The 288358-nt window shown below is 39.7% G+C and overlaps 3 protein-coding genes and 1 long non-coding RNA gene across 9 annotated transcripts in view; 3 read left to right on the top strand and 1 right to left on the bottom strand.

The window, feature by feature from the left end:
* spred1 (sprouty related EVH1 domain containing 1) overlaps positions 1-34187 on the top strand; it is a 109473-nt gene extending 75286 nt beyond the window's left edge. For 2 of the 3 annotated variants that reach the window (XM_072266897.1, XM_072266883.1), the window contains 4 exons: positions 10266-10434; positions 22327-22379; positions 29170-29331; positions 29794-34187. In XM_072266897.1, coding sequence (XP_072122998.1) covers positions 10266-10434; positions 22327-22379; positions 29170-29331; positions 29794-30453 — 1044 coding nt within the window. In that variant the 3' untranslated portion in view covers positions 30454-34187. The remainder of the gene's footprint in view (positions 1-10265; positions 10435-22326; positions 22380-29169; positions 29332-29793) is intronic. The other variant, XM_072266891.1, reaches the window with a different exon arrangement.
* A 19531-nt stretch (positions 34188-53718) lies between these two features.
* Positions 53719-89487, top strand: fam98b (family with sequence similarity 98 member B). Its single transcript, XM_072266878.1, has 8 exons — positions 53719-53888; positions 60476-60624; positions 64789-64923; positions 66645-66823; positions 66908-66988; positions 74336-74452; positions 82088-82255; positions 87623-89487. Exons 1-8 carry the CDS (start codon positions 53851-53853, stop codon positions 88127-88129), a joined length of 1374 nt encoding a protein of 457 aa, XP_072122979.1. The 5' UTR covers positions 53719-53850; the 3' UTR covers positions 88130-89487.
* A 7860-nt stretch (positions 89488-97347) lies between these two features.
* LOC140201979 (RAS guanyl-releasing protein 1-like) lies at positions 97348-273249 on the bottom strand. Of its 4 annotated transcripts, none has more exons than XM_072266856.1 (17): positions 273042-273249; positions 201203-201377; positions 161854-161959; positions 153052-153114; positions 147138-147269; positions 143412-143565; positions 134722-134895; positions 130823-130939; positions 128600-128875; positions 122436-122516; positions 119325-119429; positions 118184-118293; positions 115506-115650; positions 114997-115033; positions 110289-110432; positions 103315-103685; positions 97348-99689 (listed from the first exon to the last, which is right to left on the bottom strand). In XM_072266856.1, exons 2-17 carry the CDS (start codon positions 201273-201275, stop codon positions 99531-99533), a joined length of 2247 nt encoding a protein of 748 aa, XP_072122957.1. In that variant the 5' UTR covers positions 201276-201377; positions 273042-273249; the 3' UTR covers positions 97348-99530. The 4 variants fall into 4 exon arrangements, with proteins under 4 accessions (XP_072122957.1, XP_072122950.1, XP_072122964.1 ...); XM_072266849.1 differs by lacking the exon at positions 273042-273249 and adding an exon at positions 210911-211064; XM_072266863.1 differs by lacking the exon at positions 273042-273249 and adding an exon at positions 210911-211064 and having other exon boundaries at positions 143412-143562.
* Positions 154549-158047, top strand: LOC140209843 (uncharacterized). Its single transcript, XR_011889082.1, has 3 exons — positions 154549-154590; positions 156849-156905; positions 157423-158047. It is a non-coding gene; the product is annotated as an uncharacterized lncRNA (long non-coding RNA).
* Positions 273250-288358: the final 15109 nt, after the last annotated feature.

The raw sequence follows: 288358 nt of genomic DNA, 5'->3' as shown, positions 1-288358 counted from the left end.
GGGCTGGAGCATATTTCTGTGCTGTTTACCTCTGTAGTTCTGACCAATAATCTTTTGATGTTGGATTTTTTAAAATGTTTAATTTTTGCTTAACCCTTTGCTTCATTGTTTTGAAATCCACTTTGCCTCCTCCCTCATCCGCCATTCATTCACCTTTGTGGTCTGCATATCTTTGCAGTCATTGCTTTGACTGGTACTTCCCATTTCTGTTCTGTGCTACTCAGTCATATTGATTCAGGAGATTGTGGTTCATACTGGTTCCTGATCTGCTTTTCAACGTGGCTGACAATAAAAATTCATATTGAATCCAGGTATAATGAAAGACTGGTGACGTTTAGCCGTAAGGAACCATAAAACATACTGAATTGTATCCAGTTCCATTGACTGAGAAATGAGAGCCATTGTATATTGAATCAGTTGCAGAATGTCACAAATCTGCATTGGAAGTAAATATTTTAAAGAAGCTGCAGTTTTAAGAATCTTGCCTATAATAGAGATTAATGGTACAAAAAAAATTAAGATCTCTCCCAGTTATTGCAAGCCCAAAATGGCTGCTTTCGTTTGTGATTTGGAGATGTTTTGAATAGTTTCTACTTTTTCAAAGGAGATCTAGACAAATAATTTTAACATTAATTTAGTGGCCCTTCAGAGTTGATCATCAATACATTTACAGCCACTAATCTCCGGTTACTGAAGAGGTTAAGTACCAAAAGAGACATTGTTGCACAAAATTTGTGTGGCTGGAGAACGTTAAACCCTTAACTTGGACAGGAGATACCAATTGTGAATGATAAGAAAATTCAGAAGCTGGACAATTTTCTCCCAGTAGGGATACATAAACCGGGGACAAACCCAACCTGCTTTGACAAAGTGAAACACAACGGCTGAAATTTAAGTCATTCATCCAGTGGCTGTTGCTGCCAGCTGAAAGAGCACAGGTATTTGGGAGGCTTATTTCCGTATTTTAAATAGCCTGTTTATTTCACACACTCCTTATTAACCCAATCAAAAAAAAACTGTTAAATGCTATTTTTTATGACCTGTGTTTGAAAATCATTCTCTAGTTGTGTTCTTTAGCCTTCATTGTAGTGGATGAAACTGTCATTAAGGGACAAATTAAATAAAGCCCTTTGTTGATGCGATGATTCATTTGAGTGAATATCTGCTAACTAAAATAGAGCTATCCAGGGAAATTAAACAGGTGTTAAGTCCATATTGTGTATTTGATGAGTAAAAGTAAATGTGCCTGCCTTTTATTCTTGCCTTATTGGTGACTTTCTTACATTAATATGTTCCACTGAGCTATTAATTTTTAGTTTTTTTGAGTAAATTATTGTGGTCTTCCTCATTCAATCCTGATACTTGTTGAATTTGGTTAGTTAACATAAACATATATGATCATTTTTAAAATCCTATTGCGCTTAGAGCCTCAAATAATTTTAGTGTCATTAAATAGATTAGTCAGTTGTTAAGTCTTAAAATTGTCAGTGTGCACTCTGGAATGTTATCAATTGAATACAGCAGATCATTCATTACCCTGGATAAGACAAAATCAAAATGTACCTTTTTTCCCAAAAATTTTATTTTATACTGTATTTAACTATGGGAACCATTTTTAAATAATGTAGTACATGTTATTTTAAACAGACAATTCCAGTTATTTGAGGATGTACTCTAAAACTTTCGAATTTTGAAATTTTTCAATTTTTTTCACTGAAGTGGAATTTGGTTATACTTAACTGGTTTTATTATTTAGCTATTCTAATTTTTGTCAGAAAACAATACTGAACTTGCTACAGGACGTAGTTGTACAATGTTTTACAATTACATGACATAATAGTTATTAAGACAGGTTTTATTTCCTTGCCTTTTTGTTTTCTGTGGACGTTATGAACTGAAAGGATGCAGTGTGGAGATATCGCAATTGCATTTAATTTACTCTGGTAATTAAATTGTATTTTATTACACTTAGTGATTAGCATGCTGAGTGTATCTTAAACAATCAGTTCAGTGCCACTAACCTTTACCTTTATGTTTTGAAATATCATCTGCATTAATTATGATAGCATCCTCCTCTGGAAATCTCAATTTCCACCTCTCCCCATCCTTGAACCATTTAAAGAATTATTAGTAGATTGCTTCTTCGATATCCATTTTTGGATAAAGTTGTCTGCTGTAGTTGAATGTTGACCGGTCTACTAACTTAATTCTGTTTTAGAATTATCTAGATTATTTGAGCTCAGCATTCCATACAAACATTTGATTTTCAGTATACCATAGCAAAGGCCATTTACTTCCATGACTGTATTAAAAAAAAAGTACTGCTTCCATTTAACTTTATTCTGTCATAAATGGAAACATCAAGTACAGTTATTTCCAGCCTTAACAGTTCCACCTCTCACCCAGTCAATTGTCCATTCTCTAGCAAGCCCCAATTCATCAAAAACTACTTTTATTCTGCCAGTCACGCAGTGACATTAAGTTGTTCTGTATATTCCTGATCTACAGTTCCTTGTGATTTTTAGAATTCCCATTATTGTGCTTAAGTTACAGTTAAGCTTTGGCCTTGTGCATCTCCTCCATAACCTTCACCTTACTTTGGTCCAAGTTTTTTTTTAACCATATATGAGGAATCTCTAAAATATCACCCATAAAACACTCTAAAAATGTTTATCTGGAGCTTAAAGACCAGAAAAGATGCAGGAGATTGAATATTTAACATTGTCAAATCCTTCCTTTACTGTGGGAAATCTCAAGCTTTTATAGCCAATGAAGTACTCTTGAGATTGCCATTTCTGTTGTAATGTTAGAAACATTGTCACTAATTTGCACACAGCAAGGTTCCATAAATAGCACTAAGATTAACAACCAAGTAATCTGCAAATTTTGAGGATGTCATTCATGGATTTTAAAAAGTTGTTAATCATTTTACGTATGTTTCCTATTTGTTTCCTTTAGTTCCATTTTCATTATTGCCTTCAGAAAAGTTAATGTTTTTGTTTTCCATTTTACTTTTCATCTGTGAAGTTCTGTCATCTAATATTTTTGTGACTGCATTTTGAAAGATTCCTGGCCAGTTCTGGTATTCTGTTTTGGAAGATATCCTTAAACTGTCTTGACCCCTTTGAAGCCTGTCCACATCAGCACATTATGATTTACCCTTAGCTTTTTACTGAAACAAGGCCTTAAATATATGATGCACAAGATTTTGCACATGTTTATTTTACATGAAAGTTTAACATGAAACACAAACTGTGATTCCTGTTTGATTTGTCAGAAAATTCTTTTGGTTCTTGGTCTGATTGAATTTGTGTTAAATTGCTCGTAGGTGTACGTTGGTATAGTATATGTGATCTGAAGAACGTATTGCTGCAAATTTCTGTCAGCTTCAAATTTGATTGTTAAAAGAAGCTTTTGTTTCATGAATTTTGATTTGCCCATCTCTTTTTTGGTCTAGTCACTGAACGTCAAAGAGCAGTAAGTGGGCAGTGTACATGCAAAAGCAATTTGCAAGCCAAAGACGTGAAACTTCAGTTCTTAGCAACAGAAGCATGCTGCAAAGTAGTCTTGCATAAAATATTTGAAATTTGATTCTTTTAGACAATGATATTTTGCAATACTGAAAATAAATTTAACCAAACAACAGGAATTCTGCAGATGCTGGAAATTCAAGCAACACACATCAAAGTTGCTGGTGAACGCAGCAGGCCAGGCAGCATCGCTAGGAAGAGGTACAGTCGACGTTTCAGGCCGAGACCCTTCGTCAGGACTAACTGAAGGAAGAGTTAGTAAGAGATTTGAAAGTGGGAGGGGGAGGGGGAGATCCAAAATGATAGGAGAAGACAGGAGGGGGAGGGATGGAGCCAAGAGCTGGACAGGTGATTGGCAAAGGGAATATGAGAGGATCATGGGACAGGAGGTCCGGGGAGAAAGACAAGGTGGGGAGGGGAAACAGAGAATGGGCCAGGGGTATAGTCAGAGGGACAGAGGGAGAAAAAGGAGAGTGAGAGAAAGAATATGTGTATAAAAATAAATAACGGATGGGGTACAAGGGGGAGGTGGGGCATTAGCGGAAGTTAGAGAAGTCGATGTTCATGCCATCAGGTTGGAGGCTACCCAGACGGAATATAAGGTGTTGTTCCTCCAACCTGAGTGTGGCTTCATCTTTACTGTAGAGGAGGCCGTGGATAGACATGTCAGAATGGGAATGGGATGTGGAATTAAAATGTGTGGCCACTGGGAGATCCTGCTTTCTCTGGCGGACAGAGCATAGGTGTTCAGCAAAGCGGTCTCCCAGTCTGCGTCGGGTCCCGCCAATATATAGAAGGCCTATTCTGGTATCTGTCCCCCACTTTTCCTTCGCTACATCGATGACTGCATTGGCGCTGCTTCCTGCACGCATGCTGAGCTCATTGACTTAATTATAAATCCCTACTCTTAATAATTTCTCCTTTGGCTCCTCCCACTTCCTCCAAACTAAAGGTGTAGCTATGGGCACCCGTATGGGTCCTAGCTATTCCTGCCTTTTTGTTGGCTTTGTGGAACAATCTATGTTCCGTGCCTATTCTGGTATCTGTCCCCCACTCTTCCTTCGCTACATCAACAACTGCATTGGCGCTGCTTCCTGCACGCATGCTGAGCTCGTTGACTTTATTAACTTTGCCTCCAACTTTCACCCTGCCCTCATGTTTACCTGGTCCATTTCCGACACCTCCCTCCCCTTTCTAGATCTTTCAGTCTCTGTCTCTGGAGACAGCTTATCCACTGATGTCTACTATAAGCCTACTGACTCTCACAGCTATCTGGACTGTTCCTCTTCTCACCCTGTCTCTTGCAAAAATGCCATCCTTTTCTCGCAGTTCCTCCATCTCCGCCGCATCTGCTCTCAAGATGAGGCTTTTCATTCCAGGACGAGGGAGATATCCTCCTTTTTTAAAGAAAGGGGCTTCCCTTCCTCCACTATCAACTCTGCTCTCAAACGCATCTCCCCCATTTCATGCACATCTGCTCTCACTCCATCCTCCCGCCACCCCACTAGGAATAGGGTTCCCCTGGTCCTCACCTACGACCCCACCAGCCTCCAGGTCCAACATATTATTCTCCGTAACTTCCGCCACCCCCAACAGGATCCCACCACTAAGCACATCTTTCCCCCCCCCGCCCCCCCCCCCCGCTTTCTGCAGGGATCGCTCCCTACGTGACTCCCTTGTCCATTTGTCCCCCCCATCACTCCCCACTGATCTCCCTCCTGGCACTTATCTTTTTAAGCGGAACAAGTGCTACACATGCCCTTACACTTCCTCCCTTACCACCATTCAGGGCCCCAGACAGTCCTTCCAGGTGAGGCGACACTTCACCTGTGAGTCGGCTGGGGTGATATACTGCGTCCGGTGCTCCCGATGTGGCCTTTTATATATTGGCGAGACCCGACGCAGACTGGGAGACCGCTTTGCTGAACACCTATGCTCTGTCCGCCAGAGAAAGCAGGATCTCCCAGTGGCCACACATTTTAACTCCACATCCCATTCCCATTCTGACATGTCTATCCACGGCCTCCTCTACTGTAAAGATGAAGCCACACTCAGGTTGGAGGAACACCTTATATTCCGTCTGGGTAGCCTCCAACCTGATGGCATGAACATCGACTTCTCTATCTTCCGCTAATGTCCCACCTCCCCCTCGTACCCCATCCGTTATTTATTTTTATACACACATTCTTTCTCTCACTCTCCTTTTTCTCACTCTGTCCCTCTGACTATACCCCTTGCCCATCCTCTGTTCCCCCCCCCCCGTCTTTCTCCCCGGGCCTCCTGTCCCATGATCCTCTCATATCCCCTTTGCCAATCACCTATCCAGCTCTTGGCTCCATCCCTCCCCCTCCTGTCTTCTCCTATCATTTTGGATCTCCCCCTCCCCCTCCCACTTTCAAATCTCTCACTAACTCTTCCTTCAGTTAGTCCTGACGAAGGGTCTCGGCCTGTAACGTCGACTGTACCTCTTCCTAGAGATGCTGCCTGGCCAGCTGCGTTCACCAATAAATTTAACCAGATTATTTAGTATGGTTAATGTCAGTTGATGTCAATTGCTTCTAATTATATAGCATAATTTAGCAAGACTGCAAACTGATTATGTCCAGAACTTTCTGACATTGAGACATAATATTTTAGAATTTGATTATTATTTATCAATTGGAGACAGATTTCTCTGAGCACCCATTTTGGAAAGGACTGTCTCTGTCAAGATGAAGTCAAATATTTTATAGAGATTATGTATAGTGGTTGATGCTGTTCCATTCATTTTTTATGTGGTTGCCAAGCAAGGGTGTCTTTTCAACCTCCATATGGATGGAATTCAGTGTGATTGGAGGAGCAACTTTTCAGCCACTAATGGGGGCAGAGGGGAGTGATTGAGGAGTAATCTGATGATGACTTTTACTAGAGCGATCATCAGGAAGACCCCTCTAGTTTACAAGTCAGATTAATTTCCTTTCCTAAATATAACCATGTTTATGGAACTTGAGAGACACTGGCATGATCAGTTCTTCTGAGATGTAGAAGAAGATTTGAAACTTTAGATATTCAAAAACAAATTAGAATTAGATTTTGGTTTATTATTGTCTTGTGTACATAAAAGCTTGTCTCGCATACTGTTCGTACAGATCAAATAATTACACAGTGCATTGAAATAGAACAAGTTAAAACTATACTGCTGCTTTATTTTTTTCAGTTGGGATGTTGCCTATTTGATTGTTAGGCAGAGGTGGCTTGCTCTGTGTAGGAGCTACATGTGCTGACATATGAATCAGTGTTGAGTCTTTAGAGTTCCTTTCAGCAAGCACTCTGTTATAAGTTCACTTTTCCTGGGGTGAACTACTGGTGTTTGGACTGCAGATGACCTCAACACCACCAACAAATCCATACGTATCATAGTTATCAGCAAATTACAAGATTTCCTTTGTCTTTTCCAACCACCAGATCTTTGTTTCTATCCTTGACCATGATTGTAGGCAAGTTGGGGCTTCCAATCCAAGAACGCTTTGTATTGCTATTAATTAATTTCTGGTTATTCTAATCAACTCTGTCATCCCATTTTTGTGGGAAACCAAGAATCATTTAAAGATGCCAATTGTGATAGACTTCATTGCAGTCCAGACACTGTGGAAACTTTTCAGCTGCTATTGCTTGGGAACCACCAATTTGTTATGAGGCTCTGTCTGAGAAGAGCTAACTTTGAAGGGTCCCTTATCTTCAGCATTCATTTTCTTGGTAATATGAGGGAACACAGACCAATCCTCATAGAAGGATCAGAAGTGGGGAGAGTGAACATTTTCAAGTTCCTGGGTGTCAAGATCTCTGAGGATCTAACCTGGTCTCAACATATCAATGCAACTATAAAGAAGGCAAGTTAGCAGCTGTATTTCATTTGGAGTTTGAGGAGATTTAGTTTGTCTCCTAAAACACTCAAAAACTTCTACAGATGTACAGTGGAGAGCATTCTGGTAGGCTGCATCACAGTCTGGTATGAGGTGGGGGCTGTTGCATAGGATCGAAAGAAACTACAGGAAGTTGTAAAGTTAGTCAGCTCCATCTTGGGTACTAGCCTCTATAGCATCCAAGAAATCTTCAAGCAATGGTGCCTTAGAAAGGTAGTGTCCATTATTAAGGACCCCCACCACCCAGGACATGCCCTCTTCTCATTGTTACCATCCGGAAGGAGGTACAGAAGCCTGAAGGCACATACTCAGTTATTCAGGATATAACCTCTGCCATCTGATTCCTAAATAGACGTTGAACCCTTGAACACTACCTCACTTTTTTCAGATAATTTCTGTTTTTGCATTATTTTTAATTTAACTATTTATTAGACATATATGTGTACTGTAATTTGTTTACTTATTTTTTTCTATATCATCATGTATTGCATTGTACTGCTGCTGCTAAGTTAAGAAATTTCATGACATTTGCTGGTGATATTAAACCTGATTCTGAAATAGGTGCACAAACACAATTTCAGTGCAAATGTTGTCAAGGCTGCTTGATCACATCAGTGTTTCCCTTGATATTTCTTGTAATCTTCCACCTCATGGCTAATGAGCTTCTGACTGCAATGGAATGAATCTACAGGATAAATAAAACAAAAATTGATCCAGCCGCAGTAGCATTTTTCTGGAATAAAGCTCATCCAACTGTGGACATTGATCTACAGAGCACAGACAGTACTTAATTGCATATTGGGGTGGCTCCACGTCATATTCAGCTCATTGTTTGGACTGTGGGAGAGAATGGGCCTTGCACTTCCAAAACAATTCTCTTCAGTCTCCCCCATTATCCATGACAAACCATCCACAATAAGAGCATGGAGAATGTGGATCTTCCCCACAACACAGAATTCACAGGATTGTTTACATTAGTGGGAGAGTCTAGGACAAGAGGGCACAGCCTCAGAATAGAACAACATCCCTTCAGAACAGAGATGAAGGGGAATTTCTTTAACTAGAGGGTGTTGAATCTGTGGAATTTATTGCCACAGATGGCAATGGAGGTCAAGTTATTGGGTATGTTTAAAGAGGAGGTGATCGGTTCTTCAGTAGTGATGGGTGTCAAAGATTACAAGGAGGTGGCAGGAGACTGGGGGGAAATGAGCCATAATTGAATGTCAGTGCAGACTTGATGGGCTGAATAGCCCAATTCTGCTCCTTTGTTTTATGGTCTTAATGTTTATTTTTGATATGTGAACTACCTATGGCAAGTATCTCGAAGTACTGGAGAGATGTTATCAATATTTCCCTCGAAATTCTCCAAATTTACTTGCAGGCTAAGTGAATCAATGTCAGAAACACAGCTCAATCCCCCAGTACTAAAACTGTATCAGTTCTTGTGCACTCTGGGCAGACACCCAATTGGTATGACCAGACATCCCGCCCTGCAAAAACTCATTTCAGGGAGGTAGCACCATCAATTTGCGGGAGACTCCCGAACTTCCGGGAGAGGTGGGATGTTTGCAATAGAGTAGCACCTTAGCAGCTAGCCAGCAAGTTTAAATAACGTTAGTTATGCTAATGAATGAATGACACCTGTTAAACTCACCTCAACATGTCTTTTACAGTCTTAACCCACCATGGGCAATAGAAAAGTCATTGTTACAAACAGCGCAGCGAGCAACACTGTCATTATTTTTGACCCCTATTAGGCGTTTTCTCTTGCTTTCTCTTGCTCACTCACTCTCAAAAAAATTGATTTTCGTGATATTGTATATAATTTGCAGGCATCAGGGAGCCACTATTAATATGCGAATATGCGGGAGACTCCCGGAACTTCCAGGAGAGGTGGGATGTCTGTATGACTATCACCAACTCTTGAAACAGATGCACTCTTCGAAGCTATGGTACAGCAAGACATTGATGTAATCAAAGAATGCTCTTCAAGGATGTTCTTAACAATTACTTGAGAAATGTGTTACATTTACCCCACCTCCACTCCCCCCATTGAGAATCCCAAGTCCATGCCAATATAAACTAGAGAAGGATCATTTGGTTATGGCATTTAAAAACCTCAAGTAACTTTGTTGGCAATATGCAAGAAGTAGCATAAAGGAACATACCAACCCTTCCAAAAAAAACCTACATATTTGTTGCAGAGCTCACAAGAAGGAAAGGAGTGGCCCATTATGTGAATGTTTTTTATTTGCACTCCCACAATTTTACATTCATTGCTCTGAAGTAAAATAGCAGTATACCTCTAAATGAATCAGAAGTGTTTGACATGTTCTTTTGAAAGATAGACTGAAGGCCAACTGTCTCAAGAAAATCAGCGTTAAGAGATTGAACTGCAAAATTTAATTGCTCAATTTGTTTAGATGGTTCCAAATGAAACCAACAGCTTATTATAATGCCTTGAAATGTAGCATTGCAAAATTGGATTAAATCAACTCAAGTAAAAATCAGTCTCCAGCCAGAGGAGGAAATATAAGAAATAATTGGAAGCTCCATAAAGTGACAGTTTTTTAGGAACTCCTTAAAATAAGAGTGCTTTTATTTGTGGAGTGGTATAGATTGAGGATAAAGAGAAGAATTTGAAATGCAGTGCCAAGATGGTTGAGAGTATGTTGCCATGTTTAAGTGCTGGTGATTTAATGTGTACTTTTTAATCAATTGTAGTCAAATATAATGAAATTACTGAGTGTACTTATTGCACTGAGTTAAATATCTGTAAACATGATTAATACATGTATGTAAAGTTCATTTTGAATCTTTTTAAACTTTGCAGGTGGTTTTGGAATGTGCCTTGAAGAAGGATCTAGTTTACAACAAAGTAACTCCAATATTTCACCACTGGAAGATAAATGAAAAGAAGTTTGGACTTACCTTTCAGAGTCCTGCTGATGCTAGAGCATTTGACCGTGGTGTTCGGCGAGCTACTGAAGCTATCTCAGAAGGTATTAAAAGAAATACTTCAGGCAATTACCTTGCAGAAAATTATGTAAAAGCCCCAATCTACTTTACAGTGCATCTTTCAGACACTTAAGTGAGTGGGAGAAGGAACAAAAATGCTGGTTTGCTTTTAAAATACGTTGTACCACATTCCACAGAATCAGCTTTGGAATCTGAACTTGAGACTATGCCTTTTGCAGTGTTAACTGTACTACTGCACATTGAGTCAGGTTGAAGGGAAGGGCAAAAGTAGGAAAGACTTTTTGTCCAGATCTCTTTAGGACATTGCTTATCTTGTTTGCAAAGATTGATTTAAAAAATTTCATTTAATACCCATAGCCATAAGTTTGAATCCATATGGATGAAACAATCCCATAAAATATATAATTCTGTTTACCTGACAAGGCAAGTAAAAGAAGACTGCTGAGTTGTCCAGTATTTGGTAGACAAAATTTGTAAGCTTGGTAGCTCACAAAACAAAATTAATTATATTTGCAAATGCTTCTGAAAGCAGTACCAAACCTGAAGATGCAGAAAGATTTTTCAGAGACAAATTTTCTTTCCGGTGCCTTTTGTGCAAAAAAAAGAGCCTGCTTTGTTGTTCCCAACAATTGGAAGAAGATGCATTAGCCAACTGAATGTGACGATTAATGATAACAAAAATGCACCTCTTCTGTTTTAAGTGCTGTGATATTCCTAGTCACAACTTTGTTATTACAGTTTCTCTTTGGATGTTGGAAAACAAAGGATATTCTTGCCCTTTTATACAGACTGTAATTAGTTAACTAAAATTTGAACAGAGCAAAAACACACACAATGTGCTAGAGTAAGTCCAGTTGGTACAATAGCATAGCAACTAGTGTAATGCTTTACGGTGGCATCTGTAAAATCAGGGTTCAATTCCACTGTTGTCTCTAAGGAGTTTGTGTGTTCTCCCCATAATCACGTGGGTTTCCTCCAGGTGCTCCAGTTTCCTTCTACCATAATCACGTGGATTTCCTCTGGGTGCTCCAGTTTCCTTCTACCATAATCACGTGGGTTTCCTTTGGGTGCTCCAGTTTCCTTCGATATTCCAAACATGTATGGGTTGGAGTTAATGAGTCGTGGCGTGCTGTGTTGGTATTGGAAGTGTGGCGGCATTTGTGAGCTGCTCAGCACAATCCTTGCTGTTTGATTATATGCAGCCAACTCATTTCACTGTACGATTTGGTGTACATGTGACAAAGCTTATCGTTAATCTATAAAATTCTTAAGCCAGGCAGCATCAATAGAGGCCAATAAGCCATCAATGTCAGTCCTGATTGATGGTCTCAGCCTTAAGTATTGACTGTTTATTTCCCTCCATGGAAACTGCCTGACCTGTTGTGTTCCTCCAGCATTTTGTATGTGTTGCCCAAAATTTCCAGCATCTGAAGAATCTTCTGTGTTAAAAATTTTCATAAGTTGTGATCAGAAATGACTTAAAAGAATTGGAAAATTAAGGTATATGTAAGTAATTGTGCTCCAAAGAAATATCTTGAAATTTTTTGCTGCCTTTGACACTAGATAAATAATTGAGAGCTTTATAAAGAGTAGCAATGTTACAGGCAGAAGTTATGTTTATTCTAACTAATTTGGAATAGATGAGTAGATAGAGAGGAAATATACCAAGGGGATGAAAAGCAAGAAGAGAAAAATTTAGAAGAAAAAAATCTGAGCTGAATAAGTGAAAGTAGATTGATAGTAAATGCAGCAGTCCCTTCTTTCTTGACAAAATAACCAACCAATCCTCCTCCACCTCTACCCTCCTCTTACTGGTAGAACTTGTCTTCACCCTCAACAATTTTTCTTTTGGCACCTCCAACTTTCTCCAAACTCAGGGGGTAGCCTTGGGCACTTGTACGGGCCCCAGCTATGCCTACCTCTTCATTTGCTGTGTGGAATAGTCCATGTTCGAAGCCTTCCCCGGTTATACTCCCCAACACTTCCTCCGCTACATTGACAGCTGTATTGGTGCTGCTTCATGAACCTATGCTGAGCTCATCAATTTCCTCCCCTAAATTTAATTGGTCCATCTCTGACACCTTCCTTCCCTTTCTCGATCTCCCTGTCTCCATCTTTGGAGGCAAACTGTCAACTGACATCTTTTATAAACCTACTAATTTCCACCATAATCTTGACTATACCTCTTCCCATCCTATCACCTATAAAAATGCTGTTCCCTTTTCTCAGTTTCATTGCCTCCACTGTATCTTTCCATTCCAGGATTTCAGAGATGTCCCCCTCCTTTAAAGAACTGAGTTTCCCTCCCTCTACTATTGATGCTACTCTCAGCCACTTCTCCATTTTCCATACATCTGCATTCACCCCATCTTCCTACCCACCCTAACAGTGATAGAGTTCCTCTTGTCCTTACCTATCACCCCATCCACATCCAGCACATTATCCTCTGCAACTTCCACTGTCTCCGTTGAAATCCTACCACTAAACATATCTTTACTTCCCACACTGTCCAATTTCTGCAAGGATCGCTCTCTCCACGATTTTCTTGGCCATTCGACCCTCCCCACTAATCTTCTTTCAGGTACTTACCCCTGCAAGCGGCCTAAGTATTACGCCTGCCCATACAGCTCTTCTTTCACCTACATTCAGGGCCCCAAGCAGTCTTTCCAGGTAAGGCAACACTTGTGAATCTGCTGGGGTCGTCTAATGTGTCCGGTGCTCCTGATGTGCCCTCCTCTACCTTGGTGAGACCATCATAATTTGGGGGACCATTTTGTTTAGCACCTCTACACCATTTGCTGCAAGCAGAACTTCCCATTCCCATTCCTGTTTTGATGTATCAGTCCACGGCCTCCTCTTGTGCCAAGATGAGGCCAGAGGAGCAACACCTTAAATTCCGACTGGGTACAGTCCAACCTGATGGCATGATTATTGTTTTCTCCTACCAGTAAACAATTCCCCACCTCCTTCCTCTATTCCCAACTCTGATCTTTTCTTTCTTCTCACCTGCCTATTACTTCCCTCAGGTTCCCCTCCTCCTATGGTCTACTCTCTTCTCCTATCAGATTCCTTCTTCTCCAGCCCTTGATCTTTCCCATCCATCTGGCTTCACCTATCACCTTTCAGCTAGCCTCTTCCCCCCTTCCCCCACCTTTTAATTCTGGGTTCTTCCCCTTCCTTCTCAGCCCTGAAGAAGGGTCTTGGCCCGAAATGTCAACTATCTCTTAATTTCCCTAGATGCTGCCTGACCTGCTGAGTTCCTCCAGCATTTTGTGTGGGTTGCTTTGGATTTCCAGCATCTGCAGACTTTCTCTTGTTTATCCCGTAATTCTTTACTGTTTTTGTAATATTTTCTCTCCCATTAAATTAAACCCATTTCCAGGGGTTTGTTTTACTTATCAAGTTATGAGATCTTTAGAATTTATAATAGTGTGTTTTATATGCTGGAGTTCTAAACTTGGGCTGGAGTTTCAATTACTGGGCCAGTGTTTGAAAACAGCAATTGGAGTGCTCTGGCTGGAGAATTTGGGCATGGTATAAGCAATGAGAACAGCTGATTCTCATAGGAAAGGAGTTTTTTGTTTTCTAAAGAGACCACAAATATACTGTGAAGCAGTAACAAACATTTTCAAAATCAGAATTACGTCATTGCCAGTATGTGAAACATACCAGAATTGATTGTGGTGCAGTGCAAAGCATAAAACACAGGACAATACCGTAACAGACAACACAAAAGCAACCAACAATTTACAGGACAATAGTGTAAACAACCATGAGCAATCAACAACTAGTAGAACAGTCACGTGCGCAAATGTCAATAATCAAACATATGAACAGACTCAATAATAATCAACAGAACAAGGAGAGCAGGAAAGACCGTTTAGCGTATGTTGTGCAAAGACAGGATATTATATGAGTGAGTTTGTTGAGAACCTGGATAGCTACAAGCAAGAATTTTCAGAGATGATGTGTAGCCCTGGTGGTGATGGATTTGTAATGTCTGCCTGATGGAAATTTACTACGGTGAGTGGAGTCAGCAGTACTTTTTTTTCCAGCTCTTTTCTTCGCTTTGGCGACAAACAGGTCTTCTATTGTTGGCAGAAATCATTCCTCATTTGCACTATCTTGATAGCATTAAGCTCCAAGTTGTTACGAGCACACCATGCTGCAAGACGGTGTACCTCCTCTCTTTGGGAGCAGGTCACATCATTATTAGAGTTGAGGCTCACTACAGTTGTGTCGTCCGTGAACTTTAGGATTTGTGTGTGGAGATACAGTCGTTTGTATAAAGTGAGAACAGGAGGGGTGAAAGAGCACAGCCCAGGGGAGAGCCAGTGCTTATAGACACTGGATTGGTCACGTAGGAGCCCAGCCTTACATACTGCTGTCAGGAGGTTCGTAATCTACTGATAGATACTGTAGATTACAAATGGCTGGCTTAGCTTGCTTAGTGTTGAAAGTGGAGCTAAAATCCACAAGCAAGATCCTCACATAGGTGTTAGGGGAACATTATGCGTAACACTAAGGGGCAGAAAACGCTGGTGGGAGTTGTGTACAGGCCACCTAACAGTAGTAGTGAGGTTGGGGATGGTATTAAACGGGAAATTAGAGATGCGTGCAATAAAGGAACAGCAGTTATAATGGGTGACTTCAATCTACATATAGATTGGGTGAACCAAATTGGTAAGGGTGCTGAGGAAGAGGATTTCTTGGAATGTATGCGGGATAGTTTTTTGAACCAACATGTCGAAGAACCAACTAGAGAGCAGGCTGTTCTAGACTGGGTATTGAGCAATGAGGAAGGGTTAATTAGCAATCTTGTCGTGAGAGGCCCCTTGGGTAAGAGTGACCATAATATGGTGGAATTCTTCATTAAGATGGAGAGTGACATAGTTAATTCAGAAACAACGGTTCTGAACTTAAAGAAGGATAACTTTGAAGGTATGAGACGTGAATTAGCTAAGATAGACTGGCAAATGACACTTAAAGGGTTGACGGTAGATATGCAATGGCAAGCATTTAAAGATCGCATGGACGAACTACAACAATTGTTCATCCCAGTTTGGCAAAAGAATAAATCAGGGAAGGTAGTGCACCCATGGCTGACAAGGGAAATTAGGGATAGTATCAATTCCAAAGAAGAAGCATACAAATTAGCCAGAAAAAGTGGCTCACCGGAGGACTGGGAGAAATTCAGAGTCCAGCAGAGGAGGGCAAACAGCTTAATTAGGAAAGGGAAAAAAGGTTATGAGAGAAAACTGGCAGGGAACATAAAAACTGACTGTAAAAGCTTTTATAGATATGTGAAAAGATAAAGATTGGTTAAGACAAATGTAGGTCCCCTACAGACAGAAATAGGTGAATTGATTATGGGGAGCAAGGACATGGCAAACCAATTGAATAACTACTTTGGTTCTGTCTTCACCTAGGAGGACATAAATAATCTTCCGGAAATAGTAGGGGACAGAGGGTCCAGTGAGATGGAGGAACTGAGTGAAATACATGTTAGTAGGGAAGTGGTGTTAGGTAAATTGAAGGGATTAAAGGCAGATAAATCCCCAGGGCCAGATGGTCTGCATCCCAGAGTGCTTAAGGAAGTAGCCCAAGAAGTAGTGGATGCATTAGTGATAATTTTTCAAAACTCTTTAGATTCTGGACTAGTTCCTGAGGATTGGAGGGTGGCTAATATAACCCCACTTTTTAAAAAAGGAGGGAGAGAGAAACCGGGGAATTATAGACCGGTTAGCCTAACATCAGTGGTGGAGAAAATGCTAGAGTCAGTTATCAAAGATGTGATAACAGCACATTTGGAAAGCTGTGAAATCATCCGACAAAGTCAGCATGGATTTGTGAAAGTAAAGTCATGTCTGACGAATCTCATAGAATTTTTTGGGGATGTAACTAGTAGAGTGGATAAGGGAGAACCAGTGGATGTGGTATATTTGGATTTTCAAAAGGCCTTTGACAAGGTCCCACACAGGAGATTAGTGTGCAAACTTAAAGCACATGGTATTGGGGGTAAGGTATTGATGTTGATAGAGAATTGGTTGGCAGACAGGAAGCAAAGAGTGGGAATAAACAGGACCTTTTCAGAATGGCAGGCAGTGACTAGTGGGGTACCGCAAGGCTCAGTGCTGGGACCCCAGTTGTTTACAATATATATTAATGACTTAGATGAGGGAATTAAATGCAGCATCTCCAAGTTTGCGGATGACACGAAGCTGGGCGGCAGTGTTAGCTGTGAGGAGGATGCTAAGGATAGGTTAGATGAGTGGGCGAATTCGTGGCAGATGCAATTTAATGTGGATAAATGTGAAGTTATCCACTTTGGTGGCAAAAATAGGAAAACAGATTATTATCTGAATGGTGGCCGATTAGGAAAAGGGGATGTGAAACGAGACCTGGGTGTCATTATACACCAGTCATTGAAAGTGGGCATGCAGGTACAGCAGGCGGTGAAAAAGGCGAATGATAAGCTGGCATTTATAGCGAGAGGATTCGAGTACAGGAGCAGGGAGGTACTACCGCAGTTGTACAAAGCCTTGGTGAGACCACACCTGGAGTATTGTGTGCAGTTTTGGTCCCCTAATCTGAGGAAAGACATCCTTGCCATAGAGGGAGTACAAAGAAGGTTCACCAGATTGGTTCCTGGGATGGCAGGACTTACATATGATGAAAGACTGGATCGACTAGGCTTATACTCGTCGGAATTTAGAAGATTGAGGGGGGATCTTATTGAAACGTATAAAATCCTAAAGGGATTGGACAGGCTAGATGCAGGAAGATTGTTCCCGATGTTGGGGAAGTCCAGAACGAAGGGTCACAGTGTGAGGATAAAGGGGAAGCCTTTTAGGACCGAGATGAGGAAAAACTTCTTCACAAAGAGAGTGGTGAATCTGTGGAGTTCTCTGCCACAGGAAACAGTTGAGGCCAGGTCATTGGCTATATTTAAGAGGGAGTTAGATATGGCCCTTGTGGCTAAAGGGATCAGGGGGTATGGAAGGAAGGCTGGTACAGGGTTCTGAGTTGGATGATCAGCCATGATCATACTGAATGGTGGTGCAGGCTCGAAAGGCCAAATGGCCTACTCCTGCACCTATTTTCTATGTTTCTATTATGTTGAAAAATATAATGAAGGCACAATTTAACAGTGCCCTTAATTGAGTGATTTGCTCAAAAAACAATCTGTAGCAGGTCAAGAAGATCAGTAATGGACTTAAGGTAGGCCACCATCAGATATTCAAAGGTTTTCATAACTACTGAAGTCAGATTGACTGGCCTATAATCTTTAAGTCCAGTAATCTTGCCTTTCTTGGAACTGGAACTGCACCTTTCCTAACATTCTGTTTTTCAAATAGTTTGTGAATGTCTTCTTGCTTCATCGAATGTATTGGGTGGATGGAAGGGAAGGGGCAGGATGGGAAGGAAGCTGAAGAAGGTGAATGGGGTTGGGGTGAAGAGGAGTTGGTATCATTGGAGTGGTTGTGAAAGGTGGGGAGGAAGTAGGGGCTTAGCATATCAAGATCAGAGGAAGTGAGAAGAGATAGATGTTGATTGTCCTTATCAAACTGGCAGTAAAGCTGATTTTCCAAGATAGGGGGAGGGGGAGACTTGGAAGCACTTCTGTTTGAAGTTGGTAAGACTGCAGGGAACTTTAGACTGCCCAGCTATTGCTCAAGTCGCTCTCAAGCTGATCCTTGTAGGTGGCTTTTGTCACTTTCAGAGCCTTATTATTGCTTACTGAATAATAAGCAAATACTTTGAGAGACTGGTCAAGGACTACATCTGCAGCATGCTCCCACCCAAGCTGGACCCCCTGCAATTTGCCTACCGACACAACTGATCGACAGACGATGCAATAGCAATTGCTCTACATACTATCCTTACACATCTGGAGAAGAAGGATGCTTATGTGAGAATGCTGTTCTCGGACTACAGTTCAAAATTCAACACCATAGTTCCATCCAGGCTTGACAAGAAGCTCAGAGACCTCGGACTTGACCTGTCTTGTGAAGCTGGCTTCCTGTCAGATTGCCAGCAGGTGGTAAGGGTGGGCTCCCTCACCTCCACTCCTCTGACTCTCAATACAGGAGCCCCTCAGGGCTGTGTACTGAGTCCCCTCCTTTACTCCCTGTATACCCATGACTGTGTCGCCACCCAAGGCTCTAATCTGCTAATTAAATTTGCTGACGACACTACATTGATTGGCCTAATCTTAAACAATAACGAGGTGGCCTACAGGGAAGAAGTCATCTCTCTGTCATGGTGTCAAGAAAACAGCCTCTCCCTCAATGTCACAAAAACAAAGGAGCTGGTTGTGGATTACAGGAGGAATGGAGACGGGCTAACCCCTATTGACATCAATGGATCTGGGGTTGAGAGGGTAAACAGCTTTAAGTTCTTTGGCATCCACATCACCGAGGACCTCACATGGTCTGTAAACACCAGCTGTGTGGTGAAAAAGGCAAAGCAGTGCCTCTTTCACCTCAGACGGTTGAGGAAGTTTGTTATGGGCCCCCAAATCCTAAGAACTATCTACAGGGGCACAGTTGAGAGCATCCTGACTGGCTGCATCACTGCCTGGTATGGGAACTGTACCTCCCTTAATCACAGGACTCTGCAGAGAGTGGTGCGGACAGCCCAGAGCATTTGTAGTTGTGAACTTCCCATGATTCGGGATATTTACAAAGACAGTTGAGTAAAAAGGGCCTCTATGATCATTGAGGACCCGAGTCATCCCAACTACAATCTATTCCAGCTGGTACCATCTGAGAAACAGTATCGCAGCATAAAAGCCAGGATCAACAAGCTCCGGGGCGGCTTCTTCCACCAGGCTATCAGACTGATTAACTCACACTGATTTGAGTGTATTCTGTGTTACTTTGACTGTTCTAATTATTATAAATTACTATGATTGCACATTGCACATTTAGACAGAGACGTAATGTAAAGGTTTTTACTCGTGTGTGAAGGATGTAAGAAATAAAGTCAATTCAATTCAATTCAACTACCATTTTGCAGAGCTATTTTCCTCTCTGGAATGTTTTGGAAAATGGGAGCAAACAAGAAGTATTGGCCTAGGAATTAACAAATATGATGACTTAATCATCTTTAGTAAAACTTTGTAATTAACTGTCATCTGACAGTTGATGTGAGTTTAATGCGGCAGAAGAATCTATTTTAGGAGATACTGTATGGGAATGTTGAATTTCCTAGTAATTTATTTGAAATAAATTGTTAAACCTAACTAACATCATAAAACCTTAAATTTCTTTAAAGTGGAAAATAAGAGTAAGATTTTTTTTTGAGATTGGTATCTGGATAAAATGGTTCAATTCATTCGCATTATACTGATATTTTCTTATATTATTTACCCTCTTCAAGTCAATATTAAGTAGATGCACCTTGGGCAGCATTACAATCTTGAGTCTGTGTAAATATGTCTCTCTCAGCTTTGCACATCTGGACATTGCAATTTTCCTCCATTCTTCTTTGCAAAACTGCTCAAGCTCTGTCAGATTACATGGGGATCGTGATTGAACAGCCCTTTTCAAATCCAGCCACAATTTCTGAATTGGATTGAGGTCTAGACTCTACTTGCCCACTCCAGGACATTAACTTTGTTGTTTTTAAGCCATTCCTGTGTAGCTTTGGCTTTATGCTTGGGGTTATTGTCTCGCTGGAAAACAAATCTTCTCCCAAGTCGCGGTTCTCTTGGAAACTGCATCAGGATTTCCCTGTCTTTTGCTGTATTCGTTTTACTCACCACCTTCACCAGCCTTCCAGGGCCTGCTGCAGTGAAGCATCACCACAGCATGATGCAGCCACCACCATATATATCATTTAGTCTGATGGCCAAAAAGCTCAATTTTGGTTTCATCAGATCATAGAACCTTCTTCCAGCTGACTTCCGAGCCTCACATGTGCCTTCTGGCAAACTCTAGCCAAGATTTCATGTGAGTTTTTGTCAACAGTAGCTTTCTCTTTGCCACTTTCTTATAAAGCAGCCACTGGTGAAGCACCCGGGCAACAGTTGTCATATGTGTAGTCTCTCCCATCTCAGCCACTGAAGCTTGTATCTCCTCCAGAGTTGTCATAGGTCTGTTGGTGACCTCCCTCACTAGTCCCCTTCTTGCAGGTCTCTCAGTTTTTGAGGATGGCCTGCTCTAGGCAGATTACAGCTCTGCCATATCTTTCCATTTCTTGATGAGTGACTTAACTGTACTCCAAGGGATATTTAGTGACTTGGAAATGTCCTTGTGTCAATCTCCTGACTTGTGCTTTGCAGTAACCTGTTTGCAGAGTTGCTTGGAGTGTTCTTTTGTCTTCATGGTGTAGTTTTTTGCCAGGTAGTGACTCACCTGCAGTTGGACCTTCCAGATAGAAGTGTACTATAATCAATTAAAACACCTGGACTGCACACAGGTTTATATCTAGCTAAGACACTGTAACTAATTATGTGACTACTGAAACCAATTGGCAGCACCAGTGATGATTTTCTGTGTCACATTAAAAGGGGTGAATACTTATGCACTCAAATATATTGTGTTTTATATTTGTAATTAATTTAGATCACTTTGTAGAGGTCTGTTTTCACTTTGACACTGAAGAGTCTTTTTCTATTGATCATTGTCAAAAAAAGCCAATTTAAATGCACTGTGATTCAACATTGTAGAATAATAAAACATGAAATCTTACAAGGGGTGTGAATACATTTTATAGGCGCTGTATATAAATCCTGATTCTTGTCATCTTTCCATAGATTATTCAAGTTACAGTTCTTCATTAGTTTATTTTATTGCTTTTTAGTAGATTCTCCTGATCTTACATTGTGCAATGACTTTTCTAATAATAATTACTGATGCACAAACAGTAGGATTCTGTTGAGTTTTTGTTATAAGCCAAGAACAAAACACCTCTGCAACCTTTTATTGAGTTACAGTGCAGAATAGGCCATGCTGCCGAGCAATTCTCAGATTTAATCTTAGCCTAATCATGGGACAATTTACAACAACCGATACATTTTCGGAAACTCACATTGTCAGGGAAGAATATACAAACTCAGCCCAGGCAGCGGCGAAAATTGACCCTGGGTCACCTGTATTGTAAAGCGTTGTTGTAACTGCAACATTACCATTGCTGTCCATCATCATATTTTTAAACACCACCAGGCTATTGCAACCTCATTATGTTTACTCATAATTTCAAATTTCATGATACTGGTAAGATCTGCTATTCCTAGTAAGGATGCTTTTGACTGAGTTCATATATCTCACAGTGGCAGGAATGACCAAATGTCAGCCAAAGACCGTAAGCCAAAATTGTTGCCAAGACGTGATGCCTTATTGCAGAGCAGTCATTGAGCAGCAATGTGAAAAATTAAGGCTTTCTTAAGTGAGTTATTGAATGGTTGAGACCTGCTTTAACATTAAAAAGACATCTATTGCTTTTGGTAATGATCACCACCATTCCCATCTCTTCTTCCATTACCAGTATTCTCAGTTTTACTTCATCTGCTCAGTACTCCTTGCACTCACCTTTGACCCAGCTTTAAGCAATCCTTTCTGTAGCTTACCTTCTCTATGATGGAAGAGTTTGAGGACAGAAGGACCATTCTATTCTTAATAACTTGGATTTTGTGCTCTTGAGTAATCTGTTCAAAAGTTCCACAGCCCAGAGTGTGGGCATCCCTGCATTAAAAATGCTGGGAACTTCAAAATGTGTAGCCTTCGACATTGTTATTTTGAGCTTAATCAATGTTTTATTTTTGCTGCTTAATCCAACTCGTATGATCTTTAAATAGTTGAACAGATATGAGTGAGACAAATTTTCAATTGATTTCATTGATTTCAAACTTTAAAGGGTGAATAACAATGAAGCAACTTGTCCGATGACATTGATGTTTTATTTGTCAGCAGGTTGCCAAGAAACTTCCAATGAAGCTACAGTTTCTGATGATGGCTTTCAAGTAAGTGAAATAAGAAATGCATAAGAAAGGCATTTATATAAAATCTTTCAGAGCCTGTATTTGGTCTGCTCTCTAGTAACTTGAAGAAGCTGCCCTACAGTGTGAAATTTAGGAAAGCTTATTATTTTGCTGGCCTGATATCTATTTCAGGATTAAGTATGACCAAGAGATTTTTCTACTGATTAAAACGTAATATTTAATATAACTCATGTTTAAGTGGCTTACAGTATTTTACTGCAGGAAACAATAGTACTTAGATGACAAATGAGTACTGAATGTGGACATGAGTAACATTCTGGTACAATTTTAGAAATACAACATCAGAGTACAGTCTTCAAAGTGACATGATTATTGCTTTATATATAATTTGAAGTATATTTACTGTTTGTGACCTAGATTTGTGATTTATCATCACAAATGATAAAGTATTTGATGCACTTCTAGAAGCTTTTGTTTGCTTAAAAACCTATTGTCTATTTTAAGTTAAAAGATTAAATCATATTCTATAGATCTCATATCTTTTTTCATTAAACAATAAGGAAAATAATTTTTGAAAATGCACAGTAATTAGTATAGTTCTTCCATTAATGAAAAAATAAAGCAGATGATCTGTTGTGTTTACCTGGTAAAATACATTTCTGTCTTCTTAAAGCCAAATTATGTACTATGCTAGTTAATCATATTTCTTTAAAATTTGAGTGGAATGCAAGATAGGCTCGTACCAACAAAGACAGTAGTCAAATAGGTGCTTGGGGAAACTGAACAGAGTTGACAACTTTAGACTGATAGTTTTTTCCAATCTATCAATTATCTTTCTTCTGCCTGCAGCCTGAAACCTTAGAACTTCCTTTCTAATCTCTGTCCATCAGAAAAGACAGTAGTATTCAGCAATGCCAACACACCTGTCCACACCTGTCTACAAAGCATAGTTTTGATTAGTATTATGAACTGGAAATCTCAATTACCTTCCATAACTCTGAAGAAATTTGCAAATGTTTTTGTGAAGAACAAAGTAACCAACACCTAATCATCCAGGTTGCATCACTCCAAATTTGTTAATTTTAATATTTTGGAATATAAACAAGCTTCAGAATCATTGATGCTGCATACAAATATAGTTTTAATACAGTTAGAAATGCATAGTTTTAATCATTGCTTCTTCTCCATGAAAACTTGCTGCAGTGCAATTCAATATGCACCACAAATCCCTATCAGAATCAGCACGCTGTGATTTCCCCAAGATTCCACAAATTTAGATGGCTTTCAGGACTCTTAGGTCTGCACCATTTCCAACAAAACATTTCACTGCTGACAAGCTCAGGAGTATAATTACACTTCCACACTCACTCAGCTGAATTGTATGTCTGTAAAATGTTTAAGGTTTTTGGATTTATTTGTTCAGATTCAGTTTTTCTTAATTGCATGGTTGTAGACTTTGCTTTCAAAATCCCTACAACGTTATTCTGAGGCTGGAGGGCCTCAGACCTCAAACGTTAATGCTGTGTCCCTTTCACAGATGCTATCTGTCCTGCTTAGTCTTTCCAACATTTTCTGTTTTTAGTATTGATCCATCATTTGGATTCGAGTTTAATTTCCTCTCAAATTGATTATTTATGAGTGATTAAATTTGGTCTCACTATTTGTCAGCTTTTGTATTTAATAATCTGAAAGTTGGTTTTGCTTACGTTTTGTTTTCCTGTGCTATTTGCTTGAAATTAGTCAGCCAAAGTTAAAAAGTAGCAATGTGCTATCATCATTTATGCACAATTTCTGCATGCTTTTGGGCTACTTGGAAAAATTGTGCTAAGTAGTGTTCCACCTTTTAAAAAAAACTTGGTGTCCCAGATGAAGTCAACCATCACAAGCATTAACTTTAAGCTGTCTTGGCCCATTGGTATTGGAAGGCACATTACAGAGCGTTTTAATTAAGCCTTTGTCTCTGCCAATATGACTAACAAATGATTCTATAAAGCCCTTCCAGTTATTTATAGTTAGAATCTGGTTAATCACAGATGGTGGATGATTAAAATATTTTCGTGATAAATCCTTTTTTAGCTCTATTAATAAAGCTGCTATATTGTCACTCTTAAAGCGAAGAATATTTTTAAATCAATTTAAGCAAAGCAGCTAAAATATAGGTGTGTGACAAATTTTGTTTTTGTGATAACACAAAAGAATTTGAGCAGAAACTTAGGAGCTTGTGCAGTTGCAGCCAGGTTTTCTAATTACCCTTAGTGGGAATGCCAAGCAACCGTAAAACATCTTCCCAATTGCACCACAATTTAGAATTGCCATTGCTTTTAAATTTAAATATTAGAAAGAGAGAGTGCAGGTCTATGGTTACTAAGCTCTTCATTGAACCTTACATTGAATTTGTGCATTATACCTTGTCATTGGAATACAAGTTAAATTTAGAGGTAAGTGAATGGTGTGGGGCTTTCTTCTAAGCTGAGTAAACTTATCATTATTTTGGGGTGTTATGGTAGCATAGTGTATAACGTGATGATATTACAGTTTGGATTGTCGAAGTTCAATTCTGACACCATCTGTAATGGGTTTGTAAGTTCTCCCCGTGGGTATCCTTCTGGCACTTTGGTTTCCTACTTCATTCCAAAGAGGCACTGGTTAGTGGATTAATTGGCCATTGTATATCACCCTGTAATTGAGTTAGGCTTAAATAGATGGGTTGTTGGGCCAGAAGGGCCTGTTCTATGTTGTGTCTCGAAATATATAATCAATAAGTCATTTAGTGTTCCTTCAAGCTCTTAATTACAAGATCCTACATTTAAGTTTCTCGTGGTTAAACGCTGACATGGCTAATTTCACACAAGGAAATATTGTAGTTTTCTTAATTTATCATTGTAAAGAATTTCTCATCTCAGAGGGATAATTAACTAATAATTTAACTTTTCTATGCTAATTTACTTGAAAGAGTAACAATCTAATGTCTAGTTACCAGTCTAAATCTAGTTTTGTTTATAGCAAGTATTAGGATGCAAACATTTGAGAGAAGTGTATGCCACTAATCTTCACTGGTAAATTACACTCAGCTAAAATAAAAACGGAACCTATTTTGTAAGCTGTTAATAATTTTCTGCTTGAACTTCAGTCTGCAGAAACGGAAAGGGAAGAAGTTTTGATAATTTGAACAAGAGGATCTGAATCTGGATCCCATTTTCTGTGCAACTGTATTTGTCCAACATATTGCAGCTGGAGTTGATTTTATTACTTTACCCTTCATCCATTCAAGCCATTTTAGTACTTTGAAGGGGGAAAAATATCATAGGAAGCATCTCTTAGCAACAACAGGACAGTAATTACTATAACAGCAGCTGGGAGAAAAACAGATTTCCATTTTACATAAAAGCTGTGTTGGGTTGCTTTTTACAGACAGCACTTGCCAAGCTTTGTCAGAACTGAGTATTATAGTCAGAATGTGGGTGGTGGTTGCAGCTTTTAATCATTCTGTTGCTTTTTAAAAATTTCCATCTTGCAATATGCTATGCATTAAGTGTTTCAGTGTTATGCAATTCTTGTTTATTAAGTGGAGGGAGATTGCAAATTTGAAGATATGATTATACTTCATTTAATATAGGAAACAGAAGGAAATGAGGTCCTTGCAAAGGTAACATTATAAAAATGAAAACTTTTTCATCAAAGAAATAGGAACAAGTTTGTATATTAAACCAAATAACAATTGGTCATATGGTAAACTTAAACATGAGAGATTCTGCAGATGCTGAAAATCCAGAGCCACACTTTCAAAATGCTGGGGCAACTCTGCATCTATGGAAATGAATAAACAGTTGACCTTTTGGCTGAGACTCTTCATCAGGACTAGAAAGGAAGGGGGAAGATGCCAGAATACAAAGATGGGGGAGAGGGAAAGGTGTTCAAGCTAGAAGATGTTGGGTAGGGGAAGGGTGGTGAAGTAATAATAGAAGTAGGAATCTGATAGGAGAGGAGAGTGAACCAGAAAAGAAAGGGGAGCAGGAGGGGCACCAAGGTAGGTGATAGATAGGTGAAGGGAAGAGGTAAGCGGGGGTCGGGAGGGGAGTCAGAGTGAGGAATTGAAGGGAAGGGAGAAAATCCTGGAAGTTGGAGAAATTGATGTTCATGCCATCAGGTTGGAGGCTACCTAGACGGCATGAGGTGTTGCTCCTCCAACCTTAGAGTGGCCTCATCATGGCAGAAGAGGAGTCCATGGACTGACATATCAGAACAGGGATTGGAATTAAAATGATTGTCCACCGGAAAATACTGCTTTTTGCAAATGGAGTGAAGGTGCTTGACAAAAAACCCCAATCTACATTGGGTCTTCCCAATATAGAGGAGGCCGCATGGGGAGCACCAGATACAGTAGTCAACCCTAACAGATTTGCGGGACAAGTGTTGCTTCACATAGAAGTAAACTGTATAGAGATAGTAAACTTTGTGTGATTCTTAAATTATCAACGTTGATGCAAAGCAAGCATAATTTCTGAAAATTCTGTGGTGGTGGGCTATTCACTTGAAATACTATGGTCCATATGTTGAAGATACTCCCATAATAGTATTGGGGAGGGAAGTTTCAGGGCTTAGAGCAAATAGTAATGAAGGCAGTATATTGTCAGATTAGATAATAGTATGCCATTGTCCCTAGTGGTAGAAGTTACGGATCTGAGAGGTGTTGATGGAGTAGTTTATAGGACATCTTGTAGATGTTACTCACTGTAACTATTGCTCGAGCTGTGAAGGCAGTTCAAGGGTAGTGGATGGGGTGCCAGTCAAGTAAGCTTTTTTCTCTGGACTGTGTTCAGTTGTATAATTGTTAAGGCTATGCTTGTCAAGGCAAGTAGATATATTCCATCATTATTCTGGCTTGTGCCTTGTAGATGGTGAAGTGTTGGGTGGTGAGTCATTCATTGCAGGAGTACCAACAAACTCTAGATTGTTTGGCAATCTAACTCAAAACAATTCTAATGACTGTAAATGTGGCTATGTCTTGGAAAAAAATTGACAATGTATATCAATAGTTTAATAGAAAAAAGAAACCTGTGCCAAATTTCTATTATGTTGAAGCAAAACATTAACCACTTAATTTTCTCAAAAATATCAGAGCTAGTTTTGTAATTTTGTCACTTTTCAACTTTACAATTTATGGTCCCATACAGATGATGGAGAAATACAGGTGACCCCACCATTACAGGTGTTGGCGTCTTATGGTATTCACGAATCAGAAACAGAATAAAGTTCACTCTAAATTACGTGGGAAAAAAATATTAAATGCAGAAAAAGGGCAAAAAAATTATCTATTTTAGTCAATACTGAGGCACTGACTCATTGCATTGATTGGGTGAGCAGTCATAGCTGAGTCTCTTCGTTGCCACACCCTCTCCAATTTGAGGACGTGTGAGCAGATGCCTCAGAATGTAACTCTGCCACACTCTTCATCAGGGACTTTTTCTCTGATGCACTGCATTGTGGGAAATTGCTGTAGCCATGACCAACTTGTATTCTGGCTCCTAAAGTAATCCCTCGGTCTTTTCTCCATTGATTTTTTTTTTTCTTTTTATTCTCTATTTCTTAAATTCTTCTTAATCCATGATCTTTATCCATTCCCTGTGTCTGCTGTTGGCTTCATCTGTGTAATAATGATGGTGGATCACTTTATCATAGGCAGTAAGATAGTTTTACATGAGATAAACATCCCTTGGAAATGCATGACAAGAGAAAATCTGCAGATGGATATCTTTGATTGTTAAGATGAGATTCAGTGGGAAGAGAAGGGTTCCTGTTACACAAAACAGCAGTAAAGATGGGTTTCTAACAATACATCTCTCTTGTTACGTGAGGGTTATCTGTAACTTGTTTCTTACATGATTGGTGATCCTGATTAGGATGCTGGTTACCTCTATCTACTTATAAACTATACTACACCAAAATGAGCTATTGGTAAGACTAGTAATGTGATTTAATTTTTGGCCTTTCTAAGCTCCCTGATATTTAAAGCATTTGAGAACATTTTCAATAGGAAGAGGCTGGTGCTGTTCTGTGATATTCATTGATTTAAACTGGCATTGTAGTCTATTTTATGCATTTCTAGCATAAAATCTTTCGCTTTATTTTGCTCATCACAGAGTTTCATAACATAGAATTGGTCCTTTCACAATTTTGATAAATATGGCAAAAATGAGTGAGAATCTGGCCCAGTACTGAAGCACCATATCGCTGTAATCTTGCCCATTAAATAGCAAAAAATCAGCTGATATACACAAAGAAATTAGGACTTCAAATTGTCGGATTACAAAAAAGCACTTTAACTTGAAACAATAATTAACAATGAATCAAATAAGTAAACTATATAAAAACTTATTTTTCACAGTGGATCCTTTCAATTTAAATAAGTGAACGTGATGGATGGGTCAGATCTCAATTAGAAGTCATATTCCCAATGTTGGGAAATTGCTCCAATTTCTTGCTGTGTTGGACTTCTTTTCAAGAGTTCATACACCAATCTCAAATTTAGTGGTACTTTTGTGGAATTGCAACAGTTCTGCGGAGAACTGTCTGCATACTGCTAAAGGTTCCAACCCTGTTCTGTGTAGTTTGTTGTTTTTTAACTGGTGTTTCATAGAATTGTGATAGGCTGACCTCTGCTGGTCAAACTGGAAATATACTGTTTACAATTTGAAGTGGTGAATTAATCAAAGCCTTTCAGAATCAGAATCAAGTTTATTATCACTGGCATGTGTTGTGAAATTTTCTAACTTGGCAAATAAGTAATAAAGGCTTTTTGTGCTGTTTTTAGCCACCTCAAGAAAATGATGCTGATTCTTTGAAAAGAAAAGAGAGAATTTTACGATGTGACACTGTAGTAACCAATGAACCTTGCAGAAGTTGCTATGTTAGAACGCCTCCACCTGAGGAATTCAGTTCTCGAAGATTGTATTTTCCTGCTCAGCAGAATCAGGTAATCTTTTATTGTTTAGTGTTTGTTTTAGAAAAGAAATAAATTATGATACATTAACTGTTTTACAGAGGTGAAAACTGAATGTGGTATTTTTCCATTATCCTGAATGGTAGAATATTTTATCAGGAAATGGGTATTTACAGGACTAATCCATGAGGTCACCAAATGCAGTATCTCTATACTCTTGAGTTACATCTACCTAAAGCACAACTTTTAAAATTTATTATTATAGTAGTTTATAATGATGTTCCTCAGAATATTATTTGAACAGCAGTATAAGCTTGAGTAACGTTAAATTGTATCCTGGCCAGTGGCTGGGGTATTATCATGCTTATTCAAAGGAGAACTCATAACTCAGTTTCGTATCTTTTGAAAGTCTATTTATGCATTATAATATTTTTACTTATTCAGTTTTTTCAACCACAGTTTGATTTTTAATGAGAAACTTGAAATCTTTTTCAGGTCATGTTAAAATCAACTAGGCATGTCAGCTTTCAAGATGATGACGAAGTAGTGAGGATAAATCCTCTGAAGGATGTATTGATTAGGGGCTATGAAGACTACAGACATCCTATTGTGAGAAAAAATGATTTGGAAACAGAAGTAGATTCGTATGTGTGTTTTAAGCCTGAATCTAAGAAACATGATTATGTATATCCCTCAGTGCAAGGGATGGAATCCGATTCTGTTAAAGATTCAAAGGGTCCTGTTGTATTCAAAGCACAGCCTCCCACTTCACTGAAATCAAAAAAATCCAAACGAAGGAAAGAGGACGGAGAGCGCTCTCGTTGTATATATTGTCGAGATATGTTTAACCATGAGGAGAACAGAAGAGGACAGTGTCAGGATGCTCCAGACCCGATCAAGAGGTGCATTTATCAAGTGAGCTGCATGCTGTGTGCAGAGAGTATGCTCTATCACTGTATGTCGGACTCTGAGGGAGATTTCTCTGATCCATGTTCATGTGACACTGGTGATGACAAATTCTGTTTGCGTTGGATGGCTCTTATAGCCTTGTCTGTTTTTGCACCATGTATGTGCTGCTATCTCCCTCTAAGAGCCTGCCACCATTGTGGTGAGATTTGTGGATGTTGTGGAGGAAAACACAAAGCAGCTGGATGATGTAAACAGTTGGGAGCCAAGCTGTGCAAATAGTTTTTCTCCAGATGGCATCAATTCTGGCACATGAGGGTATTGGCCCTCTGGTATTCAAAGCCAGGATCAGTTGCAGAGCTGTGCAAGTTTCCAGGTCTAGTGGAGATGTGCTTTAAATGATAATGACATTTCTATAGGCCACCATGTCTAATACTTCGCATGGCACAGTCTAACTCAAGAGGTCTTGCGAAGCAGAGAGGTCTTTGCTTTTAGCTGTTAATAATGAACACTGTATGTGATTATGCAGAAGGTATTCATTTTGCAGTTTTGTACATTGAATTGGTTATGGGACCTGGTGTCTCACATGAAGCCTTTACTGAAGAGACTCAAGTTTTAGATTAAAAGCACGAGGTAACTGTTTGGATTTTTTTTATTGAGAAAGATTATTTTAGATTTTGCTTCTGTTAAGTATTACTATGTGCATTTACAGAATCACTTATCCAGAAGTGCAGATGAATTTACTGTCTGAGTAATTACAGATTATTTAACACATGTAAAGTGTCAAACTCTATATAACTAAATTTGAGATATGGCTTGTACTTGAAGAAATGTAATCTTTTAGTCCTGTGTCAAGATTTTGATATATAATTGACCCATAGGTACACCTTTTATTTTTAATCCATTGTAATAAGCATGCTTACTAATGATTTAGCATTATTTTGAATATTTTTCCACCTTCCCCATAAAACAGAAAGTAACTGATTTTAAAATTATCTAAAACTTATTGAACATTTGGGGCGTATTTAGATTTATAATCATCTGAAAAAACACTTCTAATATTTTCGCACAACCAGCAAGTTTCTTGTCAATGACCCAATAAGTTAGATGATTTAATACATTGATGTAACTGAGAATCATATACTATTAAAAATCTAAAAGATATATAGTCAATACAAGCATTTTAGACCGAGATTTATGTCCGCAAGCTATCAAAAAGCAATAGATATAGTTTTGGAAAGATACAGTTTTAATTTGTAAATTAAGCAAATGTTAGGGCATTTAATGATGTGAAACTATACTAGCTTATTTTGTTCTGAGATGAAACTGAATGCTCTTACTTTAAAAAAAAACAACCACTGAGGTGCTGGATTTCCCTGGATAAATTTTGCATACAGGCATGGTGTGGAGTGGTTCCTGTAAATGTGTATGTGGTTTTGTGTTGAAATACATAGGTATGGTATGTGTAGATGTAATTAAAAATCAGAATTTACATTGGAGCCATGTATGTTGGCAAGAACTAGGACTATACAGTGGAGAAGACAAATTTTGAGAATGAATGGACTAAATTATTGGGCTTAAACATAAGAGCCAAATTTGTGGTTTAAAAAGGGAAGAATTATTCTGATAATCAGCCTCTGATAATCAGTAACATGTGGAATAAACCAGTGTTTTACTTATGGCACGCAGGCACATTTGATTTTGTACATTTTCTCTACACACTATTGTACTACATTTTTCATGTCTGTGAATTTGAAGGGGAAAATAGAGCTTGTGTGGTTGTGGTAGAATCATCTTCAGTCTAAGATTTAATGCTTCTAAATGTTATCATATTTATTCACAAGAAAAATACATTTAAAATTTAGGACTTCGGATAAAGTTGCTTAGCCAGGTTCTAGTTTTTTCAAATGTAAGTGTAAATGAATAACCCCATTTGTAAGATATTCCACTTTAAAATGCATCTATTTATCAGCTGTGAGTAGATGGAATGAACTGACAGCATTCTGTACATAAAGCTAACTTTGAATATTATTTCACATTGAAAGTAGAGGCTAAAGATATGAGACTAAATTTTAAAGAGCTTGTTTCTAGTTTTGTACCTAATAGAATGGCTCCAAAAGGAAAATTGTGGTGATGGGCAGTTATTTCTTTTGCAATTTTGAATATTTAAAGTTTGTGTAATGCTTCATTATAGGATTCCATCTATGCTGATGAATTTTGATTTATCAGTGTTTTGCACATTAGGGGAATCAAACAAATTTTGAATTGTATTTAGAGTACTTGTACATAGTCTGAGACCACTTGCTTATTTTGTATTTTTCTATACATTTCCGTTGTCCACATTTTGAAAAAACTAATGGCCATGTTTCCATTAAGTGCCAGATAACTTTCCCTTTGAAAGAACTGCAAGCTAGCTGAGGAAAATTCTGACTGACTTTTCTGTCAACTGCAGTTAGTAACGCACACATAGACATTAATAAAACTGAAGTCTTATCAACCCTGGCATTCAGAAACTTCATCTAAAAATTCTGCTTATATAATGTCTTCGAGGTAAGATTTTTCTCCGATGTTGTCCAATCTGTAATATTCTGAGGGGAAACTCTTAATTCATGAGATTTTAAACGATTCTTCAGGCCTCCACATCTTATCCATTGCATTTGCTTCTCATGTGGGTTCTGGTGAGAAAATTATGTTTGTTTATTTTTGCATTAAATGGATATTATATCTGAATTAATTTCATTTTTCCAAATATAAGCTAGTCACAATAAGTTACAGAGTGAATGCTGGATTGAAGACAGAGTTTGAAAAAGAATCCATCATATTTACTGGCTGCCTAAAAGATGTGATTTACCAATTATTCCATTGTAATAAGCCTTAAGCAGAATTTCTGACCTTTTCAGTTTTCACTCTTGTTTTGACATTGCTGTTCTTGTGATTGTGCAACCAACTTTTAAATTACATTTGTGAAAATGAACTGGGGCACATATTAAATAGGTTTTCACATGCAGGCCTATTCTATTATATTCTGCACTCATAATGCTCGGTATTTAATTCAAATGTTGCTTCCTTCTTTTCATATCCTTTCCCCATGTGCAGATGGAATCAGTGTTAGTAACTTTTTAAAAATTCTCTACCAAAATTATTATCATAGTGGAAATCATTTCCAGTTCAATTCGGAGACAGAAATCTACTTATCTGTAGAATGTTAAACTTTAAATAACTCCAAATATAACTTAAGGTGCTTTATATTTTTTTCCCATTGGGTTCAGAGAAAGTCTGAGAGTGCTGGCACAATGGAATGTAATGATGCATTTATCCCAAATGAACAACTTGCTGGCTGTAGAAAAGTGTTATGTGTTGTAATAGGTATATGTTGGCCTAAGAATAATCAGGCACTATGAATTAGTATAGTGCATCTAGCCATGTATTGAATTTGTATGCAATGTCTGCTTTATGTATTTAAAAAACGCCCAAAAGGCATGCTAATAACGCTATTCAACCCCTCTGAGTACTGATGCCATTTATCACTGTTAACTTTTTAAATGCAACTTTGTTCTACTTCCACTTTTTTTAAAATGCTATGCTTTCCAAAATGAGACATCAATAGAAACCTAAATTTGCAGAATATTTAGTAACCTTTCAATTTTTCTCCAGATTCTGTCTATTGTTTGCTTACTGCCACTTCCTTAATACACAGCCAACTTCCAAAAAGTGCCTCGCTTGTACATTTTTAAAACTCCATCTAAATTTAACTGATATTGTACTTGGTACATTTCAATTTTAGGTATTTTTATTTTTGTGTTGAAAAGATGAAGTATGTGATGTACAGTTTAGTTTAACTACTGCCATGGGTGTAATTAAATGTACGAAAGTGTAGCTTCTTAATTTCTCAAATATATATAATGTAAATATGCATATACTGTAAGTTTGTAACAGATTTTGTTACATCATACACTTGTAATTTGACATATCAAACAAGTATCATAATAAAACAGTAAGTTTTAATTTCTTTACATTCTGTCTGTTGTAATATTCTATTCCAGCATGCTAGGCAAAATAGCAGACGGTTAATGCAATCTACCAATTATGTTTACTCTAAAACATATTTAAGTTGTTGAGACTGTTTAACAGTGATTAGGTATTAGAAATACAAGAGTGCAATGTTAAAAGTGGATTTGTTAACAAAAGTTGTCCTGCAGATGTAAATTTACTTATTTGATTGTTTTGCAATTGTGATATTTCAGCAGAGGAAGCAACCTGATGAACTTATGAACACATCGGGGGGTCACTAAAGATGCTTATGATCAAAAATTGAGGTATACCCAACTGTTAATGTAATCTTTTGGGGAAGGAACAAAAACATACTTATTTCAGTTTCAGTGTTATCGCCAGCTGAACTAATGCTTCACATTGGATTTAAATGATAAATTATGTTGTTAGCTTTGCTGACCTATATTATTTAGAACTTAATAAATGGTGCATAACATTTTACAACTGAAAAAATGATCATTGGGCCCAATAGGGGTACACTAATTGAGGTGTTAACTTGGTCCCACCTTATTTCATCTTGCCCGAATGATGCTGCCACATTACCCTCAGCATACTACTTACGTGGATTCTATGCTACTTGTCTTTGTTGTCTCATGAATTACATATTCTGACCACCCTGAAGCAGATTTTCACATTTGCCAGGAGTGATCTCTTGTATCGAGAATAAAGTTCAATGGTTTCACTTTTTATTGCTGATGTGGGAAATAGAAAGAATGGAATCAGTAACTGGAACTTTGCCTCTTTTACACCAGAGATGTCCACGGTGTTGATGCAGAAGGAATAATTTTGATTTGCAGCAACTGAGAGAAATTTATTCCTTGCCTCAGACAGTGATTTGAGTGACCTGAAGTAACAACTGCAGGGAACTGTTCTATATTCTTTCCAGTTGCTTTGACTTTGAATTTATTGAAGCAACTAGTATCGTAAAATATTAAAGTGATCACAGGTAACAGCATCTATTGGAAAGAGTCCTGATGAAGGGTCTTGGCCTGAAACATCGACTGTTTACTGTTTCCCATAGATGCATTTTGTGTGTTGTTTTGGATTTCCAGCATCTTTTCCAGCAATTTTCTAGTGTTTGTGAAGCAATCACAGGTGTTAGGGTGTTGCCTCATGACCAAGACAATAAGTAGCTGCAGAAGATTGGGTTCATTGAAGAGGCATTTAAGTAAAAATCTAAGAGATATAGGAAGTATCACTTTACATTTGTGCATAGTCTCAGAGCGCAGTACTGTCAAAATAATCACTATGTGTTCTTGACTCTTGATGCATGTTGTTCTAAACTGACAAGCAGGATAATTTTATTCCATCCAAAAGGTCTGTCCCCAAAAGCATGCTACTTTCCCAAATATAAATCACCATGGGACAAGAGAGTGTGACTGCGAGTAAGACAGGTATGGGGATCCAAGAGAAGCTTGAACTTGCCCAACTAGTTTGAAATTGTTGCTTCCTGTGAGGATGAGAGTGGGAGCTGTAGGAAGAATGAGCAGCCAAACTGTGATTCAGGGAGCCATTCAAGATGGGGGAGCAATGAGAAATATGATTGTAATGGGGGAAGCAGAATTAGGGGAATAGACACTGGTATCTGTCACAAGGATTGAGAGTTCCAAAAGCTCTGTTGTTTGCCTGGTGTCCGGGTTCGCGACATCTTATCTGACCTATATAGGAATTCAGAGTGAGAGTGGAAAGATCATGTGGGTACCAACAACTTGGGAAGAAGAGGAAAAAGGTTTTGCTGAAGGAATTCTAGCAGTTATAGACAAAATTATAAGCAGATCCAAAAAGATAATGATCTCTGGATTGTTACCGGAGCCATGTGTAAAATAGCACAGGGTTAATCAGATCAGAGAGTTAAATTCGTGACTCAAACATTGGTGCGAGAGAAGTATTAATGATGATGCTGGTAAGACACGGACACGCCTTACAGGCAGCAAACAAAATTAAAACAATTCTATTAATTGCCTGGATTGGGGAGCATGCCTTATGAGAATAGGTTGAGTGAACTCCGCCTTTTCTCCTTGGAGCGACAGAGGCTGAGAGGTGACCTGATAGAGGTGTACAAGATAATGAGAGGCATTGATTATGTGGATATTCAGAGGTTTTTTCCCAGGGCTGAAATGGCTAGCACGAGAGGGCATATTTTTAAGGTGCTTGGAAGTAGGTACAGAGGAGTTGTCAGGGGTAAATTTTTTACACAGAGAGTGGTGAGTGCGTGGAATGGGCTGCCGGCGGCGGTGGTAGAGGCAGAAACGAAAGGGTATTTTAAGAGACTCCTGGATGGATACATGGAGCTTTGAAAAATAGAGGGCTATGGGTAAGCCTAGGTAGTTCTAAGGTAAGGACATGTTCAACACAGCTTTGTGGGCCGAAGGGCATGTATTGTGCTGTAGGTTTTCTATGTTTCTAATTACTCTTTTTCTAGGCTACAATAACTGCAATTCACAGCCTGTAATTTCCCTTTGGGAGTTGTGCTTTTGAACCGTCCGTACAACCTGAAGGTTTTGTGGTATCCCGATGGATTCAGTGAACTGGACTGTCGAGAGTGCAGGTACAGCTGCAGCAGCCATTGCTGGAGCAGACTTGGGGCTAGATTTAAGTGGCAGGGCCCAGGCACGAGAACGAAAAATGAACAAATATTTGGCCAATTTAAGCACTAAGCTAGATTAAAACGATAGAAGCATCAAGGCCGAGAGTGAAGGAAAAATCGGTGTTCAGCTCACTACTCCATGAGGTTTACTCGCCTCAGTGCTGAACTAACTGCAGCCTGCAGCCATCAGCATTTACCTCAGTGCTGAATTGGCTCTGTGGCTGTGGCCTGCAGCCGTTGGGCTCCTGGACCAGCTGCAACGTTGAAGTATCACTATGGACTCACTGTCATGGATTCTGCAGTTCATGTTCTGTGTATTACTGTATTTGTTTTTCTTATTATTGTTTGCATGATTTGTTTTTTTTCTGCACTTTGAGTGTTTGACGGTATTTGTTGTGTGGGTTTTTTAATGGGTTCAATTTTGTTTCTGTGTTTTGTGGCTGCCTGCAAGAAGGCAAAGCTCAAGGTTGTGTATAGTATACATAGTTTGATAATAAATGTACTTTGAACTTTGAAGTGGGTTTGAATTCGTGGGACATTCAGTATTGGTAGGAAGGAGTTGTTCTGATGGGATGGGCTCTACCTAATCCAAGCTGGGGCCAACATCCTGGCAAATTATTTAACTAAGGCTGTGGATTGGGCTTTAAGCTATATAATAGGAGGATGGGTTCAACAGCTTAGTAAAGTATGGATAAAGTAAAAGGGCAGGAGAGTGTAGGAGAAGTTACTTAAGGAGAATAACAAATGAGACAAAGTTTAGAAAGGGATTAGAATATAACATAAGGCAACATGGAGACAAAATTGAAAAGGGTGGTGAAAACAGGACAGGTGGTGTATTTAAATACACACTAAGGATATACATCATATCAAAAAGACAGGCAGTTGGACAGAGGGATGGGGTGGCTTTGTTGGTAAAAAATGAAATAAAATCCTTAGATGTAGGATGAGAAGATGTATAATCCTTGTAGGTAGAGTTAAGAAACTGCAAAGGTAAAAAGACCTACTTTGAATAGTAGCCAGGAAGGGGGGTACAAATTACAATGAGAGATAAAATGAGTGAAAAAGCAATGTTGAGATGGTCATGGAGGATTTTAGTATGTAAGTAGCTTGGTAAAAATCAGGTTGATGCTGAATCGCTAGAGAAGGAACTTAAGAATGCCTACAAGATGGCATTTTAGAGCAGCTTATGGTTGAGCCTACTACGGATAAGGCAATTTTAAATGGGATGTTGTGTAATGAACGAGTTAGATTAGGGATCTTAGATGGAATTCATCCTGCAGTTTAAGAGGGTGAAGCTAAAATCAAATGCATTGATATTACAATTGAGTAAAGATAAATACAGAGGCAAGAGAGAGGAGCTGATCAAAGTTGATTGGAAGGGGATATTAGCAGAGATAATGGTAGAACAGCAATGGCTAGAGTTTCTGTGAGTATTTCAGAAGACACAGGATCAATTCATCCCAAAGAAGAAGCAGCATTCTAAAGAGGGGATGAGGCATTCATGGCTGACAAGGGAAGTCAAAGCATAAAAGCAAAAGAGGGGGCATACAATAGAGCAAAAATGGGTGGGAAGCTAGAGAATTGGGAAGCTTTTATAAAGCAAATGAGTAAGTGTTTAATGTTATTCTTCAGTGTGGGGAAAAACATGCAGCCAGAAATTCATAAGGGCCAGGATAGAAGTATGTGTAGTTGCTCTCAGTAAGGAGACAGTGCTTAGGAAGCTGAAAGGTATGAAGGTAAACAAGTTACCTGGACCAGACTACACACCAAAATTCTGAAAGAGGTAGCTGAAGAGATTGCAGAGACACTAGTAGTGATCTTTAAAGAATCACTAAATTCTGGAATGGTTGGAGAATTGCAAATGTCGCTCAACTCTAAGAAAGGAGGTAGGCAAAAGACTTCCTTTCTAAAGCATTCAGTGACATTTATAGGCCAGTAAACCTGATTGGCAAGATGTTAAAGTACCATTATTAAGGATGAGGTTTCAGGGTATTTGGAGATGCACAATAAAGTAGGATGAAGTCATTATGGTTTCCTTAATTTGTCTTGCCTGACAAATTTGTTGGAAATCTTTGAGGAAACTACAGGCAGTATAGATGATCAGTGGATATCTTTTGCTTGAATTTTCAGAAGACCACTGACAAGGTTGGTGGCATCTGTTAGTCTCGTGAGACCATGGATCTGCGCCTGGAAAGTCTTGCTTCTGTGCCATTGCAGTGAAGCGACGCTGGAGTGTCCTCTCCAGGGCGCAGGCCTGGGCAAGGTTGTATGGAAGACCGGCAGTTGCCCATGCAGCAATTCTCCCCTCTCCACAACACTGATGTTGTCCAAGGGAAGGGCAAGGGCCGATGCAGCTTGTCACCAGTGTCATCACAGGATTTGCCAGAACAAGGTTGAAGGCAACGTCGGACTGCCTTAGGGACTCCAGCTCTGGCTATGTCCCCAGGGTTTACTCCCGAAGCCTTTCCCATGAGTGGGTATGGTCGCAAGGCAGCGGAGGTTTGAAATCAGAGTTTTCCCTCTCTTAGATGGACTGCCTTCCCAGGCTGACGAGCTCCATCTACCCAAAGCACTGGTTTTAAGGCACCAAGACCTGCCTTCGCCCCTTCGCCCCTTCTGTTAGTAGAAACAGTTCCGCCGGGCTTAGAGGCTAAGCCACACGAGAAGGCCAGGAGTTGGACTGACAAGGTACCATTGGACATACATACCACATTTTCCATCATGTCACTCATAAAAATGCTATTCTATTTGTGCAACTCCTTCACTCCACCACATCAGTTTTCAGGGTGAGGTCTTCTATTCCAGAACATCTGAGATGCCCTCTGCCTTCAAAGAGTGGTGTTTCCCTTTCTTTTCTATCAATGCTGCCCTTGCCTGCATCTCCTCCATTTCCTAGACATCCACACTCACCCTATCTTTCTGCTGCCATAACAGGGATAGAATTCCCCTTATCCCTTATCTTTAGCTTGATCCTTACCCCACAAGCCTCAGCATTCTACATAATTCTCCATAACTTTCACCATCCTCAGCCAGTGGATCTTACCACTAAACATATCATTCTCTTCCCCCACTCCACTTTGCACACTTAACATGCAATCCTATCAGTTTCATCTGTTGTATCTGGTGTTCCTAGTGGGAGCACCTCTACATTGGTGAGACCCAATGTAGATTGGGGGACTGTTTCATCGAGTACCTTCGCTCCGTCTGCCACAACAGGTAAGAATACTTCCCCTTCCCATTTTGACACGATGAGGCTACTCTAGGCTTGAAGGAGCAATACCTCATTCTGTCTGGGTAACATCCAACCTGGTGGCATTATTTCTCTAACTTCTAGTAATTTCTCCTTGTTACCCCTCCTCTCTTTTTCCATTTCCTATTCTGGCTCCCGTCTTACCCCTTCTAATCCTCTCACCCGCCCACCACCTCCGCTGGTGCCCCTCCTCCTTCCACTTCTTCTATGGTCCACTCACCTCTCCTATCAAGATTCCTTCAGCACTTTTGCTACCTATCACCCAACTTCTCCCACTCCAACCTCCTCCCCACTCACCTACCTTCCCTCTTACCTAATCTCACTTCTCATCTGCAAATCTTGCTTCTTCCCCTCCCCATCTTTCTAGGGTCTTGACCCGCAAGGTTGACTGTATATTACCTTCCATAAACGCTGCCTAACTTGTTGATTAACAAGCCAAGATACTACATCAAGACTGGAAAGGAAGAGAAGGATGCTCAAAGGATAGGTGGGATGAAGGTACACAGTACATAGAACAGTATAGTGCAGTGCAGTACAGGCTCGTCAGCCCATGTTGTGCCAGCCAGCATAAACCTATTCCGCGATCAATCTCAAACAAGAGATTCTGCAAATGGCGAAAATCCAGAGCAACACACACAAAATACTGGAGGAACTCAGCAGGCCAGGCAGCATCTATGAAGAGGAATAAACAATTGACATTTTGGGCCGAGGCCTTTCATCAAGACTGGAAAGGAAGAGGGCAGAAGGCAGAATAAAAGGGTGAAGGGGTACACAGAATAAAGAATTATACAGTGCAGTTTGGGACTAATCCATGACTAATTCAAAATCCCTCAGGTCACCTCCAGGAGTTGTGAATTGCATATCGAACTGCAAGATTTGAATCAGTTCAAGTGGTTGAACACTGGCCACAGCCCATAAGATTCAGCCCAACTCTACTGCCATGATTAAATCAATGATGGTTTGCAACATCTTTGAGCTGTTTGCAATTGCTTCCTTTCCAAACTATTGATCTGTAAGTCTTTTTACAGGGTATGCTCTTTCAAAATGCTAGCCACTAATACAGATGATGCTCATTTTCTTTGATACTGAAGTTCGTCAGCTGGTGATAGCCATCCTTCTGTCACTGGGGCCTTGCAAAGCTGTAGTGATAATATTGACCCTCAATATAATGTGATACAGCTCGCTCTTTTCTAGGGGACCAGTTGGTTTCCAAATGTGATTGCCATTAAGTTTCATTCTGATGTGGTAGAGCTTTTGAATTCAGCCTAATATCACCTGAAATCTGCTTCACTTTTGTAGTCATGATCAACCACTCCCTCTACCACCATCACTGCAGGTCATCCTCATTCAGCTCTCACATGTGGGCACAGAAGCCAAGTACAACTGTAGAAGTTCTTGGGTGGAAATTGTTTGTGTCTGGTGTTATAATTATACATGTCAACTATTCTTGAGTTAACCCTGACTCCCAATCTTCTGATTGAATTTGATCCTTTTGTCTGACAAATTTACAGCGGTTACATATGGATGTCATATTGCAATATAATGACATGAAAAATGAACTGAGGTTTCTCCAAATGCAAACCATCCTGGCCAATTTCGGTGAAATTTTAACCTACAGGAATCAAGGAAGGAGACCAAACTTCAAACCTTTAGAACCACAAACATGAGGTCTCGGCCCGAAACGTCGACTGTACCTCTTCCTAGAGAGGCTGCCTGGCCTGCTGCGTTCACCAGCAACTTTGATGTGTGTTGCTTGGACCTTTAGAACTATCTATCTCTTTGAAATTACAATATTCTAACAGAAATAAATGGTTGATTTGATTTCTAACTCGCCACTCAAATTTTAGTTGCATTCCCTACTCTTCCCCTGCAGGAAAAAACAGTGACACTAGCAACAAATCCCCAACCCCTCCTCAGGACAGCGGCAGAACGATCCCTGGCCCTCTCATCCACCAATAAGAACAGCGACAGTAGCATCAAGACCCCCCTACACATACAAAAAAACCAACAGAGCACCCTCCTGCCAATCGGCCACAAGAAAGAAAACGCCAAAAGATTGAAGGAGTCCAATATAGAGTACAGTCAAATAATCACATAAATCTCAGAATATCGACGACATCTTTCTGTCAACATACAAGGAGAACGGCTGCTCGAACTCAGTCCCTCCATGGAGAGTGACCCGGGTCTGAATGCCGTCGACCCAGCTGCTGACTACCGTCGCCCCAGTGGCGTCTGTTGGGAGCAATTGCTGACCAGGTCTGAACGCCACTGACCCGGTTGCTGACCATCATTGCCGCGGTGACCTCTATTGGGAGCAACCACTGATCTCATCCCCTCATCCGTACACACCTTGATGCTTCAATCTTCCTCACCGTTTCAAGATGGAGTCGTTCATGACCGTGCACCTCGTCTCTAGTCTTTTCCATGAGTCAGCTTGTGTTCTTGGTTCTTTTCGGGTCCCTGTCTCTCATCTCCATGAGGCAGCTCTCCGGACACAGCACAGTGCTAGATCATTCGATTGAGTTCCAAACTGCACATCACAAGCTCCCACAGTTTCCATAACAAAAATAAACAAGACAAAAAGAACAAGCAGAAGGCGTATAAAAAGTGAAATAATTGAAGTGATTTGCTATCTGAAATATGTCGCCTGAGGAACTGTTGTTCATTGGCACCATCTTGACCCCTTGATCTGTGTCCCATGCAATATCTAAGCTTACTGTTTTCTCCAGTTAAATAAATATTTAATCCAAAGTTTCTATAATTGAATTTGGGGGAGGGGTGTGGATAGCACATATGCATTAAAATTTGACAATTGGTTGCAAAATGCTTAGTCAAAAATGCATTCATTTTTCTATTGAATTCTGAAGATTTTGTTGCCTTACTTTTTTTCACTGACCTGAAACAAGGGGAGATTGGAAGAGGTCTGTAACCATCAGTTTTGGATGGCTCTGAGAGCTTTGTATTTCTCACAACAGCAAACGTTACCAAAACTTTCCAACGTTAAAGTATGTGCTCTAAAGTAACAATTTTAAATGTCAGAATCAGGTTTATTATTGCTGTCTTATATGACATGAAATTTGTTGTTTTACTGCAGCAGTACTGTGCAAAGACAATTACTGTACATTACAAATAAGCAATTAATGTAAAAAAGGAATAACGAGGTTGTTATCATGGACTGTTCAGAAATCAGATGGCAGGGAAGAAGCTGTTTCTGAATTGTTCAGTGGGGATCTTCAGTCAAAGGAGGTTCCTGTACTTTCCTCCCTTATGGTAGATGTGAGAAGAGGGCACATCAGGAATCACTGTTCCCTCTAACCTGCACAGGTGTGTGGCCATGCAGTGACTGAAATGCTCCTGCATGCATATCCTTTGTTGTCATGCACCTGAAATTGTCTTTTATATGTTTTATTAAAGTACCACACGGTTTTCAGGCCATGTAAAAAATCTCCTGCTCAGAGCAATCATTGATTGGTGCAGTTGTAAAAAAGTTAGAGGGAGCATTGTGGATGATGAGGGCCTTTAGTAATGGATGCTGTCTTCTTGAGCCATGACTCTCGAAGCTGCCAGTGATGGAGCTGGTCGAGTCTGCATCTCGCGCTCCTGTATTTTGGAGCCTTTGTGTAAGGCTGTGATGCAACCACAACACAAAATTCTGGAGGAAGACAGCATCACTGGAAGGTCAACGTTTTAGGCCAAGACCCTTCATCAGGAATGGAAAATTAAACAAAAATATGAAGGAAGGGGGAGGGGAAGGAGTATACACTGGCAGATGAGTGGGTGGGGAAGGGGGATGAAGTGTGAAGCTGGAAGGTGATAGGTGGAAGAGATAAAGGGTTAAAAGAGATGGATGTGATATGATTGGAGCGTGGGCTATGGAAGGAAGGAAAGGAGGAGGGGCACCACAGGGAGGTGGTGGGCAGGTGAGGAGAAGGGGTAAAAGGGGAGTCAGAATGGGGAATGGAAAATGAAAGGAGTGGGGAGAAATTACCAGAAGTGAGAGAAATCGATGTTCATGCCATCAGGTTGGAGGCTACATGGATAGAATATGAGGTGATGCTCTTCCAAGCTGAGAGTGGCCGCATTGTGGCAGTATAGAGGAGGCCATGGACTGATATGGCAGAATGGGAAATAGAATTAAAATGGGCAGCCTCTGGGAAAGCCCTCCCTTTATGGCAGAGTAAAGATGTCCAACAAAGTGAGGAGCAACACTTCATATTCAATCTGGGTGGGTTCATATGTTTCAAAGGAACAGGGAGAGAGGAGAAAGCTGGTGGAGTGCATTTCTATTTAGGGATAATATCACAGCTGCAGAAAGTGAGGGCATCATGGCGGGATTGACTACTGAGTCGATGTGGATGGAAGTCAGAAACAGGAAGGGGGCGATCACTAACTGGGATTATTCCTCCTCCCCCCCCCCCCACCAAGAGCAACAGAGACAACAAGGAGCAGATCAGTAGGCAGTTTTTGGAAAGGTGCTAAAATATTATGGTTGTTGTCCTGGATGACTTCAATTTCACTAATATTGCTTGGCACCTCAGTACAAGAAGTTTAGATGGGGCAGAAGTTATTAGGTGTGTGCAGGAAGGATATGAAACACAGTATGTGGATCAGCTGACCAAAGGAGAAGCTATACTGGACCTACAGCCAGGCAATGAACCTGGTCAAGTGATAGGTCTCTCGGTGGGTGAACACTTCAGAATCAGTGCCTATAAATCTCTGACCTTCAACAGTTGACAAACAGGAGGAGACAGTATGAGAAAGTTTTAATTGGGAGAGGGCTAATTATGTTGTATTAGGTTGGAACTTGGGAGCAGATGTCCTCAGGGAAATGTACAACAGAAATATGGAGGGTGTTGGGGGTGCACTGGATAGGTTGTCCTACTGAGGCAGGGGAAGTTGGTAGAGTGAAGAAACTACACTTGACGAGAGATGAAAGAAGAAATCGTAATGAGCTTGTGCTGAGCTGGAATGTGACGCATGGCAGGGGAGTGACTTTAATTTTCTGCCCTGAAGATTAATTACAGTATACTGGAAACCCACAGGTGATGGTAGGAAATGGCTGTCTTTTATATGCTACTGTCTTGCTTTTCTTTAATTGGTGGTTGCCTGCTCACTTTATGGATTGAACATTCGTTGAAGATTAATCCAAGTTAGCACCATGAGGAGGAATTGTGGTTTTTAATTGCAATGATCCTGCAATAAGTTGCAGTTCATTTCCAAATGGCAGGACAGAGAGAATTCCTAACAGACTCTTGGTCTGGTCGACTTGTGTGCACTGCTGTTGCAATTACACTGGGGTGTATTTGGAGTAAGCAAGATTAGCAAAGTCATTGTTTGTTTTTCATTGAGGCTGCACTTTGAGTAGGTGAGTCCTTGGTTTTGAAACAGTATGTGGGTGATACCTATTAGACCCTGGTGTCCTCACCACAAAGCTGTATTCATGCCAGGAAATTAGGAAAGCTGCCTCCAATCAGTGCATTGCATATTAATTAGTGTATCATAAGATTAGTTTGTATACCATTAAATTTGCTGGCATATAGTACTTTTGCATGAAAGGTTAACTCAGGGTATTTCTATCACTTGCAGTGAGCAGTGTTTTGAAATAACAGATTGTTAATAAGCCTAGTTTTCTCATTTCAATATATGGGAGATGCATAGGCAACAGAAGAAATCATTCTCTTCTTTTGGTTTTTGAATATTTTAACTTGTCCTACTCTGAAGTAACATGAAGCATTTGAAGGCTGTGGGCCTGTACTCACTGGAGTTTAGAAGAATTTGGTGGGTGGGGAGGATATCACTGAAATATGTTGAATATTGAAAGGCCTAGACAGTGGACGTGAGGATGTTTCCATAAGTCGGAGAGTCTAGGGCCAGAGGGCACACTTCAATTCTTCAGTTTACAAGGAAAATATACCAATGAGAAAAATATGCCTATCAAGTATTGAAAGGCCTGGATAGAGTAGACATGGAGAGAATGTTTAAAATAAAGGGGGAGTGTAAGTCCAGAGGGCCCAGCTTCAGAATAGAAGGTCATCCTTTTAGAACAGATGAGGAGGAATTTCTTTAGCCAGGGGGTGGTGAATCTGACTACCACCCTCTGACTGTGGAGTCATTGCATATACTAGAAGCAGAGATTGATACGTTCTTGAATAGTAAGAATGTCAGAGGTTACAAAGAGAAGGCGGGAAAATGGAGTTGAGAGGGATCACCGATCAGCCCTGCTGGAATGGTGACACAGACACGAAGGGCCAAATGGTCTAATTCTCTTCCTATGTCCATGGTCAAAAGTGTTTGGTTATTTATGTGGAAAAAGAAGGAATCAGAGCAGACTAAGATCTATGCTGCAGGGGTAAATGGTTTGTGATTACTTGCAAAACTTCACACAATGAACCTCATTGAGTTCTCCTCCTGCATCCACACTGGTCTGTTTAATATTTCCTGTATCAGCTCAGACTGAGGGAGACAATGCATGGCTTTGGAGAAGAGCCATTTAAACCAACATCCTGCAGACCTTCAATGGGGATATGTGGTAATGGGATCAGGATGCCACAAGGTCTTGCCTGTCAAAAGCTAAGGCTTATTTTCCTGCATGACAAGGATCTGAGCTTTGATTAATCACCTTTCAAAAGACAGAGATGTAAGACATAACTTTGATAACAAAAGCTGAATCCAAAACTAACTTGCTTGCAAAATTAAACTTTTTCATCAACTAGTGACTTTGTTCAACAGATTACTATTAAAGAGGTTAGAGTTATTTTTTTAAATAAATATTTCTCTATTCCATTTAGTGTGTGGCCTTGCCATAATTTTCTTTTGTTTGTAACGTCACCATATGTCTTGATCCACACCCACAAATTACTAAACCTTTCAGTAATGGGAAGAAGGCAGGAGAATTGAGATGAGAGGAATAATAAATCAGCCATGAATGAATGGCAGAACCAGCTCGATGGACCAAATGACCTAATTCTGCTCCTACGTCCTATGGACTTGTACTTAAGGTTTAAGAATCAAAACTTTAGCAATGCTTTTGGGAGTTATAAATAGCCAGGAAGTAGCTTAAGAAGGAACGTAGGAGAGCTAGAAAGGGACATGAAAAGGCCTTGGTGAGTAGGATTACGGAAAAACCCAAGGAATTCCACATATACATGAAGAACAGAAGGGTTAATAAAGTGAGGGTAGGAAGAGATGGTGGAGGTCTTTATTGAATATTCTACTTCAGTATTCACCAGTGAGTGGGTACTTTATGAATGTGAGGTCATCGTATAACAGGTTGTATCATTGTGCAGTTAAGAAGAAAGTTGTGTTGGAAACTTTGAAAAACATTAGGATAGATAAGTTTTTAGGGGCCAGATGGAATATACCCCAAATTACATTAGGAAGTGAGAGAGGGGTTCGCTGCACCGTTGACGATGATCTTCATGTCCTTCCTGGCCACAGGATTAGTACGGGAACTCTTGAGGATGTCAAGTATTATTCCTTCATTAAAGAAACGTCATAGGGATATTTCTGCGAATTATAGATCAATGAATCTTATGTCGGCAGGGGACAAACTATTGGAGAGGATTCTTAGAGACAGGATTTACAAGCATTTGCAAAAGCACAGTCTGATTAGAGATAGTCAGCATGGCTTTGTGAAGAGTAAGTCATGCTCCATCGAGCCTGATTGTCTTTTTCGAGTAAGTGACAAAACAAATTGAAAGTAGAGCAGTGGATCTGATGTACATGGATTTTAGTAAAGAGTTTTATATGGTTCCCCATAGCTGGATTATTAATAAAGTCAGGAGTCATGGGGTCTGTGGAAACTTGGCTTGTCCACCAAAGTCAGAGGGTGGTAGAAGATGGAGTGTATTTTGGAGCGGTATAGATATGGTAAATGCAAGCTGGCTTTTTCCACTGAGGTTGGCTGGGACTATAACCAGAGGTTATGTGTTAAAGGTGAAAGGTGAGAAGTTTAAGGGGGACATGAAGGGAAACAACTTTTCTCAGAGTGTTGTGAGAGTGTTGAATGAGCTGCAGCACAAGCCGTGCATGAGAGCTCGATTTCAATGTTTAAGAGAAGTTTGGAATGGTACATGGATGGTAAGGGTATAGAGGGCTATGGTCACAGTGGCCTCATAATTGTGTATACTTCTACCAAATCTCCTCTCAATTTTCTACATTCCAAGGAATGCAGTCCTAACCTATTCAATCTTTCCTTATAACTCAGGTCCTCCAGACCCAGCAACATCCTTGTAAATGTTCTCTATCCTCTTTCACCTTGTTCACATCTTTCCTGTAAGTAGGTGACCAAAACTGCAAACAATACTCCACATTAGGCTTCACAAACACCTTGTACAACCTCAACATAACATCCCACCTCCTATGCTCAATACATTGATTTATGAAGGCCAATGAGCCAAAACCTGTCTTTATAACCCTATCTTCCTGTCATGCTATTTTCAATGAATTATGGACCTGTATTCCCAAATTCTTTAGTTTTACCACACTCCTCAGTGTCCTACTGTTCAATGTGTAAGACCTACCCTGGTTGGTCCTACCAAAGTGCAAAAGTGACACACCTGTCTCCATTTAATTCCATCAGCCATTTTTTCTAGCTGATCCAAATCCCTCTGCAAGCCATGTTAGCCTTCCTTTCTGTCCACAACAACCCCAATAATGGTGTCATCTGCAAATTTGCTGATCCAATTAACCACATTATCAACCAGATCACTGATATAGATAACAAACAACAATGGACCCAGCACCAATCCCTGCTGCACTCCACTAGTCACAGACCTCCAGTCAGGGAGGTAACCATCTACTACCACTCTCTAGCTTCTCCCATAAAGCTAATATCTAATCCAATTTACTCTCTCACCTTGAATGCTGAGTGACTGAACCTTCTTGACCAACCTCCCATATGGGACCCTGTTCAATGCTTTGCTAAAGTCAATGTAGACAATATTCACTGCCTTGCCTTCATCCTCTTTCCTAGTATCGTCCTCAAAAAACTCTGTAGATTGGTTAGACATGACCTACCATGCACGAAGCTTTAATCAGTCTATGTCTATCCAAATACTTACATATCCGGTCCCTTAGAATACCTTCCAATAACTTTCCCACAACTGATGTCAGACTCACCAGCCTATAATTTCTTCGTTTATGTTTACAGCCGTTTTTTAAAACAGTGGAACAACATTGGCTCTCCTCCAGTCCTCTGGTACACCCCCTATTGCCAAGGATGATTTAAATGTCTCTGCTAGAGCCCCGGCATTTTTGCATTTTCCTCTGTAGGGTCTGAAGGAATACCTTGTCAGGCCCTGGGGCGATTTATCCACCCTGATTTGCCTCAGGATAGCAAACACCTCCTCTTTAGTAATCTGCACAGGGTCCATGAAGTTGCTGCCATTTACCTCCCTTCTATAGACTATGTGTCTGTCTCCTGAGTAAATACAGATGTAAAATATTTATTTAAGGTCTCCACCATCTGTTTTGCCTCCACACATGGATTACCATTCTGATCTTCCAGAGGACCAATTTTGCTCTTAACATATCTGTAGTAACCCTTAAGATTCTCCTTCACCTTGTCTACTAGAGCAACTTCATTGCCTACTTTTAGCCCTCCTACTTTCTCTCTTAAGTATTCTCTTGCATTTCTTATACTCCATAAGAACCTTATTTGTTCCCATCTGCCTATACCTTCTATGCACCTCCTTTTTCTGTTAACCAAAGCCTCAATATCTCTTGAAAATCAAAGTTCTCTACATTTGTTATCTTTACCATTTATTCTGAGAGGCACATGCAAGCCTCAAAATTTTGCTTTTGAAGGTCTCCCACTTACCAATTACACCTTCGCCAGAAACAGCCTGTCCCAAACCACACTTGCCAGATCTTTTCTAATACCGTCCAAATTGGCCTTTCTCCAACCTCGAATTCAACCAGACCAGACCTAACTTTTTGCATATTTACTCTGGAACTAATGCCATTGTGGACACTAGATGCAAAGTTTTCCCCTACACAAATTTTTGTCATCTACCTTGTTTCATTCCCTAATAGCAAATCCAGTACCACACATTCTTTCATTGGGACTTCTAAGTACTGATTAAGGAATCTTTCCTGAACACATATGACAAGTTCTATCCCATCTAGTCTTTTTCTAGTATGGGAGTCTCAGTCAATATGTGATAGTTAAAATCACTGACTATAACAACCTTATGTTTCTTGCAACAGTCTGTGATCTTTCTACAAATTTGTTCCTCTAAATCCTGCAGACTGTTGGGTGGTCTGTAATATAGCCCTATTAACATGGTCATTTTTTTTCTCAGTTCCATCCATAACACCTTACTAGACAAATTCACCCATCTGTCCTGGTGGAACACTACCGTGAAATTTTCCCACCCCTCCTCCTTTAATCCCCCCCCCTACTCTGTCACATCTAAAACAATGGAACCCTGGAATAGTGAGCAGCAAATCTTGCCCCCCCCCCCACAATCAAGTCTCACTAATGGCTACAATATCATAATTCCAGGTGTTCATCCATGCCCTGAGCTCATACGCCTTTCCTATGATACTTCTTGCATTGAAATATACACAGCTCAGGACACTAGTTGCACCATGCTCAATCTTTCGATTCCTGACTTTGTCTGAGATCGTACCAACATCCGTTTTCACAACCTCTCCACTAACTGTTCTGGCACTCTGGTTCCCATCCCCCTGCAACTCGACTTTAAACCCCATAGTGCAACATTAGCAAACCTTAACATTAGGATATTATCCCCCTCCAGTTCAGGTGCAAACTACCTCTTCTGTACAGATCTCACCTTCCCTAGAAGAAAGCCCAATGATCCAAAGATCTTATGCCCTCATTCCTACGCCAACTCCTTTGTCAGAGGTTAAACCATATAATATTTCCTACCTTTGCAGAAGCTTGTCACTCATCCTACCGATGTCATTGGTACCTACATAGACCACAAGCTCAGGCTGTGCACACTCCAACTTAAGAATGCTGAGGATTCGATCCGAGATGTCCTGGACCCTGGGACCCAGGAGGCAACATAACATCCAGGAATCTCGTCCTCGCCCACAGAACTTCCTTACTGCTCCCCTAACTAATGAATCCCTTATCACCAAAGCTCACCTCTTCTCCCGCCTTCCCTTCTGAGTCACAGAGGTAGACTCAGTACTGGAGACCCTGCCGCTGTGACATCTCTCTGCTGGGTATCCCGCCAGAACAGTATCCAAAGTTCTGTTGTTGAGGGGGATGGCCACAGCGATACTCTGTGCAGGCTCCTTAACCCTTTCCCCTTCCTGACTGTCACCTAGTTTCCTGTGTCCTACACCTTAGATGTAACTACCTCTCTATATGTCCTATCTATCATCCCTTCAGCCTCCCAAATGATCCAGAGTTCATCCAGTTCCAACTCTAACTCTGTCACATGGATTATTAGAAGCCGCAACTGGATGCACTTCTAGTCATCAGGGACCTGCCTTCCCATATCCCGCAAGAGGAAAATTCCACTATCCTGCCCAGCATCGCTACTGTTCTAACTGAGCAAATGTAAAGAAGGTGGGGGAAAAGACTTTATTCACAGCGTTTCTTTCTTTGCTTTCTCTGACTGAAGCCTCAAAATCTCCACTCTAATTCTGTCCACTTTGACAATGTCCCTCCCTTTCTTTAATTTGTTTTTGCTAATTTCTTCCCATCTAGGTGACAAATGAACATTGATATTATGCAGATCTGGGCTGATAGAGTTCAGTCTGAACAAGTGTGAAGTGATACACTTTGAAAGATTGAATTTGAAGTTAATAGCAGGATTCTTAGCAGTGTGGAGCAACAAAGTGATCTTGTGGTAGATGTCCATAGACTCCTTAAAGTTACAGATTGCTTAAGAAGGCATTTTGTAGGTTGGGCTTTGTTAGTTGGAAGATTGAGTTCAAGAGCCTGATGTAATACTGCAGCTCTATAAAACTCCAGTCAGGCTACACTTGGTGTATTGCCTTCAATTCTGGTCACCTCATTGTAGGATATGGAATTTTATAGAAGGTACAGAAGAGGTTTACCAGGATGCTACTTAGATTAGAGGATGTTTCATGAGGAAAGGGTGAGCAAGCTAGGACTTTTCTCTTTGGAATGAAGGAGGATGAGAGTCAACTTGATAGGGATCTATAAGATGATAAGAGACAAAAAATGAGTAGACAGCTTGTGCCTTTTTTGCAGAGCACTAATACGAGAGGACCTACTTTTAAGGTAATTGGAAGAAATTATAAGGAGGTTTGGAAGAGATAGGGGTTTTTACACTGTATGTAGTGCACTGTCGGGGGTGGGGGCAGGGGCAGATGCATTAGAGACATTTAAGATACTCATAGATGAAAGATAAAATGGAAGGATATGAGGGAGGGAGCGGTTTGATTGATCCTGACTAGGTTAAAAGATTGATACAACATTGTGGACTGAAGGGCCTTTACTGTGCTATACTGTATTACATTATCATTGATCCATAGCGACTGCTCACAAACATGAGAACATCTGCAGATGCTGGAAATCCAAAGCAACACAGACAAAATGCTGGAGGAGCTCAGCAGGCCAGGCAAGCATCTATGCAAAAGAGTGAACTGTTGACATTTCGGGCTGAGATGAAGACTATCAGCTGAAATATCGACTGTTTACACTTCATTCTTTCCTTGTTTTGCTGAAGGTTTCATATATAAAAAATGATCACAAAATAAAGTTTAAAATTCTATATAATAGACCGGTGGTTCATTATTGTCACATTCACCCACAGTGGAAAAACTTGTCTCACATACTTTTTATACAGATCAATTCATTACAACAGAACATTGAGCTAGTGTCTGATAGTATAGGCAGATACATAGGGATATTTACAAAACTCTTAGATTGGAACATGGATAATAGAAAAACTGGAGGGCTATGTAGGAGGTTAGGGTTAGATTGATCTTAGAGTAGGTTATAAGACTGGCACAGCATCATAGGCTGAATGGCCTAAACTGTGTTGCAATGTTCAATGTTCTAAAGGCTAAAACAATACTAGAGTGCAGAAATTAAGTGTTAGAATTACAGAGAGAGTGTAGTGCAGGTGGACGGTAAGGTGTAAGGTCATAGCAAGCTAAATTATGAGGTCAAGAATCCATGTTATCCTACTAGGGAACCATCCAATAGTCTTGAAAGTGTCATTGAGCCTGCCGCCAGGTGGGGGGGCGGGGTCTTTAATTATGTTGGCGACTTTACCGAGGCCGCGAGAAATGTAGATATAGGAGGATACAAAGATAAAAACTGGTGACGGTCAAAGGTGACATAATAAATTTCTTTAGCCTCCTGAGTAAGTAAAGGCGCAGGTGAGCTTCCTTGACTGCAGCTTCAACATGGTTGAATCAGGGCAGATTAAAGGTGATGTTCGCTCCTAGGATCTCGAAGCTCTCAACAACTCTTGACCTGAGCACCGTTTATGAAAACAAGCGCAGTATCATCGAACTGAAATTTTAAATAGAATTGAGACCCAGTGCTCCGCTCTGTTACCTTTGAGTCTGAAATGAGGATTGTCTGCCCACCGCAGCACCTTCCAACCAGCAGGGGCCGCGACCGTAGGAGGACGGCGTAGTTGCAGCGCGTAGCTCCGCTCGGCCACTCGTCGTTGGACAAAGGAGCGGGAGGAGGTTTGAAAGGAGGCGGTGGGGTGAAGTGACGGGAGGTGGCGAGCTCGGCGAAGGCCTAGTCTCGTTTCTGAGCCGCTGCTGCAGTGCACTCGAGCTTGTTGGTCGCGCCATGGAGGCGGACATCCTGGACACACTCGATGCGCTAGGGTGAGTGGCTCCGCTATTTGCAGATCCCTTGCACTGCCGCTCCGCACAAGTGTCCGGTGGGGACCCCTTTCTCTTCTGCTCACACCTCAACTTTGCGGCGGGAAACTCACGGGGTTCACGACTTTTGCAGCAGAGGAATGCTGTTTGGTTCAGTGTTGGTGCCGACCTCGACACGAGTATGTATTGCTCTTGTTTCCGCCCCTCCATCCTCTCTCCCCCCCACTCTGTCCCCACATCATCTTCCCCCCCAAAACTCATCCATTACCCCTTTCCCCCACACTTTCTCCCTCTGCCCATTTCCCACTACAAATGCAACCCGGCTCAGAGTTTCTTCAGCGGTTTGTGCTCCAGTTTGTAACATCTGCAGTCTCCATGTCTTATAGAAGTTGCTTCGTTATGATATATAATCTTTACCTTTATGAACAGTTAAAACCAAAAAAAATCACAACCATTCAGAGACTCTGTAGTGTAAAAGCTTCTGTCAGCACCAAGCCACCTCTGCCTCCTATTATTGGCCTATGTGGTAAGGCTTTGCTAGATCCATCACTGTCAGCTTCCTGCAAAGTACCAGCCAAAATTCCAATGAAGAGATCCTGCATCATGGCAGAGTCCTGTGAAGGTGAATGTCATCGCGTGGGAATGGAGAGCAAACCAAGTCCTACTCACAAAGCAGGTCAGGGGGAAGCTTTAACAGCTGTGAACCATTCCACTTTGCTTAGTCAACATCAGGATTTTTTTCAAGACCAGGTATAAAAACTTTCAAGAATCAAATAATTGAATTATTTTAATTATTGACAGTTATCAAAAATACTTATGAACAAAATGGAAAGCACTTAATTGTATGGTACAACCTTGCATTACTGAGGAGTTGCACTCCTGAAAAACTGTCTGAATCATGATTTTCCATAATATGAACCCTTCATTGAAGTAGGCAACATTTACTGTTTTACTTTTTCCCCCTCAGAAGCATCAACTGTTTGTTTATTTCCATAGATGCTGCCTGACCTGCTGACTTCCTCCAGCATTTTGTGTGTATTGCTCTGGATTTCCAGCATCTGAAGAATCTCTTTTGTTTATAAGTTACCCAATGCTGACCTTGGCTATTTGCAGCTTTTCATCCCCATTCAAATGTTCTTAGACACATATTTCATGCTAATTCTTTAAAGAAGTTGCAGACAAACTGTGTTACAACTATTCAAGTTGCAGAGTTTGTCATTACAAAATTTTGTAAATATGCAAAATTTTAGATGTGTGGAATAAAATTCACTCTCAATTTTTTTTAGGGGAAAAGAAGTTAATAAATAACTCCATCCTCTTCCCCCCCTCACCATATTGTGGTGGTTGTCTATACTTGTGAATTGTCACTATTTATGGCTCACAATGGTATCAGAGCACAGTCAGCAAAAGCTGCATTACTGAGGAGTCAGTGTGGTGGTTTTGGACATCCTGAATGTATTTGCACAGGGAAGATGCTGGCAGTTTTGCAAAATCTGGGCTGGCTAGCTGGTATTTCAGCTTCACAACACTTTCATCTGCTTGCAGTTAGAGATATCTGTATCGTAAAATAAAACAAAGTTGTACATACAGAATGGTAATGGAGGCCTAAGCTAAAATTGCTTTCAAAAGTATGCTTGCCAACCAAAGATTCAACTATTGAAAGCCATCAAAATATAAATTTTGGAGGAAAAAGTTAAATTTTAGAAAAGCGATCCTAGGCAGCTAATGTACTTCATGCTCAGGACTAGTGACCCAGGAAAGTACAAGAGGTCCAGGTTTAACCTCCCGAAAGCCTTTCCAGAAGTGAAGTGGCAAAGTGAAAACCAAACCTGAATCACAGAAGGATGCTCAACAGCTATGGCAGGGCTTAAATGCCATCATTTCCTACAAACATAAATGACAAAAAGGTTTCACTCCCAGACCAGCTCAATGCATTTTATGCTCACTTTGACTGAGAGAACATGGAAGCACCTTCACATACTCCCAAAGCTCCCCCCCCCCCCCCCCCCACTGACAACCCTGTGATTTCAGCCTCTGAGGCTGATGTGAGACTTCAGGAAGGTGAACCCACTGAAAGCTTCTGGCCCAGACAGAGTACCCGGCTGAGTGATGAAGGCCTGTGTGAATCAACTGGCTGTAGTGTTGCAAACATCTTCAACCTCTTGCTTTGGTATTCTGAGGTATCCACCTACTTCAAGCAGGCTTTAATCATACCAGTATCCAAGAAAAAAATGGTAACTTGCCTCAATAACTTCTTTCCAGTAGCATTTACATTTACTGTGATGAAATGCTCTCAGGTTGGTCATGAAGCGTGTCAACTCCTGCCTGAGGAGAGACTTGGATCCTCTTCAGCGTGCTTACCAACACAACAGGTCAACTATAGATGCCATTTCATTGGCTCTTCACTCAGCTCTGGAACATCTGGGCAATGAAGATGCATATATCAGGATGCTCTTCATTGACTACGGCTCAGCTTTCAACATTATCATCCCCTCAAAACTGATTGCTAAGCTCCCACGACTTGGGCCCTGATACATTCTTGTGCAGCTGAGATTTTGTCGATTTTCTCACTTGCAGACCACTGTCAGTACAGATTGGCAAAAACATCTTGTCCACAATCACCATCAGTTCAGATGCACCACAGGGCTGTTTACCACCTGTTCAGGTGCAACACAAGCCAGCTGCTCTACTTGCTTAAAAACTACAACTATACGGCTAAGTATAGTTCCAATGCCAGTTTTAAGTTTGCTGACAGCACCACAGTTGTTGGCCAAATCAAAGGTGGTAATGAATCGGCATATAGGAGGGAGATTGAAAATCCAGTTGAATGGTACTGCAACAACAACCTCTCACTCAACATCAGCAAAATCAGAGTTGATTATTGACTGCAGGAGGAAGAAATCAGAGGTCCATGACTCAAGCCTCATTAGGGCATTGGAAGTGGAAAAGGTTGTTAATTTTATATTCCTTGGTGTTATCCTGTCAGAAGGTCTGGCCTGGGATCAGCACGTAAGTGCTAGCACAAAGAAGGGACAATGGCACCTCTATCAGAAATTTGCTTGGATTTGGCATGTCATTTAAAGCATTGACAGTTCTATAGATGTGTAGTGGAGAGTATCCTGACTGGTTGCATCAGGGCCTGGTGGGGAAACACTGATGCCCAGGCATGAAAAAGCCTGCAAAAAATCGTAGATGTATGTCAGTCAATCACAGGCAAAGCAGAGTCCTCCTCGCCATGGAACGCATCTACAATGGGTGCTATTGCAAGAAAACAGCATCCTTCATCAAAGACCCCCAACGTCCAGGCCATGTTCTCTTCTCGTTGCTGCTGTTGGGCAGGAGGTACAGGAGCCTTGGCTCCAACACCACCAGGTTCAGGAACAGTTACAGGTTTCCCCTGTCTTCCGAAGGTAGAGCTTTCCTATGAAACGGTTCAAAAGCGGGGATGTCGTAAAGTGAAGAAGCAATTACCATTTATTTGTATGGGGAAAATTTGTGAGAGTTTGCAGAGCCAAAAAATAACCTACCAAATCATGCCAAATAACACATAAAACCTAAAATAACAGTAACATATAGGAAAAGCAGGATTGATATGATAAATACACAGCCTATATAAAGTAGAAATACTTTTCTACAATCATGGCCGAACTGTCCACCGTAGCGAAAATCTCACGCAAACACTCTTGGCAGAAACACTCTCTCCAGTAACCTTTAAGCTATGAAGCTGCCAAATCATACTGAATAACACATAAAAATACACAGCCTATATAAAGTAGAAATAATGCATGTACGGTGTAGTATCACTTACTGGAATCAGGAAGGCAGCGCCGATCACATTGATGATGGTGTGTTAGGCTGAGTCGTCGGAGGTTGGGGTGGTGCAGTGGTCCCCAACCTCCAGGCCGCCGACTGATACCGATCCACAAAGCATGCAGTAGTGCAGTGGTAGCCGGGCTGCACCCAGCACAACTTTAAGAAACAAGCTGATTAGTTAGGTGCTGCATGGCACGTAATTAATCAGCTTGTTTATTTTGGCTTTTTCCTTAAAGATGTTCTGGGTGCGTCCCAGCTGCCACTGCATTCTTCACGGCCTGGATGTTGGGGTGGTTGGACACTGGGGTGTCATCTCATCGTCGTTTGTTTCCATGAGGGCAGGCAGGCAGGTCATCTTCATGTCCGCCTGCCTCGATGTCGAAGGTCGAGGTTCGTCGTCTGCTGTGGCTGATGTGGAAAGCTTGAAAACCAACAGTAAGCTTGACTGCTTAGCCTCGTGCATTTTTCTATCATACAGTTCTTTGTAAGCACTCAAACCATCCTGCAAATATGCCCTAAACCTACGTACCCTTTCAAAATTAAAGTCGTATTTTTCTGCAATCATTGCAGCGAAAATCTCTCACAGTTGTTTCACATTCAGTTCCTGGACAACTTCACTTTGGGTCCGATCGCTATTGCATTCGGTTTCCATTGTTATCCTTTTCTCTTCCAATTCCATTAGCTCTTCATCTATCAGTTCTTGGTCATGGGATGCCAAAACCTCTTCAACATCATCTTCGTCAACTTCCACAAGCCAAACTCACTTCGTCCTTGCTTCGTTCACCACGATCAAAATGCTTAATTATGTCTAGTTTTACGCTAAGTGTAACACCCTTACGAGCTCTTTTAGGCTTTTCCGATACCTTAGAACTCATCTTGCTGACGGATGCTCAGAATAAATCGACATAATGCATAGATGCTCACAGGCACGTGTTTAAGCAATGCTGGCTAGAATGCAGTTCCAGGGGAGGAGCTTGGCTGCTCGGGGTGCGCCCTGCCTTTTCTCGTAACAGTGAAAACACCTGTTAGCGAAAACAGGTAACTAATGTAGGTGTTTTGTAACAGCGAGATTTCGTAAAGCGAACGTTCGAAAAGCAGGGGACACCTGTATTACCATTCAACCATCAGATTCCTGAAGCTATGCTATGTGGATAACTTCAACTCTGAACTGATTCCGCATCTTGTGGACTCACTTTTAAGGACTCTGCGACTAATGTTCTCAGTATTATTTATTTATCTATTTTATGTGCACAGTTTGTCTTTTGCATGTTGGTTGCTTGTCAGTCTTTGTGTATAGTTTTTCATTGATACTATTGTATCTGTTCTACTGTGAATGCCTGCAAGTAAATGAATCTTAAGATAGCACATGGTGACATATATGTACTTTAATAATAAATTTACTGTGAACTTTGAATTTTGAGTAAATTTCCATTAAAGTTTCTTTAGATGTATATCATGATTTTTTTATGCAATTGTAATAACTTTGTGTGCAGTACTGGAGAAGATTTCTTTTTGTTGTCACTTCCTAGGAGTAAATAGTATACTCCTTTTTTGCTAATGATTTAGGTGTATTCACTTAATAGATTTTCTTGGGTAACATTTACAATATTTTCAAACATTGCTAAGATCTAATCACAAGATCAATGAAAGAGCTGGCTTTGAAAATATTGAGAAGTTTATCTGAGTGTGGCCGTATCAATTTTGATAACTTACTTGACCTTCTTGGATTTTGATCAAGTTTTACTTAAGACCATAAGACCATAAGACAAAGGAGCAGAAGTAGGCCATTCGGCCCATCGAGTCTTCTCTGCCATTTTATCATGAGCTGATTCATTTTCTCCTATTTAGTCCCACTCCCCTGCCTTATCACCATAAGCTTTGATGCCCTGGCTACTCAGATACCTATCAATCTCTGTCTTAAATACACCCAATGACTTGGCCTCCACTGCTGCCCGTGGCAACAAATTCCATAGATTCACCACCCTCTGACTAAAAAAATTTTTTCACATTTCTGTTCTGAAAGGGTGCCCTTCAATCCTTAAGTCATGCCCTCTCATACTAGACTCCCCCATCATGGGAAACAACTTTGCCACATCCACTCTGTCCATGCCTTTTAACATTCGAAATGTTTCTGTGAGGTCTCCCCTCATTCTTCTAAACTCCAAGGAATACAGTCCAAGAGCGGACAAACGTTCCTCATATGTTAACCCTCTCATTCCTGGAATCATTCTAGTGAATCTTCTCTGTACCCTCTCCAACGTCAGCACATCCTTTCTTAAATAAGGAGACCAAAACTGCCCACAGTACTCCAAGTGAGGTCTCACCAGTCCCTTATAGAGCCTCAACATCACATCCCTGCTCCTATACTCTATTCCTCCAGAAATGAATGCCAACATTGCATTCGCCTTCTTCACTACTGACTCAACCTGGAGGTTAACTTTAAGGATATCCTGTACGAGGACTCCCAAGTCCCGTTGCATCTCAGAACTTTGAATTCTTTCCCCATTTAAATAATAGTCTGCCCGTTTATTTTTTCTGCCAAAGTGCACAACCATACACTTTCCAACATGGTACTTCATTTGCCACTTCTCTGCCCATTCTTCCAATCTATCCAAGTCTCAACTTCTATGTTTCCATAAAGTTGTGATTATTCTATGTTTCCATAAAGTTGTGATTATTCTTCCTGATAATTTTAATTGTACATTTAGTTGCATATTGATACTCAATTTTTACTTGTATTAATCATTAAACAGCTGTCTATTTTCTCTTAAATGTAGGTACAATGGACCCTTGTTGGAAGAAGAAGCACTTTTGAAAGCAGTTGAGATTGGGCCATCTTCTTCAGAATTTACTGAATTATGTGTATGGTTATCTTCACAGATAAAACTGTTATGTAATTTGGAAGAAAGTATAAATAGTATTACTAGTAAGTACATCTTTCATCAGTCTAGTATTATTCAAGTATCATGTTTCCATTACTTTCCCTCTGTCCCAGGTGTTCTCAAATGAAGAGGCATCCATGAACCTCTTGCTTAATGGTATTGGTCCAATGCATAAAAAGGTTGGGAACCCCTGCTCCATCCTAATAAAAATTACACAAAACTCAATAGACTTGTTTAATGTCTGATATTTTTAAGAAATATTGCTAATTATGTTCTTAATTGGAATGTTGGCCTCCATTTACATTATATATGGTCATATTGGTTAAATCTATGTGTCCTAGCTGCTCCCGCTGGATTCTTAGCATTTAGATTTGGTGATTATTTTAACAAAATTGCACTGGAAGATTTGAATGAAAAGAAGCTAAATATGATAACAATGTACTTGGGTTTTAATCTAAACAGAAGTTGATACAATAGATTTAACACTGAAGTTGTTACATCCAATAACAAGGAAACACTAGTCTCTCCTGAGAAAGCATTGAAATGACAGGTTCGTATATTTTATGTTGTTAGCAGTATTCTTAAATCAAATGGGCACAGGGACATCCAGACTACAAAGTAAAAGGTTTTTGGGTGAAAAGCCTTTATAATCAAGAAGAGTTTAATTCCTTGGAGCTTTTGTCATACTGGTTGGCAGGAGCTGTACTACTGGATGGGTTGCACTCTGAGCCAGGCTGGGACCAAGATAACAGCTGAAATAATTGCAAAAAAACTTTGAACTTTGAAGTGGGGGAAGGTCAGGCAGACATAAATAGTCAAAATTTCCCATAGAGCAAAGAATAAGAACAAACCCTCACATCATGGTTCTTGGTCTCCAAGTTAGGTGAGAGAAAGTACAGCGAGCAAGATGTGCAAATACAAAAAAAAAGAAAAACTAAATCCTGTGAACTGAGGAAAAAATAGAATGAGGAACAAGAGTATAAAGAGCATGGTAGTAGTGGTTATGTAAAATTATATTAGAGAATCGTAGCAGCTAGTGCAACACTATTAGAGATCAGAGCAGTGGAGTTCGGAGTTCAATTCTGGAGTCAGGAATTTGTATGTTCTCCCCGTGAGCCCATGGGTTTCCTGCAGGTGCTCTGGTTTCCTGCCTCGGCCTAAAGACATACCGACCAGTTAGAAGGTTAATTGGTGATTGTAGATCGTCCTGTGGTTAGGCTCGTGTTAAATAGATGGATTGCTGGGCAGTGCGACTTACTGGGCCAGAAGGGTCTGTTCCATGCTGTATCTCTTTTTAAAAAACAAATGCATGATTGATACTAAAGGTTTATGACACATTAACAGATTGGCAACGTAAGGTACATGCAGTTGATACTGTATTTGAAAAGCAAGAAGTAGTAAAACTTATTTCATACTTTGTATCAGTTGGATAACATGGTTAAACTGCTAGATTTCAGGGAAAGCCACTGATAAGCAGAGGAAGGAACTTGTTTGATATATTGGTTTAAAAATATTAGTGTCCTAAAGATAGACCAATCACCATGTTCTGGTAATTTTCAAAAGTAGTAAAAAAATTATAAGTGGGCAAACAGTTGCTCTCCAATTCATTGTCTCTCAATCAGCATTCACGATTGAAATATTGTCCCTTAGATTGAAAGAATCAATTGTCATTAACTTGTGATATAAAGAATATTAAATATCATTGATTCTGAGGGTGTTACTGTTGGCAGGTTTGGGTAAGAAATTCCAGAGTGATTAAGACTAACTGAAGATGTAATTGTCGGTGTGAAGGAATTTTAAAATCAGGGATTTACACAAAACAAAAATTGGTGCAGTTTATTCATCTGAGGTTTGTAGGGCAGCAGTGAACGGGCAAGTGTGGAAATGAATTTCAGTAAAGACAGTATGGCAGAGCAGTTGGCCAAATGAAAACCAATCAGAAAGAACAAGTAGATTTGGCCTAGAGAGTATCAATTGATACCACTTACCCTACTTCAAAAGGTATTCCATGTAAGGAATTGTGCACAGAAATTAGAGGTCATGGAATGACCGTTAACCCATTAGCAAGAGAGGGACTTTATTGAATAGTAAGATACACAATAGGATTAATGGCTGTGCGTTCAGATTTATTCATTGTTACTAATGTTATCTTCCAGAGGTTGGTACTAGAGTCTCAGCTCTTCATACCATATTCAGTTTTACTGTTGACACCAATTTAAATGGGTCTGTAATTTCTGTAGATAACAGCTGAAAAATGGTGAAAGAGTATTTGATAGATTGAGCAGGAAGAACTGGTAGGTGGAGTTCAGTATGTGGAAAGGCAGTAGAAACTAGAAATTCTTTTTCCTCCAAAGTGATCTATTTGGGTCTAATGAAAGTTGAAATATGTAAGTGATGCATAGTAAGATTTGTAAGAGTTGTAGAGCAAGAGGTAGGTAGTTCAAACACGAATCTTAGTGAAAGGTAACTTACACTCGAGGGACAAATCATACTGTCATTTTTTTAAGAAATTATTTCTTTATTTTTGATCAGTTGACTTAAGATTGTGACACTGCATGGAGATGACTTTTTGACCATCAGTGGTATTGTGAGTTTTCAGGTCTATTCATTAAATTGTTTAATATTGTTTATTTTTTTAAGATTCAATATTTGCTATTATTAAATTCTGACATTAAAAATACATTTTATTCCCTATTCTTTTTCTGATGTTTGTGACTATTCTTCAAATGTACATCTAAATGATGTTAGTGTGCAAAGCATGACTGGCAAGATTACTTGACCTGGGTGCCAGTGCATCATGCACTGTTCCATATATCTGACAAACAAAATCAAGAACCCTGGGTCTTGCCCTCCTCACAATTGCATTATTTCCTCCTCTCTCTAGAATGAGAGAGAGCATAGCCACTTACCCTTAATATTTATTGATCTTACCATTATTGATTTCCCACCATCACCATCCTGAGGGACACCATCATCCAAGCTCGAAAGTGGACCAACTACATAAATACAGGGGGTAATGAGCAGTTAAGAGGCTGAATTTTCTGCTGACTCAATTCCTGAAGTGCCAGTCTTTTTGCCATTTACAAAATGCATATGGTATATTGAAATACCTGCCTGGATGAGTGCAGCTTCACCCAGGCATATGCCGTAGCATAAATGTGCACCCTCTTTTGCAAAGAAATGGATTTCATGAACATTCAAACATAAATTGCTTGCATGTTCTGCAAACTATTCTGGCTTAGAAATGTATCAATCTACTTTCACCATTGCTGGATTTGAATTGTGGAACTCCTCGTAAGCATACTGTTACCAGAAAGACTACGGAGTTCAAGATAGTGACTTGGCAGCACCTTCTCTGTGATAGCTGGATGGGTGGGTGGCAATAACATCCCAAAACATTAGGACACAAAATAGAGAAAGCCATATTAAAATTTATGATAAATAAAAACATAGAAAATAGGTGCAGGAGTAGGCCACTCAGCCCCTCAAGCCTGCACCGCCATTCAGTACAATCATGGCTGATAATCCATGGACATTATTTAACTTTAGATTCAATTAATGAAAAGAAAAAATAGCAAATAATGAAAGATATTAAGCTAAACCAGAAAAAGGCAAACATGGTTTGGATCAGCAATTTTTGTTGATATCAAGTGATTGGTTTATTGAAAGGAATGTCCATGAAAAAGATTAGTCTTCATGTCTAAGGTTATGATAAATGCACTTTTTTACTTGAAAATTCGTCAAATGATGCACTGGGATCTATAGAGTTTAAATGTTTGGTGACTCTGGACTAACTAAGTGCCAAATTTGTCATAGTTTATTAAAGAAACATTTAAATATTTTGATACCTGTCAATTAAGTTAGGTCAGTTAATTAAATGAGAGCGATGTGATATAAGGAAGTTACTTTTAGCAGTGATAAACATGAATTTCTGCAGATGCTGGAGGAACTCAACAGGTCAGGCAGCATCTGAATGAATACTCAACATTTCGGGCTAAGATCTGATGAGGGTCTCTGTTTATTCTCCTCCATAAATGCGCCTGACTTGCTAATTTCAGCAGTGATTTTTGTAGAAATTTATAGATCAAAATATCCTGAGTTGTTTTTGCATTTTGACCACGTGTCTTCATATTGATCAACATATGTGCATGTGTTTTCTGATGTTATTTGCAATACCGTTTAATTTCTACTGGTTTTTGCTCTTTAAGGTGCTGATGATATTGAAAGCTTTCTGTTGGAGGTTAATGGTTTCCTAAAAGAAATGTCTTGCCCCTATTCAACACTTCTGTCAGGAGATTTTAAAGAGAGACTAAAAAAGAAGGAAGACTGCTTAAAACTATTATGTAAGTTATGCTATTATACTCCAACTTAGCCAAATTCTTAAAATATTTTTGCAAGAATTTTTTTTTGCAGGAGTTGTTACTGGAATCTTGTGGAATTTTACTGATTACATGTAACATATATTGAGGAAATAAATAAATGATGTAAGTTTTAAGTGTAAATGCTGTTAGGTGTTATGTTGTGCTGTGTGCATTTAAAGTATTCAGACCTTATCTGGTACACCACAAGGTGTCTCCAAAATACCATGATATAGAAATACAATGAGAGCTTTGAGGGAGCTTTAGAATGTACTGCTGTATATTAGCTTGTCATTCTTTGCTAAATTGTTCAAATTCAACACAGAAATTGGCTTATTAAATAGGTGGGCCATCAGGTCAGTTCCAGGCTGAACATTGAGTGTCAGCATGTTTTACTGTGGAGGGATTGTGTCTAAAATTGATTCTGCCTTCTCTCAGCATCCAATGATGACTCTCCAATAACAATTAGGCTAGGAAACACTTGTCCATTCTGTCTTTCTCAATCTAGAATCAGAGGCACAAGTAATGCTAAAGTGATCTGAAGATTTCGTGCATAAAGCTGTTCTAAACAGCTGCTGCACTGAGGTCAGACTGGAGAGCAACATATTTTCTGGTTCTGATGCTCCTAATCTGGTTAAACCTGCAGGCTTGTTTACGATGCAAGCAAAGTTCTTATGGAAACTATTGCCACACTTAGAGCATCCTTTAACCTTTCAGAGTTATGAATCTGCATACATCTCATTATTTTTCTTCTTTCATATTCTCTTTTAAGTTTATCTTCTATTAAGCTTCACTGCCATTTTGTCCTACGACCATCAAAACCATGAATATTCACATCACTCTATATGCGAACAGGCATTGTAAAATTGGTCTTGTTACCCCCCCCCCGCTTACATAATTGTTGTCTGTGTCCTCTAAATATAAAATTTATGGATTATCATTAGATATTAAGGATTGCAGGTTGTTGGAACTGAGATGCAAATTGGCAATGACTTAAATGAATGGCATAACAAGCCAGAGGGCAGTAAGTTTCTGCTGTTGTACATTTTTGTTTACATGTCCTATGAGGTCAAAGAAGGAATTTAAAAGCAAGCTCTAAAAATGGTTATAAATAGGCCTAAATACTTTGATTTTTTAAAAATATGTTAGACGAAGGTGACTGCTATGATTTTCCATGTTCTAAATATTGATCTTTTAAATGTACTTATTAGCATTTTAACCGAAGTCAGCTGGCTTTCTTGGTGTAACATGGATTTTATTTTGAGTTTTTAGTCTCCATAGCAAAATTTAAATAATGCTTTAAATATTTAATTTGCGGTATTTATATATGAAAGATAATTCATTAATTACATGATTTCTGTTTCAATGGAAAATAATAATTTGGAAATCAGAAGAATCTCAAATGCTGGAAATCTGAAATAATTTTAAAAATGGTGAAAGCAATTATCAGCTCAGGCAGCATCTTTGGAGAGAAACAGTTAGTGCTTCGGATCAAAGACCCTTAATCAGGATTTCGACGGATAAATGGTCTTTAATCTGAAACATTTACTGTTCCTCTTTCACAAATGCTGGTTGACCCGAGTGTGCATCATTTTCTGTTGATAAAGTGTTGGGTTCTTTTATTAACCTTTTCAAATACTTTAACTGTGGGCCTATTAAATAGATTGAAATATTGAGGTCTCTTGCCTTAATATGTTTGCCTACAGTATATCTTTCATCTGAGCTTCAAACTGCCAGGATCCTACGGTGTAAATCTCCAGTATCAAAAGCTGAAGGCAACAAAGATATTTCTCGGGAAATTAAATCTATCTTTGCAACGCTGGGCTTTCCTTGTCCCGCATCAGGTGTTGCTGACGCACAGTTATTTAAACCTGTAGAGGAAAAGGTCAGTAATGCACTTGTTTTTCCTGTCACCGTGTTATGCATTTACTGTAGTAAGACCACTAATAAATATATTTTGTTCTCCTAGGTGAAAAACATTATTTCCAAAGTTCCCAAAAGTCATATGAGTCAACCATTGCTGAAGCAGACACTAAGTCCTGAACAATGGGTAAGGGACTGCACTTAGGAAAGACAATACTATTTTGATTAGAATTGCTTATTTTTGAATGAAATTTGCTATAATTAACATTACAGCTATTTGGTACACAGCAGGATCTCTTAATCAGCAGTGGCATGAATGACCATCAATGGATGTATCCTGGTTTATATTGGATAAGATACTACGAATTTAAAAAATGCATCTTTTTGTGTTTTCACGGAACGGACGGTGTATAAAGAGTACGGGATGTACCAGTAAGAAGGAAGGGCAAGGATGGCAGGATAAAGGATTTTTAAATTGAGAGAAGTAATAAATTTAGTGAAGAAGAAAAGTAAAGCATATATAAGGTTTATGAAGTTAATATCAGATAGGGCTCTTGAGGATCATGGAATAAAACAGCTAGAAAAGAACTCAGGAAGGGAATTTGGAGAGCTGATGATAGGAACCTGTCCAACAGATTTGAGTTTCTCGCTGCCTGTGAAGATAGGAGTAGGGACTGTAGGAAGGACGAGAAAGTGAACTGTGGCACCATGGTGCAGGAAGCCATTCAAGATGGAGGAGAGAAGAGGAATGTAGTTTTAACTGGGGATAGCATAGTCATAGGTCAAGAGTCCCAAAGGCTGTCTTGCCTGTCTGGTGCCAGGTCAGACCACCTCATCTGACCTGCATTAATGTAAATAAGTCCCGAGGGCCTGATGGGCTGTACTTCAGATTAAGAGAGATACAGGAGGTTGAGGCCTTGACCAAGATCTTAGTGTCCTCTCTATCAACAGATGAGCTCCCAGAGAACTGCTGACTAGCTAACGTTGCTCTGTTTTTCAAGAAGGAAGATGAGGATAACTTCAGTAATTAGAAGCTAGCGAGTCTCATGTCAGTGGTAAGGAAGCTATTGAAGAGCATTCTTAAGTATTGGAAGTATGAGCATTTGGGCAACCCTGGCTCAATTAGGGATGGTGCAGGTGAAGTCATATCTTACTGATTTTTCAAGGACATGACAACGATGGTTGATGAGGGCAGAGCTGTGAATATTACCTATGTGGATTTTAGTAAGGTGTTTGACAAGGTTCCACAAGGGAAGTTCATCCAGAAGATTGAAATGCAAGTGATTCATGGTCACTTGGATGTTTGAACTTGAAATTGGCATGTCCATCGTGTAATGGTCACTGGAACTTGGCTACTACCCTATGGACCACTGGTTGGAGGACCATGACTAACGGTGTTCTGCAGGGGTTTATACTGGGATCCCTGCTGCTTGTTTGTCTCTCAGTCTCAACACACACACACACACACACAAACACACACACACACACACACACACACACACACACACACACACGTACGTTTATGAACGCTGTAGAATTTTCTCTATTTCTGCATAAATATGGCCTAAAATGTGAACAGATCTTCACTTAAGTCCTAAAGCTAGATAATGAAAACCCAATTAAATAAATAATACAAAAAACATTATACTTGTTCATTTATTTATTGAGAAAAATGATCCAATATTATATGTATTGGGGGGAAAACAAGTATGTGAACCTCTGGGTAATGCCTTTTACAAAAACTATTTGGAGTTAGGTGTTCCAATCAATGAGATGAGATTAGAGGTATGGGTTGCCTGTCCTATAAAAAAGACACGCAAAAACTTCTCAAGAAAGATTTATTTACGTGCACCATACCTTGATCAAAACAACTTTCAGAGGACCTTAGAAGTTTTGTAGAGATGCATGAAAGTGGAAAAGGCTACAAAAGCATTTCTAAAGACCTGAGTGTTCATCAGTCCACAGTAAGAGAAATTGTCTACAAATGGAGGAAACTCAGTACTGTTGCTACTCTCCCTAGGAGTGGACATTCTGCAAAGATCACACCAAGAGTACAATGTGCAATGCTGAAGGAGGTGAAAAAGAACCCAAGAGTAATAGCAAAAGACCGGGAGAAATCCCTAGAATCTGCTACAGTCTCTGTTCATGTGTCTACTATAAGAAATATACTGAACAAGAATGGTATTCATGGAAGAACACCATGAATGAAACCTCTGCTCCACAAAAAAACATGCTGCACGTTGCATGTTTGCAAAAGGCCACCTGGATGTTCTACAACGCTTCTGGGACAGTGTTCTGTGGACAGATGAGACGAAGTTGAACTTTTTGGCAGAAATGTTTTGCTATATTTGAAAGGAAAAGACACTGCACACCAACACCAAAACCTCATCCCAACTGTGAAGCATGGTGGAAGGAGCATCATGGTTTGAGGATAGCTTGCAATCGTTGAGGGAACAATGCACTCACAATTGTTATCAAGACGTTTTACAGGAGAATGTCAGGGTAGCAGTCTGTCACCTGAAGCTTAATAGAAGTTGGATTATGCCACAAGACGATGCGAAAGACAAGAGTAAATCAAAATCAGAATGGTTTAAATGGAAGAAAATTCGTATTTTGGAATGGCCGAGTCAAAGTCCTGAGCTTAATCCTATAGAAATGTTGTGAAAGGACCTGAAGCAAGCAGTTTATGCAAGGAAGCCCTCCAACATCCCAGAGTTGAAGCAGTTTTGTAAGGAGAAATGGCCTAAAATTCTTCTAAGCTGATGTGCAGGACTGATTAACAGTTACTGGAAACATTTGGTTGAAGTTATTGCTGTATAACAGGATCACACCATTCACTGAAAAATACATACTTCATGTTTACATACTTCTACATACAAAGTTACATAATTTTCCCAACAAATACATGTAATATTGTACCATTTTTCCAATAAATAAACATATAATGTGTGTGTTATTTATTTAATTGGGTTGTCTTTATCTAGTTTTAGGGTTTACATGAAGCTCTGATCACCTTTCAAATCATATTTATGCAAAAATAAAATTTCTACAGTGTTCACAAACTTTCTAGCACCAATGTAAGTGACTTGGATGAAAAGGTGTATGGGTTAGTAAGTTTGATACAAAGATTGGTAGCATTGTGGGTACTATAGAAATTTGTGAAGGGATATACAACTGAATATAGGTCAGTTGCAGATATGGGTGAAGAAATGGCAGATAAGGTTTAATCAAGCCAAAGGTAATGTGTTGCATTTTAGGAGATCGATGTGAAGGGACAGTAGATAGGTAATGGCAGGATCGTTAACAGTGTTGATATGAAGGGACCAATACATAGTTTTATGTATTTTACTGATTTACTGCAAAAAAACATGCTTCATGACATGTGTGAATGATATAAACCCAATTCTGATATGGGTTTCTATTGTGGACTAGGAGTGGGAAGGGGTTAGAGAACTGTATATATATAACTGTTTACACAGTACTGTAGTGGGTACACAAATTAATAAGGTAGTAAAGAAGGTGTATGACATGCTTGCCTTTATTACTCATGGCATCAAGATCAACAGTAGGGAAGTTCTGATTGCTCCATTATAGGTAGGATGGGGAGGTTTAGGAGAAAGTGCAGAATAGGTTTACCAGAATGCCTGAATTAGATGGTATGTGCTATGAGGAGAGGTTGAATAAGCTAGGTTGTTTTCTCTGGAGCAGCTGAAGCTGGAGGTGGAACACCTGACTGAAGTTTATTGTTTTTATGTATTTCAAAAATAAACATTGATAATTTTAAAAATACAAAAAAATTGTTTTACATTCATTGTCATTACATTCAGCAGTGTTTTTTTTTAAAAACCATAATACGAGGCTCCCTTGGGTGATGCACCCTTTTATTATTTGATAGGTTCCCTCTTCCCTCTCAGCCCCTCCATGTGTAACGGTAGAAGGAGTCTTGACTGTGGTCCTAGCCCACAGAGCTATTGATTTTCCTTAGAGACTTCTTACTGTGCTGGAAGACCAACAAGTTTTGGGCAGAATAAAAGGCATTTTTCATCAATTTAATGACTTTCCAGAAGCACTTGATGTCGGCTTCAATGTGTGGCTCTTGGGAATAGCCTGCAGATCAGAGACTTCTCTGTTATACTGAACATCTGCTGGGAATGAACTGAAGTAAAGACACTTGCATCCTTCTCCTTATCCTCTTTGCAAAAACTCAATCTGCAAAGAGGTGCATCTCAACACAGGAGACCCTTGAGGCTATGTACTAAGTCCCCTCCTTTACTCCCTGTATACCCGTGACTGTGTTGCTACCCACAGCTTTAATCTGCTAATTAAATTTGCCGATGACACTACATTGATTGGCCTTATCTCAAACAATAACGAGGTAGCCTACAGAGAAGAAGTCATCTCTCTGACACAGTGTTGTCAAGAAAAAAACCTCTTCCTCAGCGTCACAAAAACAAAGGAGCTGGTTGTGGATTACAGGAGGAATGGTTAACCCCTATTGACACCAATGGGTCTGTGATTGAGAGGGTAAACAGTTTTAAGTTTCTTGGCATCCACATCACAGAGAATCTCACGTGGTCTGTACACACCAGCTGTGTGGTGAAAAAGGCACAACAGCGCCTCTTTCACCTCAGACAGTTGAGAAAGTTCGGTATGGGCCCCCAAATCCTAAGAACTTTTTACAGGGGCACAATTGAGAGCATCCTGACTGGCTGCATCACTGCCTGGTATGGGAACTGTACCTCCCTTAATCGCAGGACTCTGCAGAGAGTGGTGCGGACAGCCCAGCGCATCTGTAGTTGTGAACTTCCCATGATTCAGGACATTTACAAAGACAGATGTGATAAAAGGGCCCGAAGGATCATTGCGGACCCACGTCATCCCAGCCACAATCTATTTCAGCTACTACCATCCAGGAAATGGTACTGCAGCATAAAAACCAGGACCAACAGGCTCTGGGACAGCTTCTTCCACCAGGCCATCAGACTGATGAACTCACGCTGATTTGAGTGTATTTCTATGTTACATTGACTGTGCTAATTATTATAAATTATTATGATTGCACATTTAGACGGAGATGTAAGGTAAAGATTTTTGCTCTTCGTGTATGTGAAGGATGTAAGAAATAAAGTCAATTCAATCCCTTCCATACTGTAGCCATCTTGAGGACAACATGTTTTGGAAATAATGTGTCCTGTCCAGGAAGGATTGGTATTTGAAATTAGAATTGGTTTATTATTGTCCCATTTACTGAGATACGGTGAAAAGCTTGTCTTGCATATTGTGTATATATAGATCAGATCATTGCACAGTGAGCTGAGGTACATAGAACCTAAAAATTTACAGCACATTACAGGCACTTTGGCCCACAATGTTGTGCCGACCATGTAACCTACTCTAGAAATGCCCTAGAATTTCCCTACTGCATAGCCCTCTATTTTCCTAAGCTCCATGTACCTATCTAAGAAGCTCTTAAAAGACTCTATTGTATCCGCTTCCACTGCCGCCACCGGCAGTGCATTCCATGCACCCACCACCATTCTCTGTGTGAAAAGCTTACCCCTGACATCCCCTCGGTACCTATTTCCAGGCAACTTAAAACTATGCCCCCTTGTGTTAGCCATTTCAGCCCTGAGGAAAAAGCCTCTGGCTATCCACACGATCAGTGCCCCTCATCATCTTATACACCTCTGTCAGGTCACTTCTCATCCTCCGTTGCTCCAAGGAGGACAGGCCAAGTTCACTCAACCTGTTCTCATTAGGTACACCCTCCAATCCAGGCAACATCCTTGTAAATCTCCTCTGCACTCTCTCTACAGTATCCACATCCTTCCTGTAGTGAGGTGACCAGAACTGAACACAGTTCTCCAAGTGGGGTCTGACCAAGGTCTTGTATAGCTGTAACATTACCTCATGAACTCAATACCACGGTTTATGAATGCCAACATACCATACGCCTTCTTAACAACACTGTCAACCTACACAGCCGTTTGAGTGTCCTATCGACATGGGCCTCAAAATCTCTCAGATCCTCCACACTGCCAAGAGTCTCATCATTTATATATATTCTGTCTTCAAATTGGACCTACCAGAACGAACCACTTCACACTTATCTGGGTTCAAGTCCATTTGCCACTTCTCAGCCCAGTTCTGCATCCTATCGATGCCCTGCTGTAACCTCTGACAACCCTCCAGACTATCTACATCACCTCCAACCTTTGTGGTCATCAGCAAACTTAGTAACTCACCCCTGTGTGCAAGATTGATCAGCTACATAAAATATTTGGTGGAGGTGATTGCTGCTAAAGGAGGCTCCATTAGTTATCAATTCAAGCATTCACTTACTTTTTTCCTGCCTGGACTGTGAATGATTAAACAATGTGTTCAGTAAAAACATGAGAAGTACAAATATTTGTGTATTATTAGTTTAGGCAGATTGTGTTTGTCTATTATTGTGACTTTGGAGATTAGACCATATTTTATGAGTAATTAATGGAGAAAATCAAGTTCACAAACCCTTTGTGGCAAAGGGTGCACAAACTGTTTCTTTCAACTATACATGTTCAAACTAGAGGATCAAAAGCACTGTAATGAATCAGCTCTAGCAGGGTACTTTAAGCAGAAAAGATATACTGGCGGTCTGGTTTTTGGAATGTTGTCTTCATGTAGTTTTGTAACCTGATCAGTGTGTGTAATATACTTTTAGAGGTAGAAATATTAGAATCAATTTTATGGCATATTCTGAGAATTTAGGACAAAGGCACTGTGCCGGTTGACCATTTTAGACAATCTTATAATGGATCATATTTTAGGTGAAGTACAAAGTAACATTGGAACAAGATCAAGGCCCCTTGCATGACAACTTTAAGTAATATTAATTATGGAAAAGGTTTTGGAAGCATAATACCATTACAACGTTCAGAAGAATGAGTGGATTTTATTGAAAAACATAAAGTTATGACAGGGTTAGATAGGACAAAGGCAGATAAGTTGTTTCCATGGTAAGTGAGGCGAGAACAAGGGGACAGAGCTTCAAGATTTGGGGGAGTAGATTTAAGATGGAGACGAGTAGAAATTTTTTTTCCCAGAGACTAATGAATCTGTGGAATTCTCAGCCCAGGGAAGCAGTAGAGACTACCTTGTTAAATATATTTAAGACACAAGTTAGGTAGATTTTTGCATACCAAGGAAATTTAGAATTGAGAAGAAAAGGCAGTTAGATAGAGCTGAATGCCAGGCCAGATCAGCAAAGATGTCTTGAATGGCAGAGCAGGCTTGATGGACCAAGTGGCTTACACCTCAAACTACTTATGTTCTAAAACCACAACTGTATCACAGGTCCCTTGAACATTACCTTAGTGGGATATAAAAGTTGCATACAAAATCAGCTTGAAAATATATTCTTGTTTAAGCCAATTATTCAAACAGATTTTTTGAGCATTGCTAGGCTGAAGTGGTTTTATATAATCTATACTCATACTAATGGATTTAATTCCATATGGATAATAATTCACTTTTGCAATATCTTTTTACACAGGAGAACCTTGTGGAGATAAATAAAGCTCTCACCAGTGAGTACGAGTGTCGCAGGAGGATGTTGATCAAACGTCTGGATGTGACTGTCCAGTCATTTGGCTGGTCTGACAAAGCCCAGGTAAAAATCAGAGTCTGAGGCATAATGTATATAGAGGAACTGTTTACTTTGGTAGCATGACTTTTAAAACCACCCTCAATATTTGACTTCATTCCAACCTTAGATGTTAGGAATCTTTGTTTATACGTGCAACCATAGACTTTATTATATAGGAACACACGCAACATGCTGGAAGAACTCAACAGGTCAGGCAGCATCTGTGGAAGTGTAAAGATAGTTGATGTTTCAAGCGAGACCTTTTTCAGAACTAAGAAAGAAGGGGCCAGATTATATGCCAGAATATAAAGGTGGTTGGGGGGGGTGATGGGGAGGCTAATTGGAAGGTGATAGGTGAAACATAAAGTGGATGGGGAAGGTAAAGGGCTGGAGAAGGAATCTGATAGGAGAGAAGAGTGGACCACAGGAGATGGGAAGGAGGAGAGGACCCAATGGGAAGTAATTGGCAGCTGAGAAGAGGGAAGAGGTCAGAATGGGGAATAGAGGAAGTGGGGGGGGGGGAGGGGTAGTTTTTTGTTTACCAGAAGGGGATATCGATATTCATACTATCAGGTTGGAGGCTACCCAGACAGAATATGTGTTGCTCCTCCACCCTAAGGAATGCCTCGTCTTGGCACACGAGGAAGCCATGGACCGACTCATTAGAATGGGAATGGGTATTAAAATGTTTGCCCACTGGGAAGTCCCACTTTTGGCGGATGGTGCAGAGGTGCTCAACAAAGCAGTACCTCAATTTACAACCGATTTCACCAATGTGGAGGAGGTGGCATCAGGAACACTGGGCATGATAGACAACTCTAGTAGATTTGTGAAGTGTTGCTTCACCTGGAAGGACAGGTGAGGGTGGTGGTGTGTGGATAGTTGTAGCAGTTGGACTGCTTGCAGGGATAAATACTGGGAGGATTTATGGGGAAGGACGAGTGGACAAGGGAATCGTGGAGGAAGCGATCCCTGTTTGGGAGGTGGTTTGATGGATGAGGTAAAGATATGTTTAGTGGTAGGATCCCTTTGGTGGAAGTTGCAGAGGATAATGTGTTGGATGCAGATACTGATGGGGTGGTAGGTAAGGACAAAAGGAACTTTATCACTATTAAGGCGGCGGGAAGATGGGGTGAGCGCGGATGTACGGGAAATGGAGGAGATGCAAATGAGAGAAACATCAATAGCAGAGGGAGGGAAACCCTGTTCTTTAAAGGAGGACGACATCCATGATGTCCTGGAACTGAAAAGCTCTGTCCTGGGAACTGATGTGCACAGGCAAAGAAACTGAAAACGGAATAGCATTTTTATAGGAGGTAGGATGGGAAAAGGTATAATCGAGATAACCATGGGAATCAGTAGGTTTATAGAAAGTATGTAGGTGTCAAAAAAATGGTAATAATGAGTCCAGGAATCCTTAACGTAGATCCTGTTCATCCCCTTGTTTAATCTTTTAACATTTTATTATTTCATATCAGCTAGTAAAATTTTTGATGTCTTTCCAAATGAGCTGAAACGGTATGAAGGGTGCTGCTTACTTAAATACTGATCATTACCAAGCTATTCCTTTATTAGTTTGCCAGTAAATGTCTACAATATTATGCAGGCATCTTGGTACCTCACCTTTGAGTAGGAGGGGGTGGGAGATGGTAATGAAGGAGGAGGTGGGAATTTGGGAGTAGAAGTTGGTAAACTTCTCCATTACTTTAGTTGACCTTCTTAGAACAAGCTTGTTCCTTACAAAGATAAAATTTGCTTCAATGTCGTATGAAAAATACAGTCAATGTTGGGCAAAACAAGCACTGAGCTAAGAACATCTTTGGTGCAATGGTGCCTATTAGTTTATCTTATATCCAGAGAAAATCCACTGAATTCTCCTCTTGCAGATCCTCAGGATTAAAGATTGCTTGTTTCCACCCTAATTCTATGGCTTTTCAGATAGGTGATGAAGCCAATGTGGATCTTGTAGATCCTGCTACAGGTTGGACATGAGGTGCTTCAGTAGACAGATCTGTACGTAGCTTCAGAAGTGATGCATTCCTTTTGCCATTTACCCAGGGCAAATGGACGTGGATTTCTCAAGGAAATCTGAAATGTGTCATGTCATTTTTGCGTAGTCATGGGCTGAAGATACGGACAGTCAGTAAGGACTCTTGGAGAAACTCCTTGAAACTGGCCCTCTATTAATGTTGCGGTGATGCAGTTGTTGGGCATGATACTGTTATTGTATGCCCATTAGAGCCATACATAGTGTTTAATTAGGGCCTTAATGCTTCAGAACTGTATACAGGATCAGGGATTACTTTTGCCTGAAAGGGCATGAACTGTGTACTGAGTTTGAAAATCTTGACCTTAAGCACATTTTTCATTAGACAGGAAAAGATGTAATGAATATGATGGGGAATGTTATTCAGAAGTGGCCCCCAATATGGGGAAATAGTTCATATTTTCCAAGACCTTGAAAGGGCTTTTATTATCGGAAGGCAGTCTGGTACAGCTGGGCCAAGTTGGAAGAAGACTTGTGTTCTGTACTTGGGTAGTGTCTTTAAGGCCCAATCTCTCATACTTCATTGCTTAATACTTAGCCTGTGAACATGCAAACACTGGAATTGTCTGAACTGCGGTTGTTAGTGTTAGCCTGGTTCTGGAGCAGAGACAACAAAGGCTAAACAATTTCCCTTTTGTTCTCTAGATTAAAGTCCAATTCAAGGGAAGATTGCTGGTGAAATGCAGCATTGTGAGGAAGAAGGTTGAGAGAACTGCTGGGCAGTGATAGGTCCTTGATTGGTGTCAGTCACATTGAGTCTGGGTCTATTGTGGACGGACCCATTGGTTAATGTAACTGCTTGTCTGTCATGAGTAGCAGATGTAGCATGTGGTGAATATTCCATGGGTAAATTCATGAGTAAAACTTGAGGGATGTTCCACGGTCTCTTTTGATCGACAGAGTCAAAGGCTTTAGCCAGTGGAGATAAGCCTCGCTCCAAGTATGTGTGGTAGCTGGTGTGAACGGCCACCTCATTTTAAACAATTATGTGCAACAACTTTTGCTCTTTGAAATAAAGCACAGGACCTGATGGATAGTTCTTGAGAGGATAAACCTGAGTGCTGCTCTGCAGTTGTAGCCCTGAACCAATGAAGCATTCAACCAGAGGCAACCCTTTCTTTTAAACCAAGAAAAAATTCTAAATCACTTTAGAAAGAATTAGGAAAAATCATATACTTATAGGATTTCAATTAATATTTATATTAATTACTGATAAGAGTATATAAAATATTTCTTTTCTTGTAAAGGTAATTTAATTGTGCTATGGTAATCCTTCATAGTATTAGCTGAATAATATAAATTAATGTATAATTGCCAGTTTATTGAAGTGAGCACCACAGATGAAAAATGGTCAAATGTTGAGGATATCTGGTGGAACTGTATGTGTTGCAGCCTCCGCCACCCCCCACTTCCCCACCCCATGAGAGACCGAATTGCCCCGCAGTAAATTATACATGTTGTTTAAATAGTTCCTCTGAAATGCTTGTTGACCTTCTGACTTCTAGATATTCCTGAATCTCCCAACTCATGATGATTAATAGCACTAATTAAAGCATTGCTTATATATTGTGTAATGTGTTGTATTAAATTAAAAGGTTGCACTGCCACTAGAAATGTACTCTATGCAGTATTCTAAAAGGCTCTTCAAGTAAGGCCAAGTGGGTAGTGCTCAGTAACAAAGAGATGATCAATTTGCTATGTTGTACTGCAGGTTCCCTAATAGTCAGTGGGAGATAGAGGAGTAGATGTGTAAGCAAATTACAAAGTGTTTACAAGAATAATAGAGCTATAGTTATAGGAATATCCATTTTCCCAATGTTATCTGTGATCACCTTAGTATGAAAGGCTTAGTATGTGTGGAAATTTTAAACTGTGTTTGAGAGAGCTTTTTGATTGTCCTATTATAGAGAGCGCAGTACTGGATTGAAGATGGCGGCATGCTTGGATGCAGCAGCCTCTACGGGGCCAAGCAACGGTTTTAGTGCCTTTTTTAGATACTTTTTTATGATCGTAACACCCTGCTAGACACTAAAACTTCAAGTACTGAAGTTCCACCCCAACAGAGAGTCAAGCTGGATGTGCAGACTTGTGTTGCCACCTGCTACAGAAGGGCATCAGAGTCAGTGTGCAAAGGTGGTGTGCAGTCTAACAGCGAGTGATTGTCTTGGATGTTTTTCTTGTGATCACAAGAACCTGTTCAACATTGGTAATGTAGAGTACTGCATGTCTGATTCACTGTTTTATTGGGAGCTGTGTGGCTTCGATTGTAGTGCAGACTAGTCCTCATGCAGCAGTGTCTCCTGTTGCAGCCACCCAAGAGAGGTGACACTGGTGGTGGTGTGGCGTGGTATCCATGCTGGGTTGGGTGCTGGTCCCTCCCATCAGTGCTGCACTCCAGTGTTCGCTCAGTGGAAGACAAGCTGGATTGTTTTCATCTGCAGATTGCTGCAGTCTTGGGCAATATAATATATCTTTTTGTGTGACTGTTTGTTTACTGTATGTGTCTTGTGCTGTATGTGACTGTTGGTACTATGGTTTGCAGCTTATCTCTGGAGGAATGCGGTTTTGTTTGGCTGTATCTGTGGGTATTCATGTGTGATTGAATGACAATTAAACTTGAACTTGACAAAGCCAGTTTTCATATCATCACTAAGCTTGCGGATGATGCCTCCTACATTCGCATCCAAATCATTAATGTATATAATGAGTATAAATAATAGAAGCTAGTAGATATCTTCATCTTTTGCCATTTGGCCAAGTGGAGATGCTGGAAATCTGAAACATAGTAAGAAATACTCAGCAATACTTAGTAAAAAAAATACACTTAGGAGGCAGTGATCATAATATGATAGAATTCACCCTGCAGTTGGAGACGGAATAGATAAAGTCAGACGTATCAGTATTACAGTGGATTAAAAGGAATTATAGAGGCATGAGAGAGAAGCTGAGCAAAGTTGATTGGAAGGGGACAGTAGCAGGGATGATAGCAGAACAGCAACAGTTGGAGTTTCTGGGGGCAATTTGGAAGGTGCAGGATAGATGTGTCCCAAAGATGAAGGAGTATTCTAAAGGAAGGATGGCACAATGATGACAGACACAGAAGTCAAAGATGGCATAAAAGCAAAACAGAGGGTATATAATATAGCAAATATTTGTGGGAAGTCGGAGGATTGGGAAGCTTTTAAAAACCAACAGAAGGCAACTAAAGAAACCATAGGAGAGAAAAGATGAAATATGAAGGTAAGCTAGCCAGTAATATAAAAGAGGATACCAAAAGTTTTTTCAAATATGTAAAGTGTAAAAGAGGTGAGGGTAGGTATTGGACACTGGAAAAGAGGGACTGCTTTTCACATTATATGTCGACGATTTAGATAATGGATTGATGGCTTTGTAGCCAAGTTTTCAGATGACACAAAGATGGGTGGAGGGGCAGGTAGTGTTGAGGAAACTGGGACTCTGCAGAAGGACTTGGACGGATTGGGAGAATGGTCAAAGAAGAGGCAGATGAAATAAAGGCACAGATTATTTTCTAAATGGGGAGGAAAAAATGAAAAGAGTGTGACGCTGAGGCTTTATAAGGCATTGGTCAGATCACACTTTGCGAGGGGGAGGGGTGATGCTTTGCTGCTTATGCGTGGGAGAGGGGAGTGGGCTTTGGGTTCTAACGCTTTTCTGTCTTTCATTCTTTGGGGTTTTCTTCTGTTTTGTAGATGTCTGCAAAGAGTAAAAATTCAGAATGTCAAATTCAGACATTCAGTGGGGAGAGAGAAACAGTTTAACTTCTCATTATTTGATATATGAGCTCTGTTTTTCTCTCCATAGTTTATTCTAATGTTGTTTCTATTACTAAATGTCTAAATGTGGTGTAAATCTTCTGTCCAAACCTCGAATCAGTATTTAGCTTCCTTTGTTTCCATCTGTTTGTAAGGATAATCTCTTAATTAATTTGCAGTTTAGGACCTGGCTCAGTTTATGCCTTCTCCTCTGCAGTTACTGTTTTTAACTGCTATTCTTTATTAGCTATTACTTTTGTGGTTTTCAAAATTTGCATTTTATTTTTACAATGCTTTTCTAAAAGTTGCCACTGTATAGCTCCACTACCTAAGTTTGAGCCTAACACTGGTGCTGTCTGAAGATTTCTCATGTTTTCCCTGTCACTGCATGGTTTCCTCTAGGTGTTCTGCTTTCCTACTTTGTGCCAAGTACATGTTGGCTGTTAAGTGTATTGTCTACTATAAATTGCCCCTGGTGTAGATGGGTGGTAGAGATATTGGGGGAGACATGAAAGGATTCTTAATGGGCAAGTCAGAAAGAATAGGGAAATAGTGGGAGTTTGGGATTCATGACTTGCTCTGAATGGCTGCTTCTTATGTTATGAGAATCTATCATCTTTTCTCCCTCCAGGGGTACAAAGATGTAATTTTCTGTCAAATCTGGAATCGGTTTCCCTACACTTGTGTGGTCAAATAGTCTTTGGTCTAACTTCTGCCTCAGCTCAGTGTCAAGAGCGCTTTAGTTATAGTTACCAAGATTAACCTTGATCTGGAGTTCTTTATCTTCTACAATCCCAGTTTCACCATCCATACTACACAATTTTGATTAACTGTTGTCCATGCCTATAGTGGTACTACTATTCAGTAATGTTCCCATATATGCTGAATTGCTAATATATCACTAAGGGTTCAGCTACTTTTTAGTAACTACTAGTTTTCCACGTTGCAGTTTCCAGCTTATTTTTCTCATTTATTCTGTTGTACAGGAGAAGTATCTATACCTGTTCTGAAACGGATAATTATACTTTGCTGTATTGCTTTTTAATATGCATATTTTGGTTCATGCACATTGCTTGCAATTTATCCATCCTTAATTCTTCTTAAAGTGGTAGTGAATAAACTATCCTGTCTTCATTTTCCTCCACTTTGCTGCTTACATAAATGACTCAAATGGTCTTCAGCTTTTACATTCATAAAAGTTTCCTATTTCCAGCATTGCACAGCTCTAGTTTTATCTCCCTTACTGCATGACTCGATTGTGGAGATAAAATGGTGTCAACTCCAGCAGACTTGAAGCTGCCCGTGTTTTATGTTAAGTAGTGCTGTTAATTTCATTTAACATTTAGTGACACGATGTATTAAGTACAAAAATAAGGATTGGAACCATGAATAGCCTTTAGTTATTAATATGTTTCCAATGTAACTAACAAGTTTTTCAACCTGGCATTTGAGGGTTGTACTATTGTGTTTTGTTGCAAAAACTCATTTGTTTCACTAATGGTCATCAGAAGAAATATCTGCAAACCTTAACTGATTGTGATTTTTAAACTCACGATATTGTGCTTAACTCTCAAATGTTCTGGAATAAGCAGCTTTGCTATCATTTAATTCTTGGGAAATTAGGGGTGGCTAATTAATGTTGGCCTAAACTGAGTGCCAAAGCAAAGTAATATTTTGACAGTGGGAGTAGAAGATTAAGCTAGTTGTATTCAAAAGTCAATATATGTTTCATATCAGCATAAATCACATTTGTTTTCTGGGCTTATTTTTGATGACAATGATTGTATGATCATTTAGAAAATGTGGAAAAATTAAAAAATAGGCTTTTGCTTTTCTTAGGCAAATACAGACAAAATGGCAAAAGTCTATCAACCAAAAAGGCAGTCTTTATCGTTGATGTCAACCATAACCCTGGCTCACCTCCTGGCTGCGCGTGAGGACTTGTCCAAAATCCTGAAAACCAGCAGTGGTTCCTTAAGAGAAGGAACATCCTGTGCCATTAACAAGGTAGGGTTATTTGCATTTGAACACGTATCTAGTTTTGACTCTGGGTAGCATTTATTGAAATGATGTCATTTTTCATTTGGCGCTGTTTCCACATATGACTCTTGCAGTGTCAGCGGAAACATTAGAACTTTTGCAAGTCAGTTAACATTCAGGGAAAGATAAATCATATTTAGCATAATTTAGGGTATTTGTATATTTTAAAGCAAATGTCAAATCACTGCACACATAGGCACAATTTTATTTTGAGAGTGTGAATAACTATTTTCTGCATTTGCGGCATATGCTTGTGACTGAGCATTTCAAACCTACTTGATGTTGAACCTTGTATAACAAAGAAAGGATACTGCATTAAAGCTACAGAATCTTAATGTCATAAAGCTAAACGACTGCATATTTGGAATCCTTCTGTTATTCCTGGGTATCCTGGCAAGTGATTTTAGTGCTTCTAATGAGAAGAAAGCTGAATTTTATGTTTTGCAGTGAATTTGGGATTTGATTAAATACCAAGCGATATTGTTATTGTACCGTGTTACATGCAGCATTATGGGTCATTAGTATTTATTCATCCTGACAAGTCAAAAGTTTCAAAATGCAGTTGAATTATCAGTGTGAAGAATTTCACCATGTAGTTTTAAAAGAAAATGGTAATCCAACAGAGGTAAAAATTAATTGGTCAGGACAAGGTTTGGATTTCCTTTAGCTCAGAAGTAACTGCATGTATTTTAGTTGAAACAACAGTCATTTTTCCTGGATGATTGTGAGTTAATAAATTCTATCCAGTATCCAGCAGGGCAAACAGACAAACTAAATATCTGCACGTTATACATCAGTGAGGAGACCTGCTGGTTCTTGTATGATACTTTATTGTCGCCAAACAATTGATACTAGAGCGTACAATCTTCACAGCGATATTTGATTCTGCTCTTCGTGCTCCCTGGAGTACAAATCAATAATAAATATTAAAAATTTAAATTATAAATCATAAATAGAAAATAGAAAAGGGAAAGTAAGGTAGTGCAAAAAAAAACCGAGAGGCAGGTCTGGATATTTGGAGGGTACGGCCCAGATCCAGGTCAGGATCCGTTCCGCATTCTTATCACAGTTGGAAAGAAGCTGTTCCCAAATCTGGCCGTACGAGTCTTCCAGCTCCTGAGCCTTCTCCTGGAGGGAAGAGGGATGAAAAGTGTGTTGGCTGGGTGGGTCGTGGCCTTGATTAACCTGGCAGCACTGCTCCAACAGCGTGCGGTGTAAAGTGAGTCCAAGGATGGAAGATTGGTTTGTGTGATGCCATCAGGAAAATACTTGAAGGACAAACAAGATAGAAATTGGTGAAAATTGGAGAGAATGGGAAATATTAAAAGGAAAGAAGTAAATAAAGTTGAGAGATTGAATTACAAAGGAGGGAGAAAAGGAAAGAGAAATCAGGCAAAAGTGTGTGCTGATTTAAGATTTAGGACAAATCTCACATACTTAACAGGTTTAAAAATACATTTTTTTCAACCAGGCTGTTGGAGAGCACAGCTGATTCCTCTCTGGAATTCAGTTGAACAATTTTACTTATGGTTTGCAAATTGTGACTTCATATGCTCTCATATGCATAACTGAGCAGATAGAACGTGATGCCTCTTGGTGTTGGTGAATTTTTCAGAGACCTCAAATGAAGTTAGGTGGTGAAATAATTTCTAAATTGCCATGCTCGTTTTTGGTACATATAACATGCATTTTCTGGACCATTAATATTTTGTTTACCTCAGACCCATCAGTGAAATTATTAAGCAACACCACATCAAAGTTGCTGGTGAACGCAGCAGGCCAGGCAGCATCTCTAGGAAGAGGTACAGTCGACGTTTCAGGCCGAGACCATTTGTCAGGACTAACTGAAGGAAGAATTAATGAGAATCTGTTACTAACTCTTCCTTCAGTTAGTCCTGACGAAGGGTCTCTGCCTGAAATGTTGACTGTACCTCTTCCTACAGATGCTGCCTGGCCTGCTGCGTTCACCAGCAACTTTGATGTGTGTTGCTTGAATTTCCAGCATCTGCAGTATTTCCAGCATCTGTTATTTAGTGAAATTATTAACGTCTTTTTGTTAGATTGGTTTTTGACTAGAGTGCTGGAAACATCTGAAAGACTGCCTCAGAGAGTCGTGGAAGCTGCTTCACTGACAGCATTTAAGAAGTATCTACAATGAGTACTTAAATCATCTAGGCATTGGAAGCCACTAATCAAGTGTTGGTAGATTGAATTAATATAGATAGTTACATTCTAGCTAGTGTGTACACGGTGAGCCAAATGGCCTATTTCCATTTTGTATGACTATGATTTTGTTATATTATGACAATATTAGGCAAATAATTAGTACTCTCTGTATGGATAATCATCGATGTAGCTAACAAAACAGTTTAAATGTGTAGTTTCTCTCTCAGATCCCACCACCAGCTCTTGGGCCCTCGGAAACTCCATCTTACTCTCACCCCACCATCCCTGAATACCGTAACCTCCTTTCTCCTCTAACACCATCCCTGAATACCATAACCTCCCTTTTCCCCTTCTGAACCCAGCTCTCAAATGTTCTGGGTCTTCACTATTCCCACCAACCTTTCACAGCTCAGTGAATTCTGCGCCCGCCATGACAGTGAGCTTTTCTCCTGCCACCTCTGTCTCTGAGCTTACTTCTTTGGCAAGGACTCTCTACCCCGCACCGATGACCCCTTCTCCTCTTAGTGGATACCCCGTCCTGGCCTTCTGTCTGCTCTGGACCTTTTCATTGCCAACTCCTGACGGAACATCAATTGTCTTGACTTCAACACTTCTCTCTCCAATTCCAACCTCACTCCTTCCTAACGCTTTGCTCTCCACTTCTTCCGCACTAATCCTAACCTCACCATCAAACCTGCGGATAAGGGTGGGGGTGGTGCTGTGGTAGCCTGGCATGCTGACCTCTACCTTGCTGAGGCCCAGCGACAACTCTGAAGACACCTCCTCTTACTTATTGCTTGAGCAGGACCCCACTAAGGAGCACCAGGCCATTGTCTCCCACACCATCACCGACCTTATTAGCTCTGGGGATCACTCATCTACTGCCACCAACCTCATAGTTTCCACATCCCACACTTACTGTTTCTACCTCCGACCCAAGATCCACAAAACCGCTTGTCCAGGTAGACCCATTCTTTCAGCTTGTTCCTACTCCACTGAACTCATATCTGCATACCTCGACTCTGTTTTATCCCCTTCCCCCAGTTTCGTCCCTTCCTATCTACTTCCTTGACGCTTCACACGCTCTGGGTCTTTTCAGTGATTTCAAGTCTTCCAGCCCCCATCATCTTATTTTTACTATGAATGTCCAATCCCTATACATCTCCATCCTCCACCAGGAAGGCCTCAAAGCTCTCTGTTTCTTTCTGGACACCCCCGCCACGCACCATTCTCCTCCATCTAATGGAACTTGTTCTCATTCTTAATGATTTCTCCTTTGGCTCCTCCCACTTCCTTCAAACAAAAGGTGTAGCCTTGGGCACTCGTGTGGGTCCCGGCTATGCCTGCTTTTTTTGTCAACTACTTGGAACAGCCTACACTGGTGGCCGTTCCCCACTTTTCCTACGCTACATTGATGACTGCATTGGTGCTGCTTCCCGCACCCATGTGGAACTCGTCAACTTCATCCACTTTGCCTCCAACTTCCACCCTGCCCTCAAATTTACTTGGTCCTTTTCCGTCACCTCCCTCCCCCTTCTCGATCTCTCTGTCTCTATCTTCTGACGTCTACTATAAACCCACTGACTGTCACAGGGGACTATATCTCCTCGAATCCTGGTACTTGTGAAAATGCTAACCCTTTCTCTCAATTCCTCAGTTCCTGCCACATCGGCTCTCAAGGTGAGGCTTTTCATTCCAGAATGAAGGAGATGTCCTCCTCCTTCAAAGAAAGAAGCTTCCCTTCCTCCACCAGCAATGCTGCCCTCAATTGCATGTCTACCATTTCACGTACGTCAGCTCTCACCCCATCCTTCCGCCACCCTACTAGGGATTAGGTTCCTCTTGTCCTCACCTACCACCCCTGCAGCCTCCGCATCCAGCACATAAGTCTCCACAACTTCCTCCATCTCCAATGGGATTCCACCACCAAGCACATCTTTCCCTCCCCCCACTTACTGCTTTCCACAGGGATCACTCCCTACGCGACTCCCTTGTCCATTCATCCCTCCCACTGATCTCCTTCCTGGCACTTACCCTTGCAAGCAGGACAAGTGCTACACCTGCCCCTACACCACCTCCCTCACTATCATTCAGGGCCCCAGATAGTCCTTCCAGGTGAGGCGACACTTCACCTGTGTGTCTTTTGGGGCCATATACTGTGTCCGGTGCTACCAGTGTGGCCTCCTGTATATTGGTGAAACCTGATGTAGATTGGGAGACCACTTTGCCAAGCACCTACGCTCCATCTGCCGGAAAAAGTGAGCTCTCCCAGTCGCCACCTATTTTAATCCCACTTCCCATTCTCATTCCGATATGTCTATCCATGGCCTCCTCTACTGTCGCATTGAGGCCATACTCAGGTTGGAGGAAGAACACCTTAGATTCTGGCTGGGTGGCCTCCCAATCTGATGGCATGAACATCAATTTCTTGAACTTCCAGTTATGCCCCCCTTTCACCATTCCCTGTCCCCTTTTCCCTCTCTCACCTTATCTCCTTGCTTGCCCATCGCCTCCCTCTGATGCTCTTGCCTTTTCTATCTTCCATGGCACTCTGTCCTCTCCTGTCAGATTCTCTCTTCTCCAGCCCTGTACCTCTATCACCATTCAACTTTCCAGCCATTTACTTCTCCCCTCCCCCCACCTTTTAACTCCGCTCCTCATTTTTTTTCCTCTCCTGCTGAAGGGTTTTGGCCCGAAATGTCGACTGTACTCTTTTCCATAGATGCTGCCTGACCTGCTGGGTTTCATTGTATCAACAATACGCCAGTCAAAGCATCTCCAGCATTTTCTGTGTGTTGCTTGGATTTCCAGCATCTGCAGGTTTTCTCTATCCAGGAAAAATTGCCATTGTTATGTTTTAAGTTCAATACAAATATTCCAATGCATTTGTACCCACAACTGTCATGTACATTTTTTCTATTCTTTGCCGTTGGTTCTGTGGCAGTATAAAGGTTCTCTCTTGTCTCCTTCGTACTTACTCGAGGCTGAACTGAGGCTATCAGCAATTTGTTTTGGCTTCTGTTTTGCTTTCTTTAGCTCCAAGTCAATAATTGACTTTGACCAGGGTATTGTTGATACACTGATTACTGCTCTAAATTATTTAAATTATAGAAGACCCTCTCTTTGCTATCTTAAAAACAGAATTAATTTGTGTCTTTTGTTTTGCAGGTTCTGATGGGGAGAGTGCCTGACCGAGGAGGTAGGCCATCTGAAATAGAAGCACCACCACCAGAGATGCCACCATGGCAGAAGAGACAAGATGGCGGGAGAGGTGGATTTGGTGGTGGAGGTGGTGGTCGTGGTTGGGGTAGTGGACAAGGAGGTGCAGGTGGCAGGGGTGGTGGAGGAAGAGGTGCACAAGGGGGAGGAGGTGGTTCTTGGGGGGGTGGAGGTGGTGGCTATGGGGGTGGCCAAGGAGGTGGAGGCTGGCGAGGTGGCCAGGGAGGTGGTGGCTATGGAGGTGGCCAGGGAGGTGGTGGCTATGGAGGTGGCCAGGGAAGTGGTGGCTATGGGGGTGGCCAGGGAGGTGGTGGCTATGGAGGTGGCGGTTACGGAGGTGGTCAGGGAGGTAGAGGTGGGAGAGGAGGGTATGGGGGAAGAGGAGGTTATGGGGGAAGAGGAGGGTATGGAGATACAGGAAACTATAGTGGACGAGGAGGTTATGGGAGATACTAAGTGGACATGACAATTCGTTCAGAATACCTGCATTAACTGTTGACTCTTAGAGCTACACTGTTTGCAATCAGTGCAACAGAGAAGATTGTACCTGTGGCTAGAATGATTTTATTGACCCAAGATCAGAAAATTACAGCATTCTGTTATCCTTTAGGGTACATGAACGGTAAAGGACTTCTTAAATAGTTATGCATACATGGTACATATTGTTTACTATCGAAAACAAGAAACATTTTTTTACTTTCATTGAAAATGTTCATTGTACAAAAGTCCTTTTTTATGAGAATGTGATTATTAAAATTATTTTACTGTGTAAATGCTAGAAGGCTATGAAAAACTGTGAGCAGTTGAGATTTTCTAAATTACTATAAAGATTTTGGCCATGTAGTAATTAAAAATGAACTAATTAATAAATGGAGTTTTGTTTTGAAATTTAAATATGCATAGATGATTTGGTGAAATTCTTAGTGCTTCATTAACACAATTAGGATCCTTGCCTGTCAACATGGTAAAGTGTTGGATTTCAGGTGAATTTATAAATACTGAATGCCTACCATCCACACAATGAGTTCCTTGGGTCTGACCTGTTTGCAGGTTGGAATGCTCTATCAGATGAATAAAATACTTTTTCCCTTTATAAGTAGAAACAACGTTCATGGTAGTCAACAAAAATGAGACCTCTACTTGCCTGCAGATTTTGTAAATTTCATGTATAATGAAGAGTGGGTTGATTTTCTCTGCATGTATAATTTGGCCTTAAACAAATGGCCATTAACACCAGACTGAGTGCATGTTTCCACTTCAGGACTGCATTCAGCTATAGTTTTAACAAAGAAAACAAATTGCCTAATTATCTGCTTTTATCTGTGATTTAGATTAGTACATCAGTTACAGGTTTGACAGGTGAAAAGGCACCTAATTGTTTCCAACTGACTGACATCATTGTCTTTTTGTACATATTTCACGGTTCGATTTGTATCCCTTCAGCATTGTAGTGCTTTTAAAAATCTGTAACTGCTACCCCCCACAACTCACCCCAGTGAAGACGTGCAGTTCCAAAATCATCCAACAGGTGGACTGCTTAGTATTTTAATGAGAAACTTATAAAATATCATTAAGTGTTGTTAGTTTACTGATGATAAGTGGATGTGGATGCTATAGGAAATCTCTTTTATATATGGTTTTTTAAAAAAAAAAGGCATAGATTTCTGATTTGTTGTCCAAGTAACATTGATTTAGTATTTCTTGTTGCTACTGGTTAGGTGAATTGAGTTTCAGGATTCACTTATAGATATATGGAATATACAACTCAATGTAAAGACTGTGGAAATAAAAAGATACTTAAAATCACTGAAGAATTACATGTGTGCATGGATATTTCCAGAATGTATGAATGATCTTACTGCATACAAGCAGGTTATTGCAGCAAAATAGACAAGCCTGACCCCTATAAGCAATCTATCTTCTGGGGGGCTCAGAACTGTAGCTGACAAATACAGTATGTTCTCAATGCCAGCCTGAATGCTCCTTCTCACTGGACCAGGAATTTGAGAGAGTTGATGGAGATGTTACTTCCTTCAAGAAAACTTTGATGACATCCTTAGCACTTTGCTCCAACCACCTGGTAATCTCCTGTCACGATAGAGTTTGGAATAGAAGTATGTATATTTCTAAAGTTTGGTGTTAGGCATGCAGATGTGGTGTGGTCTGCCCTTTGGAGGCAACTGAGTGTGATTAGGCCCAAAGTGCTGGTGATATTGACCTGGGGGAGTATGCTGATGTTGTTAGACTGGCCTAACAGTGGATTTGGAGAACCTTGTGAAGATGGTTGTTGTGGTATCTTCCCAGTAATTTAAAGCGCTTACTGTAGGTTGTCTTAGTCTTGAAATAGGAGGGCACAAATTACTGTTGCTTGATACATTATGATCTTATGGAAGTGTTAAAGTTTTAATTTTCAAGCATATTTGCAGGTGGAGAAAGATGTTGATTACTGAAGATGTTAGATTGATGTCTGTCTTTGCTGAGGGACAGCACTTGAGATATGGGAAGTAATCAGTGTCTTCCACTGTCGAATTGTGGATTTTATGTGGAAAGGCAGTGTAATGTACTGGGAACAGATAAGTAGAGAACCATTATTATTTGAGTGTCAAGAGTATTCTCTCATGCTTCCATGAACTTGTTAATGGTGGCCTTGGTGCTGCATCTCCAAACCCTCATATGCATATTGCAGCTGAAGTTGTGGTTCTGAAGGGACAGTGGGCAGCTATTAAGTAATTCAATTTTGAGGCTTGAAAGATGAGCAGCCCTGTTTGGCACCTTCCTGCTCTGAGATTGGGTCTGATTTTAATGTGTTGGTTAAGATCATGGTTTCTATTGCCATGATGAAACACGCATGGTTCAAGTGACAGTCTGTGAAGACAAATTTCTGTACACAACCGTATCTGATAAGGAAGCTTCACAATGACAGAATCAAAGCCTTGTGTGAGGTCAAAAAAGACAATGGGGTTTAAAAAGTCTGTGCTGTCTCTGCATCAGTGAGTAGGTTATTTGCGACTTGGTGCTGCTGACAACATTGTCCATCACTTTGTTGATGATTGAGAAGGTAATTAACCCAATTGACCTTTTTGTAAATTCTAGGGTTATTGAATTGCGTGAATTTAAATTCTCCAGCTGCCAGAGTGAAATTCAAACTATTGTCACTGGAATAATGGTTCAAAGCACAAGCTGCCAGTCTTGTAATTTAGTCATTGTTGAACCATTTATCAGATAAACAGTTGTCAGGTCACAAATTTTGAACACCCACCCAAAATTTACCTCAGCAATGAAACACTTCTGCTGAATCAGTTTGTCACTCTGACCAACTCACTTTATCACAATAGAACACAGCACAGCAATAGGCTCTTTGGTTCATGATATCTGTGCTGACTATGATCTAAATGTGTTCATTCTCTGCTTGTTCGTGTGCTGATGCCCCTTAGAAGTTGCTGTCGTATCTGCTTTCACCACCTCCCTGGCAGCAACCAGGCGCCCACCGTTTTTGTTATTTTTGTAAAATAAGTAACTTGCCTTGTAAATATCCTTTAACATATTCCCCTTAACCTTAAAGTTATTTTCCCAACCTTAAAGTTATGCCTTTCACTTTTCGCAGAGTGCCACTTGTCACAGACATCTATATAGCATACCTGCACCTCTACCATGTTCTCTATGGCCAAACCAATTTTGAATCCAGTCTACAAAGTCACCAAGTATTCCATGTGATTTAATCTTTTGGCTGAAGGACCTTTTTGAATATTTTACTAAATCCATGCATACATTATTGCAATACCCTCATCAATCATCTTTGTCACCTCCTCAAAAATCTCAGTTGAAGTTCATAAGACAAAACCTGCTCTGCAGAAAGCTGTAAAAAGGTCATGTATTTAGCAAATGTGAAAAAATTCTATCCCTAAGAATCTTCGCCAATAATTTCCCTACCACAGATGTAAATTTCATCAGCTTAGAATTTGCTGGATGATCTCCATTGCCCTTCTTATACGAGGGAACAACATTGGCTATTCTCCATTTCTCTGAGACCTCACTGTAGCTAAAGAGGATGCAAAGATCTATCAAGGCCCCAGCATCCCTCCTTTTGTCTTTCTAAGTAACCTGGGATAAGAAAATTCAGTGCAAATATCAGCAAACCTTCTCAGCTTTGGCATGGTTCAATTGACAGTCTGCAATCCTAAAATGTGGGTATCTAGCTGAGACTTGTGACCCAGATGATCATTGTTAAACAGCTCTGGAAACTGTTACCTATTCCTAATCAGCAAGGTTGAACAGCCTCCTCCTCTGCCTCAAAAAGTTCCTTGAGTTATCTTGGAACTAATAGATTACCAATAATGAGCCTTGAGACAACCTGCCTCTAGTCACATTGCCTAGAGAAGGCTCTGCTCTTTAGTCTACTTGATAACTACCCTCAGCACAGAGAAAGTCCAAGCCTCCAATACAGCAACAAGTTCACAAAAAGATCTAAGCAAGGATTCTCAACCTGTAACCTCTCAAACTGGGTCCAGGAACCCCTCAGGTAATGTTAGGATTCATGGCATAAAAAGGTTGGGAGCTCCTGGTCTAAAGAAATACAGTATTCCCATAGTCTTCCCATGTCTGTAGCCACATAATTTCGGTAAGGATCATGCTAGCATGAGAGAGTCCTGTTTGATGGCAACAGGGTGAGCCAGGAAACAGTACATCATCTACTGGATGAATGGATTTTAGCTGCTGTGGGATGGTTTGCCATTTGCACTTTGGATTCTGTTCCACATTATTCACAAGCACTACTGACTGAATGACTTTGTCATGTCTCCACTTACCTGCCCATATGTTGTACAACATTCACCTCTTCGTAACAGTGGGATCATCAAGAAACTCAAAAGTTGAATGAAAAACTTTTTATTGGCTGAGGAATCTAGGAATTAGGGCCAAGCTGTTTTTGACTGAAGTAAGAAACCATGGTAGTGTAGTGGTTAGAATGACACTTTTACAGCTCGGGCATTCCGGAGTTCGGAGTTCAATTCTTGTGCTGTTCTCTAAGTCTCTGTACGTTCTCCCTGTGGAATGCATGGGTTTTCTCCAGATTCTCCAATTTGCTCTACAGTCCAAAGACATACCAGGTAGGTTAATTGATCATTGGGTTAAGGTTAATGGGGTTTGTTGAGTGTTACTGGGGCGGCGTAGCTGGAAGGGCCTACCCCATACTGTACCAATAAATAAATATGTGCAGAGGGTGGTAGAAATTTGGATCCCTCTTTCACAGACACCTACAAGCTTAATTATAAATTTTTAATCTGAGACCAACAAAGATATTTTATCCAAAGCTGAGAGGGACATAGAGTTGGATCACAAATCAATTATGAAACATAAATGGTGGTTCAGAATTTAGGTGCTAAATAGCTGGCTTGTACTTAACTCTTAAGTAAATGGTTATGTAGAAGGGAAGGATTAAATTGGTCTTCAAGTTGATTAAAAGGTCAGCACAACATTGTGGGCTGAAGGGCCTGTACCGTTATGTTCCATGTGTTTTCTGTTTTGGTTAAAACTAGGCCTTCTGTAATTGTCTCATTGTTATCTGGTTGTAAAAGGAGTCTTGTACTTTGGGGGGGGCAAATTTAAAATTGGGTTGAGTTTACAGTACCTTTTCTAATTGCATTGCATGTTTTGTGCCATCAGATTAATACATTGAATGCCAACAATTCCATTAATTATTTTCATATGGTTATTATGGTCCAATTACTGGAGCTCTCTGTTCTCTCTTTGAATAGAAATTTTACAGCGCAGGCATTGCAAGCACATGTTCCACAATAGCAATCATATTGCCTTCTATGTTATTGGAATGAATCTAGAAAGAAATAAATCATAATGAAGCCCTAACAAACTGGTAAGATGCTGCCCATTTTGATTGTATGGGGAGAAACTTGTTGATTGGAGTTGCTGGTGTTCAGCTGCTTAAACTCCATTAAATCTTACACTGCTACTCTATACAAAAGTCCAAGACCATAAGAAGCTGCAGAAGATCGTGAACACAGCCCAGCCCATCACACAAACCAATCTTCCATCCTTGGACTCACTTTACACTGCACGCTGTCGGATCAATGCTGCCGGGATAATCAAGGACACAACCCACCCAGCCAACACACTTTTCGTCCCTCTTCCCTCCGGGAGAAGGCTCAGGCGCTTGAAGACTCATACGGTCAGATTTGGGAACAAATTCTTTCCAACTGTGATAAGACTACTGAACGGATCCTGACCCGGATCTGGGCCATACCCTCCAAATATCTGGACCTGCCTCTCGGTTTTTTTGCACTACCTTACTTTCCCTTCTCTATTTTCTATTTATGATTTATAATTTAAATTTTTAATATTTACTATTGATTTGTACTCCAGGGAGCACGAAGAGCAGAATCAAATATCGCTGTGATGATTGTACACTCTAGTATCAATTGTTTGGGGACTATAAAGTAAAGTTACATATGGGATTGCTTCTCTCATAAGGCCTTATTGCTGGATTCGTCCTAGTGCAGGATTTTAAACCCCATTTAAATTCAATAGAGATTCAAGGCCCGTGGATCAGGGAAAACAAGTATTTTTGTAATTAATAATTTTAAGGTTAATAGTTCTAAAAGCCAGCTTGTCTGAGATTTATAAATTTGTTAAAGATCCATACCAATTTGACTGGAGTCAAAGTTCTGAACCCATGCCAGCCTTAACTTCCATCAAGATTTGTCAAAAAATTTTTGGGAGAAAAGCCTTTGTCACGATCCTGTCTATGACCTAAGTACCCTTTATATTTTAAAAACAAGAGTTTCTGCAGATGCTGAAAACCTTGAGAAACACAAAATGCCAGAGGAACTCAGCGGATCAGGCAGCATTTATGAAAATGAATGAACAGTTGACATTCGGGCTGAGACCCTTCAGGACTGAAAAGGGACAGAATAAGAAGGTAGGTGGGAGGGGGAGGACAAACCTGACCATCTGGATAGGCCCATTGTTTCTGCCTGCTCCTGTCCAACTGAAATCGTGTTCGCATACTTCAACTCCATTTTATCCCACTTAGTTCAGTCCTTTTCCACCTACATTTGCGACACTTCACATGCTGTTGATCTCAAGAACTTCCAATTCCCTGGCCCTGATTCCCTCATATTCACCATGAATGTCCAGGTCTTATACACTTCTATCCCCCTTCAAGAAGGCCTTCCACTTCTTTCTTGACAACAGACGCAACCAGTTCCTTTCCACCACCACCACCCTACTCTATATGGCTGAACTGATCCTCATTCTCAACAATTTCTCCTTTGGCTCCTTCCACTTTCTCCAAACTCAAAAAGTGTAGCCGTGGGCCCCAGGTATGCCTGCCTTTTCGTTGGCTACATGGAATAATCCATGTTCCAAGCCTTCCATGGTAATGCTGACCAACTCTTTCTGTGCTACACTGACGACTGCATTGGTGCTGCTTCATGCATCCATGCTGAGATTGTCAACTTCATCAATTTTTTCCTCCAATTTTCACCCTACCTTTAACGGGTGGCACAGTAGCTTAGTGGGTTCAGTTCTTGCTGGTGGCTGTATGTTCTCCCCATGACTGCACGGGTTTCCTCTAGGTGTTTCTTCCTACAATCCAAAGACCTATCAGTTGGTAGGTTAATTGGTCATTGTAAATTGTCCAATTTGTCAGATTAAATTGGGGAATTGCTCTGGCAATGTGGCTCGAAGGGCTGGAAGGACCTATTCAGTGCTGAATTGCAATAAATAAATTAACTTGGCTCATTTTTGAAAATCACTTTCTCAATCTATCTGTCTCTATCTCTGGAGATAAACTGTCTACAAATATTTTTTTTATAAACCTACTGATTCCCACAGCTATCTTGAATATACCTCTTACAACCCTGCCTCATGTAAAAATACTATTCCTTTTTCTCAGTTCCTTCGTCTCTGCTGTATCTGCTCCAGGATGAGGCTTTCCTATACAGGACGTCAGAGATGTTATTCTCCTTCAAAGAACGGGATTTTTCTTTGTCCACCATTGACCTTTGCCATCACCCACATCTCCATTTCCCAGATATCTGCCCTCACCCCATCTTCCCACTGCTTTATCAAGGATGAGAGTTCCTCTTGTCCTTACCTAAGACCCCATGAGCCTCTGCACCCAACACATCACTTCCTGCAACTTCAGCTATCTATAATGGGACCCCACCACCGAAGACATCTTTACCTCCCCCCACCAACTCTGCTTTTCACAGGGTTAATTTCCTCAGTGATTTCTTTACCCATCTAACCTTCTCCACTAATCTGGCACTTATCCCTGCAAGTGGCATAAGTGTTACACCTGCCCATTCACCTCTATTCAGGGCCCCAAGCAGTCCTTCCAGGTGAGACAACACCTCACCTGCGAATCTGTTGGGGTCATCTATTGTGTCCAGTGCTCCTCTAAATTGGTGAGACTTAACATAGATTGGGGCCTCTGCTCCATCCTCAAAAAGTGGAATTTCCCAGTGGCCAACAATTTTAATTCCTATTCCCACATGTCTACGGCCTCCTTTTTTGCCACGATGAGGCCACTCTCAGGTCGGAGGAGCAACACCTCATATTCTCCAACCTGATGGTATGAACATCGATTTCTCCAACATCTGGTAATTTCTCCCATCTCCTCATCTTCAATTTCCCACTCTGGCCTCTTAAATCTTCTCCTCACCTGCCTATCCTATCACCTCTCCCTGGTGCCCCTCCTCCTTCCCTTTCTCCCTTGGACCATTCTCCTATCAGATTCCTTCTTCTCCAGTAGTGTCTTTTCCACCTACAACCTATCAGCTTCTTACTTCATCCCCCCCCAACTCCCCTACCCATCTGGCTTCACCTATCACCTTTTAGCTTGTTGTCCTTCCCCTCTCCCCACCTTTATTCTGCCATCTTCCCCCTTCCTTTCCAGTCCTGAAAACCAGTCTCAGCCCTAAATATCGGCTGTTATTCATTTTCATAAATGCTGCCTGACCTACTGAGCTCCTCCAGCATTTTGTGTGAGTTAACCTTCACATCTCCCTGCCTAAACTGAGGGAGCAGAGGGCAAGATAGGGACCATGAGTCAGGATGGTTTGGTTGGGGAGGTGGTAGGGATTGATCAGGATTTCTCAATTTTCATCTTTTAGTTCAATTTGCTTTCTACTTTCTGCTCTTTCATTTACTCATCCATCATTAATACTGAAGGACACAGTCATAAAAAAATACCTGTAGTTCTGTTCAAAGCACTGCCTTCTTGTCAGCACACAATCTATTCCTTTTTATTTTTTATTAGTTTCTAAATAAAGGCAAGCCTGAGGTCAATGTCTACTGTAACCCAGATCTCAGTACTAACATAAGCAAGCTTTTTACAAGATGTAGTAGGTCAGTTATTAGAGAGAACACGAGATGAACCTGAATAAATTTGCTAAATCATGTCATTAATCATTGACGTAAGTATTAAAATAGTTTTGCATTTGGACCTCATGTCAACTTAAAAACCTATGTTAAAAACATAATGATCTCTCAATAAATCCACTTCTTTCAGTCTCCCTTTTCACTCCCAAGTCTTAGCCTTTTAAGCAAAAGAAACACTTCCAGGCACCAAGTACCATATTCTAATCTCTTGGATCCAGAGCAATTTGTAAGATATTAGACTTTGGCTTTTTAAAAACCCAATAGACAAAAGGGAATTTTATTTTGAGGCTGTGTTTAATATTTGTACTTTCAACAAATAAGATCATTTTCATTATTACATCATGCTACAGATCACTTACCCATCACAAACAAGTCAGGTGTACAAAAACATATTTATCATACAATTATACATATATACAATCACTAAAAAGCACAATTTGTTGTTTACTTTATAAAGGGAGTTACTTACCTAAGTTTTAAAGCTCATTTTGCTTATATGTAAAGATCTAACTGAAATTACGGCTAACATCTTATTTAGTACAGCCTGCTAACTTAACAATCTTAATCAAACAGTGTGAGTACCTGACAGCCTTGTAGTTATCTAATTTTCAGGTTCAGAACAAAGCCCGAGTAATATTCACTGTTGGGTTTGCAATGCATATGGAAGAGTGGCGGTTTATTAAACCAATTGAAATATACTCTGTGGATCTTGTGCATTTTATAATCAAATTGAATGATAACTCAGTTATATTCAAATTTTTTGTCATACCCTGTATTCTTACCTGAGTTGATGCAGGCAGATAAAAAGTTACATTTATTTCATGTCAACTATTTAGACTATGTTTTGATGTTTGCTTCAGTTTTACTACTTCATAAAGAAGCAAGGAATAGTTTTGACGACGATTCTGGGTTTTGAGTGGATCACAGGCTTTTTAGAATTACATTGATATTTACAATGCAAATATTTGAGTTATTTTACACTAAAGCATCAGCATACTTATTTCAAAAAACTTCCATAGTTCGTGTAATCTAGAGAAAAGCTACGGATGGTCCCGAGAGATGTACAAAAATGCAATGGCATTTAGTTAAAGACTCATAAATATTAGCAAACATGCTTTGTGCATTCTGGTTCATACATACATGAAATTGTGAAACATTTTTGCTATTGAAAAAAATCAACATATTTGCAATTGCTGAATTTAGCCATTCAACCTTGGTCATCTGTTCAGTTCTGAATATGGCTATTTAATATGTGGTAGCTGAGAAGCCATAAATGCCAATGAGGCAGCAAAAGTGATTGCCTATGCTGAACATGCCTTGCAATATCAATGACATTTTTATATCTAGACCTATGGAGCTTCTGAGTAATCCTAGGTGACTCTTGAGTCACTATGATTCATTTCTGATGACTTAAGTACTGATTACACAAGTGAGGTTAATCAACTTTCTAAACAGGTTGTCTTGGAGAAATGCAATTTGGAGGCTTTAGAATGATGATTGGCTTTGTCATATATAAACGTTAAATAAATGCTTCATGCTAGTTTGTTGTTTCAGTGGCTCAACATAGTCTAAGATACATATACAGCATATATATATATTTTCTCATTTTTACAAAGCTTTTTAAACAGCAGGGATATACTAAGAGTATCTTTTCATGCCTGATATTGCAAAGTACTTTGAAATACAGTTACTATTGTAATGTAAATTGAAAATAGTGGTATAAAAACCTTGTAACCCATCAATATGTGGGTCACCATGGCTATTTGATCGAGGTTGATAGAACTGCTTAGTTTCAGTTTGTTTATTTAAAACTGACATTAATAAAGATTGTTTTATAATTGGGGAATGTCTTACCTCAATTGTCTCTCTCCAAGGATGACTAAACAGCCTAAGAGTTTACTGTATGTATTTTTAAAAAATTGTTTTGATTTTACCTCAAATTTTTTTTGCTTTAACTTCAGATTGCATTGTTAAGAAATGAGGTTATGTTTTATTCTGCATAATTATACAATCCATATGCACATTAAGTATTTTTGGCATATAACTCCTAACAAAAATAGGAGGCAAATACTTTTGGTGATGAGATACCTATTATCTCTTGATTGTAACATTTGTGATATTTCTAATTTTATGCTAATGCCAGTTAAAACTACATCTGTGTGATCCTACTAAGTTGTCGTTTTTGGTTTCTGAAACCACCAAAGACAATTTTTCATCAAATATCCACTCAAATTCAACCTCTTGCTTAGAGGTGCACTTGATTCTTCATAAACTTGTATTTAGTGTTTGTATTAATGCTCAAGTTTGAAATCTAAAAAGTAATCATTTTTGTCGACCAAGGAAAACAAAGGTAAACAGTGGGAAAATATCCAGTTATTCTTACCAAAAAAATCCTCACTTCTTTAACGTTCTATATTCATTCTAGTTGGTATAAGTACTAAATGATATTAAATTATGCTTATGAAGAGCTGCTTGGATCTATGATCATATGTTTACGGAATGAATCAAGTTGTTCTGCAAGAGCTTTAATTTCCTGCTGTGCCTCTAATAACCTTGTCTGCAGATTTGTGTTTTCAATGTGCAGCTTTTCCTTCTCTTCTCGAAGCTGGGTTCTTTCCTAAAAACAGGAAAAAATATAATTACGTACAACTACTCAGATTGTTTTAATCTATTTTCTAAAGCTTCTATTTTACCTTGCTACTAATTTCACAAATATTGGACAACGCTATTTTTGATGTGCTGATTAAGAAACTGGATGAAACTAGATGTTATGGTTTTGCTTAAATCCCTTTAATACTAAACAACAGTACTTTTATTGAGCAACACACATCAAAGTTGCTGGTGAATGCAGCAGGCCAGGCAGCATCTCTAGGAAGAGGTACAGTCGACGTTGCAGGCCGAGACCCTTCGTCAGGACTAACTGAAGGAAGAGTTGGTAAGAAATTTGAAAGTGGGACGGGGAGGGGGAGATCCAAAATGATAGGAGAAGAGAGGAGGGGGAGGGATGGAGCCAAGAGCTGGACAGGTGATTGGCAAAGGAGATATGAGAGGATCATGGGACAGGAGGTCCGGGGAGAAAGACTGGGGGGGGCGCGGGGGGAGGGACCCAGAGGATGGGCAAGGAGTATAGTCAGAGGGACAGAGGGAGAAAAAGGACAGAGAGAGAAAGAATGTGTGTATATAAATAAATAACGGATGGGGTACGAGGGGGAGGTGGGGCATTAGCGGAAGTTAGAGAAGTCAATGTTCATGCCATCAGGTTGGAGGCTACCCAGACAGAATATAAGGTATTGTTCCTCCAACCTGAGCGTGGCTTCATCCTTACAGTAGAGGAGGCCGTGGATAGACATATCAGAATGGGAATAGGATGTGGAATTAAAATGTGTGGCCACTGGGAGATCCTGTGCTTTGTCCACCAGCATCTGCAGAATTCCTGTTGTTTTAGTACTTTTATTGAATTTGAATTGGCTTATCTGTCTTTGTAAGATCTTCAGTACAGGAGATGCAGCTATTAAAGTACTTACATGCAAAACTACCTCTTCCAGTGGTCCTCAACCACCGGTACCGGGCCGCAAAGCATGTGCTACCAGGCCACGAGGAAACGATATGATTTGGTGATATGAAACAATATGAGTCAGCTGCACCTTTCCTCATTCCCTGTCACACCCATTGTTGAACTTGAATGCACGCGAGGTCATCAGTTGGTCATTAACCTACAACTACTCGATGAGTTAAAAACAAACGTCGCTTGAGAGTTTCTTTGGAAGAGGTGGTAGGGGACATAAAAGGCCTAATGATGATGATAACGCAGAGACACCTGAGGCCAAGACTGCAAAAAAAAAGCTTCCTTCAACAGAAAATAACATGAGTCGTACATAAAATATGGCTTTATTGCAACCAGTAACTCGCACGCTCCAAGCCCCTTGTGTGTGATATGTGGAGACAAGCTGTCTAATGAGGCAATGAAGCCCTCAAAACTGCTTCGGCGCCTTGAGTCCAAGCGCCCTGCACTTAAAGACAAACTCGTTGAGTTTTTTGAGTGGGAAAAAAACATGAGCAAGCCGGACAGAAGCAAGGGCTGAGAGCCACCTCCTCCACAAATGCTGCTGCTCTGAGAGCATCGTACTTAGTGGCTAGCCATATTGCCAAGGCTAAGAAGCCTTTCACTGTTGGTGAAGAATTGATTCTGCCTGCTGCCAAGTACATGTGCTGTGAACTGTTGGGAGAAGCTACAGCTAACAAGATGGCACAGGTTTCTCTTTCAACTACCACAGTTTCAAGGAGAATCGATGACATAGCGGAGGACATCGAAGCACAGCTGTTGGAATGGCTTAACGAGTCACCATGGTATGCTATCCAGGTCGACGAGTCTACCGATGTCAACAAGGCAGTACTGCAGGTCTATGTGCGTTATACATTTCAAGACTATGTGCACGAAGATATGTTGTGTGCACTGCTGCTGCCAACTAACACAACTGGGGCAGAACTATTCAAGTCTTTGAATGACTACATGTCAGGCAAACTGGGCTGGTCATTCTGTGTTGGAATATGCACAGACAGGGCTGCAGCTATGACTGGCCGACTGTCTGGTTTCACTACCCATGCCAAAGAGGTTGCACCTGAATGCCAGTCTACACACAGGGAAATGCTGGCTAGCCGAAAAATGTCACCTGATCTTAACAGCGTATTGAGTGACGTTGTTGAAGTTATCAATCACATCAAAGCAAAAGCCCTTAACTCACGTCTGTTTGAGCAGCTTTGCAAGGAAATGGATGCAGAGCACAAACGCCTTCTCTTAAACACTGAAGTCAGGTGGCTATCAAGGGAGAGCCCTGGCCGGGGTTTTTGAGTTAAGAGAGCAGCTACAGAGATTTCTTTCTGGCAGCACACTTCAGTGACGAGGAGTGGATAGTAAAACTTGCTTATCTGTGTGACATCTTCAACCTGCTCAATGAACTCAATTTGTCACTTCAGGGGAGAATGACAACTGTCTTCAAGTTGGCAGATAAAGTGTCTGCTTTCACAGCCAAACTGCAACCGTGAGGATGGCGAGTGGACAAGGGCATATTTGACATATTCCCAACATTAGCTGCGATTTTGGGAGAGACCCAGGCTGCACCGTCCTTCTTACAGCTGGTGCGTGATCACGTATCTTCACTGTCGACAGAATTTGAGTGTTTATTCCAAGACGTGCAAAGGAATGGATCCGTGACCCATTTGTGAATGTCCCCTGTGAATCATCCATGTCAGCATAGGAAGAAGATCAACTTGTCAGGCTTGCAAATGACGATGGGCTGAAAAGTATGTTTGACATAACATCTCTGCCGGCATTCTGGATCAAAATCAAAGCTGAATATCCTGAGATAACCACAAAAGTACTGAAAACATTGCTTCCATTTCCAACATCATATCTCTGCGAGGCAGGGTTTTCTGCAATGAATGCAACGAAAACTAAATTACAGAATAGACTGGACATAAAGAACCCCCTTCGAGTATCACTGTCTCCTATCACCCCGTGTTGCAGGGAAACAAGCCAAGGGCTCCCACTGATTCAGCGATATTGGTGTGTTGCAATGATTTTATATGTTCATACGAGGAAAATATGCGCTGTGTGTTTAATATCCAAACGTTACTTAAAATATTATGCTATTGATTTATAAGTGACATATAATTGACTTATAATGATATTCATGTGAGGAAAATGTGTTGTTTAATATTAAATTCGTTAGATAACCCCTTTTAGAAATGAAATTGAGTGTATTAGCCACTTATAAATGACTTATAGTTGACTTATCACCTATATTCCGGTCGTGATTAAACCCCACCACCCGGTCAGCAAGAATATTGTCAATATCAAACCGGTCCGCAGTGCAAAAAAAGGTCGGGGACCCCTTGACCTATTCTACCACAGAGAAAGAAGAATACATGTTTTAAGTTTTCCCTCATTGCCTGCTCCAACCAGGCTGAATTTGCCTCAGTACTGTTGACTAGGACATGTTGTCTTACTTCGGTTCAGTGATATTATTGAAATAGATGAGTGGATGGATATCTATCAAACAAACAACTATTTCCTGAGCAGTTTTTTCTAAACAAGTGTATTAGATACAGAAATTGAAGTTTAGTTTTAACATGTATTTTTTTAAAACAATGTGGTGTATTGGTACAATGGCCAAAGCATATGTATTTTTGCCTCTTAAGTAGTTTAATTATGATTGAGCCAAGGGGAAAAAATCAATTCATACCTTTTCCAGTTGAAATATTCGATGGTCCTTCGTAAAATCATCTCCTTTAGGCTTATGAAAGGAAGCCATGTTTTCCCATTTAACACAAGGTCTTCTGCGAGCTGGAATAGGGCTTGGGCATAATGGAAGTATATTTGGAGATAGCAGTGAGGTGTCTGTCTTAATTTTTCCCAGAGAAGCAGCTTGATTTCCAGTGGTATCTGTGTCCGAGATAGAAATGTCTGTTTGCGAAGACTTGTGCATTACAATAGGCTTCAGTCTTACTGAAACTTTCTGTGCTGAACTGCCCATTAGTACGATAGTGCGGTCCTTGCGTTCAGAATGGTTATGAGCTTCCTCATTAAAGTACGTAAATGGTCCATCCTCATTTCCTGCAAAATTTGTAATGTGAAAGGTGTCAGCAAATTGTAGAGAATGAGATAATATACTCATGAACAACCAATGGCTTTCTATGTATTGATTTATATATATACTCTTCTATTACAGAATCCTAGAACACAGAAACAGACCTTGGTCCACAGTGATCAAGATACCTCATCCAACTAGTCGTATTTGCCAGTGTTTGGCCCATAACCTTCTAAACCTTTTCAATCCATATATCTCAAATACAAGGAAATCTGCAGGTGCTGGAAATTCAAGCAACACACACATAAAATGCTCTTGGCTTCTCCCACTTCCTCCAAACTAAAGGTGTAGCCATGGGCACCCGTATGGGTCCCAGCTATGCCTGTCTTTTTGTTGGCTTTGTGGAACAATCCATGTTCCAAGCCTATACTGGTATCCGTCCCCCACTTTTCCTTCGCTACATCGACGGCTGCATTGGCACTGCTTCCTGCACGGATGCTGAGCTCGTTGACTTCATTAACTTTGCCTTCAACTTTCACCCTGCCCTCAAATTTTCCTGGTCCATTTCCAACACCTCCCTCCCCTTTCTTAATCTTTCTATCTCTATCTACTGATGTCAAGCCTACGGACTCTCACAGCTACCTGGACTATTCCTCTTCCCATTCTATCTCTTGCAAAAATGCCACCCCCTTCTCGCGATTCCTCCGTCTCCACCGCATCTGCTCTCAGGATGAGGCTTTTCATTCCAGGACGAAGGAGATGTCTTCCTTTTTTAAAGAAAAGGGCTTCCCTTCCTCCACCATCAACTCTGCTCTCAAATGCATCTCTCCCATTTCACACACATCTGCTCTCACCCCATCCTCCTGCCACCCCACTAGGGATATGGTTCCCCTTGTCCTCACCTATCACCCCACCAGCCTCCGGGTCCAACATATAATTCTCCGTATCTTCCGCCACTTCCAACGGGATCCCACCACTAAGCATATCTTCCCCTCCCCCCCTTTCTGCTTTCCGCAACTCCCTTGTCCATTCGTCCCTCCCCATCCCTACCCACTGATCTCCCTCCCGGCATTTATCCTTGTAAGCGGAACAAGTGCTACACATGCCCTTACACTTCCTCCCTCACCAACATTCAGGGCCCCAGACAGTCCTTCCAGGTGAGGCGACACTTCACTTGTGAGTTGGCTGGTGTGATATACTGTGTCCGGTGCTCCCAGTGCAGCCTTCAATATATTGGCGAGACCTCACGCAGACTGGGAAACCATTTCACTGAACACCTACGCTATGTCCACCAGAGAAAGCAGGGTCTCCCAGTGGCCACACATTTTAATTCCACGTCCCATTCCCATTCTGATAAATCCATCCATGGCCTCCTCTACTGTCAAGATGAAGCTACACTCAGGTTGGAGGAACAACACCTTATATTCCATCTGGGTAGCCTCCAACCTGATGGCATGCACATTGACTTCTCTAACTTCCATTAATGCCCCTCCTCCCCTTACCCCATCCCTTATTTATTTATTATTTTTTCCCCTTTTTTTGTTGCTCTTTTTTCTCCCTCTGTTCCTCTCACTATATCTTCCTCTGGTGCCCCCCTCCCCCTTTCTTTCTCCCTAGGCCTCCCGTCCCATGACCCTCTCCCTTCTCCAGCCTCATATCCCTTTTGCCAATCAACTTTACAGCTCTTAGCTCCATCCCTCCCCCCTCCTGTCTTCTCCTATCATTTTGGATCTCCCCTCCCCCTCCCACTTTCAAATCTCTTACTATCTCTTCTTTCAGTTAGTCCTGCCGAAGGGTCTTGGCCCGGAACGTCGACTGTACCTCTTCCTATAGATGCTGCCTGGCCTGCTGCGTTCCACCAGCATTTTGTGTATTGCAATCCATATACCTGTTCAACTGTCTTAAAAATTGTTATTGTACTTGCCTCAGCCACTCCTCTTGCATCTCATTCCACATGTATACCACCTTTGGTGTTACAAAAGTTGCCCCTTGTATTCCTCTTAAATCTTTCCCCTCTCACCTTAAACCTATGTCCTCTAATTCTTGATACTTCAACTCTTAAGTCCATTTACCCTATTTATGGCTGTCATGATTTTATACACCTCTATTAAGCTTATTCCTTGGAGCAAAGGAGACTGAGGGGCAAAGTCCTAACCTCTCCAACCTCTTCCTATAACTCATTTCATCAATATTTCTGCACTCTTTCTAGTTCAATAATATCTTTCTTATAACAAGGTGACTAAATCTAAACACATTACTCCAAGTGCAGCCTCACCTGTATAACTGTACCACGACCTCCCAACCTTTATACACAATGCCCTTCTTCACCACTTTACCTGTGACTCCAATTCCAATGAAACATGGTACTTGTACTCCAAGGTACCTCTGTTCTGCAACACTCCCCGGTACCCTATTATTCACTTTTAATGTTCTACAATTTTCCAAAATGTAACACCTTGCACTTATCCAAATTAAATTACATTTGCCATTCCTGGACCCACTTACTCTGTTGATCAAGATCTTTCAATAATTTTTGATAACCTTCTTCACTGTCCACTCTACCACCTATTTTAGTGTCATCTTGGACATTCTGATCCAGATCATTGATATGCATGACAAACAATAATGGGTCCAGCACTGAACCAAGGCACACCACTAGTCACTGGCCTCCAGACTGAGTAACACACTGCTAACGTCCACTGATTTATTTGCTCAGGCATATGTGTAACCAATTCACCAGCGCTCCCTGGAGTACATGAAGTGTAACTGTCCAAAGCAGTCTACCATGTGGAACTATCATTGCTTTGCTACGCTTCTAAGAGGCACGTTTACTGCTCTCTAGTCTTCTGGCACCTGACTCTAACAATGATGTAAACATCTCAGCCAGAGTTCTCAAATTTTTCCTGCTAGCCTGCTGCAGTATTCTTGGATACTGGAAATTGTCTACCTTCATTCCTTCTGAGACATACAGCTCCTCCTTTACTGTATCACAGACCATCCCATTTACTTATCCTACTTCCATAGCCTTCATGTCTTCACAGTAAAAATAGCGGAGAAATACTAGACCATAAGACATAGGAGCAGAATTAGACCATTTGGCCCATTAAGTGCTCTGCTATTCCATCATGGCTGATTTATTATCCTATCCCTCTCAGTCCATTCTCCTGCCTTCTCCCCATGACCCTTGACTCCGTTAATAATCAAGAACCTATCAATCTCTGCTTTAAATATACCCATGACTTGGCCTCCGCAGCCCTTTGTGGCAATGAATTCTACAGTTTCGCTACCCGCTGGCTAAAGAAATTCTTCTTCAACTCTTCTAAAGGAATATCTTTCTCTTCTCAGGCTATGGTCTCTGTTTTTTGACTGCTCCATTATAGGAAACATTCTCTCCACATCCACTCTATCTAGGCCGTTCAATATTTGATAGGTTTCAGTGAGGTCCCACTCTTATTCTTCTAAACTCCAGTGAGCCCAGACCCAGAGCTATCAAGCGCTCCTTGTATGTTAACCCTTTCATTACCAGGATCATTCTTGTGAACCTCCTCTGGACCCTCTCCAATGCTAGCACATCCTGTCTTAGAAAAAGGGCCCAAAACTGCTCTCAATACTCCATGTGCAGTCTGACCAATGCCTTATAAAGCCTCAGCATTACATCTTTGCTTTTGTATTCTAGTCCTCTCAAAATGCATACTAACATTGCATTTCCCTTCCTTACCACCAACTAACCTGGAAGCTAACCTTTAGGGAGTTCTGCATGACGATGCCCAAGTCTCTTTGCATCAGTGATTTCTGAATTTTTACCGTGTTTAGAAAATAGTCTACACCTTTATTCCTTCTACCAAAGTGCATGACCATACAATTTCCTACACTGTATTTCTTTGCCCATTCTCCCATTCATTAAGAACCTTGTCCACCTCCTGTAGCTCCACGCAAATGTGTCCCCTTTGGTCATTGAGGGGTCTTATTCTCTCTCTAGATTCTGTTTCCCAAAATATAAACAGAAAAGCTCTTTTAATATTTTTTTAATCTCCTTTGCCAAAGTTTTCTCATGTGACTTTTTTTGTTGCTGATTTCCTTCTTGAGTATACTTTTACAATCCTTGTACTCCTCCAGGGATTTGCTTGATCCCAACCCAACCCATTCCTCCTTTATTCCCAGACAGGATCTCAATACTCTCATCCTTCAGTGTTTCCTGCTTCTAGAAACTCTCAGATCATGCCCTAAGTGAAGCCCCATGCTTAGTAACCCACCAGCTGCCTTAAGATTCCAAAGGGTACTTTCCATTCCATATTGTTTCCTTTCTCATTCCCTTACTGCAGGAAATTATAAATCATTTAATAATTCTGTGGATTTTTTTTTACATTGTTGTGAATGAGAGGACAGTTTGTTATTTAAGTTTAAATTCTCATCTTGGACTAAATGCTAGGAAACCTCCTAAACTCGGTGGCCAACGTTTCATAGTTTGAAAAGATATGACTTCATAGTGAATGCAGTAGCTTTTAACCTCCAGAATTCCCTAAATATAATCTAGCATTTAAGAAAGGAAGTGTGGCAGTCTATCAACCAAAAACCAATTGGGCTGACAATAGGAGGGGAAAATATTATAACTTATTTTGAAAGATACGGTAATATGGCACTTGAGAAACCTGATAACAAGCAGAGTTGACATGGTTTTATGAAAGCAAAGTCATGTTTGACAAATATATCAGTAGTTTTGAGGGTATAACTAGCTGCTAACTAAGTGAAACACAAGTTGAACCATTTTGCCCTGTCATTCAATGTCTTTAATTATATATCGTACTTGGATTTAAAATATACAATTGCTGTTTTTAGAATTCTAACCCTAGCCTCTTGCTTCCTATCAATATCTTAAAAGCTCCAATCACAGCTTCCTTTATTGTTCTAAATTACAGGAAATAGACTTAGTTGCTGTTTATCTTCATAATTTAACTCTTTCTTTAGGTTTCCCTTTTGCACATCTGATTACCTTTAGAAAATCCAAATATACTATATCTCCTACCTTCTCACTCAACAGTACAAATGGAAACATTACGAAGATACAAAGGCAAACCTTCAGTACTGGCATGTGGGCAATCACTCACTTGGGTCCAAAGAGGAAGAGCACACTACCTTCAAAGCACTTAGAATATAGGTTCTAAAGTGAAATAACCAGTCGACATTTTGGTTCAAGACTTTTCAGTAGTACTCTAAAGTAAAATACCATCCTTGTCCATATATTGTTCAGGTGCAGAAGATATCGAGAGGCTAGTAGAACATAGGTTTTTCTGTATAAAGTACTCGAGTACAAGAGGATAGTAATTGTATATCTGTAGGAAGATCTAGTTAGTTCAGTGCAATAGTACGTTTATGCAGCATGCACTCCAAAGCAATACTTCCAGCTCAATGGGTAGTACTCAATATCTATGCTCCAGATGAAGTCTAATCAGATCATTGCAAGGATGTATTTAGCTGGGGAGAATAGTAACCATCTAGGACTAGACTGAGATGATAATTTGTCTTTTTGAAGGATTGGGGTGGGAGGGCAGGACTGTGAATAATTAGAATTATCTACTACAGAGAACTGAAGCTGGCTTGTCATGTTTGGAAAAAGTATTAACTGAAACTTTATGAACACAGGTAATTAAGATAGAGTAGGAAAAATAGTCTGAGCTATATGTTTAACTACACTATTGAATGTGGAAGTGCTGGCTTGAACATCCAGATGGCCCACTCCTAATTATTAAGTCTTAAATTAAAGAAAAAAAAAAATCAATATTTATTATTTATTTATTAAGGTACAGCACGGATCAGGTCCATTCAAGCTGCACCACTCAGTAACCCCCAACTTTGTCCTAGCACAGGACAATTTACAATGACCAATTAACCTACCACCAGAATGTCTTTGGATTGTGGGAGGAAACCAGAGCACCCAGAGAAAACCCACACAGGAAGAATGTACTAACTCCTTACAGACAGTGGCGGGGTAACACTTCCTCAGTACTATACTTAGTAACTACCTACATTCTGGCTAGGATTTTGGAGCAATGTTTGAACCCACAATCCTCTGACTTAGAGGATTGGACATCGTGGAATCATTTATGAAATGTGATTTCTGCATGAAGATATTGAGGTGGGTACTACGCAGGCCTAAACTTTTGAGTTGATGTCCAGCTTGTGAAACACTCATTGGATTTACCGACAATTTTCACCTTAACCTTTCCAATTCCTCCTCAGAAAATCTCTGAATGGAATTAACTTACTAGTTTTCCAAAAAGGGAGAAGCACTTTTACATTGATATGGCAATGATTTGAGACCCAGCACCATAGCTTGATTGAAACTAATGTGTGACCAACATGAACCAACACAGGTGGATGAATGATTAGGTTATTTTAGAAACTATTACAGAAGATAAGGTTCATCACAATAAAATATAATCAAAATGTTTTCTTAACATGATGTTAAAGAGTTTAACAAATAAAAGCACAAATTCTACAAGGTACGGTGTATAGTACTTAGAGGAATGCATCTTTTATTTAAATCACTTAAACACAAAAATATCAATAGAACCATTTCTAAATGTTATTTTAATCCAGAAGGTACACTATTGTATGAAAGGTAACATTACCAATGTTGTAGCCTTTAGGTCCAGCAGGACAGAGTGCAGTGGGAGTGGAGCTTGATGTTGGACTGGAGTCTGTGGCCTTGGGTCTGTTTTTGCATTCCAAGACCACCAAGTCTCGACACTGTTTGTGACAGTTCATGCCACAGTCTGGGTGATGAAAAATCAACAATTAGAAACACAATATTTGCAACAGCCGAGTAATTTCCGACTAGAAAATTGACAGTCTTCAGAAACGCATGGAGCTGGAGGTAAAAATTTCCATGCACAGATAGTAGCCAACAATTTTGCAATGTGTGATGTTGCTTTGGGCAGCTATAAACATAGGAAGGTTTTTTTTTCCTCCAAACATAATTAAGGCCATAAGACATATGAGCAGAATTAGGCCACTTGGCCCATTGAGTCTGCTGCACCATTCCATCATGGCTGATTTATTAACCCTCTCAACCCCATTCTCCTGCCTTCTCCCCATAACCTTTGATGCCCAACTAACTAAGAACCTATCAACCTCTGCCTCAAGTATACTCAATGACTTGTCCTCCACAGCTGTTCATGGCAATGAATTACACAGCTTCTTCACCCTCAGGCTAAAGAAGTTCCTTCTCATCTGTTCCAAATGGATGTTCCTCTTTCCTAAGACCATAGAAACTACAGCACAGAAACAGGCCTTTTGGCCCTTCTTGGCTGTGCCGAACCATTTTCTGCCTAGTCCCACTGACCTGCACATGGACCACATCCCTCCATACACCTCCCATCCATGCATCTGTCCAATTTATTCTTAAATGTTCAAAAAGAACCCGCATTTACCACCTCATCTGGCAGCTCATTCCATACTCCCACCACTCTCTGTGTGAAGAAGCCCCCCCAATGTTCCCTTTAAACTTTTCCCCCCTCACCCTTAACTCATGTCCTCTGGTTTTTTTCTCCCCTTGCCTCAGTGGAAACTCATGTCCTCTGGTTTTTTTCTCCCCTTGCCTCAGTGGAAAAAGCCTGCTTGCATTCACTCTATCTATACCCATCATAATTTTATATACCTCTATCAAATCTCCCCTCATTCTTCTACGCTCCAGGGAATAAAGTCCCAACCTATTCAATCTTTCTCTGTAACTGAGTTTCTCAAGTCCTGGCAACATCCTTGTAAACCTTCTCTGCACTCTTTCAACCTTATTTATATCCTTCCTGTAATTTGGTGACCAAAACTGAACACAATACTCCAGATTCTGCCTCACCAATGCCTTATACAACCTCATCATAACATTCCAGCTCTTATACTCAATACTTTGATTAATAAAGGCCAATGTACCAAAAGCTCTCTTTACGACCCTATCTACTTGTGATGCCACTTTTAGGGAACCTGTTATCTCTGGTCCTAGACCCATCCTCTGTAGGAAATATCCTCTCCAATTCCACTCCGTTAAGGTCTTTTAATTTTCGATAGTTTTCAATGAGACCCCACCCTCCCCTCATTCTTCTAAACACCAGCAAGCACAGGCCCAGAAGGGAGTGATGAATACAGGGCCTTAGTGGAGGACTTTGTCAAATGGTGCAAGCTGAATCATCTGCAGCTCATCATCAGTAAGACAAAAGAGATGGTGATGGACTTTAGGAAGACCAAGCCTGCACTGTTACTATTGATGGTGAGGATGTGGTGAGGACCTACAAGAACCTGGGAATACGCTTGAGTGGAGCACCAAGACAGAGGCTGTATACGAGACTGAGGGCCTTTGGAGTATGCAGGCCTCTCCTTCACATGTTCTACCAGTCTGCTGTTGCCATTGCAATCTTCTATTCAGTGGTGAGCTGGGGCAATGGCATCAACATGGGTGATGCCAACAGGCTCAATAAACAGACTAGAAAGGTTGGCTCTGTTATAGGAGTCAAACTGGACACTGAAAGCTGCAGTAGAACAAAGGACCGTATGGAAAATCCTGGCAAATCTAGACAATGTTTCTCACCCTCTGCATGCCATCTTGGCTGAACATAGGAGCACTTTTGGTAATAGACTATATTACTTCAAAGAGCGCTATATGAGGCCATTCTTACCGTCAGCCATTAGGCTCCCTAATGAGTCAACCTGTAGCTGGGGAAGTGATGATCCTCTCCTATTAGACCATTTGAGGTAACTTATTTTTTATTCTTTCTTCCTTCTCCTCTAATATTTGTATATCTGTGCACTTGTAATGCTACTGTGACACTGTAATTTCCTTTGGGATCAATGAAGTATCTTCCTATCTATCAGATGCTCCTCATACGATAGCCTTTTCATTCCCAGAATCATTCTAGCAAAACTCCTCTGAACACTCTAATGCCAGTACATCTTTTCTTAAAGTGCCAAAAACTGCTCACAATACTCCTTTACCAATGTCTCATAAAGCATCAGCATCATATCCTTGCTCTTATATTCTAGTTCTCTTGAAATGAATGCTAACATTGAATTTGCCTTCCCCACCACCAACTCAACCTGAAAGTTTAGGGAATTCTGCACAAAGACACCCAAGTCCCTTTGCGCCTCAGATTTTTGAATTTTCTCTCTATTTAGAAAATAGTTTACACTTCTATTGTTTTTTCAACAAAGTGCATGACCGTACACTTCCCTACACCATTTGCCCATTCTCCCAATTTGTCCAAGTTTTTCTACAGGTTCCCTGTTTTCTCAGCTCCATTTGACGCTCCACCTATCTTTGTATCATCTACAAACTTGGCCACAAAGCCATCAATTTCATCATCTAAATCGTTGGCATACATCGTGAAAAGAAGCATTGCCAATATAGACCTCTATAGAATACCACTTGTCACTGGCACCCCAACCAGAACAGGCCCCCTTTAATTAAGTGCTGTACAATTTTATAGCCTTTAAATACGATTAGAAAAATGTTAGGTATTTCACAAAACATTTAATTAGTTTAAAAGCAGCTAAGGTAACTGCAGTGTCAGGATATATAAACTAATAATACTTGCACAAATTTATTTCATTTTGTTATATTTGTTGTCTAAAGGCTCATTCTTCCTGTTCCTAGGAATATAGAGAAAATGTAAATATAGGTGTCTCCTTTCAATGTTCTGATAGCATTGTTAAAATTTGTAAATAATGCCAGGAGGTCTCTCCTTTGTTTTATCAGCCTGTATTGTATGTTAGCATCTCAGTTAAGGCATTAGTAGTGGTAACCGCACACACACACACACACTCACACTCAGAACTTTCACTGCATCAGATTGGTCCCAATACTGAAAATGAAATGACTGTGTTCCATATCACTATGGTTAATTAATATTTTGTGTTTACTGATTCACAACTGACCTTTGATCTTGTGCCTAAATATTTTCAGTCTCTGGAGTGTTTTGAAGTTATTCTACTTTGTCTGGTAAAAAAAAAAGTAAATTGCTGCATCTAAAACTGCAGCTTTGGAATTATTAACCTGCACTGGTAAAGGGGAACTGATCGAAAGTATCTATAAAAGATTTACCCTGATACTGTGTGGATTTGTTGATCAAAAGCCCACCTTGGGGTGAAAGGCTGTAAGCATCTCATTGACTTCACCAAGGAGAAAGGAAATGCAGTTTGTGATAGAGCAACGCCCAGTGGTCGTCTACTTCGAATATTTATTATTGTATTCCTATCACCACAGGTGCTTCCTGATCTTGTGAGTTACTTCAGCAGCTTGTTTTTCAGATTTGTAGCATCCACAGTTATTTAATGAAAGCTTTCCTTTAAAAAGATAACTTGAGATCATAAAGACCTTTGTAATGAGCTGACCCTAGCCTGCCCTCGTTCCCTGCACAATACCTGCTGCTGCAGCTGACCTGGATTCATAACTCATCTCATGAGGCATAGTGGCAATAAGTAGCCACAAGACCCTGGGTGCCGGATTTGAGGACTTGCTCCAGCTGTGCAGATATGTCCATTTTGGCACTGTCAGGGGCCTCCTTCTGATAGTCAAAGGCATTTAAACACAGTTCAGATTGGTGTAAATCATTTTAAAAATGAAACAAATTTATTTGAACTGCTAAAATTTAAAAACAAGGATTTAAAGGGAAAGGAAAATAAATGATCTAACTCAGCTTTTTAATCAAGGTCGGTGATCTGTTTAAGTAAACTGTATTATTCTACTTCTGCCTGGAACGTAAAGTGGATCCAGCTGCTCGACTCAGTGAGATTCCAGCACACTGGCCTCTAACCTCCAGTTAATGTCATTTGCCTATTGCAAGGGGCAATAGTGACAGTTAGAGCCAACTGATGGGGACGTCATCAACATTTCAGTATGAAACTGTTGTAATAATCGTTGTCTATCAGTTCAAGCATGATTATGCTAGATAATTTTAATGACCATTACAATAATTAATTCCTCATAATACCAAACTGTTTTTTTCTCTTATGTTGTACATTACTTTGCTGATAAATTGATTTTAATTTGTTCCCTTTGGTTTGTGAAGCCATTGTCAATTATTCATACTTTAACTATTCATGCATTGGCAAAATTGTAGCTGTGCATTGCTTGATTTCAATAAGCTGGTTAACAAAATCCAGTTTGCTATAGAAATATCAACCAGAGAAAGCAGTTTCTCAATTAGTACCATTCCTCAACGGAATTTGTAAAAGTGATTCCACTAATGCAACAATTTCACAAAAGTATTTGCATAAACTTGTTCTGCATATTGAGAGATTACCAAAATGCTTAAGCATAATTAACATGTTTTTTGAAGAAATGTCATTTACCTCTGCATCTGTATCCTTGTTTAATGACACCCCAGATCTGCAAAGAATAAACAGATGTTACCTTGGTTTTGTAAATTTTAAAGAATGAATAGTTAAACCTGTAATTGGACAATCAATTGCATTTCCTGAGAACTAGCCAACAAGGTAACATTTATTCACCATCTCTATATATCTTGTGGACATTAACATCAATCACATGATGTGACAGTAGAACTGGTTGTAGCCCAAGTACAATGATGGTAACATCGTTTCTCTAAAGTTGGGTTATTACAACACTGTTACAACTCTAATAAATTTCCAGGTACTTTCTCACAAATCACATGATTTAACTAATTCAGATTCACTGCATGTTCAAGTGAGATTTTAATTTACAAACCCAGCATGATTACCATTAAAATGTTTTATGTATTATCTAAGTGCTGCTGGAATAATTACTTGTCAAAAACTATCTGGCTATTTTACATCTGATTCAGAGACAGGCCAGGAAATGATGGGAGAAAATTGCTTACAAATCCAGCACAATTGTCACAGAAGGTAGGCTTCAGATATGTTGTCTCTTGGAAATTATGGAGAAAGCCTTGGACTGACTTTGAGAAGATGGAACTGGACCTCATGAAATATGCTGTAATCTCCTCTCTGCTTATTAGTCCTTCACTGGAAAACGAGAATTTTTCATTAGTGCAGCTTTTACATACAAGTGGAACAAATATTTAACTGGAGCTCTGTGTAAACTATTTGGTAAAAATGGTAGCAAAAGCAGACTTCAGGCTTTGGTAAAAATTATAATCTGCAATAATCACTGCAAACTATACTTTCTGCCACATTTTAAATAACGCACAAGTGAGAACATTATTGAGTACAATTAAGCTATGCTGTCATAAACAAACCTGTACTTGGGCAATCATTCGTGTGACACTCAGGAATAAAACAGTGCTGCATGATGACATTGATTTACTTAATAGAAGAGTCAAAGATGTGTGCTTAGCTTACTATATTCTGTGTGCACTTTTTGAGAGTAAAAGACAATTGATGTAAAGATGTAATATGTTTTGCTTCAGAATTGGGTAATATTCACTGTTTTAATGGCTGCAATCTGCCTCTGGATTTTTGTGAGTGCCATTAGCTGCTGGCTTTTTGGCCACCATTTTGGTGCTGTACAGGTGCGGTGAAGCCATTAAGCTGTAAATTTTACTTCTCTATTGCAATAGTAGTGAACACTAAGCCGCATGTTAAACTCCTGACCATGAATGGATTTAGATTTCTGATGCAGGATAAGTAATGAAAAACCTTAATGGTACTCCTGTCAAAACTGACAAAAGTTTTCAAAAATTTATCATGCTATTTTAACAATTGCTGATGAAACACAAATGGACTGAGTTCAAACACACCAGTAAAACCCATTATGCCATAGTCTTCAAATGGTAATACTTAACTGTAAAGACAGTAGTGATATTCTTTTAAGTACATTTCTGATTCTTTGCTGAAATGGCTTGCAGAGAACTGGCCTACTAAGAATCCATTTTTAAAAATATAATGTCAGATATACTCCTGTTTTCCCTTTGTCAAATGTTGCTTAAGAGAATGTGTTGTATTTAGACTAATAAACCAAGTGTGAATATAGTGGTGGCACACTTATTTCACTATCTCCGTTCTCCAGTATCAAGCATTACAATTACTGTGTAAGCCTGCGAGTATTGCACTTGTACAGTTGGCCTACAGGATATACAATGAGTTGGTTCATGTAGACCTTTGTTAATTTAGTGTGCCAGTTTGTTGCTTCACATGTAAATTTGTTCATTTCTTTGCACTTAGAATTTTCTGTATCCTGCTAAAGACCTGAGTGAGTCATGCCTATATTTATAGAAATAAATACTTGTTATAATTGCTAAACAAAAAATAATAGCCATGCAAGAATGGTGATGGTGCTGTCTGTGAAGAGTTTGCATGTTCTGCCCATGTGTTTCCTCCCATCTCCTAAAGGGGTCAAGGTAGGTTAATTAACTGTAGTGACATACTCGAAAGGGTTGTGATTGATGGGAATATGTGAGCAAATTGATTTGCAGGGATGTGGTGAAATAAGAGGGAGCACGAGTCCAATGGATTTGCTTCCCTACAGCTGGTGTGTGGAGATTGGGGGTGGGGGGGGGGGGAGATAGCTTTTGTCCATTCTTTGTAAGATTAAGGTACTCAGTATAAATCATGGAGATTTTAGGGAAGGAGCAGAAAAGCTTGATTCAATTATGGTATGAAAAATTGAGGGCTATTGAGGAGGAACTGGGGCAAACCTGCTTCCAATGAAAATAGGGTTTAATGCAAAGCCATAAGGTAATTAGGAAAATCACCAAAGGGATGAAGGAGAAAATCTTTTGTTTAACCAGTGAACAGTGAGTTGAAGGTGAGGGAATAAGGAAATATGCAACACATGGTAAAATTTGGAAAGGAACGTTGAAAGCAGGCCTGGAAGATGAATTGGGATATTTAACTTAGTACAAATTAGTTGCAATGAGATTTTTTTCCATCTACAACTATGAATTTAGACAGATTAGATACAGAAAGAAAAAATGGAGAGATTGAAATGAGAATCTCAAAAATAAATTTCTACCTTCCAACTTTATTCTTTTCTGAATTGAGAGTGAGTTGCATTGAACGAATACATAATGATAGATTTTGTCATTTAATAGTGGTTTTAAATTATATTTGCAACACAATCTTCAGCATTTTGAAGCCTCTCAAGAGACTGGGAGTGAATTCCTCTTGTTAAACTAACAAAGCATTTTCACACTTTGTACCTGGCAATTTCTGACTCCATGACTCTTCTTGACACAAACCGCTGGAATTCTACAGATAATGTGTGACTTTATTATAGACATAGAATTTGTTATCAAAACTATCACATTCCAAGGGAGTTGTTTTCCTTATTCAAGTACATAATCAACAAAGCCATAGAAAAAGAGCAGGGGAATGAGAATAATGGGTTAATGCTTTCAAAGACCTGGCATGCATCTAAAATGTCTTCCTTGAATACTGTTGCATGCGTGTGTAATAAAAGTACAAACTCAAAAAAAAACTGGGATTATGATCTGAACATTTAACTCTTTCAGTCATACTAAAAACATTCAATTCTGTTGGAATGCATGCTATCATACTTTCGGGACATTTTACACCATTGTGAAATTGCTTTACCTACCAATCTTTATCCATAACGCAAAAGGAAAAAGGAAAACTGGCAGCAATCTTTTCAAATTCCTCCTGTGAGATATAGCCATCCTGATCATGATCATAATTTTTAAAGACTGACTGCAGAAAACATATAAAAGACTACAGTTATTATATACTCAATTATAATAATGAACAACCTTGAATAGTACTAGTAACTAGGTTCACATTAAGGTTGAAAGGGCAACTTTGGGAATGATATCTAAAAATGTTATCTTAAATGTGGAAACTGCTTTAAATGTAATTGTCTTTATCCAAACCAAATATTAAGTTTGTGAAAAATAGGAGCAAGTGTTGGCAATAATGCTAGTTAAGCTTGCTCTGCCTTTTAAGATCATGGCTGGTCTGATCTTGACTCACTTTTCACCTTTTCCCGATATAATGCTCAATTCCCTGCTACTTGCAATTTCTGTCGAATAGCTTTAAACATGGTCAAGGTTTCGACCACCACACCCTCAAAGAAATTTTTCCTTATCTTGAATGGGTGAATGTTTATTCCAAATCCAAATCCTCAAATGGTTGGCTTAATTTAATATCAGAGAATGTATACAGTATACAACCTGAAATTCTTACTCTTCACAGACATTGATTTGAACATCGTCACCTGTGAAATGAAACATCCTCTCAGCATCTAAACAACTTCCACCCAAACCCTCTCCTTCAGAATTGTATGCACTAATAAAAAAGATCACCTCTCATTCTTCTAAACCCTGCTGATTGCAAGACTAACCCACTTGTTACAGATTCCCATTACTGAAATTGGGAAAATCATTCACCAGTTGCAAATGTTCCACAGGATTAGTTTGATCTCTATTCCTGTATTCTACTTGGAAAAAGCAGTATTATTTTCTACTGAAAGAAAATTCACTGATGTGATCTAATCTTGGGAGGGGACTACAACTTTCACCCAGTCTTCAACCTTTCAGAGGGCAATGTCAGTTTTCACCAATATTCTTCACCTCCGCTATGTTGGAAAATTGTGGCAGCGCTCACTCTTGGCTTGTTGGCTTGAAGATGGGCTGTGGCCAATGACAGCTCAACTAGGTTAGTGTTAGTGGTGCATGGGTGCCCTCTGGTAAAGCAACGACATTTTTGGTAGGGGGAAAACTCACGTCAACCATCCGTTGAACATGTTTGCTGACAGTCTTCGGATCAGGCTTTGGGGATATTCCAGGAGCCCAGTCTGCTACAACAGGTGGTTTGCAAGGAGTTGTAGGCTAAATAAAATAAAGTCCTATAAGTTACATTGCAACGTATGTGTGGGAAAAGGACATGTATTAATGTGATACAGTAGCTGGATACTTGAATCATCAAGCGGTTCTGACAACCTGATACAATTTCAGACAATAGTAACCTCCTATTAATTTTGTGGAAGCTATATGTATCCAAGAATAATTATATGTTGAGTCTTTGCTAATTTAAACTGTTGATGGCCATTGTTAAGTCATAAATCTGGTATTCCTTTTTAAACAAGTGTTTTATAATTATTAAATAATAAAAGAATGTATGAATCTATCTTTCAACAGTTTCCAGTTCTCCATTATATTAAAATAAGTATTCCACAGCCTCAAATATTATAAACTAAAATTATCATAAGGATAGGGATGCCAAAATACGCACTGGATAAGTTCAGCAGGGTCTTCAATCTGAAATACTAGCTCTGTTTTTCTTTCCACAACTGCAGTCTGGCCGGTTTAGTGTTTCCAGCATTTATGGTTTTTATCTGTTTTTATTGCAGATTTCTAACATCTGTAATGTTTAAATTTTCAGGTACTTTGGACCGTTTTAGTCTTCATATTATAAAAACAGACAGGAAGACAATTGAGAAACTGCAAAGAAATTACCAGCTAAAAAACCAAGCAGAGATTTTATCTGCTGATATTGGACTAGACAGAGGCCTTTGCTATAGAATAGAGAAGACTGAAGAATTTTACAGGGTGCATGTCAGAAGAAGTTTTCTTAGCAGGTCAAAATTATAAATAAAAGACAGCCAATAATGAATTCAGTAGGATGTTCACAAGAAACTATTTTATCTAGTCAATTGTTAGAATATGGGAGTAGTTGCCATCAGGAATATCTGAGATAAATGGAACTGGGATGCTGACTAAATTCAACACTGAGTAAAGAACAAATGGAGCGGAAAGAATCAGCCCTTATAGCACACCTGCACTGTTAGTTTACACTAATTCTATTGTTTTTCTTTGGGAAAGAAACACCAAAAACCCAGCAACACACATCAAAGTTGCTGGTGAACGCAGCAGGCCAGGCAGCATCTCTAGGAAGAGGTATAGTCGACGTTTCCGGCCGAGACCCTTCGTCACTTCGTCAGGAAGAGTTAGTAAGAGATTTGAAAGTGGGAGGGGAAGGGGGAGGTGGAGATCCAAAATGATAGGAGAAGACAGGAGGGGGAGGGATGGAGCCAAGAGCTGGACGGGTGATTGGCAAAGAGAATACGAGAGGATCATGGGACAGGAGGTCCGGGAAGAAAGACAAGGGGGGGGGAATGCAGAGGATGGGCAAGGGGTATATTCAGAGGGACAGGGGGAGAAAAAAAGAGAGTGAGAGAAAGAATGTATGTATAAAAATAAATAACAGATGGGGTACGAGGGGGAGGTGGGGCATTAGAGGAAGTTAGAGAAGTCGATGTTCATGCCATCAGGTTGGAGGCTACCCAGACGGAATATAAGGTGGTGTTCCTCCAACCTGAGTGTGGCTTCATCTTTACAGTAGAGGAGGCCGTGGAAAGACATGTCAGAATGGGAATGGGATGTGGAATTAAAATGTGTGGCCACTGGGAGATCCTGCTTTCTCTGGCGGACAGAGCATAGATGTTCAGCAAAGCGGTCTCCCAGTCTGCGTCGGGTCTCGCCAATATATAGAAGGCCACATCGGGAGCACCAGACGCAGTATATCACCCCAGCCGACTCACAGGTGAAGTGTCACCTCAGCTGGAAGGACTGTTTGGGGCCCTGAATGGTGGTAAGGGAGGAAGTGTAAGGGCATGTGTAGCACTTGTTCCGCTTACAAGGATAAGTGCCAGGAGGGAGATCAGTGGGGAGGGTTGGGGGGGACGAATGGACAAGGGAGTCGCGTAGGGAGCGATCCCTGCGGAAAGCGGGGGGGGGGGGGGAGGGAAAGATGTGCTTAGTGGTGGGATCCTGTTGGAGGTGGCGGAAGTTACGGCGAATAATATGTTGGACCCGGAGGCTGGTGGGTGGTAGGTGAGGACCAGGGGAACCCTATTCCTAGTGGGGTGGCGGGAGGATGGGATGAGAGCAGATGTGCGTGAAATGGGGGAGATGCGTTTGAGAGCAGAGTTGATAGTGGAGGAAGGGAAGCCCCTTTCTTTAAAAAAGGAAGACATCTCCTTCGTCCTGGAATGAAAAGCCTCATCCTGAGAGCGAAAACCCATTTGCCACAACTATTAGACCAAATCATGACAAGGTTATTGAAATGGCGATTTCAGTGGTAGATAAACTAATCATGCAGAAACTTCTCAACAAATGATGCAACCTATTTTGAAAGTACTCTAATATATCCAGATAGTCAGTAAAGTAATTTAAATTGATTTAACTTGGATTACACCTCCTTGGATGGGGAAAAAGAGTACACATTAGCACAGGGATCCAAACCAATAATGCATCATTAATTAAACAGTTTTGTTCAGATATGTCAGCTTAATTTTGAACTTGGACAATTGTATAAAGTAAGGGGTATTTTATCAGTTACCCAGTGAAATACCTTTCCTAGTGAAATGTTCATCAGGTCTGATGGATTAATACTTGGTTTACATATACAGTATATCAAAAAAAAGTGGCTCACAAATAAAACAAATGTCTTAAATTCAAGTCATCTTGGCTTCCCAATTTCTACAAATACTTACCTCCATACAGTATCTCATTTATAAATACAAAAAAAGGTCTATTACTTTTAATGTAACAAAGAATTCTTTTTGCAATGTAAAGCTTCCCGGACACTTAACATGCTTTCAGACCGAAATCAATTACATGCTTGCTTAAAGAGCGGTAAAGCTCCTGATTTGAACACGATCAAATTTGATTGTCTTTCAAATTTAACCACCTGCAATTTCACGATATATAATTTATCTGGCAATCTGACAAGATAATTGCTGCTACAATCAGCAGTAATGCATATCACAATATGGCACTTAATATGAAACAGCAATATCAAATGACAGGAATAATATAAGGAAACTTTCTTACTGGAGCTTTATTGTTCCGTGGCTCGCGTGCATATGAAAGCTCATAAATTTCATCTTCTGAGTAGTAGAGGTCTAGTGAGAGCTGAAATAGTGCAGAGTACCAGTAAAACAAACTGCTTTCAATAAATGTTTCAGTTTTCACTCACTGCACCCATGTTTGGTCAGTACCTTTCATTGTATATTGATAGACCCACTAATTATGAAATGTTATACTCACAGTTCAATTAATGATTTACTGATGACTCAAACTACTGCAAATACCTACAGAGGGCACCAGTAACCCTGATTACAGATGGCCTACATTAACATGCAGTCTCACTTTATTTAATTGCATCAATAAAACCCTTTAAAGAAAACCAAATATGGAATATTTTAGACTAAAATCTCAATTATGTTTATGGCTCATAATTCTCTCACCTCTTCTTGACCACATTGCTGGAATAAGATTACACAGGTTTCCTCATCCAGAACTAAGGTCTTGCCAATAAGCATTAGAGAGCATATTAACATTGAGGACCAAAGTAGATCATGTAACTACAAAGGATATCTGACTCTTGCCCTATTCCATACTCACCAAATGTTTACTAGTGCTTTAAGGTTTCAGAAATAGATACCGTATATTACTTATACATTCCCTCTCTTTATTCAGATGTGCTGTTCCAGTGCTTCCCAAGACTGGTCTATAAGGCCACCAAAGACTAGGTTCACATTCATTGGAATGGCTCTCCTGCATTTTTATATAACTACCATTCAACATAAAAATACTACTTTAAAAAGCTTGTATGACATAATTTAAACTGGCATAGCAAGCAGCAAATTAATGTACAAAATAAATTCACTGGCAAATACATCTCTTCCTTAAATCAGTGCAGCAAAAAAACTGACTGATAATAGTCTTATTATTTGAACAATACTATCCTGGTACACAGAGATCAGTGAAAATATATTCCTTTATATATTCATCACCACCCCTACCATTTATCCCCAAATTTTACTGTCTTCAGTGGCTATGACAGAAGTATGGAATAATATATCCACTTCTGCTACTCTTGAGCGGGCAGTTTGGAGAGGCATAAAGTCGATGTTAGTGATGACACAGTCCAGAGTTCTGCTCAGCATTTCGTGAGAGAAAAGCAAGATCGCAAACAAAAATTCAATTTTTTATATGTCTCCATAAAGCCTGGCATTGAATTACATTATGATTTTTCAATGTAATGCTCAATGTTCAGCAATACCATTGGCAAATGATCCTGGCCCTTGTGGCTACGGGGATCAGGGGGTATGGAGGGAAGTCTGGGGCGGGGTTCTGAGTTGGATGATCAGCCATGATCATAATAAATGGCGGTGCAGGCTCGAAGGGCCGAATGGCCTACTCCTGCACCTATTTTCTATGTTTTCTATGTTTCTATGAAAAATCATAGTATTTAACACTTAATAGAGGAGCAAGTTAATGGTGGCCAGTCTGACTATTTCTGACTGATTTGCATCTTGATTTATCATCAGCAACTGGATTCTATTTCACATTCAGTAATGGCGTGCCCAGAGATTAATAATCCCTAATAGGATGCTGTAATTGAAGAACACTAGGTGAATTTGTTTGATTACACCTAGCAACAGCTATGGAGCAGGCAGATTTTGCACTCTGAATAGTAAGCTGCGCTCTCACCAATCATCTGCATGCCTTTCAAGCATTGACTCTTCTGCAACCAGCACTGCAAATACTCAGAGGCAGCTCACTGGCTTTCAAGTGAATCTGCCAAAAAAAGTGCCAGTGAAGAACAGTGCAATACAATTAATACTCATTGAAACCAATTAATACTTACTGATTAAAATTTAAATTCAAAATTCTGCTTGCAGAACGGACCTTCACAGAGCCCTGCTAAATGGTCTCTGTATAAACACAAAGGAAGCACTGTGGCAAGCTCAAAGTGAAACAAGAACTCAAAATGTATTTTTGCTTTTGCAACTGTATTTTGTATATTTGTTCAATTTATTGCTGGCCATGTGGTTGAGATAAACCACAGGAAGAAAAGGACAGCTGTATTTAAAAGGCTCGTCTTTATGAGAGAAGTGTGCTGTACACACCTTTTATAAACATTAAGGAAATACAACTAAAATCCTGCATTTATGTAGAATAGGTAATTTAATGAAACACTCCACAACAATTAATAGGACACAACAGAACTAATATTGCCAAATACAAGTATGGTAATAGCATATAGAAAACTGATACCGCAGACCAAGCCACAGAAAGATATTTCGGAGATGACTCAATGCTTGATCACAGATAGTCTTTAAGGAGCATATTAAAGGACAAGAGAGAAGCGGGAAGTAAGGAAATAATTAGAACCTCACACACAAAATGCTGAAGGAACTCAGCAGGTCAGACAGCATCTATGGAAATGAATAAACAGTCAACATTTCAGGCCGAGACCCTTTTTTCAGGACTGGAAAGGAAGGGGGAAGATGCTAGAATAAGGAGGTGGGAGGAGGGGAAGGAGGATAGCTAAAAGGCGATAGGTAAAGTCAGGTGAGTAGGAAAGATAAATGCCTGGAGAAGAAGGGATCTGATAGGAGAGGAGAGTGGACCATAGGAGAAAAGGAAGGAGGAGGGAACCCAGATGGTAACAGGCAGGTGAGACGAGGTAAAAGTATGGAATAGAAAGAGAGGGGAGGGGGAGGGTATTTTTTTAACCAGAAGGAGAAATCAACATTCACACCATCAGATTGGAGGCTACCAAGATGGAATATAAAGTGTTACTCCTCCACCCTGATGGTGGCTTTATTAGAGCTTAGGGGTAAGGCAGCTGATATTGGAAGTATATATTAGGGGAATGCAAGAAGCCAACGTTTGTAAAGATAAAATAATATGGTTTGTATGGTTAAAGGAAATGTATAAATGGCAGTGGTGATGACGCACTAAGTGGGGTCGGTACTAGAGGAAAAGAGCATGGTAAAGATCTTAGTTCATTAAGAAATATGAAAATTTGCCCTTTAACTGTTCAGTTAATACTAAGTCCTTACGATGGGTCTCAGCCCCAAATCTCCACTGTTTATTCCTCTCCGTGGATGCTGTAGGAGCAGACTCTGTGGGCAAAAGGCCTAATTTTGCTCCTATGTCTTATGGTCTATGACCTGCTGAGTTCCTCCAGCATTTTGTATGTGTTACTCAGTTAATACCATCTTACTTTGAATCAGTAAAGTTCATTGTTAAAGTGTATGATCACTTGACTCATAAACTAAGAGCTCAAGACTCTTGATAAGTTAAGCTTCCTGCAGCTCATTTTTGTTTTGCTCATTAATTTGCTTGCAACTGAACTGTGCAAGTGGGATTTCCTGGTGTACTATTTTGAAGTACTGTGTAACTGTAAAGGTACATCCAGAAGATGGCTTTCTTTTGCTTTGTCCATCTTAGTGCCACATTAATACATGTAAGATGTAAACTGGCATTTGAGATGGAAGTGATGACCAGGTGAATCATACTTAGTTGCTTACAATATAGGTTTCACATTGTAGTTCAGTTAAAATTTTATTTTTTCTCTGGCTGAATAAATGAAAACTTTAGAAGCTTTCAGAAAATTGGAGCAAATAGTTTTAATAAAACTGCCGAGGTTCAAAGCTTTTGAACTGTTTAGTCATTATATTGTGATAGTTATAAAAGGCTATGGGGGTGAAATATTGACATTTTTAACAGTACTCAACTTTTTTTGAAAAAAAAATTAAAATAATACAAATAGCTATAATTTGTTCTTATAGATAAAACTGGCTGACAAATGATCATAATATTTAAATGAATTACACGCTATCCTCATTATATGCGTCTTCAGACTATGCGGATTCACAGTTATGCGTGGAACCTATTTCTACCAACGTCTCCTTATATGCGTCCAAAATTCACAGTTATGCGAGGAGCGCTGCCTTCCCGCCAATACAAGTCATGTGTGCGCGCTTCACAGTCTCACTGTTGGGATGAGAAGCACCGCTTTCCCGCCAATACAAGTCAGGTGCGCACGCCTCACAATCTCTCTCCCGCCACTCTCGCATTGGTTTTGGCAAGGTGTGGATGCACGATCTTAAACTTTTGTTGGTTTTACCTACGGTGCAGTGATCTTCTGCTTGAAATATTTAACTATGCCTCCTAAGCATCCGATGTCATGTCTTGGTCTGTCAGCCCAACGGCAGAGAACTGCTTTAACACTTGAAAAAAAGTTGGAAATTACAAACAGCGCGGCATCATCTGAAGGTAACACGGCTCTGGGACGCTACTGCCGGGAACAGAATCTTGCCTTTAAAGTTCTTTTGTTGCTTGACAATGCGCCAGCCCATCCTAAAAATTTGGACAGCATTCATCCTAACATAACAGTGCTTTTCCTGCCGCCTGACACAACATCGCCGATTCAACCACTCGACCGGTGTGAGCCACATTCAAGGCATACGTATTTTTTGTTTACGGTGAACTATCTCTCAGATGCTGCAAGCAACAGACGATTTTGAAAATCCCAGGAGTTTACTAACGGTGAGGGAATGGTGGAAGTCGGAACACTTGGCACAAATGGCGATGGACATGGACCCAAGTTTAGAACGGAGTCAGCATTTCAGTCATTCCCTGCTGTCAACCTTTCTCCCCTACAAGTAAATTTATGCTGAAAAACAAAATGCTGCCAAGCAAACAACCCTCACCATTTTATTCAAATCACTGTAATCTTCTGCTGCCGACAGTTCTAAGAGTTCTGTGAGTCTTCCTTCACCCTTTGCTGTGCTTGATATGATCCTAACGACCACAGTCATCCACCTTATCCGTCTAAAGCTGCCCAACACCACAACAACCATCCATCTCCCGGAGTGAACACACCTGCCACTGCTGGTGAGTACTGTACACCAGAGAATGTTAACTTTCTATGATTTATTACATTGAATATTACCTTAAATTGATGAAATATAATACAAATGTTGTCTTGTAGTACTGCTTTTGTGTCGTATTGGTATGAAAATGTGAATAAATTACAGATAAAACATATTTAGGAAGCCCTCTGGAACGCATCCGTATTTTCTCCATTTAAATAATTATTCACGTTATGTGATTTCACATTATGTGTCAACTTCGAGGAACGCATCCCTGGCACATAACGAGGATAGGGTGTAATAGCATTTTTCAACACAGTTAAGGAGCAAAAGAATATCAATATTTTATGAATGTTCTAATGGAAAATTCTTTGTCTTTATAATCTCCAGTTACAAAATTGATAACTCCCATTGTGTTTGATCTCCCTGTGAGATTGGTTGCCCTTATCTTTGTACCTTCTCTACTCACACAACATCCAAGTCTCTAATAAGCTCCAGTTTTGATTTCCTGGCAGATACGGCCTATTAGCAAACTGCTTGGTTGAAGAGGTTTGAAGAAGTTTGAAGGATTCAGCGAGTGAAGTGAGGAGACATGGTTGGCAGATCCGGGTCCGGTTTGTTATGGACTCCATGCTCTTCATTGGTTCTGGATGTTGGTGGCTTGTGATAAAACTGAGAGCACCTATACTCAGTTTCAGGACAACATTAGGTCAACATAGGGTTTGCACCTAAAGAGAGTTACAGACCTGGAATGTAAGCAGTTTCCAACAGCCACATGGCCATAGGACTGTCCCGAAACCAGTGCTACCTTTATCAAGTCACCAGGTAGAGGGGAATCATTCAAACTGAGCACTGGCTGTCAATTGAAAGAGTCAAGTCCAGGTATCTGACCTTAACTCTGTGACTAAATCAGCGTAAGAGCCAAAGAATCACAGAAACAAACTTCAATTCCACTCTGGACTTCACATGAAGCCCTTTGTCAGAACTAAGCAGGAAGATGCTACTAGACCTCATGTAATAAGTTCAGAATTTCTGCATTTGTACTTTTTGGCATTTATCTTGAGGAATGACAATGGTTGAAATTGACCATTTAAGTCAAGATCAGATTATCTGAACAAAAACACCCACTTGCACTTAAATAACACAATGAACACTTCTAGGTTCTGATTCAATGATACAATTTATACACTTTGTTTGCATTTATCATGTCATTTTTGAGATGCTTAATGCCTCAGTATTTGGAATGTCAGTGTGCATTTTTCAATCTAAGGACTATTTATCATTTGATAGAACAAACCATCATTGCAGTAAAGACTGACTTACTGTGAGCAAATGAACAAGGTCCTTGTTTGCTTCCAGAGGTGGTACAGTGTTCTGAAGCTGGACAAGCTCATTGATGTGGTTGTACAGAATCTGCAGCTTGTGTATGTTAATCTTGCTATCTTCAACATAGTCTGGCAAGGCTTCGTGTAGTGAGATAAGATCTTTCAAATGGACACCCAAAATAGGAATCTTGAAGTCTAAGCAATCACTGTAGACACGTCGATAGCTGTTGTAGTTTCCACTGGATGAAAGCAGCTCAGTCATTTCATTCATTACCTACATTAAAAATACCAAGATTACACATTCTGACTATTCATACTTAAAGGAATCATTTATCTTAACCATACAATTTTTCCATTTGATAGTTTTGAGAGAACATGACCAGTTAAAGTACAAGAATGAGTTAATGCAAACACAAAATAGTCTGCATTGCATAAGCAACCTGCCATTGTCCTACTTTGTATCAAACTTTGCAAAAGAGGTTTCTTCTTGAGATATTGTAAACCTTGCCTAGAGCTGGCTACCACAGGTGCTTAGCTGCCTGGAATCATGTATTGCAGGTTTACCAGCCAGGTCGGCAATCATTCTATTCTTGGTAATAGATTTTAGAGTCTACGGTACTTTCTGTGTTATTGTCAGGACTTCCTCTGACTGGCATTCATAGGGAAAATATTGATTTATCAGATCATAAGGGGATATATTGAAGTTTATATTCTGTACCACAGATCTTTCGTCATGGCTGGATATGCATTGTGGTCCAGAGACAACAGTGAGGGCATACTAAGGCCAAACTCTCTGAATTAATTTCTGCACTACTTCTGCCAAAAGGTACAGGAAATACCTAGGGATGATGACACCAGACTGAGTGGTTGAATGGGAGTTGTGGCTCCTGATGAGAAATTATGGTTATCAAATGAGTTGCAGATCATAACATGTCTGCCTAATTAATTAAAAAATATTCTTAAGAATTAAAAATGTTTGAGACCATATAATTAAAAGTTTCTTGGTGTGTTAGAAACATTAATGCCAGGTAATTATAATCCTTGCTCAATGTTCCTTGTATAGAATTCTAATCAAGTTGCCTTCAATAAGGAAATTTATGCTGTGTGGGGAAAAATAGTCTTTTCTGTTCTTAGAATCATAGACAATTTACAGTGTTGAAGGAAATCATTGGGTCTCACATTGTCATTTCCCTGTAAAACTGAAAATGATGGCGTAAGCAAATAGCATCAAACTTTGACACGGTGCAACACGCACATTTTGTTCAGGTATAATTTTTCACAGAACAAGTGCGATGTGGGGAAGTTCTACACGTTTCTTGCCCTGCTTGTGCTAATACGTGGAGGAGGAACCTCAAATGTTTCTGAATGTTACAAATATTTAGAAGCATTAAAAAATGGAATACAGCAGACAAAAAGGAAGGCTGAAGGCTTCACTGATTTGTCTGAAGACCTTGTTCTGGCTTAACCACTAACACACTCTCCAACACTCTGCTCATTTTGGGGACTTCAGCCCAAAGGACTGGCTTTCGAGATCTGGGTTATTTTCATTTTTTTTTATATCTTTCCTAATGATGTAACTCCCTCCAGATTTCACCACTCACCCACACATCTTTGGATCTGGGAGAAAACCAATCCATTAGGGGGAAAAAAATGTAGGGATGTGAGAGCAAGGCAAATTCCACTCAGACTGCCCTGTAGGTCGGGACTGAGTTCCAATCACTGCAGTTGAGAGGCAGCAGCTACACTAGCCATGCTACTGTGCAGTTATTTCCCTAGTCCGATAGTCTATAACATACACTGTCTAGGTTCACATATAAAGATCTGTAAATTCCTAAGTGTATATTTGCAACACGTTTAGATGAAAACAGTTATTGTCCAGCATATATTGCACCTTTTACAGGGAGTAAGGGATTGAAAGTTACTGCAATCAGATGCCGTTCCCCTACATCCTCACGCCTGGCCTTCAACATCCTAGTTATTCTGTGTATCAGTGTGGAATATAATTTTCTGGCAATAGTAGCCAACCATCCAAAGTCAGGCCTCTGGCAAGGTCTCGGGTAATATGAAGTTTGGGCAAGACGTGACCACAGATGGCAAGAAAGGATGAAGGATCTGTGGCAGTAAAATCCAGGCCACAACTTACATCAAACTTAACAAACTTATTATCAGTCTTGTAGCATCACAATCTTTCATGTAGACTTGTTCCAAGTAAAACACCAACCTTATTCACTTCATGAGGGACACAGGCGCTTGTTTCTTTGAGTCTGGAGATTGAGCTGTGACACAAACCTCCCACCACTGCCATTAGTGTATTAAAGTTCTGCAGCTGCTGTAGTTTCTGAGGAGAAAACCAGATGACAATGCATTCTGAATCAGATGAGAGGAATAGCAGGGCTGTGAATGACTGTAATGCAACCCATAATTATCACCACCTGGATTCAAAACAGCAATAGAGGGAATCTGAAATATTTAAGCACACATGTTTTCCTGTGTGTGCAATGCTAATAAAAAATTTCCTTGTTAAGTTATAATTATGAACTGATGACAAGTTAATCATTTACCTTTGTTTGAACTTGATCCTCAATGTTGCATGAATTTCTAGATCGTTGTGACCTGCTACTTTATTAATAAAGTGTTAATACACATGACAGGTGACCCCTGCATTATGGGAGTTGCAATACTAGAAAATGGTCCGTATCACATTTTTCTATAATGTAAAAGTGCATCAAGAAATGTATATCAAAATATAAGTTTTGCGTTTATTTACTTTATTCACAATTTCAGAAGAGCAAACTTCTATTCCCTATCTCAGATACTTTTGGCCCTGGTTTGTAAATTTCATTACCCAAACTGTTATGAAGTAAGGGTAACCTGTTGTCGAAATTGTACTTTTACACTGTTACAGCGTCTCGGAAGATTTCGATCATACCACCGACACTCCAGCTTCCACAATTCAATGCAGCAGAGAATTTTGAAGATCAATGACCTTCAAACATAAATTCCTCTTGCTACAATTTTAAGAGGTTGGCCTCCTATTCTTAAACTATACTCTACAATTCTCATCTTCTTACAAGCAGGGAAATAAAACTCCAGTATCTAACCTTTAAAGCCCACTTGAGATTCACCTTTAATTGAGATTTGCTTCTTTACATGCACATTGAAGCATACAATGCTTCAATAATGCATCATTTGCATTAACAACCAAAACAACGTAAGGACGTGTTGGGGCCAGCCTGCAAGAACGGAGAATGCTGAAGTACTCAGCAGCTTAGGCAGCATGTGTGGAGTCAGAAAGATTTAATATTTCAGATCAATGACCTTCTGTCAGAACTGAGGAGATGCAGAGAAGGGGGAAAGATGGACAGAATAATAGGAGCACCTGTGATAGTGAGGAGACCAACGGAACTGACAATGGTGGCAGCTGAGAGAGGGTGGTGAAAGTTTGAGAGTTTACAAATGATTTGCCTGGCGATGGTTTAAGTAGGAGAGAAAAGCAAATAAAGAAAAAGAGGAAAAACAAAACAGGGAAAAAGACAAAGGAAGCCATGCTGGAACTGATATACAAACTAAGCAAAACTCTGCAAAATGCTTTCAGAAGAACTTGGTGAGAGAAGGCAGCATCAAGATGACTGTGAGAATCAGTGGGCTATTAGTGGATGTTGGGCGCCAACCCTATTTCCAAAGGTGGAGAAAGGAAAGGAAGGGAAAAGTCAGAGGCAGACCATGTAAAAATGATAGTGGAGTGAAAGTTGGCAACAACAGTGATGAAGCTATTGACTTCTGAATAATTACAGGAAGCAACTTCAATAAAGAAAGCTAGTTGGTGCATGAACTCAAGTAGGACTAAAGTAAAGACTATTTCATGTATTCCACAAAGAATCTGGCTTAATAGCAGATTCCAACAGCTATACCTTAAATCTGGAGGAACTAAGTAGAGTTAAAGCAAATGTTATTCAGTGTGAAATCTCTACAAGGAAGAGGCAAAGGTCATTTATGCCCTTCTGCAGTGGGGTATACATGCAGACAAAATGAACATGATTGCAAAAAAAAAAATCCTCTCTAGACAAGGAAATTGTCAAAGCAATGGAGAGTGTTGCACACAGCTCTAGATAATAAGATCCTTTCCAATAAGTTTAGCCCCAACTTGCTCAACTGTCCCACAAATCTCAACCCCTTCAATCCAAGTATCAGCCAATTGTAACATCTGCCTCAAATGCTAATATTTCCCTTATTAAATAACTTTACCAAAACAGCATGTAGTACTCCAGATGTGGTGTTATCAGTCCCCTGAATTGATTGTAGGGGAAAGCGGAATGCATGTAGTAAACCCATCCAACTTTTATGAATTCTGTTTGCAATAAAGCCAGCTTTCAATTTTGTTTCTTATTTCTTGTTGTATCTCCATGCTCACTCTTCATGCTTCATGTATGAAGATGCTCAGATCCCTTTGCATAGCACCATTCTAAGCAATGTTCCTTTCTAACTTTCGACCTACAAAAGAGCCTTTTTATTTTTGCTCACAGACCACCTATATCCCACTTCACAACTTGCAGAAATGAGGGTAGGACGCAATGACAATTTGGCGGATTCACTCAGCTTCTTCATTTGTTAGTACTTGATCATTAAAAGTGCAAGTAATTGCAGCTACAACACTTATTATTACAGGAAACACACTAGTTACAGGCAAAAATTAGCCTACTCAATCCAACTCATTGTTTTCTGTTGGCAAGCAAATCACCTATCCATTCCCTGAACCCGTGTAGCTACTATTTATGTGGCAATTCATTAAATGACTTTTAGAAATCCAAACACGCTACTTCTACTGGTTTCACTTTATCTATCTTGATCGCTACACCCTCAAAGAATTCTATAAATTGTTAATTTCTCCTTAAAAATCAGGTTTATGTATTATGATTTTCTTTCTACACTCAGTGGCCACTTTATTGGGTACACGCGCTTGTTAATGCAAATAACTAATCAGCCAATCATGTGGCAGCAACTCAATGCATAAGAGCATGTCGACATGGTCAAGTGGTTTGGTTGTGTTCAGACCAAACTTCAGAATGGAGAAGAAATGTGATCTAAGTGACTTTGACTGTGGAATGATTGTTAGTGCAAGACAGGTTGGTTTGAGTTTCTCAGAAACAGCTGATTTCCTTCGGACTTTCATACCCAATAGTCTCTAGAGTTTACAGAGAATGGTGCAAAAACAAAAAAAACATCCAGTGAGTGGCAGTTCTGTGGGAGAAAAGGTCAGATGAGAATGGCCAGACTGGTTGAGGGTGTCAGGAAGGCGACAGTCACGCAAATAATCATGCGTTACAACAGTGATATGCAGAAGAGCATTTCTGAATGCACAACATGTCGAACCTTGAAGTGGATGGGCTACAGCAGCAGAAGACCATGAGCATACACACAGTGGCCACTTTATTATGTACCTCCTGTATCTAATAAAGCGGCCACTGAGTGTATTTTCTTAACAATGGATGTAACAATATATCTAAGAAAGCGTGTGCTAACATTGAAAAGGATTCAAAGGAGGTTTACAAGAATGACATGCAAATGAAATGGTTAACATTTGGTGAGCATTTGATGGCCCTGGGACTGTACTCACTAGAATTTAGAAGAATGAGGGAGGGATCTCATTGAAACCTACCAAATATTCAAAGCTCTTGATAGAATGGACGTGGAGAGCATGTTTATAATAGTGGAAGAGTCTAGGACCAGAGGGCGCAGACTCAGAATAGAAAAATGTCCCTTTAGAACAGAAATGAAGAAAAATTTCTTTAACCAGAGGGTGGTGAATCTGTGGAATCCATTACCACAGACAGCTGTTAAATGCCAAATCATTGGGGTATTTAATGCGGAGGTTGATAGGTTCTTATTTAGTAAAGGTTTCATAGATTATGGTGAGAAGGCAGGAGATTGGGGTTGAGAGGGAAAATAAGTTAGTCATGATTGGATGGCAGACCAGACTTCGTGAGTCAAATAGCTTAATTCTGCTCCGATGTCTTACGGTTTTAAGGATTTATTACAATGAATATCTATAATTTTAAAATATTCTAATAATTCATTTTGACAATAATAATGTTTTGCTAAAGCCGCAATCACCATCCATACCTGAGCCACACGAATAAACTTGATGAAGACTTCAGCTCGTAGTTGTGGTGTAGGTCTACTGAGAACCATAAGCTGGACCCACTGTGAGATGCCATTGCACAAAGCGACAGAGCGTTCCATCATGGGATTATCTTTTACACAGCCAGTTAATACATAGTTCTGATAATCTGAAAACTGGGCAAACCAAAAGTCAGTCATTATCTGATTATTATTCATTTTAATCAATTTTATCTCATCCTGCCTTTAAGTGGTGAACACGTTTGATAGAAGTACAGTTGGTGAAGTGACAACTGTATTAACTGCAGCTGTGAGGCAAAAAAAAAGCACAACAGCGTTCCTTCCACGTCAGACGACTGAAGAAGTTCGGCATGAGCCCCCAAATCCTTGACCTTCTATAGGCACTCCATTGAGAGTATCCTGACTGGCTATATCACCCCCGATACAGGAACTGCACCAACCTTGATTGCTGGACACTGCAGACAGTGATCCAGACAACCCACTGCATCTGTGGAAGTGAACTTCCCTCCATTGAGGACATTTTACAGCAGCAAGTGCATAAAGAAGGCCTGGAAGATCATCGGGAAACCAGTCACCCCAACCATAAACTGGTTCAGCTGCTTCCATTTGGCAAATGGTACTACAGCATTTATAGCCAGAATCAACAGGCTACAGGACAGCTTCTTGCCACAAACCATTAGACTTATAAGTTTACACGTCTGTACATTGCAACAGGGGCATAATGCAAAGATTTTTACTCCTTCACATTGAGGGACGGAAGTAAGATTTAAATAAATTCGAATAATTATTTAGACATGGACCGTCCTTTAAATGGCAGAAAGTTCTGAACAACTTAATATGAAAAAATGCACAAACTAAACTTCCTCATTAAACATTCCACCAACCTGCAAACAGAGAAGGAAAAACCAAGTTCAGTCAAGGTGGACACATTTGGCATCAGTGGCAAAAATATCATTGGCTATTTACCATAAGCATCTCATAGGAGAGGACTGGAGATACAAAGGGTGTCTTGTATATTTAAGCACTCCTCAGAAAAATTCTGGATGGCAATTGTGATTCAGTTTTAACTCGTGTACTCCTAAATCAGTTTAAATTGGAGATTTTTGAGGATATGACTTGCATAAAGGAAAGCAGTGGATATTTGAAACTTAAGGCATTTGGTAAATTGCACAATAAAAGTTGTTAGACAAGACGAGGATGTGAAATTGGGACGATAATATTAGCAATTGGTTAGCGGACTAAAGTAGTGCAGTAAAAGTTTCACATTAGTAGGTTATAAGTAGCGAGTTACTGCTTTTGTGATTCCACTCCGTGCCTTGCAGCGCATCGGGCAGCAGCCTTGCCGTGCATTTAGCATCTTGTCTGTTTTTTACAAAACCATGTTGCTAGCTCAACACTCAGTCCATGGATGGAAAGCATGCAGGGAGCTGGCCAGATTCAAACCCGGGACCAATCATCACAAAGTCCGGTGCTGTTGCCACTAAACCACTGGTTGGCAGATAAGTCGGGAATGCAGCAGAGAAAAGTGTTTGGGCCTCAGCTTTTGTAAGACCATCAGACCTAGGAGCATAATTAGGCCGTTCGGCCTATCATGTCTGAACCACCATTCCAATATGGCTGATTTATTGTCCATCTCTCCTGTCTTCTCCCCGTAACTTTTGATGCCCTGACTAATTAAGAATCTATCAACCTCTGCCTTAAATATACCCAGTGACTTAGCCTGCACAACCGACCATGGCAATAAATTCTACAGATTCACCACACTCTGGCTAAAGAAAGTTTTCCTCATCTCTGTTTGTAAATGGACGTCTCTCAATTCTGAGGCTATGCCCTCTGATCCTAGACTCCCACGCTAGAGGAAACATCGTCTCCACATCCACTCTATCCAGCCTTTCAATATACAATAGGTTTCAATGAGATCCCCACTCATTCTTCTAAAATCCAGCACGTACAGGCCCAGAGCCATCAAATGCTACTCATATGTTAACCCTTTCATTCCCGGGTTCATTCTCATGAACCTCCTCTAGACCCTTTCCAATGCCAGCACATCCTTTCTTAGATAAGGGGCCAAAAACTGTTCCTAATACTCCAAGTGCAGTCTGACCAATACCTTATAATGCCCTAGTATTACATCCTTGCTTTTGTACTCCAGTTCCCTCAAAATGAAAGCTAACATTGCATTTGCCTTCTCTAACACCAACTCAACCTGTAAATTAACTTTTAGGGAATCTTGTATAAGGACTATCAAGTCCCTCTGCACCTCAGATTTTTAAAATTTTCTCCCCATTTACAAAATAACCACATCCTTATTCCTTCTGCCAAAGTGCATGACCATGCACTTTACAACATTATATTCCATCTGCCACTCCTTTACCCAATTTCTCAATCGGTCTCAAGTCCTGACACCCTGCTTCCTCAACACTACCTGCCCTTCCACCTATCTTTGTACCATCCACAAACCTGGCCACAAAGCCATCAATTTCCTTCATCCAGATCATTGACATACAACGTGAAAAGAAGCATTCCCAATACTAATCCCTGCAGTATACCGCTAGTCACCCGCAGCCAATCAGCAAAGGCCCACTTTATCTCCACTCTTTACCTCCTGCCAGTCATCCGATCTTCTATCCATTTTAATACTTTTCACATAATATTGTTTAGGATCTTATTTTGTTTAGCAGCCTCATGTGCAGCACCTTGTCAAAGGGCTTCTGAATACCAAGTAAACATCATCCACTGATTGTCCTTTGTCTAACCCGCTTGTTATTTCCTCAAAGAATTCCAACAGATTTGACAGGCAAGATTTCCCCTGAAGAAAACCAAGCTCAATTCAGAGTTGCTGGTGAACGCAGGGTCTCGGCCTGAAACGTTGACTGTACCTCTTCCTATAGATGCTGCCTGGCCTGCTGCGTTCACCAGCAACTTTGATTGTGTGTTGCTTGAATTTCCAGCACCTGCAGAATTCCTCGTGTCAAGCTTGATTCAGTCTATTTTATCATGTGCTTCCAAGTACACCAAAACCTCATCCTTAAAAATGGACTCCAATGTCTTTCCAACCACTGAAGTGGGGTTATCTGGCCTATAATTTCCTCTCTTCTGCCTTCCTCCCTTTTTAAAGAGTGGAGTGAAATTTGCAATTTTCCAATCCTCTGCAACCATTCCAGAATATAGTGATACTTAAAAGATCATTACTAATGTCTCCACAATTTCTTCAACTAGCTCCTTCAGAAACTGGGGTGTAGTTCATCTAGTGACTTATTTACCTTTAGGCTTTTCAGCTCCTAAGCACCTTTCTTTAGTAATAGCAATAACACTCACTTTTCTCCTGACACTCTCCATTTCCTGCATTCTGTTGGCATTTTCCACAGTGAAGACTGACATACATTCAATTCCTCTGCCATTTCTTTGTCCCCCATTATTACCTCTCCAGTATCATTTTCCAGCTTTCTGATATACATTGCCTTCTCTCTTTTACTCCTTATACAGTGCCTATAAAAAGTATTCACCCCCCCCCCCCGGAAGTTTTGAAGTTTTATTGTTTTACAACATTGAATCACAATGGATTTAATTTAGCTTTGTTGACACTGAACAACAGAAAAAGACTCTTTCGTAACAAAGTGAAGACAGATCTCTAAAAAGTGATCTAAATTAATTACAATTATAAAACACTAATTAATTGATTGCATAACTATTCACTGCATTCAAGTCAATAGATACATCTTTGGCAGCATTACAGCCTTGCGTCTGTATGGATAGGTGTCTGTCAGCTTGGCACATCTGGACACTGCAATTTTTCCTCACTGTTCTTTACAAAACTGCTCAAGGTCTGTCAGATTGCATGGAGATCGTGAGTGAACAGCCCTTTTCAAGTCCAGCCATTAATCCTCAGTTGGACTGAGGTCTGGCTCTTACTTGCCCATTCCAGGACATTAACTTTGTTGTTTTTAAACCACTCCTGTGTAGCTTTGGCTTTATGCTTGGAGTCATTGTCTTGCTGGAAAAACAGATCTTCTCCCAAGTCGCAGTTCTCTTGCAGACTGCATCAGGTTTTCCTCCAGGATTTCCCTGTATTTTGCTGCATTCATTTTGCCCTCTACCTTCACAAGCTTTCCAGGGCCTGCTGCAGTGAAGCATCCCTACAGCATTATGCAGCCACCACCGTGCTTCACAGTAGCGATGGAGTGTTTTTGATGATGTGCACTGTTTGGTTTATGCCAAAAATAGCATTTAGTCTAATGGCCAAAACGCTCAATTTTGGTTTCATTAGAGCATAGAGCCTTCTTCCGGCTGACTTCAGAGCTTCCCATGTGCCTTCAGGCAAACTCTAAGCAAGATTTCATGTGTTTTTTCTCTTTGCCACTCTCCCATAAAACTGGGACTGGTGAAGCACCTGGGCAACGGTTGTTGTATGTGTAATCTCTCTCATCTCAGCCACTGAAGCTTGTAACTCCTCCAGCGTTGTCATAGGTCTCTTTGTGGCCTCCCTTCCTGGTCCCCTTCTTGCACGGTTACTCAGTTTTTGAGGATGGCCTGCTCTAGGCAGATTTTTAGCTGATGCCATATTCTTTTCATTTCCTGATGATTGACTTAACTGTACTCCAAGGGATATTCAGTGATTTCAAAATTTTCTTATATCCTTGACTTGTGCTTTTCAATAACTTTTTTGTGGAGTTGCTTGGAGTGTTCTTTTGTCTTCATGGTGTAGTTTTTGCCAGGACACTGACTCACCAGCAGTTGAACATCCAGATACAATCAATTGAAACAACTTGACTGCACATGGTGATCACCATTTAACTAATTATGTGACTTCTAAAACCAACTGACTGCACCAGTGATGATTTGGTGTGTCATATTACCGGGGGGGGGGGGGGGGGAATACTTATGCAAGCAATTATTTTGTGCTTTATGCTTGCAATTAATTTAGATTACTTTGTAGAGATTTGCTTTCACTTTAACGCGAAAGCATCTTTTTCTATTGATCAGTGTCAAAAAAACCCAAATTAAATCCACTGTGATTCAATGTTGTAAAACAATAAAACCTGAAAACTTCCGGGGGGTGGGGGGAACACTTTTTATAGACACTGTATATCTGAAAAAAAACTTGTATCTTCTTTTATATTATTGGCTAGCTTACTTTCATATTTAATCTTTTCTCTCCTTATGGCTTTTAGTTGCCTTCTGTTGGTTTATAAAAGCTTCTCATTTCTCCTCCTTCCCACAAATTTTTGTTCCATTATATGCCCTCTCTTTTGCTTTTATGTTGTCTTTGACTTCCCTTGTCAGTCATGGTTGTGTCATCCTCCCTTTAGAATACTACTTCATCTTTGGGACATATCTACCTTACACCTTCCCAATTGCTCCCAGGAACTCCAGTCTATCATCCCAGCTAGTGCCTCCTTCCTGTCAGCTTTGGCCAATTCCTCTCTCATGCCTCCTTTACTCAACTGTAATACTGATACATCTGATTTTAGCTTCTCCTTCTCAGACTGCAGAGTGAATTCTATGATATTATGATCACTGCCTCCTGTGGGTTACTTTACCTTAAGCTTCCTAACCAGATCTGGGTCATTCCATAATACCCAATCCACAATTGCCATTCCCCTAGAGGACTCAACCACAAGCTGCTATAAAAAGCCATCTTGTAATCATTATAGAAATTCCTTCTCTTGGGATCCAGCACCAATCAGATTTTCCCAATCTACCTGCAATATTGCCCTTTTTACATACATTTTCTATTTCCTGTTGTAATTTGTACCCCATGTCCTGACTACTGTTTGGAGGCCTGTATATAACTTCCATCAGGGTCTTTTTACCCTTGCAGTTTCTTAACACTACCTACAAGATACATTTTCTACATCTTCTGATCTCATGTCACCTCTTTCTAAGGATTTGATTTCTTTTTTTTTTACTAACAGAGCCACTCCAGCCCCACTGCCTACCTGTCTGTCCTTTCGATACAATGTGTATCTTTGGATGTTAAGCTCCCAACTATGATCTTCTTTCAGCCACAACTCAGTGATGCCCATAACATCATACCTGCCAATCTCTAACTGCATTACCAGATTATCTACATTACCTGAATACTGTGTGCATTCAAATATAACACCTCTAGTCCTGTGTTCATCCACCTTTTTGATTTTGGCCCCCCGTTACACTTTACCTCATCCCACCAACTGCAATTTTGCCTATCATCTGCCAGTCCTTCCTCAGTCTCACTGTACACTGCATCTACTTCTGTACCAACTGCCCCATCCTCATCCCTATCACTTTGGTTCCCATCCCCCTGCCAAATTAGTTTAAGCACTCCCCAGCAGCTCCAGCAAACCTGCTCTCAAGGATATTGGTCTCCCTCACGTCCTTTTTGTACAGGTCAGAAGAGATTCTGATGATCTAGAAACCTGCCCCTGCACCAATTCTTCAGCCACACATTTATCTGCTGTTTCATCACTGGCAGGTGGCACAGGCAGCAATCCAAAGAAGTCCTGCTTTTCAACTTTCTACCTTACTCCCTATATTCTCTCTTCAGGACCTCCTCCCTTTTCCTACCTATGCCGTTGGTATCAATATGTACCAAGACCTCTGGCTGTTCACCCTCCCCCTTCAAAATGGCATGGACCCGATCCAAGACATCTCTGACCCTGGAAGGTAACATACGATCTGAGTGTCTCTTTCATGTCCACAGAATCTGCTTTCTACTCCTCTAATTATGGAATTCCCTAACACTCCTGCACTCCTCATCTCCCACCTCTCTTCTGAGCTATCGAGCCAAATTCAGTGCCAGAAACCTGATTGCTGCGGCTTTCCCCTGGTAGGTCACCCCCGCAACAGTATCCAAAGTAGTATACTTATTATTGAGGGTAACGGACACAGGGGTACTCTGCACAAGCTGCCTATTCCATTTCCTTCTTCGAACAGTCACCCAGGAACCTGCTCCTACAACTTAGGGGTGACTACCTCCCTGTAGCTCCTGTCTATCACCTCCTCATTCTCCTGTATGAGTCAAAGGTCATCAAGCTGCAGCTCCAGTTTCTTAACATGGTCTCTAAGGAGCTGCAGCTCGATGCACTTCATGCAGATGTAGTTATCATAAGAAGTTAATGATTTACATGAAAGGATTGATTAGAATGAATGCACATTTACTGAGTATACAAAGCTGAGTAGGAAAGTAATCCATGGGGAAGACACAAAGAGATTGCCTCTTTGACAATGGAAAGAAAAATGACAGATTGAATATAATTGTGGGTAAATGTGAACTAACCAAACTCTGATGGAAAGAATGAAATGCAAGTATTCACAACCAATTAGAAAGGTAAACAGAGATTTCATCTTTACAACAAGAGGTTGGAGTACAAAAAGAAGTATGCTGCTAACAGTATACAACACTTCTAGAGTCTACAGTTGTGAACACAATGGTTTCTGCTTTCTTTATCTCAAGAAGAATGAATTAGCTTTGGGGATAAGACAATAACTGTATTCTAGACAGGTTCCTGGGATAAAAAGACTGATGAGGAATGTTGGAGGTTTATATTTGTTAAGAGTTAAGAATGAGAGGTGAATTTATTAAAACATTCAATGTACCTGAAGGACATGGCAGGGTGGATGCTGAGAAGTTGCTTTCTTTGCTTGGGAAATATAGACGTTTTCAGGATAGAGGATGAGATATTTAGAACTGAGGGTAAAAAGTATTCCCGCACTCTGGAATCCTCCACCCAAAAGAGGGTTGTAGATGTTCATTTACTGAGCATATCCCAAATTTGAGATTAACAGACCTACGGAATCTAGGAAAGTTAAGGGAGTTGAGAAATAGTACAAGAAAAGCAGGCTGTAGTGGAAGATCAGTGTTAATCTTGTTAAAAGGTGAGGTAGGTTTGATAAGACACTTGACCCATTCTTGCTCTTATATCTAACATAAAACATAAGGTTTTATGTTGAAGTCCCCTCTCCAGGACTCAAGATATTTAAATCTGAGAAGCTATCTTTCAAATGAAATGTTAAACCAAAGCACCAACTGCTCACTCAGGGTGGATGGAGACTATCACAAAGAGAAATGGGGAGTGTTTATCATTCAACAAGACGAAAATAGGTAAACTGATAATCTATTTGTTTATGAGACATTGCTAACTGGTTGTTGCATTCTCTCATTCTACAATGGACAGCAGACAACAACTTTTATTTTTTCAGTTGACTTTACATTGTACGTCACACTGAAGAGGAACATTAAAGGTAGTGCACATTTATTGGAAAAACTGTGAAATGTATTTTTCAATGCAACAAAATTCCATAAATAGTATCACAAAGGAAACATGAAGGTGGCACCTTAATAAGAAATTGTTAACTATTCAGATGGGATTTTAGAGGTGGCAATAAAAAGCAACCCTTGAAATCCTGTTAGGTTGGGGATAAATTTATTCTCAATTATTTGTTGGAGTATGAATGTGCTGTAAATGGAGCACAAGGATCTTCTGCTTCATCAGTATTTAACAATTTACCATGCACCAACCATTTTGAGGACAATCACAACTGCTTATTATGTAGTTTATGTAGGTGCGTGAAGTTCATAGGAGTAGCCTGATAAAAGTTAACTTCCCCTGCATGTTTAAATGGATGTAATTTTAAGACAAAAATCAGATCTTTTCCTCCATTTCCTTAACACAGTTGATACCCGGACTTACTGATATCCGGCGGAAGGACTTGAACTCGAGGTAGGTTAGGTGTTCAGCCAGCTCTTCTGGCTCCAAGTGATCAAAGAGAAGGGAAACTTTTCGTTTTTTGCTACAGTTTGGTTTTATCCTCTGAGTGATTTTCCGTGACCATTCATGTGTACTTCTGTCCAGTAAACAAAAAAAAAGTTTAGCTGCTCCTTTCAAAAACATTCATCAGCATAGGTTAGGTGAGGCATGTACTGACATGATTTGTGACTAAGATTTAGCTTTCTTGTTGCAGCATTACAAGCAGGCACCTTTCTCCCTTTTTCTGTTCCATTACCATTCTAATCTGACAGTCTCTTTAGTCTCCTCTGATGATATGTGTCCTTTGTTTATCTTTGTCTGCCTCTTGTTACTATATCAGCTTCAACTTCTTCATTTTCTAAATTGAGTAATCCTGTTTCCACCCATTCTCAGGATAAGGAAGTCCTTCTGTTTTACAGGCTGTTACCTAATCTACGATACTACAGTACTGCTGCACACATTCTTTCAGTATTCTGCTGAGTAGTGGAGTACAAGGAACAGCAATAATCACAGCCCATCAAAAATCAAAAATATTTTGTTGGAGGCTTATGAATCTACCTCTACACAACAGAAAAGCATTCAGGAAATTGGAATAATTTTTGCCCAGAAAAGAAAATATAAGCACTGGGCATATACTCGAAATCGTGCTTGGCTGGAGATGGAGGTGGCTTGATGCATAAAATCAATAATCTATTAGATAACAATTCTTTGTATGTATGGAGTTTTCAGTGAAGGACTACTTAATTTGACTAATTTGGAGGGTTCTGGAGTTTCAGTTCTCTACACTTATCTTCTCAACAGAGCATGAGAAAATTGAATACATAAATGTCTCATTGTTGCTGTTCTGGCCATGATTGCAGCTAAAACTAATATAAACTGGAACCATAACAGAATTCTGGAAGAACTCAGTGGGTCATGCAGCATTTGCATAGGTCAACCTATGACCTAAGATGTCAACTTGCATCTTTTGTTGTTTAACCCATTGATTTTTTTTCAGTATTCTGCTTTTGTTTTAGATTCAAGCATCTGCATTCTGTTTTGTCTTTGTCCTAATCCAGACTGTAAAGTGGGTTACACACAATGACTATAAGACAATTTTTCTTTGGGAACCTGAATTACAAACAAACTTGAATAAGCTGAACGTTTTATATCTGACAACATCTTTCATTTGTAAATGAACAGAGTCAACGTAAAATTTTTATTGTTAATAACTGTATTGAATAAGGACTCACAGTCAACGAATGGTTTTCTTTTCCTGTATGTAATTATTTTTATTTTGTAATATTTCTGAATAAAGTATTTTTGGGAAAAAAAAATATCTGACAACACCAGTATCCTCCGTCTAAGTGCATGGACAATTGTCCAGTAACTCAGTTTGTAACAGGAAGGGCTCATAGAGCAAACAACTTGCAATTCAATAACAATGAAGATGCATGATTGATTAGGACAGAAGAGAAGAAAAATCTCCAAAGAGGAGAGGGTATTCTGTACTTTATAATGGGAATAGCGATTAGCTTTTTGTTAATTAACCAGGAAGTTTCATAATAATGTTTATGTTGTGTGTGGAAAATTGAAAAAAATTACATTTCCCTGCTCTAACTTCGCTACCTTCCAGAACAATGTTGTAACTGTCTTAACCATTTATAGTCTATGGCCCCTTGTAGTCTTCAAAGTTACCAATAATCCAGTTATTACTTAAAAACATCTGTAAAGATCAAAATATCATGTTTACCATTTCTAAAACATACATCTGAAAACCATAATTTTTTAAAGTCATGTACATATACACATACAAAATATACCAAGATACAAATCCATGCATTTTTATAAGATTCTAATGCATGGTTACAAGAACATAAGCTATAAGTAACAGTGACTGAGTTAGAATGAGCTATTGTATATTAATTAGCTAACTTTCAGGTAACCTCTTAAACTTCTTGGTTGTTTGTCAGTCTTTGTTTATGTATAGATTTCACAAATTTGATTGCGTTTCTTTACTTTCCTGTAGATGCCTGCAAGAAAATGAATCTCAAGGTCGTATATGGTAACATACAGTATATGTACTTTGATAGTAAATTTACATTGAGTTTGACTTCTTAGCCTGCTCTTTGATAACTGGAGCTCTGGAAGTTACTATCAGTGACTTGCTTCAGAGCAGTAAGCTACGCTCTGGTGATGGATCATCACGGAGTGTGGTAGGAGTAGGAACCTGTGCAAACAGCCAATTTCAGCATATGAATTTGGCATAATCAAAATGCCACAGATTTTAATGATGGGCATGGCTGCATAAACCTCAGAAAAATGTTTGATAGTGCACATAGCTGTTTCTGGAAAAACGGAGATTAGGAGGAGTATGCTATTAAGCCTCAAGCCTGCCTTATACTTCGATGTGATTATCTGTTCATCCAAATCTACTGCCTTGTTCTTGCTTTCTCCCCATGATGCTAAGTTCAAAGACGTTTAAAAAGTATTTGGAAGTTCCAGCTTTGTCTCAGTTCTTGATTTTCTTAAAAGGTTTTATCTTTTCAGTTTTTCGCTTGTAAGATTTTAAAAGCTTGTAAATGTTTTTGAAAGACTGAGAAACTTCACAAGATTTGACAGTGCTGGCTAAGTGTAGGGGCATGACTTATTCAAAAATAATTTATTTTTGCCATTTTATATACAGAACTAATCATAGGGTCACCATGTGATGTTATTTTTATCTCTGTTCCCCTACAACTCGGAAAGCCCCACAAAGAGAGTTTTCACATTTTCTGTGAGTTGCTGCTGAGAGAATTGTGAAAGGTAGTGATAATTGCTAATTGTTTGTTGTTATCAAAGTAATGTGATGAAATGTGTTTCCTTGGCTTTGAGTCAACCTGAGAAAATGAAACTGTTTAACTAAAAGATATTCCTTTCTAGAAAATGATGTGAGAAAGCACACAATCATGTTCATCATAAAATACTAATTTGCAGTGTATTTTGGATGATGCCATACTTACAAGCTTCCTTAAAGTTGTCATAGCTGGGGGGAGGTCATGGGGATAAACTCACACTGTCTATTAAATGCTCACAATGATATGTGTCTCAAATAGCCTCTGACAAACAACTCCAGCTCCTGGCCTTCACGTATGGCTTAGCTATAAAGCCAGGCAAAACCGTTTCTACTGACAGGAGAAGGTTCAAAGGCAGGTTACTGGCACCTTAAAACCAGTTAGATGGGGTTCATCAGCCGTGGTTGGCAGCTCATCTAGTAGGAGGAAAACTCAGATCTCAAACCCCTGCTGCTTTGTGGATAAACCCACTCATGGGGAAGGCCTCAGGCGCGGGTCCCTCAGGCTGTCCAACACTGACTGGCAACACCTGCAATGCCGCTGGTGCTGAACTGTGTTTCTTTGGACTCATCGGCTGTGTGGAGAAGGGAAGCCTGCTGCATGAGCAACAGCTTGGTCTCTATATCCTACTGCCCTGACTTGTGTATCGTGTAGACAGCTAGGATCCATGCTGGACTCTGGCCAATGCAGGGCCTCATACTCTATAAGGCTACAGATAATAATGATAGCAATTATTGGATTGAAAATTTCTCCCTAATTCTCTCTCGTAAACACACATTCTTAATCGAGAGTAATTGTGAAGCTGATGTTGATCATTTATCATTTTTTAGAAATGGAATATGAACTTATGTCTTACATTTGCGAAGTGTCAATAAATTGAGAATGTGACTCTTCACCCTTCCTTCTCACCAGCTCTTGAAAATGTTCCATTGTTTCTGAAAGACTGTTGTCTATTTTAAACATTATCCAGAACTCCGTAATCCAGTACCTGGAACAGTACCATGCAAGTATTAATATCAGCATAAATAATGCAACAATGCCTTTGTTTTAACTTAAATCAATATATGAAATAAAGCTACTTTTTAATCTTTGAACAGAAAGTAACTCTACATTACAGATTAATATTAGTAATGTAACTAGACCGATATCAGTTACATAACTGGCCTGAATTATATCACAAGTACTATTCTCAAACGTGACCTTAACTGGCATGGGACCTTTGCCTGCAATTGCTATCCTTGTTTAATCCTTTCCTTGTGTTGACACACCCAGCCACCCCTTGGGCCTTTGCTACTTGCAGTAAGTGTCCATTGTTGGAAGAAAAGGAATCAATGATGAATTTGAGCCAGCACATCACCAAATCTCCCTTTAAAACTTTGATGGGTAACTGATCCCTGCCTCCAGCCATTAAAGCTGGCAGGGTTTAGTAAAAAAAAAGAACTTCAACATTTAAAAAGATTATTTAAATATAAAAAAGCTGAAAATACGTCAAAGTTAATTGCATTTTAATTGCTGTCTACTGAACTCTGATATTTCCCCAGCTTCCAGGTGCAATTAATTAAAGTGGGCCTGGTCAATCCCCTTTTGATTGCTCTTGTGTACCGTCCACCAAAAATACATAAAGATTTTTATCACTCAATTTGCGGACTTCCTCTCAAACACTATGCCCAACTTTGATCGAGTTCTGATTCTTGGTGACTTTAATATTCATGTTTGCTGTCCCACTAAGCCTCTCGTAAGTGATTTTATGCATCTGCTTGAGTCTTTTAATCTTGCTCTGCTTATCACTGGACCCACTCACATGCTAGGCCATACACTTGACCTGGTCTTATCGTCTGGTTTTCCGATCTGCAATGGGGAAATAATTGATGCATGTCTGTCGGATCATGGTGCTGTTACGTTTGATGCTTCTGTGCCTTTTTCCCCTACTAAATTTCATCTTCCTGTACGTTGCTCTCATTACATTAACTCTTTGACTGCCAATAAGTTCTCTGAGGCTCTCGTAGCTGCTCCTAATACCTGCACTATTGAGGCTTCTCCTCCCCATCTCAGCACTGAGGAACTTACCTCCTTATTTAGTACCACCTGCTCTTCTATTCTGAATACTGTTGCTCCCCTTAAATTCAAAAAGCCTAAGCCTAAAGGTCTGCCTTGGCTTAATGACACCACCAGAGCCTTGAGGAGGGAGTGCAGAATATCCGAATGAAAGTGGAAGCATGATAACCTTCAAATTTCCTTTGAAATTCTGAGATACAATCTTCACAAATAGCAGGATGTAGTTAAGGTTGCAAGAGCAAAATACTTTTCTGACCTAATTTCTAACAACTCTCATAATCCCAAGGTCTTAATCAGTACCATAAATTCTGTCATTTGTCCCGCCCCCAGTATTAGTTTAGAAGTGTACCCTGCTAAGTGCGAAGAATTTTTAAAATTCTTCATTGGCAAAGTTGAAAACATCAGAATGAACATTCCCCCCCCCCCCCACCCCAACCCATGACTTAACTGTCTCATTGGTCTGTTCATCTAAACTGGACTATTTCCAACCCATCACACTACCCTCCCTTACAAAAATTGTTTCCACCATGAAACCTGCAACCTGCCCCCTTGACGTTGTCCCCACTGCCCTCCCGAAGGATGTCTTTGACATAGCCGGTCCCAGCATCCTCTCTATTATCAACAGCTCCCTGGCCACTGTACCGTTCCAACCTACTTCAAAGCGTGCCGTGGTCCAGCCCCTCCTGAAAAAAACCAACTTAGACCCTACCTTACCTAGTAACTACAGACCTATTTCTAAACTTCCATTCCTGTCAAAGGTTCTCGAAAAGGTTATTCTTAGTCAATTGCTGCCCTACCTACAACAAAACAACATGTTGGAAAGATTTCAGTCAGGTTTTAAGGCTTATCATAGCACAGAGTCTGCCCTGCTGAAAGTGTACAAAGACCTGCTCCTCTCTACCGACTCAGGTGACTCTGCCATCCTAATTCTTCTTGACCTCAGCACAGCATTTGATACTGTGGATCATGCCATTTTAATAGACCGTCTCCAGTACAGGGTTGGTGTTGATGGCACTGCCTTGAACTGGTTTATATCCTACCTCAAAACTAGAAGTTTCTCCGTCAACATAGGCAATTTCTCTTCTCGCCCAGTTAGTCTCTCCTGCGGTCCATCCTAGGTCCCATTCTTTTCTCTATATACATGCTTCCTCTCAGTCAAATCGTTCAAAAATACGACATTTCTTTCCATTGTTATGCTGACAACACACAGCTTCATCTCCCCCTGAAACCAAACGACCAGTCAAATCTAGTCAGCCTCATGAACTGCCTTGAGGACATAAAGTGTTGGATGGCACAAATCTTCCTACAGCTGAATGAAGGCAAGTCTGAAGTTGTCCTATCTAGCCCCCCTGACTCCATCAAAGTGATTACCAACAGTCTTGGTAACCTGTCCACCCTTGTCAAACCCCATGTCAAAAACCTTGGTGTGATATTTGATTCCGCCTTTAAGTTTGACAAGCAAGTTAATGCAGTATTAAAAGCCAGTTTTTTCCAGCTTCATACTATTGCGAAAATCGAGTCATTTCTCTCCTTCAAAGATCTCGAGAAAGTCATCCACGCCCTTATATCCTCCCGCTTGGACTACTCCAACTCCCTGTATACTGGGATTAGTCAGTCGTCCCTGTCCCGCCTGCAACTGGTCCAGAATGCCGCAGCCTGGCTCCTGACAGGTGCCCGGAAGAGGGACCATATATTACTTCTATCCTGGCCTCCCTCCACTGGCTACAAATACGGTTTAGAATTGATTTTAAGGTTCTCCTGTTTGTTTATAAAGCCCTAAATGGGCTCCCCCCCCCCCCCACTTATATCACAGACCTTCTAACCCCTTATTCTACTTCCAGGTCCCTCAGGTCGGCTGACTTGGGGCTCCTGGCTGTCCAGCGATCTAAATTTAAATCCGGAGTGACCACGCCTTTGCTATTGTAGCCCCTAGACTGTGGAACAGCATTCCCCTCCCTATCAGATCTGCCCCCTCCATTGACTCTTTTAGGTCCAGGCTCAAAACTTAACTTTATTCACAAGCATTTGAATCTTTCTCATGTGGCTGATTTTTGGCTTGTGCCTAGGCTCATGTGCTGTTTATTTTGTGCCTATAAGCTGTATTTGTGATTTTAGCTATCTGTTATGGTTTGTACAGCACCTTGGTCAACATGGGGTGTTTTTAAATGTGCTTTATAAATAAATTTGACTTGACTTGACAAAGTTATAAGAAACATATAAAAGATAAATAATCTTCAAAAATGTTAATTCTGTCCCTCTTAAGCATCACATAGCTCTGCAGTTCCCGTTGTGATCAATATGGTCAGGGAACCTGTGCCAGTTCTATCCTTGTGCAGGATTTGAAAGCCATTTCTTTAGCCAGAGAGTGGTAAATCTGTGAATTTCATTGTTACAAATGGCCAAGTCATCAGGTAGATTTAAAGTGGAGGTTGATAGATTCTTGATTAGTAATCGTGTCAAAGGTTACGGGGAGAAAGCAGGAGAATGGGGTGGTGAGAGATAATAAATCAGCCATGATAGAATGGCAGAACAGACTCGATGGGCCAAATGGTCCAATTCTACTCCTATGTCTTATGTTATTGGCATGTACCATAGTTAATCAGCTGATCTTTGTCAAAACATACTTTGGTAATAATACAGGCAAACTAAACATACCAGTGGCAAGAGAAATAGTCGATGTTTAGGTAAAGAACCTCAAAACAGATAGGAGGTTATCAATCTGAAACATTAAACCTGTTTCTTTCCTTAGATGTTGGCCTGCCTGCTGCATAATCTGAACATTTTTTCTTTTCCCAATGCCTCAGTAAAGCAGTCATATTAAGATCATGACTGTAATTGCCAGTTTTAAATTGTTCATGGATCTATGGGCTAGATTTAACTATTTAATTTCTTGTGATGCCAATCATTTAGTGCCTCTCATCACACCATCTTATCATTCAGCTAACCTGAACACTCAAAATGCAAAATGATTTATCTTTATTATTCATAGCTTATAACACAATTTTGCTGATACTCTATATACACAGTGGAATCTAGAAGTAAAGAATGTTTGAAAAAGGGATAGATGTCGAACCTAATCCTGTAAGGTTACTCTGCCTTTTAATAACAAGGTTGATCTGCTCATCATAACTTGATTTTCCTATCCAAAATCCATTACCATTTATTTTTCTGACGTACAAAAAGTTATCTACCTTGAGTCTATCAGGTTCTATGGCTTTGTACCTAGAGAATTCCAAAGATTTGTGACCATCAGAAAATAAATTTACCCTCATCTCATTAAGTTTTCTTTGCGCTAAGAATGCACTCCCTAGATTCAGGCTCTCTGATCAGGAGAGACTTTCTCATAGCATCTACCCTATCTAATACTTCTCAAGAATTGTGAATTCACATATGATCCTTGACAGAGTAGACCGTCCATTCTTTCACCACAAGCCAAGTACTTCAGCCCAGCAATCAACTCTTACTGCTTGGTCTTTGAAGTAAATTCTTCCTTGAAAAGGAGACCAAAGCTCTACATTGTATAGTTTCAGAGTTGTTAGTATTAATAGCATCAACTCAGTGGTTCAAAACTATTAAGACTACACTGATATCCTTATATCCACCAGCAAGTTTTACCTAAAAATTAGATGAGGAATTACTTGCACAAAATAAAATGTTTTGTCTGTTTTGAAGTGTTTGCACTTATTTCCGATAGAAGTCCTGTCCTTCAGGAAATTACATCAGGCATTTCTTGCCCCAGTTCACCTTGAGCAAAATCCATTGCGGAAACATCAACCACATCATTCTAAATATCATCATCATGTGTGCATGTCTGATTTAGAAACAGCTCAGGTCAAAAGGTTGTCACCTGCCATGTTCATTGTTAACTCCCGATGAAGTAAGTAAACTAGTATGTTACACAGAAAGATGGAAACCATACGTGAATTAAAGGAGCCCGCTGGGCATCGTCCTTATTTTTAGTGAGTCCCCAACCTTGAGTGTAATGAGCTACCATCTACAGACAGACAACACTTAACACCTCACATCTGCAAGGGAGTAAATCTGGCCTAATTGGTCAACTTCACTGTATGAGGGTATTGGTTGTTGCCATTAAACTCACTGTTTAACCCCTTCCTCCAAATTTCTCTTCTCCCTCCATTTTATGTAACCCCAAATCCTATCTTGTGATCTGTGAGTGGATAATTCAATTTCTTATTCTATTAGTGCCCAAAGACCAGAAAAACAGATGCTTAACGTGAGTGTATACGAATTAGGTGCTTTTTCTGGTTATGTGCTATTTTGCACTAGGAGAAAATGCAACATCTCTCAGCAATAATAAAAACAATAATTATGTGAAGAGAAGTGACTAATGGTACACATAATCTCTTTCTATTTTCATTCTTTGATTTTATATGGGTTTCATCCTCTGCATCCTTCTATGGACATTTAGAGCTGGAAATTTCCTGTATTTAACACTTTAGATATTATTTAATGAAATGTCATTTGAAATATTAGTCTTGCATAGAGCCATATAATTCTCAAGTTTACATAGAAAAGAAAGTTATAGAAGGCACAGATGAAAAAAAGAGCTACTATAACTTTTTAAAGATATGTTTGCAGGACTTAACCACAATCTTTCAAACTGAGACTAAAATGAGAAATGCAAATGCTGCAGGTAGATACTTGACTTTTTGTCTTTACTTAGCTGTGGTTGTTACTTCCAGGAAAAGGCTCACCTTATAAAGTAACAGATCTTCAAGCAAGTTGCAGCACAGTTTTGCTCTAAAGCATTCTGATATGTAGGTCATCATTAAGGAAAACAATTCTTATTTAAAGTATTTAAGTATCCTTATTTATATTCAACAATAGCATTGTTGAGTCCAATATAAGTGACATTTTCTGGAAAACAAGTGTTGAATAAGATAAAGACCATTTGTCTTTTAATATCTTTCAGACTGCACACCAAAAATACTTCTTTAAAATGTAATTTCAGAGCTTCAAAAAGGAACAACTTTTAAGCAATTATTTACTACTTCAAAATGTACTTAAAATAAGTCATGAAACTAAACACACTATTTTACCTTGAATCTGTATGACATAAGTTACAGAAGCTGATCAAAGGAAATGGTTTTAATGCTGTGGATGGTTCATTATGACAAAGAATTGTGGCACTGAGTTACTTTTACTGTTACCCAGTTTTAATCTATCTCTTTATTTAGCAGTAGAGTTGATGTCTTTTTGCCTGCCTTGTTGGGCAGGAAGTTGAGCAGTAGGATTCTGAGTCATACTCTGCTGGATATGTAGCCCAGAATGCACAAAACTACATATACCTTTCTGAACCCTTGAGCTAAGCATCAAGGTCTGCACTGTAACTACACCTCAGGTGGCGTAGGGCGGAGGCCCTGCTCATACAGCACTGATGTTAGGTAAAGCAGGGAGTAGTCCTACAATGACTAATAAAACTGTCGTAGATCTTCCTGAATCTGACAGTCAGAAATCTAAAAGCTCGTAACATTCAAAAAAATTATTAGGGAGTAACTATTATTTTCTTAACATAGTTAATTAAAATGCATAAAATCCTACAGGAATAATTATAAATAATAAACTTAATTTTTAAAAATGCCTTCTACCTTGTGTCCCAGTCTTTGAAAATGAGTGTCCCAGCATCAGAGGAGCTGAGAAAAATATGGAAACAGGCAAACTTAGGGTCATCTATGACTGTGATGTTGCAAACAATCTAGTTCAGATTCAGACAATCACCCAGAAGAGTTAAGTGTTTAATGGTTGGGGCTGATGTTAAAGAAATTTTCTACTCATTCAGAGCCAGACATTAGAGAAGCAGTCTGATAATTTGGAGGGTGGAGCCAAAAAAGTGGTGACAAGATAGGAATGGATGTATACTCTAAGCAGTTGCTCCAAATCATTTTTAGGTGGGATGATACAAAGGTATCAGTCTCCATGACATCACAAACTCTTTTCTATACATTCAAATTGTTGGAATTTTCTACTGTTTTAAAGTATTTCTATTACCATCATTGGCTTATTTATTTATCAACAATTTGAGTGAGCAACCCACCTATAATTTCTCATTTAATTCATTTCAAGAAAACGAATCTCCGGGTGGTATATGGTGACATAAGTATTTTGATAATAAATTTATTTTTAATTTTGAACTTTATCATAATTTTAGGTCCTTCTGATGCATCGTGTTGGATTTTTAATGAGCAAGAACAATGCCGTCTACACTGGAGTTCTTGAGCAGTAGCATAGAAAAGGTTGGTATCTCCCTGGTTTCTGCCAAATATAGGGTGGCTTCAATTAATGCCATCCCTGAGAAAGAAAAATCAACATCACCTGAATGTGATGCTTCACTCTCAGATGAGCTCAACATCTTTAATGCATGCTTTAAAACAGTGAATAAAACTACACCTGTGCAAATCCCTGAAGCATCTGGTGACCCTGTGATCTCTGTCTCAGAGGCCAACGTCAGAACATCTTTCAAGAGGATGAACCCCTGTTAGGCCTCAGGCCCTGATGGTGTACCAGATATGGTACTAAAAAACCAACAACCAACTGACGGGAGTGCTCAAAGACATCTTCAGTCTCTCACTGCTGCAGTCAGTGGTTCCCACCTGCTTCAATAGGGCAGCAATCATACTAGAGCCCAAGAAGAGCAGGATGAACTGCCTCAGGCTCAGTTACACACACATCTACAGTGACGAAGCGCTTTGAGAGGTTGAACATGGTGAGAAACATTTCCTGCCTAAGAAAGGACCTGAACCTGCTGCCATTTGCCTACCATAATAGGTCTAAAGCACATGCAATCCCACTGGCTCTCCACTTGGCCTTGAATCATCAGGGCAATAGCAATACCTAGATCAGGCTGCTGTATATTGATTACAGCTCAGTAATCGACACAATCACACCCTCAGTATCAACAAGGTCCATAAACTGGGCCTCTGTACTTCCCTCTGCAACTGGATCCTTGACTTCCTTACCAGGAGACTATAGTCAATGCAGATCGGGAATAACATCTCCTCCTCACTTACAATCAACACTGGCGTACTTCAAGGATGCATATTTAGTCTACTGCTCTACTCTCTCTCTCTCTATATATATATAACTGTGTGGTTTGGTGCAGCTCAAATGCCATCTATAAATTTGCCAATGCCACAATTAATGTTGCATTCGAGTCAAGGGAATGCACACCAGCCCTCATTGAGGGATCAGCAGTGGAAATGTGAGCAGTTTCAAGTTCCTGGGTGTCCATATGTTTGAACATTTATCCTTGGCCCAACATATTGATGAAATTACAAAAAAGGCATGACAGTGGCTATAGCTCATTAGGAGTTTGAAGAGACTTAGTATGTCATCAAAGATTCTAGCAAATTTCTATAGAGGTACCACAGACAGCATTCTAACTGGTTGCATCACTGTCTCATAGGATGGGGTCACTGCACAGGATCAGAAAGTTGTTAACTCAGCCAGCTCCATCATAGACATTAGCCTCCCCAGCATCAGGGACACCTTCAAAAGATGTTGCATTGAGGACTTCCATCACCCAGGACATTCCCTCTTCTCATTGCTACCATCAAGGTGGAGGTGCAAGAGCTTGAAGACACATACTCAATGTTTCAGGAACAGCTTCTTCCTTCACCATCAGATTTCTGCATGGACAATGAACCCAAGAACACTACATTGCTATTTTCCTCTCTCTTTGTTCTACTTATTTAATTTAATGTTTCATATATACTTATTATTGTAATTTATAGTTTTTCTATTATGTATTGCAGAGCATTGCTGCTGCAAAACAACAAATTTCACAACATATGTCAGTGATCTTAAACCTTTTTCTAATCTGGATCCATGTTTTCTTGATGGATATGCGCAATACTAGATAACCAACAAGCCTGCCATAGTTCACTGCACTGTGCAGGCTCACAATTAAGTAATTAGTACATGGAAGTTTGCAGGCAGATATCAGTAATGGGGCAACAGCAGAACAGTGATAGCAAAAAGATGGGGTTAATGCCTTTAGAAGTGTGTGATAGTCACAATATAACAAGTGCCGTTTTATGCTGCTTTCATGATTTGATGAAACTACATTAACTTCTGAGGGTCAAAGCTGTTAATGATTTTATAACATATGTCTTCACAGACAGGTAAAAATGTCTGCACTGTAGGTTTGTTTCTTTTCTAATCTGGTTTCAGAGCAACAGGGGGAATAAAAACCCTTGTTCTAACATATGTGATACAACCCAACATCATGCAGTGCCACTCATACCTCACTATGAATTGGTGCATTGGTGTGCCCTTTTCATGTATCTGGGAAGCTTTTCATCTCTCTCCAAGCCTGCTGTTCCTTCTCCATGATGACATACTAATTATCATAATAGTTAATGTGTCTTCTGAAGTAGCTTCTGTTGCCTAGGTTATTTTAAACATAGTCTCACTGATTACAGTCTATTTTTAAACTGTTTCAACTCGATGAAGTACTACAGGGACATTAAATTAACGCTTGCTTATTTTTCAGTGTTAGATATGTGAAGAGAAATGGAAGATACTTATAATGCATATGCATTTAGCAAAGGTAGGTGATAGCCTTTCTTTCTTATTCAGTTCTTCCAGACAACATTATAAGGCAGTTCTAATTATATTAATATTGCACTACCTCTGTTGTGAAATTTCTATGGAACTACAATTGTAAAACTGAAGTATGAACTTTGAATGGGGTGTTCATAAGATTCTAAAATTGAAGCTGAATGGTAATAGTTTCCTTATCACTAAAAATATATCAGTTCCTCTTAATCGTGTCAGATCATATTATCACTAAAGTGAAGTTCAGCTGGCCTTTGGTGTTTTTGCTAGCTGAGCAAGGGTCAGCCTTCTTCCTGTCAGATGCCATTGAAAGCTTGGTATCAACATTGGACCAGCATGCTTTTGTTTTGAACCTCATCGTGTGCATTCCCAGATAAAAACCACTTACAAATTTGTCACGAGGTGTTTACAGTCTACAAAAAAGGTTCATTTTAGTACCTTTGGTCAAGTAATTTAACTCAAAGTGCACAGCAGAAAAACTGATCCATCCTGGTTCACCTATTTTTCAGGCATATTGATTTGTTACATCAAAACCTGCTGAAATTATCAGAGGAACTCAGCCGTAAGGATGAAGTTCAGACTATCAGGGAAATACACTTTAATGATCTCTGCTCCACCGAGGCCATGACGAAGGGTCTCGGCCTGAAACGTCGACTGCACCTCTTCCTACAGATGCTGCCTGGCCTGCTGCGTTCACCAGCAACTTTGATGTGTGTTGTTTGAATTTCCAGCATCTGCAGAATTCCTGTTGTTTATGTATGTGACCTGCTACTTTGTACCAAAATATACTATCTTAGAGCATGGCTTTTGCTAAGACAAAGTCACTAACAAGGTCAGTACATTTGAAGTCAGGTGACATAAAACAATTGATAGCAATCTTGCCATGAGGTACCAAAGAGAATGTAAAAGATAAAGAAAGTTACAAAATATAGGAATTGGAGTGCATTCGTGCTAGGACAACTGATGTTCTCTATTTGTATAAATGATTTGGAGTCTAGAATCAACAGACTTTTTTCAGAATTTGCAGATCAAAGCAAAGTTCTAAGTCATCATGAAGCTTGCTCTGTATGTAATAAGGTGCAAAACTTTGGTCCACATATTAGAATTAAACTTTAAATTGGTGGAGATAGTTATAATGGAAAATAAACAATAAAATACAACTTAATGCATTATCTTTGAGAATAGCAATTATTTATTTTCAATAAAGCACAAGGGTGGCTACCTTAAATGGTTCATTAGGTTACACTATTTAGGTAGCGTTTAGGAATCAAAAGGAGGTGATTTTTTGGGGATTATACCATACACACCATTAAACCATAAGAATAGGAGCAGAAATAGGCTGTTCAGCCCATCAAGTCTGCTCTACCATTCCATCATGGCTAATTTATTATCCCTCTCAACCTCATTCTCTTGCTTTCTGCCCATAATCTTTGGCACTCTGACTAATCAAAAACCTATCAACCTCTGCTTTAATGGACTTTGCCTCCACGCCATCTTTTGCAATGAATTTCATAGATTTATTACCCTCTAGCTGAAGACATTTCTCCTCATCTCTGTTCTAAATTGATGTTGCTCTATTCTGATGTTGTGCCCTCTGTTCCTAGACTTCACCACTACAGGAAACATCCTCACCACATCCACTTCATCTAGGCCTTTTAATATTCACAAAATATTCAATCGGCTTTAAAAGAGATCCCACTCACTCTTCTAAGTTCCAGCATGTACAGGCCCAGAGCCATCAAATGCTCCTCATACATTAACCTTTTCATTCCCAGAATAATTCTTGTGAATCTCCTCTGGGCTTTCTCGAATGCCAGCACATCTTTTTTTTTTAAGATACCGGGTTGAAAACTGCTCATAATACTCCTCTGACTAATGCCTTATAAAGCCTCAGCATTACGCCTTTGCTTTTATATTCTAGTCCTCTTAAAATGAATGCTAACATTGCTTTTGCCTCCTTACCACTGAGTCAACGTGAAAGTTAACCTTCAGGGAATCTTGCACGAGGACTCCTAATGCCCTTTGCCCCTACTTTTTTTTTATTAAGTGCAATCGTGAACAATAGCCAGATTAGAAATGCTGATCAAGTCAACTAGTCCCCAAAGAGAACTCTGATAGGCCAATCAGATGGTTTACTGCGGCTCAGCGATAGAACACGAAAAAATCATCTGTCAAGTACATAGAACAGGCACAAAATAATCTGCAGATGCTGGGATCAAAGCAACACTCACAACACGCTAGAGGAACTCAGCAGGTCGGGCAGCATCTGTGGAAAAGATCGGTCGACATTTCGGGCCGGAACCCTTTGTCAGGACTGTAGAGGGAAGGGGCAGAGGCCCTATAAAGAAGGTGGGGGGAGGGTGGGAAGGAGAAGGCTGGTAGGTTCCAGGTGAAAAACCAGTAAGGGGAAAGATAAAGGGGTGGGGGAGGGGAAGCAAGGAGGTGATGGGCAGGAAAGGTGAAAAAGGAATAGGGGAAAACACAATGGGTAGTAGAAGGAGGCGGAACCATGAGGGAGGTGATAGGCAGCTGGGGGAGGGGGCAGAGTGACATATGGATAGGGGAAGGGAGGGGGAGTGAATTACCAGAAGTTGGAGAATTCTATGTTCATACCAAGGGACTGGAGACTACCCAGACAGTATATGAGGTGTTGTCCTCCAACCTGAGTTTGGCCTCATCATGGTAGTAGAGGAGGCCATGTATGGACATATCTAAATGGGAGTGGGAAGCAGAGTTGAAGTGCGTGGCTACTGGGAGATCCTGTCCGTTTTGGCGGACGGAGCGGAGGTGCACAAGGGTCGCTAGCCCCTGTACCCCAGAAACACACCTGAGCAGTGCGGTGGAGGTATGTGCTATGCATGACCTGATCTGAAAGCATCATGTTGACTCATAACAGATAGTGTTCATGGTGGAACAGCTTAGTCAAGGATGGGGTGATCAGCAGAGATGGACAAATTATACTTCTACTACCTATGATTTTTGAATTTTGAATCAGGATCAAAATGTTCACAAAAGGACAACATGCCTAGGGATATCAAAGGATAAAAAGTTTAATAAAGAAAAAAACAAAGCAGAAGACAGGTTCCCTGCACTAAAAGTGAGGAAGGCCCCATCGGGTATATAGAAAGAAGAGGCAAAAGGGACCAAAAAGTATCACTGGCAGTTAAGATTGAGGAAAATCCCACAGTGTTTTCCAAGTATAATAAAAACAACAGGCAGCCAGGGAAATAATGGAGCCCATTCAGAACCAAAGAAGCTATCTATATGTGTTGCCAGTGGATGTGGGCGAGATCTTAAATGAATTGTTTTTATTTGCAGACACTAAAGAAAAAGACTTTATGGTTGGAAATTTCAGATGAAATTCTAGAGCAGATTAAAATGAGAAAGGATGAGACATTATAAGACTTAGCAGGCCTAAAGGTGATGAATTCCCAGGAATTGAGTAGATGTATCCCCAAACTGCTATGCAAGGAAGGGAGGAGATTGCTGGGGCCATGATGGAGATATTTAAAGCTTCATCACCACAGGTGAGATGCCAAGTGCCTGGAAAATAGCAAATGCAGTATATTTATTTTTTAAAAAAAGGCTACAGTAATCTTATTATACCCAAGTTAGTCTCATATCAATTATTGGGAATTATTGGCAAAGTTCTGAGGAGCGGGATTAATCTACACACCAATATGCAGGGGCTGATAGGGGACAACATGGATTTATTGGTGGGAAATCGTATTTGACTAATTTAAATTTAGGCTTTTTGGTTAAAAAAAGATAACAAAATATATCAATGAGGTGGTGTGGTTGATGTCATTCACATGAAATTCAGTTTGGCCTTTAACAAGGTACCACATGGAAGACTGGTCCAAAAGAATAGAGTCCAAAGTGATGAATAGGATTGCTTTGATGTTTGGAAGCCTGTGACCAGAAGTGTACTGCAGAGATCTGTGCTGGGATCCTTGTTGTTTTACATATACATTAACAACTTAGATATCAATGTGAGAAATCACATTAGCAAGTTAGTAACTAAATTATAACCCCAAAGATCAGGATGTACTGATGCATAAATCACCTAAATGAATGGAACAGAGCAGTCATGTTAAACACATACAAAATTCTGGCTGAACCACATCTGGAGATCTGTGCAGAGTTCTTAAATTCATATTACAAAACAGATACGAAGGCACTGAAACACAGTATGATAAATATTTACCAGAATGATAAAACAATAGGGGGACAACACCAAACTGAACAGCAATGGTTTACAAATGAATTGATGGATGTTTTCAAGATTATTAAAAGGATTTTCAATGGATTTGGCACAGAGAGGTGGATTTGTAAGGAACACAAAAGTGAGCTATTTAATAAAAAATCATAATAATAACTCCAATAGGGGATTCAGGAGAAATATATTTTCATGAAAAGAAGCAAGAATATGGCAATGATTGCCATGGGCATTAGTTCAGACATAGTACTGCTGTATTTACAGGAAATCAAGATAAATATATCTAGAAACTAGTCAGTTGTGGTGGACTTAAAGTAATATACATGCATAGTAAAGGAACTTCTTTTAAAAATCTATCATTTGCATTAAAATTGAGATATTAAATTTGGCACTAACAGAACAGTATCAGAAGCATTGAATTGCTTTGCAAGCTTGGTCAGTCTATACCCTCTGCACTGCCTTACAGACTCAATACAGATCACTATCCTCTGGAGTGGTACTTCAACTCTCAATCTTCTGACTCAGAAAGAAGAGAACCACAGCTGAGCCAGGGCTGACATTAAAGGAATAAAGTGAAGTGGAGGAGAATACATTTCCCGTTTTTTTTAATTTCACAATTAAAAGGATGTTTTGACAAATTATTAGAGCTGCATGTTTTATCTTGCCTGTTGATGATTTGGACACACTTTATAGTTCAAGCATTATTGCAGCAAAAGGATATAGTGTGATGAGCTTCTGCAGCAGCTCTGTTGATGATACATTGAAGCGGTGCATTGACAGAGTTACCTGCAACAGGTGACTGCTTCGACACAGGTTCCCTTCTGCATCTGTTGGAAGAGGGAAGAATTTCATGAATTGGAACACAATCTCATTGCTGATTTCCATCCAAATGTATTATGGAGAATAAAGATGCATATGTAAGGCTCCTTTTCATTGACTACAGCTCTGCCTTTAATACCATTATTCCAAATAAACTGATTCCTAAGCTCTGGAACCTGGGCCTTAGCACTCAGATCTGCAGCTGGATCTTCAACTTCCTCACAGACAGGACCCAGGCTGTAAAAATAGGGGACAAGCTCTCCTCTACAATCACTCTGAGCACCGGTGCCCCACAAGGCTGTGTACTCAGCCCCCTGCTGTACTCACTGTACACCCATGATTGTGTAGCCAAGTTTCCATCAAACTCAATATATAAGTTTGCTGATGACACAACAATTGTAGGCCGTATCTCGGGTAATCATGAGTTTGAGTACAGAGAGGAAATTAAGAACCTGGTGGCATGATGCGAAGACAATAACCTATCCCTCAACGTCAGCAAGACAAAGGAATCGGTTGTTGACTTCAGAAGGAGTAGCGGACCGCACGACCCAATTTACATCAGTGGTGCGCAAGTGGAACAAGTCAAAAGCTTTAAGTTCCTCTGGGTCAATATCACAAATGACCTAACTTGGTCCAACTAAGCAGAGTTCACTGCCAAGAAGGCCCACCAGCGCCTTTACTTCCTGAAAAAAATAAAGAAATTTGGCCTGTCCCCTAAAACCCTCACTAATTTTTATAGATGCACCGTAGAAAGCATTCTTCTAGGGTCCATCACAACCTGGTATGGAAGCTGTCCTGTCCAAGTCCGAAAGAAGCTGCAGAAGATCGTGAACATGGTGCAGCACATCACACAAACTAATCTTCCATCCGTGGACTCACTTTACACCACACACTGTCAGGGCAGTGCTGCCAGGATAATCAAGGACACGACCCACCCAGCCAACACACTTTTCGTCCCTCTTCCCTCTGGGAGAAGGTTCAGGAGCTTGAAGACTCATATGGCCAGATTTGGGAACAGCTTCTTTCCAACTGTGATAAGACTGCTGAACAGATCCTGACCTGGATCTGGTCCATACCCTCCAAATATCCGGACCTGCTTCTCGGTTTTTTTGCACTACCTTACTTCCCATTTTTCTATTTTCTATTTATGATTTATAATTTAAATGTTTAATATTTACTAATTTTAACTATTTTTAATATTTAATATTTGTAATCCAGGGAGTGTGAAACACAGAATCAAATATCGCTGTGAAGATTGTACGTTCTAGTACCAATTGTTTGGCGACAATAAATTATAAAGTATAAAGTATGCCTTCAGGATTAAAATCTATGATTTTGCTAATGTCGTTTCACCAAATTCAATGCTCTGTGTGTTCTGAGATTTAAGACAATGGATAACGGCATGCTGCTTAGCCAGAAATACCTGGCTACACTACAAAGTCAGAAAACACTGAAGTAGGTCAACACTGGAAGCTCCAAACAGCAACACTGATGGTATAATTGTGCAGCCGTATCTAATTTCAGAGGTCACAAAATGAGAGAGTGGCTCGTTTAATTCCCACATTGCACAAGATTTCTTTTTAAAGTGGCTCTGTATGTTGTCTTGTGCTCTTATTACTGAAATCATTATCCATTATTGGCCAAAATTTATCGTGAGAGGAGGGAAATAATTTCTCTTTCATGTCATGCACCATACTGACTTAGAAATAAATTGTTAGTCCTTCACTGCTACTGAGAGTAAATTCTAGATTCATGATATCTTTACCAAAGCGACCACAACAGTTGAAGAAAGCAGCTCACTACAACCTATAAAAACTATTGTATGCAAAAAAAAAACTTGTTTCTCCCATCTCCTTTAAATTTTTCGCTTCTCACTTTAAACCTACACTGTTTGGCTTTAGACTCTGAGGTAAAAGACCAGCTTTCCATCAAAGCCCCTCATAATCTTATAAACTTCTGTAAGGTCATCCCTCAGCTACTTTAACTCAAGTGAAAACAAATCTATCTTATTAAATCTGTTCTTGTAACTAAAGCACTCCATTCCAGGCAACATCCACTGCAGTCTTTCTATTGCTTCTTGGACAGTAGCAACCAGAACTGTACACAGTACTGTTCCCTAACCAATATTTTGCATAGTTATGATATAATGTCTTCACACTTATACTCAATGCCTCAACCTACAAAGGCAAGCATGCCAAATAACTATCTTCACTACCATAGCCACTTATATGGTCATTTTAAGAAAACTATAAACTCCAAAGGTCTTGTTATCAACACTTCCAAGTGCTCTGCCACTTATTGCACATATCCTGACTGGGTGATCTATTGAAACCTGTTGAATATTGAAAGACCTAGATAGAGTGGATGTGAAGAGGATGTTTCTGAAGGTGGGTGAGTCCAGGATCTGAATGAAGGATGTCCATTTAGAACAGAGATAAGGAGGAACTTTTATTAACCAGAGGGTAGTGATTCTGTGTAATTCATTTCCACAGATGGCTGTGGAGGCCAAGTGATTGAGTATATTTAAAGTGGAGGTTGATAAGTTCTTGATTAGTCATGGCGTCAAAGGTTATGGGGAAAAGGCAGGAGAATGGGTTTGAGAGGGATAATAAATCAGCTATGATGAAATGGCGGAATAGATTCAATGGGGTCAATGGTCTAATTTTGTTCCTATGTGTTCTAGTCTTCTTCTTCTGATCCTAAATGCATTACCTCACATTTGAATTAAATTCCAGCTGCTACAGCTCTATCCAAATTTCTTGCAGATCTACGTCCCTGTGTATCCATTTAAAATGTTCTGCTCTATCTATAATTCCACCAATTTACGTTTCATCAGCAGACTTATCAATCAGACCACCTAACTCATCTAAGTCATTTTTGTATATCATAAACAACTATTGTCCCTGTGGTACACCACAGGTGACAGTCAACCAACCCTCCACCACTATCTTCTGCCTCTTTTCATCAAGCGTATTTTGTATCCAGTTTGCCAGCACATCTTGGATCACAGGTACTTTAACTTTTGGACTAGTCTTATCAACAATGTGGAACCAAAATTTTCCTTTTGATAAAAGAGGACACATTTGCAATTTTCCAGTCTAATGGAACTTCACCCAATATATGTAACATTAGAAACTTTGGCATTTTATTATTTATCTTCTTTTAGCTATGTTTGTCATCGAAAGAGTTGCTGTCTCAATCCTGTCCCTACCACGCTTTTTAAGGACTCTTTTAATCGTGTTTTCGATTACGTTAGGAAAATAATTTACACATTTTTTGAATCTGGAGGCATTCCAAATACCTTCAAAATTGGACGCTGCCAACCCCCTCCTTAAAAAGCCACATCTTGATAGTGAGGTACTAGCTAACTACAGGCCTATATCAAATCTTCCCTTGAGAAAGTCATTTTCAATCAGCTCAGCAATGTTCTCAATGAAAATGATTTTCGATAAAGTTTCAGTCAAGATTTTGGAGCGAAACACAGCAGGGAGACAGCCCTTACCAAACTGTCAGTGACCTTATGCTAGTACTAATGCAAAACAGAGTCTTATTTTTAATTCTTCTAGATCTAAGTGATACCTTCGACACAATCGATCACAACATTCACCTAGATTGCCTTGAGAACTGGGTTGGCCTCTCTAGTAGTCAATCCCCTTAATTGGTTTTGCTTATATAATTTAGAAATTGTTTTGTCTGTCTTGGAGACCAATGTTCTAAGAGATATGATGTACCTTTTGGTGTTGTTCAAGGAAGCTGTCTTGGTCACTACTCTTGTCCTGATACGCACTCCTCTTAGGAGACATCATTAGAGAGCATAAACTTGATTCCCACAGTTAATGAAGATGACACACAATTAATTGTATATCTCAGTTGAGTTGCTGATAACACCCTATCTTCTCTGATTTATGGTATGACTCAATAAACAAATGTTTGAGCAATAATTTCCTCAAACTAAATGGAGATGAAACTGAAATACTTCTGGTTGGTCTCAAAATCAAGAGATAAGCTTCTTGATAAACTTGGAAACATGGCTCCCCTTTTAAAATCGGAAGCTTAATAAGCCTGGGTATTATCCTTGATTCAGATTTGAATTTTAAATCTGACATAAACAAAGTGACCAGAGCAGCATTTCTACACTTCTAATGAAGCTGAAAAACTTTGTATCAAATAAACTAGATTACTACGATGCACTTTATAGTGGCCTTCCAAAGCAATCTATTGACAAACTTCAACTCATTCAGAATGCCGCTGTTAGACTTTCAACTAAAATCAGGATGAGACATCATATCATTCCTGTCCTAGCTACTCCAGACTGCAGTCCTGCTTCTTTTAGAATTGATTTCTCTTACTTATTTTTAAAGCTCTTAATGATCTAAGACCAGAGTACATTACAGAATTGTTTTTATTTTATAATCCAGCTGGAGCTCTCAGGTCTTCTACTGTGGTCTCTTACATTTAAACAATCCCCCTCAAAAGATAATTGGCAGGTCAGCTTTTCTGAACTTTGTGCCTACACTGTGGAATTCAACATCTAAAACTAAAAGGGATGCAGAATCAGTTGACACTTCTAAACCCCAGCTGAAGTAACTATTTATTTAACCTTGCTTTTAATGAACAGATTTTTGCCTTTTATTTTCATGTATATTTTTTATTTGATTTCATGTTTGCACTTTATCCCGTTGTAAATCACCTTGAATTACATCGTCCGTATGAAAATGCTCTATAAGTTATGATTATTAATGTTTGATAAGTTAATATTACAGACTGCTAATGCTATATTTGTGCACTACTTCCAATTTAACTAGAGCATCAATAGAATACAGTACAATAATGCAAACTTATTGGCTATTTATCAAATGCTCCATTTCTCTACTACCACCGAATAAAATGTTGACAAATCACCATAATTGATATACTGAAGGTTTTGTTCATTCCAGCTACATCTTGTTTTATTGATGGGGCTTGATTATTTCTTATGAGTAATCTATTTGTCTTCCTGGCAAACTGCTCTTGTTCTGGTTGTCTTCCCCATAACACCCACAATTTTACTTAGTACCGATAAATCAATTTGCTTCAGGGGTTCTTCCACAAAAGGCTCTCAGCAAGTTATGGTCCTGGTAGTTTTGGTATTATTGAAACAGTAATGCCGCTCTAATATTCTCAACGCATGATGAAGTTGATTATATCTACATATACGAAAGGTTTTGTTGCTATTTTGAGTACAGAGTATGATTTATTTCACACCTATTGTAAAAAAAATAGACAAACTGGGCACAAACAATTGGATCCGAATTGTACATGGGGGGGGGGGAGAGGAGGGGAATGCTGGTATTCTTAGGAAACAGGACATATCAGTATCTACCATAACTGAAGCCCCGTCATCTGCACATGCATCAAGAAACATGAGTTTAAAAAAATAGCATTGATTTACTTTCTTTCCATACAAATTCCACAATAGTGAATTTTATTCTGCATCTCAATATTTTGGATAGAGATTTGCAAAGTCTGTAAGGGCAAGTTTTCACAACCTGAATAGCCATAATGATTGGGTATTAAACTGTAGTACTGGGGGCTTTCAGTTGTGCCACCAAATATGTAATTAAGTTAAATAAAAATAAAAAATGCAAATCCCTCTACCAATACATATTAGTTTCTTGTGAACATCTATAAGGGAAGATAGATAGCTAACAAAACAAGCGGGCACACATAAAAGATGCTCATTATTAAATCTCTCTTTTACTCTTTCTCACTTTCTGAAAACCTTTGAGGAAGAATATGTTCTTGAAGGTCGCTTTTTAATTGGTTCCAACCAGGGGAACCAAACAGAACTTTAATAATTTTCTAAAAAGTGGGTTGATGTTTTCTGCAGTCACCATGCATTTTTCCAAAACAAGAAGGGATCTTCAGATGGCCCAAAGCAGAATCAGGGGAAAAGAACATTGGTGTGACACCTGTGGATTGGAGCAACAATACTTGGGGCACATTCTTGAAGTCTGTCAACTCAAACTTCTCCAACTGGTCTCAACCAGCAATGCTTCAGTCTTAGGGTTGCTGAAGACATCGTGCAGCTTGGCACGTTATAACATTTCAATCAGGAGTCTACAGTTTGCTGGATAGTCCAAAGATGAAAGGTTAGCTTTATTTGTTGCATGTGCATCAAAACATACAGTGATGTGCAATGATGACAGTGAATCAGGTGCCCACATGTGGTAGGATGAACACAGCAGGAAATTCTGAAAGATGGTTATCCATTCTTTCCCCAGAGAGGAAGCATACACACTGATGGACTACAGAGCTGCATTTTCATATGTTATAACTGCATTGAAGATGCAGTCACCAACTATATACAACTATTACGCATATCCTGACCATTCATGGACAATAGCTTCAAATGTGTTATTAATGTAGCTGGATGATCCAACAGTGTACACAGTAACCTGGACAACTGCCCCAGACTACTGACTGAAATAGGTAAGAAGTGCCCAGTTGTACAGTGTCTTCAGCAATCTGATGCAAGGAGCACTGCTGCAAAACACCTGGTCAGTGATGGAGAAGTTCTCCTTACGACAAAATATCCAGGTCCAGGAATTGTTGATTCCTGACCACATGGCTTACCTGCTAAAAGGTGTAGTAAGCCACAATACAGCATAAATGCAGGTCACCCTGGGCCTTGGTGAGGTATCTTAAACAATATAATTTTTATTTTTAACTGGATATTTGACCTGAAGACAAATACTTTCTGTTGTGCAGAATGGCTTTTACTTCACAGTTCTGGTTTGAAAGTAATATCCCTTTACTGCATCATAAATGGGTGCAGTTATCTGCAGCTGAAACAAAAAATGTTATCATGTTTTGCAATCTGACCTGATAAATGCACCAGAACAAATCAGGCTGAACAAATAATTTACAAGTAACAAAGTCAGCCTAAGTAAACTTGATTAATTTAATTTACTCCATAAACATTCAAAAATTTGAAGTATGCAGTGAATAGAACATTAATAGACATGCTTTCAATATCTAGAAACATGAAAAAATAAACTGTGATCACATTCGCTAGTCGGTCAGCAATGAAATGTATTCAACAGCTGCTTTTTCTGAAATGTGCATAACCATTTTAGAAAAACAACTCAAGCAGAACACGCCATTGACTGAGTGTTCAAAATAGACATCCCAGTATGGTAGCAAACCATGCTACTAAATGTGTGGCATAGTTAATTCAACAATCAGCGATGAGCTTTTGATTAACATTTAGAGTTTGGTTTAAACTTGTGGAGTTTAAAAAAAAGTTAAGAATCTGGTGAATCATAGATAAGTATCACATTCTGAGATTTTGAAATGATTTCCTGTACCATGTTGGACCGGTGTGTAGAATTGTAATTTTTTTTTGCAGATCAACTTTCCTATGCATGCTTTTAATTTTATATACACATAATTATTCAGTGAATTTTCCAGTAGTTATGGTACATTTGCTTCTGTATTTTTCTAGAAACTTCTTGGTTTTCAGTAGCAGGTGACTTGAATCTGGCTATGTTATAGGTTAATTGTTATCACTGGAAATTTTGGTTATCTGTAGTCTAAGTATGAGATGACCACAATTACTTTTTCCTTTGCCTTTCTTTATTCATTGCTGGTACATGTAACAATCAGATCACAAAAGCATCATGATCCAACAACATTGCTGCTCTTTTTGTCGGTATAAGTTTACAAATATTATTTAATAAAGTTAGTGCATGTTAAGCAAAATATTTTTGAATGCAGAAGTACATTTTATGAAGCAAGATGTAAAAATTCAACTTGTGTGTTCTGGAATTCAAGAAACACAATTTTGCTCAAGAGTTCAGAGAAATTATCAAATCTGCTAATAGTTTCATGATCCATTCAGTTACTTTGAAAATAAAATAACCAGAAATGTATTAGAGAGGATGTGACAAAATGTAAACCACATTAGAAGCTGTAAAGTATTTTGCAGACATCAGGATTCCTGCTACATTCTATATAAAGCGATGAATAATACTTTTTGTTTTGTCAAGTTTTTGCTTGATGAGAATCCAGAATATTCCAGTCGGTCCTTGGTATTTCATGGCTTAATGGAGAGTGAGATTCAGCAGAAGGCTAAGTATCATAGAGTGGGAGTGAAGTGATTGTCACTGTCGCATAAGTGATGTCACGTGACTCATGTTAGGGCATGGCATTTCTATTTTAGCAGTGAGACTGATGAGTGCAGTACTTTGGATTTCATTAATATTAACAGGCCTTGTTTTTGTTTTTGCACATCTGCTGTAGCAAAGGAATAAAGCAGCAAACATTTTTGCAAATATCTTGTTCAATATGCTGGCCATTCTACAACCCAGTGTTAAAGAACAGCTAATACTAAAAGATAGACAGGTTTCTTTAAAAGACAGATCCAAGTGCTGTGTAACAAAAAGACTTCTATTGGTAAAACTGTTTGATTATGACAGCCTTACTTCTGCTTTTCCTTTTAAGATACACAGTTTTTTTTTAATGCAAACTGCTTTTTTTTTCTTGTACTTGTTTGGTCTCACATTAAACATTGTTATAGAATCACAGAGTACTGCGGCACAGAAATGGGCCCTTCAGCCGATGTGGTCCCTGCCAACTGCTGTTCTTTGTGTTTGTTTATTGAGATACGGCATGGAATAGGCCCTTCGAGCCACATCGCCCAGCAAGACCACAGTACCTGGAGGAAATCCATGTGGTCACAGGGAGAACACACAGGGAGACTACACAAAACAGCACCAGAGATTAGAAACAAACCCACATTGCTGGAGTTCCAAAGTGACTGCTCTACCATATCTGCTCCATACCTTTATATATTTTGCAAGAAACACGTATTCTATAGGTTTCAACACTAATCAGCTCCAACATGAAGAAACCACACCAAAGCAAGTCATATTAACAAAAACGTGCTGAATAATATACTCCACACCTCCTTTCCCACTTTATTACCTCGTCCTATCCTGCCCCCATTTTCTCTCTGGACCCTCTTCCCTCATCTGTCCATCATGTTTGGTCTCAAGAGCATTAATGCTATGTGCTTTGATCATTCAATTTGCCTAGTACATTCCTTATTCTGACAGCAGCTTTCTTTAATATGGGAATTATTTTGATTCATTAACTACATTAGGATGCATTAAACATTATTCATGGCTAATCTTTTAAATGCCTTTACAATTTAAAATATTCTAAAAATATTTTCTGGAACTTTCCTTTACAAAGAGCCTTATCAAGAATGCATTCTTTTTGTAGGTTTAAATGTTGGTTTATGCTGTCTTGAGATAAAGCAGCATGAGCTTGACTTGTAATTTAGTCACTATCTAGGCTATTTATTGAAGTCATTGATGTTGATGTTTAAAGGCAATATAGAAGGTTATTAGAATTATTGCACACAAAGCTTTTCTCTAATTCCAAAAGTATAATCAGGCAGTTTCCACTTGACATTCTGCTCCTAACAGCTCAGGATCCCTGGACTGTTTTGGCAGAAGGAGCATTCAATCTTCATGTGATTCACACAATCCAAAGATAATGAGGCTTTAATAAAAGTCATCAGGAAGTAACAAAGTATTGCAATGACCAAATTATATTTAAAGGTAAAAAATAGTATTTCCTAAAATAATGATGTCTAAAATAATGCATATGATGGAGACGCTCAGCAATCCAGGCAACACCACTGGAGGAAGAAATAGTGCGGAGAACTGAAAGGAATATTAGAACTCCTTTCAATAATATCTTCAAGAAATACCTAAAACGTCATCTTCAGTGACTGTTTAGTTTATACCATACAATGTATTTCTGAGAGCTTATTGTGGTTATACTTTGAATGTGTATATAATTGAAATCTGTGTTGTGTGCAAATGTTTCCCCAGGGACAAAATCCCAAATGTCTTCTGTACTTGAACATTGGACTATACTTTAGATAGTGCATCTTTTCAGCCTGTATATAACGCTGGACAATCATGTTTAAATTTTAGTAAACATTCTGCAATCATGCAAAAACAAAGTCTTCTACAATTAACACTGAACTCAGCAATTTCAGTAATCAGTTATTTAGTCCAGTAACACATGTTCCAGCAATCAATTTTTGTTTTGTCCTCTTCTGGTAATTACAGATTTCACTCATGCTCTCCTATTTATACCATTCATAAACATGCCTTTTATATTATTCACCAACCTTCCTACATCCCCCTTCAGCTGGCTTCACCATCACTCTTTTTATCCAATCTATGCCTGGAGAGTGAAGACTTTCCAGGCGCAGATCCTTGGTCTCGCAAGACTAACGGATGCCTTTACTTTATGCCTGTACCCAATCTCTCTCCTTTTTCTCCCTCTGTCCCTCTCACTATACCCCTTGCCCATCCTCTGGGTTTTCCCCCACTCCCCCTTGTCTTTCTAACTGGGCCTCCTGTCCCATGATCCTCTCATATCCCCTTTGCCAATCACCTGTCCAGCTCTTGGCTCCATCCCTCCCCCTCCTGTCTTCTCCTATCATTTTGGATCTCCCCCTCCCCCTCCCACTTTCAAATCTCTTACTAACTCTTCCTTCAGTTGGTCCTGACGAAGGGTCTCGGCCTGAAACGTCGACTGTACCTCTTCCTAGAGATGCTGCCTGGCCTACTGCATTCACCAACAACTTTGATGTGTGTTGCTTGAATTTCCAGCATCTGCAGAATTCCTCATGTTTGCCCAATCACACGCTTTTTGTTTTCTATAGCCATCCCCACTTTCTCAATAAATTACAACAAATTTTATATATTTTTCCCACTTCTGATAAAATTAAATTAAAGAATTAAACCTACTTCACTCCGTCGATACTGCCTGGCTGTTGAGTTTATTTTATATAGCTTTATTTTATTTCGGATTTCCAATGGGTGCAGTATTTTGCTGTTAGGTATTAGCTTAGCTAAGATCAAATGTTTCATTCAATTGATTGTTCAGCTGAGTTACAAGGTACTACTCCTGAGATTTCTCTGCCAGAGTGCTTTGTCTTAGGTTGCTGAAAGGGTGAAAGGATGAAAGTCAGAACAGGGTTACATTTTTACCATAAAGAGGGATAATTGGCAAGTAGATCATTATAGACCCTCCAAACATTTCCCCTCAAATACAACATTCATGGTAGCTTTGAAAAGTCTGGTATATTTACCCTTAAGGAGTGAAATCCAAAGTGGTGTGGAGAATAATTCTCCATATTGAACAATACATACAAAATGCTGGAAGAACTTAGCAGGTCAGGCAGCAATTATGGAGGGGAATAAACAGTTGACATTTCAGACTGAGACTCTCCATCAGGACTGGAAAGGAAGAGAATAGAGGCCAGAATAGGAACGTTTGGGGCGGGGGGTGGGGGAGGAAGAGTGTAAGCTGGCAAATGATAGGTGCAGCCAGGCAAGAGGAAAGATGGATGGGTGGAGGAGGGAAGTTGAAATAAGAAGCTAGGAGGTGTTAGGTAGAAAAAGTTAGGCTGAAGAAGGAAGGTCTCATAGATGATAGTGGAAGAAAAGGAAAAAAGAGGGGAACTAGGGGGAGGTGATGAACAGGTGAGAAGAGAAGGGGCAGAGAGAGAATAAACAGAATGTGGAATGGAAAAAGAGAGGAGGGACGGGGAGCGATTACCAGAAGTTAGAGAAATATATGTTCATGGCATCAGGTTGGAGGCTACCCAGATGCAATACCAGCTATTGTTTCTCCAACCTAAGTTTGGCCTCATCATGGCAGTAGAGGAGGCCATGAAGAGACAGGTCAAAAAGGGAATGGAAATTAAAATGAGTAGCCACTTTTTTTTTTTAAAAATAGCACAATTAGAAAATGAATGTGAGTAACATTTTTAAATTCAATATACATCATGCATACACGAAACCATACGGCCCACTGTGCCCACCTTTCATCCGGTTGAGATCAGTTATTTCCACGTAAGTAAGTGAATCTATCCTTGAACTTTCCAGTTAACATGAAATATATACTTGTAGAGCCTTTCCAGAAGTTGATAATGTTGAATGCAATATTTGAATGTTCATTTTATTTTTGGAGAGAAGTGCATTTTCCATGAAGTAAGGGTTTTACGTAAGCACAACAGTGTGCTTTTCAATGCCAAGGAAAAGCTGAAAAGTAAAAGATCTAAAATTTTATTCCATTTTTTTCCTGGGAATAAAAACAAACAAGATGACCTAAAATGTTGTTTACTGTCTTATACCGTGGTGAGCAATATATCAAACAGTTGATTTTCAGAAAAGACTGAAACGTTCTATTTGTGGAAAAGCTATGCAAACACCTTCAATAAAAAACTGTATTAATTCACTTGTAGAATTCCATTGATTAGCAAAGCGCAGAGTTTGCTGCAATGAACAACAATGCAAATTTAGCTTTTATCCTTAATTTTACTTTTGCATCTTTCAAAACCATTCTCTGTAGAAGTGTAGGCCACAGCATGTTGCTTGAAGAGTTGCTTTTTGTCACCATAGTAACCTTTATCAATTGCCAGTTCTTCCTCCCCTTTCATCACTTGGATTAAACTTCCATCTACCCCATGAAGTAAATAATGGTATGGGACATTCAGTCCAGTAATAGCCCTATGTCTCCCAAATATTTCCAGGTTTAGGAAATTTGAGCCTTGGTGTTATGCAGCTGAGGTTTATACTGAAACAATTGTGTACAGCATTTTATATCCAAGAGTATTGTAATCACACATAAAACAAGTTGCCATGACAACCTGAACTATTGTCAATGTGGCACTTAGGATGCATTTTGTTCAAGAATTAATCTAAAAGAGTATGGTACTTTACATTTATAGATCAGAGAATATGTAGGTAGTTATCTCTTCAATGGTACTGACAAATGATGCTCAGATAAAATTGTTTTTGAACAGCATTTAGGAACACATCAGGACCATCAATATAATGACTGGACAGAGAATATTTTACAGATACAGTACTAAGACATAAATCACACATTTTGTAATAGGAATCCCCATGTGACTCTAAGATAATATGCAAACATACAAGCACATTGCAAATAATTTGTATCCCAGTAATAAAGTATAATTGTCACCATTTTTCCATATCAATTTCAAAAGAAATCCAAATGAACCCCAAGCTTAATTTAGTCCTCCAGTGGATCTATCACAATCCACAGGTTTACATATGTAGCCTCCCCTGCCCTCTCCCCTTACCTATTTCTATTTTCTTTCCTAACCTGGTCCTCTCCTGAAGAAGCTAATATTATGGATGCCATGGCTGGTAAACTTGGACAGAGCATTGCCTCAAGAGACGGGATTTTACTTAACCACAATCCATTTTACAAGTATTCTTTCTATAATTGTGCCAAGATTTTTGCGCAATCCCAAGATAAATTTTATACCAAATACTATATGACCGTACGGAACAAATCATTTGAACAAATCTCTTGTTCATTAATTTTAATTAAGACAGCCCTATTATAATAAACAATATTATTATAAAGGCATCCATTAGTCTTGCGAGACCATGGATCTGCACCTGGAAAGTCTTCACTCTCCAGGGCGCAGGCCTGGGCAAGGTTATGGAAGACCAGCAGTTGCCCATGCTGCAAGTCTCCCCTCTCCATGACACCAATGTTGTCCAAGGGAAGGGCATTAGGACCCATACAGCTTGGCACCAGTGTCGTCACAGAGCAATGTGTGATTAAGTGCCTTGCTCAAGGATACAACACGTTCCCTTGGCTGGGGCTCGAACTCACGACCTTCAGGTCGCTAGTCCAATGCCTTAACCACTTGGCCACGTGCCCACAAACAATGTTATTAAACTAGTACGTATAGGAATGACTTACCCATGAATTTAAAACACCAAAATTTAAACCCCCTCTAGGTTTGATTCTGATTCATCTTATCACATGTACATCAAAACATACTGTACATATGTCATTTGCATTAATCAACACAATCTTGCAATTCTTGTAGTTTGTTTAGCCTTTATCAGATAATAAGTAGTTTCTACTCACTATACAGTAATTGCTTCCAAGCCCTTCTTGTATTTGCCAAGTAAAATCAATCTTAAATTATTGTTAACCATTGTAAGCACTGGGAAACATTCACGCAGAATGGCTGGACTTGTCTGCAACATTTCATTATTCTGTAATGTGAGCACAAAATAATTAATTCTACACTGCAAATTAAATGCAGTTTGCCGATTGAACAGATTGTACAAAGATTTAGAACACAGTTGACATAGGAGTTCAGATGATAGATTGACTGGTGGGGCAAATAGTATTACCCTGTCAGTTTGTGTCAGATTCAAGCTGGAAATTTAAATTTTGACTCGATCAACAGCACAGTTGAGGGGGCAAAAGAAGCGTTCATTGAAATTAACAAAATCACCATAAGGGTAATATACTCTGTATTTCAAACTAGGTTACATACAAAATGGCATGGGATCTAACATAGTGGAGAGTTGCATGCATAGCCTAAAAGAAATTGTGGAGAAAGGGGGTTCAATTCTGATCGATTGCATGACATTCTGAAGTGGGAGGGTGACCAGCCAGATGTCGTGGTGCACATCGGCACCAATGACATAGCAAGGAAGAGTGAAGAGGTCCTGGACAGTGAGTATAGAGAGCCTGGTAGGAAGTTGAAAAGCAGGACCTCAAGGGTGGTAATCTCAGGATTGCTACCTGTGCTAGGTGCCAGTGAGGGTAGGAATAGGATGCTCTGGAGGATGAACAAGTGGCTGAGGAACTGGTGTAGGGGGCAGGGTTTCAGATTTCAGGATCATTGGGAACTCTTCTGGGGCAGGTGGGACCTGTACAAGAGAGACGGGTTACACTTGAACCACAGGGGGACCAACATCCTTTCAGGGAGGTTTGTTAGTGCTATTGGGGAGGCTTTAAACTAGATTTGCAGAGGGATGGGAACCAGAGTGCCAAAGCTGACAGTGGGGCTGGGGTGAAAATAAATGATATTGAAAGTTTAAGCAAATCCACTGATAGAAAGGTTGTGAGTGGTGGTAAAAATCTTCTGAGGTGTATATATTTCAATGCTAGGAGTACTGCGGGGAAGGCAGATGAGTTGAGGGCGTGGATTGACACGTGGAATTATGATGTTGTAGCAATTAGTGAAACTTGGCTACAGGAGGGGCAGGACTGGCAGCTCAATATTCCAGGGTTCCGATGTTTCAGATGTGATCGAGGCAGAGGAATGAAAGGTGAGGGAGTAGCATTGCTTGTTAGGGAAAATATTACAGCAGTGCTCAGGCAGGACAGATTAGAGGGCTTGTCTACTGAGTCCTTATGGGTGGAGCTGAAAAACAGGAAAGGTATGGCCACATTAGTGGGATTGTATTACAGACCACCCAATAGTCAACGAGACTTGGAAGAGCAAATCTGCAGAGAGATAGCAGGCAACTGCAGGAAACATAAAGTTGTGGTGGTAGGGGATTTTAATTTTCCATACATTGATTGGGACTCCCATACTGTTAGGGGTCTAGATGGTTTAGAGTTTGTAAAATGTGTTCAGGAAAGTTTTCTAAATCAGTATATAGAGGGGCCAAGTAGAGGGGATGCAATATTGGATCTCCTGTTAGGTAACGAATTAGGGCAAGTGACAGAAGTCTGTGTAGGGGAGCACTTTGGTTCCAGTGATCATAACACCATTAGTTTCAATTTGATCATGGACAAGGATAGATCTGGTCCTAGGGTTGAGGTTCTGAACTGGAAGGCCAAATTTGAAGAAATGAGAAAGGATCTAAAAAGCGTGGATTGGGACAGGTTGTTCTCTGGCAAAGATGTGATTGGTAGGTGGGAAGCCTTCAAAGGGGAAATTTTGAGAGTGCAGAGTTTGTATGTTGTAGGATTAAAGGCAAATTGAATAGGAATAAGGAACGGTTCTCAAGGGATATTGCAACTCTGATAAAGAAGAAGAGGGAGTTGTATGAAATGTATAGGAAACAGGGGGTAAATCAGGTGCTTGAGGAGTATAAGAAGTGCAAGAAAATACTTAAGAAAGTAATCAGGAGGGCTAAAAGAAGACATGAGGTCGCCTTGGCAGTCAAAGTGAAGGATAATCCAAAGAGCTTTTACAAGTATATTAAGAGCAAAAGGATTGTAAGGGATAAAATTGGTCCTCTTGAAGATCAGAGTGGTCGGTTTTGTGCGGAACCAAAGGAAATGGGGGAGATCTTAAATAGGTTTTTTTGCGTCTGTGTTTACTAAGGAAGCTGGCATGAAATCTATGGAATTGAGGGAATCAAGTAGTGAGACCATGGAAACTGTACAGATTGAAAAGGAGGTGCTTGCTGTCTTGAGGAAAATTAAAGTGGATAAATCCCCGGGACCTGACAGAGTGTTCCCTCGGACCTTGAAGGAGACTAGTGTTGAAATTGCGGGGGCCCTAGCAGAAATATTTAAAATGTCGCTGTCTACGGGTGAAGTGCCGGAGGATTGGAGAGTGGCTCATGTTGTTCCGTTGTTTAAAAAAGGATCGAAAAGTAATCCGGGAAATTATAGGCCGGTGAGTTTAACGTCAGTAGTAGGTAAGTTATTGGAGGGAGTACTAAGAGACAGAATCTACAAGCATTTGGATAGACAGGGGCTTATTAGGGAGAGTCAACATGGCTTTGAGCGTGGTAGGTCATGTTTGACCAATCTGTTGGAGTTTTTTGAGGAGGTTTACCAGGAAAGTGGATGAAGGGAAGGCAGTGGATATTGTCTACATGGACTTCAGTAAGGCCTTTGACAAGGTCCCGCATGGGAGGTTAGTTAGGAAAATTCAGTCGCTAGGTATACATGGAGAGGTGGTAAATTGGATTAGACATTGGCTCGATGGAAGAAGCCAGAGAGTGGTGGTAGAGAATTGCTTCTCTGAGTGGAGGCCTGTGACTAGTGGTGTGCCACAGGGATCAGTGCTGGGTCCATTGTTATTTGTCATCTACATCAATGATCTGGATGATAATGTGGTAAATTGGATCAGCAAGTTTGCTGATGATACAAAGATTGGAGGTGTAGTAGACAGTGAGGAAGGTTTTCAGAGCCTGCAGAGGGACTTGGACCAGCTGGAAAAATGGGCTGAAAAATGGCAGATGGAGTTTAATACTGACAAGTGTGAGGTATTGCACGTTGGAAGGACAAACCAACGTAGAACATACAGGGTTAATGGTAAGGCACTGAGGAGTGCAGTGGAACAGAGGGATCTGGGAATACAGATACAAAATTCCCTAAAAGTGTCGTCACAGGTAGATAGGGTCGTAAAGAGAGCTTTTGGTACATTGGCCTTTATTAATCAAAGTATTGAGAATAAGAGCTGGAATGTTATGATGAGGTTGTATAAGGCATTGGTGAGGCCGAATCTGGAGTATTGTGTTCATTTTTGGTCACCAAATTACAGGAAAGATATCAATAAGGTTGAAAGAGTGCAGAGAAGGTTTACAAGGATGTTGCCGGGACTTGAGAAACTCAGTTACAGAGAAAGGTTGAATAGGTTAGGACTTTATTCCCTGGAGCGTAGAAGAATGAGGGGAGATTTGATAGAGGTATATAAAATTATGATGGGTATAGATAGAGTGAATGCAAGCAGGCTTTTTCCACTGAGGCAAGGGGAGAAAAAAACCAGAGGACATGAGTTAAGGGTGAGGGGGGAAAAGTTTAAAGGGAACATTAGGGGGGGGCTTCTTCACACAGAGAGTGGTGGGAGTATGGAATGAGCTGCCAGATGAGGTGGTAAATGCAGGTTCTTTTTTAACATTTAAGAATAAATTGGACAGATACATGGATGGGAGGTGTATGGAGGGATATAGTCCATGTGCAGGTCAGTGGGACTAGGCAGAAAATGGTTCGGCACAGCCAAGAAGGGCCAAAGGGCCTGTTTCTGTGCTGTAGTTTCTACGGTTTCTATGGTTATCTCCAGCTCAGGGGAAAAGGGAGCCTGTCCATTGGGGTTGGCTTCACCTAAATCGGACTGCAGCAAAGTGTAATAGTAATGGAATGAATTAAAGGTCTTCTATTCAAATTCTCAAATAGTTTTAATAAGACAATTTGTTGGAACAAATAAAGATATATATCTGAAAGTTAGAGGTAGATCCAAAATTCAAAGCTGGCTTGGTGGTAGGAAGCAGAGGATGGTGCTTATTGGTTCCTTCTTGCAATGGAGTACATTGACTAGTGGTGTGCTACAGGGGTTAGTGTCTGGACCTTTGTTATTTGTTCTGTACATAAATATTTTGGTGTAAATGCACAAAGTTTGATTAATATGCTCACAAATGACATTAAATTAGAGGTGTTGCTGATACTGAAGAAGGTTAATGTAGATTAGTTAGGGAAGAGAGGCGAGTAGTAGCAAATGGACTTCAGTACAGACAAATGTGAGGTGATACAATCTGTAATTTCAAACCAGCAAAGGATTTACACTACGAATGGCAGTGCACGATGGAGTGCAATAGAAGAGAAGGAGGTAAGAGTACAAATGCATAGTTCATTGAAAGCAGTAGAGTAGACAGTGATTGTAAAAAAGGCATTTGGCACACCGGCATTCATCAGTCAGGGCACTGAGTACTGGAGTTCGGACATCACACTGCAGTTGTACAAGTCATTGGTGAGGCTGCACTGTGTACAGATTTAGTCACCCTGTTACAGGAAAGATATAGTTAAACTGGAAAAAAGAGTGCAGAAACGATTTACGAGGATGTTGCCAGGACCAGAAGGCTGGAAGTTTAGGCAGAGGGTTGGCCAGGTTAGGTCATTATTCCCTGGAACAATGCAGAACAAAGAGTGACTATATAAAAATGTTTAAAATTATGAGAGGCATAGATAAGTGGATGGTAACTGTCTGTCTCCAGGATAGGAGAGGCCATAACCGGGTGTGGGGGGGGGGATAGATTTCAAAGGGACCTGAGAGGCAACTTATTCACACAGACAACAGTGAGTACATGGAATGAGCTCGCAGAGGAAGTGGTTGAGGCATGTACAATAGTATCATTTATGAACACTTGGATCGGGAACAATGGCAGGGGGATGACTTCAGGGACATGGGATGAATGCAGGAAATTTGGCATACAGCAGGGACGTATGCCCCACTGCTCTACTCTCTTTACACCCATCACTTTGTGGCTAGGCACAGCTCAAATGCAATCTATAAATTTGCTGATGATACAACCATTGTTGGCAGAATTTCAAATGGCAACGAGGAACATACCAGCTAGTTGAGTGGTGTCACAGCAATAACCTTGCACTCAACGTCAGTAAGACCAAAGTGTTGATTGTGGACCAGGAAAGAACATGAACCAATCCTCACAGAAGGATTAGAAGTTGAGAGAGTGAGCAATTTCAAGTTCCTAGGTGTCAAGCTCTCTGTGGATCTAACCTGGTCGCTACATATCAATGCAGCTACAAAGAAAACAAGACAGTGGCTATATTTCATCAGGAGTTTGAGAAGATTTAGTCTGTCACCTAAAATATTTGAAAATTTCTACAGATGTACCATGGAGAACACTCTGACAGGCTGCATCACAGTCTGGAAGGAGGTGGGGCTACTGCACAGGACCGAAAGCTACAGAAAAGTTGTAAAATTAGTCAGCTCCATCATGGGTACTAGCCTCTGTAATATCCAAGACATCTTCAAGGAGTGGTGCCTCAGAAAGGCGGCATCCATTATTAAGGACCCCCACTACCTATGTAGGTCATGCCCTGTTCTCTGTAACCATCAGTAAGGAGGTACAGAAGCCTAAAGGCACACACTCAACGATTCAGGAACACCTTCTTCACCTCTGCCATCTGATTTCTGAATGGACATTGAACCCATGAACTCTACCTCACTTTATTACTATTTCTGTTTTTTCACTATTATTTTTAAATTTAACTATTTAGTATACATACATATACTGTCACTGCAATTCATTTTTTTCTCTATTTTTCATGTATTAGATTGTACTCCCTGCCGCAAAATTCACAAATTTTACAACCTATGCCAGTGATAGTAAACCTGATTCTGATAGATAAATGGCAATGTAGTCGTCATAGACTTAATGGGACAAAGGGCCATTAGATGTGTGGTATTGTTCTATGACTCTATGTTTAATTTAGACATGGGGATCAGAGTGGGGGGGGGGGGCTGAATATTCCAGAAAAACAGGTGAAATGGAGGTGGGTGGTAGGTGGCATCTCTAACACCAAGGATAATATAGAGACAAAATGGGAAAGAACTCTGGGGTGGAAAATCAAGGTGGAATCAATTAAGGTGAAGATGGGGAATGACAAGGGGTAGCCCAAGGTCCTCTGATAGTAACTGTAGTGTTGGGCAGACTAAACAACTGAGCAAAACAGATGACTCATGACAAAGGAACATAAGTAACAATGGACCACTTTAACATGGGAGTAATAAAGACATGATCATGAAATGCTTTGTAGACTGAATGAAGCATCAGCCTATTTTAGATCTGTTCATCTGTAATGACTAATAACCACTGATCTCAGAATAATAAAAAAAAATCCTCTGGAGAAGGCTGATCATAATATGATAGAATTTGAGAGTGATAAATTTAAATCTAAAACAAGAGCATGAGACATGAATACAGACAATGGATGGGAATGAGGATGAACTGGCCAAAATAGATTTTTAAAATTGAACTGTATGATGGCAGATAAACAATGCAATGCTTTAAGACAAGTTTTATAAATTTCATTCAGAAAATGACATAATGGGAAAAGTGATCCATCCATGGTTAAGGATGGTGCAAAATTGAAAGAAAAGGCTCATAAAACTCAATGGGTTGTCCACGGGAATGGTACTGGAGGATTGGAGGGAGGCGAATGTTGTCCCCTTGTTCAAAAAAGGTAGTAGCGAGAGTCCGGGTAATTGTAGACCAGTGAGCCTTACATCTGTGGTGGGAAAGCTGTTGGAAAAGATTCTTAGAGATAGGATCTCTGGGCATTTAGAGAATCATGGTCTGATCAGGGACAGTCAGCATGGCTTTGTGAAGGGCAGATCGTGTCTAACAAGCCTGACAGAGTTCTTTGAGGAGGTGACCAGGCATATAGATGAGGGTAGTGCAGTGGATGTGATCTATATGGATTTTAGTAAGGCATTTGACAAGGTTCCACACAGTAGGCTTATTCAGAAAGTCAGAAGGCATGGGATCCAGGTAAGTTTGGCCAGGTGGATTCGGAATTGGCTTGCCTGCAGAAGGCAGAGGGTCGTGGTGGAGGGAGCACATTCAAATTGGAGGATTGTGACTAGTGGTGTCCCACAAGGATCTGTTCTGGGACCTCTACTTTTCGTGATTTTTATTAACGACCTGGTTGTGGGGGTAGAAGGGTGGGTTGGCAAGTTTGCAGACGACACAAAGGTTGGTGGTGTTGTAGATCGTGTGGAGGATTGTCAAAGATTGCAGAGAGACATTGATAGGATGCAGAAGTAGGCTGAGAAGTGGCAGATGGAGTTCAACCCGGAGAAGTATGAGGTGGTACACTTTGGAAGGACAAACTCCAAGGCAGAGTACAAAGTAAATGGCAAGATACTTGGTAGTGTGGAGGAGCAGAGGGATCTGGGGGTACATGTCCACAGATCCCTGAAAGTTGCCTCACAGGTGGGTAGGGTAGTTAAGAAAGCTTATGGGGTGGTAGCTTTCATAAGTTGAGGGATAGAGTTTAAGAGTTGCGATGTAATGATGCAGCTCTATAAAACTATGGTTAGGCCACACTTGGAGTACTGTGTCCAGTTCTGGTCGCCTCACTAGAGGGAGGATGTGGAAGCATTGGAAAGGGTACAGAGGAGATTTACCAGGATGCTGCCTGGTTTAGAGAGTATGCATTATGATCAGAGATTAAGGGAGTTAGGGCTTTACTCTTTGGAGAAAAGGAGGATGAGAGGAGACATGATAGAGGTGTACCAGAAAATAAGAGGAATAGATAGAGTGGACAGCCAGCGCCTCTTCTCCAGGGCACCACAGCTCAATACAAGAGGATATGGCTTTAAGGTAAGGGGTGGAAAGTTCAAGGGGGATATTAGAGGAAGGTTTTTTACTCAGAGAGTGGTTGGTGTGTGGAATGCACTGCCTGAGTCAGTGGTGGAGGCAGATACACTAGTGAAGTTTAAGAGACTGCTAGACAGGTATATGGAGGAATTTAAGGTGGGAGCTTATATTGGAGGCAGGGTTTGAGGGTCGGCACAACATTGTGGGCCGAAGGGCCTGTACTGTGCTGTACTATTCTATGTTCGATGTTCAAGGAGAAGTCACAGACTTTGGGGTCCGTTGGGGTCATCTATTGTGCCCGGAGCTCCCAATGTGGCCTCCTCTACATTGGTGATTGATATTGAGTAAACAAAATCATGGGTAGGGTTGTGGCTGGTGGGAAAAGAACATGAAAAGAATGAAGCATTGGAACAGCTGTGTATTGCTTTTCGAAGCTATATCTAGGGTACAGTGTACTGATTTGGTCTTCTTTAGGGAAGGTTAAACTTGCCTTAGAGGCAGTACAACAAAGGATCATGTCACTGATTCCTGGAATGAGAGGATCCTGTTATCAGGAATGATTGAGCAGAACGGTTGTGGGGGGAATGACAGGGTGACAATGATAAGGATGTCTCCCCTGCTCGGGAAGACTAGAATTTGAAAGCATTGAACTTAGCCCCTTAAAATTTGTTCTCTCAGAGGGTTGCAATGCGTTAGCATTCTTTAACCCAGCAAGCTATGACTCTGGGCATTTACACACACGTAGGTTTGAAATGGATTTTTGTATTACAGGACAATCAAGGATGAATAGGGTTGAGCAAGAAAATGGGGTTGAGGCTAAAGGCCAGATCAGCCATCAGCTTACGAACTGGTGTGAAGAGGCAAGGGATCATACAGCCTACTCCTGATTTTACTACTTTTGTATAAAATTATTAGCTCAGAAAAAGACCTTGCAGTAATGCAAATTTTGAGCAAATGTTCACTTTATCAACTTTTCCGTTTGATCAGAAAAAAACAACAAAGTCTTGTGTAGTGATCACAGAGGGTTTATTTTGCACTCTGTTATTTTGCACAGTTATCAAACAACATGTTGAGGTGGCTTGATAAAATCACTGGGTTTAAACAGATCAGCAATGGCTGGTGTCCTTTTTGTCTCCGTTCTTTGATCTATTTGCATAATATTTTTTCTGCATTTCAGGATGGGCCTGTTGTAGCTCATTAAAATTATACATAGTCTTAATTATATCAATATTAACATATATTTTATATTAATTATGTATATTTTGGCTTCTGAACTACCTAAAACTGGATTATCTAACAATATTTGTTTTTACTCTTTGTCGATCATAATATTGTTAAACACATAGTACAAAAAGCTGAAAGATGGTTCTATTTGTTCTTCAGAGAAATATAATGAATTCCAGTTAATTGAGCCATTTGTTAATTGGATCATCTGGGACAACTTTTAAAGAACAAAATTTAATCGAGAAAATTGCTGTGATCTTCATTTTTTTCTGAAAACTATACATCTTAATTGGAGCAGGAGACTGTTACCAAATAGGTTCTAACTAGCGTCAGTTGTGTGCACTTGTGTAGCCATTAGACATTGCACCATGTTAGGGCAAACAGTTTTTATATAGTATCAGCTGCGTGTGTTTGTGTTCAAAAAGCAGTGATCTTTGTCACTGATAGTCGATGAGAAATAAGCAGTAAGACAATTTGGAACTGTTTTGATCCCTGCTGTTTCAAGCATTCAGGCTTAGAGTTGCCAGAAATGACCGGGAGTATAAATAAAATGTTTTCACTATTTCAACGAGTTAGGATCTACGAAGAATTTGAAGGTATCAAAAATAACCTTGAACATTACAATTAAAATGACGATGTGGAGGATGCATCATCAATAGCATTGTATGAAGGCAATCCATCATCTATATTAGATGTCTGCGCTGGTTTTGTTCAGTTAGAGTCAATCAAAAGAACACAGCAGTGTACACTGGATGAATTCCTCCATGGATAACTATTAGGAACTAATACACAGTTTTATCTGTAGTACTGTTGCTAGTATCCTAATTTGTTCTGTATTTCATTAAAATACATAATTTGTTACTCAGTTTATTATTTACACCTTTTTAACTATTTCTATGATACTTTGGCTAATTGGTGCAGCTGCTTAATTGTATTAAAATATACTGGTCCCAATGTGTCCCAATTAACCGGACTCCACTTTATTACATTATTTCACCATACAACTATAAAGATTATAAATGTTAACTGTAGTTTCTCAATATTATTTGCTATAAAGACATAGATCACTACAGTGTAGAAACAGGTCCTTTGGGCCCATCTGGTCTGTGTGGAAATGTTATTCTGCCTTGTTCTATCAACTCGCACCTGCACTATAGCCCTCCACATCCCTAACACCCATATGCCTATCCAAACTTCTCTTTAATGATGCAATTAAACCTGCATCCACCATTTTCACTGGCAGCTCATTCCATACTCACACCACCCTCTGAGTAAAGAAGTTCCCCCTCAGGTTCTCCTTAAATGTTTCACCTTTCACTCTTAACCTGTGACCTCTAGTTTACAGTCTCACCCAACATCAATGGAAAAAGCCTGCTTGCATTTACCCTGTCTATACCCTTCATTATTCTATCAAGTCTCCCCTCATTCTGCTACACTCCAGAGAATAAAGTCATAACCTATTTAACTTTTTCCCTCAACTCACATCCTTAAGTCCCAGCAACATCCTTGTAAATTTTCTGTGTACTCTTCAATCTTATTGATAACTTTCCTGTAGTTAGGTGGCCAGAGCTACACATAATACTCTCAATATGACCTCATTAATGTTTTATACAACTTCAACATAACATCCCCACTCCCGTACTCAATTCTTTGATTTATGAAGGTTAATGCACCAAAAGCTCTCCTTACAATCCTATCTATATGTGGTGCCACTTTTAAGCAACTATGAATCTGTATTCCCAGATCCCTTTCTTCTATCCCACTCCTCAGTGCTCTACCATTCACTGTATGTCCTACCCTGGTTTGTCCTCCCAAAGTACAACACCTCATTTTTTTTAAGAGTATGAGGACACTCAGTCCTCGTTTATTGTCATTTAGAAATGCATGCATTAAAAAATGATACAATGTTCCTCCGGTATGATATCACAGAAACACAAGACATACCGAGACTAAAACTGACAAAACCCACATAATTATAACATATAGTTACAACAGTGCAAAGCAATACCGTAATTTGATAAGAGCAGACCATGGGCACGGTAAAAAAAAAAGTCCCAAAGTCCCGATAGCCCAACATCTCACGCAGACGGTAGAAGGGAGAAACTCTCCCTGCCATGAGATTCCAGCGATGCAAACTTGCCAATGCGGCATCCTGGAAGCACCCAACCACAGTCCGACTCTGAGTCCGTCGGAAAACTTCGAGCCTCTGACCAGCCCTCCGACACCAAGCACCAGCTCTACTGAGCGCTTTGACCCCAGTCCTGGCCGCCAAGCAACAGGCAAAGCCCAGGATTCGGGGCCTTCCTCCCGGAGATTTCGGATCACACAGTACCAGTGGCAGCAAAACAGGCATTTCAGAAGTTTCACCAGATGTTCCTCCGTGCTCTCACGTTTGCTTCCTTCAAATCAGAATTGTGAACGGCATCCTACTTGACAGATTACAGATATTCATCACCGGAGAGGCCACACGCGCTGTGTCACGCCACCATCTTCTCCTCACGCCGTTTTTTTGTCCTCATACTTGTCTGAATTAAGTTCCAACAGCCATTTTTCCTGCTGGCCTAGATCCTGCTATAAGCATTGATAGCCTTCCTCTCTACCCACTGTTATCTTTCTCTCAACATCTGTTTGCTTCTACTCCAATGGCATTCCCTACCAACGTTGTATGTGAAACCCATTGCACAGAGCTGAAGAATAATTTGCCGATATATTGAGACTGTGTGGACATATGGTGGAAGAACAAAGTAATTTAAGTTTACAAATGGAGAAAATTCACCTTACTAGAATTCAAAGCAAATTTACAAACTGTCTTCTTCTTCTTCTACTACTACTAAGTGATTATATACATTATGTGACTGTGTTTTAATTGAGGAGACATTGCTTTAAACTTCAATATATTTTCTATGATTCTGAACAAAGCTGAACCACACATTCTGTCAAATAATCAGTAAATGTGCTTAAAAAATCTCTGCTCCTTTTTTGCAGCAGCAGTTTACCCACATAAAGTTCTTGTTGCACAGAACAGAATATGCTTTTAGAGAGAAGCAGATTGAAGATTTAACAATGAAAGTATGAAGGATTGTGTATTAAATTGTTTAGTTTCCTCTTATGTTTTAACAAAGATGGTCTAGTCATTCTAACAGTCAAAATGTACGTCATCATCAACTCAGCTATTGAAGTTCAGAGTACGTGATGTAGGTCTTTTCTGTCAAATATATTTGATCCCTCCTCTCTAAGTGTTTGATATTTCAAAGCAAAGTACACACTTCTCAGAAGCCTCATTTGGCGATGTGACATTTCAGCTCTGCATGGGTTAGACTAGATAGTGCATTTTACCCTTAAATAGGTGGCAATTGGAGTCTGTGTACGTTTCAACATCCAAAGACGACATAACCCCAGGACCTCAGAGGATAGCTCTGATGTGTAGCAGCACAGCAGAAAAAAAATTCCTCTTAAGACTAGTCATGTATTTATTTGTCAGTTACTTTGTTTTTTTTAACCCTTTACTCTCATCAAGTAAGGTTTTTCCAAAAGGTACCTACCCCACAGTTCAAATGAGGACACGGTTTCAGTTTAAATAAAGGCCATCTCCAGGGAATGAATGAGTTCTCTTCTTACAGACGTCCTCAGGCATATACAAGTTGATTTTGTATGTTGGAACTGTCCACTAGGAATAAGCTGATCATTGGAACATCAGACTTTTGAATTTAATAATATTATGGGGACTTGTTCTTGTGTTTGGGTTCCCTTAAGTTGGTCATTTGTAATGCAGGGCAGCTTGGACCAGGTTTCACTCATGTTTCAACCTCTGGCTGACACAAATGCCTATTTGTCTTTTAAACAAGTTGTGGGACAGTACATCATGTGACAGCTGGAGGTACTTGAAACTGGCAAACTCAGTAATAATTTTGTGCCAAACATGTTGCCATTCCATCAGCGGCTGCCACATAGCAACCAGTGGTCAAAAGCAAATCCTTAACTCGAAGTTCTTCTCCCAGGAAATGAGAATATGACCTACAAATTGATCCACAGAACACTCTTGTAATAGATGCAACTTAGACTCCTCGAGAGGATTCATTTGGCAGTCTCTTGGAGAGCAGCACAAACTCAAATGGTATATTTTTTCTTATTATATAGGTCCATGTCTCTTGCACAAAAGTGTTGAGTGGTGTTTAATGCTGTATGACATTGTTCAAACCATATTAACATTCTGTAAAGGACTGAAGATAACTTCCCCACATTTAATTGGAGGAAATTGTAGGCGTTCATGTTCTGGACCTTGATCAAGCAGTCTGACAAGACATAAGCATTACTGTATCCAAGAGAGGAAAATAGTGGTGAGATAGAGCTGTGGGTAAGGCTCCCATCACTAGTCTCCACAATCTGCCTGCAAAATCATAGCTAATCATCTTGCAGAAGAGTTGTAGAATCTCTCCAGAGAAAAACAAATGCTACAGATCTGTAAACGTTTATCTTTCTCGATTACAAACCTTACTCTATAAAATGAAATCTATAGAAATTAGCTACATAGAATGTCTTCCTTTACGCAGCTGGCACAGTGTTGCAGCGGTGCTCAGCATTTATGGCTTCACTTATTCTCATTAAAGTTATATCCTCTCTCCGTTATAATATCAATGACACAATAAACATTACAATAAAGTTCAGGTGAAATGATTCATAACAAGTAACCTAATTAACTATGATAAACTTGTAAGCATCCTCCATATTCTAATATTAAGCACTCTTCAAAATATTCAGGTCGATACTTTGGATGTTTTGAGGACCATGGTTCCTATATCCATTGCCTTCATGGGAGTACAAAACATTTTCAAGATCTGCATTAATAAAATTTCAAGATCTGAATTTCTCAAAGTCAGTAGAATTCCATAATGCCTAAAATCAGAAGATATGGTTGCATAGAATTGTGGTGGAGAGAGAAACACAACTTGGGTGTTATTGCATGACCCATCTCTTCCCAATAACACTCAATTCTATCAGTTCATGGAATTAGCTATCAGGCAAAAAATGCAATGAATTATGAATCTTAAAATCTCATTCTGCACAAATTTCTCTTTAGGCTTTCAAGCAAATGCAATATAGTATCAGGACAATATAAAGGCAAATTTTTAAGTTGTCAAACATATTAATATCATAAACAAAAGGCAAGGTCTTGTACTCCAATAGTCCAACATACTTTCAATCAAATGCTCTAGCTTAGTGTTAAGCAACAATGGCTGAGAAGCTGACTTACTGATTCAATGCACTACTGTGCAGTATCAAATTGCTGGAATGCTGCCAAAGAACATTTGAATATGCTACTATTTACTTGTGTTCCCTCTCCCCACCCACCCAGAGTTTTCCCATCATTTTTTTCCATTTGAGAGTAGTTTCTCTTGCTTCTCCACACTATGCCCAAAAGGACCCATGTCCCAGCTTTCATCAAATCTGTTCTAAAACTGGCTACATTTATTTATTGAATAGGCGGCCAATGTATATTTCTTCAAATGCTGCCTGGTTCCCTGCCAAGCACCCAGCATTTGGAAATTTCCCACAACATCCCCAGCTCTGAAAACTGATAGCTGCAAGCACTAGAATATATTGAAAGCATCAGAATTTACAGCCCTCCACAATGTAACCAGATCAATCCTGGCAACTGATTAAAATCATCTTATTACGAATGTAAAAATGAAATTCTCCAATAATCAATAGATTTTCCATGTGTTTCATACGTCTACTGATCTAACAAGAAATGATTAACCCAAGCACATGTATTGGTAATCAAAGGGATATTAGTAGTGGAAAGAAGAAACAGTGCAAAGAAGAGAAAGGGCTTTATTGGAAGATATAAAATTTCATGGCAGAAAGACAAATCTACTCAAATACTTTTTATTATATCCTTTAATGTTTTAATGGAGATATTGCACTTCTTTGTACGTGCTAGCCTTGTCTTTGCTGATATTCTTCCAATTTATTTTGTTTGTAAGTTGGAAATCTGAAATCCAGTTCCTAAATTAGAGTCTAATAGAATACAGCTCACAGCTTTCTCTGGTTTCATATACTTTGAGCAGATGGAGAGCAAAATTGTCATATCTACAATGCTTGAGTGATTATTAACGGTAGAAAAAACTGCTTCTATAGTTCTGCTGGAAAGAAGTGCATTAGTGCACCAAGTCGTACTGCTGCCTCGCAGGTGCAGCAGCCAGGGATCAATCCTGACCCTTGATGCTGCCAGTGTAAAGTTCAACCAAGCACACCAATAATCTTCCAGGGCAGTCCTGTTAGTCGATGCTAGAGCTTTTTTCTTTGCTGTAAATTCCATGTAATTTGTCATTATTATGGCATGTCATTTCAAAGCTCATTACATGGCAAGAAACATGGCTGTCATTTTTATGCACAGCAACACAAACGATGATTACCAGAAATTATGTTTCTGTGGTGTTGATTGGAAGATAAATATGATCCAGGTTATGAATAAGATCAATAGTGTTGATTTTGAATATTGAGTGAAAGAGAATCTGTGAGGCAGACCTCAGCAAGGGTACAATATTCCCAACTGATGATCAATTTTTAAAATACCAACAAGGTAACAGTATTTTTCCATGGATTCATAGTCATTTACAGAACTGACTTGCTTCGCATGACAATGATCCTTGTGAGGCTGATAATAGGAGCTGGTGGGCTTCAAGGGATGCAGCTTGTTATTTTTCAACCTAACTTGCCAATTGGAAACTCTAATTGGGAAGAATACTGGCTTTACACCTCACCTCCAATGACTTTTACAGAGCATTAAATTGTGCAGGGTGTTTTACTAATCTTTCACCCAGTCTCATCAGTTTCTAATAAGTGAGTTATGTTAATATTTCACTTGAGTTGGTGGATTGTGAGGTACATCATCCTTATTTCACTATTCAAAGCATGGATGCTATTGTACAGTGCCTTGAAAAAGTATTTAGCCCCCACAACTATTTTCACATTTTGCTGTCTCATTTTCTAAATTTAAAATACTGAAGTGGGTTTTTTTTGAGCTAAACTACAAAACATTATGTATCATGTCAAATCAAAAGAAAAATTCCAAAACCTGCCAACAATTCACTAAAAATTAAAAACTAAAATTGAGAGGTTGAAAAAGTATTCATCCCCTTTGTAATTACTATGCTAACTTTCCTGAGGTGAAATAATGTATATTACCTACCAACTCACCCGATTTGTTGATGTAAAAAATTGGAGGATCACCTGTTTTCAATGAATTCATAAGAATAAATACCCCCTCTCTCTGAAAGGTCCAATAGTATGGTAGATTTTCAACAGACCAAACCAAAACGAAGACAAAAGAGCATTCAAGACAAGTCAGAGAAATGATAATAGAGAAGTATAAAACTGAACAAGACTATCTCAAACATACCTCGAATTCGGTGCAATCCATTATGAAAAAGTGGAAAAAATATTAACATACAGCTATACTACCTAGGTCAGGCCCACCCCTCTAAAATTAGTCACTGGAGAAGAATGGTACTCGTAAGAGAGGCTACTGAGACACCAACATTTGCCTAAGCCGCAGAAGTCACTGGCTGCAACTGGATTTGAATTTCATGACTCCACAACCCCTAAGGCTTTGCACAAAAAAGGTATTTATGAAAGAGTGACAAGGAAGAAGGTCTGACTAAAAATAAAGCATAACTTTGTACATAAAAGCTTTGCTTTGCAAAGCATCACTTACAAGATGAGGAAGAAAGTCTTGCGGTCAGATGAGACTAAACATTTTGGACTCAACATTGAGCGGTATATGTGTGGCGTAAATCTAATACTGAATATCAGCCAAGTAACACCATCCCTACTGTAAAGCATGGTGGAGGTAGCGTCATGCTATTGGGATGCTTTTCAGCAGCAGGGACTGGGAATCTGGTCAGATATGAAGATTAATGCTGCTAAACACAGAGAGATCCTGGAATGAAACTTGCCACCCTCTACCAAAAAGGTTAAACAGGGGTGGATGTTTGTCTTTCAGCAAGACAATGCCCCAAAGCACACTTTCAGAGCAACCATGAAGTGGCTTCAAATGAAGAAAATTGATGTCCTTAGGTGCCCAGTCAGAGTCCTGACCTTAACTGATCGATCAACTCTAGCAAGACCTGAAGATTGTTGTCCACTGTCGCTCCCCAACAAACCTGGCACAGCTTAAGCACTTTTGCAAGGAGGAATGGGCAAATCTTGCTCCATTATGTTGTGTAAAGATAAAAGACACCTACCCAAAAAGAGTACTGACTGTAATAGCTGTGAGAGGTGGCCAACTAAGTACTGAGCAAAGGGGGGTGAATACTTTTGAACCGCTGCCATTTCAGTATTTGATTTTTTAGTTTTCATGCTTTACAATTTTCCCTGTTTTTTGAGGGGGTCTCTACTGTGAAAATACGGAGCATGTGATTCACAAATAAAAATTCTCAGTTAAATTGATCAAAATTCCAGATTGTAATACTTGTTTATGTGAACAAACTGGGGATTGAATACTTTTTCAGAGCACTGTAAAGAGTATTTATAGATGGAAAATGGGATGAAAACCTTTTGTTCTTGTCCTCTTCTGAAGATGTGCCATACTCAGCAAAGAAAGTGGAAAAATGACCAAAAGATAAGGAACAGTATCTGAATGGGATAGTTTAGAGACTGGTAGGAATCAAAATACAGTGGATTCTGCCTAATTGGGTCATATTGGGACCAGTATATTTTAACCCAATTAGCTGAAGTTTCATGGAAATAGTTAAACAGGCATTTTAAAAAACTAACTATCCTTTAACTGAGAAACAAATTATCTATTCAAATAAAATACAGAATAAATTAGAATACTACCAAAACTATTACACTACTATAAAACTCTATTAATTGCTAATAGATCTCACAGAGGAATTCATTCACTGTACATTGACATATTATTTTGATTGACTGTAAATGAACAAAGTCAGAGCTGACCCCTACTGCAGATAGTGGATTGCCTTCAAACAGTGCTTTCAACAATTGTAACATTCATTGTAACATTCAAAACAATTGTCAATACCTTCAAATTCTTCATAGTTCCTAATTTAGACCATAAGATCATAAAACAAAGGAGCAGAAGTCGGTCATTTCGCCCATCGAGTCTGCTCTGCCATTTAATCATCAGCTGATCCATTCTCCCATTTAGTCCCACTCCCCCGCCTTCTCACCATAACCTTTGATGCCCTGGCCACCCAGATACCTATCAATCTCTGCCTTAAATACACCCAATGATTTGGCCTCCACTGCCGCCCGGGGCAACAAATTCCATAGATTCACCACCCTCTGGCTAAAAAAATTTCTTCGCATCTCTGTTCTGAATGGGCGCCCTTCAATCCTTAAGTCATGCCCTCTCATACAAGACTCCCCCACCATGGGAAGCAATTTTGCCACATCCACTCTGCCCATGCCTTTCAACATTCGAAATGCTTCTATGAGGTCCCCCCTCATTCTTCTAAACTCTAAGGAATACAGTCCAAGAGCGGACAAACGTTCCTCATATGTTAACCCTCTCATTCCCGGAATCATTCTAGTGAATCTTCTCTGAACCCTCTCCAACACCAGCACATCCTTTCTTAAATAAGGAGCCCAGAACTGCCTACAGTACTCCAAGTGAGGTCTTACCAGTGTCTTAGACAGCCTCAACATCACATCCCTGCTCCTATACTCTATTCCTATAGAAATGAATGCCAACATTGCATTCATCTTTTTCACCACCGACTCAACCTGGAGGTTAACCTTAAGGCAGTGGTCCCCAACCACTGGGCCGCAAAGCATGTGCTACCGGGCCGCAAGGAAACGATATAATTTGGTGATATGAGTCAGCCACACCTTTCCTCATTCCCTGTCACGCCCACTGTTGAGCTTGAATGCATGCGCGGTCATTACGCACGTCATCCATGTCAGTGCGGGAAGAAGATCAACTCCTCGAGCTTGCCAATGACGGCGGGCTGAAAAGTGTGTTTGACTTAACATCTCTGCCGGCATTCTGGATCAAAGTCAAGGCTAAATATCCTGACATAGCTACAAAAGCACTGAAAACATTTCCAACAAATCTCTGCAATGAATGCAACAAAAACTAAATTGCAGAATAGACTGGTCATAAGGAACTCCCTTCGAGTATCGCTGTCTCCCATCACCCCTCGATGGGACCGTCTTGTTGCAAGGAAACAAGCCCAGGGCTCCCACTGATTCAACGATATTGGTGTGTTGCAATGATTTTATAAATTCATACGGGGAAAATATGCACTGTGTGTTTAATATCCAAATGTTACTTAAAATGTTATGGTGCTATTGACTTATAATTGACTTATCACTATATTTGTGCGAGGAAAATATGCGCTGTGCGTTTAATATTAACCTCGTTAGATAAACCCTTTTAGAAACGAAATTGAGTGTATTAGCCTCATCACCTATATTCCGGTTGTGATTAACACCCACTCTCCTGAACAGAATCACCATGAACGATCTGTAGAAAAAAAATCGGCACGTACACACATGCGCACTGGTGCCCGCGCAAGGCTTCATGGTTATGGTAGTCTTCTCGAGGTAAACACAACGTATTTGACGGTTACTCTTGTCCGTTGGCAACCCTACCCCACCCCCACCAGACGGCGGTCCGCAAAAATATTGTCAATAATAAACCGGTCTGCGGTGCAAAAAAAGTTGGGGACCCCTGCCTTAAGGGTATCCTGCACGAGGACTCCCAAGTCCCGTTGCATCTCAGAACTTTGAATTCTCTCCCTATTTAAATAATAGTCTGCCCGTTTATTTCTTCTGCCAAAGTGCGTAACCATAAACTTTCCAACATTGTATTTCATTTGCCAATTCTTTGCCCATTCTCCCAATCTATCCAAGTCTCTCTGAAGACTCTCTGTTTCCTCAGCACTACTGGCCCTTCCACCTATCTTTGTATCATCAGCAAACTTAGCCACAAAGCCATCTATTCCATAATCCAAATCGTTATGTACAACGTAAAAAGAAGCAGCCCCAACACGGACCCCTGTGGAACACCACTAGTAACCGGCAGCCAACCAGAATAGCATCCCTTTATTCCCATTCTCTGTTTCCTGCCAATCAGCCAACGCTCTATCCACATGTCTAACTTCCCGTAATTCCATGGGCTCTTATCTTGTTAAGCAGCCTCATGTGTGGCACCTTGTCAAGGGCCTTCTGAAAATCCAAATATACAACATCCACTGCATCTCCCTTGTCTAGCCTACTTGTAATTTCCTCAAAAAATTGCAATAGGTTTGTCAGACAGGATTTTCCTTCAGGGAAATCATGCTGAGTTTTGCCTATCTTGTCATATGCCTCCAGGTACTCTGTAACCTCATCCTTGACAATCGACTCCAACAACTTCCCAACCACGGATGTCAAGCTAACAGGTGTATAATTTCCTTTTTGCTTCCTTGCCCCCTTCTTAAATAGCGGAGTGACATTTGCAATCTTCCAGACCTCCGGAACCATGCCAGAATCTATTGACTTTTGAAAGATCATCGCTAATGCCTCCGCAATCTCTACAGCTACTTCCTTCAGAACACGAGGGTGCATTCCATCTGGTCTGGGAGATTTATCTACCTTTAGACTATTCAGTTTCCCGAGTACTTTCTCTGTCATAATTGTGACTGCGCACACTTCTCTTCCCTGACATCCTTGAGTGTCCGGGATACTGCTGATGACTTCCTCAGTGAAAACTGATGCAAAGTACTCCTTCAGTTCCTCTGCCATCTCCTTATCTCCCATTACAATTTCTCCAACATCATTTTCTATCGGTCCTATATCTACTCTCATCTGTCTTTTACTCTTTATATACTTGAAAAAGCTTTTAGTAACCTCTTTGATATTATTTGCTAGCTTCATTTCATAGTTCATCTTTTCCCTCTTAATGACCTTCTTAGTTTCTTTCTGTAAGCTTTTAAAAATTTCCCAATCCTCTGTCTTCCCACTAATTTTTGCTACCTTGTGTGCCCTCTCCTTTGCTTTAACTTTGGCTTTGACTTCTCCTGTCAGCCATGGTTACATCCTTTTTCCATTCAAAAATTTCTTTTTTTTTTGAATATACCTGTCTTGCACCTTCCTTACTTCTTGCATAAACTCCAGCCACTGCTGCTCTGCTATTCTTCCCGCAAGTGTCCCTTTCCAGTCTACTTTGGCCAGTTCCTCTCTCATTTTGTTGAAGTTGTGAAATTGTTGGCATCTCCAAGCCTGAATATTTGAAAGGACAGTGAGCAGAACATTTCTGAATTGTCTGTTTATTCCTCGCCAGCTATCAGTGACAAAAATCACTGCTTTTTGAACACAAACACGCAAGTGACATTATTTAAAAACCATTCACTTTAAGTGCAGTGTAGTGTCTAATGACCACACACGACTGACGATGGTTGAAAAATGTTTGGCAACTAAGTGGCAGAGTGTTCCAAAGAAACAAAGGAAACCCTGGCTATTTTCTTGATTTGGTTTTGTTCTATAATAGTTGCTCCAAATAAGCAGCTGCCCTGATTAGCCACGGGCCCAATTAACTGGAATTCATTATATCTAAATCTGAGCATTACTTTCTACATAGCTACAAAGGGAAATCATATAATGTCATCTTCAACGATTATGGAAACTCTCTGAACCAGGTGATCTGATTAAATCTGAAGTCATCCTTCAATATACCTAGAGTCATTCTGAAAAAAAAACCATTGCCTTCTCAGTGTAAATTACATTAAGGTTCCCATCTCATCAAGGTAAAAATGCATTGGATGAATGAAGTAGTGACAGTGTGTTAATTAAATGAAGCTGCAAAAGAAAACCTTACTATCACTTTCCTTTGCAACCAATCTACAGAGGAGAATAAAAAGGAAACAACTGTACAGTTCCCAGTATTGATTTAGTCCCCAGATTATAAGTAAGCACAGGCAGCTGGAACTGGGTCATACTGCAGAGCTATTGGAAGAAAATTTGATTATATTTGGGATTTCAGAAGACCCTGTTGTTACCAATTCAAGTTTAATTGTCATACAACCACACACATGTATACAGTTAAATGAAACAGTACTCCTCCGGGAGAAGGTGTAAAACTATAACAGCTGTCACACACACTGCACACAGCACATGCAGTTACAACAGCAGAAATACATAAAGTCACAGTAAATTACTATAGCCCAAGTCTCTGAGGGGCAGGGCCTGAAGATTGAAGGTGCATGGGATGGCCATCCTGGAGCCATGATTTGGCAGGAACAAGCACACAGCAGATCCTCACACGTTCAAGCGCAGCTGTAGACGAATGCAATCCAGGTTCTCTTCCACCAAACATTGGAAGGCAGCACCAATGGGAAGGGCGAGACCCAACCCAGCATGGAATCCAGCACACCCACTGTACCCATGCTCTCACCCCCATCATCTCGAGCACCTCCCCCCTTGACTGGCTGCGACACGTGACACCATAGCATGAGAGCTTAGTCTGCGCAACAACCGAGGCCACACAGCTCCCCCACCATCGGTCTTATCAAATAGCCAGGACTGCATTATCTTATATTACCAATGTCCAACAGGGTCTTGCAATCACAAGAGAAACATCCAAGACAATAATTTGCATCACCTGTTGGACCGCGCACTGCCTCCGAGCACCGTGTCCACCGTGGATGTAGCGGGCGACGACACAGTATACAATAAGCTAAAGCTGAGCTCCACCACTATACAGCAATTTGCTAGTGGGGTAAATCTGCAGTACTTGGGGTGTTCTTAATATCCAGCTGTGTCTTGAAATTGTAAGAACGATGTAAAGGATGAACAACTACACCACTGGTTGGACCCAAAGAGGCCGCTGCGACCAAGCACGCCACCATTTTACTAGATGATCCTCTCATCAGACAATGTTATTAAAATCCCCAAAATGAGCCAAAGTTCAATTTTAAATCATCCAACTATGGAGGAGGGTAGAAGGATAAAGACCAAGATTTCTTATCATCTATAATTGCATAACACAGTCCAAACCATTAATTACTCTGTGGTTATTGTCAGTTCATCAGGAAGACTCTCCTTATCCAATTCACATAACCGAACAAGGGCTCAATCAAGTGAATTTGTAAAAAAATAGCAAATGCTGCTGCAATCAACCGACTGTAGTTGAAGAAGGGATACAAGCTGCAATTGGTTGAAATAGTATGAATGCAAGTAGATGATACCCCAATGAATTATGGAATTTTGGAGAAATGCAGACACGGGTTACAACTTAAACTTTGGAAAGAGCAATCTAGATGGTGGTAGAAGTCAATGTTGCTGCATTATGTAAAGTGTGATTGACATACCACAGTGAGAAAGCCTATCTGCCTGCATTAGATCCCAAAGATACTTTGAAAATGATATTAAAGTTTTAAAAAATGGCTACTTAAGGTTTTCAGCAGGTACTATTATTGTATAAAAAGTAAAATCTGATTGGTACTTCAGAAATTGGCTTTTGTTTCATGCATGTCATCATCCTATAACTGAAAGAATCTTACCAGAACAGAAAGAAATGGTGATCTTATTTTAATAGTTGAATAATACAAAGAAATGCTGTTATGTTGAATACTACGGTAGTTATACACCCTGATAGGAATGTAAACACACATCCATCAAGTAGTCCAATCACAAAAAGACAAGGTACTTAACATTCTAAATTTAAAGTTATGAAAATTCTTCATGAAACTAGAAGTTAAAAATTGTTTTAAAAATCTTTAAATGTACTGTAGATTAAAACTTAAAGATTGAAATGATTAGGACGAAGTTTTGTTACCAATTTATTCAAAGGATTGATCTGCTATAATCTGTTTAAGATGGAAAAATTATATATTAACTGTTTATAAATTTTCTTCACAAGCACATTAACCAAACGGGATTATCTCTAAGTCCTGTGTTTATGATGCAAATGGCACAGGATATTGGCACATTATGTTTTCTGGAACTCGGGGTAATGGAGGTGTAGTCTTGAACACCTGAGAGGGTATTTGCTTCTATATTTAAATACCTCTGGGTATCATTGTGGAATGACAAAGATTTTCAAAAGAAGACAAATGGCAACAATGTCTAGGACAATTAATGTCTCCAACGGAGTTCTCTCATAAAACGTTTTATCTTCTATGTCCACCAAACCTTAGCCTGATTGGAATATGCTGCTTTACAATGCCATGGCACCACAATGCAGAAAATAATGGGGAAAGTGTTTAAGTAATTGTATGTGCTTTTTTTTCTCCCTAGTGATAAACTATTTAAGGATAACCACCATTAAGCCTCACTGGAAGTTGGCTGAAGTATCAAAATATACAAAATAAAAGTGAACTGTGAGATGCTCACACTGTATTTTCTCAAATCACTAGCATTCATTAGCTTGTGTCTGATTAACCTCTTTCCCTGACTTACGTGTGAACAAAGACAAGATTCACAAATGTATTCCTGAATAGAACAGTTTCCATCCATTTTCCTCAGTAACTGCCCAGTACATAACAATTCTCTCAAATCTCAGACAAAATAAATCGTTGAAACTCATATGGACAATGGTATTGAAGGAATAATCACAAAAATATTTCAATATTTTTCTCTGAATAGAGAAATAACTGAGTTTTTATCTTATTGAATAAAGTACTTAATTTTAAATTTCCAGACATCGATTTTGTGTATAGTTAAGTAACAAATTGAATAAAATATCAATACACTTCAATATTTTGGCTGTTACTTTTTTTTTAAAGCCCACGTTATTCCTGTACAAGCTGACAAAGATGGTTTTAAACTGTCTATTAAAACAGTACCTTAAAATGAGAATATATCAGGGCTATTTACATTTTATAAACCCATTACTTTTATTCCACAGAAACTAATAAACATTTTGTTATGGACAGCTTATTCATATATGTAGAATTAAATCTAAAATGGATTAATAGTTATAAAATCAGGAAAAAGAAACATTAAAAATGCAACTACTTCCAAAATAATTAAACAGGTATTGATTTAAAGATATCTGTTGTCATGGGAAATGGTCTATTGAGGAGACTCCAATCTGCTAACAACAATGAGTTCCACTGTAACGAAAGTAAATCTTACCAAAGGACTGAATGCAGGTCTCCAGTAGGTCATCTAGACTGGCCCCTTTAGATAGCTGACCAAGAGACATCATGCTCACTCGGGTGATCGGAGCAAGGTTTAAGCTTGATATACTGTAGCTCGCTGTTTAGGAGCAGTGGCAACTTCAAGATTTCTGCATTCTTGCCGGGGTTTCCTGGAAGATGAAACAGTAGCGTCCGATTTGCTCAGCTGAATCTCACATGAGTATAGCATCAGGACTGAACACAAAAGATAAAAGCAAAACCCCCTCGAGCTGGACTGGTAGGAGCCATCACCCTTTGGCAACTGAAACAAATAAGACACATTGTGGAGGCTGCATTTCATATGCAAATTAAAGTACTTGTTAAAAAAGTTCACTGTAACCTGCGAACACAGGCATGTTGTTTCGAACTAAACAGCCACAGAAAACAGAAGCAATGTATGACACCTACAGTGCACATGGTCATACAGCAAAGAGACCTTGTATTCTGTTTGTTTCGCATGAAACATTTGGTCATTTTGATGTTTTAATAATGTAGACGGTTGGTGTAATAAATTCATGACATGCTGAAAGTCGCAACTCACATGCCAATTGTGTCATTTATTAATTTTAGATAAAGATTCAGATAAGCAATACACCAGCTTAAGTGCAAGAAATTGCTACTTTTATATAAGGACAACAAGACCTTATTTTCTCCAAATTATTTACAATTATTTATGATGCAGAATCTAAATTTGACATTCACCACTTTAACACGCTAGATATTCAAGTATTTTCAAGAATATATAACTGAGATATATTTTTTTAAAAAGTGATCTTTACCATGCTAATAGATTGGGAACTTTCCAGTAGCTAAAATGTGGGATTTCCAAGCTATAATGTAAAGTGCAGTTAACAGTCCTATTTATTGTATAGGCAACTTTCTGACGGGTGCAACATGTTTAGTAAATTCTAAACTCAATACAGGAATTGATGCCTGCTAAAATTATAGTCTCAGAAATAATGATGATTATAGTCAAGAAATGCAAATTTCTCATCCACTATCCTTCACCTATTCTTAGCATTACGGTTTTTGTAAAAGCTACATATTATTTCAATGTTACCTATTTAAACAAGCACAGCAATAATCCAAGTAGCAATTAACAAATAAACCAAAAATGCCAGGAATACTGATTGGGTCAGGCAGCATCGGACACTAAAACAGGATTGGACAATGGACTTTAATTGGTTATGGTGAAGGGTCTTTATTTTGAAACATTAAATTGAGTATTTTTCTCCAAAAATGCTCCCTGACTTCCTGTATGTTTCTGGTATTTTATACCTTGATTTCAACTTGGAATTTGAACTTTGAATTTTACTTTGACGGCATCTGCGGGCTTAAGTGTTTATAAGTAAATATTTTAGGTTTGACGTATAGGTTGCACATTCGTCTAATTTTCCTTTGGAAGTATCGAATAATGGCCCACATTCTCAATATTGAAAGCTTGGATGATGTAGGGTTGAGCAAGCCAACAATTAAAGCCCACATTATATGAGCCTTTTGTAACTCAGATGGAAAACTGTGACTTTCTGTACTCTTCAGGGGCAGCAGCAAGACTTATTTATGTTATACCATTATTCTATTTTTGTTGAAAACTTGGTTACCAACATTGATTGGATATTTTCCTGGAGATGTTGCCATATGACCCCACTACCTCCACCCTTTCTAAATGTTTCAACCACTTTCCCAATACTGAGTGTCTACTCATTGGTCCCAGACCAAATGGATAATGAACATCATTCTTTAACCAAATGGATGTTTTCTGAATGTCAAATAACCTATTTTACTATCCATTTTAATGACAAACAAATGAAAGTACTCATAGAAAATGAAAAACAAAACATTTTTTTTCTGAATGCCCTGAGAATTTTGCTCCAAGTTGGTGGAAAGAGTATCCTGCAGAGTAACGTAAAATTGCTGGAGACAAGGACGTTGTTGCAGAGTTCGAGACTCTGCTTCAACCATGGCTGGAGGTAGTACCCACAAGGAGAAGAGGGAAGAATAGTTCGACAAGAAATTTCTGACAGCTATGTAACACAGATTTTGCACTTCTATGAGCATACAGGCTTTATCGAGGTGGCAAGGTCCAGGCACCAGAGTGTACTGAGGTGATCGAACCTGATGTTTGGACTTTGATTTAGACACCGGGCCAGATTGAAAAGGTCAGGGTGTTGGGGTCCGAGGCATAGTGAAGCTTGCTGCTCCACTATGTTTACTTGGCTCTGTGCTGAACTATGGATCTCTGACTGTTTTTGTGGACTTCAGTTCAGAACACTATTTGCTTGCAGTTATTGTTCGCATGATTTGTTTTCTTTTCGTTCTCTGTACATTGGGTGTTCGACGGTTTTTTTTATGGGTTCTTTTGGGTTTCTTTGTTTCATGGCTGCCTGTTAGGAGATGAATACATACATACAAAGTATACATACTTTGATAATAAACGTACTTTGGACTTTGAACATTTGACTTTTTGTTAGGCTTATGATGTCACATTCATCAAAAGTGTTCTGATCATCGATTCAAAAGATTAATTGTGTTCCTCTCTTCACAGATGCAGCCTGGCCTTTTCTGTAGTTTTGTAATTTGTTTTATATGAGATATCTAACTGCTGCAGTATTTTGAATTTCCCCCATCCTATTGACTGAACACTTTGTCCAGTGTTATTGATCACATGAAATTTACATTAAATGCCACTAATATCTACTTTTCTAAGTGGTCATTGTCAATTTGTTAAGTGTAAGAGTGCTGTGAGGGGGCGAGAATAACAGAAGAAAATGAAGTATAAATACATTCATTACGGTTAAAAAAAAACTGATTATACGCACTGTAAAATATCCTGAATGGTTCCAAGTTTCTTTCATCCTTGAAGCTTTGATAAATATGTTAAATTTTTTCCTGCTCTTCAAAGGGAACCAACCTATATGATATTTGCTGAATCTGCATTAATAAATTATAATTTACTACACAAGATTTTAATGGTCTCCATTTCACCAAATATTTAATTTCCTTTAGTCTCTGTAAATAACCCATAAAATAATGGTTACATTATTAGTGAAGCATGATGAAACAGTGAACATGATCAGGGAGTTAGATGCAAAAAACAAGGAACTCCAGCTTCTTAAAATAATCTCTTTGATAACGTGAAGGATCAAATGATAATATAAATAATCTATATTTTAAGTATATTTTTCCTATCCATTTCAAGTCTTTCTATGCCATCATTATCTTCAGCTCCATAACTTTACACAGCCCTCCATGATCTCAGTAGGTCGGCATCCTTTAGCTTTGGTCTCTTGTTCACCCCAATTCAGTTAAGCTGTGGTAATAGATTAGAAACTGATTAAAAACAGGAAACAAGTGATCAATACGAATGTCATACCAGAGTTAGTGATTAGTGCAAGGACCATTATTATTTCTAATTTACATAAGTGACTGGATTTAGAAATGTAATGCAAAAGCATCATACTTCTGATGGATTTCAAACCAAGGGCAGTGGAAATGGAAAAAAAACAGCTCAGAAAATAAGAACAAGAGAAAATCTGCAGATGCTGCAAATGCTAGAAACACACACAAAACTCTGGAGGAACTCAGCAGGCCAGGAAGCATCTATGGAAAAGAGTACAGTCGGAGATGAAGGGTCTCGGCCCGAAACATCGACTGTTTACTCTTTTCTGTAGAAGCTGCCTGGCCCGCTGAGTTCCTCCAGCATTAGAAAACATGAATGAAGTAAACAATGTGCTTAATAATGTCAGATGAAAATTAGGTAACTAAAGTAAAAAATGCAGTAGCTGATATTACAAGCACTGCAAGTTAACTTACACTCACACTCAAACACACACACACTCACAGATTCAAACTAGAAACAAGCACTTCAGGAGAGCATGCCATTGCTTTGTGCACAATGCAGGACCAATGCGTGGAATATCTACTATCTTTAGTAGTGGAAGCAATAAATTTGCAATCACTTAAAAACTATCTGGTGTCATAACCATCATCTTGAGTGAATGAATGAAGATTGACGAAGTCCCTGATTTATAGTTATCCTATGTACAGAAAAAAATGACAGATACACCATTTCATCCAACAGAAGCATTTAAAGGCCCTGGAGTAGATAAAAATCTAGTTCTTGCATCTTCTGAGCTTGCTCAGGAGGATACTGTTAGAAAGCAGGGAAGCCTTGACGGAAGTTGAGAACCTGACCACCACTGAAAAGGAAACTAATTCCCTTAAAAAGGGAGGGATACTATCAGACTGGAAGTACAAGAATATCTGTAATAATCTGTTGAATATGGAGAACAGTAAGATAGAAGGTGAGAATGGGGTGGATCTATTAGGAAGTCTGATAGGGAAGAGGGCATTTTTAGAACAGATGTATTAAAGAAAGATAACATAGGTGAATGTAACCGAGTTGTAACAGAGTAGGTGGGAGAGAAATCAAAGCAGCTGAGGGAGTCAGCAATCTTGAAGCAAATTCTGATTATTGTCAGAAATGGAGATAGAGGAACTCAGGCGAGAAAGTAAAAGTAGGGGGTATTGTCGTTTGCTAGCTGAGTTGTCAATGTTTTTCCAATTATCATCAAGAACAGGAAATGTATGAAGCTTTCATCAATATGCAAGAAAAAGAGTCAAGAGAACTCGAGTAAGGTTGGAACAAAAATGTTCATTTCCTGTGAAAAAGCAAACTTAACTACAACTCATGTGTTCCAATGGCAGTAACTTTTAATTGGAGGAAGTGAGTAGAGTAACAGGAGAAACTGTTCATTCACTGAACAAGTTCAGTTAGGAGAATTAGAGTAGTGAGAGACATCTGTTTTGGCCTTCTTTCAATCACAATGCTTCAAGTATTCTATTGAAATTTACATGTTTTAAACACCTATAATAAAATAAAAATATTTTGAACCAGGAATTTAGAAACTTGAAACAGTCAAGCTTATCTGAGCATATAGAGGTGGGAAAACTGGTTATGGGGTAAACAGGGCTAAGATAAGGGGGGAATATGGGATAGGAATCAACTGAAATAATACATCTGTCAGGAAGTTTTGTGACTTTAGACACCAGAAAGAGAAATACTTTTATCTCAGAGTGCAAACTGCAAAAGATGAAATGAAACTGTGGACCAGGAGAACTGTGAAACTGATCCTGTGCTGTTTCAGACATAGGATTCATTTCTATATGAGCTACAAAATGCAAAGCAATGCAAGAACGGACAAGAAGAAACCTGTTGCCACAAAGAGCAGAATTACGACAAGACCAATATTCCTGGAAGCAAAAAGAGAAAGTGCTGTAAAAACTCATAGGGTCACCCAACATTAAAGAAATATGCAGGGCTTGTATTTCAATAAAACTAGAAAAAGAACAGGATTTCACAGGTTTTAGATGCTATCACAGGGAGAAAGAAAAGGAGACAACAAAAGCCCAACTTTGTTACTTTCCATTCCAATCATAACAAGATGTTCAGTTTACTTTTTAACAGGTTTAAAGGACATATATGTAATTAGTAACAGTCTTTTGATGGATCTGCTACTCTGAGGAGATAATTGTTAATTTTGTAACATCATTTTCTAATCTAATTGTATTAGCATTGCAGTTGCTTTGCGTGTATTACCTGTGCTTCAATATTAAAACTCCAGTGAAAACAGCCTCATTTCTGAGTCTTTAGCACTTTGTACTGTGCACTATTTTTTCCTCAGTAAACATCCTGACCTCAATCAAGTTAGACACAATTTTTCACACCTTCTAAACTATTGTCTAAGCAGAAATTTGCACTATTGCCCTGCATGTAAATTATTAGTTTGCTTAATATGCTAACACTTGAATTGTTTCCTTTTTTAATTTTTTTAGTGAAACCAAAGTGTTATAGAGTATTTCCCAGTACTAAGGTAAAGAGTATTATATTATTCAATATTAAAATTTGAATGCAATCCCTTAGATTATGAACTTAATTGATTCAATTCTCTGAAAGTTACCTTTTATGTATTACTCTCATGGCAACGTCAATATCCTCCTCCAGATCTTATTTTAAAAAGCAGTGTGAGCAACATGACCAGGAAGATACTTCTGTTAAAACTGAAGTAGTCACTGTTCCCAATAACAACTTTCCACTGATCATAATCTATGCAATTATACTTAGTATCAAGCTGCTACTTAAATTTCAACTAGGTCACTCCCAGCGTTAAGACAAAATACTGAATCTCCACAGAGGTCAGCGCAAAAGGAGTTTGTTTACCTTTATACATTTAGTATCATCAAAGAATATCACAGGGGAGGAGTGAGTGGGGAGTGCTGAAAAGGGGGATAAATACTGTCCCCAGGTATTAATTGAGTACACATTAAAGGTACTATTTGCACTTCCTGCATTTTACTTGCTGATGATGCAGCCAGTTCTCTTCCACTAGTGAAAAAATTTCTGCCTACAGGTAAAATTAAATCTGATTTATGACAGTAAAACTTACAAGGAACCAACACAGGCATCATTGCCAGGAAAAGTGAAACTGTTAAACAAGTTTAACAGGATGCTTTTCAGAGATATTGTTGACCTCTAATTGCAACATTGAGGTAATTACTCTGATATGCTTAACCAAATAATGTCAAATCAAACAATAGTCCTAATACTGAGACTCGTCAAAAAGAAGCATGGAACTTTGAGGTACAAAATTTCTGTATTATATGAAAAGGTTACAAAAATCAGTTTGCTGTGATAGCTAAATTATGGAGCATCTGGTTGCATAAAACCACTAAAGTATTAGAATTACAGGTAGAGTTGTTTCTTTTGCTATTATTTCAGTATAAGAGACTCAGCTACAAGGGTTGAGGCAGTTTTGGAAAAGAACTGAAGCATGATGGCCATGGTGCTTTAAAAATAAGCCAAGGGGCCTGGTTGCAAGACCCACCAAGGCTGCTGGAAATTTTAATGTGATATATCAACTAACTCTAAATTATATTTTAAAAAACTAGAATCAGCAACAAAACTGAAATATATACAGTCACAAGGAAATCTGCAAATGCTGGGAATTCAAACAACACACACACACAAAATGCTGGTGAACGCAGCAGGCCAGACAGCATCTCTAGGAAGAGGTACAGTCGACGTTTCAGGCCCAGACCCTTCATCAGGACTAACTGAAAGAAGAGATAGTAAGAGATTTGAAAGTGGGAGGGGGAGGGGAAGATCCAAAATGATAGGCGAAGACAAGAGGGGGAGGGATGGAGCTAAGAGCTGGAAATTTGATTGGCAAAAGAGATACAAGGCTGGAGAAGGGAGAGGATCATGGGACGGGAGGCCTAGGGAGAAAGAAGGGGGAGGGGAGCCCAGAGAATGGAGAGCAGGCAAGGAGTTATAGTGAGAGGGACAGAGGAAGAAAAAAAAGAGAGAGAAAAAAATGGAGGGGGGAATAAATAAATAAATAAGGGATGGGGTACGAAGTGGAGGAGAGGCATTAACGGAAGTTAGAGAAGTCAATGTTCATGCCATCAGGTTGGAGGCTACCCAGACGGAATATAAGGTGTTGTTCCTCCAACCTGAGTGAGGCTTCATCTTGACAGTAGAGGAGGCTGTGGATAGACATATCAGAATGAGAATGGGATGTGGAATTAAAATGTACAGTCATCTGGTTCACCTTTAGAAAAGGAAATTGAACCTCACCCACAGCAATGAGACTGCCTCTCAACTGCCTTCTGAAATTGTCCAGTAAATCACTCAGGTCAAAAGATAATTTTGGAAAGGCGATAAATGCCAGTGTTGTCAGCCACATCCCATGGATGAAAAAAAAAATTCCCATCATGGAAACTGCTTAAAAGAGAAAAAAATCCCACAAGTCTTTGCACTATACCAGGAATATGAGGAGCTACCTCAAGTCATTTTCAATTTGAACTCCACAATTTTTTAAAATTTTCTAGCTCTGCATTGCAATCCTTACCAAAATCATAAAAGGCATGTTTTGGATACGTGAGAAAGGTGATAAACTTCTCCTTATCCTTCTTGAACTATCTGCAGCCTTTAACAGAGAGACCACGCTATCCTTAAACAATGCTGCTCCTGCATTGTCCAATTAATAGGCTCACATTTATCTCCTTCAATACTTATCTCTTGATGATAGAGAATCACAATTAACTTTCCACTTTCTGTCCACTCGCACAGTATCCCTCAGCAACTGGTGACCCCTCCCATCCTCTTTCTATTTCTCTTTTATGTGCTGATATTTGGCAGAAGTATCTAAAATTGCAGTATAATTTTCTAATGGGCACCGATGCTAGAAATTACATCTAACTCAATATATTGAAATTCATATTAATTACTCACAGAACCTCCAAAACAAACTCTATTCCTTAGTGATGACTTTAATTTTTTTCCTTAAAATGGTAAGAGCTATATCAGAATATGCATAACATTGTTTCTTATTTGATCCTGTGATCATCACTGTGACTACATATTTCCTCTTCTGCAATGTTATCTGACACCACCCTTGTGTCAAAACATCTGTAACTGAAACACTTATGCCTTTTTTAATAACTAAATTTGACTATTAGCATTCAGTCCTCACCCATCATCTCAATCTATACGTAGCCTTGAAATCATCAAAAATATTGCTGCCAATGTCTTAAGTCTGACCAAATTCAGCATGCCACTCTGTTTGGTACATTAGCATATTGTAGGTAAATACCTCCTAACAAATAACATTGAAATATGTGCCTCATCCATTTTGAGTTCACTTGCAGGAAGAATTCTCAAATACTGAACACAGTTTCCTGCCACTGTCTGTAAGGAGTTTTTACATTCTCCCCGTGACCATGTGGGTTTTTTTCTGGGTGTTCCAGTTTCCTTCCACAGTCCAAAGATGTACTGGTTGGTAGGTTAATCATTCATTATAAATTGTCGCGTGATTAGGCTGGGGTTAAATTGGGGAACGCTGGTGGCGCAGCTCAAAGGGCCAGAAGGGCCAATTCCATGCTGTATCTCAATAAAATAAATAGATTAACATAGTCAATGGAACATAATAAAATCAAGCACCCATTTACACTAACGTTCTTGATTCCCCCTCACTCCTAATAATTCTCCTACACAATTTACAGTAATCAATTAACCTACTGACCTGCACAAATTTGGGTTGTGGGAGGAAACTGGTGCACTTTGAGAAAAACATGCAAATTCCATGATTATACAGGAGGTCACAATTGAACACTGTCATTGGAGCCGTGAGGCAACAGCTCTGCTAACTGTGCCACTCTAGATGTTGGACAATTCAAGTTTTACAATTGTACATAGCCAGAACTTTCAGAATTCACTTGCTCAGAGAGCTGACGGAAAATTGTGGAATGGGATCCAGGGACCAAAACTGCTGGATAGAGACGTACGGTAATTGAAGATTGATCTAACTGAATGACAGAACAGACTAAAGGAAGAGGATGGTCTACTCTTGTTCTTATGCAAAATATAAGTTGTCATAAACTTCAATTTATATTCATAAGAAAAAGTCCATAATAAAATACTCTTGTAGAATCTCTATGAAAAGTTCCGACTTAAACTACTTCAAAGCAACACAAAATCCACAATTGTCAGAGTATAATATTGATGAGAAACAAAATGGTTTACATTAAACTAAATAAAAAGCTGTAAGTAAAATTATTAAATAATAATTGCTGATACATGAAGTGCAAGCAAATTGCGACTCACTGAGATTCTTTCATTCCCATTACTGTTTGTATACTGTCCAAAGCTGACATGTTGCATTTTGTCGGTATCTCATTGTTTGTACAGAACCAGAAAGAATAAAATGACAGATTTCATCTCATGCTTCTTGGACAACGGCCAATCTCTCTCACAGTTGCTGTTAAAAGTAACTTCAAAAGGAAATGCACTATTTCACAAGCAGTGTATATTTCCGACCTATGAATTGAGATCTTATCATCCAATAGACAGGAGTAGCTGTTTGTCTGAAGGGCAATGATCATTGGCCTGTTCTAACATTGATATGCAAATAAGCCTGCCTTAAGAAAACATACCATAAATATGTCTTAACAAGCAGAGGTAATTGTACAGACTAAAGCTCCCCTCACAAGATGGTATGGCAATTATAATTTGCAGTGAACCTGAATATCCATGCGCTAAATATCACTATATTATGGATGTTCTTTTAATGGTTATTGTTCGTAAACTTTGACAGAGATTTTAGCATAGATAACTAATGATAGTGGCAAAAATGGCATTTAGTAAAGATATATTATACAAGACGACTGATGAAAATTAATTGGAAATAAATATCTTAAGGAGACAACTAGCCTTTATCACTCTTTAAAATATTTCCTCTCATATTCTCTTATACTAAATACTACTTGCAATTTTATCATTGAGCACATATATTAGCCAGTTTATTTTGTATCTAAAAATTTGACTTCAGGTTTGAAATTAGAATTGCATAATTTTGGCGGTGAATTAAAAAAAAATCAAGTTTAGCTTTTTTAAAACACTATTTCTCCAGTAGTAATTTTTTTGTCAATTCTTGGCTCTAGACTTCACCAATTCACGGTAAAAGTAAAGTCAATTTATTATAAAAGTACAGATGCGTCTCCATATACAACCCTAAGCAATAAATATCAAGAACATATGATGAATAGTACTTGGAAGTTAGTCCATAGTTTATGGGAACATTTCATTGATGAAGCAAGTGAAGTTGAGTGAAGTTATCCCCTATGGTTCAAGAGCCTGATGGTTGAGGGGTAATAACTATTTCTGAACCTGGTGGTATAAGTCCTGAGGCTCCTGTACCTTCTTCCCGATGACAGCAGCAAGAAGAGAACATGGCATTACTGGTGAGGGTGTAAGAGTGATTTTTGGGTTTAGGTCATATACAGTTAGTAATTGACTTTGGCTACCTGTCTTCACATCTGAAAATGAATTGTGCCATTAATTTGGAGTGCATCTCTGAACAATGGGTTCCTAAAAGCCATGAATCCCAGTCCAGACAACACTGATTAAAATTCATCTGGATGTCTGTGGTGTGGATGTGAACCAGGAGGTGTGAAGGTTGTATGTATTTTCAAAGAAAGCATTGTCCATACATTGTAAATATGGAATTGTCCTTTTCTGGCACATAAAATGTCAAGCCCCATGTTAGGCCAGCCAGACCTTTTGACTGAAAGTGTCTCTATATGATGCCTGCTGTGCCTTGTTTTGTCAAATAAAGAAGCTGCTTAGTATCTACCGGTACTTTTCTCCCGTGACTTCATTCACGCAACAACAGAGGGTCCCTGATGATGGATGCTACTCTCCTGCAACAACATCTGGGCAAGACCAACATTTATTGCCCATCTTTAACTACCACTGGTAAGCCACTGCCTTAAACTGTTGGATAAGGTGTTCCCACAGTGGTGTTGGGAGGGTGTTTTGGGATTTACAACAGACAACATAATACCAGATTGGGATAATGTGCAATTTGGAGGAAACTTATGGGTGGTAGTGTTCCCATGCATTTGCTGCCTTTGTTTTACTTGGTTGTAAACATTACTCTCAGGTTAGTTTAGGCAAGTAATTGCAATACATTTGATAAATGATACACATTGCTACTACATACATTGATGAGATTCTATAGAATCAATGGAGCACCTTCAGCCAAGTGGAGGGTATTCTAATTCACTCATAATTCGTGCCTTGTAAACAGTAAACAAACTTTGAGGTGTCAGAAGTTGAATAACTCCCCACAAGATACCCAGCCACTGACTTGCTCCAGTAACCTAGGTTGCTATGCAGCTGACCCAGTTGAGTTTCTGGCAAATGATGGCCCAGAACGTTGATGGTGGAGCACTCAATAATGGTAAGGTCATTAAATATCAAAGATAGGTAATTAGATTTCCTCTTGGGGAAGAGAATTATTGCCAATGAATTTTGAGGCAAACAAGTTTCATGTCGCTTATCAGCCTATACTTGGATGGTATATAGGTCTTGCTGTATGTGCAAGCAATGAACTGCTTTGTTTGCAAACATTTCCACCTGATTGTTGTTCAAAATTTAGTTAATCCAGACTTATCCAAATTACATATTGCTCATTTCTTTTGAAATTTAGATTGACAAAAGTAAGTGAAATCTGTTCACAGCTAAAATCAGCATGCAGTAGATGCCTATGGATAAACCTAAGGCACACTCAAGAGGGGCCCCATGGCCTGATTTTTCCAGTAATCTAGGAAAATTAAAAGGGTATACTGTGCTTGCTCAATGAGATAGAGTCCTCATTGAAACTCATTGCCAGTGGCATCTAGGCAAGTACCAAATGAACAGTGAGCAATCAAGAGAAGAGACCCCAAATAAAGTTTTTGAGATAATTGTTCAGAGTGGCAATTGTGATTGGAAAAATGAGTGATGGTTTCAATTGACTATAATTTAAAGTAACAATACATTAACCTTAATGACAAAGTTCTGTCAGATTCAATGAGGAACTGATTCCATCAACCTAATCAGGTTCTGTTCATCTTGACAACATACCTTTCAGTTTCCTACACAGCTTAGAGGTCTCCCCAGAAAAGGTGCTCAGTTCCAACTGACAAACTTGAAGGTGAAGATTATAGAGACAACCAGGTGTCAAAAGCGGTAAAATGAGGGTTCATGTGTTCAAGACTGAAGAAATTCTTTCACTCAGAGAGTGGCAGATCTTTTCTTTACTCAAGAAGGCTGTGGAAGCTTGGTCACCAGTTATTTTCAAGACAGAGATCGGAAAACGTTGGGTTATCAAGAAAATCTAGGTACATAGGTCAGTGCAGGAAAATTGCTATTGGAGTAAATTTCATAGAATGACACTGAATGGTCCACCACTACTTCTATTTCTTCTTGTCTTCCACAAGCTGAGAAACATGGCCTTCCTCTACTTCTGGATCACTTTACCTACAAGACCAGCTCAAAATAGATATGGATGCTGTGAGCTGTTGGACTAACTGCTGGGCTTCAGTTAAGAGCAAAGTTAACCAGCATGGCTCCTTTGCCTAAGATTATCACCACCTTCCTTACCCGATACTTTTGTCTTTCCTGGTAGATGCAGGAAAGAAATTACACAATAATTAAAAGTAGGGAGACAGGAAGTCTCCAGATCTGATTGGAAAGCTCTCTAACTCCCTCCCATTGTTTGACAATGACATTGTAATACCGATGTGGAGTATTTTGAATCACATAAACTCCTTCACCAAACACCATTTTGAAGAGAATCTCAAGCAGGTAATGGTGGGTAAAACAGAAAACTCTTGGAAGTATTTGGTAGACCTGACAGCATCTTTGAAGAAATAAATAAGTGAACGTTTTAGGTTGATTATCTTTCATCAAAAGCTGTTTTGTCTTCCATCGGTGCTGCACTATCACCAACATTTTCCATTTTTAATTTAGCATCTGCAGTTTTTCATTTTGCAATGTTCCTTTAGATCAGGTTTTGGCCTGATGAGCCACCCACTGTCCTGCATATGACTGTATGGAATGAGCATTGTGAAGCTATCAGGAATTCTAAGTATCTGGCTCAGGAAGATTACAGGCTCTGAAGATGTTGTCAATGACCCTGGATAGACTCTGTCAATATTTACTAACAAAATAGCTGCCAGTTTCTAATTCTGTCACTCCCCCTTTCCAGTTTTAGATGGGGGTAATGATGTCTTTCTTCATGATGTCATACTCTGGTATGTTGCACTTTCTGTACTTGAAGACTATCCCCAAGAATTAAGAACAGCTGCAGCAGTAAACAATGGCTTCCAGAATCCTACTGTTGAAGAACAGGTCAGGGATTTCCAGCTCATCCAAGGTCAGCTGCGGATCAATGATTTCTAGGCTTATACTCATTGGAATTTAGAAGATTGAGGGAGGATCTTATTGAAACGTATAAAATCCTAAAGGGATTGGACAGGCTAGGTGCAGGAAGATTGTTCCCAATGTTGGGGAAGTCCAGAACGAGGGGTCACAGTTTGGGGATAAAGGGGAAGCCTTTTTGGACCGAGATGAGGAAAAACTTCTTCACACAGAGAGTGGTGAATCTGTGGAATTCTCTGCCACAGGAAACAGTTAAGGCTAGTTCATTGGCTATATTCAAGAGGGAATTAGATATGGCCCTTGTGGCTACAGGGATCGGTTCTGAGTTGAATGATCAGCCATGATCATACTGAATGGCGGTGCAGGCTCAAAGGGTCGAATGGCCTACTCCTGCACCTATCTTCTATGTTTCTCACTCACTGCCCTCTAACATCTGATTGCTAGCAAGGCTGAGAGGCTGTGCAGTCAGTGGGTTTTGTATCATGCAGCCAGGTATATAAGGTCGGTTGTCTCTCAGTAAGTAAGGTGGAGAGGACAAAACTGTCTTCCTTTTTAAAGATGTTCTCATTGATTTCTGCAGCTTTTGGAAATATTAGCATGGCCAGTTTTGACTCTGTTCCATGATGGGGTCACTGGACTCAAAGTCCATCTTTGATGCCTTGATGGCAGAAGAAGACAAAACCTAGTGCTTGTACATCTCTTTGTAAAATTCTCCCACATCAAGCCTCATTGGGGTAAGCTTGTATGATTTTCTACAGCAGTATCATCTCACACCACTTCTGAAGAAGAAGAGCCTCCCTTTATCACGCACAAGAGTGTTATGGAGTATTCTGGAATTTTGAGAATATAGCAGATATCAATTCAAGCAAGAACTGGTCTTCAGTTCTTAATGTAAATTGTAAATTGCAAGCAGTAAATTGAAGTTAAAGGCACACCTTTGCAAATAAACATACTATCCAGGAAGTATAGGCTGGCCCACAGACCAAGGTATATATTTTGCAAAATGGTAACCATGAGATGTTTGGATATGCATCAGCCAATTGTTAAGACAATTGCAATTATGTTAATTAGTCTGCATCACTCCAGGCAAAAATGGGTTGCATCATTCTAAACAAATTCAAGGAAGCTTGCAGACTAGATCTCCTACTATCACTTAGCACTGTAACTATTGAAGTTGTATTAAGTCACCTACAGTTACCATTGATCTTAAGGGTATAAAAATGTGAGGTACCTTTGAATTTGAGAGATTCTAACAAGAGGATCTCCAGAAGAATGTCTGCTTGTTGTGATGAATAACCAGCTTCAGTGTTGCCCCAGTGACCTTGATCGCGATCACAACAAAGCGCACAAAAAAAATCACTCATCTGCACATGAACCAAGTTCTTCGCCAGCTTCATCCATTGTCACCAGACATCTGGAAATTTACACTGGTCCAAGCTGTGCCTGTCTTTTTGTCGGATATTGGGAATGGTCCTTGCCTCAGTGTCAGACAGGTCTCCTCTCTCAATTGCTTTTCCAGGACATTGGCAACAATCTTGCTGCACCCTCCACTTAATATTTTTGCTGCCTGTTTCCACCCTGCTCCATCCTTTACATGGTTTATCTTCAACTCTTCTCGTCTCTTTTTAGATCTTACTGTTTAATTTCAGGGATGCGTTAGTTTCCATTATCCATTACAAGCCCTCAGGCTGCCACAATTATGTCATCTATACTTCATCTATACAAAGGAATTTGACATGTCTGCTTTTACCTTCAACAATTTTTATCAATGCACGATAGAAAGCATCCTGTCTAGATGTCTCATGCTTGGAGTGGTAACTACTGTCTGTGACCACAGGAAACTGCAAAGAGTGGTGGACGTAGCTCAGCACATCACGGACACCAGCACTTCTCACCGCTCAAGTAAAGCAGCCAGCTTAGTCAAAGAAAAAAATTCATTCCATATGGTATACAAGATCTTCACTGTACCACAGTAAGTGTGATCACGATAAACCAATTTACCTCTCACACAATGTTTACAAGCAAGAACAAAATAAAATCCGTGGTAGTTCAAAGGGGTCACAGTGTTGCCATGCTGAGGTGATGATTAAGGATTTGCTGGTTGGTTCAAGGACTGAATGGCTGTAGGGAAATAGCTACAGCCATTTGGTTCTTGAACTGGGTGGTGAGGGACTTCAGGCTTCTGTACCTTCTGCTAGAAGGCAGCTGCAAGAAAATGGCAGAGCCTGGAGTGTGGGGGTCTTTGATGAAAGATGTTGTCTTCTTGAAATACCACCTCATGTAAATACTCCCAATGCAGGCTGGTCCAGGATAACCGTGAGCTAATTACCTGCACAGCTCTCAGCAGAATTTCACAAATTTAACATATCTCTTTTGTTTCCTCTCCCTCTCCAAATGAGCACAGAGTGAGAGGAGAACTAAGACATCTTACTATTTTACATGATGTCCAAAAATACAGTATTACATTTTTTTAAAACTTGAATCGTATTATTTTATCCATTGATTAGAGAGCTAAGCTCCATTTAAATGTTGGTAAACAAGTTCTAGGCTGACATGCTTTTGCATACTATGGAAATTTTCTGTGTGGCATGAATAATATTTCTTCCTTAATCTTTTGCCACTAGATAATCAGTTTAAACTGCTGATTACTGTGGCTGCTCGTAATGACCAGTTGATGATTCATAATTGTTATCTCATTTGCCTATGTAATGGCCATAGCAATTCACAAGGAATTAATTGTGGGAAACGTTTTAGGTGGGATAGAAAAGTAAATAAGTGCTAGCAATATTAATTATGGTACCCATTAGGCTGCCTGCTGTAACATCTGTACCTGGACAAATTTAACATAGTCTGGTTGTCACTAAGAGAGATAACTGCAGACAGTGTATTCAGCTGTAATGCAGCATCGTCATAGGATATTAGCACTTCTAAGTGGTTTCATAGATATGGATTGCTAATTTAAGGAAGATATTTAGGTAAAAGGAAGAAGTAAAGGATTCTCTCAAGCTAACCCACAATACTTTTTGAAATTCTCGTGAAAGAAGCAATAGAACACCATAGATCAGTACAGGACAGGAACAGGTCTTTGGTCTACAATGTTGTACGAAACTAATTAAATATAGATTTGGACCCCAAGATCACTCTACACATCAACATAGTTATAGGTTCTGTAAACACAAGAGATTCTGCAGATGTTGGAAATCTTGAAGACCACACACAAAGAGCTGGAGGATCTCAACAAGTCAGGTATTTATGATAAGGAATAAACCGTCAACATTTTGGTCCTGGTGAAGAGCCTTGGCCAAAAATATCAATTGTTTATTCCTCTCCATAAATGCTGTCTGACCTGCTGACTTCCTCCAGCACCTTGTGTGTGTGTTCCTGCCAATAACTGTGTATTTTTCTTGATATTCCCAAAGTGCAACACCTCAAGCCTAGCAGGATTAAACTACACTTGCCAGTTCTTTGCTCATACTTGCAACCGATCTGTATCCTGCTGGATAATTTGGCAATCCTCTGCACAATCCACAATGCCACCAACCATTGTATCATCTGCAAACTTCCCAGCCCGCCCAACTTTCATTGAAGTCATTGGTATGCTAGATATCACAAACAACAGCGTGCCATTAAGAATCCCAGCAGAATGCCTCTAATCATGGATCTCCAATTGATGCAAAATGAATTTGACTGAGGCACCATATGTCCAATATAATGAATGACACAAAGAAAGATATGAAAGTAAATTACAAAGAGAACCTAAAGAGATTTCAAGTGGATGTGGATAGGTTAAACCAGTGGGGAAAAATGGCAAATAGAGTGTTTTTTGTCTTAAGTTTTATAAAACTTAAGCCTCAACTGGAGTACTGTGTGCAGTCCTGGGCACCACATAATGGGAAGAATATGACAATGTTAGGAAGGATTTAGAAGAGTTTCATTTGTAGTTTGCCTGGGGTGTACCTCCTCAGTTATGAGGAGAGATCAGCAAAACTTCTTTTTGGAATGGTGGAGGTTAAGAGGGGACATGATTGAGATATATAAAATTATGAGGAGTATAGATAAGGTAGATTCCAGGAAACATTTTCCTATATCAGAGGTAGACAAAATAAATGGTCATTGATTTGGGATTTAGGGGAGAGAGTTAGAGTGTGATCTTGTTCACCCAGAGAGTGGTGAGTATTTGAAATGTTCTGGTCAAGGGAGTGGTTAAAGCCAGAGTAATGACAGATATTCTGAAGTGGATTATTCCACAACTTTTTTTACTGCGGGAAGGTATTGCTCCAAAAACAAGTGTAACATAACAGGCTATATAAAAAAAAAACACTTCATCTTAATGTTACTTCTCTCTCCTTAGGTAGGTTGCAAACACCAGTGTGTGCATAGTGTGGACAACTACAGCAATCACGATCAATATTCCTTTCCCTTTAACCAGACAATTTCTAGTGAAGGTATGGGAAAGGAATCAGGATTTTTGGGTAACTCCTTCCTCCCCTCACTTATTATCTGGATACCAAGATCAAATATATTGGGGGACAATACTGCAATTCTGAAATAGTTAGAAAGAAAGATAAAGTTGCCATTTACTGGACAATTCAACAGCAAGTCCAAAAAGTTGCAACATGCCTAGATGGAAGATGAGGTATCTTTCTCATGTTTGCATTGTTCTTTGTACCATGCAGGAGCCACATTCAATTAATCAGAGTAGAACCATAGAACATTACAGCACAGAAACAGGCCTTTTAGCCCTTCTTGGCTCTGCCGAACCATTTTTCTGCCTAGTCCCACTGACCTGCACCTGGACCATATCCCTCCATACACCTCTCATCCATGTACGTGATCAAGTTTTCTTAAATGTTAAAAGTGAGCCCGCATTTACCACTTCATCTGGAAGCTCATTCCACACTCTCACCACTCTCTGTGTGAAGAAGCCCCCCCCCCCACTAATGTTCCCTTTAAACTTTTCCCCATTCACCCTTAACCCATGTCCTCTGGTTTTTTTTCTCCCCTAGCCTCAGTGGAAAAAGCCTGCTTGCATGCACTCTATCTATACCCATCATAATTTTATTTGTTCTATCAAATCTCCCCTCATTCTTCTACGCTCCAGGGAATAAAGTCCTAACCTATTTAACCTTTCCCTGTAACTCAGTTTCTCAAGTCCCGGCAACATCCTTGTAAGCTTTCTCTGCACTTTTTGAACCTTATTAATATTCTTCCTGTAATTTGGTGACGAAAACTGCACACAATACTCCAAATTCGGCCTCACCAATGCCTAATACAACCTCACCATAACATTCCAACTCTTACCAGCCTATAATTTCCCGGATTACTTTTAGAGCCTTTTTTAAACAACAGAACAACATGAGCTATCCTCCAACCCTCCAGTACCTCATCCGTAGATACCGACATTTTAAATATATCTGCCAGGGCCCCTGCAATTTCAACACTAGTCTCCTTCAAGGTCCAAGGGAATACCCTGTCGGGTCCTGGGGATTTATCTACTCTGATCTGCCTCAAGATAGCAAGCACCTCCTCCTCTTCAATCTGTATAGGTTCCATGACCTCACTACTTATTTGCCTTATTTCCATAGACTCCATGCCAGTTTCCTTAGTAAACACAGATGCAAAAAACCCATTTAAGATCTCCTCCATTTCTTTTGAGTAGGAGTGGAATGGAGACTTTCAGTGGCAGGCAAAAGGGAGATTAAAGACTGTGGCTGAATGCAGGTGTTCTATTGTAGCGGAGACCACCTTGAAAGCCACAAATGCAGTACATTAGGATTGGGTGCATGTAAATTGCCGTTTCACCTGGAAATATGGTTTGCATCCCTGAATGGAGGGTAGGGAAAGATATGAGATGATAGATGTTATATCTCCTGTTGTTGCATAGGTAACTACCAAGAAAAAGTGACTTGGTGGTGGTAATGGATGTGAAGAGCAGGGAGTCACGTGGGAGAGATGAAGTGATTCTTTCAAAATGCTGAAAGAAGATGGTAGGGAAATAAGTATTTACTATTGGGATGATACTGCTATTTATTACCATATCACTAGAGATCAGGAATTCTTCAGAGAGCATGATTAAATAAATCATACTGCTCAGTACAAGACCATGTGCTCTACTAAGACAGGAGAATCATATAATATGTACTGATGATCTCATAGGGACTGCGGCCACAATGAAAACCAACAGTACTTTCATTGCCTCTGAAAGCAATAAGTCTAACAAAACAGTTGCTCCAGTAAATAACACATCTTCAGAACAATTCAACCTTATTTTTTAATGCAATTTAAGCACCTTCACTGGTGCTTTGTATTTATCATGGAAATCCCCCATGCAGCTTACTTCACGAAAATGTAATTTTCCATTTCCCTATGGAAACATCCTTTTCAATAAGAGGACAGTGAACCAAATACTCTAACTGCATTTAACAATGTATCGTGCACTGTTCACAATTTTGTGTAAAGTAACTTTTACCGCAAACCGAAGAAAACTGACCAAATTAGACACCAGGCTTTCCAATGCAATTTAAGAACTGTGTAATAAAATTTTGAAAGACTAAAACAGAAAACAAACTGAAGGGGTTAAATTCAATGTCAAAACATCTGAAAAAAGAAACACAAAATAAATGAGAGAAAACAGGTCAGAAAAAAAAATTATTAAAGGGAGACATTTAAAAACTTCTAAAAATTCAAAATTTGATTCTGCACTTGTAATAGTGTCAGACATGTTAATTTCCAATGATCGCATCATTAATAGTCTTGTGCTTTATTAATTACTAACACAAAATATTTTTGCAGGGTTTAGTTTGTATATTCTACAATTCAGCAGGCTCATGAAAATTTCAATAGTGATGCAGGTAGCAAGATGCCATCCACTCAAAGCTAATGTTAGACGGGCACAATTTGGACAGCAAGTTAAACATGTTCATTTCTAATTGTACATCTTTTTTTCTTACCTAAAGTTGTCGTGCAATTTAAAATTAAGATTTGCCAAAAGCCTCGAAATATTTTGGCCTATTATTTAAGAGGTTGATTCACAACGTACCTAGTAGTACAGAGTAGAGTTGCAATTGATTTCTAATATGTGGCTGTTAAACAGCTTACTAACTGATTTGAAATACATTTGGAAAATTTTATCAGCTAGGTTTGAATACCTTTTGTGGTCTTAATGAATTCATCAAAAATCAAGGATAATAATTCAACGTGCTTTGTTACTTGCACTGAAAACATTTGAGAAATTACAATAAATTGCTACTTCTATATTTATAAAAACTAACAACCTGAAATCTATTGAGAGATGTTCATATAATTTATTTCATTATTGAGACCTAATCGACTTTTTGAATTCTCACTATCCTTAAAATAGAACACTGGAACATATAAAATGTTGGGGGAACATTTATGCAAAGCAGATTGACATTCTCTGCTCTCTGTGTTTAAGGGTAAACAATTTTATTTAACCTTCCATAATGCACTTCACACAATGAGACAAACTTTCCACTTTATTAATGTAATTGCTTTACCTTGACTTTGTGGGAGTATCATGCATTATTTAAAGTCGTGCCATCCAGCCCACACAAAAACTAATACCAATGAGTAAAAATAAGAATACTGTAAATCTAGATCTCCAATCAATGTTGAGCATATTAAGTGACTGAAACATAGGAAATTTTCAATATCTATTTCTTACAGTATCTAAGAGGGGACTCCACATACACAAATCACTGAAAATGATCATGCAGGTTCAGCAATCAATTAGGAAAACAAACATCATTGAGTTATATAGCATAAAAATAAAGTCTATGTCAACCAATTTGCCTGCCTGAGCTACTCCCATTTGGCTCATATCCTTTTTAGACTAGGGGTCGCCAACCCATTGATCACGATCGACCGGTCGATCTTTGAGACTTTCCCAGTAGATCCCGAAGAAAAATCAAAAATAAATACACAAATATTGTTGTAATGCGAGCATTATAAAAGTAAGTAATACTAATTAGGTTAATGGTAATATAGCAATATTTTCACTAAAAAGCCGTTTGTAAAGAGCGATTGTTTCTGGGTTGCGGGGGTTTAGTTCCGTTCTGCCTAGTGCGCATGTGTATAGTTCCCCCGCCATGCACCGTAGCCTGTGCTTCATCAAAGTGACCAATTAGATTAGGTAACAGTACAGACCGTCGCAAAAATCCATATACGGCAGTGTCCCCAACCTCCGGGCCGCGAAGCATGCAGGGGTGCAGCGGTAGTTGGGATGCACACAGCACATCTTTAAGAAAAAAAGCCGAAATAAACAAGCTAATTAATTAGGTGAATGTTGGCTCAGATCAGAGGCGACGCAATCAGCACTCGCTTGTGATACCCTGATATCATGGTGGAGGCTCCACGAAAGACGGCAAAAACGTACAAATTCCATCCAGAGTGGGAGGAGGAATTTCTGTTTACCTTGGTGAAAGACAAGTGTGTATGTATGTTGTGCCACCAAACACAAGCACTGACTAAAAGAGGGAATCTGGAGCGGCACCGCAACACCAACCACCAGAAATTTAAAGACACCTACTCCCCAAATAGCGCAATTCGTGCCTGGAAAGTTGAGCTGAAATCGGGGTTGAAGGCCCAGCAATCGTTTTTCACAAAACATGCTGCTCAAAATAAGGCTGCTATTGAAACATCATTTCATGTAAGTCACCTTTTGGCTAAACACAAGAAGCCTTTTACAGATAACGATTTATTCAAGGAAGCAATGGTCATTAGCGCAGAGACTGTTTTTAATGACTTTAAAAACAAAAACGGCATCACAACCGCAATACATAATATACCGCTTGGCCCTGCAACAGTGACAAGAAGGGTAGAGTCACTGTCAAGAGGACGTGGATATTTTTCACTACAGTTCGATGACTCCCTGGGTGTAATGCAAACAGCTCAGCTTGTTGTATTTGTCAGAATGGCTTTCCAGGATTTTACAACAAAAGAGGACCTCCTCACTCTTTTGCAACTAAAGGAAAGAACGAGAGGTGAGGATATTTACAATGAGTTTAAAAAATATGTCCGTGAAAATGACATCCTCATTCATAAACTGGTGGCAATTACTACTGATGGGGCCGAGCAATGCTTCTTCGGCGTAAAGCATTTCAGCACGAAAGGTTTCATAGGAACGCTCTACCCTAGCGGGGGAAATATGGGACAGTTGGCAACCCTACACCTCACAGACTGTCTCAGACTGGCTGTCTGTAGTTATGAGCCAAATTTCAGGGAACTAGCAGAAAGTATTCAGCCCCAGTCATCACACTGAGTGCAACAGTCAATTTTTATTCATTTATTTTTTGTGTTGAAATAAAATTAAATAATGAAACTTAGAATTAAAGGTGTGAAGTATTGTAATATTCTTAAAGAAAGACAGCTATGGCCTGTTTGATAAGTTAGTTACAGTGTTTTCTTGTTTGAATTAATTTGAAAGTTTGACAAAAGTACTTTGTGTAATTCAAATACAATTTGCCCAAATAAAAGGCCTCAAATTGGAAGTACAATCTGAGCTGTTTTTTCTCTAAACGATTTAGTAGGTAGATCTTACCTTTCACTGAGGTCGAGGTAGGGGATCTTGGGCTTAAAAAAGTTGGTGACCACTACTTTAGACCTTTCTTATCCATGTTCTGGTTTAACTATTTCTTCTGCCAACTTGTTCCATGTACACACCTCTCAGGGAAAATGCCTCTCAAGTTTCCTTTAAGTTTCTGCCCCCTCTCACCTTAAATCCATGCCCTCTAACTTTAGAGCCCCCTACTAGAGGGAAAAATACTGTAGCCATTCACTTTATCTATGCCATCATGATTTCAAATATTTCTATAAGATCACTCCTCAACCTCCTTTGCTCCAGGGGGAAAAAAGCCCAGCCTATCCATTCTCTCATTAAATCTCAAGCCCTCCGGTCCTGGCAAGATCTTTGTGGATCTTTTCTGCATCCTTTCCAATGTAATGACATCCATTCTATATCTGGGCCTCCGGAAATGCACACAATACTCCAAGTGCAGTCTCAGCAACATCTTGTACAATTGTAACATGACATCTCAAATCTTGTACTCAGTGTCCAGACCAACAAAAGCAAGCGTCCAAATACTACCCTCACCAACCTGCCTATGTTGCCACTTTCAGGGAACTATGTACTTAGACAGTAAATGTCAGGACCCTGAAAGTGTATTGAACAGCACTGTTGTTCAATACTCTTCAGGACCCTGACATTTACTGCCCAAGTCCTGCTCTGGTTTAACTTCCCAAAATGCAATATTTCACACTTATTCAAGTTAATTTCAGATAAAAAGACAAAAGAAATGTTGCTCCAAATGTAGCGGGCTTGGTGAAATCCATTTCTAAAATACTGTCTACTGTCACTCCTCCCTTCATACTTCTGATAGAGTGCAACAAAGGTTCATAAGACTGATTCTTAGAATGACAGCTATTGAGTTATACAATAGGCAAACAAGCCTTTGGCCTATGTTGTCTATGTCGACCCAGAAGGCACTGAGCGGAATTACTTCTTATCTTCCAATAGTTATCCTTCCATTCCTTGTAAAATTAAGTATTTATTAAGATACTTCCTATATGCTATCAGTGACTCTTCTTTCATGTGAAGTCCAATGGCAGAGCACAGTGACAAATCACTCATTAGCAGCAGGACTTACATGCATTGGAATGGCTGCTGGCCTTAACTTCATCTGGCCCATTATAAATTTTTAAAGTAAAATATAGAAAATAATTGAATGACAATTAGATTAGTTTTGTACTGACACTGTGTTATGTTACATGGATCAATTCAGAGAATTTTTAAAAGGACTTTAATGTGCTAGACTCAGTGATGATTTCTACACAGATTTTTTGTTCAAGGAAGATGAGAACTTCACACATAAAACATAAAATACTGTGAATATTCAGCAGATAAAAGACCTTCAACCTGAAGTATTAACCTTGTTTTGCTTTCCAGAGATGATATACGATTTTGGACCATCATTTTATTTTAGATTTCCAGCAGTCGTAGTTTTTTTATGAGCTTGAAAATTCACGCTTTTACAATTGAGTTACAGTGCTTCTAAATTTCTGCACTTTTTATGGATCAAAAATACTAATTTTGAGAAATTATGCCAATATTTTCTTCTGCGGTTAGGATCAAAATATGTATGTATGTAATTTAAATTCATACTGAGGGAGTTAAATGATGCCACATAGTTTCTTTGATATATATAAACTAATATATAAACTATTATATATATATATATATAAAAAATCAGATTTGAAAAAAAAATTGAGTATGGTGCGACTAATGTCCTGAACTGCATATACTCCAATACAGGTAGTATCACAGGAAAGGCAGATGACCTCAGGTCATGGATCAACACAGGGAACTATGATACTGTAGCCATTAATGAGACTTGGTTGCAGGAGGGGGAGCTCAATATTCCTGGGTTCCATTGATTTAGACGTGACAAAGGCGTAGCTTTACTAGTAAGGAAAATGTCACAGTAGTGCTCAGTCAGGACAGACTGGAGAACTCATCTAGTGAGATGTTATGGGTGGAATTGAGGAATAAGAAAGGTATGACCATGTTACTGGGGCTATATCACAGACCATCCAACAGTCCGTCAGATTTAGAAGAACAAATTTGCAGAGAGACCACAGACTGCTGCAAGAAACATAAGGTTGCTATAAAAGGCGATTTTAACTTTCCACATAATGACTGGGACTCCCTAACTGTGAAGGGACTAGATGAGATAGAGTTTGTCAAATCTGTTCAGGAAAGTTTCCTTAATCAGCACATAGATATCCCACCAAGAAAGTGTGTGATAGTTGATCTGCTATTAAGGAATGAGACAGGGCAGGTGACAGAAGTTTGTGTAGGGAAACACTTTGCATCTGTTGGCCACTATGCCAATGGTTTTAAAGTAAATATGTAAAAAGATAGGTCTGGTCTGCAGGTTGAGATCCTTAATTGGAGGAAGCCCAGTTTTGATAGCAGCAGAAAGGATCTAGCAAGTGTGGACTGGAACAGGCTGTTTTCTGGCAAAGATGTACTTGGTAAGTGGGAGGCTTTCAAAAGTGATTTTTTGAGAGTACAATGCTTGTATGTGCCTGTTAAAATAAAAGGTAAAGATAACAGGTTCAGGGAACCTTGGTTTTTAACGGATATTGAGGCCCTGGTTAAGAAAAAAAAGGTGCTAAGCAGTTATAGGCAGATAGGAACAAATGAGGTGCTCATGGAGTATAAAAAAATGCAAGAGAACACTTAAGAAAGAAATCAAGAGAGCTAAAAGAAGGCATGAGGTTGCCTTAGCAATAAGGTAAAAGAGATTTCCAAGGGATTCTACAAAGATGTAAAGAGCAAAAGGATTGCAAGGGACAAAATTGGTCCTCTGGATGATCAGAACGGTAATCCATTTGTGGAGCCAAAACATATGGGGGAGATCTTAAATGATATTTGCATCTGTATTTACTCAGGAGATTGACGCAGAGTCTATAGAAGTGAGGCAAAGTTGCATGAACTTCATGAACCCTATACAGATTACAGTGTTTTCTGTCCTGAGGCAAATACAGATGGACAAATCCCTAGATCCTGAGAAGGTGTGCCCTCAGACCCTGTGGGAGGTGTGCAGAAGTTGCTGGGGTTCTAGCAGAGATATTTAAATCATCCTTAGTGACAGGTGAGGTACCAGAGGATTAGAAGATAGCCAGCGTTGTTGCATTGCTTAAGAAAGACCAAAAATAAAGCAGGAAATTATAGGCCAGTGAGCCTGACGCCAGTAGTGGAAAGTTATTGGAAAGTCTGCTAAGGGACCAGATATATGAGTATTTGGGCAGACATGGATTGATTAGGGATAGTCAGCATGTATGGTAGATCATGTGTAACCAAACTTATAGAGTTTTTTGAGCAAGTTACCAGGAATGTTGATGAAGGCAAGAGAGTAGATATTGTCTACATGGACCTCAGCAAGGCATTTGACAAGGTCCGCATGAGAAGTTGGTCAGGAAGGTTCAGTCGCTTGGCATTCAAGATGAGGTAATAAGCTGGATTAGACATTGGCTTTGTGGGAGAAGTCAGAGAGTGGTAGCCTTTCTGACTAGAGGAGTGTTGCAGGGATCAGTGCTAGTTCTGTTATTGTTTGTCATCTATATCAGTGATTTGCAGATGACACTACGATGAGGATGCAGTGGACAGCAAGGAAGACTCTCATGGCTTGCAGTAGATCTGGATCAGCTGGAAAAATGGGCTGGAAATGGCAGATGGAATTTAATGCAGACAAGTGTGAGGTGTTGGACTTTGGTAGAACCAAGCAGGGTAGGGCTTACACAGTGAATGCAGGGGCACTGAGGAGTGCTGTAGAACAAAGCGATCTGGGGATACAGGTCCCTTTATTCATTGAAAGTGTACAGGAGTTGGGATGTTATCTTAAAGTTGTATTAGATGTTAGAGGCCTAATTTGGAGTATTGGATGCAGTCTTAGTCACCTTCCTACAGGAAAGATGTAAATAAAGTTGAAAGAGTACAGAGAAAAATTACAATGATGTTGCTTGGACTGGAGGACCTGATTTAGAAGGGAAGATTGGATAGGTTAGGACTTTATTCCTTAGAACCTAGAAGATTGAGGGAACAATAGTTTGAGGTATACAAATTATGAGGGCTATAGGTAAGGTAAATGCAAGCAGTCTTTTTCCCCCACTGAGGTTGTGTGGAACTTCACAAGAGGTCATGGGTTAAGGGTGAAAGGTGAAAAGTCTAAAGGGAACATGGGGGAAACTTCTTCACTCAGAGGGTCGTGAGAGTACGGACTGAGCTGCTGCAAGTGGTGCACGTTGAGCTCAAGTTCAATGTTTAAGGGAAGTTTGGATAGGTATATGGATGGTAGGAATATGGAGGGCTATGTTCCCAGTGCAGGTTGATGGAAGTAGGCAGCGTAAGTGTGTTGGTATGGACTAGATTGGTCAGGGGGTCTGTTTCTGTGCTGTACTTTTCCATGACTCTATGACACTATTGTCAAAAATGCAGGTATGTAAAATGTTAATAATAAAGAAATAGGAGGGGGGAATTAGGGAAGCATAGACAAAGAAAGGTAAGGACTTTCTTTCCTTTAACATACGCAAACTATATTACTGTGAACAACTCCTATTTAATCCTGTTAGGAAAACTCTTGAAAATACTTCCTTGTTTGCAAAGATAATCTGACCCAATTCTAGATTATTTATTCATTCTTCTGCTTCTGCTGTTACTGTGCTGTGGTAAAGATACCATGCTTTCTGGATTCAGTCAGATAATATGACCTTTTCCATATTTGTTTAAGCAGAAGCCTGCAAAGGATATGGGGAAGTCAAAAGATGAAACTAAGTAATTAAAATGTGAGAAGATTGGTACAGGGCATTTAATTTTCCATACATCTGAAATGCTCTTAAATAATTAATAGGTTAAAGAAATTCAATCAAAATGCTAAACTGATTGATAAAGAATAATTTGATAATACTGCTCTAAATTTTAAAAGAAAATATCTTTGATATAGGATTCGTTCATACCAGGCGTTTTACCAGTCCACATGTATCAGTTAATTTAGTTCTCTAATTAAAACTCACCTTCTGAACAAACCTCCACAACACATAGATAAAAATCAATTTCTCAGAATATTGAAACTAAATGTTTTTGATTGACAAAATGAATACTATTTCCCTAGCCTTTGTTGAACTAAATCTCTTGAATCATTAAATAACAGAAATTTATGGCAATGGAAAGAGGCCTTTCAGCACACATCCATGTCTGCCAAAAAGAGCTACTGCATTCCGATCAATAATATTTACCACCTCTTGGTCGAATGCCTTGCTTGTTAGAAAAATAATATCGAATTAGTTGGCGTGCAACGAAGATTTATTAGACTAGTTTCTGGAAAAATGGTCTGCCATTAGGAGAGATCAATTGGACTGGGGTTGTATTTAAAAATGGGCTGGGGAGAAAAAGATATCTGTTCAAAATTTCAAAAAATCTGGGTGCAAGGTGGATGTTTCCCTTCACTGGGGAGAATAGAGGAAGGAGTACTTTTTAAGAATAAGGGACAAGATTGTTTGGGACTGGGATGAGGGAAAATTTCTTCACTTGGAAGGTGATTAATCTTTGGAGTATTTACTTGGACATCTGTGGAAGCTCTGTCATTGCATTAATTCAAAATTGCGATCAACAGACTTCTGGCTTTAAGGCGACCAGAGGAAATGGGAATAATGTTGTGAAATGTCATGGAAATAGAAGTTCAGGCATTATCTTCGTGAATACTGAAGCAGGTTTGAAAGACTAGACAACCAACTCTGTGCTCATTTCTTATGATCAGATATGCTGTATTGGTTGGTAACAGAACAAGGAGAGATCAACTGACTTACAAATAGAAGTTGCTTACTTATGTGTAGAATGATGTCAAGCTATACCATGTGAATGACAAAGGACACTAAGGTGTATCACTGAAGTTACATAGTAGACAACATTGTAATAGTCAACACAATTTAGGACAATAACAGGACAAATGAAAATAGCAGTGACATTCCTTGAGATGGAGCATATAGAAAAAGTGATCAAAGACGACAAAGGATAATAGAAGAACATAAAAGGAATTGATGATTTCAGTCAAAGTAGATTCAATGCTGTAGGCCAGTCAGGATTTAAATTTAATGGAAACAAGTGTCCAGATTTTTCTGAAAGCAGTGAAGATATTTGCCACCAACTTCAAAGAAAAATATCCATTAACATCTGGCAACATCTATAGCATGAAGCTCTCCTTTCCTACAGTGCATTCATTCTGGTGGCAGCAAGATGGGATCTATAGACACAAGAGATTCTCCAGATGCTGGAAAGCCAGAGCAACACACAAAATACTGTAGAATTCAGCAGTCAGGCAGCATCTACGAAAAGGAATAAACAGTTGATATTTCTGGCTGAGACCCTTCATTAGGACTGGTGAAGGGTCTCAGGCCCAAATATGGACTATTCATTCCTTTCCAAAGATTGGCTGTATATTGTTCAGCACCCATGATATTAAGTAGGCCAAACAACTTCAGATGGAAGAGATCTCATTGACCACAATCCAGAAAGTATAAGCTTTAATTTTAAACATACCCATTCAGAGAACTTACTGAGAGAAAAATAAAGACTAAGTCATACAAACAAGGTCAAGTAGAAACTGTAATATCATTAACAAGTTTTCAAATAGATACTTTTAAAAAGTAATTGAAGTTTGATGTCCAATGGAACAGATCATCATGTATAAAATTGCATTTTACAGATAGAAATGACAAGTGGTAATTATAACTTGGTGCTCCATAAAAATCTCAATACCAGCTCATGCAAGTGTAATATTTTCAATGCTATTATTACAGTCAGAAATAGTCAAGAGTGAATTCTAAATACGCAACATCTTTACACATTAGAATTTTTTACAAATCACATGGGAAAAGACTGGCCACTAGGTGACTGATGGGAAATCGTTGACAGCTTCTGATGGTCCACAAGGAACTCTGTGCACATTAAGAAACTACTGTTGTCACATTTCCTGCACAATGACCAGAATGGCTCACCTAAATGAGCTACTAAATCAAACCAATCTCCATCATTGGAATGCGGATTCACCGTGAGCATGGAGATGAGTTATTGTGTATATCTTTTCCACAACTCATCAGTCAAGATCCACAAGCTTATATTTAAAATCCGTTGGTACTTAAGTATTTTGGTAAGCATTTCCAGTTAAAAAAAAATCATTGGGAACAACCTACGGTTTCTATTATTGCCTGAGGATACATCCTTGCAACAGGAAAATTCCAATTTGATTGAGAAAGCTTACTTAATTGTATCCTTCTGTACAATCTTTCTTCCTATTGTGTGTATAGTTTCTTTTTGTCTGGATACTCGAAGTTGGCTGTTTTTTTTTATTTTTGTCTTCTCTTAAAATGATAAACATGGGCTATTTTATGACCATTTGATTTTTAGGACAAATTGGATGTGCAATTGTATGCATTGTTTCAATTAACATGTCTTTATTAAAGTTTATCAAAACTATCTTGATGATTTGAATATTAATACCTGTCAAGCAAACTTGCTCCAAAAGGCGGGATTTCTCGGTGGTCTCCCATTTAAATACCACATCAAATTTTCATTCCAACATTTTGGCCCATGACCTCCTCTACTGCCCAATGAGGCTACGCTCAAAATGGAGTATTAACATCTCATAGTCTGTTTGGGTAGCCTCCAAACTGATGGCATGAAAATCGATTTATTCTGGTAATTTCTCCCCTTACTCCTTTTCTCTTTTTCTATTCACTGTTCTGGGTTTCCTCTCACCCCTTCTCCTCCCCTGCCCATCACCTCCCTCTGGTGCCTTCTCTTGCCCTTTTTTCTCCTCTCCTATCAGATTTCTTCTTCTACTGCCCTTTACCTCTTCCAGCTTCTTGCTTCATCCCCCCCCCCCCCACCCACTCATCTACCCCCTCACATGGTTTCACCTATCACCTGCCAACTGGTACACCCTCCCTTCTCTCCAACCTTCTTATCCTGGCTTCTTCCCCCTTCCTTTCCGGTCCTGATAAAGGGCCTTGACCTGAAATGTTGATTGTTCATTCCTTGTTGTAGATGCTGCCTGACCTCCAGCACTCTGTGTGTATGCGTGTGTGCTGCTTAAGACGTGAAACATCTGCAAAATCTCTCATGTTTATGGTTAATATTTGTATCAAAGATTGGGAGATTATTAAGAAAGTACCATCCTTCTCAACTTAAAAAAAAATTATTTCTCTTCCCACAGTTAGTGCCTGATCTGCTGATATTTACAGGAATTTTGTTTTAATTTTGATCTTGTAAGCTGCTCTGGAAAGGTCAATTGAATGATCCTTTACAGAATTACCAGATACAATATTTCTGATGATTTCATGTTTTGGCTCATTATTGATAAAATGTGGTGTAATTGAAAATTTCTCAGGGGCATTGCTTTATGATGTTAGCTGTGAAAGGACGCATCTCTGGTAGAGCATAATTAGATTGTGCTAAGATTTTTTTTTAAAATAGAGACTAACCTAAGTATCAAGAAAGTCTGAACAACTGGGTTTCCTGCTCAAGAGTGAAAAGACAGTCCACATTCATAAACAACAGGAATTCTGCAGATGCCTGAAACGTCGACTGCACCTCTTCCTACAGATGCTGCCTGGCCTGCCACATTCATAACCTCAATTGTGGGATTTTCCATTTCTGATCTGAGATGTCATAAGGCAGATTGGATAGAGGCTGGCAATAGTGATGTTAATCAGCATGGCTGCTCAACCTAGCAAAATTAACAAGTCTTATAGGAAACCAGGAAGTAAAAACAAAAAATTATATAACCCTTCAAATTAAAAACATACATGCAGATGTTTAAGGCAGGGTCAGAAATGTTATTGGCACATTTCAAAATAAGTAATTATTAATTACTTAAATACAAATAATTTGTTTTTCATGTAGTATAAGGTAGAAGTCTGCTTTACTGACTAAATTCCCAATAGTTCATGATTTAGAATTCCTCTATCACAGGCAGGTCTTTCTGTGCCAGTCTCCTTCTCTGCAATCTGTACAGGGTTCATGAAATTGATGTCGCTTTGACTCACTTCTATAGACTCGGTGTCCATCTCCTGAGTAGATAAAAAAAAATTATTTAAGATCTCCCCCATCTGTTTTGGCTCCACACATGGATTACCATTCTGATCTCCCAGAGGACCAATTTTGTCCCTTGCAATCCTTTTGCTCTTAACATCTTTGTAGAATCCCTTTGGATTCTTCTTTACTTTGCCTGTTAGAGCCTTCTTTTAGCCCTCCTGATAATTTTCTTCAGTGTTCTCTTGCATTTCTTATACTCTGTAAGTGCCTCATCTGTGCTCACTTGCCTACATGACGTCTTTTTTCTCTTAACCAGGGTCTCAATAACTCTTGAAAGCCTGGTATGCTACATTTGTTATCCTTACCTTTTGTTCTGACAGGCACATACATGCTTTGTACTCTCAACATTTCACTTTGGAAGGCCTCACACTTACCAAGTACACCTTTGCCATAATACAGACTTTCCCAAACCACACTTGACGATCATTTCTGATACCATCAAAACTAGCTTTTCTATAATTTAGAATCTCAGCCTGCAGACCAGACCTATCTTTTTGCATATTTACTTTAAATTTAATGGCACTGTGGCCACAAGATGCAAAGCGTTCCCCTACACAAACTTTTGTCACCTGCCCTGTCTCATTCCCTAATAGCAGATCCAGTGTCACACATTCTGTCACTGGGACTCCTATGTACTGATTAAAGAAACTTTCCTGAACACCTTTGACAAATTCTGTCCCATCTAGTCCTTTTCCAGTATGGGAGTCCCAATCAATATGTGAAAGTTAAAATCACCTACTGTAACAACCTTACGTTCCTTGCAACAGTCTGCGATCTCTACAAATTTTGTCCTCTAAATCCCTCGGACTGTTGGGTGATCTGTAACATGGTCACTCCTTTCGTACTTCTCAGTTCCACCCATAATGCCTAACTAGATGAGTTCCCTAGTCTGTCTTGATGGAGCAATGCTGTGATATTTTCTTGACTAGTAATGTCACCCTGCATCCTCTAACCCCTCCACTCTGACACCTCTGAAACAACAAAACCCTGGAATATTGAGCTGGCAGACCTGCCCCTCCTGCAATCAAGTCTCACTAATGGCCACATCATAATTCCAGGTGTTGATCCATGCCCTGAGCTCATCTGCCTGTCCTACGATATTTCTTGCATTGAAATATACACAGCTCAGGACACTAGTCGCACCATCTTCAACCATTTGATTCTTGACTTTGTTTGAGGTCTTACCAAAATCTGTCTCCACAATCCTCTACTAACTGTTCTGGCACTCTGGTTCCCATCCCACTGCAACTCTACTTTAAACCCAACAATTCAGCAAACCTTCCCGTTTTATATTAGTCCCCCTCCAGTTCAGATGCTTCTGTTCTGTACAGGTCCACCTTCCCTGGAAGACAGCCCAATGATCCAAAAACCTTATGCCCTCCCTCCTACACCAACTCCTTAGCCACATATTAAACTGCATAATCTTCCAGTTCTAGCCTCATTAGCACATGGCATGGGTAGCCTGGAGGTCCTGCCATTTAACTTAGCACCTAACTCCCTGAACTCCTTTTGCAAAATCTCGTCACTCATCCTACCCATGTCATTGGTACCTGCATGGATCACCACCTCTGGCTGTTCACCCTCACACGTAAGAATGCTGAGGACTTAATCCAAGACGTTCCGGATCCCAACACCCGGGAGTCAACATACCATCCAGGAATCTCATTCTCGACCATAGAACCTCTTTTCTGTTCCCCTAACTAATGAATCCCTATCACCACAACTTGCCTCTTCTCCCTCCTTCGCTTCTGAGTCACAGAGCCAAACTCAGTACCTGAGACCCAACTGTTGTGACTTTCATCTGCTAGGCAACCCCCCACGGTATCCAAAGAATCCATATACCTGTTGTTGAGAGTGATGACAATTGGGGTATTGTGTACGGGCTCCTTAACCCCTGTCCCCTTCCTGACTGTCTTCCAGTTTCCTGTGTCCTGCAGCTTGGGTGTAATTACCTCTCTATATGTCTTATCTATCACCCCTTCAGCCTGCTGAATGATCTGGAGTTCATCCAGTTCCAGCTTCAACTCCTTAATGTGGATTGCTAGAAGCCGCAGCTGGATGCACTTTTCGTGGGTGTAGTTGTTAGGGACACTGGAGGTCCACTCATCTTCCCACATCACACAAGAGGAGCATTCCACCATCCCGCCTGGCATCTCTACTGTCCTAACTGAGAAAATGTAAAGGGGGGGGGGGAAATCCTCTACCTACAGCATCTGCTTTTGCCTTCTCTGAGTGAAGAGCTAAAGCCTCAAAATCTCCACTCTGTCTCTGTCCACTCCAACGATGGTCGTACTTCTTGCCCACCTTACTCTAATTTGTTTTTGCTAATCAATCCAAACTGCCGATTAGCCGATAGTCAAAGTTCCAAAAAAAAAACCTGCTGTGAGTCACTGCCCTTAATAGTCAGTTACTGAACCTGAGTGAAGTATGTCCTGTCAAGCTTCTGATCTCTCCAATTGGTCACTGGTCAAAGAGACAGGAGAGGTACCAGAGGATTGGAGGATAGCCAATATTGTTCTGCTGTTTAAAAAAGGCTCCAAACATAATCCAGGAAATTATAGGCCAATGAGTCTGACATCAGTTGTGGGCAAGTTATTCTAAGGGACCAGATATATATTTCGATAGACATGGACTGATTAATGATAGTCAGCATGGCTTCGTGCACGATAGGTCATGTCTAACCAATCTTATAGGGTTTTTCGAGGAAGTTACCAGGAAAGTGGATGAAGGCAAGGCAGTGGATGTTATCTAAATGGACTTCAGCAAGGCATGGAGGTTGTTCAAGAAGGTTCAATCACTTGGCATTCAAAGTGAGGTAGTAAATTGGATTAGACATTGGCTTTGTGGGAGAAGCCAAAGAGTGGCAGTAGATGGTTACTTCTTTGACTAGAGGCCCGTGACTCATGGTATGCTGCAGTGATCGGAACTGGGTCCATTGTTGTTTGTCATCTATATCAATGGTTTGGATGATAGTGTGGTTAACTGGATCAGTAAATTTGCACATGACACCAAGATTGGGGTGTAGTGGACAGCAAGGAAAGTTAACATGGCTTGCAGAGGGATCTGCATCAGCTGGAAAAATGGGCTGGAAAGGCAGATGGAATTTAAAGCAGACAAGTGCTAGGTTTGCATGTTGGTAGGACCAACCAGGGTTGGTCTTACACAGTGAAGAGTAGAGCACTGAGGAGTGTAGTAGTACAAAGGGAACAGGGAATACAGGTCTATAATTTGTTGAAAGTGGTGTCACAGGAAGATAGGGTCATAAAGAAAGCTTTTGGCTCATTGGCCTTCATAAATCAATGTACTAAGTACGGAAGATGGGATGTTATGTTAAAGTTGTATAAGAGATTGCTGAGGCCCAATTTGGTGTATTGAAACAGGCTTTTTCCACTGAGGTTGGGTGGGACTACAGCCAGAGGTCATAGGTTAAGGGCAAAAGGTGAAAAGTTTGAGGGGAACTTGAAGGGAAACTTCTTCATTCAGAGGGTCATGAGAGTGTGGAATGAGCTGCCAACACAAGTGGTGCATGCGAGCTTGATTACAATGTTTAAGCAAAGTTTGGATAGGTACATGGATAGTAGGGGCATGGAGGACTATGTTCCCGGTGCAAGTCGAAGGGAGCAGGCAGTTTAAATGGTTCCACAAGGCCTAGTTGGGCTGAAGAGCCTGTTTACAAGCTGTACTCTATGACTCTATCGAATGAGTTCTGATGGGGGAAGTACTCAGCCCATGAAAATGCCATCACAGACAAATCTAACATCTGACAGCTATACAGTTTAATGTTGTAGTAGGGTCTACTATACAAGAATGAAGTACAAAAACTGACGTTTTCTCTACATCACCATCAATACTTAACTGATAATGCAACTTGGGGTTACAGTTCAAAACTTTTATCATGGGTGAACTTAGATTTTGTTTCTGGGTATCATGGTTATAAAATTTTAATATGTACATCAAGTAATTAGAGAATACAATTATTTTTCTTATTTCTCTATGACAAGTTGCATTTTCTTACCAAAGATAGAAACAACACATTTCCTAGCCTCCTCACTTTCAAGAGGCAACGCCTCAAAAAGGCTGCTTCCAACATTAAGAACCCTATAATCCAGCACCTACCCTCTTCTTATTGCTACCTGCAAGGTGGTGGTACAGGAGCCTGAAGACATGCATACACGATGTTTTAGTAGCAGCTTCTTCCCCTCCACCATCAGACTTCTGAATGGGCAATGAATACATCAACACTACCTCACTATTCCATTTCCTCCCTCTTTTTTGCACTACTTTACCTAATTTTTATATATACATCTTATTGAAATTTATAGTTTTTTATTATGTATTGCAATGTACTGCTACTGCAAAACAACAAATTGCACGACAAATACCAGTGATATTAAACCTGATTCTGATTCAATTTGTTGTGCAGTTGCCTTAAAGTTTCATGCATCATGCCATCAAATAGTGTCCTCTCAGACAGGGATGAATTTACTTTTAAATAAAAATGTTAAGGAAAAAACTTAAGGTGAAGTTTGAATTATATTTTCTTACTTAATTTGTGAATGTACCATAAAAATAAAATCACAACAATTTATTTCTCTACAAATCATTTGCCTAGTTCCAGTTCTGTTCCAGTTTGCTTTGATTATTTGATGAGATGCAAATGATTCAGTCATTTACAAATGAATTTATGTTACTGTTAATATCTCTCCACAGCAAGATTATAAATTGACAATATTGAAAGCTATACCGATAAAAGTTTGAAATCTAGCTACTTTCTGCAGTCCGTTGTCCAGAGAGTCATCAAGTTTATTACGCTGCTAAATTTAATTTGCTTTTCTCCACATTCAATTATTTACTTATGAAGGATTTGGATGAGGGTATAAGCAGACAATACTGAACTTATCACCAGTTTACATGCCACTCAATTTTCATTTCAATTGCATAAAAGGAGGAAAATAAAATCAGGTGTATGATGCCCAATCAATGTCAATCATTTCACACTACAAGCTAAAACGGTTAGTTTCTGAAACACAGTGCTTTGTGCACACGCTGCCACTCAGTCTTCACCCGAGTAACAAAGGTTCTGGATAGCATGCACGAGAAGGATGCTAGCTTTTCTTGTTTTCCCTACTCCAAGAAGGCATTGTAGGAATGTTGTGACTGTAATTGAAGTCGCCGGAGAGACTCTGAAGCTGGTGACACAGAAGTCTTTAATTGTCACAACAAGCAGGCATCATTCTGGATTCACTCTTGGTGGAGGCTCATAACCTCAAAGTACATCATATTTTTATACCCTTAAGGTCAATGATAACAGTAGGTGATTCAATACAGTTTCAATAGTTACAATGACATCATTTACTTTAATACAACACACACAAAATGCTGGAGGAACTCAGCAGGCCAAGCAGCATCTATGGGAAACAGTACGCTCAACTGTTTACTCTTTTCTATAGATGCTGCCTGGCCTGCCGAGTTCCTCCAGCGTTTTGTGTGTGTTGCTTGGATTTCCAGCATCTACAGATGTTCTCTTGTTTATGATTGATTTACTTTAATACTTCAGGTTGACAATGTTTCCTTCGAATTATAGATCTACACTGGGAGATCTGAATGTTCAAATACCTTTGCTAATTGCAAGCTTCCCTGAATTTATTTTCAGTAGTGCAAATTACTTAAACACAGAGCTTCCTGGATTGCTACGGGGCAATTAGCATAACCCCATGGTCACCATTTGCAAACCATATATCTTTCTCTTGGTCCAGTTTAACTTCAATTTACTGCTCACTATTTACTATAACAACTGAAGATTGGTTCCACTTTAAGTTAATATCTGCTATATTCATATCACTCCAGAATATTTCCTAACATACTCTCCTCTTGGCCCCTGCATAGAAATTTACTGCAGGAAGGCCAAGCTTTAAGCAGGGTCTAATTAAGTAGGATAGCAAAAATCCCTTCCCCAATACTAACCTATCATGTCCCTATGTGCATCTATATCTACACCATCATCTCTAACTGGCTACCTACAACATTAAACAGAGGTGGCAACATGGCAGACATGTACCCCAGTTGCTGACACACAAAGAAAATACTATGTGTCTTTGCAGCAGGTATATCCACAACAGCTACTTTACAACTTCTCCTCCTCCTCTCCCCAGCCCATGATATTATTGCCGGGTAGGTCAATCCCACCGCCATCCCCAAATCTGACACTTTCAGGAAGACTGGATCATCCCTCCCTGGATTGTCCAACCCTGAGTTTTCCTCATTCCTCAATATTTTTGCTCTGCAATCCATTGCAAGGCTCACCATCTCTCTGAACTACTGACATTATTGTCCTCCAGTTACTCTCACCTCCTCTCAGTCACTGCCTCACTTCACCCTTAAGGAAGTAATATTGCTACTTTGTTACTTCCCAACAAGTTGCCCATGTACCATCCCACATTCCCTGGGCCATACTGCCCCACATATTCCTCTGCATTTCGCTTTTACCAACACTTGCATATCTTTTGGGTCGACTTGGTGAATTTTAATCATTTCTTTGAGCTTACATCAGAATTCTAAATTTCCACCAGTGACTTTAAGTGAGGGCAGCTCTGACAAAATGCTCTGCTTTTTCCAAGGGCTGAAGGGATTGTGAAGGGCTTCATATCCCTGTTGTTTTCCTTCCCATAGGAAAGTTTATTACCCCAAGTTTCAAACTTATTCTTAAAACACACAAAACACATTCACAAACAAATATAATACTGTACTGTATCCTGATCCTACTCGTACCCCTCTGGCATTCCAAACGGTCAGTAAACACCTCTCGCAACTGATGACCCTGTCTCATCAAGCTACTCAAAATTGTCTGGTAGCTGGTCGCTTAAACAAACACGCACACACAGACACACCCCATGTTTATATCTACCAGTTCAGCTCTGTCGTGTTCTTAGATACTTCATGATTCTGTGGTTGTTGACTTGAACAGATCTGAGCATGGGTGCTGCTCTTAAAAATACCCCCTTGGACCGCTCAACTTATTGGCCACACAGTGGGTCACGAATGTATCCCAGACAAGACCTCAAATGTTGTGACTGTGACTGAAGTCACTGAAGAGACACTAAAGCTGATGATACAGAAGCCTTCATTTGTTACAATAAGCAGGCATCATTCTGGAGACATTCAGTAGAGGCTTACAAACCCAAAGTACATCACACTTTTATACCCTTAAGGCCAATGATAACAGAAGGGAATTCAATACTGTTCCAATAGTTACAATGACATCATTTACTTTAATACTTCGGGTTGACAACACTTCTGTTGAATTACATATCTACAGTGGGAGACACCTTTGAATGTTCAAATACTTTTACTAACTGCAAGCTTCCCTGAATTTATTTACAATGGTGCAAATTACTTAAACTCATAGATGCCTGGATTGCTGCAGGGCAATTAACACAACCCCATTGTCAAATGCCAATGCAAGCACCCCATGGTCACCAGTTTGCAAATCATATCTCTTAGTTTGTGAGCTGGTTTAACCTTAATTTACTGTTTACAATTTATAATAAGAACTGAAGAATGGTCTTGCTTGAATTAATATCTGCTATATTAAAGAAAAAACAAGTTTTAAACAAAGTCTGCAAACACAAAAGTCTGGCATCTCCAGCCATTCGGGATTATTGTGGTTAAATAGTTCAAGTGCTCAGAGATCCAATTGGAACCAAAGGTCAAAAAGGCCAGGAGATGCAAGGGAGAGAAATTGCTCAAATGTGTAGCAACAAACAGAATGTTGGAGGAACTCAGCTCAGGCAGCATCTGTGGAGGCTTTCTGATGAATGTATGAAATGACTGGCATTCAAGAATTGATCAAAACCAACATAGCCTCTAGTTTTAATTAGTTATTTACTTTTCATCAGGCCTTGCTAAATGTACTGTCAAAGACGGCACCCCAAATCCCCGATCAGGGATACCTACAATATCAGTATAATGATGCCAAAAGCTGCTGCATTTTAAAACCATACAATCAAAGCACAATGGCTTGATTAAGAACTTATGAAAAATGCACACGAATGTGTACCTAAATCTATTAATGACAGATTATGATGTAACTAGGAATACATTTCATTAAAAGTAGTGTCTGCCAGCTTCTGGGTTTTGGAAAATCATGGCCTTGAGTCCTAAGGATCATACAGTGGGAGAAATAGTGTGTTTAAAAGTGTGGGCCAGTCATGGTGTAGCAGTGAGGGGGGAAGTAAAAATCATTTATCTGAAATTTTGATGCTCAGTGAAGATTACAGGATAAGCAAAGATCATAGGCCATGGGTGCAGCAGAAAACTGTGTGGGTTGTTCAAATGCCAGCAGGTGAATATGGAAATATCATTGGATTATGGAGAATATTAAAAGCAAATGTTGATCATTATCCAATATCAACATTCATATCTTGTGGCAGGGTTTGAATGCCCATAACCTCCTACAAAGTTAAATCAAGGGACATGGTGGACAGCAGAGCTTTGTTTCCAGATGAGCTCAATGCCTTCTATGCTCGCATTGACCACCAGAGCACGGAGGAAGCATTGTGCACATCCACATCTCCCGAAGATCTTTTTGTCTCAGTATCTGAACATGACGTGCGGGCTGACTTCAGGAGGGTGAATCCAAGGAAAGCATCTGGTCCGGGTGGAGTCCCTGACCTAATAGAGAAGACCTGTGCTGACCATCTGGCTGGTGTGTTCGCAGGTATCTTCAGCCTCTCGCTTTGCCAGAGCTTGGCACCCATCTGCTTCAAGTAGGCTTCAATCATACCAGCGCCCTAGAAGAGCGTGGTAACCCGCCCCAATGACTTGCCCAGTAGCACTTACATCCACAGTGATGAAGAGTCTTGAGAGGCTGGGGGTTGAAACATATCAGCTCCTGTCTGAGTGGTGACTTGGATCCACTCTTTATCTGCCTACCGGAGCAACAGGTCCACAGCAGATGCCATGTCATTGGCTCTTCACACAACCCTGGAACATTCGGACAGCAAAGGTGCATACATCAGAATGCTCTTTATCAATTACAGCTCAACATTTAATACCATCACCCGCTCAAAAGTAACCAATAAACTCCAAGCCCCGGGCGTCATACACCCTTGTGCAATTGGATCCTAGATTTCCGCACTTGCAGACCCCAGTCGGCTCGGATTGGCAAAAACATCTCCTCCACAATCTCCATCAGTACTAGTGCACTGCAGGGCTGTGTGCTTGGCCCCTCCTCTACTTGCTCTACACCTGTGACTGTCTGGCTAAGTACAGCTCTGACACCATATTGAAGTTTGCTGATGACACCACTGTTGTGGGCTGTATCAAACCTGGTGATGAATCAGCATACAGGATGGAGATTGAAAATTTGGCTGAGTGGTGTCATAACAACGACCTCTCACTCAACATCAATAAGACTGAGGAACTGATTGTAGACTTCAGGAGAGGGAAACCAGAGGTCCACGAGGATTAGAGGTGGAGGGGATCAGTAATTTTAAATTCCTGTTTGTCACTATCTCAGATGATCTGTCCTGGACACATCATATAAACATAATTGCAAAGAAAGCACAACAGCACCCCTACTTCCTCAGGGGTCTGCGGAGATTCAGCACGTCGTCAAAACCTTGTCAAACTTCTATAGAGGTGTAGTGGAAAGTGCATTGACTGGCTACATTACTGCCTGGTATGGCAAAACCAATGACTTTGAATGAAAAATTCTGCAAAAAGTAGTGGATTTGGCACAGTATATCATAGGTAAAGCCCTCCTAACCATTGAACTGATCTCATGCTCTTTTCTGGCATCAGGTGGAAGGTATGTACCTCAGGACTCACATCACCAGGATCAAGAACAGTTAGCACCCCTCAACCATCAGGCTATTGAACAAAAGAGGATAACTACACATCTATTAAGATGTTCCCACAACCAATGATCTCACTTTAAGGTCTCTTTATCTTGTTATTTCATGCTCTCATTATTTATTGCTATTTATTTATATTTGCACAGTTTATTGTCTTCTACACTTTTGCTTTCATTGATCCTGTTTACAGTTACTATTCTATAGATTTGCTGAGTATGCCCACCAGAAACACAATCACATGTATGTGACATGTATGTATTCTGATAATAAATTTTACTTCAAACTTTTATCCTGGATTTCATTGGGCAGGAAGACTAGGTGTCTTTTTAACAAGGGGAAATGCAGGCATCTACCTTCATGGTTTTATTGAAAGCCCTGTAATGCTACCCCACAGCCATTAAGCATACACATGAAAACAAATGGTGCTGGTGGAACTTATTTGGCCAGCCTTTCAAGATAAATTGCTTCTAAAAATCTAAGGCAGCAGAACTTGTCACATGTCTACAGGGCTCTGTACCCTGTCTGTTTCTTTTTGTGATTATTTTTCAGGGAGTTGGCTTCCACAGGAGAGGCATGATAAAGCCTCTCCTGTCATCATACGAGGAACGTTTGATGGCTCTGGGTCTGTACTCGCGAGAATTCAGAAGGACGAAAGGGGATCTCATTGAAACATTTCGAATGTTGAAAGGCCTAGACAGAGTAGATGTGGAAAGGATGTGTCCCATCGTGGAACAGCCCTCAGGATAGAGGGGCGCCCTTTCAAAACAGACATGCGGAGAAACTTCTTTAGCCAAAGGGTGGTGAATTTGTGGAATTTGTTGCCACATGCAGCTGCGGAGGCCAGGTCATTTGGTGTATTTAAGGCAGAGATTGATAGGTTCTTGATTGAACTTGGCATCAAAAGCTATGGGGAGAAGGCTGGGAATCGGGGTTGAGGAGGAGATTTTTTAAAAAGGATCAGCCATGGTCTTATAAAGCAGCTTATGGTCTTATAAATCAGCTTCAATAAGGTACAAAATATGGCAGTATTTGAAATTCTGAGAACAGCTAAAGACTGCAGAGATCTAAATGGTCCAATCAACTGGGCAGAAAATGTGGCAAAAAGAATTTAAAGCAAAAACTCCGAGCTGGTGCTTTTGAGTGGTGTGATGGAACAAGTGGACCTCTGAGCATATGCCTCGATAACACAGGGCTAAATGTGGTTAAATTGTGCGTGGGATGCTTCCCCTCAACAGTTGAGAAATCAACTAGAAAAGAAGGCAGACTACTTTAACTGAATACAAGACTAATTAGACAACAAATTTAGTACAATGCATAGCCTGTTCATCACACATTGGAAAGATGTGTTTGCACTGGAGGGGATACAAAAGAAGAGATTTGCAGTGATTTTACCAGAACTGAAAAACTGCATCTGTAAGAAAAGATTAGCTATGTCAGACTTCTTTTTAGAACAGTGGAAGCAGAAGGAAAACTGAAATGGTGTGTATTAATCTTTGAACAATTGAAGAGACCCGTTTTCTTTAGTGGGGTGTCTAAGTCAGGCCACAGAGATTTCAACTATCTGGTAGAAGAACGAGAAGGAAGATGATGGGGAAAAATAGCAATAGGTGTCTTGAATTCACAGCCTTGAGCCACATTTCAAAAAGGTGTACTTGTGACCTGAAGGGCTACATACCTCGTGCTGGAAGGAAAGATGAGGATGGATAATTCTTTTGACTAGTATATAAATGGCCACCCAAATGGTCTTCACCATTATAAGTTTTCTATGGTTAATTAAACTTAGACAGAAAAATTAAAACTGGAAATGGTGCAAAAAAGGCTCAGATGAAATATTTTGTGTTACCATCTTGCTGCTTAGCCAAACAAAAGGGCTGCATAAGATTGTCTTTCTTTTTACTTATACCAACATTATATTGTAGCTGGTTGAGTTAAGTTTCTGATTAATAATAACAAAACCAATTAGTTTACCTAGGAAAATTAACAAATTGCAGATGCTGAAAAACTGAATTAAAACAATAAATGCTAAAAACACTCATCAGGTCAGACAATATCAGCAGAAAGAGAAAAATAGAAACAATCTTTTAGGGCGAAGATCTTGATTCTTAATAATTCTTTTGAACAACAGAATTTTCTATATTGTACTGGTATTGTAGCCTGAAATGTCAACTCTGTTTCTCCTTCTATTGAAACTGATCTGTTGAGTGTTTCTACCTTTATTGTCAAGTGCATCAGTAGCCAGTTCCAAACTTCCTCTCAGACTCACCAAATGTGGATAAAAGAGCTAAACTCCAGTTGCAAGTTTCCAAACCCTTGACATCAGAGACAATATTCCATAAATTAGTTCCAATAATTATTTAAACTACTGTGATTCGAATCAAGGGGGAGTACCTCCACTACTGGAATCATATCTCACACACAAGAGTAAAGGACCATGGTTGGCAGAGGCAATTGCTTCATCAAAAGATATTGCTACAACAGTCACTCTCTTAGCAACATCAACGAAATGCTGGAGGAATTCAGGTGAGGCAGCATCTATGGAAAAGAGTAAACAGTCCAAATTTCGGGCTGAGACCCTTCCTCAGGACAGAGAGAAGGGAGGAGATGCTGAACTAAATGTAGAGGGAGGAGGAAGAGGCTGGCTGGAAAGAGATAGGTGAAGCCAGGTGGGTGGGAAAGGTCAAGGGCTAGAAAAGAAAGAATCTGATAGCAGAGAGAGTGAACAATAGGAAAAAGGAAGGAGGAGAGGACCTAGGGGGAAGTAATAGGCAGGTGAGAAGAAGTAGGTCAGAGTGGGGAACAGAGGAAATGGGAGAGGAGGAAATTTGTTCACTGGAAGAAAGAGACCATCAGATGGAGGGTACCCAGGGAATATAAAGTGTTGCTCCTCCACCTGGCCTCTTGACACAAGAGGAGGCCATGGATCAACATGTCAGAATGGGAATGGGAATTAAAATGTTTGGCCACCAGGAAGTCCTGCTTGTGGCGGATAGTGTGGAGGTGCTCGATGAAGCAATCCCCCAATTTATGATGGGTCTCACCAATGCAGAGGAGGTCGCATCGGGAGCACTAAACACAATAGATGACCCAAGCAGATTTGCGAGTGAAGTGTTACCTCACCTGGAAGAAATGTTTGGGGCCCCTGAATGGAGGTGAGGGAGCAGGTGTATGGACAGGTTTAGCACTTGGGCTGCTTGTAGGGATAAGTGCCTGCAAGGAGATCAGTGGGGTAGAGATGAATGGATAATGGAATTATGGAGGGAACAATCCTTCCAGTGGGGTGGGGAGGGGGTGAAGGAGGAAGTAAAGATATGTTCAGTGGTAAGAACCCTTTAGAGATGCCGGAAGTTGTGGAGGATAATGTGTTGCATGTGGAGGCTGATGGGGTGGTAGGTAAGAACAAGAGGGACTCTACTGAGACAGAGGGAAGATGGGGTGAGCACAGATGTATGAGAAATGGAGATGATGTGGGTAAGGACAGCATCAACAGAAGAGGGAAGGAAACCCTGTTCTTTAAAGGAGTATATCTCTGATGTCTTGGGATAGAAAGCCACATCCACAAACCAGTTACTTTGGGTTTCCAGCATCTGCAGAATTGCTTGTAGTTATGATTTGCTACAACTGTTCTTGGTATAGTGATGAATGAAACCATTTTCAGCTGCATTCCTCCATCAGAAATAGCAATTTTAAAAATTGATTAGGAATCATACATCACAAACTATTGTTCACTGATACTTGGGCAGTTCCTGCAGTGGAACCTGAATAACATTCAGCTTAAACAATAAGAAGGACGTCACAGCCATGCCACAGAATACTAGGTAATGATCATCTCCAACAAGTGAGATTGTAATCACCTCTTCTTGACATTCAGCTAGAAAATCAACAAACACATAGGCAATTTAATTTATAAAATGTGATTACAGGAAAAGGAAGAAGCAGAAGATGAGCTGTTTTTATATAGCTTCTTCGTTCAAGGTTTTCCAAAAAGTTTGCAACCACTGATCAGAACAAAATAGCAGGAGTAGGCTATGAGGCCCTTCAAACTTGCCCTGATATTTAAAATGATCATGGCTGATCTATTCTGAACTCAGTTCTTCTGTGCTATTTCTCCATACTCTAACCCTTTTGCCTTCTTAACTACTTGTTGGAAATTCCTGTCAGCTTTTTGTAATTCATGCACGAGAACATCTAGATTACTCGGCACTCATTTCTCTCCATTTAGATAATAATCTGCCTATTGGTTTCTCATAATAAAATGCACAAGCTCATTCATCAAAGTCCATTCCAAATCTTTTGCTCACTCATTCAGTTTAGATATCCCATTGCAGAATCACAGTATCCTTCTCAACATGTTCTTTCATTTATTTTTGTTCCTAGGCAAATTTGGAGACCTTGCATGCTGTTCCTTCTCCCAACTGATTAATCTAAAATATGAACAATTGCAGATCAAGAACTAATCCCTGCAATACACCACCAGTTATCTCCTTCAAATTCAGTTTTTGTGAAAATTGTCAAAAATAAGTCAATTTTTTTACCAACAAACAGCACTTTGAAAATGACCACACAGCTTGTTATGTTACTTAAGAGACAAATATTGCTTAGAACCCAGGGATAACAATCCACTTTTTTTTCTTTGAAGTAGTGTCTTGGGGTCTTATAAATCCACTCCGTCTGAAAGTGGCTGTAAAGAATTTATGTGTGATATGTGCAGAATAAATGCAATTTTATTTGGAGAAAAAAAAGCAGAATAGCTTGAAAATGAAATCTAAATGTTAAATGTACAAAATTGGAAATCCATAAATCTTTAGGTACATAACGATTTTAGGGAAATTGTAGATTCTACAATATTAGACCCCTACCGCAATATTTTCCTCCTGGCCATTAATGCTCACTCAATTGCCCACAGAGTGACTTTCAATCTCTATTCTGCATGTTCTGCAAAGAGAGAGTGCAAGGGAAACCACAGAGGTGGTGCAAGGGGAAGCTCACAGAGGATGGGTGCACACAGGCCTACATCACAAACCAACAAGAGCAGGAAAAATGGCAGACATGAAGGATTTCCTGCAGGGTTTGAATTAGCCTGCCATGCTAATGAGGGATTAAATTTAGCATTGGAGCAATGCCTCCTTCCTACTGAGAGGGAACAAAGCAGCCTTAATCTCTGAGATACCAGTGCTAATGCCTCCCTGCTCAATCCCTAGGCCTCACTCAAGAATGATAGCTAATTGATAAGGAAAGGAGCTGCTCAATCTCTATCATGTGGTTGTGAGTGTTTCTGAATAAAATACGTACAAAATGTTTGAATATCACGATTGAATTTTGTAACTTATCACTGCTTAAGAATGTAAATATCTTCCACAAATTTGTCATTCTTACATTTCAATTGTATTTCATTTTGAATTTCATCTCACAAACTAAATCAGTCAGTAATGCATTTTGAGGCAGAACTAGGGGCATACTCCTTTGCAAAATTATATTTAAGTGATACACTATAGTTGTCTGATATTGCAAAATTAATGTCAAAAATATCTTAGAGTAATAGAGTACTAAAATACAGAAACAGGACCTTCGGCACATGTAGTCTATGCCAAACTGTTATTCTGCCTAGTCTCATCAACTCGCATCTGGACCAGAGCCCTCCATACCCCTCTTATCAATGCACTCATCCAAATTTCTCCTAAATGTTGCAATTGAACCTGCATCCAGCACTCCAACTGGCAGGTCATTCCTCACATACACCGCCCTCTGATTGATGATCCCTTCAGGTTCCCGTTAAATACTTCACCTTTCTCCCTCAACCTACGATCTCCAGTTCTAGTCTCACCTAATCTCCTTGCAGTTATCCTATTGAGACCCCTCATAATATTGTATACCTCTATCAAAGCTCCCTTCATTCTCCTGCGCTCCAGGAATCAAGTCCTAACTTATTCAACCTTTCTGTATAATTTAGGTCATGAAGTCTAGGCAGCATGCTTGTAAATTTTCTGGGTACTCTTTCGATCTTATTGATACCTTTCCTGAAGGAAGGTGAACAGAACTGTGCACAACTTGGCCTCATAAATGTGTTATACTCCTGGATTAAGTACTTTGATTTATATTGGCCAATATGCCAAAAGCTCTTGATATGGCCCTATCTAATTCAGAAGCCATTTTCAAGGAATTATGGATCTGTATTCTCAGATCCTCCTGTTCTTCCACTCTCCTCTTTCCCCACTATTCATTGTGCATGTTCTACCCTGGTTTGTCCTCCCAAAGTGTAACATCTCACACTTGTCTGCATTAAATCCCATCTGTCATTTAACTTAGCCCAACACCCTGAACTCACTTTGCAGAACCTCCTCACCCTTCCTTCTTACGTCATTGGTACTGATGTGGACCACAACTTCTGCCAGCTCCCTCACAGCAGTTACCATCTATCAAAGAAATGACTAGATTCTTCAAGATTCAAGGTTCTTCTTGGCATTGATATCAATTCCTGCTTTCTTTTTTTACTTTGTGTTGGGCACGTGGCCAAGTGGTTAAGGCGTTCGTCTAGTGATCTGAAGGTCGCTAGTTCAAGCCTCAGCTGTGGCAGCATGTTTGTGCCCTTGAGCAAGGCACTTAATCACACATTGCTCTAGTCTGTGCGAGGAGTGGCGCCCCACACAGATTTCCAATCTGCGCCTTCTAAGGCATGAAAATGCCCGACGCGGGCCTCTCATGGTCTGAGTCGACGACCCCCTTTTTTTACTTAACCATCTTCATTTATTCAATTTTTTCCACCACCAGTCATTTTTGCTCTCTTTTACAAGCCAACTGGTCTAACAATGAATTAAGCAGATGCACTACTGCCACAGATTGCCACATCTCTGATGATGATGGAAAGTTCAATTCTGTGAATTCATCTTGGCAGCAAGGGAAGTAATGTAGCCAGTGTATACTGCAAAGCAGTCGACAAGGCTGCCTGCCCGAATGTTCCCTGCTAGGATGGATGATGGACAGATGATATATATTGAGGCAAGTCAAGTTTATAGTCATACAGACATATAGGAGGGAGATTGAAAATCTGGTTGAATAGTGCCACAACAACAATGTCTTTCTTAACCAAAGAGCTAACTATTGAATACTGGAGGAGGAAACTGGAGGTCCTTGAGTCAGTCCTCATCAGAGAATCGAGGAGGATAGGGCCATTAGCTTTAAATTCCACGGTATTACCCTATCAAAGGATCTGTCCTGGGACTAGCATGTAAGTGCCATTACAAAGAAGGCATGGAAGCACCTGTACTTTCTTACAAGTTTGGCATGTCATTTAAAACTCTGACAATCTTTTGTAGATGCACAACGGAGCATATACTGACTGGTTGCATCACGGCCTGGTATGGGAACACCAGTGCCCTTAAACAGAAAAGCTTACACAAAGTCATGGATACAGCCCAGTAGTCCATACAAGGAAAGCCTTCTCCACCATTGGGCACATCTAAAAGGTCACAGAAAGCAGCATCCATTGCCAACAACCTGCACCATCCAGGCATTGTTCTCTTCTCATTGCTGCCATTAGTAAGGAAGTACAGAAGCCTCAGTCCCCATACCACCAGGATCAGTAACAGTTATTACCTCTCAACCATCAGGCTCCTAAACCAGAGTGGGTAACTTCACTCACCCCAACACTGAACTGATTTCACAACCTATGAACTCACTTTCTAGGACTCTATTCTACAACTCATGTTATCAATATTATTGATTATTTATTATAATTATTTTGTTTTTCTTTTTGTATTTGCACAACTTGTTATCTTTTGCACATTGGTTGTCTGTCCATCGTTATTTGTGTGTAGTTCTTCTTGATTCTATTGTGTTTTTTTTGTATCTGTTGTGAATGTCCGCAAGAAAATGAATCTCAGGGTAGTATACGGGTTCATGCTGTATATGTACCTTGATAATAAATTAACTTTTAACATGTATACAGAGGTTCAACGAAAAACTTATTTATAGCAGCATCACAGACACATTACATCATTACAAGCAGCATTCAGAAAGAAAAATAGCAATAACCACATTAGAAAATACAATTAAAACACAAATAGGCCCATTTTAGGGCAGCAATCAGAGTTCTCACTTGGGTTTCTTATTAGAAATTATATTAAGCATGCAGGAAGAAAAGACATTTGGACGCACTGACTGATCTGGTTTTTTTTGGGATGAGTATTTATTTCTTGAAACTGTCCCATTTTATTGGAGACATTGTTCAACTTGTTTTCTTTCATTTTAATAGAACCTGACAAATGTTGCTAATTTAAATTAATAGTGAATTACATATTTAGCAGCACCTTGATGAAAGAGTTAATTTTGCATTGCCCTTACTATCAGTATAGCTAATTGAGAATGGATATTGAAGCTTGTAATTAACTAATGACGAGTTTCATCTGAAAAAAATGGAGCATTCTGCCACCTTGACCTTATCGCTGTTCCACACTACTGATGTTTCTCTCCAAATAGTTGCTGGTATTTTGTATTTTTTGGGCAACAAAGGAGAGGAAAGATCGTTTAAGTAAATGAAACCACAAAAAAATTATTTTCCTTCTCTTTTTCGTCAATATAACCACATGTCATGTATTCAATTAGAATTATGGTCACATAATCGGTATTTATCTTGCTTTTAAGCTTACAGTCTGCCCAACCAATAGTCTTCCAGAGGCAATGAAACACTAACACGAACAGAAGTTGGCATCAGCAGCACATATTGCTGCCATAAGCAACTTTGGTTTGCTCTCCAGTTTAGTGCATTTCTTCTTTCTATACCAGCCAGAGTTAAAAAATACACGTGGACTAAGATGTTAACTGTCCTGTGCTATCACCAGTGGGATCATCAGTTGATCTACCACCAACTGATGATCCCACTGGTGATAGCAGCCAACAGAGAAAAATACAAGTTATGATTCACCTCAGGAATGCACGTAGTCAGTATCTGTACTGGCAACGGGTATAAGACATGTACCATAATGGAGGAATATAGAAATTAAACATTCCAACTTTTGAGCCTTGCCACACCATTAATTGCTCCTTGACCTACCAAGAAACATTTGCTAATGTTTGAGCACAGTGGAACAAAGGACTTCTTGAAACATTGCTAGAATCCAAAAGGGATTATAGTTAGCTGGAGTCACTTGAATAATACTTCTCAATGAGTATTTTCTGTTAAATGTCTGTAAGCTTTTTTTCTGGTTTAAAACAGAAACCAGCAGATTCATTGAATTCATCTTGCAAAAGTTAGATCTCACTTCACAGAATGTGCATTTCTGATCCAGTCACAAAACAGTTTCATCATTGCATTGTTTTAAAAGCCTGCAAAATGTGTTCGATATCAGGACCAACAGATCTCATAATTTCAAACTCAAGGCTATTTTGCCTCCAAAATATGAACAAAAATGCATGTTTAACACTTGGAAATCAAACAGTTTATCAATTCTAATATACACTATGCTACCATCCTTGTAAGTGATATTCACCCAGTTTAAAAGCACACAAGTTCTACATCAGAATGACTCAGTTGCAATTAAACTATCTTCCATAATGAATCAGCCATAGTACTTTAATGAATATAACCAAGCGCAGTCCAGTTTCTTTTCCTCCTCTCTGATAGTAATTTAGTCATTAAGGAATATAACACCTGGACCATTAGCGTTACATTTAACTTCACTATCTCTGATTCTTTTTCAGGATCCAAAAGCCTCTGATTGTGCTCAAGAAAAACAATGAAACAATGACGAAAATCTATGCCCATGACCAAGATTTGACTGCTCTTCCAAAAAATATCTTTCAATGGCACACCTCATTATTAGCATGTTGCTCTTTTACAGCTTTTTGAAATACCTTGGCCCATTTTACTACTTTAAGGCGGCAGCATATGGCTGGTTGCTTTCTTAGAGATTTCGACTGAGCAGTCATTGAATGGCGGGGATCTCCCTAATAACATTTCTAGATAAGTTTCTAACCTTCTAATAACTACCACATAATGTTCAGGTTGTCCTTTAGGCATAATTTCTCACAGTCGATAAAAAAGGGAAATGCTTCTTAAACAGATTATAATTAGAAAATTTAGACAGAGGCCAACAAGGTGCAGAGAGGGAAATGAAGTGCTGCCACCTACTGTTGTGTTTAATATTTCAGTAATATTTGAGTAATATTGTAAATATATTGCTAAAGTACATGAATGGTATATGTTATCATCCCCACATCGTAAGGGTGCACCTCACTAAAAAAGTAGAATAAAGTTGTCACGATTCCTGGGCTCCCATGCCTTTCTTTCAATTGGTTTTATGCTTTGGAGTTACAAAACATAAGAGTGGTGATGAGGAAGTTTTAAAGTGAACCTGAAATGACTACCTATCTGTTGTAATGCAGCACTTTTTATTCTTTGGAGGGGGGATAGAGATGCCCGAGTTTAAAAAAAGTGTAGCATGTTTTTCTTTGGAAGAGGACAAAGATACTTGGTTAAAAAAAGGCAGAAAATACATAAAATTCACAGGTTCATAAGCAGTCAGCACCAGATGATAATAATAATAAATAAAAACAGCAGAAATGGCTGGCTACATTGGAAAGATAGACATGATTGCACAAGAGACAACTGGCTGATATATACTGAAGGAATTGAACAGTTTTTTTAAAGCAAATGGAATAGCCAATAAGGAAAAAGTACCAGTTCTGCTGAGTGCAATTGGTGGAAAAGAATACTGTTTGCTTTGAAGTTTAACTGCCCCAACCAAAACCAGCTGAAGTGAGCTTTGCTGATATTGAGAAAGCAATACAGGAAGATTTAGAACTAAAACCATCGTTGATTGCAGAACACTTTAGCTTTCAATAGCGGAATCAAAAGGAAGGAGAGTCTATTTCAGCATATGTAGTTGAATTGAAGAGATTGTCCGAGCATTGTCAGTTCAATGATGGGCTTAATGATGCACTGAGAGATTGTTTAGTTTGCGGAATCTTACAAGAAAGCATTCAGAAATGGCTCCTAACTGAAGTACAGTTCACAATTAAAAGAGCAGTTGAGATCACTGTATCAATAGAAACAGCAGCCAGAGACGCAACTGAATTGCATCAGGAAGGAAAGTAAGAGTGAACAAATTATAACATCTAAACAGAAACCTCCCTGAACAAACAAATTGTTTTACCATTGAGGCAGGGGCTCACATACACCAGACCAAGCAGGTTTAAAGGTGGAAACTTGCATAAAATGCAACAAAGTAGAGTACATACAAACAGCATGTTGGGCAAAGGAAAGTAAATGCACTGTAGAAGAAAAGAAAAAGATAAAAAGTTGCAGTTTCAAAAAGAGCAGTAACCTGTATGCTGTTGATGAAAAATCTGATAACGATGAGAGTGAAACAGTTCCGGGTAGCCTTCAGAGTTACAGTGCAAAAGCAACAGGAGACAAGCAATATGGCTTACACCAGAACTGAATGTCAAATTCATTAGAATGGAATTGGGCACTGTCTCAGCTGTTTCAGTCATTCTGTAAAATGAGTTTGAACAGCATTTCAAAGATATTGAACTGAAGCCTGGAGATACCCAACTCATAACTTATAAAGTAACTCCTGTGGCAATGGCATTCATAACAGTGAAACAGAACAAGCAACAAGCCACATTGAGCTTATATGTGATATTAAAAAAAAAACCAGGAAGGCCAGCAGTGTGGGACCATGATTGGCTGAGACAGCTACAACTTGATTGGAGATCCGTCCACCATTTGCATGCCACATCCCCTGCAATAGAGTCAACTGAAGGCAAATGAAGAAAGATACTGGATGATGCCACAGCAGTGTTCAAGGTAGCATTGGAAAACTCACACTTATTAAGGGTAAAATAATGTTAAATGAAAATGCCACACCCAAGTTTTGCAAAGCCAATCTGGTTCATTATACCATCCATGATAAAGTAGCCAGTGAACTAGATCGCATAGAAGCTGAAGGAATTCTTTCCAAGGTTGAGTGGTGTCCATGGGTAATGCCAGCTGTCCCAATAGCCAAGAAGATTGGGTCTGTCAGGATCTGTGGTGATTTTAAGGTTACCATCAACTCGGTAGTGAAAATAAATCAATACCCTCTGCCTATGAAAGAGGATATCTTTTCAAACTTTTCTGGAGGTAAACACTTCAGCAAAGTGGACTTAGCTGAGGCCTACCTACAGATGGAGATGGAAGGCTTACTTCGGTACTAGCATCTGCACCTGCACTCTGACAGAAAGCCAGGGACCATAAGACATAGGAGCAGAATTAGGCTATACAGCCCATTGTGTCTGCTCCACCATACCATTATGGCTGATCCCGGATCCCACTCAACGCCATACACCTGCCTTCTTGCCATATCTTTTGATGCCCTGACCAATCAGGAAACTATCAACTTCCACCTTAAATATATCACAGATATGACCTTCACCGCTGTCTGTGACAGAGCATTCCACAGATTCACTACTCTCTGCCTGAAAACTTCGCAACAAAGCTATCAATTCCATCACCCAAATCATTGACATATAACGTAAAAAGAACTGGTCCCAACACAGACCCCTGTGGAACATCACTAGTCATCGCCAGCCAACAAAAAAAGGCTGCCCTTATTCCCACTCTTTACCTTCTGTCAATCAGCCACTGCTTTATCCATGCTAGAATCTTTCCTTTTCTACCATTGGCTCATAGCTTTTTAAGTAGCGTCATGTGTGGCACCTTGTCAAAGCCCTACTGAAAATCTAAGTACATAACATCTACTGATTCTCCCTTGTCTATCCTGCTTGTTATTTCTTCAAAGAATTCCAACAGATTTGTCAGGCAAGATTTTCCCCTTGAAGAAACTATGCTGACTACAGCCTGCTTTATAATGTGCCTCCAAGTACACAGAGGCTTCACCCTTAATAATCGACTCCAACATCTTCCCAACCACTGAGGTTAAACTAACTGGCCTATAGTTTCCTTTCTTCTGCCTCTCTTCCCTCTTGAAGAGTGGAGTGACAGTTGCAATTTTCTAGTCTTCCAGAACCATTCCACAATGATTCAGCCACTTCTTTCAGAACTCTGGAGTGTATACCATCTGGTCCAAGTGACTTATCTTTGTTCAGACCTATCAGTTTCCCAAGAACCTTCTCTCCTGTTGTAGTAATTTCACACACTTCATGCTCCCTGAGACCTGGAACTTTGTTCATGCTGATAGTGTCTTCCACAGTGAAGACTAGTGCAAAATACTTACTCAGTTTATCCGCCATTTGGGATGTATATATCCTGTGCCTTCTGAATTGCTTCAAGAACTTCCTGCCTTTGCTGCTCTGGCATCATCCCTGGCAGTGTACTTTTCCAATCAATTCTGGCCAACTCCTCTTTCATGCCTCTGTAATTCCCTTTACTCCACTGTAATACTGATACATCTGACTTTAGTTTCTCCTCAAATTTCAGGGTGTATTCGATCATATTATGATCATTTGCCCCTAAGGATTATTTTACTTTAAGCTCTCTAATCAATTCTGGTTCATTGCACAACACCAAATCCAGAATAGCTGATCTCCTAGTGGACTCGACCACGAGTTGATCTAAAAAGCCATCTTGCAGCCATTCTAGAAATACCCCCTCCTGGAATCCAGCACCAACCTGAATTTTGCAATCTACCTGCATATTGAAATCCCCCATGACTATTGTAACATTGCTTTTTAGGCATGCATTTTCTATCTCCTGTTGTAATTTGTAGGCTACATCCTTACTACTGTTTGGGGGTCTGTATTCAACTCCCATCAGAGTCTTTTTACACTTGCCATTCTTTAGCTCTATCCACAATGATTCAACACCTGCCAACCCTATATCACCTCTTTCTAATGATTTAATTTCATTTTTTTTTTACCAAAAGAGCAATGCCACCCCCTTTCCCTTCCTACCTGTCCTTTTGATACAATGTGTATCCTTGGAAATTAAGCTCCCGGTTATAATCTTTTTTCAGCTATGATTCAGTGATGCCTACCACATCATAGCTGCAAATCTGCAACTGTACAAGTTCATCAACCTTACTCCATATGCTGTGTGCATTCAAATATAACACCTTTACTTCTGCATTCACCCTTTTTGAATTTGTCCATCTTTTATGTTCCAACTCATCCTGTTGACTGCAATTTTACCCTGTCAACAGCCTTTCCTCACTACACATTGCCTCGGTTTGTAAACCAGCTATATCATCTTCAGCTCTATTATCCACCTTTCCTACGATATTTCTTGCATTGAAACATATGCAGCTCCAGATACAAGTTGCACCATGCTCAACCTTTTGATTCCCAACTTTGTCTGAGACCTTAGCAACATCAGCTTCCACAACCTCTCCACTAACTGGTCTGTCACTCTGATTCCCACCCCCGGCAATTCTAGTTTAAACATCACCATGAAAAATTAGCAAACTTTCACACTAGGATATTAGTCCCCCTCCAGTTCAGGTGCATTTACTGAAGTTCGAGAATTTGATATTCTGTCACCAGGTTGCAGGCAGAATACAAGGTGCTGTACCTATAATTTGCATTTAGCTTTGACCTGACAATGGAGGAGGCCAAAGACAGTCACAGCAGTGAAGGAAGTGAGGACAGGCTTCCCACTGTGGAAATTGGACATGGAATTAAAATGGCTGACCACCGGGAGATCTTGGTTGGCATGGAGGTCAGAGCAAAGCAGTCACCCCATCTGTGTCTGCTCATATAAGCAGAGGAGTTTATAAGCAATCTTTATAGTTGAAAGGAAAGATTGCCAGCTAAAAGCTTTTAAGGAAATTAGGAAAATTGTAGCTATAGCTCAGACCAGCTATGATCTTAATGAGTAGAACAGGTTCACAGGGCTAAATACAGATCATCTTTCCTGTGTTCAAATAACTCCCTCATACAATTTACCAAAGTAGTGATAAACTTTTCTAATAGTATCTGAGTGTCTCTATACCTCTAGTTCACAATTTAACACCGATTAGGAACACCTCTTATGCAATACAGTATACAATTATGTTCATACACCCATCTAGCAGAATTCTGTCTTTATACTACATAGGTTAACAAAAGGTTGGACATGCATTCTGTTGAGGACTGCTCACTCGGTTCCATCTGTATTAAGTCTATTGCCTATTTACATATCCTGACCTGATTTTTGCAGGCATCATTCTTGAAATTATACATCACTTTATAAACTGTCGAAGTAAAGTTTAACTGCATTATCCTAGTCGTTTTTTCTGATGCATCACTTTACTGTCACAAGTGTGCATTAGTACGCATTATAGGTGTTAAATTTCGTTTCCATTTATCAGCACCATCATGGGGTCATTCTGTAAAAATATCATGTGATGCTCAGATTCAATACAAATGGAATATAAACAAGTATTATGATTGATTTGCTGCCACATTTTACAGTTATATAGCTGTGTTCAGGATAAGACTTTTTTTTAAAGGTAGGCAATGAAGACAGGCTTTTACAGAAGTAGGTTTCAGATTCAGGCTTGGTGGGTGGGGGGCAGGGAAGAGGAATATACCAGACATTTCATTTGTATTTTTATCGAAACTAATTATTTCCTCATTGTGAACATCCATTTGGAAAATCAAGTTTCAGATATACTCTGAGTAATATGCAGTAAAGTATATACACTCTAGAGATTCTTAATGCCTATTGAAGCCCACTCTAGAGCGCACACTCTGGTACACACAAGATTAAAGTGCATGTAGTTATTCAGTGGCTCTTCATAGACAATCTAGCAACCTTTAGAAACACTGTTGCAACCAGGAGTTGACCAAGGCTGCCATTGTTATTTTCATAAAATAATGGAAGAATTGAAATAAAAATTATTTGTTCATAATTAATGCTATTTACTAATTACATATTGAACTCTACAATCCCTTCTTAACTAAAAAAGACGGAAGACAATGGCATCATCATTTTTTTTTAAACACAGTTACTTCTATTCGTAAAACATTGCTCATGTAGTACTGGAATATCCACCTCTAATCTTAATATTTCACCTTGACTCACATTAAGCACACATTGGCATCTTTGGAATAACAGCTGAACTTAATTCAGAGGCATATTTGATCAGTTTTCTTTGCTACTTCTTTATGGGTTTCTGGAATATTTAATAGAAGGTCAAGAGCATGGAAAGCTATATTGAGATATTATAACCATTACAGCAATATGGTTAAGGGAGGGACAGGACTGGCAGCAATTTCTTCCTGAGTACGGGAGCTATAGGCAGGATAGAAGTAGAGGAAAGATAGGTGGGAGAGTTGCATTTCTGATTAAGCAGTATGTCATAGCTCTAGTCCAAGATGATATTACTGAGGAATTGTCCAGTGAGGCTTTATGAGTGGAGATGACAAATAAGAGGATAACTTTGTTGCGACCCCAAAGATCAACAGAAATTAAAGGAACAACTATTCAGAGACTGCAGAAAGTTGCAATAATAGGTGTCAGAATAGGGGATTTTAATTTTCCCAATAATAGACTGACACTACCATAAAGCTATTTTTTTTTTTTTTTTTTTTTTTTTTTTTTAAAAAGTATTTTCAGGAAAATTTCCTTGGGTAATATATAGAATGCGCTGCTAAGGAGAGGGCAAAACTTGACCTACCCTTGGAAAATGGATCAGGACAAATAACTGAGGTGTCAATGGGGCATTCTTTTGGACCAGTTCTATTAACTATAAATTAGTATGGAAGGGGACAAATTCAGTCTAGAAGTTAAAGTTGTAAATTGAGACAAAGCAAATTTTGACTGTATTAGTCAGGATCTTGTAAGAGTTGATTGGAGTATGGTATTTACAGACAAAGGGAAATCTAGTGCAGGAGGCTTTCAAAAGTGAGAAAATGAGAATTCAAAGTCTGCATAGTCTTGTTAGAGTAAAGGACAAGGGTGACAGAAGCAGAGAACCATGAGATAGCCTTGACAGATATTCAGTGAAGAGAAGCTAGAGAAGAAATCATGGGTATCCTGGCTAAAGCATCATTGTTAGTGTCAGGTGAAGTACTAGAAGACTGGAGGGTTACCAGTTTTGTGAAGGGCTGCAAGGAAAAACCTAGGAACTATAGAACTACAAGCCTACCATTAGTGGTAGTCAAGTTTCTACAGGAGACAATGGGGAATAAGATTTTCATGCATTTGGCAGGACAGGGGCTGATTAGGGATAGTTAGCATGGATTTATGTTGGGTGGTTATGTCTTTTTTTTTTGAAGTAACCAATGTCAGTGAAGGCAGGACAGTAGATGAAATCTGTATGGACTTCAGCAAGGCCTTTGATAAGGTTCTGCATGGTAGGCTACTATGGAAAGTTAGATCTCATGGGATCTAGGGAAAGCCAACTAATTGACTGCACAATTGGCTAGATGGAAGAAAGCAGAGAGTGATAGTGGAGAATTGTTTCTTGGACAGAAGACCATGATTAATGGTGTCCCCCATGAGACAGTGCTAGGCCCTTTGCCATCTACAGTATATCAGTGACTTGGATGAGAAAATACAAGACACTGTACATTTGTCAGTGATGTTAAAATAGTTAGAGTCATAGATAGTGAAGTTGGTTATCAGGATTCACAGAGGATCTTGATCTGCTGATTAATTGGCCTGTGAAATGGCAATTGGTGTTTAAATGGGATAACTGCAAGGTATTGGATTTTTGGAAGAGTCAAAATAAAATTTATTATCAGGTACATAACATGTCACCGCATACAACCCTGAGATTTTTTTTTCCCCTGCAGGCATACTCAGCAAATCTATAGAACAGTAACTTAAACATGATTAATGAACAAAATGCAAATATAAATAAATGGCAATACGTGATGAGTATGAAATAACAAGATAAAGAGTCCTTAAAGTGAGAATATTGGTTGTTGAAACACCAGAAGAGTGTAGTTATCCCCTTTTGTTTGAAAAGCCTGATGGTTGAGGCGTAGTAACTATTGTTGAACTTTCTCTTTAACCCTCCAAGAGGACCACAACCTTGTCATGGTTTAGAAGCTTGCATTCCTCAATGAACTAGAAAGCTACATTGCCTGGAGTCAGGACTTTATGTTTTGGCCCTTGGTAGGATCACCTATGCTAAACAAGTCAAAGGGTAGAGGGCAAACTAAGAGTGGTCCATCAGTCCTCCAGGTTCAGGGCTTCAGCTCAGGGCTAACAACCCTAAATAGTCAAACAAAATTGTTACAGAAACAGCAATGAAGAATCTTTTGACATCTGAATGCAACAGTATTCCTGAATCTCCACCTGGGTCTTGTATGACTGACAGAAATGAAAAACCAATAGGAAGTTACTGACACAATGAAGGAAGCCCTGAACACTGCCAGAGACGGAGGACCTTCATTGCTGCCCTAAACACCGGCAGCATAACAGGCAGTAAGCAAGTTTCTATTTAACTGATTGCAGTTTACTTCTAACACTAATTTCAAACTACATCTTTTACTTCCTCATGTATGAAAACAGATTTTCTTTGATAAATCTACATAATATTGACAGATATTTAAACAATTTTAAAACTTATGTTAAGGCTAGCCTCATGTTGATGCAATTAGAATATCATCTAGACTGCACAAGTAATGCTGATTTGTTGAAGTACATTATCCACTGTTGTTCAGAATATTTTAGATGATAATTTTACCTTGGACAGTATCTTGAGTATCATATCTCAAGTAATAATGACTCAAAGATCCAGTTGTCAGGGCACATGAAGCAGGGACCCCATTGCACACCAAGTACTGTGCACACTGTGATATTTACTGAGTAGCAAATCCAGGAGGGCACTAAAGTCAGTATTAAAGTTCAGGCAGAGATCAAAACAGCCAGAGAAATCTTTTTATATTAAAAAAAAATCAGAATTAGGAAACAGACAGACTACAGATACAAATGCTGTCCGTCTGTATCTCGTTTTACAGCGGTTGGCATCCAGCTTAATGGTGCATTACCGCCACCCTCTGCTCCAGAATGTGCACTAGACATACATTCTAAATCCACACACACACACCACCCTCCCATCTTTGACCATCCTAGTATCCTATTCCTGTTTATTCATCATATTCTATAAAAAACCCCTGTACCCCTTAAAAATGCTAAAAATACCCGGACTTGTGCTCTCTCACCCATGCCCAGCAACCCTTTTAATGTGAATTCCTGCATCCCCAACTCCCTTAATTTATTTCTCATCATCTCTCTCTGTATCTCATACTTCCTGCAACTCAGAACTACATGTTCTACTGACTCCTCTTCCTGACATTCCTCACACAATCCTGTCTGGTGTTTCCCTATCATTTTCAATGTTTTGTTTAATGCACAGTGCCCCAGCCTTAACCTAGTCTACACAATTTCCTCTCTTCTGTTTCCTTAACCTACCCTAGTAACTGCAACACTTTTGTATTTGATATAAATGCCTCCCTTTCCCATCTTTCTTGCCACATTCAGTTGACTTTTTCCCAGATTACACACTTAACCTCTGCTTTACCAATACTAATGTGCATTTCCACATTTTCTTTCTTTAACACCCTCTTTGCCAACTCATCCACCCTCTCATTCCCCTTCACCCCTACATGTGCTGGAACCCATAGAAATTTTACCTGACCTCCCTGATTTGCAATCCTTGTAACTAACTGAAGGACTTCATAAAGTACATCTTGCCAGCTGTTTGTGTGAAAAGACCTTAAACTTGCTAGAACTGAGGATAAATCTGAACATATCAATGCTTTGACTTGTCTGGCTTTCTGCACTCATTGCAACACAATCAACACCACCAGCATCTCCACTGTAAACACTCCTAACTTATTAGATGTTCTTCTGCTGATTCCAATTTCTTTTGCTGGTATGACCACCCCAAACCCTATCACTCCTGTTTCAGGTTCCTTCGCACCATCCATATAAATGTGAGTATAATCACTATACTTTTCCATCACATGACAGTTAAATGCATTTACCAAATCTGTTTTATATCTTTCTTTCCTTTTTACCTCTAACAAATGCCAGTCTATGTCAGCCCATACAAGCTTCCATAGAGCTACAACCGGATAAACTACTGAAGGACTTATCCTCAGATCAAATACTCCACATTCTTTCGCGATATCATTCCCTACCCGACTAAAGGTATCCCTCTGAAACCTCCTATTTTCCCAGCACTCCTTTAGTAGGTGAGAATCATTGTGCCCCTGCAAGTTAGCCCAGTAGTTTACCATCAGTTGCATCCTTCTTAGTTCCAAAGATACAAGTGCTGGAAAGGCTCAGGAGAATTTATTGGCACAGCTAGCAATAAACAGGTGAAAACACAGGATTGAAATACACTGAGCAATAAACAGAGAGGCAGGTGATAGGTGGAGCACAATGAGACACAGGTGGCTGCAATACAGGTAATAATGAGAAGCAGATGAGAGATGGAGTACTCAGTAATACAAGGGCTGGAGTACAGCAGGAGCACATGGCAATACAAAACCACAGACTGACAGCTAGGGGGGATACACACAAAAAGACAGAATTCAACCAGAGGTACTGACATCAGTTCAGTAAAGACTTCTTTACTCCTGCTAATTCACCATGCAAATCTTGAGGTATGGACAAGGGATAATGCTATATTAATACTTACAAGTGTTGTACAATTTTATTGGTCATGGGTACTATAATGAGAGGTGTAACAAATTAGTTAACTGCACTTCCAGAGGTGCTCCAGAAACTTGAAGACATTGAAAGTTTAATGCAAGTTGAGCTCTCCATTAAATGGTACACTTCTTCAATTAGTACATTAGCCTCATTTACTATTTAAATTAGAAATAATAACTATTAATCAGTACATTTGGTATTAATCTATACTGATAAAAGGTACTATTAATCAGTAATGAATGAAAGCACACCTGAGTCAAACATTTAAAAGGTTGGGAGAGATGGTGGGGAGGGGAGAACTGAAAGGTATATTTTTTTTCCCAAAAGAAGCTCATTAATTCATTTTAGGATATCAGTTAATCCTTTCATAGGATAAACTGGATGCAGCCTTGCATTGTGTGGATGTCAGAGTCCCACCAGAAACCTTATTCTTCTTGAAGGGAGTTTGCTAAATGTTTTCATTATATTGAGTCCAATTTAATGTGTAGGTTTGCTCTGTATGGGCTAAGTAATAAAGAAATGTTAGTCTTTCGATATCAATCAATCCATGGGTATGTTTAAGGTGGAGGTGTTTCTAAAACTCATGCTCACTTCTATGAACATACATATAAAATGCAATGACATTCCCAAATCTGTCTATTGTTGCAGGACAAGTGTTTAGCTGAGGTCTGAGTACTACAACGAATGTTCACCCTGTAGCTCTACAAGATTAAACTACTGCATTATGTATAATCTATTCACATCCAAGACTGAAAGAGCTCTATCCTGGATGGACAGATTTTGTGGAACATGAAACTCTGTTGGGACGATAGTTGGTTCTGTAACTGCTAGATGTCTTGCTATTGCTGGCAGTCAGCCAGGAAATCATCACTACCTTAGCTGAGATTAAGCAATATGAAGTCAAAGATGCAGTATATTGGCTGTTCAAGAGCCATCCTCAGCCTCGACAGGTAAAGACCCTGGCTAAGTTCAAAGTAAATTTATTTTCAAAGTACACATACATCACTATATACAACCCTGATATTCATTTCCTTCTGGACATATTCAATAAATCCATAATAGAATAATAATCATAATAGAATCAATGAAAAACTGCACCAACATGGGTCTTTCAACCACTCTGCAAAAGACAACAAACTGTGCAAGGAAAAAGAAACAATAATAAACAAGAAATATCAAGAACATAAGATGAAGAGTCCATGAAAGAGTCCATAGGTTGTGGTAACGTTTCGATGATGGGGCAAGTGAAGTTATCGCATTTGGTTCAAGAGCCTAATAGTTGAGGGGTAGTATCTGTTCCTGAACCTGGCAGTGTGAGTCCTGAAGCTCCTGTACCTTCTTCCTGATATAGCGAGAAGGGTGCATGTCCTGGGTGGTTGGAGACCCTGATGATGGATGCTGCTTTTCTATGACAATGTTCTATGTAGATGTGCTCAGTGGTAGGGAGAGCTTTACCTGTGATGGACTGGGCCATGTTCACTACTTTTTGTAGGATTTTCCATTCAACGGTATTGGCATTTCCATAACAGACTGCAATTCAACTGGTGAATATACTCTCCACTATAGAAGTTTGTCAGAGTTTTAGATGTCATGCCCAATCTTGGTAAACTACTAAGAAAATGAAGGTTTTGCTATGCTTTGTTTGTAAATCCTAGGACAGGTCCTCCAAAATAATAACATTGAAGAATTTAAATTTGCTGACCCTCTCCACCTCTGATCCTCTGACCAGGATTGGCTTATGGACCTCCTGAAAGTCAATAATCAGCTCCTTGGTCTTGCTGCTGATGATTAAGAGGTTGTTGTTATGGCACCACTCAGCCAGATTTTTAATCTCCCTCCAACATGCTAATTCATTACCATATTGATTCAGCCTATGACAGTGGTGTCATCAGCAAACTTGAATATGGTATTAGAGCTGTACTTAGCCACACGGTCATAAGTGTAAAGCAAGTAGAGCAGGGGGCTAAGCACACAGCCTTGTGGTGCACTTGTACTGATGGAGATTGGGGAGGAGATGTTGTTGTCAATCTAACCTAAATCTAATTGCACAAAGAGGCACTGAGGCCAAGATCTTGGAGCTCATTGATTATTTTTGAGGGGATGATGGTATTGAAAGTTGAGCTGTAATCAATAAATAGCATCCTGATGTACAGAGCCTATAATAAGTACTCACACCCCTTGGAAGTTTTCATTTTTATTGTTTTATAACATTAATTTAGCTTTTTGACACTGATAAACAGAAAAAAAAGACCCTTTCACATCAAAGTAAAAACAGATCTCTACAAAGTAACCTAAATTAATTACAAATATAAAACACAAAATAACTGATTGCATAAGTATTCACTCCCTTTAAATATGACACACCAAATCATCACTAGTGCAGCCAATAGGTTTAGAAGTCACATAATTTGTTAAATGAAGATCACCTGTGTGCATTCAAGGTGTTTCATTTGATTGCAGTAAAAATACACCTATATCTGGAGGGTCCAACTGCTGGTGAGTCAGTATCCTGACAAAAACTACACCATGAAGGCAAAAGAACACTCCAAGCAACTTTGTGAAAAGGTTATTGAAAAGCACAAGCCAGGAGAGGTTCTGGTGACATCATCGTTCAAAATGGCAGCTTAAATCAACAGCTCCTCCGGAAAAATGCATATTTTGCCCCATTATTTCATCAAATATAAGGTCTTTCGAAAATATCTGAATTGATAAGGGGGGGGCAAGAATGGGGAGAAAGAATGGAGATAAAAAAAAGCACCACTGTGGAGCCTATGAAAGAGAGAGGTACAGCGCGTGGTTCTCCTACACGTGCACTTGGCGGCGAGGCTGACGCTGGGCCTAGTGCAGGCGAAGCGGTAAATATGATAAGGATTCTGGAAGAGATGAGAGAAGTCCAAAAAGATATAAAGCAGCAATTCAATGATATAAAGTCATAGCTCGCCAACGTCAATCAGAAAATGGCGGAGGCAGACACTCGAATTGAGAAGATGGAAGATCGTGTGCAAAACGTGGAACAGATACTAAGTAAGACGATAAAAATATTAAATCAACAGGAAAGTAAATTGCTTGACCAGGAGGGAAGATCGCGACGGAAAAATATCAGGATTTGTAATGTTCCCGAAGGAGCGGAGGATTGTCGATGATGGACTTTGTAGACAAGCTGCTGCGGGAAGCGCTGGAGATTCCTCAGACTATGGAGATTGAAATTGAAAGGGCGCACCGTTTGCTTGTCCAGCGGCCTCCCGGAGACAGAGAAGATAAACCGCGCTTCATGGTACTTAGATTCTTTCGAATCAAGAGCAAGGCAGAGATTCTACGAAGGGCCTGGGGTAAGAAGATGGTGTTTTGGAATGGGAAGTTAATATACTTTGATCATGATTACCCCCCAGCGGTCTTACAGAAACAGAAGGAATATTCCAAAGCGGAAAAAAAATATTAAAGCAAGAAAAGATTAAATTCCAAACCCCGTAACCTGATAACTGAGTGTATTTTACCAAGAAGGGATGCTACTGTACCAGACGATGGAGGAGGCGACTACAGACATGAACAACAGAGGACTGTCCATTAGCGTGGTCAAACCAAGGGAAACTCTGGCTGAGCATTTGTCCCAAACTGCTTGGGAAATAGTAAGAGAACCTAGAAAGCAGGGGATGGGAACATGACGAGAGAAGGATTTTGGGAAGAGACTGTCAGTTCTCCCAGGGCAGCCCTCACCTCCTCCAGAAGAGCCATAAGGTTTGGCTAATTGTAAAAGTGCTGATAAACTAAACAGAAGCAAAAATAGACGGTGATATACATATCTCGAGAAATACGTGTTATAATGTGGATTTTATATTAATCCTTTTATCCCACCTAAATGAGAATATATACATGGGAGGAATACACAGGGAAATCATTTCTGTGTAATGGATATAGTTTTTTATACTTACTTTTATAGGTACTGCAGCGGGGGCCCTCAACCCACAGGTAGGAGGGGCTATCCCCCACAGCTAGACTTTTCTTCTAGCCCAATCCAGGGTCATCTAAAGACCCCAGCCTTGGAATCACATCTTCGTTGCCTTTTTTTTTTATCATTCACTTTTCTTGATTCTTATTTGTTCAGGGAGTAGATCGATTAAGTTATATTCTGCAAATTTCAATGATATACTAACAGATAAATACACTTAGAGAGTAAGACCATATATTTTGGGTATATACCTTAAGAATGGTTGAAAAGAGATAAATATAAATTTTTAATGAATGTACTGCTGGTGGCTGGCAAAAAGAGGCTTACCAGGAAATGGTTATCTCAGGAGAGCCCAACTTTAAATGTATGGATGGAAATTACAATGGATATTTACAAAATGGAGAAATAACAACATCTGTTAATCATAAGTTGGAACAATTTTTTTCATACTAGAAAAAATGGTTTAACTACATAACACCTCATAGGCCTGATTTTATTCTCACAATCAAGGAATATGTTGTAAAAAAAACACTCCCTACTCTGTACATAGTTTTCTTTCTCTCGATTGTTCTTTCTTTCCTCTTCTTTCTGTAAGTATATACCTCAGATAAATATTATGTGGAGATTTGTGACAAATATGATATATATGTACAATATCTGAAATAGATCTTATGGAAATATTTATTGATGAAACTCAATAAAAAATAAATTACAAAAAAATAAGAAAAGCATAAGCCAGGAGATGGATACAAGAAAATTGCTAAGTCATTGAATATCCACTAGAGTACAGTTAAGTCAATCATCAAGAAATGGAAAGAGTATGATACAGCTGTAAATCTGCCTAGAGTAGGCTGTCCTCAAAAAACTAGTGACTGTGCAAGAAGGAGATGAGCGAGGGAGGCCACCAAGAGACCTGTGACAACATTGGAGGAATGACAAGCTTCAGTGGCTAAGATGTGAGAGACTGTGCATACAACTGTTGCCTGGGTGCTCCACCTCTTGCAACTTTATGGGAGAATTGCAAAGAGAAAGCCACTGTTGGAAAAAAGCCCACATGAAATCTTGTCCAGAGTTTGCCAGAAGGCTTGTGGGAGACTCTGAAGTCAGCTGGAAGAAGGTTCCATGGTCTGATGAAACCAAAATTAAGCTTTTTGGCTATCAGACTAAATGCTATTTTTGGCATAAACCAAACACCGCACATCATCAAAAACACACCATCCCTACTTTGAATTCTGGTGGTGGTTGCATCATGCTCTGGGATGCCTCATTGCAGCAGACCCTGGAAGGCTTGTGAAGACAGAGGATAAAATGAATGCAGCAAAATACAGGGAAATCCTGGAGGAAAACCTGATGCAGTCTGCAAGAGAACTGTGAGCTTGGGAGAAGATTTGTTTTCCAGCAAGACAATGGTCCCAAGTATCGAGCCAAAGCTACACAAGAATGGCTTAAAAACAACAAAGTTAATCTCCTGGAGTGGCCAGATCAGAGTCTGACCTCAATCCAATTGAGAATTTGTGGCTGGATTTGATAAGGTCTGTTACTCACGATCCCCATGCAATCTAACTGAGCTTAAGCAGTTTTGTAAAGAAGAATGGGGTAAGCAAAGCAAGAGACCTATCCATGCAGACTCAAGGCAGTAATTGCTACCAAAGGTGCACCTACTAAATACAGACATGGGGGGGGTGGGGTGAGTAATTATGCAATCAATTATTTGTTTAAGAATTGTAATAAATTTAGACCAATTTAAAGAAATTTATTTTCACTTTGACACAAAAGAGTCTTCTGATCAGTGTCAAAAAAAAACTAAATTAAATCCACTGTGATTCAATGTGGTAAAACGATAAAACATGAAAACTTCCAAGGGGGGCAAATACTATTTATAGGCACTGTATGCATCTTTGCTGTCCAGATGCTCCAGAACTGAATAAAGAGCCAATGAGATGGCATCTGCTGTGGACCTGTTGGGCCAGTAGGCAAAATGGAGCAGATCCAAGTTGCTTCTCAGGCAGGAGTTGATATGTTTCATCACCAACCTCTCAAAGCACTTCATCACGGTGGATGTTGGTGCTACGGGACGATGGTCATTGAGGCAACTTACCACATTCTTCTTGGGCACTGGTATAGTTGAAGCCTACTTGAAGCAGGTGGGTACCTCAGAATACCGAAGTGAGAAATTAAATATTTCAGTGACACCACATGTTCTGCCCGCAAGGTAAATACTTTTTGTGGCCACCAGAAGAGGCATAGACACACAAGTAGTAGGGTCTATTGAACTGCACAAGGTTGATTAAGTGTGTACATTTTTAAGCAAATGATTTATGTTATTGAATTAGAATTGGTTATTTTGTGATTTTTGCTTTTGCTGGAATGGCAGTGTGATAATAACTAATGGAAGGGTACGAGTGTGGAACTATTGATGAAAGGGAAGTTGGCAGAATCTCATGAATATTTTGATCACCTGTAGCCCAGACAGATACATTCTTCTAACATTGTAGTTTATCTTCTTTTTTGTTCCTACACATCCTGTGGCACTTGGTCCTCTTTCTAATTTTCAGTCATTAGCTACAGCATTGGAAGATAACATCTAACAATATAGTTTCCCTCTCTGGTCACAGAATAGCTGTGCATTAGAGTTAAATCCAATCTGAATGATGTAAATGGACAAGTTGTGATACAGCTTGAATTAAATGCTCCCTGAATTAATGAAAAGCCTGCCACCCTCATACTCTGGTGTCTCCTTATCTCTAGCAGAAAGAGTAAGGTTACCTATCTTTGTATAGTAGACCTCACTATCATCCAATAGTTGCACACAAACCAAGATGTTATCAATATATCTTGCAGTGACTAGAAAAGGGCTAAACAGGGCGTGGAGGTGGGGTGGGGAAGACAGCCACATTCAGGACATTTATTCTCCCTTTAGATTTCTTATTTCAGCATGAACTTCTGAATAACAGGATAGACTTCAGTTCCAACCAAACCACTCTTTAAATTATTCAAACTTAAATTATAAAATGGTAAGGCTACAAAAAGCAACCACAAGAAATAACTAACAACTGCCAGCAGTTCACAATTCCCTTAAATAATTCTAGTTGAAATCCATTTAACCCACCTGAACTGCATGGTCACTGCTGACAGGTGGGTCCGTATGTACAAGTCCCTTAGTCAAGACAGTGGACTTCCCACTGGTACTGTGATCGCACATTTCAGAATTGAATTCCTAGTATTATGGGCATAGGATCCCCAAACAAAAGAACTTTTTCAATTAAATCTCTTGATACGATGTTTGCTGATTGAATACTTTCTGTATGTTCATTATGAATTTATTAACTATTCTGGATGTTATAATCACAAAATCTAATAAAGAAGTGATATAATATAAAAAAAATAGTGCAACCTATCTTTTGTATAATTGTCAGAAACATGGTAAGTTCTTGCATATTTCTCAGTATTTCAATACTAACAATTTTCAAGTTAATTTGTTTCACTGTTTTTATATTATTTAAAATTTGGTAATGTCGTTAGTATAAGATTAAATATCTGACAAATAATTGCATACTGAAACTAGTCTTAATGGGTGCTAAAAATCTTTTAATGGGTGCTAAAGTATGTATTATAGCCATTTAAAAATTATTAAAATTGATCCTGATTTAGTGTCTATCAGCATAGATCTTGCACAAAAACAATGATATCCACCTGTGTAACATTCATTGTAAAACATCACTTCAGCAGGAAAACTTTAACTGTCAATAAATCAGGGAAAAAAATCAAGAGTACAAGGTGAAACCATACAATTCCCCTGACACCCGATGATGACTGGCACTTGGAGATTCATATTCCATTGAAAAATCAATCACTTTTTTTTAAAAGTGGAGCAGGAAGTAAAAGCAATGACAGCATTTCAAATAAAGAATAAAGTTTGATTTTAAGCAGTCATACATTGCATGCTTTTATTTGTAAAGTTGCTGGCCGATAGACTGGTGTGACATTTCAGGTCTCAATACTTATGACCAATCTACTTCACCAAGTAAAGCTACTAAAATAATGATAGATTACCACTTGTGCTACATGTTTTAAGATCAGATTTGGGTCATGAATATGAACTGATGAGAGATTCTCAGATCCCAGACCCAATACACATTAATACTGGCACTTCCTACAAGAAAAATTACACGAAGGTCAAGGGTAAAGACTACATACTGAAGTAAAATCTTGTCCTCTCCCATTCTAAGAGATAAATAACAAGGTTTTGTGAAATAAAGTTAAGCTGTAAGTCAGTTATGATCTGAATGTTTGAATGAACAAGATTCAGTAGCTGATTGTCCTATTTCTGAAGTTACTAATTTCTTAATACATGTGGACTGTAGCTTTAAATTTTATTCAAATAAAACATAACTGTAACAAGCAGAAGGCCTGACCATCCTTTACCGAATTAATAAGCTGTTTTACTGAAAGTAAATACATTTCAAAATGCAATGAGATTAAACTCAAACCAAAATTTAACTTGGATTTGACAGTGTTTAAAACTATATTTTCATTACAAGCATGTTCCCATTTACAGCAGTCTGTGTTTTCTGACATATTATGGACATCATTGTTGAATTTATTTAAAGCAGATCAATATTTTAGCTGCAGTGCATCCATTTTCCACATGTACCTTCTTTCTATTCATTACTGACTATTTTGCTTATAGAAAATTAATGTATCTTCCAAACATTGAAATGTTTCTATATTTCTTAACATTGAAAACTCTGAGTAATGTTTATTGGTTGTTTTGCTTATCTTCACATGCATGTTCTTAACTTTGAACAAGTTCTCATGGAATCCACTTACATCACTATACAAAGGTTATTTAACAAGGAACTGTTAACAGTGATAGAAACAAAGCAGAAGATCCAAGTCATTGTTACAGCCCATTTAAAAATGAAGCTCTCAAGAACAAGTGTTTGGTTTAATAAACTTTAGAGATTTCTTACCTTTACCCCACACTTTATTTTGTCTTTTGCTTTACGTACTCCAATGACTTGCAAAATAAAACTAGTCAGGTGCTGAGTCTGTGGTCAGGCTCTATACTTCTGTGGTCTCAAACTTTGACCTGTGCAAAGTTCCACACCGTTACTTTTTACTCTGTATCGAGACACACCAAATGTAAAATTGAGATGTCTGTAATGTTCAACAGTTGGGTATGGGGAACACTGTTGTTGATTTCCCATGGTTCACTGCGGCTATAATCCAAAGGCTGCTTCTATCATTGAACGTTCCACCCATTCAAGTTATGTGAGTCAACCCCGCCAAACAAGTCAATGCGTAATCATTCGTGACATTAGACTTCAACATTTTTACTGAGGAATAAAATAAGCAGCACTCTCGTGTCACATTACAAAAAAAATCTCAAAACTAAACAAAGCTTTTCTCATGTCAAATATACTGTAGTTATAAATTCAATCATTTAATTGAAACAGGAAGTCAGAAAAGACTGGTGGTCTCTGCCATTTACCACAGGTGCAATGGAAGGTTTACATAACAGGGTGTGTTTTAAATCAGCCAGTGAAGCAGCTGCAAGTATCATGCAGTTAAGTTGCTGTACATTTCCGATCCTTTTATGTGCTTTTTTCTATTTTTGTTGATGTTAAACCATGCTAATATAAAATGAATGAAAATCATACTGTTCCCAATGGTATAGAGAGATAATCATTTATATAGGTTTATAAACAAGAAAATTTAACATCCTAATTTAATAGTGGTGTTGGTGACCCTATCTCGAAATCACTACAGTTAGATTTCTTTAAACTTTGGTTAATCTATGAAGTACGCAGTACAATCACCTAATAATTTAAAATTTGTACAATTTTTTAAAATGAAAGTTTTTAACCTGACAATGGTAACCATGGAAATATCTGATTTTTCTAAAACAAAGCACATCTTTTCACTAATCTCTTTTGGGTAAGGAAGTCTGCCAGTGTTATCTGGTTGGCTTACATATCAGAGCACACCCACAACATGATCAAATCTGAAATGACCTAGTAAGCTATTCAGAGATACAGGACACTGCAGACGCTGGAATTGTAAAGAAATGCACCTTCTTCAACCATAGCTATTGCATCAGTATACTTTATATGGCCTCTACATCAGTGAGATCAAGTTCGGATGAGGTGAACTCTGCTGTGTCATCTAAAGCTCCTGAGAGATGTTCTTATTCTCCTCCCCTTTCCCCACACTGGCCAGTCTGTCCTTGGCCCTGTATGTACACTGATAAGATGCAGCCAAGCGCAACTTGAGAACAAGCAACACATATTCAACCCAAACAAGAGAAAATCTGCAGAAACTGGAAATCCAAGCAACACACACATGTTGGAGGAACTCAGCAGGCCAGGCAGCATCTATGGAAAAGAGTAAACAGCTGACGTTTTGGGCCGAGACCCTTCATCTTGCTGAAGGGTTTCAGCCCGAAATATCGACTGTTTACTCTTTTCCATAGATATGGCCTGGTCTGTTGAGTTTCTCTAGCATTTTGTGTGTGTTGCTCATGTTCAACCCAGTAGTCAATGGTCCCATGATGAGAACATTTAATTCTTCAATTTCAGGAATCTGCTCCTGCACTCTCCTTCTGATCTACCCATGTCTTCCCACACACTCCCTTCTTTACAAAACCACCCTACCCCCCAGCTCCTTATCACAGAGTTTCTACACCTCACCCTCCCACCACACCCACTCCATCTGCCCATCACCCAGACTCACCTCCTATAGTGACTCCTACCCCACCGTTCCCATCTACCTACCATACACTCACCTTACTTTCCTATCAGATTCTATCATCTGCAGCTCTTTGTTGCCTCTATGACTTCTCAGCCTTTGTTCCTATTTCTATCCTTCGAAAGTATTATAGGAAGCATCATGTCCCGATGCATCATGGCTTGGCATAGTTTGCCTGAGACTGTAAGAAACCACAAGAGAGATGAGCACACAGCTGAGCATATTACAGAAATTAGCTTCCCTTCTATGGGCTGTCTATACTTTGGTGGGCTACAATCATCGAGTGTGATGTTTAAAAAGAGCTCTGAGCTTTTCGGGACTATTCAGTGGGCTGCAATCATAATGATCTATTTGGCACTCGGCAAAGGCCAATAAAAAGAAGCAAGGTATAAGCAGGGCAGCCATTGTTGGAGTACGGTGTTGGGCTTTGGCTCAATAGGCTTGAGTGGAACAGGCAGAGGTTCAATGTAAGTGCCTAGGAAGTTTATTTGCTTTTTTGTCTTCTTTTGTCTATCAGTATATTGCTAGTGCAATGAGGATGGGTCTAGGGTTAGTGGTATGTTCTTTGTGTCAGATCTGGGAACTCTGAGAAACATCTAATTTCCCTGATAGCTACAACTGCATGTACTGCAGCTCCTTAGGGACTGTGTTAAGGGACCTGGAGCTACAGCTCAATGACCATTGGCTCATAAAGAAGAATGAGGAGATGATAGATAGAAGCTACAGGGAGGTAGTCACCCCTAAGTTGCTGAAAGAAGGTACCTAGGTAACTGTCAGGATAGGGAAAGGGAATAGACAGCTAGTGCAGAGTATCCCTGTAGCTGTTCCCCTCAATAATAAGTACTGTATACCAATTTGGATACTGTGGGGGGGGGGGGGGCCAGAAGAAGATGATCTACCCGCGGGAATCTGCAGCAACCAGGTCTCTAGCACTAACTTTGACTCTGTGGCTCAGACAGGAATGGGGGAGAAGAGGAGTGCAGTAGTGATAGAGGATTCCACAATTAGAAGAGCAGACAGGAGATTCTGTGGACATGAAAGAGACACCTCTCAGGTGGCAGAGTCAGGGATATTTTGGATTGGGTCCACAGATTTCTAAAGAGGGAGAATGAACAGCCAGAAATCATGGTACATATTGGTACCAATGACATAAGCATGCAAAGGGAGGATGCCCTGAAGAGAGAATCTAGGAAGTTAGGTAGAAAGCTGAAAAACAAGACCTCCGGGGTAGTAATCTCTGGATTGATGCCTGTGCCCCGAGTACGGTACCAGTAAGATAATTTGGCAGATGAATGCATGGCAGAGAATTGTTATGGGCAGGTTTTCTGGAGCTGTTGAGTACTTAAACTAATATGGCAGGGGATGGGAACCACAGTGACGGAGCTGAGGGTGGGGTAGTTGGTATACAAGTAGATGCAGTGTGTAGTGAGACTGTGAGGAAGGACATGGAATGATAGGGCAAAATTGCAGTCACTGGGATGAGATAAAGTGTAACATGGGGGAAAAATAGAAAAGGATGATGAATAGAGGACTGAAGGTGTATATTTAAATGCACCCAATAGAGGGAATAAGGTAGATGTTGGAGCGCAGTTAGAGATTGGCAGATATGATGTTGTGGGCATCACTGAGTAGTAGCTGAAAGAAGATTATGGTTGGGAGCTTAACATGCAAGGATACACACGGTATTGAAAAGTCAAGCAGAAAATGGTTACGCAGGATAGAAAAATGTAGAATCCTTGTGGGTAGAGTTAAGAAACTGCAATGGTAAAATGACGCTGATAAGAATTGTATACAGGCCCCCAAACAGTAGCCAGGATGAGGGATACAAATTACAATGGGAGATAGAAAAGGCATGTAAAAAGGGCAGTGTTATGATAGTCATGGGGGGGGGGGGTAGTTTCAATATGCAGGTAGATTAGGAAGATCAGCTTGGTGCTGGATCCCAAGAGAGGGAGTTTGTAGAATACCCGAGAGATGGCTTTTTTGGAGCAGCTTAGGTTGAGCCCACTAGGGGAAAGGCAATTCTGCATTGGGGTTAGGTGACGAACCAGATTTGATGTAGCAAATTCCTTTAGCAAGCAATGATCATGATAGAACTCATCCGACAGTTTGAAAGGGAGAAGCTAAAGTCAAATGCATCTGTATTACAGTGGAGTAAAGGGTATTACAGTGGAGTAAAGGGAATTACAGAGGCATGAGAAAGGAGCTGGCCAAAGTTGACTGGAAGGGGTCACTAGTAGGGATGATGGCAGAACAGCAATTGTGCAAGTTTCTGGGAGCAATTCAGAAGGCGCAGGATAGATGCATCCCAAAAATGAAGAAGTATTCTAAAAGGAGGATACTGCAAACATGGCTGACAAGGAAACCAAATACAGCATAAAAGCAAGAGATGGCATATGATTTTGCAAGAACTAGAGGGAAGTTAGAGGATTGGGAAACTTTTTAAAATCACAGATGGCAACTAAAAAAAGCTATAAGGAGGGAAACAATGAAATACGAACATAAGCTAGACAACAATATAAAAGAAGATATCAAAAGTTTTTTCAGTATATAAATAGTAAAAGAGAAGTAAGTGGATATCAAACCAATGATGCTGGAGAGGTAGTAAAGGGGGATGAAGAAATGGAAGACGAACTTAAGTATTTTGCATCAGTTTTCACTGAGGAAAACACTCGCAGTATGCCAGAATTTTAAGAGTTCAGCAGGCAAAAGTGAGTGAAATTGCTATTACTAAGGACAAAGTGCCTGGGAAGCTGAAAGATCAGATGGTCTACACCCCAGGGTTCTGAAAGAGATAGATAAAGAGATTGTGAATGCATTAGTAATGATGTTTCAAGAATCTCTAGATTCTGACAACAGTTCTGGAGGACTGGAAAATTCCAAATGTCACGCCACTCTTTAAAAAGGGAGGCAGAAGAAAGTGAGTAATAGGCCATTTAGCCTGACTTCTGCGGTTGGAAAGATGTTGAATGATGAGGTTTTGTGCTAGACACACATGGCAAAATAGGCCAAAGTCAGCTTGGCTTCCTTAGGGAGAAACCTTGCCTGTCAAATCTGTTGGAATTCATTGAGGAATTAACAGGCAGGCCAGACAAAGGAGAGTGAATGGATGTTGCTTACTTGGATTTTTAGAAGCCTTTAAGCATGGAACTGCACGAGGCTATTAAACAAAATAAAAGTCCATGGTATTACAGGAAAGATGATAGCATGGATAAAAGGCCGACAGGAGGCAAACAGTGGGGATAATTGGGGCCTTTTCTGATTAGTGGTATTTGGCAGGATATGAGACCACTCATTTTCTCATTAAATGTCAATAATTTGGATGATGGAATTGATGGCTTCAAATCCTAAACAGTACTCCAGATACTAGCCAAATATGCAGATGATACTAAGTTAGGTGGAGGGGCAGGTGGTGCTGAAGTAGCAGGGAGTCTGCAGAAGGACTTGGACAGATTGGGAGAATGGGTAAGTATGTGGCAGATGTGGGGAAGTTATGGTTATGCACTTTGGAAGAAGGAATAAAGGTGCAGACTATTTTCTAAATGGAGAGAAAATTCAAAAATCAGAGGTGCAAAGGGACTTGGGAGCCCTCGTGCAGGATTCCCTAAAGGTTAGTATTCCTTTTCAGAGAACTAGAATATAAAAGCAAGGATGTAATGCTGAGGTGTTATAAGACATTGATCAGACCGCATTTAGAGTATTGTGAGCAGTTTTGGGCCTCTTATCAAAGAAAAGATGTGCTGGCATTGGAGGGGGTCCAGAGGAAGGTCACGAGAATTATTCTGGGTATGAAAGGGTTAACTTTTTGAGGCACAGCTGTTGGCTGTAGGCTTGGGTTCAGAAGAATGAGAGAGGATCTCATAGAAACCATTGAAAGGCCCAGATAGAGTGGATGTGGAGAGAATGTTTCCTAGGATCAGAGGGCACAGCCTCAAGATAGAGCAACATCTTTTAGAACAGAGATGAGGAGGAATTTTTTTTAGCCAGTGGATAGTGAATCTGTAGAATTCATTGCCACGGACAACTGTGGAGGCCAAGTCATTGGGCATATTTAAAGCAGAGGTTGATAGGTTCTTGATTATTCAAGGTGTCAAAGGTTAAGGGGAGAAGACAAGAGAACGTGGTTGAGAGGGGGCCACGGGGCAGCAGACTTGATGGGCCAAATCTGTTAATTTGCTCTATGTCTTGTGCTGTTATGTACTCGTACAGACGTGGATTTTGTCTGCACACTGTAGATTTTAGTAAGGCAATTTGCATGGTCCCTCATAGAAGGCTCATCCAGAACATTAAAGATGTATTGGATCCATTGTTTTTTGCATTCATGTTTGGCTTGCCCATTGAAGGCAAAGGTAGTGGTTGATGGTATTTATTCTGGCTGGGGTCTGTGACTAGTAGAATTCTGCAGGGATCCTTGATGAGATCTGTGTTTATGATATACAGTATATTACCTGCATGAAAACGTAGATGGGTGGGTTAGTAAGTTTGCAGATGATACGAAGATTGGTGGTGTTAGGGACAGCACAGAAGATGGGCAAAGGATACAGTAGGATATAGATCAGTTGCAGATACGGGCTGAGAAATGGCAGGTAGTGTTTAACCTGGCCAAAGGTGAAGTGTATTTTGGGAGATAAAATATCTAGAGCAGCACTCTGATAATGGCATGACGCTTAACTGTATTGATGTGGAGAGGGATCTTGGGATTCAAGGCCAGAGATCCCTGAAAATGGCTATAGAGAAGACATATAGCATCCTTGCTTTTAATAGTCAAGGACTGAGTTCAAGACACAGGAAGTTATGTTGTAGCTTTACAAAGCTCTAGTTAGGCCACGTCTGCAATATTGCATTCAGTTCTGGTATTCCCATTACAGGAAGGATGCCAAGGCTTTGGAGGGGGTGTGGACATTTACCAGCATGCTACATTGATTAGGGGCATGTGCTATAAAGAGAAGTTGGACAAACTTGTTTTTTTTTCTCTGAGTTGCAGAGGTTGAGGGGAGATCTGATAGAGATTTAGAGTTAACAGCCAGCATCTTTTTCCCATTGTTGAAATATCTAATACTAACATTTAAGGTGAGAGAGGGTAAGTTCAAAGGAGATGTACAGCACAGTTTTTTTCTTCCATATAGAGGGTGATAGGTTTCTGGAAGTTGCTGCTGGGGTGGTAGTAAAGGTGACTATGATAGAGGCATTCAAGAGACTCTTAGATAGGCAAATGAATGTGCAGGAAGTGGAGCCAGATGGGAACTGTGCAGGCAGAAAAGTTTAGTTTAGAAGGGCATTTGATTAATAATTCAATTAGCTTGGCACAACATTCTGAGATGAAGGCCTGGCCTGTTCCTGTGCTGAACTGTTTTATGTTCTACTTATTTTTTCACTTTTTTAATTTAAATACTATTTAAAGTTATTTGTACAAACCCAAAATAAATCACTAACCACAAGTTTATCCTGTTTAACAGTTACAATCTATTGCCAAATATTTTTGGTTTATGTAATTTATAGAAAGTAAAATACGCTATTTTAATTTGTTTTCTGAGAAAATTTGTATTTAAGCTGTGTTGTTTAACTACTTCAGGACTTAATATTAAATACTTCTCAGAATTATGTTCTTTCCTCCATTTTTGAAGGCAAAATGTTACATCTATCCTTTAGGCAAAAGGATGTATTTGAAATAATTCAGCATTTTCTCCCAGTTTCTCTCTCAAGAGCTTAATTCTGGTAAAGACCATTTTTTAACATTTCTTTGGGATTTATTATTGACTTTTATTGTGAAAAGGACAAATGATCAGTAAATGATAAACATTAGGTTTGTCTCTCAATATATTCCAAAGCAGTTACAAAGACTTTCCAAAATAAAAGTTGTATGCAAATACACACACATTTACAAAATTTATTAACAGTATGAATATAGCTTTAATAGCTCTTAAAACTCACCAACTCACGGAAGTTATATTGAAACAAGTCAACTTAAACAACTTGCTATGAACAAGTCATTGAACATGTACAACTGTGGTTTGAGAACTCGAGAAAATATTATCTGCATAGCAAGTTGGTACCAGAGGATCCAACCAAATTGGGAACTTTAAAGACCATACAGAGAAAGGAAAATCAATGAAATGTCTTGTCTAAGTTATACCTCAAGAAGGCTACAGTACTAACTAATTTTAAAGGATGAGATCAGAAAAATCTGCCAAAAATATGCGGAGTGACAAACCAAATTTTACAAACCCCAGATCATAAACTCTCAATCAACTCTGTGGGCTGCAGATTAGTAGACCGCTATTAGATTTTTTAGATGAACAAGAATTGGTGTTAAGCAAAGATTAAATTTAATCAAAGCAGACTTGCTGCACAGAAAGGTTGATACCATATGAAAACTGCTTTGATCAGTAACTGAAAGTGCTTATAAAATGGTAGTTATCCGTTGTATCTGATGATAACAGGAAACCTGTGCAGGGGAGTTTTTAAAGTGGAAAAGTAGTTGCATTGAGGCAGTTCCACTCTCTCAACATCAGAAGTCTGCGTCCAGTGGTACAAGTAGTCATCAGAATTGGGGTCTTCCTTGGTTGCAGTGGATGACCACGATTGCTTCTGTGCTTTGTCATGCCCTTCGTTTTTCACAAAGTGTTGGAGAGCCACCTTACAAGCTATTGGATCTCACCGTTGATCTCATTCGCCCACTGGAGCTGCCTTTGCTTGCTAGGACAGGCATGTCCCTGCTTCACAGGGGTATGAAACCTTCCAGCCTTAACCTTACCTGGTTGAGCCAACCTGTTGAAGCAGTGTGCTAGGATACAACCACTGTTGTATGCAAGCAGCTACTTGGGAGCCAGAGGTGAGAGCTGAGCCATAGGTAGGGACCAAAGGTGAGTGAGCTGCCCCTGAATGGCCATGACAAGCCCTTTCACCAGAAGTGCTACTACTCCCTGAACAGCCCATACACCCTACTTATTAAAAAAAACATAAAAGTGGATTGGTTAAATCATAAACAGTACTCCAGATGTGGCCTTACCAATACCCATTAAAATTGAAATATAAACCGTAAACAACAGGAATTCTGCAGATGCTGGAAATTCAAGCAACACATAAAAGTTGCTGGTGAACGCAGCAGGCCAGGCAGCATCTCTAGGAAGAGGTACAGTCGACGTTTCAGGCCGAGACCCTTCGTCAGGACTAACTGAAGGAAGAGTTAGTAAGAGATTTGAAAGTGGGAGGGGGAGGAGAAGACAGGAGGGGGAGGGATGGAGCCAAGAGCTGGACAGGTGATTGGCAAAGGGGATACGAGAGGATCATGGGACAGGAGATCCGGGGAGAAAGACAAGGTGGGGGGGGAACCCAGAGGATGGGCAAGGGGTATAGTCAGAGGGGCAGAGGGAGAAAAAGGAGAGTGAGAGAAAGAATGTGTGTATAAAAATAATTAACAGATGGAGTACGAGGGGGAGGTGGGGCATTAGCGGAAGTTAGAGAAGTCAATGTTCATGTCATCAGGTTGGAGGCTACCCAGACGGAATATAAGGTGTTGTTCCTCCAACCTGAGTGTGGATTCATCTTTACAGTGGAGGAGGCCATGGATAGACATGTCAGAATAGGAATGGGATGTGGAATTAAAATGTGTGGCCACTGGGAGATCCTGCTTTCTCTGGCGGACAGAGCGTAGGTGTTCAGCAAAGCGGTCTCTCAGTCTGCGTCGGGTCTCGCCAATATATAGAAGGCCACATCGGGAGCACCGGACGCAGTATATCACCCCAGCCGACTCACAGGTGAAATGTGGCCTCACCTGGAAGGACTGTTTGGGGCCCTGAATGGTGGTAAGGGAAGAAGTGTAAGGGCATGTGTAGCACTTGTTCCGCTTACAAGGATAACTGCCAGGAGGGAGATCAGTGGGGAGGGATGGGGGGGGACGAATGAAGAAGGGAGTTGCGTAGGGAGCGATCCCTGCGGAAAGCGGGGGGGGGGGGGGGGAGGGAAAGATGTGCTTAGTGGTGGGATCCCGTGGGAGGTGGCGGAAGTTACGGAGAATAATATGTTGGACCCGGAGGCTGGTGGGATGGTAGGTGAGGACCGGGGAACCCTATTCCTAGTGCGGTGGCGGGAGGATGGAGTGAGAGCAGCTGTACGTGAAATGGGGGAGATGCATTTGAGAGCAGAGTTGATAGTGGAGGAAGGGAAGCCCCTTTCTTTAAAAAAGGACATCTCCCTCGTCCTGGAATGAAAAGCCTCATCCTGAGAGCAGATGAGGCGGAGACGGAGGAACTGCGAGAAGGGGATGGCATTTTTGCAAGAGACAGGGTGAGAAGAGGAATGTGGCCTTCTATATATTGGTGAGACCTGACGCAGACTGGGAGACCGCTTTGCTGAACACCTATGCTCTGTCCGCCAGAGAAAGCAGGATCTCCCAGTGGCCACACATTTTAATTCCACATCCCATTCCCATTCTGACATGTCTACCTACGGCCTCCTCTACTGTAAAGATGAAGCCACACTCAGGTTGGAGGAACAACACCTTATATTCCGTCTGGGTAGCCTCCAACCTGATGGCATGAACATTGACTTCTCTAACTTCCGCTAATGCCCCACCTCCCCCTCGTACCCCATCTGTTAATTATTTTTATACACACATTCTTTCTCTCACTCTCCTTTTTCTCCCTCTGTCCCTCTGACTATACCCCTTGCCATCCTCTGGATTCCGCCCCCTCATCTTTCTCCCTGGACCTCCTGTCCCATGATCCTCTCATATCCCCTTTGCCAATCACCTGTCTAGCTCTTGGCTCCATCCCTCCCCCTTCTGTCTTCTCCTATCATTTTGGATCTCCCCCTCCCCCTCCCACTTTCAAATCTCTTACTAACTCTTCCTTCAGTTAGTCCTGACGAAGGGTCTCAGCCTGAAACGTCGACTGTACCTCTTCCTAGAGATGCTGCCTGGCCTGCTGCGTTCACCAGCAACTTTGAAATATAAACCGCCTTACTTTTGTGTCCAATTCACCTAGCAATAAATTATAGCATTGCAACAGCACAGCACAATCCACGATGTTGTGCTGACCCTTTAACCTACTCTAACATCAATTTAACCCTTTCCTCTCACATTACCCTCCATTTTTCTTTCATCCAAGTGCCTATCTAAGAGTCTCTTAAATGTCCCTAATGTAACTGCCTCTACCACCGCCCCTGGCAGTGTGATCCATATACCTGCCATTCTCTGTGTAATAAACTTAGCTCTGACACCTCCCCCATAATTTCCTCCAAACACTTTAAAATCATGCCCCATCGTATTAGCATTTCCACCCTGGGAAAAAGTCTCTGGCTACCCACTCTATCTATGCCTCTTATCTTATACACCTCTGTATCAATTCACCTCTCATACTCCTTTTCTCCAAAGAGAAAAACGCTAGCTCACTCAACCTATCCTTTTAAGACATGCTCTTTAATTCAGGCAGCTTCCTGTAAATCTCCTCTGCACCATCTCTAAAGCTTCCACATCCCTTCTATAATGAGGTGCCCAGAACTGAACACAATACTACAAGTATGGTCTAACCAAAGTTTTATAGAGCAGCAACATTGCCTTGTGGTTCTTGATCTCAATTCCCTGACTAATGAAGGTCAGCACACCAATCAATCATTCATTTCTGTTTTCTCCATCTCTGCAGCACAGTCTTCAGTTGAAGCAAAATTGGGGTGGGTCACAAATCTCAGACACAGGATTAATTTAATCCGGTATTTAAATAGAACACATTCAATGTGGCAAAAGGGCAGAACTGAGGGATGGCTCACATTCTTCGAAGTATAAAACCAGGTGATTGGACCTGCTCTGAATTATAATGTATGACCTCCTCAAATATTTTTTGAGGGTATGAACAAACCAGAGGGCCCAATGCACATTTTTAATTTGGGTTCCATGGAGAAAAATTGCTGAAAAGAGCATTTTCCAAGTCAAACTAGACAAGGTAGTATTTGGAGCTTAGATCAATAGAAATGGGTTGGCCAGCTACTCCAATCTTTAGAAAATCTGACAATTAATAAATATATAACAGGAAATTAAAACAAAGGGGAAATAAATGCTATTAAAACAAATACCAGAATAAAGGGAGAAACAAAATAGTATGATGGTCTTAAATGTCCAAAATCTGAAGTTAACTAATTGAAACATTATTCAGTGAGTAAAAACTGCAGAGAGGTAGGGAGGTCCGATTTCAAGGAAACTAAGCACAAAATCCCTAGTAATAGTGTTTTTTTTAAAATATGAATAGCTACAGAGCCACAGAGAGCAAATATGCAAAATACAGAGTTCTGAAGGTCCAATTTGCCAAATAAAATTTGCTATTGGAGTTATAGATAGATTTGAGAGCATGTGAATGGTTGGGCAGGAGATTGGTTGGAAAGATGAAACTGTGAGTTTTTCACTTTCGGGCACAGTCAAGGACATGTATTTTAGATATTATCTGAATCTGAAGTTGAGACACAGGAATAAAAGATATAGGATTCTTCCACTGCCACTCACTGCTCCTTAGTGCTATTACACTTTGATTACAGATAACCATTGGATCAATTAAATGTATAATTAATATTATAAATGCCCAAAACTATTATTACAATTTAACAATGTAAATGGTGACTGAGAGACTGGCATGTTTACAAGGAACATTTAAATTAAATCTTGCAAATTCAAGTTGTAACTCAAAAAGCATTTCTAAGTTATTTCTGGCTTAAGAGCTATTATTACCTTACTTTTGTTTTGTATTCTTGCTATATATAGTGGATTCCTGTTAATTGGGCTATCGGTTAATCAGGGTAGCCACTTATTTTGGACAACTCTTATAGAACAAAAACTAGCTGCGATTCCTTTCATTTATTTGGGACACTATGCCACTTAACTGGGACAGGAGACTGTTGCCAAGCAATTTCTAACTAATGTCAGTGGCATGCACTTATGTTGCTATTAGATACTACACCGTGCAGAGAGTGAACAGTTTTTAAATGGCACCAGTTGCGTGCTTTTGCACTCAAATAATAGTGATTTTTGACACTGATGGTGAGGGATAAGCAGTAAGACAATTCAGAACTATTTTGCTCACTGAAGTTGCAAGCATTCCAGCTTGGTGATGTCAGAAATGGCTGGGTGTGAAAATGAAATGAATTAGGAATTATGCAATTTTAAGGTATCAACAATCATCTTGAATATTACAATGAAAATGAAGATTTGGAGGATGCAATCATCAAAAGGATAGTATGAAGGCAACACACACAAAATGCTGGAGGAACTCAAGCAGGCCTGTCAGTATCTATGGAAAAGAGTATAGTTGATGTTTTGGGCTGAGACCCTTCATCAGGACTCTGCTGAGTTCCTCCACTATCTTGTGTGTGTGTTGCTTGGAATTCCAGCACCTGCAGATTATTAGGCCAGGCAGCATCTCTGGGAAGAAGTACAGTCGACATTTCGTCAGGATGAAGGGTCTCGGCCTGAAATGTTGACTGTAACTCTTCCTAGATATGCTGCCTGGCCTGCTGCGTTCACCAGCAACTTTTATGTGTGTTGCTTGAAATTCCAGCATCTGCAGATTTCCTCGTACCTGCAGATTATTTCTTGTTTGTAATATGAAGGCAATCCATGATCTATACCAGATGACTGCACTGATTTTGTTCATTTACAGTCAATCAAAAGAACACAACAGCATACGGTGGATGAATTCCTCCATTGAAAACTATTAGGAACTAATACACAGTTTTGTAGTACTGTAGTAGTATAGGTGATGTTCTAATTTGTTCTCTATTTCAGGTAAATATACAATTTGTTACTCAGTTAAACAGTAGTTTGCCTTTTTTTTATACCTTTTAAACTATTTCCATGAAACTTCAGATAACTTGGGCAACCGCTTAATTGGGCCAAAATGCACTGGCCCAGATGTGTCCTAATTAACCAGAATCCACTGTATTTAAATCATGTATTAGGGAAATCCAAGAGAACGTTATGGGAAAGGAAGAAAAACTAGGTCAAGCAACTTGTAACATTTTAATACAGATTTTCTGCAAAAACTCGAGTTCATAATAAACACATTCACCTCTGAAATTTTGTAATGTGTAACACAATTCATATTGCTTCTGTATCACTCTTTACAGAAGGATTTTGTGTAGCCGCTCTCCTCATACGCAGATGAAAAGATGTTTCCGATATTCTGAAATTTATGTGATTTTGGATTGTACTTTATATTGGTTCCGTTTTTCAGTGTTTTCTTTCTTGTGGCCCATTGGTGGGTGGGTAATCTGCTAATTTTTTTGTGTATAAGAGAGGGGTTTGGGGGTTTTGATGCTACTGTCGACATACTTTTCTGTGAGGAGGTCAGGGATTGTTACTGTTGCAGTTTTTTCCTGAGGATGAGGGGGTTGGGGATTATTATTGTTGCTATTTTCTTTCTGCGGAGAAGGGAATGGGAGATTTTGCAGTCGTGGGGGGTGTTGATGCCTTTTATTTCATCTCCCATGACCTTTCTGTATTTTATGACTATTTGGAGAAGACAAATATCAGAGTTGTACATGCATAATTTGAGAATAAAATGAAACTTTGAACTTATGGAATAGCACAAAACATGACTCAAGATCAACAATTTGTCACAAAGAGAAGGGAAAATTGCTAAATTTCAGATTATTAGATACCATCACAGTAGGTAACATTTCTGTGCAAAATTTAATTAGAGTAATTACTCTTAAGCAAAAGAATGCAAGTGTATTATGTTTTGAACTATCCTGAAAATTGAAAGACCAAAATTCTGGAGTTTTTTTTCCAAAAACCTTCAACTAAACATTTTATCAATATAAAATGAATGCTTCACATCTAATGAAGCCTTTCCCACTGATGCTTCATAGATGACTTTTACTAAGGTGGTCATACCCAAGGTACAGGAGTCAGACCGATAGATGACCTCTAAGAGAGCCTGGTCAAGTAGACAGCAGTGCAAGGGTCCCATGTGGCCTTTCTCCTCAGCAGACTTGATAATTAGGGAGACCGAAAGGAGACTCTATGCCTGCAGAAGAGGTACCAGAATGGTGGGTTGTCTTCCAGATGGTAAGATCAAGGACATCTCTGAGCAGCTGTAGAAAATGCTCCTTGTTTAACATGTTAGCAAGTCGAGGAATAGAAAGATAGGCCAGATGAATGTGTGGTTGAAGAGCTGGTGTAGGGTTTCAGGTTCTTGGATCATTGAGATCCCTACAGGGGCAGAGACGATTTGTACAAGAGGGATAGGTCATACTTGAATGGGGTGTGTGGGGGGGGGAATATTCTAGTAAGGAAATTTCCTTTTGCCATCAGGCAGGACTTAAACTAGTTTGGCAGCAGATGGGATTTGAGAGCATAGTCAGTGAGAAGACATGTAGTTATCAAAGTGTGTAAACCTATCAATCAATATAGCCATGTTTACAAAGAAGAGAGATGTACTGTTTTAAATTGCATCTACAGTATTTCAATGCATGTAGCTTAACAGGCAGAACTGAGGGCATGGATTGCATCTGGGGAATGGAATGTTGGAGCCATAACAGAAATGTGGATAAGGAT

The sequence above is a fragment of the Mobula birostris genome, chromosome 1 (assembly GCF_030028105.1).
Source record: "Mobula birostris isolate sMobBir1 chromosome 1, sMobBir1.hap1, whole genome shotgun sequence".
NCBI lineage: Eukaryota > Metazoa > Chordata > Chondrichthyes > Myliobatiformes > Myliobatidae > Mobula > Mobula birostris.
Note: the sequence above shows the minus strand (reverse complement) of the source record. Positions and strands in the feature narration are given on the sequence as shown.

Coding starts and splice junctions, on each gene's coding strand:
- fam98b (XM_072266878.1), top strand. CDS start 53,851: ATGGAGGCGGACATCCTGGACACACTCGATGCGCTAGG. Junction 66,989..74,335: donor CACTAAGTCCTGAACAATGG/GTAAGGGACTGC, acceptor CTTTTTACACAG/GAGAACCTTGTGGAGATAAA. Junction 82,256..87,622: donor CATCCTGTGCCATTAACAAG/GTAGGGTTATTT, acceptor TTTGTTTTGCAG/GTTCTGATGGGGAGAGTGCC.
- LOC140201979 (XM_072266856.1), bottom strand. CDS start 201,275: ATGATGTCTCTTGGTCAGCTATCTAAAGGGGCCAGTCTAGATGACCTA. Junction 143,566..147,137: donor TTTATTGACACTTCGCAAAT/GTAAGACATAAG, acceptor TTTACTGGACAG/AAGTACACATGAATGGTCAC. Junction 122,517..128,599: donor ACCTTGTTCATTTGCTCACA/GTAAGTCAGTCT, acceptor GCACTATTTCAG/CTCTCACTAGACCTCTACTA.